At 39.6% G+C, this 238,938-nt stretch overlaps 2 protein-coding genes across 2 annotated transcripts; one reads left to right on the forward strand and one right to left on the reverse strand.

Moving 5' to 3' along the window:
* Positions 1–9,212: 9,212 nt before the first annotated feature.
* On the forward strand, positions 9,213–53,425 carry HHLA2 (HHLA2 member of B7 family). Its single transcript, XM_028110548.1, has 7 exons — positions 9,213–9,327; positions 40,137–40,226; positions 42,052–42,143; positions 43,317–43,580; positions 45,942–46,262; positions 51,603–51,658; positions 53,387–53,425. The coding sequence occupies exons 1-7, from the start codon at positions 9,302–9,304 to the stop codon at positions 53,423–53,425; spliced, it is 888 nt and encodes a 295-aa protein (XP_027966349.1). The 5' UTR covers positions 9,213–9,301.
* Positions 53,426–54,730: 1,305 nt separating this feature from the next.
* On the reverse strand, positions 54,731–202,850 carry MYH15 (myosin heavy chain 15). The gene is given in 51 exon segments (XM_028110549.2): positions 54,731–55,024; positions 56,870–57,004; positions 57,904–57,999; positions 73,211–73,303; positions 76,360–76,424; positions 76,427–76,535; positions 78,634–78,759; positions 82,577–82,778; positions 82,994–83,188; positions 99,412–99,527; positions 102,821–102,945; positions 105,195–105,345; positions 105,348–105,552; positions 109,392–109,591; positions 112,193–112,311; positions 117,001–117,127; positions 125,530–125,919; positions 127,947–128,008; positions 128,011–128,036; positions 130,984–131,073; positions 131,075–131,127; positions 133,128–133,224; positions 133,226–133,299; positions 134,315–134,557; positions 139,205–139,438; positions 143,017–143,104; positions 143,817–143,895; positions 143,898–143,949; positions 145,715–145,838; positions 146,723–146,840; positions 149,738–149,825; positions 150,658–150,725; positions 153,741–153,789; positions 153,791–153,874; positions 154,939–155,115; positions 162,153–162,323; positions 162,921–163,064; positions 168,001–168,119; positions 177,056–177,194; positions 178,415–178,518; positions 187,191–187,286; positions 187,377–187,440; positions 189,506–189,523; positions 189,525–189,596; positions 191,558–191,651; positions 192,968–192,995; positions 193,647–193,803; positions 195,243–195,386; positions 200,175–200,243; positions 200,245–200,279; positions 202,781–202,850. Coding segments are annotated over 51 exon segments (6,078 nt in total).
* Between the last annotated feature and the right edge of the window lie 36,088 nt (positions 202,851–238,938).

The raw sequence follows: 238,938 nt of genomic DNA on the forward strand, positions 1-238,938 counted from the left end.
TGTGGCAGTTTTGTAAAAGAAAGATACCTAGAAAACTTTTCAAATCCATTTGCAGAAAGTTGTTGATATTAGCTTTTCAAATCTCTGCTGTATTTATAGTTATGCCACCATTTTCATAATACTTTCTCACTGAATTTTGTCAGAAATTTATCTGTTGTCAATTTCATTAGTCTTACCGATCAGTTTTTTACTTTAACCTCTTTTATTGTATGTTTTCTATTTCATTTATCTCCACTCTTGCTTTCATACTGTTCATTTCTAATTTCTTAGATTTTACACTTCATAAAATTTAACATTTATTCATTTTTAATATAAATTTTTATGACTATAAATTTCCCTTAAAGGACTGCTTTTTCTGCATTGTACCTGTTTGTGTATGCTATATTTTTTCATTTGGTTGTAATTAAAAATTTTTTTGTTTTGGAATAATTTTAGTTATAGAAAAGTTGCAAGAATATTAGAAAGTTCCTGATTACTTTCACCTAGTTTTCCCTGTGTCAACATCTTATATAACTGTGGTTCATTTATATCCAAACTAAGAAATTAACAATGGTAAAGTACCATTAACTAAACTGCAAATTTTATGTGAATGTCATCTGTTTTCCACTAATTTTTATTTTCTATTCCATTATTTCATTCAAACCAGAATACAACATTGCATTTAATACTTATATCCCTGTAGTCTTTTCTAATCTGTGACAGTTTTTTTTTCTTGCTTCTTTGTGACCTGGACAGTTTTGAGGTGTAATCATCAGATATTTTGTTGACTATCTCTCTGCTTGGTTTTGTCTGTTGTTTCTCTCCTGATTAGACTGGAGTTGTGGATGTTGTGGCAGAACACTACACAAGTGAAGTTCCCTTGTCATATCAGGGGTACATAGTATAATGGTAACCATGATCACTTAGTTAAGCTAATGTTTTTTCCACTGTAAAGTTACTATTTTCTCCCTTTTCCTACCCTATTTGTCAGAAGTAAGTGACGAAGTCCAGTTCACACTCAAAGTAACGTAAGGGGGTGCTTTGCCTATGTATTCTTTGGAATTCTTTGCTAAGGAAAAAAGCTATTTATTCAACCATTTATGGATATATGGATTTTAAAAAATATTTTGGGTTTCAAAATAGAATTACTCTATAATCCAGGAATGACACTGCTGAGTATTTACCCAAAGACTACAAAAACACTAATTCAAAGGGATATATGTACCCCTATGTTTGTTGCAGCATTGTTTAAATAGCCAAATTATGGAAGCAGCCCAAGTGCCCACTGATAGATGAATGGATAAGAAGATGTGCTATATGTTTACAATGGAATATTATTCAGCCATAAAAAAGAATGAAGTCTTGCCTTTTGCAATGACATGGATGGAGGTAGAGAATATAATATTGAACGAAATAAGTCAGAGAAAAACAAATACCATAGACTCTCACACATATGTGGAATTTAAGAAACAAAACAAATAAGCAAAGCAAAAAAAAAAGACAAGCCAAGAAACCAACTCTTAACTACATAGAAAAATACTGATGGTTACCAGCAAGGGGGGAATTAGGGACAGGGATTAAAGAGTATACTTATCATGATAAAAAAAATGAAAACAATATTTTGGGTTTTAATCCAATATTTATTTTGTTGCTTAAAATTTCCAGTTTTGGCCTTTAGGGACTCTTTGAAGTTGATGCCTGTGTCCTTTTGATATACTCCCACTTTTGTTTAAAATTAGCACTTTCTCTCCCCTCTCCATCAGTCCCCAAATTTGTATTCCCATACCACCCATATTTACCTAGGCTAGAGCAAATATATTTAAGAGAGAAATTCTAGGCTAATTAATAAAAGATATTATTTTATTTCCAATTTTGATGTTTATGGGAACAAATAAGGTCTTATATGGATAAAAAGTAGTTACATATTTTTTAAATTGCTTTCACGGGAAAAATAAAGAATGCAAAAGTCAAAAATGTCAGTTAATAAACTTGTGTTATTATCATCAATCATATTCTGCTGGAGTTAATGGATTATTGTTCCCATTTTATTGGAAAAAATCAGCTAGCTTAATAATTTAAAAAAAATTTTTTTTGGCAAGTTAGAGTAATTCATTTGGATTATCAAGAGAAAGTTTATAGTATAATGGTCTGAATTTTGATTCCCAAAAGTTGTTAATTGCTGAAAATTAACTGCATCCCACATCCATACTGGCAGTGAGAATGAATTTACTTACGTATTATGATTATGGATTTGATTTCTCATCTCAGCAGATATAAAACTGGATGCCTCCCTAGTGCATCTCAAGACTGATTTGAAAGTTAAAAGACCATTTAAAATTTGGATTTGAGGAAGATGTATGTACTTGGTATATTCTAAATATTTGACTGTCATTTGCCCCTGGTATGTAACTTCTTTGAAGGCAGAAACTTTTATTTTAATACAACATTTAACAGATATACTTAGTGATTTTTTAAATAAATGAAATTTTGTCAACTTTGTGCTAATATGTGCATACATAAATCCAATTTCTTCCATAAGATTTTACCATTCACCAAAATGCACTGTGGTTGTGGTAGTTGGTTAGAGCTTACAGATCTTTCAGGTTGTTTTAAAGAAACAGTTGAGAACACTTACAGAATGCTATTTATTTTCTTCAGTTTACTAAATGGAAATGTATGTGTGTGTCTGCATGTGGTATATGTACTTGGAAAATTGTTCCACTCAGAGCCAATCTGTATGTTTGTTTGATTCCCGCCCCCCCCGCCCCCCCGCCCCCCCCAAGCTATTTGATTTGCAAGCGGTAGAGAACTACACCTGGGAGGCTGGTCTTGTTTCCTAATAAGCCTGTAATCATTTGGCTAAGCCCCTAGGGGCAGCCATTGTGTAAACTGTCTCTTGAGTAGTCCCAAGTACTGACACAAATTGACAAATAATTAAAAACACATGTAAATGTTCTCATTAAATTTGGACCTATGGTTAATGCTTAATTATGTTATTTAGCACATGTTGAAACATTTCAGGTGATAATTAAATTTTTGAAAATAATCAGGTAATATCATATTAAGTATTTACCCAGATATATGAATGAGAAAATGGAAATTCAAGCAAAGGGGAGTCCTGCCAAGTCAACCTGTGCCAAAATTATTAATAGAAGGGAGCTCAATTCTTAATGTTACTTTCAAAATCCTCCAATTTTTTTTTTTTATTCCTTTGCCTGGATTTAATCTGGGTCTGGGAACGGGCATCAGGAGGAGTGTATCTTTTGAGGTTGGTCTCTTCCACAGCTTGAAAACTAGGAACCGAGCTGAGACAACAACCCATGGTATACATTTGATTATATAAACTAAGACCAGGCATAAATATCATTACTTCTATTTTAATCTAAGGGAATGTCTGTGTCCCCTAAAGTAGTTTACGCTATATAATAGCAAACAAAATGGATGACACATGGCTGTTTTGGTAAGCATATATCTCGCTTGGTATGAACAGAAATGTGCACGTGCACTGTAGCAGGGTCTGTCACCTGTTCATTGGCTCATGTTCTCTTTTTGCGCTTCCCCTACTTTTCATCACAAGGAGCTACCTTTCCATGGCCCCCTTCCCTCTGACTTCCTTATAGGTTTGGCCAAAAGGAAGCACAGGCAGATAGCTGGAAGGCTGGAGGGGAGGGGAGGAGGCAGATTATACCCCCATCCTTACTTCCTGAGGTGTCCTCTCTGCATCCCTTCAGGGGTTCTAGCACCCCCAGACAGCCCAGACGGTATCACCTTTCATTGTCCTTCCAGCCTTAGGGGGTGGTAGCAGCTTCCTGTTACAGCTACTTACTGGATTGTGTTATTCACAGCTGTTGCTTCCCACCTCTCCCAACACCCATGTGGCCAATTTCCTGTAATTCATTACTTCTTTATGAAAGACCTATGGTTGTTACTGTTTCCTGGCTGGACCTTCCTAGGTATATCAATGTACAGATGTCAGTTTGAGCAGTAGCCCCAGTTGATGTCCTGCACAGAGCCTGTTTGTTGGGGAGATGCATCCAACCCTTAGCTGCTAGGAGTGTTGGCCATTAATAGCTCAGGATGCACTCTTTTCCAGAGAATTGCCCTTGCCCAGAGATGCCTGGGGGGGGGGTGGTGGTGGCAATGTCATCCTACCTGGCATGGCCCATAGCCAACAACTGGCTAATTTGAGATTACAGACCATCAACTCTTTGCCTCAAGGATAAACAAGTCCGTGGTGCCATTCATGCTCCAGCGCTTCGTGTGCCATCCATCAGGGACCAGAGCTGTCAGCCCCTCTTCGCTGGGCTTCTTTCCCTTCTTTATCCTATTCCTTCACTTCTTTACAGCTTTCTCCTGAAAGTGCACCCTCAGAAAAATCAATTTCATGAGAATCCCCATCTCTGGCTCTGCTTCCAGGGCACCCAACGAGGAGGTATATTTCAGACTGATTTTCTCCATTTCTTCTATCTTGTGAGGTAGTTAAGTGGAAGCTGTGAACAGAGCTTCGGTTACAGTTCCTAACAGAGTAGTGATGCTGAGGATGAAAAAAACAACAGCTGAACATCTTAGAGGATCTGCCGCTGTTGGAGAGCTCAAAGCTTTAATATATAGAAAAAGAGTGCCTTACAAAATTAAGGTTTAGAAAGCTAGGTATTATGGCAAAAAAGAGGATATTGTACTTTTGACTGGGTGAGTGTGGAGCCCAAGAGTTTAAGAGTTGAAAACACCTGGGGTGATTAGAAATGCAAGTCTGATTTAAGACTCGAAATAGAAACTGAGACCATTACATGAAGGCAATTTTTCTCAGACTTGAATAATCCATAACTCTCCTTTTGGGGGATAATTCTCTTGTATCCCCAGAATTAAATGATTTTTAGTACAGAATTATTTTTTTTTTAAACTACTGGTGACATTGTCCATGTGGTATGTCACTCGGTCTTCCTTTGATAAAAACATGTCTGCCCCTGTCCTTATTAACATGGGACAATATGGTACAACTTAATGCAAACAAAGGAACATTGATACTGAAATTGTGTAGAAACTTTTTAAACTGGTCATCCATGAGACTCAGAATATAGGTCACTTTATCACAAAAATGAAAATAAAGTTCCCCCGTGACTTTTAGATCACGAAGAACACATCCTTGAGCCATTTGAGGGGAGGGTGGAAGGATGAGACCTTGAGAGTGATGATCTTAGGCTCTGCGTTCAGGGAAAGCCGGGCTACAACAGAGACTGGGCCTGCAGCTCAAGGGCAGTCAAACTAGGAATGAAAGAAGAAAAGCCAACAGAGTGATGCATTATTGATTAGGTCACCACCTCCAGTGACTGTGTTCCACCCTTTGGGACGTCTCAGGAACATCAGGAAATGTGTCTCAGAACTGTTTATATTTAACCATCCCCTCCAGTCCCCTCATGGACATTACCTCCTTCATATTTCTGGATTGTGCATGCATGCATGCATGGGAGAATTCCTGTGGCTCTCTCACTTCCACTTCAGAACTTTCTAGGGACCGGTAGAGTCTCAGGGCAAGGTGCTTCAGGCTCCATCTGCACTCAACTGGTTGAAGCTTTTGCAGAGCTTGTTGCTGCAGCATGACTGGAGTAAGAGGTTTACTAAGAGCTCAACAGGTGTCCATACAGGCTACTGTGTGTAGGGTAAGGGACAGCCACACACTAGTCAAAAGACTTGACTGGGAGTAAGGTCTGGCTCTTTGCCACAAAGAAACCAATCTCTGTGACCTTAGACAAACCAATACTAATTCACTTGTGCAAAAATTGAAGCTGTGAGGGTGTTTGGGAAACGACTTTCATCATACCTCTTTTCAGGGTTAAAATGACGTCATGAAAGCCCTTTCCTTTTCTTCTCTGGCCCCCACTAAATCTTCCTTAATTTGCAAGGCTCAATTCAAATATTATCCTTGCGGGAGCATGGATGGTTTTATAGAGGGCGTATCATGTTCTCATGTGAGTGTCTGGCAGAAGTCTAGCATGAACTGCATGGGACACAGACTGATTTTGTCTTCGTGCCCATAATACTAGCAAGTTGGCACACTGTTATACTAACGAGTACGAAGCACATGCCCAGGGAAGGTGTCAGCGAAAATACTTGACACAGAGAAAGAGATTAAAGGAGAAAAAAAGTCAGGGTTGGGGGGGGGCAGCCAAGGAGCCACGTTCCATATTCTTGTGAGCACCTACTCTTTTGTTACCACAAGCAAAGTGAATCATAGCCCTGTTCTCTTTAAAAAAAGAAACTTTCTCCACTTCCACATCCTTAGGCTTGCCTTTAGCCATGTTGTGGATTCCTTCCCCTTTTGAATCCAAACTGAGTCCTTCTCAATTTGTAAATAGGAAAGGAATATTGCTGAGAGTGAGAGAGTTTGGCAGGAGAAGGGGAGGAATTTGTCCTGGCCCCAGACGCAATGGGTCCAGACCTGGAACTCCCACCACTCCTTTCTCCGTGTCTCCTGTTGGGAGAAAATCTGGAAAGACGAGAGAAGGTAAGGAGAGGATGGTAGAATGTGAAAAATGTGTGTACCAGCGAGCACAGAGCTAGGCATTTACTTCATCAAGGTGATGTGAGGATTAGGAGACCATTTGTTTTTTTTTGTTTTGTTTTGTTTTGTTTTGTTTTTTTAAAGATTTTATTTATTCATTTGAGACAAAGAGATACAGAGAGAGAGAGAGAGAGAGAGAGAGAGCACGAGCAGGGAGAGAGGCAGAGGGAGAGGGAGAAGCAGGCTCCCCACTGAGCCAGGAGCCTGATGTGGGGCTCGATCCCAGGACCCTGGGATCATGACCTGGGCCGAAGGCAGACGCTTAACCATCTGAGCCACCCAGGCGCCCCTAGGAGACCATTTGTATCCACCGCTATCCCCAACCTCCATTTTACCAGTGAGGAAACCATTCAAAAAGTGGCATATCATCAAAGCCCTATAATTAGTAAATTTTGGAGCTGGAAGTAAAAAACGAGGCCTGACTTCAGAGCCCATAATGTCACCTGCCTCCTGCTACAATACCTACTGGTATCACAAGACTCCGGTATCCTCACTATGAAAGGAGCCTGCCACTCTTAGTTGGGACTTTTTCCCTTACTCACCTGAATACGAAGTTTGCTGTGCCTGCCAAGAAAGATACCAGGTTCTGTGCCAAAACTTTTCAGCTCTTCAGAAGGACAAATGCCCTTATTTTCCCACACAGTTTGAAAATGGTGCTTCTGTACTCCCATTAAGCCTTCCCTCAGAGGCTCTCACCCTGTGAAATTAAATTCAAGGTAGCTCACCGAGCACATTCTCTTGCCTGCCTGTTCTCAGAAAAACCTGGTTCAGAACTGAGCCCTGGGTGTTCCATCAAGTGCTGTGCACACTGAGTATATTCTGAGGCTCCAGAGGCAAAAACCTGACGTTTGAAAAGTCCTCAGATATGACCGAGAGAATATGGCCTCCTATTACATAGAATGGGGGTGATAGTCTCTTGGAACTTAAGCACGTGCCCAGGGGAAGTGTCAGCGTGCTTCCATACAGCTGTTAACCTTTCCTTTGCCATTCGACTCTTCTTCCCAGGTCGTTACTTTTCCCTGAAGAGACCCTTCTTCACCCTCCCAGGTGGTTAGTTTTCCCTGAAGAGAGGACAGGTGCAGAGGAAGCACTTAGTCCTAACTGCTGCTCATCCTCTATGTGGCCTTAGGCAAGTCTGTTAACTTCTGCTGCCCTGTATCTCATATGAGAGCATGAGGCTGGCTAGCATTCTGAGGCTTTCTACTTCCAGGATGCTAATCTGTTTGTGTAGGCGAGCTATTAGATAAGATGGTTTATCTTATGGCAGGAACTTTCTCTTCTGGGAACTTGGGGTCTTTGAGATAATAAAGTGCTGCCAGAGACCACAGGTGATATGTTTTATATGAGTAAGTGAGCCAAGGGATTATTGGCCTATGTACATTTTGTGTTAAATCTATTTTATTAGAATATAATGCAGGATTACAAGTTTAATTGATATGTGGTCCAGTTTTAAGTAGTACTTACCAATCTAAAGATAGCTAGTTTGATCATTTTTGAATGTTAAGAGCAGACCTATATAAGCTGGTTTTCATGGGAGAAAAGAATCTTAATGCTTCTCAAAAATCTCTGGAGGGGCACCTGGGTGGCTCAGTCAGTTGAGTGTCTGCCTTTGGCTCAGGTCATGATCCCAGGGTCCTGGGATGGAGCCCAGCATTGGGTTCCCTGCTCAGCAGGAAGCCTGCTTCTCCCTCTTCCTGCTGCTCCCCCAGCTTGTGCTCTCTCTCTCTGTCAAATAAATAAAGTCTTTAAAAGAAATCTTTGGAAAGTATGGCAGCTGACTTTTCTTAATATTTTTAAAAAGCATCTAGTAAGCATAAGTAAAAGTATACATGGTAGTTTTCTTAAGGTTGCTTGTTTGTTTTTAAATGAGAATGCCTTGCATTTTCTTTTCTCTTGATTTTTCAAATATATACCTGTCTTTTAAAACCACCTCCATTCAAAAGCCTGATCTATTTGTGTGGTTTGCATGCAGTTGATGTTTATTTGGGTAATCCGAGGTAGCAGAAGAGGAATATATTTAATCATCTAACCTTTACAATAAGGAACATTTGAAATGTCAGCATTTTATTTCAGGAGCAGGTGAGCTATTGCACTCTAAGGCTTTTATTTATTCATTTACACCATGTGTCTTCCTGAAAAGGAATCTGAAACAGCTTAGAACAGCTTGTAATAAGGGTAAAATAATAAGAAAAAAATGCAAAAGAGGAGACGGAGTAAATATTCTAACCACAAGTGTCAACATAGTTGCTACTATGGAATATAAGCCTATGTCTAAGATTCTTGGAAGCAGGAAAAGGCAAAAAACAAATTATATAATGTTTCATATTAAAAAAAGGGATCAAGTTCTTCTGGTTCAAAACTCACATCTCTAATAGAGTACATTATGTAAGGGACACTGGCTTCATCCGTCCAATAAATATTTAAGCAGCTATTATGTAGTCAGACCTGTGTCAGGTGTTGGAGACAAAGCTGCGTAGGTGTGTGTGTTCTTCTCCTGAAGCTCAGTCTATAAGTGTGATAAATATTAAAACTATGGATATATAACCAATTATTCTTTTAAATCAATTAATGAAACAGTAGTGATTCCTAAATTCCTAAGTTTGCTTAAATTCTTCCCTGACTCCCCAGCTGAGACCTGAAAGATGAGTAGGCACCCGTTCAGCTGAGGGAACAGAAGGAGCAGTGGCTGGGTGGGCTGAAGAACCCACAGAAAGCCATGCGTGCCTGGAGGAGACGGCACAGACAGGAGAGCCGCTGGTGACCATGGAAGTAAGCTTTACTTTATCGAAGTAAGTATGTGGGTCTAAGCAGACAACCTTTATTTCTCGAGAAATACTGCCCTTTATTTTAAAATTACTATGCTCAGTAAATTATATGCTTTGTTTTATTTTTTTTCAAATAAAACTTGGCAACCCTTTGTCAGTCCCCAAGAAAAACTTTTTTTTTTTTTTTTTAACTTTAACTGGTCTATGAAACCCAAAAAGCTGGGGAACATGGGTCTACATAGGACCCTCAGCAAATATGGCTGGAGGGACTTGAAGAGCATAAAAGTTTGGAGTTGAAGCATAAGGTTGTGACAGGATTTCCTCATGGGACTAAAATAGGGTCTGCGAAGTATATAAACCATGGCTACTCTGGACAGTTACTTAGACTGCATAGCATACTGGGGCACCCGGCTCATGTGACGAATGAAGATTGAAATCTGGCCCTCATTCCTCTCACCAAATCATGTATCCTGGGATAGGCCAGGGCCTTCCTGGAAGAAGAGGAGGCTTTTTTTTTTTTTTTTTTAAATTAGGAAGACACTGTAGCCAGTGGTAACACACATCATCTTCCAGTGATCTAGCTTCATCCAGAGATAGAACTTAAGCCTGTAGGAGTGGATATATATGGCATGAAGTTAGAATCTGTGACATTCTTTCTGCCAGGTATATTTTTTAACGGGTACAACTGTTCTTCATTACCCTCTAGTAGGGGTCTAAAGTGCTAGCTTCTGATGATTAAAGATGGATCTATAGGTTTTAGAAATTAAGCTGGCAAGAGGAAGTATGAGTAGTAGGGAGGGAAGAAAATATCTTCATGTCTCAGTAGTTAAGGTAGATACTTTAGTAGTTTTACATGATAGTACATAAGTTTGCCAATAGAATCCTGTCGTCCTGTCCTTGAAAGGGCGAGGTAGCCTGTGCCCCAGGGAGATTGCTTCTTGAGAAAAGTGGTAGCTTTAACTACAGTCAGTTTTGAATTTAGACCTTATTAGAGCAATCTTTTTCTTAAGACCTCATAACAAAGCAAAGCAGAGAAGGGTCTAGTCAAAGGCTTTTCGGAGAGGGTATAGCCAGTTACCAACGGGCCTGGAAAAAAAAAAAAAAAACTTAACTAAAAGTTCTACTTTGACTAACATGGCCTACTAGATATGCCTTCCAGGAGGAATTAGCTGCAAAATGCATCCATGGGTTGTAGGGTAAATTGACCTGTTCTATGGAGGGGTTTTTTTGTTTTGTTTTGTTTTTTAATAATTGACCAATTATGTTGGAGACTGTGCTGAAAACATTGACTTAGCTAATGTTCAGTCATTCCTGGAAATAAGCAATTACTAAAATTATTTTTTCCAACATCTTTTGCTTTATATTATACCAATTCATGTTCATTGTAGAAAAATTAGAAAATACAGATTAAAACATCATAACTTTATCCTGTAAAGAGATAATAGTAACATTTTATTCATGCTCTCAAATATTTTCTACCCACGTATATTTTGTGTGTGTATATTTTTTACGAAGGTGTCATTTGTGGTGACCCTCAGACTACCTCAGATCAGCTTGTACTCCTCACCACTCCCCAAGTTATGTGGGAAATTTAGTGCATGTCCTAAGATTTCTGGAATTGCTCAGGGACCCTGATTGGGAAGGTGACAAGGTCCCTAAAGGGATTATAGTGATAGCTAGTAAAATACTAAAAAAAAAAAAAAAAAAAAAAAATCCTACCATAGAATGTATTTGCCTTTAAAACAAAGAATGGGGCCATGCTATATTCACACTGAACAACCCGCCACCCCATCCCCCACTCACTTAACTATATTGTTAAGAATAGATTTCAGCAAATTTGGCCATTTTACAACCATCAGATTTTCTTTCCTAGTTCTCTGTTTCTGATGATTAGATTATCAGTGAGGGTGCTCAAATTCTCTTCTAGGTGGCTTGCAGTCAGAATACAGCAACACATACTATGGCAGCCATGAAAATACTCAAGATTCCTACTGTGGGGAGCATAACTGTCTGGCAGTACCAGCTGCTGTGCCTCTGGACATACGGCCTCATTTACACTGACATCATGCTTCCCATGTCTGCTCCCAGCCAGTCACTGAGCACGGTTGGGGGTATTAATGCAGGTCCTTTGCTGCAACATGAGGGACTCCATTGATGGGTGGCTTTAGCATAAGAACTCCCTATCAGATAGGCTAAAATTTTCTTGGAACCCCATTGTAATCTGAAACCCTTCCCACCCAATCTTCCTTCCTTCCCTGGTTCCTTTGGAAATGTCAAACTTTCCTCATCACCTCATGGTTCTCCCTGCCTTGTTCAGCCCTCTTCTCCTTTTCCATCCTGGGTATGTCCCCCTAGTAAATCTGCAATAATCCTATCTTGGCATCTGCTTCTCAGAAGTACCCAAAATATTACACTTAGTGACCATTAAGAGTCATAAAACCTGTTCATGCAAGCTTGGGGAAGTACTACAGCACTTGTCTCATAGGTTCTCAAAGTTCCTTGCAATGACAAGTTGACTTAGAGGCAGACACTGATGTATTCTAGTGCTAACGGCTCTTATAGGTCTAGGCTTCTATTATACTCCTGTTCATGCAAGAGCAGATGTGTTGGTAGTTTTCACCAATGAAAACCTATTTTGAGCATCTCTGATCCTAGTTAGTAGATCTTCCAATGCTGCTTGAGCTAGTTATCATTAAAGTGTTTGCCATTGCTGCTTCTATAGCACTCACCTAGAGTGCATGCACTGAACAGGGTTCTTCAAATATTAACTAATTACCCCGGGGAAGTAAATTAAATCAGTGCATACACACAGCACATGGTCCATGCTTAAGTATTTTAAAGTAAATTACGGTGTAATGTGATCTTTACCCATGTCAGCAAATGCACCTTATCTAATGACTGCAAAATGGTCAATGGCATGAATATCCCAGTTATTTTAATCGATTCTGCAAGAGTGGGTGTTTTTGGTTCCTAATTTTTAACTGTTAGTTTCTGATTTAGCAAAGCCTTTCTGTGTACTTTGGGTATTGTCCAACTTTTCATAGACTGTCTTATAGAGGTAGAATTGGGTCAAAAAGCATGCCCAATTTTAAGATTTTTTGTTATTCATTGCCAGAAAGTCACCCAGGAAATCTGTTTCGATTTACAGTCCAAACTGTTACTCTATGAGTTGGCTTACTTCTTTTTCCTTTATTTCTGCATGTGAAGTTATGTGCACAGTGTAAATTTTTATTTAGAAAAATCCCAGCAATTTAAAAACCCTTTAAATCCCCCACCCTCCTTATGAAATAGCACTTAAAACCCACCTTTGTTTGCTGCTTCTTAACATTCCTTCCCCATGCCTCCCCTCCCACAGGGTGGCAAACACAGAGCTAGTTTTGTGAGCGATTCCAGGACAAGGTAAACTCAATAGTCTCTGGGTCTTAGGCTTCTGCTTCCTGGGAGTTTACAAAAGGACCTTCTGGAGTATTCAGTGGGGGAGGTCATGCATGAGTTCTAGGAAATCTGAGGTTTACTACAGTCTATGAATTTGGAAGAATTGTAGTGTAAACCAGGTGCTAAACATGATCAGTGGAAGCGAAGTGAACTGCCCTGGGTTTCTTGCTTCAGAGCTCACCATGGCCTTGTTCCAGCTCTCAGAACTAAATGGAAACAGAAAACTTGGGTGGGGTGAAATAAATGTTCATATCCATTTTAGGCTGCAAAACCTGGAGGAAAGAACAGGACATGTATCAGCACATTGTCAAGATCACCACATTCCGTCTGGGCCATGACTCTCCAGGGCATTCCTCTAGGTGTTTTTTGTTATTGTTGTTTTGTTCTTTTTTTTTTTTTTTTTTTTAAGACTAAACCAAAGCAGTAGGGGTCATGGTCATACTTCCTACAGCGTGCCTATCTAGACTCACTTTGCTCCATCTGGTCTAGTTTCCAGGTAGCATCTCAGGATGTCTGTTCACTGTCCTCCTAGGAATCCCTTCATCCCTCTCCCATTTGGAACTCCTATTGCCTGTACCCTGTCTTTGTTTTTCTTGGTTTATACTTTTATTTTGGTGTAGCACATTTCCAGCAGCTTCTTGAGAAAGAGGATGGGTAGTGATTTTTTTTTTTTTTTTTGGAGACCATGGGTGTCTGAAAATGTCATTCTACCCTCACAAGGCTTGTGAGTTGAATAAGTATAGGTTACAAGTCATTTTCCTTTAAGTTTCTGGATATTACTCCATTTTCCTTTTGCTTGCAGTGATGCTGCTGCAAAGTCTGAAGCCACTGTGATTCTTGATCCTTTCTGATCTGCTTTTTCTTTTCTTTTTTTTTTTTTAAGATTTTATTTATTTAACAGAGAGAGACACAGCAACAGAGGAAACACGAGCAGTGGGAGTGAAGAGGGAGAATCAGGCTTCCCACCAAGCAGGGAGCCCAATGCAGGACTCAATCCCAGGACCCTGGGATCATGACCTGAGCTGAAGGCAGATGTTTAACAGCTGAGCCACCTGGGTGCCCCTGTTTTTTCTTTCTGGAAGTTGGTAGAATCTTCTTTTCGCTGGTGATCTGAAATTTCAGATGTCTTTGTGTAGCTATTTTCATCTACTACTTTTATTCAGTAAACTTTTTTTTCCAGTAATCGCAGTTCCCATCCTATTTTTCTAGGGGAATTTTCTTGAACAATTTGGTTTTATGCTCTGTTTCTTCTTTTTTTCCTTAGATTTTCTGGAGTTGACATCCCACTTTCTTATCTCCTTTTCTCCTATTTTCTGCCTCTTTGTCTTTTCACTCCACTTTCTAGGAGACTTCCCTGACTTCATCTTCTAACCCTCTAAATGACTGCACTTGTTATGTTCCCAATTCCAAGCTCTTTTCTGTTTTTTAATTTTTTTATGGTATCCTGCTCTTCTTTCATGGATGCAGCATTTTCTTATTCCTCTGAGGATGATGATAATTTTATTTCATTTGGTCATGTTGATTTCCCTCTCCTCTAACCCCTGAATTTTTTTGCTACTCTAAGATGCCTTTTTTTGTGACGGAAATTAGTATTTTTTTAAAATTTTTAATTTCTATCTTCCATGGTAGGAGCTTTCCTCAGATATCTGATAATATCTAAGCATCTGCTTAATATTAAGTGTGAAAGACCTAAAAAGTTCTTTAGAAGTTCTGAGAGCTTAAAATATGGGCCATGCTTATCAACTGGGTTTACTGGAGAGTGATCGAGATTGGCAGTAGGGGAAGATCTTTTATTCAGCATTAGGTATACTTTTGATCCCTCAATCCTGTCTTTTACCCTAATTCTGATGTGTGCCCAAATCATCAGTCCAGACATCTTGCTTTTAGTTTCTCCAGAGAAGAAGCATCCAGATTTTTCTCAGAGTTGGGAGGGGGAATTGCTCAGCAAAATGGAGTAGAGGAGGGAATCTGCAAGGTTTAACTTCTTACATAGTATAAGAAGTCTGTCTCCATTTTTAAAAATCTTTGCTGAGCGCTTTCAAGCCCCAACTTACTCCTTCTCCACTTTGATCTATTTAGGCAACCTGATAAGAAAGCCAGGGCATTCCTTCCGTTGGCACTGGAGGGAAGTTCAAACAATTCTGGGAATGAATTCTTCTTGTGGTTCTACCCCTTCACCATGATAACAACCAGAGCCACTTGCTCTTGCTCTCACTCTCAAGACACTCAAGCCAATTCTAGACCATGTTGGGTTCTGTCCTGTTCTGCTCAGAAAGTCTCCTTATGTAATACAATTTTTTCTACCTCTTTTTTTTAATTTTTAGTTTTTTAAAGATTTTATTTATTTATTTGAGAGAGAGAATGAGAGAGAGAGAGAGCACATGAGAGGAGGGAGGGTCAGAGGGAGAAGCAGACTCCCTGCTGAGCAGGGAGCCTGATGCGGGACATGATCCAGGATCATGACCTGAGCCAAAGGCAGTCGCTTAACCAACTGAGCCACCCAGGCACTTGAATTTTTTCTACCTCTTAATATGTGCATGGTGTCATCGTCTAGATAACCCATTTGTTGGAAGGGTGTCTTAGTCTGCTTAGGCTACTATGACAAATTGCCATAGACTGGGTGATCTAAACAAAAAAACAGTTCTCATAGTCCTGGAGGCTGGGAAGTCCAAGATAAAGACCTGGCAGATCCCAGGGTCTGGTGAGGTCACTCTTCCTAGTTTGCAGATGGCCATTTTCTTGTTGTATCCCCATATGGGGGAGAGTAGAAAGGGAGAAGTATGCTTTTTTTTTTCCTTATAAAGGCACTAATGCCATCATGAGGGCCCCATTCCCCAATACCATTACACTGGTAGGGTAGGGTTTCAGCATATGAAATGGTGGGGGCACAAATATGTAGTCTATGACAGAGAAGGTCCAGACCATCCACATTGCATGGCTATAAGAAATAGCTTTCAGAAGCTTTTCTTTTCTTACTCTTCCTTTCACCACCAGTTCCAAAGCCAGTTCCTGTGCTTACCGGGCACTCTGTAGTATGAATTGGTTGGCTTTCACATTTCCCCAGTACTAGCTAGAGATTAGTTTTCTTGGATCTACCAAGTCAGTTCGTACTTGCCCATATTTCTCTAGCTTCCAAAATTTTACTGTCTCACCCTCTTTCTGATTTGTATCTTTCTCTTTTTAAGACAAACATTTTCTAAATTTTTATTGACTTGAGGTAAGAAACAAAATTAAAAGCACGTGTTGAAGTTGCTGTATTAACCCAAAAGTCCCAGATGGCTCATTTATTCACATCTTTTCAACAGTGGATGTTATCCTTTTATTTATTGCTGAATTCCCTAAATGTATTCTGCATTTAGTTCTAATCACTCTGGTAACTCAAATTATCCACGTTATTGGATAATGGTTCACTCTTCATATGACTAAGAGTTTACAGTACAGTTTTATGATTTATGGCAGATTCTTAAATTCAGCCGTTCAGTTTACCCTAAGTTTGCTTCCTATTTTTAGTAGCACTCCATTGTAATGCAGATGGAGACTTGTACCAATATTCTAGAAACAAGTTGAAATGAAAATGAATTATCCGTACCTATCTCTACTGCATTTGTGTGAGGGAAATGGAAAGGCAATCAATTCATGGGTGTCTGTTTAAAATAAAAGCCACTTTTCTTCCCTTCTAGGTTATGAAAATTTGATCCATCTTTTGAACAAATTTAGCAATGATTTAAAATTCTTAGTTATACATGCCAATTTTAAATTAAGATTTCAAAATGCAGTTGTTAATTTAAAAATAATGATTTCATCCAATAGTAACCCTGTTTTTTCAAAATTGACTTATAGGTTGGTGAAATTTCTTTTTATTAAAAAAATAATAATTCAAGAGTTATTTTCACAGCAAAAGCATTTGGATGAAAATTAGCCCCTTCTTTCCATAAACACCAGAGTCCTAGTCTCCCCTTTTAGAGGCAGGGGCCAGATTAAATTTATTATGTATGTCTTAAAAAATGATCTGTGTGAATACAAGCATGTATACAATTATATAACCTTTTTTATTACTAACAAGAGCATACTATTTCTGCTGTTCAGTGCTTTATTTAACCATATATTTCTGAGGATTATATGATCTCAGCACATTTAGATTTCCCTTATACTTTTATTATTTTGTGTGTGTGTGTGTGGAAATACCATAAATACAGAGAAGGGGACAAAATACATATAGTTAAATGAATCAGCACAAAAGCCCATCAGTTAGCCAAGCAATAGAACATTCCTAACCCTTCATGTCCCCTCCAAATCACCACCATCTCTCTTTCCCTCAAAGGAAATCTCTTCTGAACTTTTATGACCATCCTTTCCCTACTTTTCTTTAGTTGTACTACTTAAGTGTGTATCCTTAAGCCTTATAGTTTAGTTTTTGCTTGTTTAGAATTCTTCGCCTCTGTTAGAATTTCAGACAGTTGGAGTGGTGCAGTGTGAATTGTTCTGTGTCTGGCTTATCCAGTGCTTTCTATTTGTCCCATCTATTTGATTTTTTTTTTCTCCAAATGTCCTTCTTTCTGGCCTTTATTTCACATTTGTTTTATTTTTTTTTCCTATGCTATCTTGGAACTTACACATTCTTTTGCAGTCCTTTTACTGGTTAACCACAAGATTATGACATACTTTTTTTTTTTTTGGTTCTTAAAGCCTTATATTAATTGTTACTTTATTTTCTTCATGAATAATGCAAGGACCTTAGATTCCTTTTAGATACTTCAACTCCATTATTCCCCTCTAAACTTTCAAGGCATTATTATTATGTCCTTTAGTTTTATCTGTATTTTGAACATTATCATCATCAGTCCACTTGCTTAAGTTTGTCCCATATTCCCCTTTACATTGCTCATCATTCCTTCCTGAATCTTAGCTTCTACCTGGTATCATTTTCCTTCGGCCTGTGAAACATGCTTTTAGTATTTCTTATAGTGCAGATCTACTGGTTGCAAATTCTATTCGTGTCTTAAAATTATTTCACTTTATTTTTCTTGGAATATATTTTTGCTAAACTTGTAATTCTTGGCTGGGAGTTATTTTCTTTCAGCACTTTGAAGGTATTAATCCCTTCTGACTTCTCTTAACTCTTTAAAAGTTAGTTGTCTGCCTAATTGTTACTTTGGAGACACTATACTTTTGCTGTTGTTACTTCTGACTACTTTAAGATTTTCTTTGTTTTTTTAATCTTTCACCGTGAGGTACATGGTTGTTTTCTGTTTAGGGTTTGTTGGGCTTCTTGAATCTGTAAATTAATGGCTTTCAGTTTTGGAAAATTCTCATCCATTATGTTTTGAAATAATTCTTTTCACCACATTCTCTTTTTTACCTCCAAAGTTCTACTTAGATGGTGCCTTCTCACTGTATCCTCTGTTTCTTACCCTTCCAATGTTTCCATTCTTTTGTTTCTCTTTACTTCATTCTAGATAGTTCTTTGTGACCAATGAATAATCCAGGCTCCTAATTCTTTGACTACCTACACAGATGTTAAATCGATCTAGTAAACTGTTGCTTTTTTCAGTGGTTATTTCCCAGTTCTTGTAGTTTCTGTGTGGTCCTTTATGGTGGTTTTTAGTTTTCTGCCAAAGTTCTCTATCTTGTCTCCTTGAACAAAATAAGTATGGTTATTTAAAAGTGTATGTCTAAAAACTCCAACATCTGAAGTGCTTGTGAGTTTTATTTTCAGTTATTTCTGTCTGATTGTTATTTTGTCTCTGAGTGCCTGGTTATTTTTTTATTGTGTCCCAGACTTTGTATTTGCAAAAATGTTACAGAAATAATTTTCAGTTGGGATAATATCTTCTTGCAAAGAGGATTGATTATGTTTTATTCTTTTAGTCATATGAGGTATTAATGCTCTGGGATCCCTTTAATTTCATCTGTACAGCTGTAAAAGAGTACTAATGCTACACAAGATGAGGATGGTGATGCCTCTTTTGAATGGTGCTAAAGTACCTTCTATGCTAAGTGGGGAGATACACAATCAGATTTCAATGTGATCTGTGCTGGCTATTTACCCCTTACTGTGTACCAGGTAGTATGTTAAATGTTTTCCAAATATCGTTAAGGTCTTACAACAATGATTCTGAGATGGATATTACTATTATCCCTATGTTACAGATGTAAAACACAGACAAGTTGGGCAATTTGGCCAATGGTACATGGCTTTAAGGGCAGAAGACGGTTTTTGAATCCAAGGGGTCTGATTTCAGAGTCTCTGATACTGACAGATGTGGTAGAGTGAGAATATTCTTTAGGGGAGGCACAATGCAGATTATCATTTATGCCAATTCCCCTTAGTTCAGGCCCTGAATGCTCAGGCCTTTAATACCATCCTTTGGTATTAAACCAAAGGATGAACACCATTAATAGGATTATGTAACTTCAGTTTTTTCCAAGGGCAACTTTTGTGAATGGTCGCAATATTAACTTAAATTGATTTGGTAAGAAAGAATGATGTTGAGGGTGAATTTAGACTTTAAAATACTGTATTATTCTGGGAAATTATAAAATTTAGAATTATGTGGGGAAGGGCAGTTAGGAGAGGCACTTATGACTTTGTCTAATGATTATAAAGCTTAAAATGCATTATGTGTCATTTTAGCAGTAGTGTTGGGTGAACAGAATCACAATAGGATTATCATATGGGTTAGGAGACTCACTGAGAAAGATCCCAGTTTGTATAAACTCACTGCTGTCATTCAGAATTGGGAGGAAGCAGAATTGTGGGTTAAGTGTGGGGTCTCTACAGACTCTTTCGTGCTGAGAGCAGCAAATATGGAGAAATGGCATCTTAGAATTTATCCTTGATTTGTGTGTGAGATTTGTTTATTGTGTTTCTTTTCACAATGACTGATAGGGCTGCTTCAGCATGAATAGTTAGCTTAGTACCCAGAGAGTTTGATTAGCTAAGTTAGGAAGAAAATGCCATATACTACAGAGGAAATTTACCCTGGAATAAATGTAGATCATTTAGTCAAATTGCTATATTCTCAGCAGGCTAAGGCTTCCCTGGGGAAAAAAATGCCATAGGAACTTTCTTAGAAACACAAGTAAATAGAACTTATTTTCCAGGGAACCTAAAAAACATGACCTAGCATGTGACTCAGGACCAGCCAACACGACCTTGGAGGGAAAGATGTCATTTAAAAAGCAATGACTTGAGTAAGGCGTGAAACCAATCTTATGGAGGGCTTTTATGAGTCAGAACTCCTGGTTGCAAGTGACAGAAACCAGATTCAAATCAACTTAATCACAGCCATCAAGAGGGGAAAGAAAGACAAATTACTGAATTTGGCTGATTTGCATATACTGATTGCATATAATTATAAATTTACACTTGTTGGAGACGGAGAGAGGGTCAAAATGTTTTCAGCAGACCTAAATGTACTTTGGAAGACTGAATTCAAAGGGCAAAAAAAGGGGCAACTGAGTAGCATAGTTGGCTAAGCATCTGACTTTTGGTCCAGCTCAGGTCATGATCTCAGAGTCCTCGGATAGAGCCCCATGTTGGGCTCCATGTCCAGTGTGGAGTCTGCTTGGGATTCTCTCTCCCCTCTCCCTCTGCCCCTCCCCTCCCCTGCTCTTTCTCAAATAAATCTTAAAAAAAAGGGGGGGGCGCAAAAAAAAGGGGATGTATTGGCTCATGATACTGGAATAGCAGGAATGACACTAAATCACACTACACTCAACCCAGAGGCTAAAAAAAGATCCCTTCTGCCCTTGAACCGGCCAACCTACCTTGGGATCTCTATTCTTCTCTTTGTGGGCTCTTTAACTACTACCGCATATGTTTTTCCCATGTTAGTGAAGGGAGACACAGGCATCTTTGACTTTAGATTAGTCAGGCCTAGGACAGGCATTGTATTATTTATCTACTGATGCATAACAAATCATCCCCAAACTCAGCAGTTTTAAAATAACAATCATTTATCATCTCATGGAATGTCTAAGGGTCAGGAATCTGGAAGCTGCTTAGTTGGATGGTTCTGGCTCAGGGTCTCTCATGGAGCTGCAGTTAAGGTATTGGCCAGGGCTGCAGTCCTTTAAAGGCACTGGAGAAACTGCTTCCAAACTTATCGACATTGTTGTAGGTGGGAGGCTTCAGCTGCTTGTCATGTGGACCTCTCCACAAGGCTGCTCACACAGCATGGTGGCTAGCTTCCCCCAGAGTGAGTGATCAGAGTGCGAGAAACCAAATGGAAGCCACTATGATTTTTATAACCTAATCTCAGAAGTAACATATCATTTCTGCTTATCCTATTGGTTTACATAGGTCACCCCTGGTAGAATGTGTGAGAGACCACGCAAGTGTCTGAATACCAGGAGGGCCATCAGAAAGGCTGGTTCCCACAGATGATGTAATAGGCAGCACTGTAAGATGGCCCCAGATTCTTGCTCCTTGCTATACACACTTTGTGTAACTTCCTCCCCTGGAGTATGGGCCAGGCTTGTGAATATGATTGGGTAAGTCAAGGCCTTGATTCAGTTTTATTCTACGATGAAGGTGAAAGGATTTTGCCCTTAAGGTCCCACACCAGTTGATTTTGAGTTAACTATAAGGGAGATGATTCTGGGTGGCTGTTAGCCTTTAACAGAGGGTCAGAGACTTGAAATAGTGGAGACCCTCTCCTATTGGCTTTGAAGAAGCAAGCTGGCATGTTGTGGAAAGGGCCATGTGCCAGGGAATGGAGGGTGGCCTCTAGTTGCTAAAGTCCTCAGTGCTACAGCTGAAAAGAAGCAGATTCTGCCAGTAGTTAGTGAGCTTGGAAGAGGACTCTTGGCCTCAGATGAGCTAGTAGCTCTGGCTCACCTTGATGACAGCCTCTGGTGAAACCCTGAACACCAGGTGCATTTCAGCTGTGCCTGGACTCCTGACCTACAGAGATTGAGATAATGTGTGTTGTTTTAAGCTGTTACATTTGTGGTAATTTGTTATGCAGCATAGAAAACGAATACAAGTGCCCACCTTTGAAAGGTAAGGGACGTGCAGGTGTTCTCTCTGTCTGTCTCTCTCCATATTGTGAACTGGGAGGAAGATTCCTAAGGCAAGAATGGTGCCATTATGAAATGAGGGGAATGGCAAAGGCTGCTAGACAAACTGAACTTAGCTGTCAGAGTTTATCATAATATTTCAAACCTGGAGACCTCCGCCATATCAAGGATGTGAATCATCGAGCAACAGTGCTCCCCACTAACAGCTTAGACATTATTCTCAATGTGGTCTGTGTGCAACTTGTAATGGAACTTTCTGGAGCATTTGTTAAATTATAAACTCCTGGGCCTCACTCCAGATGGATTGACTCAATTTCTGTGGGGCATAGCTTAGGGCTATGTATTATTTTACTAATCATTTCATAGTTTTTTATTTTGAAGATTTTGAAAATCAGAAAAAAAGGTGAAGTACAGTGAATGCCTTTCACCAAAATTCGATTGTTATTTCATCCAATTTCCTTTATTTCTCATATACATATTTATGTATAATTTTGTTGCTGAACCATTTGAAAGTAAGATACAAACATGACATTTTACCCCAAGCACTTTAGTACATATCTCCTACAAATGAAATTATCTCATATAATCATTTACCCTTATCACATTGAAGCAATGAAACATTGATGTATATCTAATACAGCCAGTGTTTTCCAGTAATTCTCAAAATGCCCTATAGATGATTACTTCTTAAGATTTGATCCATAATAAACCAGAAGTTTAGGCATCACTGTATTTTGACAAGAATCCAGTGATTCATATGCACATCAGTTGGAGAAGCCCCATAGCGATTTTTTGATGGAAGACCTAATGAAGTATCACATAGCATTTTGGTTACCAATGTAGTCTTTCCTCTCCACCATCTTTTTTTTCCCCCTAATTCATGGAACTTTATTGGATTCAAATATTTTTTGTCTGTGTATCATAACAAAAGAAAAACAAAAGAAAGAAGGAAAAGAGTCATCACAGTTCCATTATTGTAGAAGCCAAAACAGAGTTTTAAATTAGATATTTTTGGCAATTAAATGCTTCAGAAGGGAGAGATGAACTTGAGGTTTCCTTGGGAACACATCCTGAACCCCCCAAATTCCATCATTGTCTTCAAATAATATTTCCTTATGTCCTACAGGGAAAAGTTAAAACTTCAAGAAAGGGTTCCATCAAATTTCCAGTCTGATGTAATTGATATTATGCAAGAAAAATAGAAATAGAAATGAAAGCAAATTATTTGTAGGAATAAAAGTATTAAATACATTATTTTACCATTTGAACATTAAAAGTCATTTATGTTTACCATAATTTACTCACATATATAGGGAACTTACTCAAACTTGTTTTAAGAATCATTTATTGTAACTATTTGGGACCTACAAAGTGGTTTTTTTTAGTTTTATTAATTTTAACTAACATATTTTATTATGTTAATTACCATACATTACATACCGGTGATGGGTATTGAAGAGGGCATGTACTGAAGGGAGCACTAAGTGTTACACGCAAACAATGAATCATGGAACACTACAACCTCTTCACCATCTTTAAAGTAGAATAATCCATGTTTTTTCTATCTTCAATTCTCTTTCTGCTCCCCTCCACATTCCTCCCTCCTTCCACCTACACTGAAATTTGAAAACTCTTCCATGATTTTGAAACTAGCCACAGAGGAAACATGTAAAGGTTTAATGAGTGATACAAACAAGATATAGAAAAGGGAGGTGAGGCGTGACATCACTAGGATTTGGCTGAGGTTTCAGGAAGGATGTGGTACTTCTCTGGATCTTGAAATCACAGATGCTGACTGCAAGGAAAATAACTTGTGGGGATGAGCATGGCACGTTTGGGAATCTAAGTGAATTGGTTTCAAGTCACTAGTTCAGGAAACAAAGAACATCTGTTTTAAAAGGTAAGTTGGAGCTGGATGCATAAGCAATCAGAAATCTTAATTTTAGAAAATAATTTCCAGACTCCTAGAAAAATGTAGGCTACTTAACTGTGAAACTGAAAATTATCTCTGGGTGGTGAGACCAGTGAGTTTTAATTTTAAAGTGAATTTCCTACCAGTCTTTGTAAAAAGGGATCACCATAAAAGCTTGACTAGCATTATAAATTTCATACAAGAACTTCCCATAACATTAAATATCAATTCCTGCCTTTAAAGTCACTTCAAATAATGTGCATTTACATATCATATTTTATTTTCCCATATTATTTTAATCTTCCCCCTATTCTTGGACATTTAAGCTGCTTCCAGTTCTTGATTGTAATAAAAACCCTTGTCCAAACATCTACTATATTTCTGGTTATTTTCTTGTAATAGTCCTGACAGAGTTTCTGGGGCAGAACTTAAAATAGACTCACACTGGAGTGTGTACCCAGCTCACATCAATTCCCTGAGAGGCTCTGGTTGTGCTATCATTCTCTGTCTCTGTCCCTAAATCATTCTGATCCAGGAACAGAGGACCTGGATTCAAGCTGGCCATCACCCCCTCCTTAAGAAAGGGAAGATTTGGAAACCTGACACAGAAGCAGAAAAGGTAGGGTCATCTCAGGCAGAGACCAGGTGCAATGACCTCAGGATCTTGCAGCTGGGTTTTGAGCACTACTCCTATTCCCTCTAGAAGCTGGTTTGTGTGGCCCTTGCTTGACACATGAGCAGTCTTAGACTTCTTTCCCCGAATCTATGTTTTGCTTGTTAATCTGGGTTCCTACGTATTGTCACTAAAAAAAAAAAAAAAAAAAAAAAAAAGGAGGGGCAACCCCTAATTGATACTGATGGTGGGCTTCATGTAACATACAATGATACCTAGAGAATGGTAGTATTTGGAATCAGTCATTCAATCTCCCTGGATTGAAAGGCAGTGAGACTGCCTTCTGTGTTCTGGGACAGAAATGTAAATGTTCATGGTAAGCGGTAGCCAAATATCTCATCCACCTCTTACCCTCAGGCAACCAGACCTCTCCTCAGAGTGAATTTCTGGGTGTCTGGATAGCTGTTTCCAAAAGGAAGAGAACGGAGGCTCATGAGGCACACTGGTGCCACAAATTATGCAGCTAATCCTGGCCCAAGGTCACAGTCGTTAGGTGGAAGCGATAGGACTCAAACCTAGGCACCCTCACTCCACAGCCTCAGTTCTTACCTGCTTCTTTATCCTTGCCTAAATGCAGCTAAGTCTCCTTTATACGTAAAAGAAACTAATGCCAAATGTCCCCCAACTATAGAGATGCCAGAGTTAGCAAATAAAAATACAAAATTCCCAGTTAAATTTGAATTCCAGATCAATGAATGATTTGCTTTAGCATAAGTATGTCCCATATAATGCATAGGACATGCTTATAATAAAAAAAGTATTAGTTTATCTGAATTCAGATTTAACTGGACATCCTGTATTTTATCTGGCAAACTGTACATGGCCCAATATCCTATCCCTCTTTTCATTATTACTCTCTCAGTAATAAAAATGAATTTAAATTCAGCACATACATGCCTCAAAGGGTACAGTGCAGGAAACATTTCAGAGGAAATTTCAGAAATTCAGATCTGCTGAAATCATTACTATAGTATTCACCAGGCAGTCTCTATTCAATGAGCTAGCCCAGGCAGCCAGCCTTCATTTCAAGTTTGATGACGTGGCTAGTGGAAACCTTTATTGAATGCTGTCCTACAGTAGGTGACATTGAATTTCCACCCCTCTATCATTCTGCAGCTTTTTTGCTTTCAAAGTCTGCAAGAACTGGAAACATTAGTTTGGATACATGTGTGTATCTGGCCCACCTACCTCCCCTTCTGTTCTGTTCCTGGGGCTCAGAAGACTGTTCTTTCCCAGGAGAAACAGATTACTGAGCCAGGTTGCAGAATTCTTTAAAAATGCACATTGCTGTCTGTTTTTGTAGGCCAGAGGAGACTGCAGAAGAGAGAGATGCAATGAAATTGGGATCCCTAAACTCAGCAGAGTTAGGAGTCACGCTGAAAGCAACTGATTGCAGACTCCAACCGGGTGTGGTCAGAAATCCAAAGGCAGTGCAATATTCAGGACTCAAGAAATAGACAAGCAGAAATCTTTGGCTCAAATTAAACATGGAATTAAACTGATGAGCCAGCCTTTTAGTTCTATTTTTTGTTTGTTGGGAGTTTTGTTGTTGTTGTTGTTGTTTTGGTTTTGAGTTTTTTTATTTTTTTAATTAATTTTATTTTTTATTTAAATTCAATTAGCGATATAGTACATCATTAGTTTTTTTACTTTGTTCAGTTAGCCAGCATATAGTACCTCATTAGTTTTTGATGTAGTGTTCAATGATTCATTAGTTGCATATAACATCAGTGCTCATCACATCACATGCCTTCCTTAATGCCCATCGCCCAGTTTTTTGACACAAAGAACAACTTTCATTCTTCAATTGTCATCAGTGTTGCAATGGCTAAGCCAAGGAACTAGATGAGAATAAGGTATGAATATTCATATATACCTCTCTCAAGCCCTTGAAAGTATCCTAGGATATGGTATTACTTCGATCAACTATTTTGAAGGCATGGAGTATGCAAAATTCTACCATCTGGCTCTCCTACTCTAGCCTTTACAAAAGAGGTCAGGGAGCTGGTTAATTTGGGGATTCCAAAATTTGCCAAGGATAGACATTCCCATTATATAGCCAGAGAAAAAAAGATGTGTTGATTGTAGTCCTGCAGAGACCAGTGTAAGTAAAGTTAGCTGCCCTACAGGTAGAGTCTAGGAAAATAGCATCCACTTCAATTATTTGCAACAGAGGGAATTTAATGCAGGCAGTCAGATAATAGAGGAGTTGGGAAATCAAGAAGATAGTGAGAAACTCATGGAACAGTAGGAAGTCACTTATGTGGTGGAAGGAATTGATACTATGGGATCCCAGGGATGAAGTCATCTCATGGAAGCTGGAATGCTGACAGGTCTGCCTGTCACGACCTTGAGCCATAGGAAAGATGAAACTGGTACTAGAAAACCTGCCTAACACATTATTACTTAATCAGGTGCTGATGCTCATTGTAACTTCTGTCCATGCGTTGCCTCCTCATTGGAAGAAATTTACACAGTCACTGAGGCAGGTCTGGATACTGAATGTTGTCCATGGCAGATCCTAATAGAATTGCAATAAAAGCTCCTAGATTTTGAGATAGGCTTTGCTTTCTTTAGTCAAGGACATTCCTTTCAGAAGTTGTGTCTAGGTAGGCCAGATAGCATAGAGTTTATGAAGAAGATACTTGAGTTCTAGAGTCTATGTTCAGGGATCCAATATCTACAAAAAAGTGTGCCTTCCAGTGTCTATGAGGCCAGTAAATTGCAGGAGCAGACTGCTTTTATACCATTCGGGACCCATTTGGCAAGCAATGAGCAATGGAGGCTGAGCTGAACTGACTCCATCAATGCCTAGTCAGGTGATTGAGATCCTCTTCAGTAGCGAAAGCTTTCTGGTGAGCATTCACAAGAAACATGAATAAAGTGGCCATAGGAGTCCAGATAGACTCTGTATAGGCTCCAACACACAGCCTTTCCCTCATCAAAGCAAACCAGGCTATGCCATAGCTGAGTGCTCTTTGTCAGCCTTAGAGACCAGCCTACATCTCTGATGTGACATCACACCTAACAAAGACAAGTCGGCTCTTTTGCTGGATTATATGTAATTGCTTCTGCTATAGAAGGGATCGTATTTCCCTTCTGCCTGGCTGTGCCTTTGCCAGAACTACCAACTGCAGTCTTACTGAATGCTTCATACTCCGTCATTATCCTATCCAAATTGGTTCTGAAGGCAGTTCCTTGATCAAAAGCAAAGAAAGCAAGCCATGGACTAATTCAAATGTAATTCACTTATTTTATATTTTCTATCAGTGAAGCCGCAAGACTTCTAACATGGTGGAATGGTCTCTAAAAACTTAGCCCTGCAATCTTTCAGGGCATCTTCTACCTGATGACATAGCTACTTCACAGAAGACCGGGTAGGCTCTGAACCAGTGTTCTCAATAAGGAATGGTGTCCCCATAGTTAGAAGATGTGGATCTAGGAACCGTGGACTGAGGAGGGACTGAGATGTCTAACAATCATAACTAAGCTACTCTGTTTTTTACTCACTGAGGCTTTTAGTGTCATTCAACCTCCTTTTTAGTACCTGAGGACTGGATGCAACATACAGTGTGTAACCTACAGTACTACACTGTAACAGTACTACAGGGTAGTATTGTATGTACACATACACTGTACGTTACACACTAAACATCTGTAACATACCGTGTAGTACTTCTGAATTAGAAACTAAGACAGGTCATTTGGGTTCTTCATGCCAGGGAGCAAATGGCAGAAAAGTGGGATACGGTATTAGCTGGGGTGACTGACCATGCCTAGTAAGAATACTATGATTACTGCTGTGCAATTAGGAGGACTATGATAGGAACATAATGGATCCCTTTCTTTTACGTTCTCAGTGGGAAAGGGTAGTGGGAGACCATTGGTAAGACCACAAAGAACTGAAACAGTTCAAGGATCAAGGTTCAGGCTACCCCATCAGGGACATAGCTAAGGGACTGGCAGAAGGTAAGCAGATCACAGAATAGTTAACAGAAAAGGCAAGGCACAAATACTAGCTCTGGTTTAGGAAGAAGTGGCAGACAGAAAAACCATGGTCTGTTTCTTTGCTTGCTGTGTCATGACTTAGAACAAAATGTCTTCTATCCATATTGTATGTAGAGTGTATTGGTGATGGTAAAGTATTCCTTTTGGACCATAGATTGAAGCAGAATTTGAGGGGGAATAAATATATTCTAAAGTAGAACCACTCAAAGTGGGGCTCTGCAGGCTGGTGCCAGTGTGTGAGCTGTTTATTACTGGTTTATGATGCAAGAAGTATAGAAATAGATAGTATTTAAAATTACTCTGTTAGATTGCTATCAACATTTCTATGCCTATTGTATATAATAATAAAAAATCAAGGCTTGCATTTTATGTTTAATTTCATTTATCTAGCAATTCATCTTTATTGCGTTTTCCCAGTGATTTTGTCCATGACAGATTAGGAACAAAAATTTACTGCTCCTTTACTGTAGATGGTTTGAGAAGTGCTGATCTTGTTGAGCAGTGCCCTTGTGAAATCTATTATTACTCCTGGATGCAGCAGCTTCTGTAATTTGGACTGCTTTCCACAGCGAAGGAGGTAAGTAAGCTTGCCATTGTCCGTAGAGTGGTGGTAAGTGAAGGCAGCTTGGCTATGTGTGTTGGGCAGCCAAAGGTTCATGTATAGAAATGTACCAATGAGCTGACTGTACAGCTTATATTCTGTTGCCCTCTCTCCCTACCATGGCTGGTTTCCCCAAGAGTAAAAGTATGTAACCAATATATGGTCTCTCCAGTTTGGAAAGTAGAACGATGATCTAGTCTGGAGGAAGTTGATTGAAACTGAGTCACTGTGTAAAAGAACCTGAGAGGTCTCCCGGCTTCCTGCTGTTGACTTTCCTGGCATTGTCTGCTCTTTTGAAGCTTGGAGGTTCATCTTCCAGTCCTGAGTTCCCCAGTCTCTTTGTAATACATTTCCTTCTTGCTTAAGTCTTAAATCTGTTGCTTGTCACTACTGAAGGTCTTGCAGTTTTAAAGGCATTTGATAAATATTGCCAAAGTTGTATATCAGTGTATATCATTGGCTGCCCCACTTTCCAGAAAGTTGTATATCAGTGTATACCATCACCAATGATACATCTCCAAGCGTCTTTTCCAGAACTGAATATTAAATGTATATATGCATATGTGCGTGTGTAGATATCTGTCTCTCTATCTAATCTTTGTCATTCTGCCAGGTTAGAAATGGGACCTTATTTAAAAATTTTTTCATATCTTTGAATATTATTGAAGGTAAATTTGGGGGGATTAGGTGTCAGGACACTTTTATATGCAAGTTATAGAAACAAAATTCAAATTAGCTTAGGCAAAAAAAAAAAAGAGGTTTGGTTAGCACACATAAAATGGAAAGATACTGGGGTAGTTTACAGAATTGAATTAAGAAGTGTGGCAACCAAGGCCATGATGATGTGCTTATCGGCGGGCACTTCAGTCTGCTCGGGTGCACTCGCCTATTTGCCATTATGCTCTCACCCTCAGCCTTTCTCTGCACTCCCTGCCATTGACTGATTTCTTTCTGTCAAACAGTTCTCTTCACGTGGCAGGAGTTTATTGCTGCCATTAGTTTCAAACAGGCTCCCAGCCTAGAAGTCTTAGTGGAAAAAAGATATTCTCATTTACTGTTCAGATGTGCTTTGGCCTTTCTTGGATCACTTGCCCACTCACTGGATGGGTTGCCATGATTTGCCACACCTGGATTACTAGCCTCTCGTTTGTTGGAATGATAGAGTACGACACTGTTGCCAACACAGATTAGCAGCAACCCCCTTCCCAGAATGAAATGAAAGGTGGAGGAAGGGTTCCCTTGAAGGCAAGGTAGTGGGGCAGGCAGAAATGTCCCCTACACATTTAGCAGGAGCTCTTGATTTGAGCAGATTGATTACATGTTGAAATCAATGCTTAAAGAAGACTAAGACAGTAATGGCACATATGTAGGGTGACCATTTAATTTATCATCCAACCTGGGGCACCGTGGAAGAAGCTACTATTAATAATTAACAGAATGCACAGTTAACCCTATCTGGAGAACTGAGCAAGTGGAAGCAGAGAAGGCACTTAGAATCACTATACTAACCTCTTTACTAAACCATACATAGTTTTACAATTGCCATCAACACTTTCTAAGAGAAAACAACTTCTTGGAATTGGGGCCAAAACTCCCAAAAAGGTCAAGATTCAAAAAGACTAAAGGGACCATTTGCTCCTTGATAGCTGGTTCTCTGGGGAATAACCTAGAGGTGGTGAATCACTGATGTCACTTGTAAAGTTTCATAGTAGCGTTGTTAATGGAGGGCCTCAAAGTCATGAACCTGATATACTTTAAAGTCCTGACTTTGTAATCTTGAGCAAGTTACTTAGCCTCTATAAACTTAAGTGTCTTCATCTCTAAAATGGAAATTATAATACCTCACATGATTGTGTTTAGATTTACCATGTGTATAACATTACTGTATGCTTAATAGCACTGAGATGTTACCTGCTCATATTACAAAAAAGTAATAAATGCAAGAGAAAACTGTATTTTATTTTATTTATTTAGTTTTTTAGCAGATAGGACCTCCTAGTAAGCTTTGTTCATATGGGTTCTTTCATTAATCTTTAGATATTTACATCATCTGCTCTTCTGACCTGCCAATTCCTCCCACCCAAGGTCCCCACAAATGTAGACAACACCCCATTTTATGGCAAGGAAGGAGTAGCCAAATGTTCCCCCATGTCGTTTAAAAATGTCTTTGGGTTTTTCACTTGTGTCACTGGGGCTTTTCAAAAATGATTTCAGGATTGGTAGGGGGAATCTTGTTCACAGGATTTTTAAACTCAGTACACAGTGAGAAGGAGTGGTAGTAGATATGATCCCAGATACAGCTCAGGAGGTGAAGTTTGTTGGGAATTAGGGTCACAAGGAGAGGGAACCACAGGGTCAAAGAATGTTAGTTCTAACTAATTAGTGTTAGTTAGTCAGTGTGTTTGTAGGCATGAGGAAAGAGAGAAGGGGAGCTGGGGTGGGTCGGGGTTAAGGTCTAGGGAAAGAGAAGAGGGGACAGAATGGGACGGGGAGGATTTACCAGAAGATGGGTTGATACAGAGGCGATCAGATGAGAGAATTCCTGTTTCACAAAGAAAGGTAGTAGCTGATCTTTGGAGAGTAAGGATGGGAAGCCAAGGCAACGAGAAGCAGTCATCATTCTACAGTGAATCATGCAGGTCCTGGATCTCACTGCCTGAATGAATGAGAGCATGAACAAAGATGCTTCACTTTAAAGAATCCTATCATCACAGGTTACTGTCTGTCTCTCTGTATCTCTTTCTCTCTCTCCTCTCTTTCTTTCCCTCCATCCATCCCTACCCCCTCTCTCTCCATCTCTCTTCCTTTCTCCCTCTCTGAATGTTCCAGTGTCTTTACTGAATCCAGAAGACCCCTGGGAGAACTTCTAGCTATAGAAACAAGTAGAACTGAGCAGAGGCTGACTTATTAGGTGTGTCTGGGAAGCTTGATCTGTGAGTGGAGCCATGTGTATGAAGGAGTCAAACTCATGTTCTCTGCTACTGAAAGGTCTATAGATCAACTTAAAACTTTTATATTGTCCCTTCTCTAGTCTTAACTTCATAAATTCAACACTAAGCTTATGATGTTGAAGTATACATCATTGCATTATGACTTGTCAAATTCACTCTTTCTACCAATATGCAAGTCTTAGTTATATACTATGAAGTTACTTTACTACCCCATAGCCTTATTTTTAAAGGCCCCTTGAAAACAAGGATTTACTCTCTCTCTTTCTTTTTTTTTTTAAGAGAAATAAGGACAAACAGGGGCCCTAGAGGGTGAAATAGCTAGCCAAACTTTTCTAGTTGTATAATAGAAACCTTCATATTTGCAACTACTACTTCAGCTGAGTATCAGTATTTTCCTTTTAATGTTGACACTAAAAAGAAAGGGGACTTTTAAGGTTAATGTGTTCTGCTGTTAGAAAGCTCTTCTTACAAAAAACATAAGGCACATTAAAGTTACTACAAAATTCCAATGGCTCATAACTGATGCTTGCTTTAGCTTCAAGATTAAAAGTGGTTTTGCCACTATTAGCAAGAAAATGCATGTCTCTAACTTAACTCTTAAAATATGACAAAACCTCTGTCCATATTTTATTGTGGTGGGAAGAGAGATTTTTTTTTCCCATTGATTTATTTATGTAGACAAAAATGGAACTTCCTGTGTTGCTCTTCATCAGGTAAAAAAGGTATTTTTATTTTGTGTCACACCTTGGAATATTTGGAGACATTTGTAGGCCCAAGTCATAGCAGTTTAAATGTATTACTTAATTAGCAGAAAGTCTAAAGGTAGAAGATCTAGAATAGGCTGGACTCAACAATATCATTACAAACCCCATTTTTTTCTATCATCTTTACGATCCTTGTTATGTTGGCTTTTTAATCCTCACACTTGTTTCTTCACATCTAGAAGGTGGCTCCTGCAGCTACAGCATGAAATCCGTGTTCAGAAAGCAGAGGGAAGGGGTTGCCATAAAGTTCTGCTCTTCTATCTATCCCTGTTATAAGGATACAAAAATTTCCACAGAAATCCTCCCAACAGACCTCTGCTTATGTCTCATTGTCCAAAACAGTGTCCAAAAATTTTTTTTCAATTTGATTTCAGTAGTTCATTTTGGAGACAAAGCAGTGCAAGAAGCTGGCCACACTTTCCTATTTCCCTTGGGTTCAGAGTTAGAAGGAGGGAAAGGCAGACATACAGACATTATAATGGCAGAAAAGATGGTTAAGCTTGGTGGATGACAGACTGGGGTACTGTATAAACAATGATCTAATCCTGTTTCCTAGGAGGTTGGGATAAATTTAAGGTATTTCATTTTCTCTTGTTTCTCAGAACTTTAACATTATCAGACTCTAAGAATGGATTGTAAGTAGAAGATAAGGCTAAAGCAATGGAGCTTTACAAACAAGGATTATTTGGCAGAATTGACTCTGAACGGTAGAAAAAACTCACTGATACAAAGACAACCTCACGACCACTATACTTTTTAAGTGACCCACTAAGCTGTATATGCAGACCTAGGCCAGCAGTCCTCTCTGTCTTGTGCACCAGCTAGTTGAGTTAGCTACAGCTTTAAATTCTAAGGACTGAAAGCCACGAATTCAGGTGTCCATGGGCATAAGTACTGGCCAGGAAGCAGACCTCTATAAAGCATCACTTAACAAAAGCTCTAAGCAATCTACACACCTAGGAATAAGTCTTGTAAAGATTGTTTTGCCTTTTTTTTTTACACCAAATCCTTGATTCTGCTATTCTGTTAAAGGTCACTCAACCCCAGCACCTCGATACATAGGTACAAGGAGGAGTTCTGTACTTCTGGAATTGAAAGGATGACACGGGGATCGAGTCAAAATGGTTAATCTCATATTGAAAATGGGGAATACTGAATATATCACTTACCATGCAATAGATGTATTTAAATATAGCAGTTGTGACCACTATAGGACGGGATTCTGATACTGGCATTGGTTGATAAACCTAACCCGACCTTAGGAAGCAAGACTCCTCTGACCCCCCCAGGTACTACTGCTTCTTCTCTGTGTTAGAAAAACTTGGTCTCACATTGTCTGTGGTGAGAGGTCACCATATCATTTCAGAGCTTTCATTACTTTCCTCAAAATCCTTACATCTGACACCGTCAGGCCCAGTTGTTGGTTTAGTTAAAAAATTAGGTATCTAAATTATATATTCTGAATGGTTTTTAAAATTAAAATAACAAGTATCCATCTACTGCTTTCTAGGTTTTTTGAGTGGAGGGGGTCAAGGCATTGTTCTGAGCGTGAAGCACTGTTTGATTTTCTGTGTTCTCTTTCTTGCACAAACTTAGTAGCACACCATTCGGTATTTCCAATTTTCATTTCTTGAAAGTGGCCAGAGAACTTGGTACTCAGATTGTTATAAAAGAGTTTGGCTCCTTTTAGTTCTTCGCAGTTTGCTCCCAGTCTTTTACTGCTGTATCTCTGACACCTAATCCAATAGCAGAATTTTCTTCTGTCCTTTTTTGGGACTTGCTTTTATTTAGCCTTTCCAGAGCATTCATCTTATTCAACTTACTTGTTGGGGGAAACACCAGGTTTGTCTTGTCCTCACATTTAATCAATTAACATTTAAATTATTTAGTGATGCTAATGCACCGAACTGGTGGGAGGAGAAGTATACAGAAACAGCAGACTGGCTTCTGGAGGCATTTGGGATGCCATGGGCATCTATCAGTGGGTTTTACAGAGGGAGAGCTGACTTTTTAAAGCAGTCCTTGGCCTTACATCTACACATGTTCAAAACTCACTTCACTTAATGGAGTCTTATTCAGTTGTTTACTACCCTTATATGCTCAACAAAACGCCTGCCGTCCGCCTTATTAACCCTGGCATTTTCTTTTGTCTGTTGTCTTGGCTTTGCGGCATTCTTGCTAAAAAAAAAACACCACTCTGTCCAGCTATATTCTTTCTTGTATACAGCACTATTGAGGAGGATATTATATAACCTACCTTTTTGGCAGGAAGGAACATTTTGTGATAGGAGTCTAAAGTGGAAAATGGCCCCTGGAGGCAAAGTAATGCTCCTCCTCCTCATAGTCTTTGTCTCAGGCTCTGTGGGCGCTGCTTCCAGGGGATCAACCCCATGGGAGATGGGGATTTGTGGACTGTCTTCAGGAGGAAAGTGTGAAGAATTGTGGGAACAGGGTGGGGCAGAAGAAGGAGCCAAGCAGGGATATGGCTTCAGGTAAAGTCTCAGCTTCCTTCCCTGGGAGGGGCTCTGGACCACAAAATGTTTCTTGGCTTGAAGCTACCACTGACTGGGGCCAGGAGTAGAGAAGGAGTCTAACTCCCAGAATTACAGCTTTCATCACCTAAGGGCAAGCCTCTGAGAAAGGTGGCAGTAGCTGAGCAATGTGTGCATGAAACCTGAACTAGTAAAACTGATCACAGGGGATCCGTGCAGGAGATCAATGGTCTGCTAATACACAAAATATCAGATATTAAATGTGTGGTGTTTCTAAAATAGCTGCTTTTATTGGGCCCAATTTATGAACCTTCTTAGATTTTCTTGGCTTTACCTGTTTCCTGGGCCCTCAGCTGGTTGGACAGAGAGAGCCCCTGCCCCAACACCACTGCCCCATTTCTAAATGTCAGGCACTGACCCCACCTTCCCTGGGGAGGCCAACTTCAGCATGTCCACCATTTTACCCACCACAGTGTGAGCTGCAACGACCACAGCCCAGACATGAGTCTCCAGGGGAAACTCAGAGGGGCGGTGGTTCCCCTGCCTGTATTTTGAGACTCAGGACACCATACTGTGAGGCATGACCTGTGGCTTCCTTCATGGCTGTCCTCTATGGCTGAGGGGTCAGGTGCACAACTAGAAGGAACATGGGAGCTAAGCCTCACAGGGAAAACCCATAAATGGATTCCTTTGGTTCTTTTTCTCTGATGGATTTGTGGTTCTGTAGAAGATGCCTGGAGATCTGAGCAAGTGGTTCTGTTTTCTGTTCTAAAGCTATGGCCAAGGCAACCACCACCTCATATCTACTTTCCCTTCTTCCTTTTTTCACTTCCCCTTTTCCTTCATTCTTACTGCTCTGCAGCTGCACCCCTACACCTCCCCCAAAATGTATTAGTGTGTACCTTAACCCAGTTACAAAGACCTACTCTTCCATCCACAACAACAGCGAAATGAAAAACCAAACAGAGCCTGAAACAAAGACAGTACCCCTAGAGATTCAGAGTTTCAACCCAATGTATGAATCCTCAACTGGTGGACTGCCATTGTAAAACATCAGGGGAAATTTTTTTGAGTAAAGAGAGGGTAATCCTAAAATTGTTCGTTTTTTTTCTATCTTAACAAAGTCAATCTTATTAAAATCTACGTGGATGCTTAGGAGAAATCCCTATGATGCAACAAAGACTTTCCTTTTGTTATGACTTTCACGAATTGGCTCAGAGCCAAGATCACTATGGTGAGGTACTGAACTTAAAAACAATGCAGAGGAGAATGTACACTCTGGAAGCTGCTTTTCCTGAAGGAACTCATAACGGGAACTAGCGTGATGCAAGTGATGTGAAACATCCTTGGTTTTCAAAAACAAACTGACTTGCGATGTAGCTCCGGTCATATTTAGGCCAGCAGTTATGAGGCTAGGTCTAGTCTTGAGTGTTACTGATGGGCAGGCTAGAGAGTCTGGCCTGAACACAAGTGAAGCTTGTCATTTTTGTCACAGTGTTGATGGCTGCAGTCAGTGTGGTCTGTAGCTGTCAAGATGGGTCCAGGGGTAGTTGTTCTGTTCTCCTTATTTTATGCTTGTAGAATGGCCTCAATTTTTCTCTTCTGTCTGATTAATCTTAGCATCTGGGTTTCTTTTTGCCATGTTCCATTACAGAGGCTGCTTCTCTGCCTTTCTCCCCCACATCTGGAGTCCAGCCAAAATGTACCAGAACAAGATGCTTCTAACATTTGAACCCTTTTGTAAGGGTGCTGATTGCAACTTGGGTAACTTCAGTTTAATTCAAGGTGGAAGATTTCTGCTGCTTTGGGGGAAGAAAATAAATGTCTAAAAATAAAACTTGGGCATAAAAATAGGGCCAAATACTCATTAACTGCCTCACTTAGCTGAATGCTGAAATTATTTCAACAGAGCTAAATCAAGCATTTGTGTAGAAGAGGTTGAGTATGTTTTTTTATTCATAGTACTTTATCTTAGATGATAAGTGGGTTACTGTAATTTGTCATTTTATTCAAAAGACATGAATTAAGTAGTTCTCAAGGGCCTAATTTTCAGCTCATGCTGACCCTTGAATTAGAGCACTTGTGTTCACAAGCTTTTTTAGAATGTATGTTGTGGGCTTTTATGGAAGAGGCTGGAGGGTCAGGCAGGACCAGGAGCCACAGTATGCAAAGCTTGGTAGGCTAGGGTTAAAAATTTGGGTCTGAGTATGGTGGGAAGCCACTGGAAGGATTTCAGTAGGACGATGTCATAGAATGATTTACATTTAAAAATACGACTCTTGGCTGCTGCATTGACAGTGGACTATAAGCAGTAACCAGTCAGATATCTATTTTAGATATTTCAGGTAAGAGATGATAGTGGCTTTGGAAGAGACAGTAATGGTAGAGTTGGTGAATGCACAAATAATGGAGCTTTATCTAAGCCATTAACAAAAATGACTGGGAGTAATTCTGGGTAATTTTGTTGTCTTGTTTGGGGTAAGGCAGGGAGAAATGGTAAAGGGAATGAGGTAAAAATCAAGGGTTCATATTGATTCTCTGATGCCTATAAGGCATCTAAGTGAACCGATCAGATGGACAATTGAATATACGACCTGGACTCAGTAGATAAGTTTCAGAATCCTTCACATACAGAATGACATTCAGAGCCACGGAATAGAAGAACTCCCCTAGGGAAAGAGGCCAGAGAAAGTATAAGACTTGAGAACTTCCCTTATTTCCGCATAAATAGGGCAAGCAGAAGGGGTACAGCAGTGAGGAAGAAAAAATCAGAACAAGTTGGGCTGGAAACAAGAATCTTCCATCAGAGAGGTAAGGGCCAATTATGTTGAATTCTGCTGTGAGATTGGATAAGGTGAGGCCAAATCATATCTATTGTTTTGGTAATGTGGTAGTTCTTGGAAACATTGACAGGGGCAGTTTATGACCTGTCACACAGATAGAGGCCAGAGTGGATTGAAGGGACATAATAAAAGGGAAATGGCGGTGTGGCTCTTTGGACAATTCTTTCAAGAAGTTAATAGAGCTAAGACATAGGTAGACAGCTAATCAAGAGCCAGAGGAGAATATGGTGTTCCATATTCCATGTTCCATGGAATGTTCCATGTTCTTAAGATAGGATTTATGGGGGCATTTATACTCAGGGGCTTGATCTAGTGGAGAGAGAGAAACTGATGATATGTTAGAGGAAGGGATATAGTTGCAGGGATAAATTTCTTGAATGTAAAAAATATGGGAAGCAGGGCAAAAGTGAAGGGTTGGCTTTCTGTAAGAGGAGAAGGGGAGACAGAAAGAGTAGACACAGCTATTAATGGGTTGGTTGAATTGGTGGTGGGGGTGAGGGAGTATCCATAATTGTCATTAATGAAGGCAAAGCATCAGCTGAATGAGACACGGGGAAAAGAAACATTGGAAGTTTCAAGAAAAGGTAGCAAATATTGGAATCATTATGAATAAATGAGAAAGTGAAACTATATAGTAAGACCGTGGATATGGAATGCCCCAAAGTTACATTAAGCAAGGTGGATCTGAATTAATTATTGCTGGAAAGAAAATGCTTAATTCTTGTTTGCTTTTTTTTTTTTTAAGTAGCCTATAGAGGTAAAAGTGTTATTACATACTTACATATGTTCATAGCAGAAAATGGGTTTAATGAATACTTGTAATCTTACTATTCAGAAATAATCATTGTGATACATCTTTTCATGCATTATACATGCAAATACATCAATAAGAAAAAATATAAAGGTCTTATTTTCATAACTAATACTATTTTACAAGTTTTTGCTTTGCCAAACATTTTATCTATTGCTCTGAACTATTAGAGTGATAACTTTGTCATACTGCAAATGTATTCCCTGATTATTTGTATTTTAATATGTTCTTATTGCTTTTCCAATTTTTATGTAGACGTATCTATTATAAAAAATGTACAGTCCTGTTAAAAAAGGCCCTCTTCCAAGGCCCTACATACAATTATTTTCTTCTAGTATTTAAAAGGTAAAGATGAAACTATAAATTATTCTATCAGGTTTAATTTTGCTGTGATGAAGGACACAGATGTATTTTTAGAAGTCTTAATTATTCTTAAATATCATATCCTACAATAAATTTATGACACAACTTTTTAATAGTGTGGATCCCAAATGATTTCTTTAAAATTTTCTTTTAGAGGTATTTAAAACTAATTATATGCTATCCCTTAAAAAGAGTAAAAATTATCTATAATCCCATCACCAGAGAAAATCAGTTATATTTTACTTACTTGGAATTATATTGTATGTATACAGTTTGCCATCTATATTTTCTTCTGTGTTTTAGTTTTTGAAACACTCATTGTGAATCATGATTTTAATGACTGATTTATGATTTGTACTATTATTATATGAGAATATATTTCCAGATTTTGTTTTGTTTTTGTGTGTGGTTATAAATAACACCATAGTTAACATAATTGGTGTTAATATTTAACTGAATTTGTTTTTAGTACATTTACCATAAAAGCAATACATGTCCACTGTGGAAAGCTTTAAAAATAAAGACAGAAACTGTTATCCAGAGAACCACTGTTGAACATATACCAAATCTTTATTCATGCAACAGCCATTTTTCAATATCTACTGTATAGTAGACACTGCTTTAGATGTGAACTCTGCTCTGCAGAGTTAACATCCTAGTGTATATTTAGTCATATGTCATGCCTGTCTCAGATGTGCAGAAATGTGTGTGCTTTTAAAAAGGGACTATGCTACTTACAAGTTACATTGTATTCTGGTTTTTCTCCTATAACATTAAGAACTTCTTTCCATGCCATTGAACCATCTATTACAGTATCATCTTTAGTGGCTGCAGAAGAATGATTTGTGTGGATGTACTATAGTTTATTTAACTGATCTCCTATAGTCCAACACTCTTTTCCAATTCCTGTTTGCATTTGAAATCCATAATATGCATATTTTGCTTGTCTTTGATAGTATAACTAGTATGACCTCCACAAGACATGAAGGCACAGGCGGTGCTGTCCATCATCCTCATTCTTGTACCATCTCTAAGTGGATTTCACGGTGAGTTCCTTTATAATACACCCAGGTGTTAGTTGTTTGTATCAGGAGCTAGGAATATGAGCACACAATGCAAGGTGGCGGTGTCCTCTGTAGCCATAGCATTTTGAACTTTTCTAAAAGATCACTTAATGAGAAACAGGAAAACAGACTGGAGGTCCTGCATGAAGATTAAAAATGACATTTTCCCCTGTCTACTCTAAGGCTTTTTCTAATCTGTTATCTGCTACCAGATATAAAATCACTAGAAAGACAAGTTTGATTGATTGGTGATTGATTTTTTTTTTCAACTGTAAGCTTGGTACTTAACACTTAACAGAAGGCATTATCTACTTTGCTTGGTCCTGTGATGAGCATTTTTAATTATCTAAGGGAATATTAGAGACGTTTAGTAGAGCAATTAGGGAGATTGACAAAAACCACTCATTCCCCACCCCCACACCTTTCTGTGTCTTTCTCTCAGCATAATACTGCATCCCTGTAGTTCTTTGCACAGAAATAAACTAAATCTCTCTGAGGGAGAGAAGTGGGACATAGCAGAATGGAAAGAGCCCCAGAAGAGGATGCAGAGGGAAAAGACTGTGATAAGGCCACATGAGCACTCAATTCTCCCATCTTGGGTAGTCTTGGCCAAGGTCCAAAGGAGTTTACTCCATCATCTGTAAGATAAGACCCTTTCCAGTTCTCATATTCTAAAATCCATAGATAGGGTACATAATCTACTTAAAATGTTTTGTGAATTGGTCAAAGAAGCTGGATGTTGCCTTTAAGGATTATGAAATGGTTAAATATATTTTCTTTGCAAAAATCTTGATTGTGCTACATCAAAAAATAGTGATGTATTGTATGGTGACTAACATAACATAATAGAATAAAATTAAAAAAAATCTTGACTGTGATGAATCCATCTGCTTTTCAAAATTAATTTCTGAAGTTAATAGTAAACTATATGTATAAATTATAAATATATATGTATGTATATATATGTGTGTATATATCTCAGGATGATTGATACTTCCACATTTATATCCAGAATAATATTCCTTTAGTATATTTCAGTTGACTCATAGGATATCCGTGGAGGTGTCCTCAAGCCAAAATAAATGAGTCACTTCACTTCCCCTTTTGGATTCCTCCTGCTCATGTGTTCCCTTGCTTGAGGCTAATGTCTGCATATTTCTAACAGATTCCTGAATCAAGCATTGTCTTCTACATACTCCAAATATTTCCTAATGAAACCAAGTTAAATTTGTTCTAATCTTTTAGAGCCTGCTGAATCTAGTTAACTGGATAAACTAATTTGTTATTGTTGTAGTAGATGTTAAAAGTGAATGTGTTCAGGAATAAAAATCAACAGGAGTCTTTTGTATGCATAATATACAATTTCAGAAACTCTACCACAAGCTTTGTGGCTTTTTTCTAGTAATCAGACTAGCCAGGGTTCTTGATGCTGTGGTCTGTTAGTGATCAGGCTGCTAACCCAGGATAGTTCTGCTAGATGGTGCTGATAGAGCCCTAGATAAGCCCCCATCATTAATTCTCTTCATACCTGCTCTTGATTTTTAGATACATTCCTTTTAGCTTCCCCCAATCTTGTTACTACTGAGGAAGAGCAAATAGTCATTGGAAGACTTGGAGAAGATATAATTCTCCCTTGTTCATTTGAAAGTGAGCCTGAAGTCGTAATTCACTGGAAGAATCAAGATAACTATGTTTACTCATACTACAAAGACCGTGACTATTTGGAAAATCAAGATCACAGATACACAAACAGGACATCCCTCTTCCATAGTGAAATTCACAATGGGAATGCCTCTTTATCTTTAAGAAGATTAAGCCTTCTGGATGAAGGAATTTATGTATGCTATGTGGGAACAACATCTAGAAAAATCATAAATAAAGTGGTACTAAAGGTGGGAGGTAAGCAAGCATGTAAGGTTTTATAAAACATAGCAATGATATCATTCCGTGTTTTTCTGAAATACCTTTTTCTTAATTGAATATGCTATGGGCTTCCTTCCAAGTCAATACATACAAATCTACCTCATTTTTAATTTTTTTAATTTTTTTAAAGCTTTTTTTTTAATTTATTTTATTTGAGAGAGAGAATGAGAGAGAGAAAGCACATGAGATGGGGGAGGGTCAGAGGGAGAAGCAGACTCCCCGCCGAGCAGGGAGCCCGATGCGGGACTCGATCCCGGGACTCCAGGATCATGACCTGAGCCGAAGGCAGTCACTTAACCAACTGAGCCACCCAGGCGCCCTACCTCATTTTTTAAATGCATGGTATCTCATAGAATAGACATGCTATAATTGATACACCTATTCTTCCACTGGTAGATATTCAGGTATTTCCAATGATTTATACAACAAATGTTGTGCTGAGCATTCTTGTATTTAATAGTGGGAAATGATCTGAAAGAAAAGTATCAGAAAATTTTAATATATTACTTTGACCAGCAGCAAAATAGTATCCATTTTCCCCTTAGTCTTAGCAGCACCTAATGTTATCAATCTTAATTTCTGCCCATATGATAGTCTTTAAAATTGTTGAATTATTGGCTTAATTTGTTTAATTTTAATATATGCTTTCTGTCTGTATTAACTTTAAAACTTATTTATTTGGGGGGGGGGCATTTTCTAGTGTGTTATTTTATACAGCACTTGTTTCTTCTTTCTCTGTCTCACTTAGCTGCTTCAGACTTTAACTCAGAAATCTAAAGATCATGTGTAAACAAAGAATCAAAAAGGTTCTGCATTATTACCTGGAGGGTACAGAGTGTTTCATGAGCTCTAGTTTATATTGGTTGCTCAGCGAGGTCATTAGATTTCTTTTTAGATCCCTTACTAGAGAACTAAGATTGCTAATTGCTAAGAATTCATGCATGCTTTTTGTTTCACTTGTGATAACTACAGTATGTATCCTAAGTTTCTATAGAGTTTTTGTTTTGTTTTTCCTTTAGTAACTGCCAATTTTTGCTCATAAAGCTTAGCTTTTCATTTCATAGGTATTAAAATAATAAGTGTTGTGCACAGATGGCTTAAAAAGAAGCTAATGACAGTCCCTCCTATGTCCTTCTTTCTCCCTCCTAGCTTTTGTCACACCTGTGATGAAGTATGAAAAGAGGAACACAGACAGCTTCTTAATATGTAGTGTGTTAAGTTATCCTCATCCACTTATCACATGGAAAACTGACAATGCATCCATCTCTGAAAGCAATATGGAAGAAATTGAATCTTTGGGTCCTTTTTATGTTGACAGTATGATAAATATTACAGGATCAAATTTATCTTATGAATGTGCTATTGAAAACTCATTACTGAAACAAACATGGACAGGGGGAGGGACAGTGAAAGGTAGGTTCCATTGGGCTTTCTGTGTGCATGCGCTATGTCAGAGGTTGGAAGGAAATGAGGATTGATTTATAGGGAAAGAATGGAACACAAAAGAAAGAAAATGCATCCTCACCGGTGAGAAGACCAAGGCTGTAGTCCCAAGTCTAATATTTACTGACTCTGGGCACTAGCTCCTCACTGGCAAAATGGAAGTAATTCCTACCTGCTAGGTGTTTGAGTTGAAGGAAAACATGTGAAATGGAAAGTAGCAAATCTATTCATGAATATTATTATATTTCTCTGATTCATCTTCCAAATAGAATTTTCTACCTGAATTGTACTTTAAAAGAGGTAAGAAGAAAGCTTGCCTGTTAGGTCACAATCTGCGATGCTTGCCAGTCTTTCATTTAAACAAAAATTCATTAGTATTATTGCTTCTGTTTATTCTCTTTACATAGTATTAGCCCATTAAGCTTTATCAACAATTCTATCATAGCACGAGCAGTTTTTCATACTCCTTCCTCTCATTTATTTGAACAAACTGAAATTTTGATCAATCTCTACATCACCTACTATTTAAGATTAAGAGGAAAAATTAGTTTGACATCTTATCCAAACTTCAAGGAAAAATGTTTTATATTTTAGAAGCAAAGCAAAATGTTTTAGTAAATCCCCATTATATGGAGAAAGTGGAGGTCAGCTATCCTTTCTGGCCTTCTTTTCCTGAGTTTCATATTCTCAAAGTGCTTGCCAAGAAGACCCTAAATTATCAGTGACTCTCCACCTTTACATAATCTCAGTGTCAAAGGCATGGTTGCTAATGTTCACTTTTCCAGGTGGCAATGGAAACATGAGAAAGCATTGAAAATATTCATATTAAATCGTAGATATTTTCTATGGAAAATCATATTCTCATGTTTATTCAGAATTGAGTATCCAGAAGCATCCACGGTTCCTTAGGCTCAGTGCTATGTTGTCTTATTGAGGATTTATTATACGCCAAGTTTGTTGCTCTCAGACTGTGAACTTAAGAATGTGTACACTTGGGCGCCTGGGTGGCTCAGTCATTTAAGTGTCTGCTTTTGGCTCAGGTCATGATCCTAGGGTTGTGGGACTGAGTCCCGCATCGGGCTCCCTGCTCAGCTGGAAGTTTGCTTCTCCCTCCCCCTCTGCCCCTCCCCTTTCTTGTGAGCTCTCTCTCCCTCTTCCTCTCTCTCTCTCTCTCTCTCTCGTTCTCTCATTCTCTCACTCCCTCTTGCTCTCACGCTCTCTCAAATAAAAATCTTAAAAAAAGAAAGAATGTGGATGCTTATTCATTTCTGGATCCACAACATCTAGTACAAACATGTAAAAATTAAACTAGGAAAGTAGCATACAAAGGGAGCAATTAATTCTGTTCACTGTGTGGTTGGGTATAAATGGGGTTGTTAGAGAATATATGCTTAAGGAGGTTGCACAAGGGCAGAAGTTTAAAAGAATAGTAGGGATTTCCAGGGAACATAGGCATTCCAGATTAAAAAACACAAAAGCACAGAGGAGTAAATATTGCCTGGATTTGTAGAAGTATAAGTGGTAGAGGGTGAAGCGAAAGTAGCAAGAGATAAGCCTAGAGAGGGAGGCAAAAACTAGGTGGAAGGCCTTGATCTTGCTAAGGAACTTGACCATGACTCCAGAGGTAGTATGGAGCCAAAGAAGGATTTTTGAAGTATCAGAGAGACCTGGAATTGCATTTTAGATAGGCTTGTTTGGCATCACTCTCTCTCAGGTCAAGTGTGAATTGCGTGAGCGTAGAGCTTAGGGAAAAAAATTCATGGTAGTCCACAGAGGTCAGCTACTGAACTGCAGAACAGGAAGGACAAGATGGAGCTGGATCTGGAGCGACAAGCTGAGAATATCCAGCAGAGTCCTTACTCTCATAGAGCTCAGTCCAGTGGAGGCTTACCTGTACACACTTGGAAATATACTTGTAATGGGCATGAAAAGAGACTTTGTGCAGAAAGTGATTAAGAAGCAGTTGAGACCATAGAGACTACTAGAGAGTAGACAGAGTGGCAAGAGGAGGGTCCTGGGGAATACCAGCATTTGAGGGGTCAACAGAAGAAGAACATTGAGTTTGAAAGCCTGGTAACTGGTAGCAACATTCTTGAGTGCTCACTGTCAGGCGTAGGAGTTAGAAACCAGTAATGTCACCTCACTAGCTAGCCCAGGCTTAGGCCTCCTTGAAGGTCTAAACTTAATCATAGGAAGTGTTAAAATGGTGGTGGCACAGCTTCTTTCAAGAAACGCATTTCCAAAGGTATTTCTCAAAGCATTGCTAAGTGTAACTTAGAAAATTCATTTGAAATTGTATTTTCATTGTTTCCTTTTCTATCCTCTTTTTAGATGACCTTCATAAAATGCAAAGTGAAAATTTTTCACTCTCATGTGAACTTACAAACAGTATTTTTTTACTGGATCAAGACTTCAAAGTCGCTTGGTCCAAAGTAGAAAAAGAAACCTCCTCCATCCTGGCTTATTTTCTGAGCTCCTCACGAAATACAACTATCTATGGACCCCGAGTATCCTGGAACAAAGAACGAATAAACCAGACTGACTTTTCCTTGACTTTGAAGGATCTTATTCTTTCAGACAGTGGGGAATACTTATGCAATATTTCTTCAAGCAAATATACTTTCCTCACCATCCAAGCACTGCATGTAGTAGGTGAGTTACAAGTGGGGTTGGATAATTGGTTTTGGCTATAGCAATAGAGATTATGAATATCAAACAGGGAAATTAGGTTGGCATTTAAAGAATAATTCTGATTAGTATTTCTGAAAATGTTATCTACAGGGATATTTTTGGTCAAGATGTAGTCAACCTCCTTCTTTCAAACACATAAGAGTCCTGCATTGAAGAAAAAATATTTCCATAAGATTTCCTTTTCATAGTTTCAAGGTTTCAGAAATGAAGGAGGAACCTACATGATTGGTGACTCTATAGCCTAAGCATCCTCAATTCCTGTTTACTGCTATGCCTAACACATGCTTTAGGGTCAGGGGAGTTGAGGCTTCAGGCACAGTAAGAAGCTGGAATTGGGACTCTGGTAGATGCTAGGGAAGCATGGTCTGTGAACTTAGTGGAAACAGTCACTAAGTGTACACTGATTCAGCTCATTTTTTACCTCTAGTGAGAGCTAATGGCCAAAACTCTTTAAAATATTTCTAGTCCACTCTCTATAGAGTCATGGCACATGTACCCATGAAGCTGATCTTCTAGGTGGGCTGGTTGATCCCCTTACCCTTAAACTATCAATTTGATATCATGGGACATAGTGGAAGCTCTCTATTAAAGATATTTGAGTCAGTAAAACATATATTTTAAAAGCATTTCTATTATTTTAGTTGTGAAAATTAGGAATAACAGATTTGGAGGTTCAGTGATTTTATGTAGTGAGATTTGGGGATAAGAACACAGAGTTGCCCTTAGGTCAAGTGGTCTTTGAATAGAAGCTTCTAGACACTGAGGGATGATATTCCCTTTGTGTAGAGCTGTCATTTTGAGAGTGCTGAAAACGGGTGCAATTGAAGCTCCAATTTTTCTCCCAAATAAGAATGTTGGTTTCATGTAAAATATAGATAAGCTTACATTCAAAATTTTTCAAATTTTGCCTCATGTTGGATTCATTTTGGAATGTAGGAAAAAAAAAAACAGGAAGATATGGTCTGAAGACCACATATGACCCAACTTTCTAACCAGAAATTTAATTTTTAGTTTACACAAAGCAAAGCATCAGGACTATTCTATCTCTCACAAAAGAAGCTTTTCAGAACCTCCCATTCCCAAGTAAACCCTGGCCTGTTGTGACTGGAGGAGGGTCTGCCCATACTCTCCCCCCAGAAAGAGGTGTATAGCAGGGGCAACAGAAAGAGGGCAGGGCATCAGAGAGGGTAAGCACTGCTAGTATCCTAGATAATCACTTATTTATTTATTTATTTATTTATTTATTTATTAATATGTTAATCACCATACATTACATCATTGGTTTTTGATGTAGTGTTCCATGATTCATTGTTTGTGTATAACACCCAGTGCTCCATGTAGTACGTGCCCTCTTTAATACCCATCACCAGGCTAACCCACCCCCTCCCCTCTAGAACCCTCAGTTTGTTTCTCAGAGCCCGTAGTCTCTCATGGTTTGTCTCCCCCTTCGATAATCTCTTTCAAAGAAATTTGGTTTTCTCTTCTGAATCATAATTTTCTACTTGTCTTACCCAGGAGATACCACAGCATTTGAAAAGCCCAGATTTGGGGGTAAGGGGAGTTATGATTCCTAGAGTCTAGATCTACTTAATAAAGGTTGCATGGAATTGAATGGAATTGAATAATTCTTGCTAAATTTTGCTGCTGAATCACTATGTGATGTTGAGCAAATCCATTTACAGTGGAGGAAGTGAGGGTGACAAAGTAAGAAAATGCTATACCTTGCAGGACTTTCTTCAGGAGGAAAAGTATGCATATGTTTTTTTTTTTCTTTTTAAGATTTTATTTATTTGTCAGAGAATGAGCACAAGCAGGGGGGACGGCAGGCAGAGGAGGAAGAGGGAGAAACAGACTCCCTGCTGAGCAAGGATCCTGATGCTGGGACTTGATCCCAGGACGCTGGGATCATGACCTAAGCCAAAAGCAGAAGCTTAACCAACTGAGCCACCCATGGGTCCTGGAAAACTATGCATATGAAAACACTTTCGAAAGTCAACATTTCTACTTAATTGCTCACACTTAATATGGGTATACAATTTCAGAATGACACAAATATGTGTAGAGATTAATGTTTTAGAGGTTGCAAAACATTATTTTATTCATAAAGAGTATGTTCATAAAAATGGACATCTGTTATATAAAAAAAAAATAGCTATAAACACTTTTTCCCCTTGAATTGGCCTGTGTGCTCTAATGCTTGCCCCTACTCTGTGGCAGAATGTAGATCACAAGATTAGCGGATTCTGACTTGAGTAATTCAAGGTCTCCAAGTTTCTGCCTTCTGGAGTCCTACTTCCTTTAATCCTAATTACAACAATTATAGTTCCAACAAAGATGCTGGAAAAAGCCCCGTTCCTCCAGTGATTCTGAGGAACATCAAGCAGCCTATTATCCTGGTGTTTGCCTGTCACCTCTCACTCAAGGCGCTGACTTCTCTACTCCACTGATGGCCTCTGCACTTACCCTGTTCCTCTTTGCCCCCTGTCTTCTCCATACGAGGGGTACGCTCCGCTCTCTCTTCATCCTCCAAGGAGAATGCTGGGCTGAGGTTATTCTGTAGTCATAACTATTCCTTTGTAACTGTGTGTTAACTCTTTACAATATAAAACAAGAGAAACTCACAATGCATAATAGACTCATTGCTTCTCAAGTTTGCAGCCTTTTTTCCCCCCAATACCCACTCCCTACCAAGCCCCAAACTGGTTAATATTCCAGCTTATGCAGGTTTCCCACAGTAGAGACATTGAGACTGGGAGGTATTTATGCTCATAAATGCAGAAGTAACTAGTTTTTAAAATCATAAATGTGTCCCTTGTTAATTTTTCTTCCAGCTTATAGACTTTTTGTTTTATTTAGAACAGAGTCAAAGCAGAACCACCTGGATAATTATTCTGTCTTTGGGTTTCCTGGCAATTTGCATATTCTGTATATTAAAAAGATACAACTGTTTCAGGAGAGGTAGGTATCTCATGGAGAATATGAGCTCTGTCCCCGGGTGTTCAGGTAGAGGTGTGTCAAGGATGACCTGCAGCTAACCCTACACGACTGTTGGGCATGTAAACAGGTCTGAATTTTCTGGACAGTCATTTGTAAAATTTATCAGAAATCCTTTAAAATGCTCCCACATTTCCAGCTAACTATACTTCTAACAAATTTATCCTGAATTAAATGTTCAAAGATGTAACAAGCCATATACAAGCACATGCATTGCAGCACACTGAAAAATTTAAATCTAGCACTAAAATAATACACAGAATTACCAAAATTATCTCGCATTGAAAAATAGCTCAAAAGAAATAAGCCCAAACTTTAAAAATGGGTGCTTTGGAAAGAGTTTGTCCCTATGGCTAGACTTGATTTAGTCCCTGCACTCTTTTTCTTTGAGCTTTGTCTTTGGTGCTACTGCTTTGTCTTTTATGGGCCAATTTATTTTAATCCTTGTTGCATTTTTAAAATACTTTTTCTAGATTTTCTGCAACAAACTTGGGTTACTTACAGGTAATTTAAAATGATACATTAAGATGCCATGGTCACAGGACTTCTTAGAAGACTTGACTTGTACTGACAGAATTAAATCTAAGAAAAACATAGATCTACTTATTTCCACATGTTATAGACCAGGAAACTGGAATCCAAGAAGTTAGGTGCATGAAACAGACTTATGTATACTACTTAAGGTGACCCAGGTGCTCTCTCTTATTCCATAATCTGAGAAACCTAAGAGTCCTGGGAAGTTGAGATAGATCCTATGTCCTTTCCTCTGACTGATAATCACCTTTTGCCCCTGACGAAGTTAGGGGATTTGGTCATAGCAGAAAACTTTACTGAAAGTAAGATATTAAGCGTGACAGTGAGCAAGAGTTTCACCAGTTTTACCCTGTGATTGTTTATACTAATAGGCAGGCTAGTCTTACTTATTACTGGTTCCTCCCGTCCCTTAGCTGGCCAGAAGTGGAAAAAGATGGGAAATCACAGGCAAGTCTAGTCTGTCCCCTCAAAGCAACCTCTGACCTCATATAATGATGCTTGTGACTAGATTCAGGTTCCCCAAAAATTATAGGACAGAGGGGGCCTACATACTGCTCCAGAATGACAGTTTAATTTCTATATTAGAAGTGTGCAAAAGTCAAGTCCCAACAGAAAATGCCTGGCACACTCACAACTGTACAAGGAGGAGCACAGAAGATAGTTCATTTCCTCAGAGCTGGGAGTAGCTGATTTGCTAGCAAATCTAAACTAGAAGGGACAAGGAGAGGGTGCAGTTCTCAAAACCCAGGAGGAGAGAGTCATGTAAAATCAAATGCCTTGTAGGGAGAGTGACTTTTACTTGAAGGACACAACCAGACCAAGGCAAAGAAGGAGCTGGAAGAATAAATGTGTGATTTTGCCCTTCCCTCTCCCTGCTCTCCACTCCAACTGCAAGCCAGAGGGAAGACCCAGCCTGTAGAAGGAATCTGTCCAAGTCAGCTTCCCGGGGCAGACAGCAGGCTGGGTTCTGATTCTGGAGGGTCAGTCAGGAGCTCTCAGCAAAAACAATGTCAGGGTACTGGCTACTTAAACAACCAATGTTCTAGAGCTCTGTAGTTAGATAGGCTGAAAATATATTTCAAGCTGTTACACTAAAGGCCCCCAAACCTTGCCTACCTCCAGGTCCTTGGTTGTAGTTCCATATGACCATGGTATGTGTTTTCTTTTTTAAATTCCTTTTTTAACTTTATTATGTTATGTTAGTCACCATACATTACATCATTAGTTTTTGATGTAGTGTTCCATGATTCATTGCTTGCATGTAACACCCAGTGCTCCATTCAATATGTGCCCTCTTTAATTCCCTTTTCTAGAACTGTTTTAAAATGCCCTTAGTCTAGGATAAGTATAAATTTTCTTAGATTTTAGCAAGGCACAAAAGGAAGGCCTTCCTTGGAAAACGGCATCATACCCCTTTTTTCCTTTGCCATTGATGGGCTTAATCACCACCTCCTTGGCTGTTATCTTCCATTGTTAACAGTTAGTATAACTCAGGCCAACTACCCTAAAGAGCCAGGAATTCCTGGCCTGGTTGGACAGCTTTTATCCCTGCTTTGGTACACCTGAATCAGCCATAAGAATTTATTGTTATTTGTAGCTAATGAGGTATTTCTACACTGAATGCATTTTTAAGGCTGTTTGTTGGAAGAAAGATATGAAAGGGGGAGTAACTGAGGTGAGTCTAATAACATAATTGTACTGAGGTACAAATAAAAGATTTTGAGTGTTTGCACTCAAGATTTTTTTCTAAGTTTCTCTTTTTTTTCCCTATAGAAAGGTCTTCTGTCCATACTGAGAGGGCCAACATGACTAATGCAGAAGAGAGCAAGGTAAAGCTTTTCCTTTATCAAACCATCTATAGCATAAGAATGCTACTATGAAAAAGTAATCAATTCAAATATCATCATGCAAGCCTTGGACATAGGGAAAAAAAGGGTGAGAGAGATCACAGGGTAACAGAACAGGAAAAAAAAATACAATTAGGGCTTTTTCCAATGTCTATAATTAAATAGGCTCTACTTAAATAAGCGGCTGCTCTTCTCATTTCCTATTGTTACTTGTGGAGAAGATTTCCAGAGGCACTATACATATGATGGTGCACCAATGTACTTGTTCTTCCAATGGAAGCATGGGACTGTATAGAAGTAGAAAGAAATACAAAGTGAGAAAACCAGATTACAGTTTCTGCCCAGATTCAGAAGGCTGGCCTTCCATACTTTTCCAACTACTTCTAGGCTTTTTGGGGACCGATGAATTCACTTACAAATTATAGTTTGATTGCAAATTCAGTTGTTTAAAATGGAGTTAAACTTTTTTGCTACATACCTTTTATTATGAGTTCCATTAATCAGAATATAAAAGCAAAGAATGGGGTAAACATGTTTTTTCTACTGGTTAAAAACTCAGGAACTAATCTAGAAGGGAAATTAAAATCAGAACTACTTATAACTGTCTCATGGATTTCTGATTACAGATGCAAACAATAGCTCTAAAGTTCCCCACTCCCAAAAACCAAAACAAAACACTATCATCATTAAATGCTTAAGATAAAAATGGTTATTCTGACATGAACCACAGCCATTTTAAGTCCATTTTTCTTGGTTCTAGGCTCTTTCGGAACACCCAGCTAGTACAGGAAATTAAGACAGGACTGTGTCAACACATGAAGAGCATTCTTAATATCCAGTGACTTCACTTCCCCTTTCTTCACTGCAAGTCCAGAGGTGGTTTGTCATGGCCTAATAATTCTACCGTTGGAAAGACTTGAAACCATTGTCTTTCCCACTATCACGTTTATTCTTCAAGTCCTAACCATCACTCTCTGACTCCCTACCTGCATCGAGATTATGAAGGCCTGGATGCCAATTCAAGCTTAGAAAAGAACTGTCTCATTCAGTGACATTCTTGCTGCAGTCCAGGGGGCCACACTGAGGTTCCCACCAAGATCTTGGAAGAAATGTATCACTAAGTGCTGATTCAAAATCTGATCAACTAATGATGAGTAAGAGAGCACCTAGAAGCAGAAATCACCTTAGTGAAAAGGTGAAAAACCAGGGCAATTGATATACTAAGGTATTGTACTCCAGTTTTATATGAATAGTTAATAATTAACTAGATTTAATATGGTGAGTCGTAGGGACTCCAAAGTGTAAAAATGTCAGTATCTCCAAGATTGCCTAGAGCAAAGGGCCCTATCAACTCATGAACTGACATCTCTGGGGGTTGGGTTATACCTTCCAACACCAGGTTTGCATAGCTGAGTGACATTAGCTATGAAGATAATTTGATTCACTCTTCTGACTCAGTTGTCATATTGTTAATCAGCCTTATAATAAATTTAGATTTCCACATAAATTTTTACACAGAGAGAGAATGGATAGCCCAGCTGACTTAATGATCTCTTCCCTTTATTTTAATCAGTTTATAAGAAAGTCTAACCAGGATTTTAGTGACTTAAGTTTTGACCCTGTAGTTTATAGGAGAAAACCAACCCTGAATTGTGTGTTAATGCTATCTGGTCTGATTTTCTCTAAGTATTTGCTACAATCTTGTGACAGGTATTCATCGTGAACTGTGAAGTATTGACATCATTATAAAGAAAAACTTTAATTGTGAGGATAAAATGCTCAGAACCTCTATACTCTTCTTACAAAATGGAAAGACCAAAGTCAACAAATTGAGGATGGTAGACAAGAATGAACCTGGGTCCTTCAATGCTATTGAGCCTCTGAATTAATCATAGAGCCACCTGTATGAGTCAAGGTTGGGGTCAGAGAGGCAGAGTGCTGGGAATGACAGAGAACAGGGACTTATTATATGGAATCAACATTATATATTTCTGGGCACTCATGAAGGAGTCTGTGTCAGGCTGTCCCCTCTGCATCTGGGGCTGGGCCTGAAGTAGCTGGAAGTCAGCTATGCCAGGAAGGAGAGCTGGATACGGAGTGAGGATGAAAATGAAAAATGAACAGTTGCTCCTTCACTTCTCCCTCGTCAAATCTGGTGAAAATTTCTCTTGTGACCAACTCTAATCCAGAACCACACAGAGAAATCCAGGAAATGTTCCTTCTGCTTCGCTACAGTGGCACAATACAAAGCCAGCATCCCACCTATCACTCAGCTCTCTTGTGTGAGAAGCTGCACCAACATGTAGCCTACCTAGGTATAGATTGGGAGGATTTAGTCTACAAATTATTTTTTTAAGATTTTATTTATTTGACACAGAGAGAAAGAGACAGAGAGGGAACACAACTGGGGGAGTGGGAGCAGGAGAGGGAGAAGCAGGCTCCCTGCTGTGCAGGCTCCATCCCAGGACCCTGGGATCATGACCTGAGCTGAAGGTAGACACTTAATGACTGAGCCACCCAGGTGCCCCCAATCTACAAAATCTAAGTGCCTTTGACCGTATGTACATCACAGTGCTAAGAGGAAAGTTTATCAACCCCTACCATTAGTGGCTAAAAACATAGAGTCATGAATTATGTTACTATGTTATAAGTAAAATTCATTAACTTTGCTTATAACAATTTACCAACATACCCCAGGCCTCATGGCCTATGTCTTCCATAAATATTACTTATTAAGAGGCAATATGGACAAAAGAACAGCTATTCATTTTCTTAACTTCAGAATTTAAACGGTTCTTATTTAATCTTTTATGTAAAATATTTACTTGTATTTGAGGATCTGAAAAATCCCCATTAACCTTGGAAGCAAAGATACTGTATTACATTTTCTAATCACCTTGTTTAAACTGCTTTCCATACCACATAAACATTTTTTAAACGCTTGTTTCAAAAGCAACATGTTTTTAAATGCAACATGGTTTTTTTAATGCTTGTTTCTAATGCAACTTAAGTTTTCAGCCATTAAATGGTACCATCCTTGTACTTGTCCAGCCCCTATCCTTCATAAGCAAAGAACTTCTTATTCTTCATGAGCCTGAAAAACAGAATATGAGTGTGCTCTGTGAGATTCCTGTGACTTTCATCAGTGGCACACACACCCAGAACGAAGCCCAGTCCTTTCCAGAGTAAGCAGGCCTTAGCCAACTCCTCATTAGCTTCAAAGGGATGCAGGGAATTGAGGCAATTATGTACATTACAGAAAGCAGATACAGGTAATTCATCTGAAGGACATGCTTGGGCACTCTCAATTTTCTGCCCGCCTAGGCTTTCCGGTGAAGGCAGTGCCCTCTACAAAAGACCCCACAAGGGAAAGACTGTGGCCACATCACCAATTGGTTCCACAGTCCAGACAGACATCCAATTCTATCAGAAAACCTTTTCTCTTGGTTTATGACAGTTGAGAGATTTTTCAGGCTTTCCTTCTGAGAATAGGAAACAATTAGTCATTGCACTGCCAAGGATGGTTTTCCTAGTCATCTTGGGCCTCTCAGAAGCAATTTCTGCTTCACTCATTTTATTCTTTGTTGGAAATAACTGTGACAAAGTCGAATACATTACATATGTTTTGCAGCCCTTTTGACCTCCTCCAGCTGAGTGCAAGAGTAACACATGTGAGGCATTTCCCTAAACAAAACCATTATATGGAGTTGATGGGCAGGCCCTGCCTCTAAGACCCCAAATCCAATGCCACGACCCTTTTCAAATTGAGGGCAGAGTTCAAACCACTTAACTGGACCTCTGCTTGTGGGCCTTATCCCTGAGACAATCTTCAGGCAGCAACAAGAAATCTCTGGAGTGTGCCAATGACTCATGCTTCTCATATTTAGATCTAAATATATTCGATATAACCAACTTTTAGATTCTCCTTCAAAAGAGATTATTTTGACCTCCTTCCAGGTAGTATGTATTATGGACAACCCTATCTACTTATCTTGCAGAGTTATTAGTAACTCATTTATGATAAGAGGACCAGGTATGTACCAAGTTTTTAAAAATGAAATGGTACCTATCTGTGCTAGGCACCGTGTTTATAGGCATTCCATAAAGGGCAGTGAATGGCGCATTATCCTATGCCCTTTAATTCATTTCTCCTAAAGCCAGACCTCATTAAAAAACCCGGTGTTTGTGGGAAATCTCAGTAAGAAAGCTGGGGCTTCTTATTTTGTATAACCCCCAGGTTCATATGTTGAAATCTCAATCTCCACAGTGATGGCGTAAGGATGTGGGGCCTTTAAGTCATGAGGATGGAGCTCTTGTGCATAGGATTAGTGCCTTCTATAAAAATCCCCAGAGAACTTCTTCCCTCTCCCCACCCCTTTTCCTATGTAAGGACACATAGAGAAAAGGGCTGTCTATGAGGAAATGACCCTCACCAGACACTGAATCTGCCAGCACCATGATCCTGGACTGTCCAGCCTCCAGAACTGTGAGAAACGTTTGTTATTTATAAGCCACCCAGTCTCTGGCATTCTGTTATAGCAGCCTGAATAGACACTGACTCTGACAAGCCTACAGTTCGCTGGCCTTGGTCATGCTGCCACTTTGCTAGAAAAGTTAGGGTGGCAGCCCCTACCCTGGGATCTGAATTGTAGTGTCAAAAACCACAGATAGGGGGAAATAACCCTTTCCCCTTGTTTTAGGACAGAATGAGGGATAAAGCAGAAAACTAGAGAAGACAAGTACATTTATTCTCCACTGCCTCAACTTTAAACCTCACCACCCAGGTCTCCATACTGATCCAGTATAAAGTCAGGCACTTATCTACATAGAAAGACTTAACTCAGTTTCAAGCAGATCCATCTGTGCTTTTAAAATTATCTTTGCTTTCTGGACTCCTGACTGTTCTACACAAATGAATCTAGGACCTGGAACTCGGAGCCGGCAAGTTCAGTTGGAATTAAACATTTGAGAAGTATAAATACAATGTACATTCCACTCAAATGCTTAGCACTGCATATTACATGGACAAAGAAAATTTAGTAAATATGGGAGGACCTTAGCAGAACCTACTTTTTGTTTTTTCTCTTCAAAGTCTTTTGAAAAATAATTTCTTGTTCTACTGGTCTCTGTGATGACAGGAGCTCTAAACACACACACTTTAAGAATTACAACAGAGTTGACTATCTGACATACCTTTTTTCTAAACTCTTTTGCTTTGATCCTGAGTTTATTGACTTGAGATTCTGCTATCTCTGCCCTTTCCTTAGCTTCATTCAACTCATGTTGCTGCTTCTTATACTTGGAAAGATATTGATTGGCTTGTACTTCCTATAAAAATAAAAAAAATGAAAAAAAATCCCTGTGCCTGCATAGTCATTTTTTTCTGCTTTGACATGAAAAAGTTGAAAAATGTATGAAAGGAATCTAAACTTCTGAGTATTGAATGGAATATATTTTGGTATAATATGTAAGAATTCAGACTTTCTAATAGGCATGAGGTCCATTTTTGTAACCATTGTTCTCTGGAAATTTAGAACCTGCTCAGCACGTTCCACTAATTGGAGGTGGTATGGCTTTCACGGTCATGTTACATGTAAGAAAAACCACAATTGTTTCATAATCAGTTAAACATCCTGGTTTACCTTTGAGTAGAGGGGGTTTATCTTTAAAAATTATACAAGTCAACAGGTAATTTTTAGTCCTAGCAGTGTTTTAGCCCAAATCATTGAAATATAGGAGATATTAGGTATAAACCAATATATATGGCACTTATGAATTACATTCTATGTAGCTATGGATATAAACTCAGGGTTGGCAAGTACATTTCAAATGATGGTAGTTTGGGCCACAGTTATGTCCAGGCTCATCTGGAAAAAGGACTGTGAGCCACCTTTATGCTCACCCAAGGTTTTGGGGTAAGGAAGGCCCCAGAGTGCCTACCTGGCCAAAAATTCACCATCCCTATACAACCCCATGTTCTTACTGGACTCATTTCTTACAATGTACATGTTTGAGTATAAAACAAGGTTGAGGGCAAGAGCTCTGGCTCCCTGGAAGGAAAAGTAACAATTTTTTGAGCATTGTGATAATTCTAGTTTGAGAAAAACTAGAGAATGAATGGACTTTAAGCTGAGCTGGTCCTCTGTAGACAAAGTGCTTACCTATCTCCATTAATCAAAAACAATGGCTGGGAAATCCATGAGACGGCAATAGCCCCAGGTACTTACTGCTGCCTCCATTTGCTGCTTGTAACTTTGTACTTGTAGCTGAAGTTTATCCATCAGAGTCTGCATCCTGCTCAGATTTTTCTTGTCTTCCTCTGCCTGAAATGCATAGGTATGTATATGAAGATGATTTGAATGATCCAGCAGTCTGCATTGGGAGTCACCTCATGAGCAAGTAAGAGTTAGGAAACTTTATTAAACAACATATTTGAATTGTGATTTGAAAAATGGGTCTAACTTTACTGATCCCAAGTTTTGGGAAATTAACACAACTCAGCACTGACAGACTTTTCTCTTGATCCATCACAGAACTCCATTAGCTTTTTGCTGAAATAGAAGTTAAAGCCCCTAGTTTCAATTGGGTCAGCAGCCCTCCCATCCTAACCAAGCTACACCTGCTTGTGGTTTCTCAGGAGGAATGAAATACCATTGTTACAAAAGCTGCATGTGCAAAACTAGAAACCTCTCCTCTCACTAATCAAACCAACTCTTCCCTTGAAATTTCTAATTGACTCTTGGCTTTGGATAATGAAACTATAGAAAAGGTAAGTTTTCTGGAATTCTGGTGTAGGCATCAGCAGAGATAGGAAAATTTTATGAGCTGTGGGGATATTGGTGTGTACATTCTCATTGCTTCCATTGCAATCAGGCATGGGCTAGAGAAAGGAAATCTAAGATAGTGTTTCTCAACTGTGCTCTACAGAGCCTTGAGTATTCTGAGGAAACAGGAGGGGAGAGGCAGGCAGGCAAGACTCTGCACATCCTCCACTTTCTTATGCCCTTTTAACTAGAGTATCTCCATTTTGGAGCTGCTGAACTTCCCAAAAGAAGAACACCTCAACTGGTTGATGGTTGAGATACTGATTTAATCAAGACCTACCACTGCTGCTCAAATTATTTTCCTGTTTTCATCTTACCTATTTCATCAAATGTCAACAACTTTGGTGACTTTCATGGTCTTTCCACCTACCTTCCACTGCCTTCCACAAACCTCCTCCACTCCAAGTAGGCTCATCTCCTATTACCTCACAGCTTTCCTGCTTATTCCCACCTCTGTAAATTTAATCAATATCTCCCCCCCCCCCCACACACACAGAGCACAGAAGCAACAGATAGAAACACCCAGTCTTTTCATGAAAGAAGCCTCTTTGCTTATCTTAGTAGCTGCAGGCTAGGGGCAGACTTCTAATTTAAAACACATCAAGGGGCTGACTGTGATACTCTCCAGACGCTGGAGAGGCAAGTAGGCATCATATTCACACTTGCCCTCTGCCTCACACCAGGTTTCTGATATCTCTCAGAAAGGATCTTGTACATATTTGGCACCCTAGTTTTGTGGTTGCTGCCCAGGGAATACCCCATGAAGGCATGGCTCTGGTGGCCAATGGGACTTATGCTCATGGGTCCCATAAGACTGCAACAAAGAAAAACTGCTTAACCACCTGCCCCTTCCCCTACCATGGCACAGTATAGAAGCAGCATACCGAAATGCCATCATTCTGTAAAAGAAACCAATTCATTTATCTTAGTAGCTGTGACTGAGGAGTTGACTTCTAATTTAACATACATCAAGGGACTGACTGCAATCTCCCCCAGATATTGGGAACTTGGTAGGGGACAGCTTTATGCTCTCCATCTGTCCCACCCTACCTTGCTGATGCTGCCAAGAAAGGAGCTTGTGCACAGATCTGGTGCCCTGGATTTTGTAGTTCTGCACAGAAGACACATCCCTTGATAGCCTGGCTCTGGTGACCAGCAGGGCTTGTGTTCACAGAATCAATGGGATGGTAGCAAACAAAGAAACAGTTCAGCTCAGCACAAAAACAGACAGAAATGTTCATCTCCCAGTCTTCCCCTAGAAGAGGTATATTTGCATATTTTAAAAGCTCCAACCTGAGGATCCAGCTTCCAGTCAGCCTGCATCTAGGTACTGAGATCTTCCTCTTTGGGACACTAATAGGCTAGGACATCCTCAACTATTGGGAGCCACTAAGAACAAAGAAGACTGCTTGAACAATCACAAAGATTTTAGAAACAACCAAGAGCTAGAGACGTGTTGAACAATAAAGATCATCTCCTACATACGGCCACTCAATCAAGACTGGAAGAGGTATCTGTTTTATGTAATGCATAGAAATCAGAAGGAAAAGAAAATGAAGAAACAGAGGAATGTGCTCCAAACAAAAAGCAAAATAAAATCTCAGAAAAAGAGGTAAGTGGTTTACCTGATAAAGAGTTCAAAATAATGGTCATAAAGAAGCTCACCAAGCTCAGGAGAACAATGCATGAACAAAATGAAAATTTCAACAAAGAGACAGAAAATATAAGAAAGTACCAAACAGAATCACAGTGATGAAGAATACAGTAAGTGGACTGAAAAGTACAATATGGGGATTCAACAGCAGACCAGGTGAAGCAGAAGAAAGGATCAGTGAACTTGAAGACAGAGCAATGGAATTCCTCTCATCAGAGCAACAAAAAGATAAAGAATGATAAAGAGTGAGGATAGCTTAATAGACTTATAGGAGAACATCAAGCAAACTAACATTTGCACATAAGGGTCGCAGAAGGAGAATGGAGAGAGAAAGGGGCAGAAAATTTTTGAAAAAAAAATAATGGCTGTAAACTTCCCTAACCTGGGGAAAGAAACAGACATCCAGATCCAGGAAGTTCAGAGACTTCCAAATAAAATGAACCCAAAGAGGCCCACACCAACACACACAATATTAAATTGTTAAAGACAGGGAAAGAATCTTAAAAGCAGCAAGAGAAAAACAACTTGTTACATATAAGGGAAACCCCATAAGACTGTGTAAGCAGATTTTTCAGCAAAACCTTTCCAGGCCAGTAGGAAGTGGCATAATATATTCAAAGAGCTGAAAGAAAAAAAACCTGCCAAACAAGAATACTCATCCTGGCAAAGTTGTCCCTCAGAACTGAAAGAGAGATAAACAGTTTTCCAGACAAGCAAAACCTAAAGGCATTCAATATCATTAGACTGGCCTTACAAGAAATGTTAAAGGGACTTCAATAAGCTGAAATGAAAGGGCTCTAAGAAGTAACACGAAAATGAATATATAAATCTCATTGGCAAAGATAGATATATAAAATTCAGGATAATATACTGTTATGGTGGTGAGTAAATCACTTATATACCTAGTATGAAGGTTAAAAGACAAAAGTAGTAAAAATAACTAACTTTTAAAATCTGTTAATGAATACATAAGATAAAAATATGTAAATGGTGACATCAGAAACATAAAATGTGGGCAGGGAGACTAAAAATATAGAGTTTTAGAATGCATCCCAACTGAAGCTTAAAATAAACTATTATAAATACAGGTTGTTTTATGTAAGCCTCATGGTAACCACAAAGCAAAAACCTACAGTAGATACAGTAGATACAAAAACCTATAACAGATACACAAGATAAAGAGAAAGGAATCTGACCATATTACAGAAAATCATCAAATCACAAGAGCAGAAGAAAGGAACACAGGAATTACAAAACAGCCCGAAAACTAACTGGCAATTATGTACATCCCATTCAATAATTAATTTAAATATAAGTGGACTAAATTCCCTAATCAAAAGACAAAGTGGTTGAATGGATTAAAAAAACAAGACTCATCGACCTGCTGCCTACAAGAGACTCACTTCAGATCTAAAGACACAAACAGACTCAAAGTGTAATAAGATATTCCCTGCAATTGTTAACCAAAATGAAGGTGGGGTAGCTACACTTCTATCAGACAAAATAGATGTTAAGACAAAGATCTTAATAAGAGACAAAGGTCATTATATAATGATAAAGGGGTCAATTGAACAGGAGGGTATAGCATTTGTAAATATCTATGCACCAATATAGGAACATCTACATATATAAAGCAAATATTAACAGATCTAAAGGGAGAAATAAACAGCAATACAAAAATAATAGGGGACTTTAATACCCAATTTTCATCAATAGATAGATCATACAGACAGAAAATCATTAAGGGATGGACTTCACAGACTGTATACATTCTAACCAAAAGCAACAGATTACACATTATTCTCAAGCATGCATATATGATTCCTCAGAATAGATCATATGTTAGTCCACAAAACAAGTCTTAATAAATTTAAAAGGACTGAAATCATATCAAGTATCTTTTCTGACCACAACAGTATGAAACTGAAATTATAAGAAAAAAAAACTGGAAAATTCACAAATATATGAAGATTAAACAACATCACTAAACAACCAATGGGTCAAAGAAGAAATCAAAAGGGAAACAAACAAACAAAAAAAACCCCAAAAATATCTTGAGGCTTATATGCAACTGTTGAATCACTAAACTCTACCCTCTGAAACTAAAACAAAACAAAACAAAGTTGTTCTTTAAAATACTTTGATGCTATATTGTTCTTCACATAAAAGTTTGTACCTCTAATTTCTTCATTGTGAATTTTACCTCTTAGCAATATAAATGTACTTTTTTTCCAGCAAAAAAATACCTTGAGACAAATGAAAATGGAAATACAACATACCAAAACTTATGGGATACAGCAAGAGCAGTTCTAAGAGGGAAGTTCATAGTAATAAATGTCCACATTAAGAAATGAAGAAAGATCTCAAATAAACAAGCTAACTTCATGCCTTAAGGAACTAGAAGAAAAAACAAAGACCTAAGTTACTAGAAGGAAGGAAATAACAATGATCATAATGAAAATAAATGAAGTAAAGACTAAAAAGACAATAGAAAAGACCAATGAAACTAAGAGCTTTTTTTTAAAGATAAACAAAACTGATAAATGTTTAACTAGACTCACCAAGAAAAAAAGATGATTCAAATAAATAAAATTAGAAATGAAAGAGGAGACATTACAACCAATGACACATAAATACAAAGGATCATAAGAAACTACTATAAACAATTAATATGCCAAAAACTGGATAACCTAGAAGAAATGAAGAAATGAATTCAGTAAAGTTGCCAGATACAAAATTAATATACATAAATCTGTTGCTTTTCTATACACTAATAATAAAGTAGCAGAAAGATAAGTTAAGAAAACAATTCTAGGGTCTCCTGGGTGGCTTAGTGGTTAAGCAATTTCCTTCAGCCCAGTCATGATCCCAGTGTCCTAGGATTGAGCCCTGCATCGGGCTCCCCGCTCAGTGGGGAATCTGCTTCTCCCTCTGCCCTTGGCCCTGCTTGTGCTCTCTCACTCTTGCTCTGCACTCTATCTCTCTCAAATAAATAAAATCTTATAAATAAAAATGAATAAAAAAAGAAAACAATTCTACAGATTCAGTGCACTCCTTATCAAAATACAAATAGTATTTTTCACAGATCTAGAACAAATAATACTAAAATTTATAGAACCATAAAAGATCCCAAATAGCAAAAGCGATCTTGAGAAAGAAGAACAAAACTGGAGCTATAAGACTCAGATTTCAAGATATACTATAAAGTTATAGTAAAACAGTGTGGTACTGGCATGAAAATAGACACATAGATCAATTGATCAGAATAGAGAGCCCCCAAATAACTGTATACCTATATAGTCAGTTAATCTATGACAAAGGCAGCAAGAATAGACAATAAGGAAAGACAGTCTCTTCAGTAAGTGGTGCTGGGAAATCTGGACAACTACATGCAAAAGAATGAAACTGGACCACTTTTTTACACTGTACACAATAATTAACTCCAAATGTATTGAAGACTTAAATGTGAGACCTGAAACCATAAAACTAGAAGAAAACATAAGCATTACTTTCTTGGACATCAACCTTGGCAACATATTTATGGATGGCTCCTTTTTAAAATTTTTTAATTTAATTTAATTTTTTTTTTATAAGTATGTCTCCTTAGGCAAGGGAAACAAAAGCACAAATAAACTATTGGGATTATACCAAACTAAAAAGCTTTTGCGCAGCAAAGGAAACCATCAACAAAACAAAAAGACCACCTACTGAATGGGAAAATATATTTGCAAATGATATACCTGTTAAGGGGTTAATCTCCAAAATTTATGAAGAACTTACATAACTCAACACTAAAACCCCAAATAATCTGATTTAAAAATGGGCAGAGGACCTGAATAGACATTTTTCAAAGAAGGCATATAGATGGCCAACAGACATAGGAAAAGATGCTCAACCTCACTAATCATCAGTGAAATGCAAATCACAAGCCCAATGAGATATTACCTTATACTTGTCAGAATGGCTAAAATCAAAAACACAAGAAACATATGTTGGCAAGGATATGGAGAAAAAGGAAACTTCGTGCACTATTGGTGAGAACGTAAATTGGTGCAGCCACGATGGAAAACAATATGCAGGTTTCTCAAAAAAATAAAAATAGAAATACCATACAATCCAGTAATCCCACTACTGGGTAGTTACCCAAAGAATACAAAAACACTAATTTGCAAATATATATGCACCCCTATGTTTATTGCAGCATTATTTACAATAGCCAAGATGTGGAAACAACTTAAGTGTCCACCCATAGATGAATGGAAAAGAAGAAGATGTACACACACACACACACACACACACACACACACACACACACAGAGAGAGAGAGAGAGAGAATATTACTCAGCCATAAAAAAGGAGGCAATCTTAGCATTTGCAGCAACATGGATGGACCTAGAGGGTATTATGTTAAGTGAGATAAGCCAGGGAGAGAAAGACAAATGCCCTATGATTTCACTTATATGTGTAATCTAAAAAACAAAATGAAGAAACTAACAAAAATAGCAAAAACAGAATCTTAAATACAAAGAACTGCTGGTTGCCAGTGGTGGGAGGGGATGGGCAAAAGAGGTAAGGGGAGTGGGAGATACAGGCTTCCAGTTTTGTAATGAATAAGTCATGGGATGAAAGGTACAGCATACGGAATATAGCCAATGGTATTGTAATAGCGCTGTATGGTGGCAAATGGTAGCTACTCTTGTGGAGAACATAGCATAACATCTAGAGGTGTCAAATCACTATGTTGTACACATGAGACTAATATAACATTTTATGTCACATATACTTCAACAACAGCAAAATTTTAAATAAACTGTTAAACTTTTAGCTAGACTCACCAAGAAAAGAGAGGATTCAAATAAAATTAGAAATGAAAGAGGAGACATTACAAGTGATATCACGGAAATTCAAAGGATCATAAGAAACATTATAAACAATTATATGCTAAAAATTTGGACAACCTAAAAGAAACGGATAAATTCTTAGAACACACAACCTACCAAGACTGAATCATGAATAAATAGAAAATCTGAACAAATCAAAAACACAAGAAACAACGAGTTTGGCAAGGATGTGGAGAAAAAGGAACTCCCTGGCACTGTTGGTGGGAATGAAAATTGGTGCAGCCATTTGTGAAAACAGTATGGAATTTCCTCAAAAAATTAAAAATAGAAATATCCTATGATCCAGAAATTGCACTACTGGGTATTGACCCAAAAAATATGAAGATCCTAATTCAAAGGAATTGACACACACCTATGTTTACTGCACCATTATTTACAATAGCCAAACTATGGAAGCAGCCCAAGAGTTCTTCAATAGATGAATGGATAAAGATGTTGGGTATTTGTATGTGTGTTCAGTGATATTATTGCTATATTATTCAGTCATAAAAAAGAATGAAATCTTGCCGTTTAAAACAACATGGACAGAACTAGAGAGCATAATGCTAAGTGAAATAAGTCAGTCAGAGAAAGACCAAAACCATATGATCTCACTCATATGTGGAATTTAAGAAACCAATGAGTAAAGAAAAAAAGGGAGAGAGACAACCAGGAAACAGATATTTAACTACAGAGAACAAACAAACGGTTACCAGAGGGGAGATGGGTGAAGGTATTGGGAACTAGAGGATGGGGATTAAAGAGTGCACTTATTATGATAAAAAAAATAAAAGGATAAAAATAAACAAAACTCAGGTGCCTGGGTGGCTCAGTCTGTTAAGGGTCTGTCTTTGGATCAGGTTATGATCCTGGGGTTCTGGGATCATGTCCCGTAATGGGCTCCCTGAGTATGCTTCCCCCTCTGCCCCTCCCCCCTTGCTTGTGAAATTGCTCTCTCTCTCTCTCTCTCTCGTGTGCAAAAATAAATAAAATCTTTTTAATAAATAATTAAATAAATAAATAAGTAAATCTCAATAAAGAAAAAATCTGAATAGAACAATTACTAGTAAGGAGATTGGATTAGTAATAAAAAACTTCTCAATGAACAAAAGTCCAGGACCAGATGTTATCATTGGTAAATTCTTTCAAATGTTTAAAGAAGAATTAATACTTCTTCCCAAATTCCTTCCCAAAGTTGAAGAGGAGGGAACACTTCTAACACCTTTTACAAGGCCAGCATTACCCTGATATCAAACCATAAGAAAGAAAGAGAGGAAAGAAATAAAGAAAATTAAAGGCCAGTATCCCTGATGAACATAGATACAAAAATCCTCAAGAAAGTATTAGCAAACTGAATTCAATGATACATTAAAAAGATCATATGCCATGATCAAATTGGATTTATTCCAAGGATGCAAAGATGGTCTGACATCTGCAAATCAATGTCATACACCACATTAACAAAATGAAGGATAGAAATCATATGATCATCTCAATACATGCAGAAAAAGCACCTGACAAAATTCAACGTCAGTTCATGATAAAACCTCTCAACAATGTGGGTATAGAGGGTTGTATCTCAAGATAATAAAGGCTGTCTATGAAAAACCCACAGCTAACATGCTCAATGGAGAAAAGCTAAGATTTTCCTCTGAGATCAGGAACAAGACAAAGATGCCTACTCTTACTACTTTTATTCAACGTATTACTGGATGTCTCAGCCAGAGCAATTAGGCAAGAAAAAGAAATAGAAGGCATCCAAATCAGAAAGGAAGAAGCAAAACTGTCTTGATTTGAAGATAATATAATAGCATATGTAACAAAACAAAAACCCTAAAGACTCCACCAAAAACTATTAGAAATAATAAACAGTAAAGTTTCAGGATATAAAATCAACATACAAAAATCAGTTGTGTTTCTGTACACTAGTAACAAACTATCAGAAAGAGAAATTAAGAAAACAATCCTGAAAAAAAAAAGAAAAAAGAAAATCCCGGGGGCACCTGGGTGGCTCAGTCAGTTAAACATCTGACTCTTGATTTTAGCTCAGGTCATGATCTCAGTAACCTGGGATGGAACCCCGAGTTGGGCTCCCTGCTCAGCGGGGCATCTGTTTGTCTCCCTCTCCCTCTGCCCCTCCTCCTGCTTGTGCTCTCTCTCTAAAATAAAGAAATAAATCTTAAAAAAGAGAAAACAATCCCATTTACAAATGCATCAAAAAGAATAAAATACTTAGGAATAAATTTAACCAAAGGGATGAAAGACCTGTGCCCTGAAAACTATAAGACATTGATGAAAGAAATTTAAGAAGACACAAATAAAATGGAAAGATATTCCATGTTCATGGACTGGAAGAATATTATTAAAATGTCCATATTACACATAGCAATTTACAGTTTCAGTGCAATGCCTATCATAATTTCAATTGCATTTTTCACAGACATAGAAGAAACAATTTTAAAATTTGTATGGAACCACAAAAGACCCCAAATAGACAAAGGAACTGAGAAAGAAGAAAACTCAGTGCATCATGCTTCCTGATTTCAAACTGTATTACAAAGCTATAGTACTCAAAACAGTATGGGTACTGACACAAACACAGACACATAGATCAATGAAACAAAATAGCCCAGAAATAAACCCGCATATATATGGTCAATTAATTTATGACAAAGGAGTGAAGAATATACAAGGACAGTCTCTTTAATAAATGGTGTTGGGAAAATTGGACAGCCACAGGCAAAAGAATGAAACTAGACCATTTTCTTATACCATACAAAAAATTAACTCAAAATGGCTTAAAGACTTAAATGTAAGATGTGAAACCATGAAAGCATAAAACTCCTATAAGAAAACATGGGGTAAGCTTCTCAAAATTGGTCTTGGCTATGAAATTTGGATTTGACAGCAAAAGCAAAGGCAACAGAAGCAAAAATAAATAAGTGGGACTACAGCAAACTAAAAAACTCCCATATAGCAAAAGAAACAGTCAAAAAAAATGAAAAGGCAACCCATGGAATAGGAGGAAATATTTTTGAATCCTATACCTGATACAGGATTAATATCTAAAATACACGAAGGACTCATACAACTGAATAGCAAAACAGAACAGAAAACAAAAAATATAATTTAAAAAATGGAATGAGGAACAGAAACATGCAAAGATGCTCAACATCATTATCAGGGAAATGCAAATCAAAACAACTATGAGATACCACCTCACACCTATCAGAATGGCTAAAATAAAACAAACAAACAACAACAAGAAACGAGTGTTGGCCAAGATGTGGAGAAAAACGAACCCTCATGCACTGTTGGTGGGAATGCAAACTGGTGCAGCCGCTGTGGAAAACAGTAGGGAGGTTCCTCAAAAAATAATTACCATATGATCCAGTAATTCTACTACTGGGTATTTACCCAAAGAATATGAAAACACTAATTCAAAAAGATATATGCACCCCTATGTTTACTGCAGCATTATTTTCAATAGCCAAAATATAGAAGCAACCCAAGTATCCATCAAAGGATGAATGGATAAAGACGTGGTATATATACACACGGAATATTATTCAGTTATAAAAAAGAATGAAATCTTGCTATTTGCAACAACATGGATAGATCTAAAGGGTAGAATGCTAGGTAAAGTAAGTCAGTCAGAGAGAGACAGATACCATATGGTTTCACTCATATGTAGAATTTAAGAAACAGAACAAACAAGCAAAACAAAAAAAGAGACAAATGAAAAGCTGGCTGTTGGGGTGCCTGGGTGGTTCATACATTAAGCGTCTGCTTTCGGCTCAGGTCATGATTCCAGGGTCCTGGGATCGAGCCCCACATCGGGCTCCCTGCTCTGCGGGAAGCCTGCTTCTCCCTCTTCAACTCCCCCTGCTTGTGTTCCCTCTCTCACTGTGTCTCTCTGTGTCAAATAAATAAATAAAATCTTTAAAAAAAAAAAGAAAGAAAGAAAAGCTGACTCTTAAATATAGAGAACTGGTAGTTACCAGACGGGAGGTGGGTGGGGGGATGGGTGAAACAAGCAAAAGGTATTAAGAGTATACTTATGTCGATGAGCACTGAGTAATGTATAGAATTGTTGAATCACTATATTGCATATCTGAAACTAATATCATACCGTACATTAATTATACTGGAATTTTAAAAAAATGAACAGAGGATGTGTATGGACATTTTTTCAAAGAAGATATATATATATGGCCAATAGGTGCATGAAAAGGTGCTCAACATCACTGACCATCAGGGAAATGCAAATCAAAATCACAATGAGATATCAAAAAGACAAGAAATGACAAGTGTTGATGAGAAAAGGGAGCCCTTGTGCACTACTGTTGGGGATGCAAACTGGTGCAGCCACTGTGGAAAATGGTACGGAGTTTTCCTCAAAAAACTGAAAATAGAACTACCATATGATTCCTCAATCCCACTTTTGGTTATTTATCTGAAGGAAACAAAATCACTATCTTAAAAAGATATCTGCACCCCCATGTTCACGAGAGTATTATTTACAGTAGCCAAGACATGGAAACAACCTAAGTGTCTATCAACAAATGAATGAAGAAAATGGGGTATGTACACACAGAATGGAATATTATTCAGCCATAAAAAGAAGGAAGTCCTTACCTTTTCAATCCTTAAGGGCATCATACTAAGTGAAATAAGTCAGAGAAAGACAAATAATATATGATCTTACCTATATGTAAAATCTAAAAAACCAACTTAGAAACAAAAAACAGATTGGTGGTGGCTAAAGGCAGTATGGGGGTGGGAAAAATGGGTCAAGGTGATCAAGAGGTACAGAACTCCAGTTATAAAACGTAAGTCCCGGGAATGTAATGTTGAGCATGGTGACTACAGTTAACGATACAGTGCTGTATGTTTGAAAGTTACTAAGAGAGTAAATCTTAAGAGTTCTCATCTCAAGAAAAAAAATTTTGTAGTTTTGTGTGGTGATGGATGTTAACTAAACTTGGGATAATCATTTCACAATGTAAACAAACATCAAATTATTATGTTGTACACCCAACACTAATGCAATGTTATGTGTCAGCTTTATCTGAATATAAATAAATACATAAGTAAAGAAATAAAACTTTAATCAAGCCATTTTTATCACCTAGCATGCTTCCCCACCCCACCTTAAGGTACAATCTGACAGTAGATAATTAATTACGAATTTTAAGCTTACCGAGGCAGAGATATAAGGAAATGAGACAACTCTATTTTTTCAACAAAATCTATTCTGTCTTCATCTGCCTGTCCCTTTCCCTCCCAGGTTTAAGAAATTTGAAGATTCATAGTATTATGTGTTTATAGGAAGTTCTAAAACCAACAGCGGTTTAATCGCTTAAAACCAATTTACTGAGGCCAGTAAACTTACTGAGTGGTGAAGGAAGCCACAAAGAAGAAAACTGAAGAAGGCTAGAAGTGGTTGCTGATGTTAATGATGTTCCTCCCACTTGAGAAGGCAAAGCCTTTGTTAGGCTTAGGTTCACATCTCAGCCCTGTGGTAGCCACGGCTGTACACAGCTCAGATTTCCCTTCAAGGAAAGAACTTGCCATTCAGCTGTGAAGTGGGCACTTACCTGAAAACCTCCAGCTGCAGCACTTTTGGGAGCTGCTGTAACATTTACCCTGAGATCACGGCTCCCCAGGCAGCCCCCAGCCACCACCTGGGCCCAGCAGTTATGAGGATCTGGCCATTTCTGCCCAACCTGGGGCTCCTTTCCAGGCAATCTTTGGGCTGGAGACTGCTCAGAGGTGCGCTGCAGGCTGAATCAGCTCCTAGCCCATCCTCCTTCCTTCACCCTTTCCTTTCATGGGTTTCAGACTCGCACTGTGGTCTAAAGGCTTTCTCTGCCTGATCCTGTTTGCTCTCCCCTTTCTCTTTCCAGGTGTTATGTCCAATAAATCTCTTGTACTTCTAGAACTCCAGCCTGGCATCTGGTTCCCAGAGAAGCTACCCCAAATCACATTTTGTTTCCTTATCTCTAAAAATGAAGATACTATATCTGTAATTAGATTTGTAAGGATTAAATAACATCTATACTTAGATCCTGGAATATAGAATGCAGTTGAAGATAAAATGGAGCAGGAGCATGGGGGAGGGTGCAGAAAAACTGTCTGTACCTTCTACAATGGTTCTAAGTTCTAGTCCCATGTCCTGCTTTATAGCACATTATTCTGGGTACTGGAGAGAGAAAACCCGATGAGCTTCCAAATACTAGAGGGACATACGGGGGAAGATAAATGCTCAATGGGGACTGGCCATAGAACTATTGTGGTTGGCGTCACACTCGATTCCCTTTCCAATGTCGTAGGATATTCCCAGAGGATTTTCCCTAGGAAATGAAAACCATATTTAGGCCCCTTTCAAAATGACATTTTCAATTGGCACCAATGATGCACTATCATGAAACACCCCGCCTCATAGTCCTGGTGGTTATTTTGATGCTAAAGGAGAACAGACTGGATTGAGTCAGCATCTATCTTGAATATTTCAAAATCAGGTACTGATATCAAGGAATGTGGAGGGCTCTCTTATGTCTCTTTAAAGTTACAGCACCTAGCTTGATATCTTGCGTGAAATAGGTGCTCAATAGGGGTTATCTGATTTAATGGCAGAAAATCATTACATAATTGAATAGATATATTCTAAGCACTGTGCAGACACATGGAAGAAATTAAGAACTATACCTCCATACTAGTACATGAGGTTATTGCTAAGAAGAAACAAAGATAAAACACAATAGAACAAGAATACATTCTTGGGGACAATGAAAACCAAAAAAGTATAGCCTTGGTGTTTTGTTCTATAATGAACTTGTCTTCACAAGACAAAACGTATGAATAATCCACAGGAAAATAAAGAGAAGAAAAACCTGGACATTATCAACAAGCCTCATTTTACTCCCCCAGCATAGGTGGCTTCCTGGCCCCCCGCAAAAGAAGAGTAGAACACCACATCTTTCATGCTCCCAAGCTGTTTACTTCCTTAGCTGCACATACCAGGGGCTCACTCCTGAGTGGTTTTGGTATAACAAGCATAGTCTAAAGAAGTGTCAGACTAACTCGTCTTAGAAAAGAACCACTTATTCGGTAAAGAAGAGCTGCGCAAGTAGCTCATTTCATCTTAATTAGCCCAAGATGATGTTTCTGAAGTGCTCTGCTTTCTTATCAACACTTTTTCCTGTTGCAAGAGAGGAAGACTTTGGCATCTCTAACAGCAACTCAGCCTCAGGGACCAGAATCAGGACGGGCAGATCCAAAGTTGCTGTGAAAGTGGGTGGTGTCCGGAATGAATGTGCCTTTTCACTGGCACGAGCCAGATCACACAGCGGGAGAGGGCTAGAAAGTGACCTCTGGCGTCCGTGTTCAACAACTGGCATGTGCGGCCCTACTCTGTGCCGGGAAGATGCCGGGCCCCCCGAGTGGCGCATGACACGGTGCCTCTGCCCTCAGGGACTCTTATCTATGGTCCCCTCCAGTTGAAGAAAGGGGAAGACAGGTTGGAAAATGAAAATGAAAGGGAAGGATTATCTTGTGGCTTCAGAAATGCCTTAATTCCTGGTAAGAAGTCTTCCCACTTCTTCGTTACTTGCTGGAGACCAACGTTATTCTACAGAAAAAGGAGCTGAGAGCTCGGGAGGCCCGTCATTAACAGTTGCTGCCTTCGCACCAGCTGGCACAGGCACCAGATGGAGCCTCGGGGGGGCCTGGAGGGTTTGTGCCACCAGAGACTGGGAGTGAGGATGTCCCCTGCTCCAGTGTCGCCAGGGTCCCATGTCACTTGCTGGCCGAGGAGTCATCCCAACTCTCTGTCAGCCCCTTCATTTACACATTGTTCTCACTCAGCCTCTCACAGGAAGGCATCTTTCCGGCAAGTGCTGTAGACGTTATGTGTGAAAAAAAAAATCAGCACCATATAAATAGCTTTTCACTTCTAATTGCGACGGGCCGCTCGCATTTTGCTTCCTGCGAGCTCTGGAAAGGGACTGACCCAAACCACTAATGGCACAGGAGCCCTGGGACTGTCAGTCAGTGTCTACCTCTGGGAGAGGGCAAAGATGGAGAGAGCACGGCAGGACACCTGGAAGGCCATTTCAGGCTTGAAGGAGCACGTTTCTCCAGCGCCCCGACAGCCAATAGTTTCCTGGAGTACCTGATAGCTCAGCCCTTGGACGCATCTCTCCAGCCTGCGGGCTCCCTTCCTGGTCTCCGCACTGCGATGGGTTTCGCCCTCCAGTTCGCGGACCTGAAACCAAACCCTGATCTCAGACCACAGGCTGGCAGCCAGCAAGCCAGAGTGACATCGCATTTGCCGACTGGCACAGTCCTTTGCAATAGAGCGAAGTCATCTGGAAAGATGCATCCACTCTTTCTTTTTTTCATTTTTAAAAATTTTATTACGTTATGTTAGTCACCATACATTACATCATTAGTTTTTTGATGCAGTGTTCCATGATTCACTGTTTGCATATAACACCCAGTGCTCCATGCAGAACATGCCCTCTTTAACACCCATCACCGGCTAATCCATCCCCCCACCCCCCTTTCCTCCCAGTGGGAGGGATGCATCCACTCTCTTTCTGGCGGTGAAACAGGGCAACCTCCCTGGGAACGCTGCCTCACCAAAAGCGAGTGGATTGAATTATGTGGGTTTGTAAAAGGCCTGTTTACACTCTGAAGGCTAGGAGGGGCTCATCCACGCTTGACACGTTGGGCTCATCCACGCAGAAGTGACAAGTTTCCTGTGAGGTCACAAAATTACACACATACACGTGTGTAGGAACGTAGGTGAGCATACAGAGAATACTAGACAGAGCCCACTTTAAGGATCCAGCCACTGTACTATGTGATCTTAAGCTTCTTTCTCCCCGTTCAGCTCTGACTCTCTGAAATCTGACCTTGAGGCTATGGGGCCCGAACGGCAGGCACTGGCCGACAGCCCTGTTTTGTGGGAGAGCTACAGTACAGACTAGCAATCTGCCTGCAGCCTGACGGAGTCCTATAAGCAAAGTCAACAGTCATTCAACGGATATTTTATGCTTGCCACCCACCACACCCCAAGGCTAGGGATACAGCAGTGAACAGAACAAACAAAAATCTCTCCCCTATATGAGCATACATTTTAATGAGGGGAACACACAAAGCAAAATACAGAATATGTTCAGTTGTGAGAAGTGATTTGGAGAAATAAAACAGAAAGGGGGGTAGAGAGTTGGGAGAGGAAGGGTGTGGGCTCCACCTTCTCTTCCCCTCAATGTCCATGGCTCTCCCTGCCTTCTTCTTGACACCAGTGCCACCTTCTCAACAGGACCTTCCTGACTTCCCTTTTAAAATTGCAAAGTCTAATGCCCTGAGGCATGAACGTGCCCGGCATGTCTGACCCCATCTTTCACTCCTCCCCTCCCTCCCACCACTTGAGACACACTGTCCTTGCTCGTCCTCAGGGAGGGCAAGTCAGCAGGTATGCAAGTTCCTTGTAGGTGAAGCTCCCTAAAATAATCTTCTAGCCCCCTGTCATAGAGGAAACTATGTTCTATTGGATGAGACATGAGACGAAGAGGCCGCCTTTATTGTGTAAGAACCAAGATCTTTTAGTGTGAGAAAAAACATATAGGTATAAGATTAAAGAACTTAGAATATGTCTCTTTTCCCTAATAAAAAAAATACAGGAATAATACCAGTATTTCCAATTCAAATTTAACATTGCAGGATTTAATTTTGTTTCCAGTTGCTGTTTCTCCACCATTAAGGCCTAGAACCAGTGCTAACTCAGTAACAATGAGCTCCCAATATTGGCTGATACTAAGGAATTATGATTAATTTTCTTAAAAACGTAATCATAAGACTATTATCTGTTAGGATTACAGAATGAAATATTTACAGGTGAAATTATATGATGTCTACAATTTGATGTAATAAAATTATTTTCCCAGAGGAGTGTTAATCAACTTAAAAATATACGCGAGAAAAACCTCATCTTAAAGATTAAATAATTATTCGTTAGAGAATTATGTCGGTTTTATTGATAGTAGTAATGATAAGATATTGTTATTTGAAACTGCAAGTACAGTTTGCTTTATTGCTGATTTTTTTTTCTTTTGTCCTTAGATGTATTCCATGAGGGATGTACAAAGCACTATGTTTAAAAGTCACTGGGAATAATTCTTCCATGTGTTTTATGTCCCCCAACTTGCTACACAGTTAGCTTCACTTGTTTCCCTTTGTGTTAACATTTTAGGGATTGATTTGTTTTATTCTGCTCTTTGATTTAAACTTGTTTTTTAATTATGAAGCATGTAAAAGCATGTAAATGTTTTATGTGATTTTGCAATCAAAACAATGGAATGAGGTTCATTCAGAAGGTCTCAGTTTCATCTCTATGTTCTCCTCCTATGGGTAGCTAATGTCTAATCCTGTCACCCCTTCTTTTTGAAAACACAAACAAATGTGTATGTGCACCCATCTTCTAGATTTCCCCTGCTCTTGCACAAAAGCTTGTAGATTCTACCTGTTGCTTGTGCCTTTTATCATCATTGTACCTCTAGATGGGACCTCCAGAACCTACCACAGAGCTCTTCCTCATTCCTTTTTAATCAGCATGATTATCTGGAGGTACCATGGATGTGCATTGGAATTCTACTGTATGGATATACCATAAATGTTCAAAAGCAATACTGTATTTTTCAGGGGCCCTTCTGAACCATCAAGTCCCAAATATTCTCCCTATCCTTCTAGCATTTGTCACTCAACTTGTACATAGTCATTGAAATCGATTCAATAGTTTTAAATATCCTATTTTTAAGAGAGATCTTCCTATTTGTTGTTAAGCTCCCTGAAGGCAGGTGCTACATCATTGCTGTCAGCCCTTCCTATATCTTCACTAAGCATTTCCTGATCCTTGATTTAGTTGTTTCCCTCCCACTTGCCCTGGCAGATAAAAAATGGGCCTTCTCTGCAGAGGAAATAACAGGAACAAAGGCACAGAAGCAGTACTGCGCAGGTGTACCTGGAAGTAGCAGGTAACCCTGGCTGTGGGGGGCCTGGAGTTGGTGTGGCTGAACGGGAGAAGATGCATTCTCACCAAGCAGAAAGAGGGAGGGCAGAGTTAATCCAGTCCAAGAAAAGTCTTGGTTGATGGCCCAAGGTCAAGCAAGAATGAATGAATATATTGAGATCTGACACTCTCAATGATCTAGAAGTGCTAAAAGCAGAAGTGATGAGAGAGATAGGGAACATTTGGAGTGATATTCCAGGACAATAAGGCCTTGAATTGGGAGTCATCATGACCCCATGCTGACCCACACAAACACCTACCCTAGATTCTATTTTCTGGATTTGCTTTCTATTCCCCATCATGGCAGTCTTCATCCAGCCTTTTTTTGTAAGTCTTTAATTGTCTGCTCCATATTCTTTCTCATCCTCTCCTAGTGGGCATTGGTGTCTTGCTCCTTCTTCAGTTCTTCTGATATGTTTGCTGCCTAAAACAGAAAGAAAAGAGCTGAGAAAAGCTGGTAGCCAACTGACCTTCACATTTCCACCCAAAATCTTCAGGTCATGATCTGACTAGAAGTCCTGCCTTCCTCGGTATATTAATCTCCTCCCACTGCTCTGTTCCTAACCTGGGTCACCCTTGAGTTTGTTAACAATATGGCAATCAAGATGACATCAGCTACCAGAGAGACTGGGGTGAGGAGTAGCATAAACAGACCAGAGATGAAGTACTGCATGAACATTGCACAATACCTGTATTGAAAGAAAGCTGACCAACTGAAGGAACAGCCTTGAACGGGCTAAAGCCCGGGATGTGTCCTATAATATCATGTACCAGGACAAGTATGGAAGGGTGCCTATGAAAATCTTTCACATCTTGCTTTTATAATTCTGTGATTCACAACAACAAACAAGTTTAAGGCTCTAGAAATTTGGCAGCTACAGATGCTCTCAGTGCCAATAATCTGGCACAAGGAAGGTTAATTCTTGTTTGTGAAGCCTGCTCTTGGCTTTGGCTATGTGTACAAGGGCTTGATGTCTCGACAAAATTATTAAGAACTGGTTCATGAATCTCTCAGTGCATTTAATGTAAGAACGCTGTCCTCCCAGCCAAAGCTTCTCTGTCTATCAGGTTACCAACCATCTGTATAATTTAAGTGTGAGACGTCTGTGCAGATGGTGAGGGCAAAGAATAAATTATGGAGGCAACTCTGGGTTCTGCTATGTGGGGCTAGGACTCAGAGATGAACTATTAGAGAACTGGAAGGTGGGGGAAGAGGTAGTGGGTTCATTTTTCAACTTCAAAAAAATCTTATAAAGGCATGCTAGAGTAGATAGTCTTCATAACGTGTGACTGCATACATTTCCCAAGCTGGAGTAGACACTCTTTTTATTCCCTTCTCTCCATGCGGATTTTCATAAATGTTAAGCATATTATTTTTCTCTTGGCCACCAAACATTTTCAAGCTTTTACATACCTCTTTTCCATCACAGAGCAGAAATGTCTGCCTTGATACAAAATGGCTGAGTGATAGGCACGCTTCTCTATTCTTAGAGAGGGCTGGATTCTACAGTGACCTGGTGTCTGGGACCTGGTGCAAAGGTTTTGTTTAGCTCCTCAACTGCCAAATAACTCAGGCAAATATAGACACAAGCTCTTCCCCTCTTCTGAATTTTAAAATGACTAATATGAAATCTAATATAAAATGTCTTCCCAGTTTCCACACTCCTTTCGTCAAGAGGATCAGCTTCCATTCGCATAGCAAAGTCAGGGCTGCTGCACATAGGTGGGCATTGATGGACTACACAGAGTCACTTGATGGGGATGGAGTGAGTGGAGGCTGCAGTTAAGTGCATACTCTGCTCAGCAAGCCTGGGACCTGCAAGGTCCTCCACCTCCCTCTGTTAATTTTCATGCTGAGTGTTACCTTCTGCTTGCTATGCCCTTTGAAAGAAGTGCTGCATCTGCCCACAGTGGGTACCCAGCGGTGGCCTTTCTTCAGTTCCCACAAAGCTTCAGACAAGGCTGGCCACCAATGCTGAGCTTAGTGCCATTTAGGAAAAGCACCCCCATCAACACTTTTAAACTTGCAAATAAAGAAGGTACACCAGCCCTGAAACCCTTCTTTACCAACCTGATTGTGCTACTCAAACAATAGTATAGGTTGTAAGAAATGAGTGAAATAAGCTTTCTTTCCAGATCATCATCATCAAAACATTACACACACTAGGAAAATAGCTATTTATAGGGACATACAGGAAGAACTGTTTCTAGACTCTAGATGTATTGATTCACAAGAGGAAAGTGGCTTAACTCAAAAAAAAAAAAAAACCTCCTGCTTTCATAAGATTTTGCTTATAGCAATTCAATTGCTCCTTTTTATTGTCTGAGTAGGTTGGAAGGGAGGTGCTAATTGACCTAATTTTTCAAAATGGGAGCAGAGAGGCAGAGGGGTCAGCTAATCTCCTCCTGGCTGTATGGAGAATCAATGGAATTCTTTTTGGCTGCAGATCTGCCTCTGCCCCTTGGCTATTGCTCTGGTCAACTCTGGAAGACAGGAGTGAGCAAGCAGTCAATGGACCCACCTCAGTGGCTGCCTTCTTGGCCTTCTCTTCTGCCTTTTGACACCTCTGCACTGCCTCTTCGGCTTCTTTCTGCATCCTGGCAACATCAACCTCCAGTTTCCTCTTCTGGCTGAGGTGAATAGTATTCTAAAGCAAAGTAGCACTCTCATTAGGCAAGTTGAGACCAGCCAGGCAAAAGCAAGCTGGTGGGTTGAGGACATGCAACAGGAATGGGCTCTGGCCAGGAGCAAGTTCTGTTCTAAGCAGCCACAATCAGCGAAGCAGTACTTCCAACCCCAGGAAGCCACCCTAGAAAACTCCCCTTTGCCAACAAAGGCATATTTGCATGGAAGGTATTTCACCCATTAGAGGTCCAATATTAAAGAGATAGTTTGTCTGAATAAGAAAGTAGAAATGGATCCAGATTATCTACAAACCACAACTATGTGTTTGGTTTTCAACTTGTTGAGGAATACGGTGTTCTGCCTTTTGTTCTTTGATGTGGTAGAAGCAAGTGTTCCAGAGCACAAGTCAGGGTCAGCTGCAGGCATTTGGGGAGCAGGAGGTTGGGGAATAAAAATCAGTTTCCCGCATGCTGCTCCAGGAGAAACCAAAACCAAAACCAAAAACCCCACTTCCTCTTTATCTAGCTCCCTTTCTACCTGACTTTGCAGTGAGGAGATGGGAAGTGCCGCTCAGATGAGCCTCATCCCCTAGCCCTTAGGAGCCCTCCGCCACATGGGAGGATGCTTGGTGTTTTGTGGCTGGTACTGTCCTAATTCTTTCTTCCCTGGTTGTGACACTAGAGACTGAGGCTCCTTTTGCTGCTATTTGGTCCATGTTTGAAGCACAGCTTTTCTGAGGGTGTGAAACCTTAGCACAGAGAATGTAATATAAAAAGCACAGGTTCCTATTTTTGATTTCTCTTCATTGTCCTTTCACTTTTCTCTAGCTAATTCCTCTCTCAGCAGTAGGATTGTACCTTGGAAATAGAAAGATATTCTAGCCTCACAGGTTCTGCCCCGCTTCCTCAATGGCATGAAGCATCTTCATCAAGGCTACCATGCTCTGTCCTCACAGAGAGCTAGGTTCTATGCCCCCCACCCCAGGATTTTCCCTGGTGGTGGTTATGGTGTTGAGGATAAGTGTATTTTACTGGATATTTTCTGGACACTCACTGCACATGACTCCACAGAAACTCTTTCTTTGTAAAGGAAGGTATAAATATAAATGCCAACTTGTTTATACATGGAATCATTTAAAATCTGCTAGGGAGATAATGGTCAAAACCTTTTCAAGCTGAATGACTCTGATTGGTTCTTTTGGGGAGGAAGGGGGTTAGGAGATATTGTGCAAGAGGGCAATCTAGATTGTCACAGCTCAGGTTTGAAAAAAGAACACATATAATCAGCCAAGGATAAGTTTGGCCTTGTATGTTTATTCTAGGCCTAAAGGTCTGAGAATGCAGAAAAGACTAAGAAGTTTCCATAAAAGGTTCATTATGTTATCAAAAGATTGACAGCATTCTATTAATTGCAAGGTGCCCCCACACGATTGTTGGGGAGACGTCCTTGTGAACAATGTATTATCACCTAGATATGCTGGTCAGACAATGTGGTATCACCTAGATATGCTGGTCAAAGGGACCAGCAGCGTCACCTGAGAATTCATTTGACTCCTGGGTCCCACTGCAGAGATTCTGATTCAGTAGGTCTGAAATGAAACCTGAGAATTTGCATTTTTGTGTTAGTTTCTGTTCTATACCTAAAGTGTCAGAAACTCTGCCCTAGAGATCAGGTTTCCACGGTCTAATTTTTTTTTTTTTTTTCAAATTCATCTCCCCCTCCCTGTGTCTGCTTTTGCTCTGGTTGATGTGCTCAGCTCTCTCTAGGCTAGTGGTCTTTCATCATATTGGGACCCACTGGTGCATTATCAGTTATAATAAGCACGGCAAATGATTTATTACCAATAGCTATTAAGTACTACAGATAGATGATTACTTTTTAAAAATTCAATATCCTACTTTATAAGAACCCTGCTCATTGTATTTAGATAAGCTTTCCTGAGAGAGAAAGAAAATGTTGGAAGTGAGTTAGCCTGCCGGGAATCATGCATAACACACAGCCTATTTCTTCCATATCACATGATATCTAAATAGGGTTGTGTCATGCACAATGTTTTGATGGACACGAAAGTCAAACTGTAGGCACAAACTAATTGCAGTGCCTTTCAGTTGGTATATCTTTGGCTGATCCTTCCTTTTCCCCAATATTTCTAGGTAGGGGCACAATTGGCATTCTCGGAGGGGCAATTCTTTGTGAAGTAGGATTATCCTGCACCTAGCACTAGTATCTCTGAACTCTGCCCACTAAATGTCAGTGGCTCTCTCCAGTCACTGTGGCAACCGAAATGATCCCACAGATGTTTCTAGATACTCCAGGTATGGCAGTTCTGCCTATAGTTGTTTTAATCCACCCCTCACAGCAATCACCAGAGTAAACTTCCTAAAATGAAAATCTGATCCTTTCACTCTTGGTTACTCAAAATTCTTCAGCGGATCCCCATTAGCTGCAAGACAGAATTCAAGCTGCATTAGTCTCAGACTCAAGGTTCCTGGGGACCTGGCTCTCCCTGCCTCTTAGCATTATTTCTCTGATTTCTTCTACCCCCCCGCTCCAGCATGTTCAAGTGAGTATAGCAATTTCCTTCAATAGCCCAAATCGCCTCCTCCCCCATGTTCCTGTCTTTGGTTTCACAGCCCTAGTTAAGCATATTGTGCATCTAGCTAGGTCTAGGACCGTCAGGGAAGGCTTTCTGTAGGGGTGTGCTTGCTCTGACACTATACTCCAGCAGTGCACTGTAGTTCCTCGCTTAGGTCTCCACTTTTTTAGGACAGTGGAGACACTCTGCATGTATCACATGCATACCTGGTCAGGTTATGGCGGGTGCCATAGAAATGTTGAATGATCTATTTACTGTACACATTTGTCCTAGCCACGATGGTTTCTCCTGATTCTGTGAGAATAGCAAACGATCTAAGAATTCTTGCTTCGTGTCACTTATATAACCTTCCATGAGATTCCAGAGTCCTGGCAGCTCATCAAATCTGTCAGCAGCCACTTAGAATTGTTAGAAATCTCCTGGCTCTGAGGCAGGAACATTTTTTTTTTTTTAATCCTGGGATGCTGGGAGAGCATGTGGCTTGGAGGGAACAGGAGATGCAGGCAAGTGGTTCTGGTACACTAGGGAATGCTCATGTCTCCCCAGAATTCTGGCTATCAGTGCTCTGAGAGTCCACTCTTTTGGACTTAGTATTATGGGTTATATTGTGTCCCCTCCAAAAGAGATGTGCTGAAGTCCTAACCCCAGATCTCTGAATGTGAACTTATTTGGAAATAGAGCCTTTAAGAGGTAATCAAGTTAAAAATGAGATCATTAGGAGGTGTCCAAATCCAATATGACTGATGTCCTTATAAAAAGGGAAATTTAAACAAATACTAACAGAGGAAAGATGGTGTTAAGACATGGAGAGACAATTCCATGTGAAGGCAGAGGACTGAAATGATGCAGCTCTAAATTAAAGAAAACCAAAAGATTGCCAACAAACCACCAGAAGCTAGAAAACGGCAAGGAAGGATTGACCTACAAGATTCAGAGGGAGCATGGCCCAGCCGATACCTTAGTTTCAGTCTTCTAGTCTTCAGTACTGTGAGAGAATCAATTTCTGCTGTTTTAAGCCACCCAGTTTGTGGTCCTGAGTTGTAACAGCTCTAGGAAACTAATACATCTGGGAATGATTAAAGAGTGTGCCAATTGCTCTGCTGCCAAAGACTCTCCCTGTGCCTTATATGCCATACCCAAGCCCTGAAATGGCAACTATGTATGGTCCAAGGCTGAAAAATAGGTGGAAACAATGGCCTTCACACAGCTGATGCAGCTAATGGGGAGAGTTTATGGGCCTCACCTGGGTATGGAAAAGATTGATTCTCTCTGTGACCTGCAGGAGCTCTTCCTCTGCCAGCCTGCACCCGCATTCTGTCTGCTTGTACAAGGACCTCAGTTCCTCCAGCTCGGACTGGAGAAGAGAGTTGTGCCTCTCAGCCATAGGCACCTGCTCCTTCAGCTTACTGCTCAGGTATGTGCTGTCATCTAGCTGCACCCGAAGGGTCCTGCGAGAGAAAACACAGGCCTGGGGCACAGATCACTCTGAGTTCAATGGGATATGCACCTGCATGCATGCTCTGAGCAAAGCTCCACCAATTTAAATTTAAGTATGTTCCTGCTCGCTTGAAGGATTAGATTTGTTGCCCTTACTTTTATTGCTCAACACAATCTGTCTCTTGGTTTGTTTATTCCCTGCCCCCATATTACAATCTGAAATACCTTGACCTGAGTCTGAGGCTGGCCCAGGGATTTGGTTGCCTCTGACACCTGGTGGTTGGCACAGCTAAGCTGGAGTTCCTTCTCACTGAGGTCCCCTTCCACATTCTTCTTCAGCTGTGTCACCTCAATTCTGCTTCTAGTTTCAGAATCCAGACTAGACTGCTGGGAGTCAATAGTACATTGCTGGTTCCTCCTAATTGTAGAATAACATTCAGGGGAAAAAAGTCATGAGCCCAAATTAAGAAAGGTTACCTGCTGTGTACATAATAGTTTAGGAAACAGAAAAAAAAGCAAAAATTCAAGAAAAAGTCTGGGTAATTAACAAAATGAATCTAAGGGGTTTTCATTTTAAAAACATAGAGGGTGGGGCACTTGGGTGGCTCAGTCAGTTAGGTGGCCAACTCTTGAATTCAGCTCAAGTTATGATCTCAGGGCTCTGGGATCAAGCCCTGTGTCCAGCTCTGCACTCAGTGGGGAGTCTGCTTGAGATTCTTTCTCTCCCTCTCCTTATGCCCCTTGCTCCACTTTCAGGCTCACATGTGCTCTCTCTCAAATAAATAAATCCTTAAAAAAATATAGAGGTTGAAGGGTTAGGTTAGTGAAGGTTAATGACATAACAGATTAAGATTCCCAGGACAACTTCCCGCAAGAATCGAGGAAAGTACCAGAATCTTCGTGAGGTTCCAGTGTGGCAGCCTTAGCCTTATCTAAGATGCCCTAGAGGACAGCATAGGGCAGACACCTGGATTTCCTAGAGTGGCTAAGGAAGAAGGAAGGATGCTCTTCCTGATAGCCATAATATTTAAACTACTTTCAATGGTGAAACATGTCTGAACAAGGCAAGAAAGAGCCACCCAGGCTAAAGTCTCAAGGACCAGCAATACTGCTCTAATGGCCTGTAGATGCTTAGCTCTTCTATAATAGCATGGTTATCTTTCTCTAGGAGTTGGAGTACAGTCAATGGTAGGCTGAGAAAACCAACTGCTGTGTAAGGATTGAGTTGCCTCAAATTCCTTCCTAACAACAAAGCCCTATGCTGAAACTATGTTTATAAAGTGACAGAAGCTTAGACAATGGATGTGTGTTCAGAAAAGCAATGAAAAAGTCTGGGGAATTCATGACGATCATTTCCCAGCCTTCTTGCTGTTAGTTTGGGACTCTGTGACTGAATCCTGGCCACTGGATTATGGACAAAAATGTTTCCAGGCCTTGCCCATACAACATTTTCACTTGTATGGTCTAGTACTCCCCTTTTCCTCATCTATGGCAAACTTGGTGGCCACATATGGAAGATTGTGGCATCACAAGATGGAAGGAACCTGGGTTCTTGAATGACTTTGAAGAATAGTGGCTCACTCTCTAGCCACCAGCCTACATTGGACTTGGACATAAAACAAAGACGAACTTTGATAGTTTTGTCACCAAGATTTGGTGTTTGTGAACCAGGACAGGTTAACTGCTATAACAAAAACATGCCCTGTTAAGTTTACCCTATGAAATGGGACTTAGTGCTGTACAGACAAGACAGAGGTGGGAAGAGTCTTCCTATTCTTCATCACAGAGCCCATTATCACAAATAGCAGGAATGTACTCATCTTGGTTCAGAATTGGGTCTGCATTGAAATGTCGTTGAACCTGTGTCCTGAGCTCAGAGGCCAATCAGGAAGGCATATAGCCCACATGGGGTAGGAGTGTGGTTAGAGTTTTCAACTGGATGACGGGGGAGGGGGGGCACTTGTCATGACCACTTTTCTCTCCATTGGTGGAACGAAGTCTCACAAGTAGTTATGGAAATGTATGGAAGAATGTAAAGCCCAGAGTCAGCACCTCTCCTCTGCTAACCCCATGTCCCTGCACCCCACAAGTTGAGGTCAGCCTCTTGTGTCTATTCTTATGTCCTGGGCTTCTGTTCAGCTTCCAGTTCAGAATCCTACAGGGATGCTAGTATATAAAGTTAACAGAGACTGTTATGGCTGAATATGTACCACCCCATTTATATGTTGAAGCCCTAAACCCCAGTACTTCAGAATATAACTATCTTGGAGATATGGCCTCTAAAAGAGGTGATTAAGGTAAAATGAGGCTGTTGGGTGGGGCCTAATTCAATCTGATTTGTGTCCCTATAGAAAGAGAAAATTTGGACACACACAAACACACCAGGGATGCGCACACAAAGAAGAAAGATCATGTGAGGTCACAACAAGAGGATGGCCATCTGTAAGCCAAGGAGAGGCCTCAGGGAAAACCAAACTTGCCAACACCTTGATTTTGGACTTGCAGCTTCCAGAATTGTGAGAAAATAAATTTATGCATTTAAGCCACTCAGTCTGCATTTCATTATGGCAGCCCAAGCAGACTTTGACAGGGACTCACATTCTCAACATCACTAAAAGCTTTAAGACACTTCTTTATTTTACGTTAAGAAAACTTATTTTTGCCACAGCTGACTCTCCTTCTGTAGGAACACTAAAGCATTCCTACTTTGGTGTCAAAATCCTCTGTAGAGAGATACATTCTACTTAAGCAATGTTTCAAACTATTTTTCTACAGTTGTTTATGAATCTTCATGAGAGCTTGCAGACAGTAGAAATTGCTGTGGTTTGAGAGGCTTGGATAGGATACAGGCCTAGAGAATGGCCTCTACACTATCAATACATTTCATGTATAGTTATGTTTTAAAATGAAAACTCCTCCAATTACCTTAAAAAAAAAAATGAAGCGCTCAGAACCAGAACAATAGAGTAAGAAATTCTTCCCCTCACCCCAGAAATGTGGAAAACAATTAGAAACAGGAAACCAAATGCAAAAAAAAAAAATCAGTATAAAAACTTAAGGAGGGAAACCATCAATAAAACAAAAAGGCAACCTACTGATTAGGAAAAGATATTTGCAAGTGATGTATCCAGTAAGTGGTTAAGATCCAAAATATATAAAGAACTTACACAACTCAACGCCAAAAATAATAATAATGATAATAATCTGATTTAAAATGGGCAAAAGACATGGACATTTCTCCAAAGAAAACATATAGATAGCCAACAGACACAAAAACAGATGCTCAACATCACTCATCATCAGAGAAATGCAAAACAAACCCACAATGAAATATTACCTCACACATGTGAAAATGGCTAAACTCAAAAACAAAAATAATAAGGGTTGATAAGGATGTGGAGAAAAAGAACCCTCATGCACTGTTGGTGGGAATGCAAATTTGTGCAGTCACTATGAGAAACAGTATGGACATTCCTCAAAAAAGTCAAAAATAGAATTACCATATGATCCAGTAATTCTACTACTGGATATTTACCCAAAGAAAACAAAAATATTAATTCAAAAAGATATATGTACCACTATGTTTATTGCAGCATTATTTACAATAGCCATGATATGGAAGCAACCCAAGTGTCCATCAATAGATGAATGGATAAAGAAGATGTGGTAGAGACTTCCAGGGGGAGATGGTGGAGTAGGGGGACCCTAAGCAAACCTCATCCCATGGATACAACTAGATAATAACTCATCAGTGTAAATAAACCAGAAAACAAAACACAGACTGGGAGAACTGACTCTCCACAGGTGAAAGTAGAGAAAAGACCACATGGAAGAGAGTAGTAAGGGCATAGACATGATTGGGATCTAAATGGACCCATGGGATTGTCCACAGTAGTGAGGAACATAGAGATGAGGGAAACAGACCCTCACCCCAAGCACCCCAGGCATGAGGAACTTGCATGGGAAAGACAAATCCCCATAACATTTGGCTTTGAAAACCAGAGGGGCCTGGCTTCACAAGTTCTTACAACTGGGCTTAGTACCTAGAACTTTAAAAATCAGTGGGATGGGTTCTGGGAGAGCAGTAGAAAACTGAAGCCCATCCTTAAAGAGACTGCATGACAAACAGCCCCTCAAAGATACAGCATAGAAGCAGCAGTTTGAAAAACACCTGGGCATCCAAATTGGCAAGGAAGAAGTCAAACTTCCACTATTTGCAGATGATATGATACTCTATGTAGAAAACCAAAAGACTCCACCAAAAAATTACTAGAACTACTACATGAATTCATCAAAGTTGCAGGATATAAAATCAATGTGCATAAATCTGTTGCATTTCTATATACCAATAATGAAGCAGCAGAAAACGAAATCAAGGAATCGATCCCATTAGCAACTGCACTCAAAACAATAGGATACCTAGGAATACCTAACTAAAGAGGTAAAAGATCTGTACTTTGAAAACTATAGAACACTTATAAAAGAAATTGAAGAGGACACAAAGAAATGGAAAGGCATTCCATGCTCATGGATTGGAAGAACAAATATTGTTAAAATGTTTATATTACCCCAAACAATCTACACATTTAATTCAATCCCCATCAAAATACCACCAGCATTTTTCACAGAACTAGAACAAATAATTCCAAAATTTGTATGGAACCACAGAAGACCCCAAATAGCCAAAGCAGTTCTGAAAAAGAAAAACAAAATTGGAGGGATCACGATTCCAGATTTCAAGCTCTATTACAAAGCTGTAGTCATCAAGACAGTATGGTACTGGCACAAAAACAGACACATAGATCAGTGGAATAGAATAGAGAACCCAGAAATGGACCCACAACACTATGATCAGTTAATCTTTGACAAAGCAGGAAAGAATATCCACTGAAAAGTTTCTTCAACAAATGGTGTTGGGAAAACTGGACAGCAACATGCAGAAGAATGAAACTGGACCACTTTCTTATAACATACACAAAAATAAATTCAAAATGGGTGAAAGACCTAAGTGTGAGACAGGAAACCATCAAAACCCTAGAGGAGAACACAGGCAGCAACCTCTCTGACATTGTCTCTAGCAACTTCTTACTAGACACATCGCTGGAGGCAAGGGAAACAAAAGCAAACATGAACTACTGGGACTTCATCAAGATAAAACAAGCAAAGGCAACAGTCAACAAAAATTAAAAGGCAGCCTACTGAATGGGAGAAGATATTTGCAAATGACATATCTGCTAAAGGGTTAGTATTCAGAATCTATAAAGAACTTATCAAACTCAACACCCAAAGAACAAATAACCCAGTTCAGAAATGGGCAGAAGACATGAATAGACACTTTTCCAAAGAAGACATCCAGATGGCTAGCAGACATATGAAAAGATGCTCAATGTCACTCATCATCAGGGAAATAAAAATCAAAACAACGAGATACCATCTCACACCTGTCAAATGGCTAAAATAAACAACATAAGAAACAACAGGTGTTGGTGAGGATGCAGAGAAAGGGGAACCCTCTTGTACTGTTGATAGGAATGCAAATTGGAGCAGCCACTCTGGAGAACAGTTTGGAGGTTCCTCAGAAAGTTAAAAATAGAACTCTATGATCCAGCAATTGCACTACTAGGTACTTACTCAAAGGATACAAAAATACAGATTCAAAGGGGTACATGCACCCTGATGTTTATAACAGCATTATCAACAATAGCCAAACTATGGAGAGAGCCCAAATGTCCATCGACTGATGAATGGATAAAGAAGATGTGGTATATATATATATATATATGCAATGGGATATTACTCAGCCATCAGAAAAATGAAATCTTGCCATTTGCAACAATGTGGATGGAGCTAGAGTGTATTATGCTAAGTGAAATAAGTCAGTCAAAGATAAATACCATATGATCTCACTCATATGTGGAATTTAAGAAAGAAAACAGATGAACATATGGGAAGGGGTAAAAAATGAGAGAGGGAAACAAGCTATAAGAGACTCTTAACAATAAAGAACAAACTAAGGGTTGATGAAGGGAGGTGGGTGGGGGAATGGGCTAGATGGGTGATGGGTATTAAAGAGGGCATTTGTTGTGATGAGCACTGTGTGTTGTACATAAGTGATGAATCACTGAATTCTACTCCAGAAGCCAATATTGCACTATATGTTAACTAACTAAAATTTAAATAAAAAAAAAAAGAAAGAAAGAAAATGCCTGGGGTATAAAGGAAGATTTATTTGCTCATCTTCATAAGGCCACTACTTTTAAGAGTAGGACACATAGCTGATTTTCCTAACACACAGGAACAGACACAGAGAGTTAGACAAAATGAGTAGAGGAATATGTCCCAAATGAAAGAACAGGGCAAAATCACAACAAAAGAGCTTAACAAAACCAAGATAAGTAATATGCCTGAAAGAGAATTTAAAGTAATGGTCGTGAAGATACCCACAAGAGAGTGGATAACCTTAGTGAGACCCCCAACAAATAGATAGGAAGCATAAAAAAGAAAGAGATGAAGAACTCAACAACTGAAATTAAAAATACACTAGAGAGAATAAATAGTAGACTAGAGGAAGCAGAAGAACAAATCAGCAACGTGGAGGATAGAATAATGTAAAGGAATCAACCTGAACAGGAGAGAGAAAAAAAAAACCTGAAAATAGACCCAGGGAACTCAGTGACACCATCAAACATAATAACGTTTTCATTATAGGGAGTCCAAAAGGAAAAGAGAGAGAAAAGGGGGCATAAAATCCATCTGAAGAAATAATAGCTGAAAATGTCCTGAATCTTGGGAAAGAAAGAGAAATCCAGATCTAGGAGGCAATGAGAGTCCCCAAGAAAATCAATCCAAGGAGGTCTACATCAAAACACATAGTAACTAAAATGGCAAAAAGTAGTGATAACAAGAGAACTTTAAAAACATAAAGAAAAAAGAAAACAGTTACATACAAGGGAAACCTCATAAGGTTATCAGCTGCTTTTTTAGCAGAAACTTTACAGGCCAAAAAGAGTGGCATGATAGATTCAAAGTGCTGGAAGAAAAAAACCTATAGCCAAGAATACTCAATCCAGCAAGGCTACCATTCAGAATAGAAGGAGGGATAAAGAGTTTTCCAAACAGGGAGTGTCAGCTCATACTCCCTGTTCTTTCTCTCCTCCCAGGGCACCAGACGCATGAGTTATAGGAACTCATGACAATTAAAGCAGCCCTACAAGACATGTCAGAGACTTTTTGAGTGGAAAGACTATAAGGAGGAATGAGAAAAGTAGGAAGCACAAAAGCAGTAAAATTAAGTATATCTATAAAAATCAGTTAAGGGACTCACAATATAAAAGGATGTAAAGCACTACACTATATACCTAAAATATGGAGGGGAGAGGAGTAAAGAATGGGTTCAAACTTAAGGGGCCATGAACTAATTTGGATTGCTATATGCATGTTATATATAAATCTGATGGTAACCACAAATCAAAAACCAGTAATAGATATGCAAAAAATAAAGAAAAAGGAATCCATGTATATCACTAAAAAGGCCAAAAAACCATGAGAGGAAAGAGCAAGAGAAGAAAGGAACAGAACTACAAAAACACCATAAAACAAGTAACAAAATGGTGATCAGTACATACCTATCAGTAATTACTCTGAATGTAAATGGACTAAACGCTCCAATCAAAAGACATAAGGTGACAGAATGGATAAAAAAGTGAGACCCATCTATATGCTGCCTACAAGAAACTCATTTCTGACCTAAAGGCACAGATTGAAAGTGAAGGGATAGATGTGGCCATGTGGCTCATCTTCTCTGTCATCTCCTTCCCACCACTCCTGTGGCTCTACTGCCAGCCTGACAGTGCCACCTACCCATAATGCAGCCTCAGCAAGGAGAAGGGTACATCCAGCCCTGCTGCAACAGCTCCTTCTTCCACCCTGGCTTACTGTGGGACTGGTCTAGGACCAAACTGCACATGCATATGCTCAGCAAGAAGCGGTACCCTAGGGCCACAAAGGAGTCTGCAGACTACAGAAAGAGGGCTGGGTGCAGCAGCAGGGGCTATGCAAATGCAGGAAGAGCCAGAGGACAGCAGCCCGATGTGGGCAGGGATGGCAGCCACTCATACACCACGCCAGGGTCTAGCCAGGGTCAACTTGGGAGCACTGGCTGCTGGAGGTCCACGCCCCAGTAGGGGCCTGTCAGGTGCCAGGTCACACTCCCTGTTCTCTCTGTCCTGTCGGGGTGCCAGGCACACAGCAGAGCGTGCCGAGGCAAGGTGGCCTAGGTGCGCAAGAGCGTTTCACCTTCATGTCGGCAGTGATGGATGTGTTGCTGCTCTGCTGGTTCCCCTTCTTCTTCAGCTACAGCCTGCAGGGCATCTGCTCCAAGGCATGCCAGGTGAGGACCTGCTCTTCAAGTTCCTTTTCTGGATTGGCTACTGCAACAGCTCGTTCAACCTGGTCATCATCATCATCTTTAACCAGGACTCCAGTGTGCCTTCAAGCACATCCTCTTCTGTTGGTGGAGAAGGGGCTTCAGGCAATGAGCTACCTGCAGAGAAGTGGGAAGGCTGACCCCCAGGAGAAAGCGGGTGCAGCTTCCCCAGAGACCCACGGATGGGTTGGCCTCTAGGCCACAGTGTATGGTAGGGCAGGGCAGGAGGTGGTCTGAGAGACTGCAGGGTACCTGCAGAGGGGATACAAGAGAGGGGCAATCCCTCTGCCTTCCCATCTCAACAGAGGGCTACTTCTGGGACTCTGGGCCTGGATCCGGCTTTGGGAGCCATGAGGCAGTGTAGCTGTGAAGTCAGGGTCTTAGAGAGCAGAGGCAAATGCAGCCTCCCACACAGGTGAGAAAGGAGCCCCCATCAACACACACCACTACCCCGATCCACCTCTGAGCAAGAGCTGACTTCCTCAAGACCTAGTATGGGCAGCTGTCTTGGGGGAGGAAAGAGGGCACTGACAATCTTTGGTTACTGAAATTATTTAAATGTTTGCCAAAATTGATAGCCAAAACAGCCAAACTGTTTTCTAAATAAACCTTTGTAATACCAAAAAAAAAAAAAAAAAAAAAAAAGTGAAGGGATGGAATAGCATTTACCATGCAAATGGAAGTCAGGGTAGCAATACTTATATTGGACAAAATAAACTTTAAAGCAAAGACTGTAACATGAGACAAAGTAGGACACTGTATAATCATAATGGGAACAGTCCAACAAGAAGATATAACAGTTGTAAATATTTAGGTGTCCAAAAAGGGAGTCCCCAAATACCTAAAGAAGCTAATAACAAACATGAAGGAAGTAATTGATAATAATACAGTAATAGTAGGGAACTTTAACACCCCACTTACATCAATGGATATATCATCCAAACAGAAAATCAACAAGGAAACAGTAGCTTTGAATGATATACTGGACCAGAGGGATTTAACAGATAATCAGAATATTCCATCCTCAAACAGCAGAATACCCATTCTTTTCAAGTATACATGGAATAGTCTCCAGAACAGATCACATATTAGGCCACAAAACAAATCTCAATGAATTCAAAAGATGGAAGTCCTATCATGCATCTTGTCTGACCACAAAACTAGAAAACAATCAGAAGAAAAATTCTGGAGAGAAAACAAATGCATGGAGGTTAAATAACATACTACTAAATAATGAATGAGTCAACCAAGAAATCAAAGAAGAAATTTAAAAAATACACGGAGACAAATGAAAATGAAAACACAAACATCCCAAAATCTTTGGGATACAGCAAAAGCTGTTCTGAGAAGGAAGTTTATAGCAATACAGGACTACCTCACAAAGCAAGAAAAATCTCAAACAACCTACGCCTACACCTAAAGGATCTAGAAAAAGAAGAACAAACAAAACCTCAAACCAGTAGAAGGAAGGAAATAATAAAGATTAGAGCAGAAATAAAACAGAAATTAAAATAGATCAATGAAACCAGGAGCTAGTTCCTTGAAAAGAGCAACAAAATTGATAAACCTTTAGCCAGACTCATCAAAAAGAATAAGAGAGAGGACTCAAATAAACAAAATCAGAAATGAAAGAGAAATAACAACTGACACCACAGAAATACCAAGGATTGTAAGAGAATATTATGAAAAATTATATGCCAACAAACTAGACAATCTAGAAGAAATGGATAAATTCCTAGAAACATATAACCTCCCAAAACCGAATCAAGAAGAAACAGATTTTTTTTTTTAGAAATAGAAAATTTGAACAGACCAATTATCAGCAATGAAATTGAATCAGTAATCAAAAAACTCTCAACAAACAAAAGTCCAAGACCAGATGGCTTCACAGGTGAATTCCACCAAAAATTTAAAGAAGAGTTAGTATCTAATCTTCTCAAACTATTCCAAAAAAATAGAAGAGGCAGGAAAACTTCCAAATTCACTCTATGAGGCCAGCAGTACCTTGACATCAAAACCAGATAAAGACATTACAAAAACAGAGAACTATAGGCCAGTGTTTCTGATGAACATAAATGCAAATATCCTCAACAAAATATTAGCAAACTGAATCCAACTATACTATATATTGAAAAAAATCATTCATCATGAACAAGTGGGATTTTTTCCTGGGATGCAGGGGTGGTTCAATATTTGCAAATCAATCAGTGTGATATAGCACATCAACATCAAAAGAAAGGATAAAAACCATAGATCTTTTCAACTGATGGAGAAAAAACATTTGACCAAGTACAACATCCATTCATGAAAAAAACTCTCAACAAAATAGGTTTACTGGGAACACACCTGAGCATAAAAAAGACCACATATGAAAAACCCACAACTAACATTATACTCAATGGTGAAAACCTGAGAACTTTTCCCCTAAGATCAGGAAAAAGACAAAGAAGTCCACTCTCATCACTTTTATTCAACACAGTACTGGAGGAGGGAGTCCTAACCGCAGCAATCAGACAACAAAAAGAAATAAAAGGCATCCATATTGGTAAGGAAGAAGTAAAACTCACTATCTGCAGATAATACTACATATAGAAAACCCTAAAGACTCCACCAAAAAACTACTACAACTGATAAATTAATTAAGTCATAGGATACAAAATCAATATACAGAAATCCATTACATTTCCATACACTAATAATGAATAGAAAGAGTAATTTTGAAAATCCCATTTACGATTACACCAAAATAATAAAATACCTAGGAATAAACTTATCCAAGGAGGTGAAACGTCTGTACTCTGAAAACTATAAAACATTGATGAAATAAACCGAAGATGACACAAACAAATAGAAAGATATTCCACACTCGTGGATCAGAAGAATAAATGTTGTTAAAATGTCCATACTAGCCAAAGTAATCTACAGATGTAATGCAATCCCTATCAAAGTACCAGCAGCATTTTTCACAGAACTAGAGTAATCCTAAAATTTATATGAAACCACAAAAGAGCCTGAATAGCCAAAGCAATCTTGAAAAGGAACAAAACTGGACATATCACAATTCCAGATTTCAAGATCTACTACAAAGCTGTAGTAATCAAAACACTATGATAATGGGGCACAAAAACCAACAAATAGAGAGCCCAGAAATAAACCCATGATTATACGGTCAGTTGATCTGTGACAAGAAGGCAAGAATACACAATGGGAGAAAGACCATTTCTTCAACCAATGGTGTTGGGAAAACTGGATGGCAACACGCAAAACGATGAAACTGGCCCACTTTCTTACATCATTTACAAAAATAAACTCCAAATGGATTAAAGCCCTAAATGTGAGACCTGAAACCATAAAATTCCTAGAAAAGGGCACAGTAGTCATTTCTCTTACATTGGCTTTAGCAACATTTTTCTACAGATGTCTCTTTAGTTAAGGGAAACAAAAGCAAAAATCAACTATTGGGACTACCTGAAAATAAAAAGCTTTTACACAGCAAAGGAAACCATCAACAAAACTAAATGACCACCTACTGAAGGGACATTTGTGAATGACATACCAATAAAGGGTTAGTATCCAAAATATCTAAAGAACTTACACAACTCAACACCAAAAAACCCCAAATAATCCAGTTAAATAATGGGCAGAAGACATGAACAGACATTTTTCCAAAGAAGACATACAGATGGCCAATAGACACATAAACAGATGTTCAACATCACTCATCATCAGGGAAATGCAGATAAAAACCACAATGAGATATCACCTCACACCTGTCAGAATGTCTAAAATCAAAAACACAAGAAATAATAAATGTTGGTGAGAATGTGGAGAAAAAGGAACCCTTGTACACTGTTGGTGGGAATGCAAACTGGTACAGCCACTGTGGATAAGAGTATGGAGTTTCCTCAAAAAATTAAAAATACAATTACCCTATGATCCAGTAATTCCACTACTGATTATATACCCAAAGAAAACAAAACCGCTAATTTGAAAAGATGTATGCACGCCTATGTTTACTGAAGCATTATTTACAATAGCCAAATTATGGAAGCAGCCCAAGTGTCCATCAATAGATAAATGGATAAAGAAAATGTGGTGTGTGTGTGTGTGTGTGTGTGTGTGTACTATTACTCAACCATAAAAAAGAAGGGACCCTTGTATCAATCTAGAGGGTATAACGGATGGATCCAGATGGTATAATGCCAAGTGAACTAAGTCAGTCAGAGAAAGACAAATACCATATGATTTCACTTTATGTGGAATTTAAGAAACAAAACAAATGAACAAAGAAAAAAAGAGACGAACCAAAAAACAGACTCATAACTAGAGAGAACAAACTGATGGTTACCAGACAGGAGGTGGGTGGGGGATGGGTGAAATAGGTGATGAGATTAAGGAGGGCACTTATCAAGATGAACACTGAGTAATGTACAGAATTGTTGAATCGCTATATTGTACACCTGAAACTAAGACAACACTGTATGTTACATTTTTTTAAATTTAGAATTTAAAAAAACCTCAGAGCTTGAAAAAAAACCTTAGAATTAAAGAAAAAAAAAAACTTTAAAACCTTAATGGTTTTAAATGGACAATCAATTCAATAGGTCAATTTTTTTCTCTTGCAATATTGTTTATCTATATCAGAGAAATTGAAGATTTTCCTTAATTCTAATAAATAGGACTTAGCTTTAAAATGATTAACAAAGAATCTTCCTAACTAAATACCATGTCTGTGTTTGAGATCCTATTTCTTAAAGACATGCTAAAATATTTTACTTAGAAATGAGAAAAGACCCAAACATATTCTTCTGGCAGAAACTCAGACAGTAAATGAAATTAAGTTTGATGGTGCTTATAAATTAAGACTATGTGTGAAGTTTGATATCACTGACTTCTGAGGAACAGACCAAAGGGAAGGAAAACATGATGGAACATTACCAGACCCCCCCAAGGCTAGAGGCCAGGGGTGGGCAAACTAGGAGCTATGGGCCAAATCCAGCCATTCCCATTTGATTTCCTATTGTCTATGGCTGCTTTCAAGCTATAGTGGCAAAGCTGAGTAGAGATAGAGAACCTATGGCCTGAGAAGCCAAAAATATTTACTATTGATGCTGCTTGGGGTTTGCTAGCCCAAACTACGGCACCTTGGCATATTAGATTTCTTAAGCTCAAGGAGTCTGAGAAAACAACAAAGGCAGGAAGATCACTCTAAACCCCTCTGGCCTTCTACCCTGAATGCAGGAGATAAATCTCGCACATGAAAGATACCCTCCTCCTGTACAGAAGGAAGGGACCCGTCCTTACCACCGAAGAGGGAATTCGGGGCCAAGAAGTCTATATAAACAAACCTTGCTAATTCTTCAGCATTTACTACCCCTAGCCCAAATCCCCGAGCCTTGTCAATTCTTCACAAGTTCATTGTTTCTTTGTCTAAAAGCTGTAAAAGCTTCCTGCTCTGGTCGTGTCTCTGGGTCTTCATCCTCTTGTCAAGGCCCCCATGTGCATGTAAAAATTTGATAACGTGTATACTATTCTCCTGCTACTCTGTCGTAAGTCAGTTTAATTTCTTAGGAGCCAAGCAAGCTAATGCATTTTGACAGACTAAGGAATTTCAGTGTCTTATTCCCAAAAGCTTCCCCAGCACCTCTCTGGGTGTGTCTGGGGAGAGCTGAATACAGGGCAGGTGCACCCTGACTGGGGGCCAGTGAGAAGACACATGTTTCAGCATTTCCCTGATGATCCTGAGCTAGAGGAGGGATCCAGTCAGTGGTGTCTGAAAATTCAAGACACACCTGTCACTTGTTTTCAACCCAGTTCTGAGTCTTCCGTTGGAACTTGACTTAGGCGACAGTTACGGCCACTAGCTGGTCTTCCTGCTAGCTGCCATTGTTCCTGTAACTAGGACGGAGAGGACCAAAGCCACCCACCAAAACTCCTCTCCTCCTATCGGTGACTGCATCATCACCTCCCTACCTCCAGCTATGTTAATTAGAACCCTTGTAGAAGTTTTTTGTTTGTGTGTGTGTGTGTGTGTGTGTGTGTGTGTGTGTGTGTGTGTGTGTGTTTAAAGAAAGCCCTATCAAATCCATAAAATTTAAGGAAGTCCCGACAAGAATAGCAGGCACAGTGTCTGGCCAACTTGAAGTGCTCAAATATGTGTTTAACAAGTGAAACATAGGACACACACCAGCTGCTCAGACTTTTCACCACCAACAGGCCTCCAGCTCACTGAAGATTCATCCTCACCGAAAGGCAGCGCAAGCTCGGCAGCAGAAGAGTTGAATGAATCACGCAGCTTGCAGCACTGTTGGGGGCCCTGTCCTTGCCTCGGGAGTCTCTGCTGCTTTCTCTGGTGCCTTCGATTTCCTGGGTCCTGCCTCCCGGGCCTCCTTCAGTTTCTGCGGCCTTTCCCAAGGTTGATCTGGACAGAGGACGTAGAGCCTCATCTGGCCTTCAGGCAATATTCTCCTCGAGTTCTAGAACGTTACCTGGCTTATGCTTGATTGTTCAAAAGGCTCTGCTTTGCTAGGACTTCCCCCTGCCATTCTGTTCAGTTTCCTTGGGACCCCTTCATCTCCCAGCCCTGAAGTCTGATGAAAGCATCGGATTAAAACCAAGGCATCCTGATACAACCCGTACTTGCACGGAGCCCTTACACAGGAACGTCTGCAAGGACATTTGTGATATTTTGTAAGATAGGCTCGTCTCTCCTTTCCAGATGTACCTATTATAGTTATTATGAATCATTAACTAAAACTCCTGACGAGCTTGCCCCACCCTCCAGCCCGCCCCTTCCTTTTTTCAGGCCCTTCACAGCTCCAGGCTAGTGTTCAGTTCTTCTTCTTCCAGCCGTGGCTGTTTGCATCTCCGGCTTCCTTTGCACTAAGATTATTATAATTGGTGAACGGCTCTAAGACATTCAGATGTACCTGATGAGACGCAGACTCTCTGAGGATTCGTTTTTCCTCAGCTAGGTTTATTAATAGGGGCAGGCTTGACGTTACCTGAAATGAGTTTTTTTAACTGCACAAAGAAAGGTTCGTTTTTTTCCCTCATGGAAGTAAGTAGGGCAAATATCAAGGCCTGATATTTTGCCCTTCATCAAAAAAAATTCTTTTGGATACTGACTCAGAGCCTCTTAAGTTGACCAGAATTCATCCCCACAGTCAGTCCTTGAGAGGAAAAGTGCTAGTGAGTGAGAGCAAGACTAACTCAAAGCACACAGAGGGCCAAATGTGGTTTGATGTCCTCATTAAAAAAAATGACCCCCATGGGAGTTTTGCCTGAATTTAGGCTATAGGAAAGAAGCCAGTTCTGGTGAATATATTAACTTTTTTTTTTTAAATTGTTTAGCAAACATGTTGAAAGCAGCTTGCCAGTCAAAACTCCGACTCAAATGATTTTCCTCGCTGACATATGGCATAGACTTAATGGAACAGATCAGATAAATAATATAATCATGGTGAATTCCATGTGTTTATAATTGTGCCTTTGATCTATACAGTGTGAAGGGATTTGCCAACATCAGCTCACTGATCTTCCTCACCACCTTCTGTGACATGTATGGAGCTGCTTTTATCCCCTCACTTCCCTGAGACGCTAAGAAGTAGAATGTCTAAAGTCATCAGCTTGTTATGATGAAGCTAAGAAAAGCTCCTGCCACCCGTTGAGTCCTGTCTAATTCAGTTTCCTGACTATTAAGACTCAGCCTCTTCACCAGGGATTCAATAAGCGGCTTAGCTCCTGGCTTCTGCCCCTCTCCAAACAAATGGCTATACTTACACATAGGGGGTATGTGAAAACTTCACTCTGATATGACCTTAATTTTAATGCACCACATCACATTTTTTGGTTCCTTTCCTCCACCCTTCAGCATTATCAGTCAGCTTCTCGAATGCCCAAGCAAGAGACTGGGCAATGCCCCCAGTCCTTGTGCATATAATTATGCTTCTTTGGTGTGTTATCTGGATTCTCTATGAGGATAGAAGCTGCTCAACTATAAGAAAATCATAAAAACAGACAGTAATTGCATAGAGGTGTGCCTTTATATTAATAGTGGTGCACTCACTAGAAAGATGCTGGCGTAGGGTTAGACTGGCTGAGTTTCTTTGGTAACGTTCCAACAGAGGCCATAAAGACAGCCAAACACAGCATGTTCTGTTCAGTCAAGGATTCTGGAATATGCAAATGTTGCTCATCAGAATAATCTCAGATACCTAAAATTTTCTATTTCTTCATCTTTCTCTGAGAGCTTTCTTTCAGGTTCTGCTTTAGCTTGCAAGAGTTCAAGCTGGAAGTGAAGAAGCTTGCTTTCATTACGTTCCAGAGCTCCCTGAAATATATAAATTAAAAGTACTAAGTTAAGTCTACTTTTTGGACACACAATTTTTTTTCCCTCAAAATGTATGTCACTATCATAGCTCTCTTTGGCGTTGCTGGGAGAACTCTTAAGTTCAAATCAGTTCCCCTGAAGATCGGAACAGGATGAGAGACAAGTGACTGCTTTTGTTTGTCATGTCACTTACAGCTTTGACATTCCCGGGGCTCTCTGCTGTAGTTCAGGAACTAGAATTCTAAAGCATTTTTTAAAATAGAAAATTTCAAGCTTGTCTGTGACTATATTTAAACTTTTTAATTTATTACTCTTGAGTTTGCTTAATATAGTTCATCTTCAGGATGAATCAGTAAAAGGATCAAAGCTGAACAAGGAAAGTGATAACTCCTACTTGGAACCTTTCGTTTAATTCTGGATATCATGGAGGAATAGAGAAAAAGTCAAAAGCTTTCAGAGGGCAGGAAACAGGCTAGTATCCAAATATTGTCAAAGGAAGAACAATAAAGGAATTTAGGATGTACTTGAGCCATCATCACCATAATTACTACTACTACTTCAAATGGATTGCTTTGACAGCTAGTGAAATCTCCTGCCCCTTTGAGTATTTAAATATAGGCAAGGCAGTTACTGCCAGGGATGTTATAAAGGTGATTCAAGTTTAAAAGTATAGCTTTGATTAAATCTTTATAGCCTGTTCCAAAAACACAATTTATATAAAAGTAGAAACAAAATATTTGGGCGGTACTGAGGAAGATGTTTATAAAGGGCACGAGGTACGACAACAATCTACTGGTCAGTTAACAATTGGCAGATAGTCCTGAGGGCAGGAGTAATTTTTATAGCCTTTTCTGGGTCGTGCTTACCACATACAAACAAAAGTAAAAGCGAGTAGCAATTTCAAAATAAAAATAAGAAAGATGTTAGGAATTTTAATATGTCTTAAGGCCTTGCTGTTGTTCCCTTAACACTACCTTCAATATAAAAGAAAATAAATCAAAAACCAATGCTTGGAGAGCAATCTCCTGCAAGGAAATGGTGCCCTTCCTTCAGGGGGAAACTGTCACCTCTCACCCTCTAAAGTCCACAGAGAAAAAATAAAATAAAATAAATAAAATAAAATAAAATCCACAGAGAAAGTGAGTCTTTGGAGAAGGTGACCTGGGATAATTTGAGTTTTGTGGCCTCAAAAATAATGTGATAAAGTTTCTCATAAAGGCTTACCCAGGAAAACAACCCAATTTTACAAATACATGTGCAAGTGGATGAAGTGTTTATGGATGCTGCAAAAGACGAACCTTGGGGGGAAAAATGCAAATAGAATATAGTGCCATCTAGTGGTGGTAAGTGGTATGACTGCTATGGCCTTACTCTCAGTAGAGACCTGCTAGTCATTACAAGACGTGAAATGTATATGTTATATGGGACTCAAATTGCCCCCCTCCTCCCCCACCCAATCATCTCTCTCACTGGCTCATCATAGTGCTTGAAATTTCTATAGTAAATATTACTTGTTTAGGTTAGGGTGGTGGCTTCAGAAAGTCCCTAGCCAGGATGACCAGAGGACCAAAGGGAACAAGTAAATGAAACAAAGCTCACCAGCTTTACAGGGACCAGCCTTGTTAGGTGACACAACAGCACACTACCAATGGAAAGGATTATATATAAGGAAAACAATTATGCATAAAAAGACAAGAACTGTGTCAAAAGCCATCCACTTGACAACTCTATATGCAAGACACTATGGACATGCCTTCTGTGTGGCAGGTATCTTACACAAATGTAGTGATAAGATGAACTTAACAGACATTGCTTGGCATGGAGAAGTCCTTCGAGGTCTAATTTTCCATGATTGCACCTTCCAAAAGGCTCTGTTTAAAATGGACTGTTTTGCCTTTTAAAAATCATTTCCGGGGCACCTGGGTGGCTCAGTTGTTAAGCATCTGCCTTCCGCTCAGGTCATGATCCCAGGGTCCTGGGATCAAGTCCCTCGTTGGGCTCCTTGCTCGGCGGGAAGCCTGCTTCTCCATCTCCCACTCCCCCTGCTTGTGTTCCTGCTCTCACTATCTAGTAAGTAAGTAAGTAAGTAAGTAAGTAAGTAAGTAAGTAAGTAAGTAAATAAAATCTTTAAAAAAAATCATTTCCTTGGGGCGCCTGGGAGGCTCAGTGGGTTAAGCATCTGCCTTCAACTCCTCAGGTCATGATCCCGGGGTCCTGGGATCAGGATCAAGCCCCACATCAGGCTCCCTGATCAGTGGGGAGTCTGCTTCTCCATCTCCCGCCCTGCTTATGCTCTCTCTCTCTTTCAAATAAATAAATAAATAAAATCTTTTAAAAAAATCATTTTCTCAGCTGGAGGGTGAGTGGTGGGGGCTGCCTTTTAAATATTGGATGCTTAGTCTAAGGGAGGGTCAAGAAGATGAAATTCAGCCATGAGAAAAGAGGCTTTGCAGGATGTGTTAACTGCTTAGTGACCGTGACGGATGACTCCTTTTAGTTCACCTTCTTTGGCAAAAAGTCTTTTCAGTGCCTCATTCAATCCCTAGCACATACCCAGGAATAAGGTCGGAGATTGTTCCTGAACTTTTAATCCCTAACACTCAAAATGCTCCTGTCAAACAATCTGTATAAAGATAAGCTTTCAGGACAAATGTTTAAGAACATCACTTTGAATCTCACTTTTAAAACTAAAGTTTTATCTTGGGAGGGGGGGAATTGTTTTGACTGACTCTTTTAAAGAGAGGAGGAGGTAAAAGGATATTTATTCATTTAACACTCAACAAATATTTGTTGAACCTCTATTACACACCAGCCAGTGTTCTAGGCCAGTGCTTCTCAACTGTTGGCGTGAATATGAGCCACTAAAGGATCGTGTTAAAATGCAGATTCTGATTCAACAGAGCTGGGGAGAAGGCTGAGAGTCTGAATTTCTCACAAGCTCCAAGCTGCTGATCCGTGGGCCACATTTTGAATAATGAGGGTCTAGGCACAGAGGATAAATTGATAAACAAGATAGACATGGTTCCCTTTTCTCATTGCACTTGGTAGATTTGTATCCATTATTGCTTATCCTGCCCTCTAAGCCTCAATGTCTTCCTTTGTGAAATGGGACACTAGTTAGTTAGGGTGATTACATAAGATAATGCACATCAAGCACTGGGCCTAGTGCCTAGCACAGAGTTAACACTTGAAGAAGTGTCATTTTGTTGTTGTTGCTGCTGCTATTATTACTGGAATGCAGAACCTTCTGCTTGGTCACAATGACAAAAACCCTTGCTCCCTGGAGGTCATACCTCTGCTCCTTCCAGTGCCGCCTGGACTTCAGTCTTCTCTTGTTCAATCCGTTTCTTGGCCTTTTCCATTTTACTTAAGTTCCTCTTTCCTTCTCTGACCTGATTTGTCAGATTAGAAATCTCTTCTGGAGAAGGAAAAAAGCAAAGTTAGTGAAAGGAACCAGTCTCCAACCCATGATATCAGATGTAGTGGACTGTTCCCCTGGGACTGTGGTCATGCCATCCTTGGAAACTTGATGGCAAGGCCACCAACGGTACCTATGGGACCCTTGTTGGAATTTCAAAAAACCAGTTTTTCTTCAATATATTCTTTTGCCACCCACCAGAAAGTTGCCTACTACAACTGGGGAGGATGGTGTTTCTCAGAGTACTGTGCATTTAACAACCTGTACAACTTTACATGGTGGGCCTGCTTGTCAGAGCCGTGTCATATTCCACCTGCCTTAAGGTCTTGCTGCCGTTCCCTCAACACTACCTTCAATATAAAAGAAAATAAATCAAAAACCAATGCTTGGAGAGCAATTTCCTGCAAGGAATCCCTACACTTCCGGTGTAAGGGCTTAGCTGTTGACACCCGTGGCTACCGTTCTGTCCGCTGCCTCTCAACACCAGGATAGCAGCTGAAAGCATAACCTGGGTCATTGCCTGCCAGAAGCCAATGTGTGAGCACAGATCAACCAAAGAATCCAAAGGAGGTCAAGGGCTTGAGGGTTTGTGGCTAGCCTTTCATGAACACAAGTCTTTGACAGAATAAGGCATCCAGAAGTGACAAAACCTCCCACCATTCAATATTCTTACTGTCAGTTCTGCCTCTTCCTGAAGGAAGACTATAGTAACTAAGAGGTGTGGAGTAGGGCCAAGTAGCTCTGGGAGTTACCCACCATCCAGAGGTGGTGGAAGGAGCTCAAGAGCTTGCCTGCTCCCCTAGTTCCAAGATCCCTGGCTATGATGTGATGTGACAAGGGTTTTGCAAAGTTACAACACCAAACCCTTTAGATGACAATTCTTCTGTAATGAATCCTTCTCTTATAAGCCCTCTCCAGAAGAGAGTTTCTCCAAAGAAACCTTGGGGCAGTGGTTCTCCACTCTGACCACACCTCAGAATCACTTGGAGAGCTTTCGAAAAAGACTTCTGCCCAAGCCCCAACCCAAACCAAGTGTGGTCTCCAGACCAGCAGCACTGGCCTCACGGGCAACTTGTTAGAAATATAAATGCTCAGGCCCCACCCTAGATCCAGTGAATCAGAATCTCCAGCCAACCATTTGAACCAGCCCTCAAGCAGTTTGGATGCAGCTGAAGTTCTCTGACCACTGTTCCAGCCCCTCTCACATGCCCAGTCTCACTGAGCACGGACTATGTAGGCTAACAGAGAAGCAAGATTCATTTATGCCTCCAATAGTATTGAACTTACTTGCTCCCAGGGCACCTCAAGGTTTTAATGCACATCACTGGTGGAGCTGGTGTAAGTCGGCAGCATCTCAAAATTTTGTAACTCATTCCTTTAGCCCAGCAGTTTCATTTCTAGAAATCTACCCCCTACTGAAACATTACCTGTCCACAAGTATATGTACAGAGTGTATAGTAGAGGATTATCTATAATTGTGAAAAATCGTATCTAAACTGAATGAGGTCTAGTTAAGTAAGTATTGATCATCCTTATTATAAAACACTCTGCAACTATCAACAATCATGTGGCAGGCCTCCATGTACAGACAGACATGCAGAGAGAATCATGAGGCACGTGGGAGGTGGCACAGCCAGTAGGTAAGTGTGCATAGGCTGGAGTCAAGCTGCCTGGGCTCAGATCTCACATTTACTTTTGATCGACTGTGAATTTGGACAAATTCTTAATCTTACAGGACTTAATATAATCTGCTTTTTACAGACAAAGAAACTAACCCATAAGACTGCTCTGAGAATTAAATGAGGGGTGGTTATATATACAACAGAATCTGGCACACAGTGTAGGCTACAGAAATATTTGTCAAATTAGAAAATACATTGATAAATGAAAAAAATAAAAGGTGTAGAATACTGCAAAATTTAATAATACATGCATGCATATATGCATGGGAAATCTTGGTAAGGCTATGGATGATAAAGAAATTCTTAATAGTGGCTGTCTTGACAGAGTGAAGTGAACCTGGGGCTAAGGTAGGAAAGTAGTCTCATTTTTAGAATTTAATAAAAATAATAACTGTAGTAAAAAAAAAAAAAAAGAGTATTAAAAATGGAAAAGTTAAAACCTGAGCGGGACCAAAACCATGACAATGCTGAGGTACCTGCCCCTGGAAGACAGCCTTTGCCCTTGAAGCCAGGGCTCCCCCCACACCTCCTTGATTCTGCTCTGGCTCCAAGCCTGGCTCAGAGTACCTTGGAGATTCTTGTTCACTCTCTGGAGGGTTTCCTGGCTCACAGGGCTCTCTTCATAGGCATGCCTGAGCTTGAGGAGCTCGATGCTGAGGGCCCGGGCCTCCTTCGGAGAGGCCCCCAGCACGGCCCGTGACTCCTCCTGCTTCTGCTTTCAGGCGTCCAGGCGTCCAGGCACTTGTCCAAGGGCTGCTGCTTCTGGTCCAGCACAGCTGCTGGGGAGCAGGCCTTCCGGAGGTCGGACCGGATGTTCCCCAGCTCGAGCTGCATTTGGTGCCTGGCCCTCTCCAGGGAGGCATTTCTGGCATTCACTACCCCCACGGCTTCAGCAGCCTCCGGCAACCCCATGGCCAGCTTCTTCCTGAGAAGGGGAGACCCAAGCAAATGGCAAGTGAAGCTGCAACCCTCAGAGAGCTCACCCAGTTTGTCCTGGATTAAAACAGTGCTTGGGTACAAAGCAAGCGGGGGGGGGCCTCTTCATGCCTAGAGAACCCAGATGTCCATGTGCGCTTTATTTTCACCTACCCTTTGCCAACCTGCTCTTGGAACTCAGGATCTCTAATCCTATAAATATTTGCTTAACTTTAAACCTTCTATCAGCAATACAGACTTTAAGGGTGACTTCATTAAGAAATGGGAGAGGGGTGCCTGGGTGACTCAGTCATTAAGCGACTGCCTTCGGCTCCGGTCATAATCCCGGGGTCCTGGGATCGAGCCCCGCATCAGGCTCTCTGCCCTGCGGGGAGCCTGCTTCTCCCTCTCCCTCTGCCCCTGCTTGTGTTCCCTCTCTCTCTGTCTCTCTCTGTCAAATAAATAAATAAAATCTTTAGGGAAAAAAAAATGGGAGAAAGAGGAGACTGTACCAAACACCCCACCAGCAGTAAGCAGTTGTTAAAAGTTCTTAGGCACATCTAGTCTTTAAAGATCTCCTTACTACATTGCTTCCAAGGAACATTCTTTGGTTCTCTCCTGCTCATTCTCTCTCCCTCTTATCATGTAGCTCCTAAACATGCCAAAATTCTGTCTTTTCTCTGAATTTCTTCTCCACCTCAGCTGCTCTTCTCAAATTTATATACTCAAATCCCTCTCCCCATCGTTATGCTCACTTCCCAGGTCCCACTGCTCTCAGGGGAGACTCTAGCCCCTGCTGTTATCCCTCTAGCATCCTCTGAGATAGAGTGGTTTATTAAAGTGCTTCCTCCACCACCCCCACAATGCAGTGCCCTGGGGCTTTCTAATGGATGAAATGTGTTCTCTTGCTTCCATCTCCTGCAGGGACGCTGGCAGCCCCATTCTTACCCATTCATTACACTTCTTAGATGAAAGGTACTGTGTGTATCAAAGCTCTTTCTGATCTACTATTATTAAACAGAAACAGATCCTCTGGAATTAACATGTGCCACACAAGTAGCCCATCAGACCAATGTGGTCATAAAAGCCCCTTTTTTGGTGGAATCCTGCAAAAACCAATCTGTGCTCAGCATCCAGGAAGAATCTGAGCTCTAACAACTACTCCTTGCTCACTGGCTTTCTAACCATAGCAACTTCACATCTTTGCTTCATTTTTCTTAAATGTTAAGAGGAGATTCTTTTTTTTAAAGATTTACTTATTTATTTGAGAGAAAGAGCATTCGGGAGAGGGGCAGAGGGACAGAGGGAGAGGGGGAGGGGGAGGGGGGAGGGGGGAGAGAGAGAATCTCCTGCAGACTCCCCGCTGAGCACGGAGCCTGATCCCACATCCCTGAGATCATGACCTGAGCCGAAACCAAGACTCTGATGCTTAATTGACTGAACCATCCAGGCGTCCCAACAAGAGATACCACATGGTGACTATAGTTAACAATCCTGTCTTGTATATTTGAAAGTTGCTGTGACACCAGAGCTTTAATGGTCTCATCATAGTGACAACAAATTGTAATTACGTAGGATAGAAGATGTGTTAACTAACTACATTGTGGTAAAGACTTCGCAATATGTACGTATATCAAATCATCACATTGTATAACCTCAACGTATTTAATGATATATAGGAGTTTGGGGCCCAGAGGAATCTAGACTTGGTCTCAGCAAGTCAATGTCAGTATATATACAAATGTCAATTACATCTCAATAAAGCTGGAGCAGAAAGGAGATTCTGATGCTTTACCCCACCTAAAACAGGGGTCTTATAAAATAATTACATGTATTTTAATTACTTTAGAAATACTCAAATACTTCAAAAATACTCAAAAACTAGGGATTTTACTTTGGGTGACCAAATGTGTGGGGGGACCAAGGGGTTTCACCAGGACATGGGGCCATCAGTGCTAAAATCAGCAAGCCCATAACTCCATCAGGCAAAATGGGCAAGTTGGTCACCCTCATTTCACTGATAATACTGTCTACCTTTCATACCAACTACCATTTGTTCCTCAATTTGCCAACCATAAGTTCTTACTCCGTACTAGAATCTGCAAGATGTGGAAGATGAAGAAACCAAATCCCTATTCTTGGGGAATGTGAAATTCAGAAACAGTCAACTGGGTCTCAGGTGAGCTTGAGTCAGCTAAACTAACTCATCCTGTGAAGCCAATTAAAAAAAATAGAATCCTAGATTCTTTTTTTTTTTTTTTTTTTTTGGAGTTCTGTCTCCTTGGAGTATAATATAGACAACGTTTTATTTATTTGATATTCCATTAAGTTTTGGGGCTCTGAGTGGCTCAGTCAGTTACACAGCTGACTCTTGATTTTGACTCAGGTCATGATCTCAATGTCGGGAGATCGAGTCCCACATAGGGCTCTATGCTGGGCATGGAGCCTGCTCAGGATTCTCTCTCTCTCCCTCTGCCCATCCCCTCTTACCCTCCCTCCCCAACTCTTACACATGAGCTCTCTCTTTCTCTCTCTCTCTCAAAAAAAATAATAAGTTTAAAGCAGAAGAGGTATCTGGATATTACCATGTTGTCCATTATTTCTCTTTAGTTGTCATGTACTGCAGGGAAACAATCTGTTAGCTCAACAGATCCATGTGGTCGTACGCAGTCTATATGCTTTCCCTCTTTTCTACCCCTCCCAAAGAAACCTGCAACACTGTCACGGTAGGCACTTTCACCCACATTCTTCCATCATAGCATAAAAAAAATATCTTACTTTAGAAGCAAATGCCCTATTTCTAATATGAGGAGCCATTTCAGTTCAAAGCCCTACTTTTCTGTGGCCCAGCATTTTTCAAACATCTACCGCAGGTATTCTTAGTATCTGTCATCCCAAGGCCTTTTTAAGTTACTGCGGCTTCAGAGACAGATCACTTGGTACCCCTCCAGGGACAGGACATAGCGACTGTTGAGCAAGTCCACAGCCACGTCTCTCAAAGATTTAGGTGAAGAACTGAAAAACAATATTTTTGGTTGAAACTAAAGAGAACTGCATTGATCTTTCCTGAAGTTTTGCTAAGCTGCCAAGCCAGGGACACATTCTTTTGAGTAAACCTTTAATGACTATAAAGCTGGGGTTGGTTTGACACTTTCTCTCAAATTTACACAGTCCTTTGACCTCTGAACAAAATGCTTCAGTTCTACACCCTGGTACCAGGTCTTGATTCATCTAGGCCCCAAGCTCCTGTAGCTCCTGAGAAGGACTTCTAAAGCCTTTATGTAGTGTTGGCTATAAAACCGATATTCTAATCTTAGAGGTGGTCTGAGGGTGACTTCTTTTCAAAGAAATTCTTAGCCCTTAAGGCATGACGACAGCTCCTGATATGTTTCCAGCCATCTCTGTGCATCTTCACAGAGCACTTTGTAGTCTCCAAGTCGTAGACCAGAGACATAATTGACTTTAATGTATGGAGACATGTACACACATGGACTCCATTATTTTGATGTTCCAAATGAAGTACATGATTCTAAGGGCTAGCCCATTTTCAAACCCTAGCTCCAAGTCACATCTTCTCTGAAGACTTGTCTTGTGCCATAGAAAGAGCCTTCTTTCTTTCACCAGGACCTCTTTCTAGTCTTTATTACTCTATTATAATTGTTATTTTTTAGCCCCACCAGAGCATGTGCTCTTTGCCGGCAGTGGCTGTTTCAGCTTTGGTCTTGGGCTTATTCACGCACTTGGTAGTGATTTGTTCAATGTCTACGTGAGGCCTTTAAGACACAGTCACTCTCCTGATCTCCTGTTGCATAACTACCTCTGGGTTCAGGTCTGCCTTGCCCCACTCACTTGGCATCCTCCAAGTCCTCAGTCCTCTGGGCGACGTCATCTGCGTACTTCATTCTCCACTGCACCACCATTTCACTGTTGCTTTTGGAGAGAGCCCGGAGCAGCTCAGCCTTGGCCTCTTGTTCTTCCTCATACTGCTCTTGGAGAAGGTCACGGTCATGCTTGGCTGACTGCAGGGCCTGGGCCAGGGCACTCTGTGACTTAACAGACACAACACACATTAAAAAAGGGCATCGCTACCATTAACAACGAAGGGCTTGGAGGTGACATCTTTTTTTTTTTTTAGATGAGGTTAATAACAACCTGCCACAAATTCAAGCTGAACCTGAACCTAGTAAGATAATACCAGGGAAAGAATTTGGGATGAGAAAGGATCCAGTATCTAATTGCTGCTGTTACAACAGGGAACAGTGTTCTATTTAGGGAAAGGCCTGACTGACTATGTGGGCTTCAGCAACTGCAGGTTCTGGAAATAGTGGGGAAATGCAAAGGTAGCAAGAACATTCCCTATCATTTAGGCAGGAAGATTTATAGTTAGCACTATCTACGATTGAGATCTTATTGGACTAAGGGATCACTGGGATGTGGTCCAGCTTTTCATTCATTGATGAAGAAACAAAATCTTTTATTTCACGTGTAAATCTCTGAACACTATTTCTGATCACTTTAAAACAGCACTATCCAGTAGAACTTTCTATAGATGAAAATACTTCAGGGGCACCTGGGTGCCACGGTCGGTTAACTGTCCAGCTCGGTTTTGGCTCAGGTCATGATCTCAGGGTTGTGAGATGGAGCCTTGCATCAGGCTCCCTGCTCAGCATGGAGTCTGCTGGAGATTCTCTCTCCCTCTCCCTTCGCCCCTCCTGCTCATGTTTGCTCTCTCTCTCTAATAAATAAATCAATCCTTATTTTAAAAAAAAGAAAATATTTTATATATGCACCATCCAATATGGTAACCATAGCCACGTGTAGCTATCGAACACTCAATATGTGCTTAGTACAATGTGTGGTCACAACTGAATTTTAGTTTTAATTTAAATAAATTTAAATTCACACAGCCACCTGTGGTGCAGTAGCAGCTACCGTGGTTTTTAGACAGCAGAGCTGAGTTTAGTGAACATTCCTGTCACTTCCATGGTGGTCTGGTTAACCTAGAGGCATCATTCCCAAGAGATAACCTAATCTAGTGGGAAAAACCTAGTCCAGTGGAGTCTGTGCCGGTCCTCATGGGTCCTTTCTGCAAATTAGAAAAAAAGCATTTTCTCAGTCCATGGATGCAGTTCTGAGAACACAAGGCTTAGTTAATGGCAGCTTCAGCCAGACACCCCTGGGCAGCTTTGAAAGAGGAGCAACAATACACAGTGGCCCTGGGAAGGACACAGGCTTTGAAATCCAATAAAATTGGCTTTAAATTATGACCCTACCCCTCTTATATATTTATTGAGCAGCTGTTCAAGGCATTAGTGTTTACAGAAGTAAATGAGATGAAGATAAAGCCTTTGCCCTAAGGAGCCATAAAGGGGTGAGAGGATACACAAAATGAACATATAAACAAATAATTTTTTTAAATGCTGACAGCAGTAAGGAACTAAAACAAGAATGACGACGCAGGCTGGTTGGCTCCTTTGCATCATTGCCCAAAGGTCTTGGGGGAAGGGCCTGTACACAGTGGAAAGAGCAGCTATGAAAGTCCTGTGGGAGGAGTAATGGTGACTTGTATAAGGTAGAGAGGAGGCCTGGGCGGCTGGAGGGGAGGAAATGAGGGAAGAAGACGTATGACGTAAGGTCGCAGGAGGAGGCCTGAGCCCAAGCAGAGGGCTCTCCGAGGCCAGCTGGAAGTCACTGGGAAATCAGCCAGAGATATCTTCTAAAATCTAAATTAAGTCATCTCACTACCAGCACCAATTCCTTCACACTCTACTACTAGCTCTATGACCTTGGGCATGTTATTTTTCTTCTCAGAGCCTTGGTTTCCTTATGTAAAAAGATGGAATTCTACCCGTTTCCTAGGACTTATGTGAAGATTGAGATAACATGAGAGAAGTATCTAGCAGAATGTCTGGTGCACAAACCGTGGTAGTCATTTAAAAATACATATATAACACAGAAAATAAGGAGAGTGGAGGGAGTGAAATAAATTATTTAAGAACAAAAGTCTACAGGCTCGTGACCTGCACCTCAGAGTAGGGAGATTACGTACCAGTGAGGCACTGTGAGCTGTCAGTAACAAGGTGCCTTGAAGATGAACTAAGAATTAACTTGAAATATCAGAGCTCAAAGAATTCCTCCCTCATGTTAGTCACTCTGCTTTCTCTTAAAGGGCCACTTTCACTGGCGTCACCTGCTAGCAACATTATATATCCTCTTGGGAAGAAATGACCAATATGTATAGGTTATTGACAATTTAAAAGTAATATTGAACTCAGCCAGCCCCATTTATTTCATTCTGATCTTTTATTTAATTCCACTTCTTGATGCAATTGAGAATCAAAGATCCATAAAGAGCCTCGCTGACTTCCTGTTCACGTGATAATGCAAAATGGAAATACACAGGTTGCTTGCTCTATCTAAATCTGACAAACTAGACAAGCAACTGGAGTCACTGAGGAAGATCTTTCGGTGATGAAGTTCCTTCCCAGCACATACAAGGTCCACCATGTTCTTTTTCCCATAACTTCTGGGGCACTTTCCTCTCTTTCACAGAAGGAGATATTGAGGTTGACCCATCAAGCACTGTTTTGTTTTGTTTTCTTTTCCACACACACAGTCAAGCTACTGGTGAGAAATAATAGATGCCTTACTTTGGATTCATCTTCCAGTTGCCCTCTCAGTTCTTCTATCTACCGAGTGAAGCTGCTCCTTTCCCTGGAAAGTCGGCTTACCAGAGCTTCCTTTTCTTCCAGCCTCCTCAGGAACTCTCCTACAGAGAGATTTCTCAAAGTGAGTTAATCATGCCCTTCCTCCTCATCGACTGCCTCCTCCCGTAACTTGTTCACTTGAAGGGCAACCGCAATGACTCCTAACACATATTTTTAATATTTAGCAAGGGTCTGAGAGTCCAGTTATCAGCAAAACCATGGCATGATCTGTTCCAGGACGTACAAAAGAGCCCTGATAAAGAACTTATTTTTAGCAGTAAGTTTGGGTCAGTAACAGGTAATATTAGCTACCATATATTGAGACTTTTCTATGCAGCAGGTACTACGATCCAGCTTAATTCCCATAACTCCCTGATCATGTTGGTATTATATTACCCACTTTAAAGAAGGGGAAACAGGGCAACTAACTTATATACGATTGAGACACAAACATGCACAGCCAGTAACTGGTGGAGGTAGATTCAAATTAAGTTTTTAACCCTGAAGAACACATTCTTTTGTGTTATGTTCCCTTGTTTATTTTATGTGGCTCTACCGATTTCTGACTATATAATCTTCAAGTAATTACAACACTTTTGCCTCATCTGTAAAATGAGGATAACAATAAAAAATTGTTGGGGCGCCCAGGTGGCTCAGTCCGTTAAGCGTGCGACTCTTGGTTTTGGCTCAGGTCATGATCTCAGGATCATGAGATCGAGCCCTGTATCAGGCTCTGTGTTCATTGAAGAGTCTGCTTTAGATTCTCTCCTCTCTCTCTCCCTCTCCCTCTGACCCCCACCCCCTGCTCGCACACTCTCTAAAATAAATAAAAATCTTATAAAAATTGTTAATGGAAATTAAATGAATGTGTTTTGTGACTAATGTGTTTTCACTAATGTGAATGTGTTTTGTAGACTGCTAAACAAATATTAAAAATAGTCATTAAATAGTGGAGGATAGGACCATGACAGGGGAAATTTCATTTTACAGTAGTCTACCCTCTCTGTCTCTTCTGCTGATAATAGGACAGCAATGCTTTGATTATTAGCAATGGTAACAAATACTGAGCCAATCCTGGGCAGAGGCAGTTGTTTCTGTAGTGTAATTAGTGCAACACCAAAAGCTCACAATTCTGTGACCCATATACCTCTTGCTATAAACAAGTTCTAAAACTCCAGCATTATAAGAAAGCATCTGTTTTGGCTAAAGCAGCAGTTCTCAAACTTTTTGGTCTCAGGAACATTTTATATGATTAAAATTTATTGGGGACCCCAAAGAGATTTTGTTTACATGAGTTTTATATTTAATAGCATATTTGAAATGAAAAGAGAAATTTAAAATTCGTATTAATTCATTTTCAAATAACAATAAAAATCTTAATGATGTGTTAACGTGTTTACCTAAACAATAATTTTTTAAGAGTAAAAACTATATTTTCCAAAAACACAAAAAAGTTAGTGAGAAAAATGACATTATTTTACATTTTTAAAAAATCTCTGGCTTAATAAAAGCTAGATTTTCATATTTGCCTCTGAATGCAATCTATTGTAATACTGTTTTTATTAAAGTATGTGAAGAAAATCTAGCCTGTCACAGATACATTGGAAAAGGGAGATGTATTTTCATAGCCTTTTCAGATAATTGTGACCGTTATTTGATACTACACCAAAATTCAACAAATAGAAATTTCTCAAGGATTAATTGCAGTATATTCCTCTGTTATGTTAAAATTCATGAGTCTATCTTAAACTTTGAATGGATCTTTCACCTACACGTGATTGTATAACATCATGAAGTGGTGATTTGAAAAATATGTGTTCACTGAATTACGCAGACCTTCCAAAATGTTGACACGTTCCAAACAATATTTAAAACGCATGTTTGTTAACAACACTACTGATCTCATCAGAAAGGTCTTAAGAATTGAGAGCATCAGGCTCATGATGACATATATACATTTTCCAAAATCTGATTTTTGCCGAAAAGTTCCAATTTTATTATTGGCAACAAATAATGTCAGTTGTTTTCCTTGAAGCAACAGGCTCACTTTGTTCACTTTGAGAAAATATCTGCCAAATATCTGAGTCAGAAAAAACATGATTTGTCAATCGTCCTTTTAAGTAAATAGGATGCTCCCTGAAAAGACCTGCTAGCTCAGCTCAGAACTTAATCACACATCATACTTCAGAGGGGAGGTGGGTGGGGGATGGATGAAATAGGTGAAGGGGATTAAGAACACACTTATTTCAATGAGCACTGAGCAATGTATGGAATCGTTCAATCACTGTATTGTACACTTGAAACTAATATAACACTATGTTAACTATGCTGGAATTAAAATTAAAAAACTTCATAAAATATAGAAGTGTTTTATGCGTACTTCTTTTGTCAGAGAGAATATTAAAAAGGTATATACTTGGGGTCAAGATATAATAAAATTAATGTTTACTGCTTCATTAAGGACATTCTTACTTAAAACTGACTTTTTTTTTCAAACTGTGACTATGTATCAGTGAATACAATGATTAATAGCACAGTGTGATGCCACTGTTTTGATGCACGATGAGACTTCAGTAGTTTTAATTGTCACTGCTTTTTCAGCATCAATATAAGTCGCAAAAGAACTTAAAAAGCAATCACTTTAACCTCATAGGCCCCCTTCAAGGGTCTTGATGATCGCCTGTGTTCTGTGGACCAAACTGAAAATCTCTGGGTGACAACATCATATTGAAAAGGAGTCTGAAGAAATGCCAATCCACCAGGGGGTTGAGACTGACATATCACGTATCCTACAGAACAAGTACCCACTTAACGTAACTTAATTGACCACATTTACCACTGGTTTGCTTTGAAAGCAGAGTGTGATATGTTGACGGGGCAGGGCATGAGACTAGTGGTAATAGCAAAAAAGCAGCAAAAAATCTGGAGCATAGACCCAGTGAAGGGAGGGGAGGTTTGGATAGGTAGATACTTAAATTTTAATTTACACAAAGCCAAAAGGTGAAAATAAGAATTAAAGGAAGGAAGAAAAGGTCCTCTATTCTGAGCAGAATTATCACCTCACACACACTTTCCCTTCACTCACTTACTAATTTCCTCATCAAAAAAGTGAGTGGAAAATTAATACCAATAACTAGGGGGAGGTAGGCAGTGCCTATCACAACAATTTTGTACAGCACATCATGCAGGACCGGACATATGGGTATTCTCCAGTCTTGTCACTGGACTGTGGAGTCCACAGACTACATCCTAAACGGCAGAGATCAAATTGGGGGTTTTGTAACAAGGCCAAGTGTCATATACCCTGCCCCCACTATTAGAGTCCTCTTCAGTGTCCCTGCTAGAACCAAAAACACTTTCTTCTGGGTTTCTAGGTTTATAGTTAGTTTTGCCAGCCCATTTTAATTTAGCTATAATTCTAGATTTAACATCTAGAAACAGGTGCCCACTAGCAGGATGTGATATAGTCCAAATGGTCTTTATTCTCATTGTAAATTGTGTGCCTCTGGACATCAAGAGTATTGTTTATTTTCATTGACCTAGGAATTTGATCTCTGGAAACATATTCCTAAAAATAATTCTAATTACAGAGAAACATCTAGCCACATGCTGTTCATAGCAGAGAAACAAGTCAGGCTACAAGGCAAGGTTAAGTAAACCATGGTCCCTCTACTTGATGGATTAGAAGCAGCCATTATAAATGACTAAATATGCAAGATACAAAAAAAACCAACTTATGACAAATTGAAAAAGAAAAAACCCAAGTAAATTGCCACAATGTAAAAGATTGGAAAAAAACCCCCACAAAACGCATAAAAAAACTATCATTAGTAGCTGATAGTAGAGAGTAAAATGTGGTACATTTTTCTACCTTTTATTTGTCAAATGTTTGTGCAGCACCAATAAGTGGCAGGCATTGTTCTAGATGATTGACATACATCAGTGAATAAAACAAAGCTTACATGAAGCTTACATTCTCGCAGATGGAGATAGACAAATAAGCACATTTATCATGTCGAGTATGTAGTTTGTTTGAGGGTATTAAATACTATAAAAAAAGAAGCACAGAGAGAAAACAGGGTGAGAACAGTCAAATGTCACCTTCTCAACAAGGCCTATACTGACATCCCCCAGATATGTGTTTGATTAACCCTCATCTTCAAGTCTCTGGAGAATTATTAGAGTATTTCAGGCAGAGGAAAAAGCTAGGGCAAGACCCTAGGATGTGAGTGTGCCTGGTGTGTTAAAAACATAGTCAGGGCAGAATGAGAGAAGGGGAAAGTAGTAGAAGAGGTCAGGGAGATAATGAGGGGCCCAATTACGTGGCCTCTGTAGGCCATTGTACAGACTATGGCTTTTACTAAGTGTAAAAAAAAAAGTATGGGTTTATTATTGAAAATTAGAAAAAAAAAATGCCTGTTTCAATGAGGTCAACATTATAAAAAGTCACGTCTTACAGGCTGTGTGGACAGCCCCTGCCATCCTTTGATCTTGACAGTTGCTTCATCCAACTGCATATTGCTTTTCTCCTTCGTGAAGGAAGCTGGGCAGAGCCTCCCAAACCAGCACAGAGGTAACCCTCACCAGACAAGAGCGTATCTGTGGACAAGGTTAAATCAGAGGCTTCATTCCTCCCCTAGAATCTTTAAATGCTCACTCCGTTTCAGTGACTGAGTGATCATTTCAGTTGTCCCTCCACCAGGCTGCTGGGACTGAGGCTCACTCACACCCAAAGCAGCACATTTCCTTACCATTCTCACTCCATAGCTTTGTCTTCTGTGCTTTCAGGTCATTTACCAACTGAGTCACTTCATCTAGTTTTGCATTTGCTTCATTCAGGCGCTCTTCATACAGACTACAGAGTTTCTCAGAGTTAGCCTATGAGTTGAGAATGAAGGGTTGGATATGGTTTACGGCGTCCATGCTGAAATAGCTGCATAAGAAAGGGGGGTGTGGTTTCTGGGACCCTTGTACTCTCTTCTGCTCTGAAGACCACAGCTAACATTTGAGAAACTGTATCTTCTAATTTCAGCAAACACAATAAACTCAAGGTCTGGGCCTTTAAGGGTCCAAATTTCTTAGGCTATAGGTGTCATATAGAAACCCAACTCTCTAGGTATTGGGACACTCTCTAGAATTCTTTGCTCTTCTGAAGAAGGAAACATGCCAAATACTAATGAAGTACATAATCACTTCCTGACATTATATTATATATTTAACCATCTTTCTCTCCCACTAGAATAGGTTTCATGAAAGTAGAGTTTCTGTTTGATCACAGAGAATCCCTCAGTGCCTAGAATAGTGTCAAGCACATATGAGAAGCTCAATAAACAATTGGGGACAGGCAGAGGAGAGGGAAGGAACAGGGGAAGAAGAAAGGAAATCCAAAGCAGTATAGAAGAAAGTAGATAGATCTGAGCTGCAGCGGCTTAATAATGGAAATTTGAACTGGGAAAGCAACAGCATCCTCTGGATCACTAAGGCTGCAGACTCAAGGTAACCCTGTTGAGTTAACACTTAAATTCTAAACTCCAATTTCTCAGAATGGGTTTTTCGTGCTTGCAGGAAAGGATATGCCATCTGGCCTTTGTACTTCTACCCGATTTAAGTAACCAAACTAACCATTAGATTTCTGCCACACCCTGGAACTAATGCTAGTAAGTTTAAGACTCAAGATTCTTAAACAGGACCAAGAGCTGCCAGATGTAAAATGGTTATCCTCTTTACCTAGCTGTAGCTTGCATACTTGTTATTAATATGATCAGAAATTACACTGGTGGTTCTATAGATCTATAGTTCCACAGATAGCTGTTTGTTTTGCTCTTTATGTATATTAAATCTCAATCCATACAACAGTCCCATGAGATCTTTGTTTCTACAATGAGTGCTACAGAAAAGGAAGAATTAGGGATCACACCAATGGCATTCCAAGAAAATGGTGATGTGTGTGAAATCTGGTGGTAAACCTAACAGTCTGAATGTTTACTTAATTTGTGGTGATGTGGCAATGGCCAAGGACCAGCAACATTTAAAAGATGCCAGGGTTAGTCCTCTGGAAAACCCCTAAATCAGCAAAAGCCTTGGAGACCTCCAGCTAAAGCCAACCCTATGTTGAAGACTATTCTCTTCAAGCTTACACTAGTGACTATTCTAAACTCCCAATGAAAAACTACCAGATTGCCTCTTCTTATATCCCCAAGGCAGTCTGCTGTGCTTGACACAAAATAGGTACTTAATAAATGTTTAAGACAATCAAATTATTGCCTCAGTGAGAGATTGGCCAACATTCTCACTAAAGTTTACTTAGAGGTCATGTTCAAGGTTTCCTTATAATCCCCAACCCCCAAACTTACTATTAACTTGGTCAAGATATCATCCACTGATTAGCAAACAAATAAAGAGCCAAATCAGGTACATGCTCATTTGGAGGCTGAAGAGGAATGTCATATAGTTCAAACTCAAAGATGTCCTATAGCACACCCAGGATTTTTGGTGATTGTGCAACTAAACTTGGCAGAGATTTGATGGCCAGCTTCTTATACAATGTCATCAGAATCAAGTAGGTTAGAGCCCTGAGGTTAAATGTCAGGCACACTTAAATATCTACTCTCTACTGGCTACTAGAAAAAAGCTATAGTAGTGAAATATGTAACGGTCTTTAGATGGTCTGAAGTTTTTAATTATATTTTGAATGTTGAATAGTTTGCTCTCACTCCTAAAAGTAATTTGACAAAGTTGGCACACTCATTTTTTAATCAAAATACCCCTCAAGAGTTCAGACTGACTCTGTTTTATAAATGAGAAAACAGAGTCAGAGAGGATAATCACCTTGTCCAAATTCACACAGCTAGGGAGTGTTGGAATTAGGATTTGCACTAATAACGGCCTGTGCAGAGGCAAGGGGAAAAAAAGTCTAATACTAGATTCCTAAGTATCTGTTATATGAAGTAGTAATGACAAAGGGAACGTTACATTGACAGCCTAGTTGACTCATATTGTCATGAATCCTGAATGCCGGAGGAAACCGGATAAAAGTATGATAACTATGTGAACCATCTTTATTTTATGTTGCCTCCAATAAAAAATGACCCATTAACTGGAACAGGAAGAATACATCCAGGTGTGAGGAATGGCACTTCTGTGTATGGCCCTCAATATTCTATGCTATGCACCTGTTTGCTGAGGGTGAAAGAACACAGAGCTCTACAAGACAACTCAGTCAATGGTGTGTGGAAATGGCAAGCAAAGGAGCCAGAGAATCCCCAGTTTTTAAGAGACTCCTATGTAGTAAGGCCCAGCTGGGCTGTGTATATCTGCAGAGTAGGTCACCTGGGCAGACAGAAAAGACACTTGCTCTTAGGCATAGCTTCGTATGGTAGATATTTCATGGGCAATATTAACCACTGGCAGAGCCTTTTCAATTTACAATGTATTTTTTATAAGCAGGATCTGCAAAAGACATTGAAATTGTTTATCTAAATGTAGCCTATACAGGGACATATCATTCAAATGGGTTGTAAATGAAGGTATAAATTCAAATTTAAGCATAAAGGATAGGCACTAAATTTTCATACCAGGAAAGAAGAGGTTAATGGAATAATGTATATTCATCTTAAAGCTGATTCTTAAAATGCTGCCTAAAAATGCTGTCTCCCAAAAATGCAGGAACCAATGGGAATTCAAAATAATCAAGATAATTGTGAGATTGCCTATAACTTCTAAATTTCCCTGGGCTTCTCTGTCAGCATAATATACTTTTTGAAAATGCTTCAGTTTCCACTGAGTATTGGCATTCCTGGCATTATAATTCAGGAAAAGATGAAATAAACAATTCAAGAAAAATTCAGCATAATGTATATGCCTATGAGAGTGAACAGAATCAATTTATCTCACCAAGAAATATTTACAGCAGCAGTGGAATGTGGCCACCCACCAACATAAACAGGACTGGGAGTCGAGGCCCATCTCTACCATAATTGTATGACCTTGGATAGTGACTGAACCTATGAGCCATAGAATTCCCAAGAGGCATATGTAAAAGTTAATGCTAGTACTTGAGTATACAAGGTTATGCATATCATGTACTGAGTATGAGTAAAATAAGACTTAGTTTCTGCCTTAGAGATGCTTTCTATTTAAGCAAAGTTAAAAGACTATATAATGCAGTAGTACAAGAGGGATCCCAAAAGTGCTACAGTAATTCTGAAACAGATAAAGTCTTAATATGGAAAGTTGAACTTGAGCATTCCAGGGAGAGGGCTTAGTTTGGAAAAGGCATATTTGTGGAAAAAGGATATTTGGTGGAAGGTAAACATTCTAGCTCGGCTGAAATAGAAGGCCCAGGAAGCAAAGTAATGGAATCTAAAATTGGCAGGGCAAATTGAGTCAGATCACAGGCCAAAGAGTACTTTGAAAAGCAGCAGTTTGGCGTTCAGTTAAGCAGGGACATGATTCTATAAAGCCATGTCTAGAGATATTCATATAGATAGTATATAGGATAGATTGAAACAAAGAAAAACTAGAAGCAAAAAAGATAATTTAGGAAACCACTTTAATAGTCCAGTTAAAAGGTAATGAAAGTCCTACCTGCATGTGAGAATAGAATGGAAAACTGTAAGACAGTGAAGAATTGACCTGCTGTAAGAATTGATTGGAAAGCAAAGAACAAAAGAGGAAACAAATAATCAATTACAGGCCTAGAGCCTGGGTGATGGGAAGAAACAGGGTTCCAGTGACAGAAATGTCCAGAAGAAACACCAGATTCAGAAGAAGTTGATGAGTTTGGTTTTAGACACACTAATTTGAGGAAAGGAAGACATTACTGATCTTTGAAAGAACAACTTAAGAGAATACTTTTAAGAAAAGCAGGGGTAATAAAAGACTTCAGGGGTTACAGGATTGAGGAGGTAGTGAGGCATATATATCTTCTGATGGGAGCTAGCTTCCTAAGATGGCCCCCCAGTGACCAACACCCTTGTTATTCACACTTTTGTATAGATTGCTACCCTTTGACCTCTAACTGAATCACTCCACTGCACTGTAAGTCTGCCTCATTAGAACTGTTGTAGCTTCTGTCTTGGTCTCTTGTAATACTTGCTCTTGTGCCCTAAATTGCCTTGTAAGAAGTCCAGGTCCCCCGTGTTTGCCATGCTATGAGGAAACCCACACTAGCCACATGGCAAGAAAGATTTCCAACTAGGCCCCAAGCCATTCTAGTTAGTTGTACAGCCCAGGAGCCAGACATGAGAATGAATAAACCTTCAGATGACTCAGTCTCAACTGCCACCTGAGCTAAGCCTGTCAACCCCAGAACCAAGAGAGATGATAATAAATTGCTGTTTCAAGCTACAAGGTTTGGGGATGATTTGTTATACAGCAACAGATAAATGGAACAATACTCTTTGGTCAAGGAGACAGAGGCAGATATGGATAGATTTTGCTTTCCTCTTCCTAGTATCCGAGGAAAAGTCTTTCTTATTTTGGTTTGTTTTTGCAATGGGTGAATAATGGTTATGTGGAAAAATATTTTATTCTTTGGGACAAGAAAGAAAGAAATGGATGAGTATAAGAAAAATATAAGGTGAAGAGAGAAGTTATACTGAATGGTCCTGATCTATCAGTTAGGTCTTACCATTCATTGAAAAGGATTTAGAAAGTCAGGGTTAGAATCTAAGGGAGGATTTTGTTTACAAAAACGAATTAGAAGAACAAAGAACTTCTGAGCAGCAATGAAAGTCTAGAGGAAATTGGAAAGTATGAAATTCATATCTAATTAGTATGGATTTACAGTGAACCTATCAAGAGTTTTATGACTCTGACTTCCTACTAAGATGTGCAGAAACAGAAGAATTCCTGAGGATAAACAAGAGGCACAGTAGACTATAAAGAATAAGGACTTCTAGAGCCTCATTTGGACTGAGGAAAGCAAATGAAGCCTACAGGGCATGGACAAAGAATGCTTTCATTGCTGAGAGAAAGATGAGTCCACATAAAAGGAAGAATACAGAAGAGAGAGAGGAGAGAGGACTTAAATCTTTACTAGATTTACATTCTAAGATAATTGGGGGTGGGGTGGCAGGGATAGTGGAGAGAAAGAAAGGGAAGGAAAAGCAGGGTGGTTGTGTTTCTTTCTACTTAATGAGGTTTTTTTTAAAGGGAATTAATGCTAAATATTTTAGGAGTCGCTCAGTCTTTCTGAAGAAATGCTACATTTTTCTGGCTATGGTCCATGAAGGTTAAGCTTTATTGTTGGTTTGTCTCTTTCCCAGATAACTTCACAAATTCTGCTCACAAGGAGAATGTGACTCTGGCTACAGGCATACCTTGGAGATATTGCAGGTTCAGTGCCAGACCATGCAATAAAGGTAATATCACAATAAAGTGAGTCAGTGAATTCTTTGGTTTCCCAGTGCTCATAAAAGTTATATTTATACTATATTGTAGTCTATTAACTGTGTAATAGCATTATGTCTAAAAAAATGTGTATGCCATAATTTAAAATGCTTTATGGCTAAAAAATGCTAACCATCATCTGAGCTTTCAGCGAGTCATAATCTTTTTGCCGGTGGAGGATCTTGCTCAACGTTGATGGCTGCTGATTGATCAAGATGGTGGTTGCTGAAGGTTGGGGTGGCTGTGGCAATTTCTTAAAATAAGACAACAATGAGTTTTGACACATCAATTGACTCTTCCTTTCATAAATGATTTCTGTGTAGCATGTGATGCTGTTAGATTGCATTCTACCCATGGTAGAACTTCCTTCGAAATTGGAGTCAATCCTTTCAAACCCTGCTGCTGCTTTCTTTATCAACTAAGTTTATGTAATATTCTAACTCCTTTGTTACCACTTCAACAGTCTTCACAGCATCTTCACCAGGAGTAGATTCTGTCTCAAGAAACCACTTTCTTTGCTCATCCGTAAATAGCAACTCCTTAGGTTAAAGTTGTATCATGAGATTGCAGCCCTTCAATCCCATCTTCAGGCTCCACTTCTAATTCTAGTTCTCTTGCAATTTCCACCACATCTTCAGTTACTTCCTCCAGTGGAGTCTTGAACCTCTCAAAGTTATCCAGAAGGGTTTGGAACCAACTTCTTCAAAACTCCTGTTAATGTTGATATTTTGACGTCTTCCTATGAATCATGAATGTTCTTAATGTAGAATGTTCTTAATCTAGAATGGTGAATGTTTTCCAGAAGATTTTCAATTTACTTTGCCCAGATCCATCAGTGATGGATCTGTGGCAGCTATAGACCTAAAAAATGTATTTCTTAAATCATGAGATTTGAAAGTCAAAATGACTCCTTGATCCATGGGCTACAGAATGGCTGTTGTGTTAGCAGGCATGAAGACAGCAGGAATCTTGTCTATCTTCATTAGAGCTCTTCAGTGACCAGCTGCATTGTCAACGAGTAGTACCATTTTGAAAGGAATTTTCTTTTCCAAGCAGTAGGTCTCAACAGTGGGCTTCAAATATGTGCTATCATTCAGGCTTTGTTTTTCCATTTCTACAGCACAGGCAAAGTAGATTTAGCACAATTCTTAAGGGTCCTCGGGTTTTCAGAGTGGCAAATGAGGATTAGCTTCAACTTTGGCCCCTAAGAAGAAAGTTTGCCTGTTCTTTGAAGCCAGGCATTACCTTCTCCTCTCTAGCGATGGAAGTTCTGGATGGCATCTTCTTCCAATAGAAGACTGTCTACATTGAGTTTCTTTGTTTAGGGTAGCCACCTCCATGAATTATTTAAGCCAGATCTTCTGAAAAACTTGCTGCAATTTCTACATCAGCACTTGCTGCTTCACCTGGCACTTTTGTCTTATAGAGACAGCTTCTTTCCTTAAACCTCATGAATGAAGCTCAGTTAGCTTCAAACTTGTCCTGCAGCTTCCTCACCTCTCTCGGCCTTCACAGAATTGGAGAGTTAGGCCCTTGCTCTGGATTAGGTTTTAGCTTAAGGGAATGATGTAGCTGGTTTGTTCTATCCAGACCATTAAAACTTTCTCCATTATTAGCAATAAGGCTGTTTCACTTGCTTATAATTCATGTGCTCACTGGAGTAGCACTTTCAATTTCCTTCAAGAATTTTTCCTTTGCATTCATAAGTTGGCTAACCATTTGGCACAAGAGGCCTAGCCAACTTTCAGCCTGTCTTGGCTTCCAAAATGCCTTCCTCACTAAGATTAATCATTTCTAGCTTTTGATTTAAAGTGAGAGATGTACAACTCTTCCTTTCACTTGAACACTCAGAAGGCATTTTAAAGTTATTAATTGGCCTAATTTCAATATTGTTGTGTCTCAGGGAAGACAGAGGCCTAAGGAGAGGGAGAGAGGAGAATGGCCATTTGGCAGAGCAGTCAGAACACACATTTATCGATTAAGTCTGCCTTCTTATATTGGGCATGGTTCTTGGTGCCCCCAAAACAATTACAACAGTAACAGCAAAGATCACTGATCATAGATCACCATAATAAATATAATCATAATGAAAAAGTTTGAAATGTTGTGAGAATTACCAAACTGTGACACAGAGACATGGAGTGAGAAAATGCTTTTAGATAAATGGCACCAATAGACTTGCTCAACTTAGGGCTGCCACAAGCCTTCAATGGTAAAAAACACAATATCTGTGAAGCACAATGAAGCAAAGCTCAATAAAATGTTGTATGCCTGTATTTGTTCTGTTTAACTTAACATAAGCCTTCTCTCAAATACCAGAAGGTAGGATGGCCATTACCTGTGATCTGATACTCGTCATTTGATGTAAGAGCTTGTACTGTATGGATTAATGGGTTCAGTGAAGAAAGAACATGTGGTGAAACTTCCTTCTAAGTGCTGGCTGGTTAAAGAGATGCCAGAAAAGATGAGGGGGAAAAGGTCTCTCCTGTTAGCAAAGCTCTTTTTGTCCACCATTCATTGAGACAAACACTAGCGTGTCTGAGCACCCCCAAGGAGTGTTCCCAATCAATGCCATTTTTCAAGAGAGACATGCCACTCACATAACTAGTGGCTTCACTTTTCACCCTACTTATTTATGTCATCACCAGAAAGATCCACAAGAAACATGGGCGGGAATTCCAATAAAACCAGAAGCTACTATCAGGCTACATTCAGGTAATAGCCACGTGACCTTCACAATGTCCACTGAGATTAAGCTGGATCTAGTCAATCTAAAGAACTATAGCCTCCATTAGCAAAAACCTCAAGTCACCAATCTCATTTATTTTTCTTTCCCTTCCCCTACTTTCATGTTCTGAAGTCTGTAAAGTAGACTTAGGAATGTTTACCTTAGCTCTGGTCATCTGCTCATCATTGGTCAGGAGGTCATCCACTTCTAGCTGCAAGTTACTCTTGTCCTTTTCTAACTTCTGCTTGACATGTTGTAAATTTTCAAGCCGACCTTGGAGCTCGGCCAGGCTGTCTGCATGTCTCTTCTTCAAAGTGGCAGAAGTTGCCTCGAAGTACAGTGTAGCCTCTTCCATGTCTCAGTGAAGCTTCTGGAATTTTGTTTCCTGTTTCTTAGTTATGTCCAGCTGAACCAAACTGGTGCCTTCTGCCTCCTCCAGCCTCTCATTCAAGGCTTCCAATTCTTGGGTGAGGTCAGCTCTCTCCCTTTCCACCTTGGTTCGGGTGGTCCTTTCAACTTCCAGTTCCCTTTTTAAAGCCTGTATCTGTATCTGCAGCAATAAATAATTTTGACTTTTACAAAGCACTTGTAGCATATTTTATACTGAAGAGCTTTACTGTACTTTTTATACATTTCTCAACACTAAGAAAAGTCACATAACACTCTTGGTTCCCATTTTATAAAGAAGATAGAATACACAGAGATTAAATTATTTTCCCCAAATCAGTACAAAAACCAGAATTCAAATGTGCAGTTCCTCCAGATCTCCCAGTCCTTGGTGATGAGCAACTTCATTAAATTCTATACATGGATGGGAAACTACAGTAAAGAGCACTTTCCAAAGCAATAAGGAAACATTTTTCCTACAAGAAAAAAATTTAAAGAGATTTAATAAAAACTAACACGGTGAATTTTATATACAATACCTCACTCCTCTAGAATTAGTTTACCAATCTCAATTACTGGGAACTTGGGCAAATATCTGAAGAATAGAATGATTATCTCTGAGTCCAAGCAACTCACTCATAAGAAAGAGCATCAGTGTGATTTTACACACAATTCTGACAAACTTGGTTACTTGGCTTCTTAGTCTGCAGGTGATTTCAAGTACCAGGAAATCTGAAGTAACAAATTAGAATTGGTGGAGGAATGAGGACTGCTACCATGAATAGTAATCTGATACCATTAGAGGAAGAATTACCAGATAAAGGAAATTAGTGATAAGAACCCTCAGAGCCCCAAACCCTTTCAGTGTAAGGGCAAACAGCTCTACAAATCTTGATAGCATCGTTGTAGTACAGGGAAGCCACTGATGTTCATTAACATTGCCTTTAATAATTAGGCATAGGTTAGGGGTGAAAAAGGGTAAGATCTACTTTAGAATATGTCTTCCTTTCCTTTAAATAAGAGTACCATGGCTAGAGAATGCTGATTTCTAGATCTATGCCAATACGTAGGCTACCAGATCTATAGATGAGTTATGACAGAAAAGGAGCTAAAAAATTTATGACTTCCACACCCAAGTAAACACGATCACCTTCCAACGAGTTATTTTGGGATCCAATAACTTTATCCCAAACAATACTATCATTAAACCAAACATTTCTGAAACATCTCCTCAGAAATAATCTTTAGAGCATTTTTTTTCAGTCATCAAGGGAAGAGAATTTGTCTTTTGGATAAATTGAAACTTCTGAGTCTTTTTATTTTGGATAAAGCCAAGTATCATTTGAAGACAAGCTCAGTGAATATGATAGATAATCGCTTGGAGATTAATATTGTGTTTGAAATCATGCCTATAAATCAGTGAGACTGACTTTCTTATTTGGTTCAAAATGTCTCAGAAAATAATTATCAGAAAGAGGCTCAAAATAATTTTGGGTAATGGCTATATTACTGAGATAAATATTTAGCTCCAAAGGAAAAACATCTATCATACAGATGCATATGCATACAGCATATGTAAGGAGTTATATATATGTGTGTGTATGTATATGTATATATTCATACATACTTATATTACTCTAAAACATGGTCAAATAGTATAAAACAGCTACCTGGTCTAAAACTTATAAATAGCTTCCCATTATTAAATAATGTTTTGAGACTACAAGTGATACAAAACAGATTTTCAGCACAGAAATGGAATTGCCTTCTAATCACAAAGACTAATCATTATAAAAAATTAAATTACTAACACTGAACGCTTACCGTGGATCAGGCTCTATGCTTACCACTTAAATGTACTGTTGCATTTAATAATATTAGCTCAAGGTTGTCAGGAAGATTAATAACTGAAAAAATAAATGCCTAGGATTTTAGCACAATGTTTGGTTCACTGCAAATATTCAACAAATTATCTGTGTTTTTATAGATAAGAAAATCTAAGCTTAAAAAGTAATTATCCCAAGTCACCTATCTGGGGAGTGCCACAGTCTACCTTCTTAACCACTTTTCTGCTTCTGTCCATAGTTGGCTGAGGGTATGGATACCCTGACAAAGCATTTGTTACTGAAGTACCTATTATCACCCATGAATCTACATATAGCTACACACAGGTATTGGATAAATGATTACCTGAAGCTCTTTAACCATGTTTTAAAGCTAAGCCACCAGGCCTTTCTCCTTCTCCACTTTTAATTCATCTGATTCATTTCTAGTTCTTTCCTGTTAGGGAAAAATGTATCAAATGGAATTGTTTAGAGTGATAACATTCGGCTTGAATATTTTTAAAATTATAGTAATGACACATGAATTCATTCTCATTGCAAAAACTCAACTATTATATCTATATCTGAAATCTCCTTGGCTATCACACCCAATCTTTGTTCCTTCCCTAGAGGTAAACACCATTATCAATTTGGTATGAATCCTTCCAGACATTTTTCTAAGTATTGACATACATTTGTGTTTATATATCGGTAGAAATAGTTTCCTAGGTATAATATGGTATGTATTTGTATTTATATGGTATGTATTTGTATTTATAGTTCCATAACTTATTTTTAACCCAATAACACATTGGAGGTTTTTCCATGTCTTATTTTTAACCCAATAACACATTGGAGGTTTTTCCATGTTGGCCCACACATAAATGACTTCATTTAAAAATTAACTGTGACATACTATTCCATGATTTAGACATGCTGTAATTTATCCATTTCCCTATTAATAAGCCCTTAAGTTTTCCCCAATATTTTCCTTTTGTAAATAACACTGTTCATGTCCATGCCCTCTTGTGTACACGTGAGTGTTTCCTTAGAGTGGCTACAAAGCAGGGAATCCCTGGGTCAAGTATAAGTGTGTGCTGAAAAATATATAACCCTGCCCTTTGCCCTCCAATAGCAGTGTGAGATTATTCTTCTACATTTACACTTAATATTAGCATACTTCTAAATTTTTCCTAGTCGGAGAGAGATTAGAATGTCTTTCTTTTTAATGTCTTTAACAGTGAGGCAGCATCTTGTCAACTATGAGGATTCAAAAATGGCCAATAAACCAAATAAACCACCTGGTGGTATCCTTTAATCATTTGTCTGCTAGGCTGTTCATATAATTATTGAACTATAGATTTCCTTTTAGTATTCTTATTTTCTGATTTCTGCTGCAAATATTTCTCCCATCTTATATAACTTGTTCTGATTTTGTGTTGTTTTGCCACATAAATGTTTAAATATTTGATATCATTAGATGTATCAAAATATTCTTTTTCTGTCTTTGGCTTTTGTCACTTATTCTAGAAACCTTAACCTGCCATTTTCCCCAAGATCTTTCACCTATATTGTCTTTCACTGATTTTTGTTGTCTTTATTGTGGTAAGAACATTTAACATGAGATCTACCCTCTTAAATATTTAAGAGCACAATACAATAATGCTAACTATAGGTACATTGTTGTACAGCAGATTTCTAGAACTCAGTCATCTTGCATAACTGAAACTTCATACCTGTTAAATAATATCCCTATTTTCCACTCCCTCCAGCCCCTAACACTCCCCGTTCTACTGTTTCTACAAGTTTGACTATTTTAGATGTCTCATATAAGTACAATCATGAAGTATTTGTTCTTTTATGATTCCCTATTTCACTTAGCATAGTATCCTCCAGGTTCATCTATGGTGCCACATATGGCAGGGTTTCCTTCTTTTTAAAGGCTGAATAATATTCCATTATATGTATGCACCACATTTTCTTTATCCATTTATCCATCAGTGGACAGTTAGGTTGCTTCTGTGTCTTAGCTATTGTAAATGATGCTGCATCTTGTAGTGGTTTTATAGCCTTGTTTTCACATTTAATTCTCTAATGCAACTGGATTTTGTGTGTGGGAATAGTGCGAGGTAGAAATTCAACTTTCATCTCAGACAATGAATAGCTAATGATCTCAGCACCATTTATTAAGTACTCTATCCAGTCACCACTAATTTGAAATGCCACCTTTATCATGTATTTTTTATATATACATAGGTCCATTTAGAGAAAAACTTTTATAGTTAAGGTTGTACCTTTGTAAAAACACAGATTTCTAAAATGCCAGAGCTCTTTGACTTAGGGCCTACAAGGACATGGGGCATCATTTTCACTTTGCTGATCTGAAATATCATCTTAAAATTGAATGCTCAGGGACCTCTATCACAGTTTCAAAGTTCCACACATTTATAGGATTACTTATTTCTTCTTTTCCAAACATCTATCAAGTCCAGTAACTTCTTAGAATACGAATCAAGCCTGAACACGAGCATGTATCATGGCAACTCATGCCCACAGAAAAACCAGAAGCTCAATAGCTACTCACTTGACTCTCTTCTCTTCTTCCCTGTAACGCTAATGAACGACATGCTCCCAGCTTTATCCTGGCCTTACCTCACTCTTGGGCCTCACTGCTTCCCCCTTTTATTTGATCTATTCCCAATAACTTGAAAATCCCTAATGGTTAGAATTAAAGTCTAATTAAGCAGGGGATGACAGAGATGAGAAAGTCCATTTCACTGAGTAGTGAAACTAAACCGAGGGGCTATTTTGCCCTGAGTTCATGTGAGCCAAAAATTCCACTAATTTTCATTGTTATGTTTTGCTTTAAATTTTAAGATTTGATATTTCTATGGTAAATTACTTGATAGAAAAGCTATATAAATAACAATGAAGTTATATCTGGCAAACTTTTTTAAAGTGACCAGAGGCCTGTATTGAACTTCACATTGGGGTGTTTTTTTTTGTTTTTATTGGTTTTGTTTTATTATTATTATTATTATTATGTACTTTTATTCCAGTGGTTTCATCATGAGTAAAAGAAGTGAGCCATTCTTATCTTTGGACTTGTAGACTCAAATTTCAATAATTCACATCTCATATGCTTTACACCTTTCTTTCCCACCTGCTAGTCAGATACCTTCTCAGTCATATTCTTCTCGATTATGCATTTACTCTCTTTTTACAACCATATAATGAAGTCCAGCAAAAAAAAAAAAAAAAAAAATCATTTCCTAGGCTTGTTATCGTCCCCTTCAGGTCTTAAGACATCTGGCCCTGGAGTCATGAGGATCAATGACAGGAGAGAGCTGTTCCTCCTACCATAAGGTCTTCCGGAATGTTGCGTCAACAGCAGGGTGGCTTACTTGCTCAGCTTCTCTGCCAGTTGCACCTGGCCGCTCTCCAGGTGCTCCATACTCACGCGCTGCAGCTTAAAATCACCCTCCAGTTTGCTCTTTTCTCTCACAGTTCATTCTTGCTTTCCTCTCCTGCTCAAGGGCACCCTCAAGCTGACAAAAGGTTTTATTTAGCCGAATAAATTGGTAAAGTTTATACTTCACTAGATGTGTTCATGAACACTTACCTTCTGGGAAAAAGAAAAATACAAGCACAGATTATGTAAATGATGCCCAGTTGTGTAGATATCTTAATAAATCTTGCATGCATGGGTAAGACAACGAAAAATCTAGAAATTACAGTGAGGAAAGACAACTTTGGAGATTAAGGAGTATGAGCTCTGTCCTAAGAAAGGAGCCAATAATAAAATCCAGGGAGCCCTTATTTGATTGTTTCTCACTGATGGGAAGCCCACTTCTTCATACGGCAGCTCATTTCATGGGTGGATAAGTCCATTTACTCAGGAGTGCTTCTTCGTAAGAAGTCAAAACATTCTCTGTAAATTCTTCCCATGAGTCTAAACTCAGCTCCCTGGAGCAACACCAAACAAATCTATCTCCACACAATCATCTACAAATATGAGGCAGCTGTCCTGAATCTCCCAACTCAGTATCACAGACCCTTTCATACACATCTACATGGCATGACTTCCACACCTCCTATTTTCTAGTCCATAACATTATGTCAGATTCTGGTTCCCCGCCAGGGTGGTCAGAACTGTCAGCCGTTCAACAGGTCAATTTAGCACTGTCAACAATATCAAGGTTGGTTTAGCAGGAGGCTAGATAACAGTTACCAAATGGCTATTTGTTCACAGATATATTGAAATGTTTACTTTTCAGCAATAGAAGCTATTTCCTGTAACCAGCAAAATATATGAAATTCAAACAGGAGGAGGAGGGAGAATTTCTGGAAGGAGTATGTAAAAACCTGAAAGTAGATGAACTCCAGGAGAGAACAAGTGAGTGAGCATGTGTGCGTGCATGCGTGAGAGAGCACACGCTAAAGAGCAAGTGAGCAAGGCGAGTGAGAGCGCATGCGCGTGCATACACACACACACACACACACACACACACACACACACACACACACACACACACAGAATAAATCCTCATATTGAGGCTTTGTGAGACACACAATCAGTGGAAATAGGAAGAGAATTGAGACAACTAACAGGTAATAGAGGAAACTGATAGAAAGGCATGAGGAAAAAAGTAATTCAAATAAAAAATCAGACCACCCTTGTCAGCAATTTTATAAAGGCTAAGCTTTTGGAACTAATAAGAGAGTGAACGCATCAGCTCTGGCAGCTGGGGGAGGGAAGGAAGAACGGTGAAGCTACCATGAAGAGTGGTTTGAAACATCTTTATTTCACGGGGTGTTTGGAGGCAGAACAGGGACACCAGCTTTAGAATCTTACAAGTATTTTCCCAAAGCATAGGTCGAACACAGCTTGTGATTTACATACCTTTCAATTATAAATAAACCTCAACACACCACTGGAGACACAACAGGGCTTTTGAACTAATCTTTCAACACTAGTGTCAAATAGAGAACCAGCATATCTGTCGGGCAAAACACCAGGTTCTGTGGGAGCTATGGGGAAAAACAATCAGTCACTTACAGGGATAACCCTTTATAATTCCTCTCAATGTTCTTCTCCCACTGCCCAGGGTTGTGTGAAGGTTGCATTTAAAAACTGACAGATTACATGCTGGGGCTTCTCTTATGCAGATATGGTTCAGTGTACATCAAGAAACAAATAAGCCAGGGCTACCTGGGTGGCTCAGTTGGTTAAGCGTCTGCCTTCGGCTCAGGTCATGATTGCAGGGTCCTGGAATCGAGCCCCACGTCGGGCTCCCCGCTCCGCGGGAAGCCTGCTTCTCCCTCTCCCACTCCCCCTGCTTGTGTTCCCTCTCTCACTGTGTCTCTCTCTGTCAAATAAATAAATAAAATCTTTAGGGAAAAAAAAGAAACAAATAAACCTGTTTTTAAATATTAAAGATACAAGCCATCCTACTAAGTTTTCCCCAAGCTGTCGAGATAAATTAAGTAAAAATCAGAGGTCTGTATACATGCAGACAGCTAACTAGTGAGACACAACACTACCTACCTCATCTACTTGCCATTCCAATTTCAACTTGGCTCTGCTCAGGCTGCTTAGTTTGTCCTCCTCTGTGAGCAGGTCATCCAGTGTCTGCTAATGGGGCCTGCATGAACTTGGCCACTTTAGGTTTGCTCATATCCTCGTTTAGAGACTCCACTTCCTCAGTCAGCTTCTTGACCTGTGGGAAGAGGACAGTGAGAGCAGCATTAGAGTTTCCACTGAGAAGGTGGGCATAACGCTAAGGGCTGTTTCAAGTACAGTCTCAAGAGGAATCCAATATCATAAAGAACCAAAGTTAGCGAAATTCCCAATATATTTTAAAAACTCTAAATTCACTTTTTCTTACACACACACACAGACTTAGGGAATGGTGTATTCTGGCAAAGCAGATATCAGGATAGCTTGTTTGACAGCCAGGTTTCAGAGCATCATATTATTATATAACAAGAACACCATGAAAGGTAGTTTTCTGAGTACTCAGGGGGCACGTAGCTATCTTGTTGTGTCTCAAATCCTGAGCGTGGCAATGAAAGAAGAGTTCCAGCTGTTCAAATATGCAAAAATGGAAGCTGGCTGTATCAGGCCCACATGCTTTTTATGAATGGGAACCAACCGCCCAAGAGTTGCTATTTAATCGTCTGCCAAAATTACAGTGTCATTCCAGAGACCAGTTGTTTATCAGAGGTTGGATACAGACTCCTCAGCTAGTTTCAATCTGTACACAGAGGCACAAGTTAAAACCCTCAACTGAAATGAACAGAATATCAAAATCTGTAACTGGAATTAACATGACATCTTCAAGGTCGAACTTCAAATTAATGACAGAGCTGGGGGTTTAGACGCATCCCAAATCACCTTTCAGTAAACTGCATCATGCTCACTCTCCTTCAAAAAGGATACTCAGAGGCCCGATGAAACTATTCTGTTCTATTAGATTTCAGGTATAATAAGATTGAAACAAGTGAAGATGTTTCCTTTGGAAAATTAATCAGGGTTCCGTAAATTTGAATTGGAAATTTGAATCAGGACAGTACAGTTCATCGGACCCTTCATTTTATGCTGGTTTCGACTCAGACTGCTGCAAAGTTGCAGGCTACCGAGTTCATTCATTTGAGCCGAGCAAGTCTGGTACCGGCACCCGATGGGGGGTGGGATTCCGGTACCCACGCTCCCTAACATTATCAAAAAAGTACCTTGTGCTCTGTAGCACGCTTCTCCTTCTGTGACTTCACCAATATTGTCTCCAGGTCATCGATTTCTTTCTTCAACTCGGAACATTCATCTTCGAGCTTCTGCCCCCTGGCAGTCAGCTCGGAATTTATCTCCTCTTCTTCCTCCACCTGCACAGACAGCACCTTGACTCTGGCCTCCAGCTGGATCTTGGATTTAATCAGCGACTCGCATTGCTCTTCAACATTTGCCAGGGTCTCTTGCTTCTTGCCATGATGAGGAGAAAATTGTTGCCAACAGCTGGAAATAAGTTATCAGCTAGGCGAAAATGCTGCTTAACGCATAGCAAAGAGATAATTGCCTGCCCTGTGACCAGCACTTTCACCTGCCTTTCCTCAGCAGGTGAAATAAAATTCCCAGTTCCCTGATCCTATTGTTGAGAAGTAGAGGAGTTGCTTTGTGCTTGGAGGTGCTTTTGATCTTTCGGGCCATCCAGTAGATTAGATTACCTCTTCTAAAGCACTTAATAGAATCCTGGTGGCCTAAATGAGCTAACATGCCTCCAAAAATCAGTGGCGTACTGCTTAATTCACAGCTTCTGGAAGCATCCACATGGGCACAGAGTTTGAGGTTTGATACCTGCTCAGAATAGAGTCTTTTAGGAAAGCAGTGTTCCCACAGACACTAGAATATTTATAATATTATTATAAGTGCCCTAATGCACTTGTTTTATATAAACATACATATATATTCAACAAGTAGAATTGTATATTTTTTATTTATAGGCTAAATTTAGAATTCATAAATTTTACTTGCAAGTTACTAACTAGATTTCACTATTATTTGCAATGAAAATCTTTTCCTCAATGATTCTGTCAGTGGTAACTTCCACAAGTTATACAAGTGTAAAACAGTCTTTCCTTTTATCCTTCCAAATATCCTACCTCCAAATCTCCATTGATTGACCCACTGTTCCTGTGTTATGGGTCAAATAAAAAAATGAAGAGGTCAATTGCCTTTTTGTTATAAAAAATGTTTTATAACTTTGAACCTCTCTAATTTGTCTGTTAGAGGCTAAATAAAACCCCTTCTTTGTGAGCAAGTTCTTAATAAATACAGGTCTCATTGCAACATACATCTCCATCTTCCATCTCCAGACCTCATCATCCATCCTTTGCAATATGCCACTCTGGGCAATTTATTATTTTTTAAAGATTTATGTATTTATTTGAGAGTAAAGGGGGTACGCAAGTGGGGGGAGGGGCAGAGAAAGACTCTTCAAGCAGACTCCCCACTGAGCGCGGAGCCAGATGCAGGGCTCTATCCTAGGACTCTGAGATCATGACCTGAACTGAAATCAAGAGCTGGCCGCTCAACCAACTGAGCCAGTCAGGCATCCCCAGCAATTTTTTATTATGTTAGTCACCATATAGTACTTCATTAGTTTCTGATGTAGTGTTCCATGATTCATTATTTGCATATAACACCCTGTGCTCATTGCAATACGTGCCCTCCTTAATACCCATCACTGGGCTACCCCATCCCTCCATCCCCCTCCCCTCTGAAACCCTCAGTTTGTTTGCTGGAGTCCATAGTCTCTCATGGTTCCTCTCCCACTCTGATTTTCCTCCCTTCACCCCCAGCAATTTATTAACTATCTATTTGCCTGGCTTAAGTTGTTTGGGAGTGCAAACTGGTGCGACCACTCTGAAAAACAGCATGGAGTTTCCCCAAAGAGTTAAAAATAGAACGACCCTATGATCCAGCAATTGCATTACTAGGTATTTACCCAAAGGATACAAAAATATAGATTCAAAGGAGCACATGTACCCTGGTGTTTATAGCAGCATTATCAACAATAGCCAAATTATGGAAAGGGCTCAAATGTCCATCGACTGATGAATGGAAAAAGAAGATGTGGTGTGTGTGTGTGTGTATGTGTGTGTGTGTGTGTGTGTATAAAATGGAATACTACTCAGCAATCAAAAGGAATCTTGCCATTTGCAATGACATGGATGGAGCTAGAGAGTATAATGCTAAGTGAAATAATCAGAAAAAGACAAATACCATATGATTTCACTCCTATGTGGAATTTAAGAAACAAAACAGATGAACATAGAGGAAGGAAAAAAAGAGAGAGGAAAGCAAACCATAAAAGACTCTTAACTATGAGAACAAACAGGGTTGCTGGAAGGAGGTGGGTGGGGATGGACAAGATGTGTGATGTGTATTAAGGAGGGCACTAGTTGTGTTGAGCACTGGGTGTAATATGTAAGCGATGAATCACCACTATAATCTACTCTTGAAACCAATATTACACTATATCTTAACTAGAATTTAAATAAAAATTTGAGGAAAAAAGAGAAGAAAATGGCAAAATTCTAGGCCATTGATTTCTGGCTAACTCTTAAGAGTGGACATCTGCCCAACAAATGGGGCTCAAAAAGGCACAGATGGGGAAGGCAGAGAATAGTAAATCTCCAAAATCACTGAGGACCAAAAGAAAAGGGATAAATTAAAAACAAACAAAAACGTCAAAGCAGGAAGGGTCCACGCAGATCAGAGAAGCTTTCAATGTTTAGGAAATAATGGGAACATTTGATCTTAGTTCACACCAGGTTGAGAAGCAGAATGCTTATTTGCTCTATTCCATTCAGTATGTGTACTGGACCGGTCACCGTCACTGAATGAAGAAGACAGTCCAATCGACCATCATTGATCCCTTCATTAAACACTACAGCAGGATTTGGGGGCCATCTGAGCAATGGTGTGGCAGGTTAACAGTAGGAACATCCCTTCCCTGATAGCAGTTAATAACGTTAATCGGAATGGGTTCACTCAGTTCTGCTGGTATTTTGAGTAAGTGAATGATTTGAAAAGAATCTTTGTTTCCTTGATCCCTACTGTGTTCAGTTGTGTCCCTTAAAAATAAATAATAATAAAATAATGTAGCTCTGTCAACTTTTAAAATCTCAGTTACAATTTAAACTCATCTCAGCCTTCCTGGGCTTGCCCCCATGGGCTTCCATGGGTTTCCCATGTTCCTCATGCTGATCCTTTATCAGGTATCCCAGGCTTTTACCTACCATCCCCTGCACGAGTTGGGTCCATTTCTATCACCCATATCAGCCTAGGTAGCACTGGCCACTCTCTCTGTTGACAGGAAGAATGATGAAAACTGGGAGGTCAGGTCTCATCCAAAGCTACCTCTCCCCCAAGCCACACAAAACATGATATTACAAAAAAACAAAAGGTGATTTTCACAGTATGAATTTAAAGTAGGTTTGGAGTGGGGCCCAGGAATTTGTATTTCTAACAAGTATCCCAGGTGAGGCTGAAATACACTAAAAATACACTGAAATACACTGGGGGCACCTGGATGGCTCAGTCAGTTAAGCATCTGACTTCGGTTCAGGTCATGACCCCAGGGTCCTGGAATCGAGCCCCACATCGTGGTGGGGGGGGCTCAGTGGGAAGCCTGCTTCTCCCTCTCCCACTCCCCCTGCTTGTGTTCCTTCTCTCGCTGTGTCTCTCTCTGTCAAATAAATAAATAAAATCTTTTAAAAAGAAAAGAAAAAAATATGGGCCTGGGTGAAATTCATCTGCAAAATGTGGCAATTTGGAACACTGATGAATAGCATAACCCCCAGATAAAAGAATAACGTGGATCAGTCTAAAATTACTAAATTTTCTCTGTTTTCTGTAAGTTCAAAAATCAGGAAAAAGTGTTCTATAATTGTATTGTATAAATTGTATTATAAATTGTATATAGTTGTATTGGAACCCAGTATTTTTTAACTTAGCACTGTGGTAAGTGGGCTGGAGAATATAATAACAGTGGAGAAAATCTTATCCCTGCCTTTTGGATGTTTGGGGATAAGAGCAGTCCCAGTGGTGAGAGAGGAGGAATGTGAAAGGCAGTGAGTAATGGCACACTGGTATCAGATTGGAGATGGAGGCTCGATTGCCAAGGCCAAGGGTCCGGAATCTATAATGCACATATTGCAGGATCTGAAATTTATTCATCAGGGAAGCAACATGATGTTTGTTTAAGACGGTGGCTCTCAATCCTAACTGGATAGCAGAATCATCCATATAGATTATTTGAACCCATGTAGGGCCTGCTTAATCAAAATATCTAACAGTGGGGTCTAGGCATCTTTGTTTTTATTTATTTATTTATTTATTTATTTATTTATTTATTTTATTTATTTAATTTACTTTTGAGAGAGAAAGAGAATGACAGAGAGAGAGAATGAGAGGGGGGAGGGTCAGAGGGAGAAGCAGACTCCCCACCGAGCAGGGAGCCCGATGAGGGACTCAATCCCGGGACTGCAGGATCATGACCTGAGCCGAAGGCAGTCGCTTAACCAACTGAGCCACACAGGCGCCCCTCTTTTTATTTTTTTAATGCTTCACCAATAAGTTTGAGGCAAAACCAGTGTTGAGAGCTGCTCTTTTAAGAATTGGACTGATTAGTGAAGTTGATTTGGACTGGGGTAGGGGAAGTAGAGAGACCAAAATCAGGAAAACAACTAGAAGCATACTGCAATAATCCTGAAGATTTTAGTAAAGTTTTCTCAGGATCTACTAAATCCTGTCTTTTGATTTGCTAATGGATCACACAAAATTTAAAATTAAGACCCAGAGCTTCTTGGCTCCCATGATAGATTGTGGTGCTTTCATGTAGTTAAAACCCATCTAAGAGTTTGTTCCCTTTTCAAAAACATCCTGCCAATGAAATCACTTCACTATGAAACAGGGTGTCTCCTTAAGTGTTTCCACTGTGTTTGGTGAAATGCTATAGTATTTGAAAAGCACATGCCTCATTTTTCTCAAGTGAACACTGCCTGCCGAAACAAGGGACTCTAATGAAAAACTTGATGTGAAGAACAAATGGTGGGGCCACTCACAGCCTGCAGCGGAAGAAGCAGGTCATTCTTTTCCCTGATGAAGGAGAACTGCTTTGCTTTCAGTTCTTCCCTCTGAGACTCCGATTTCTCCAAGGTTTTTTGCAGTTGCACACACTCCTCCTTCAGAGCAGCTATCTCCTTTCCAATTCCAGCAGATTTAACAAGAGGCTTGATCTTGAAGAAGAGCCTCAACCAGGGCCAGGTCTTCACAGCCATGAAAACTCTTAGGTTCCACTAAAAGAAGTGCATCCCTAAATCAAGAGAGAATAAAGACAAACAAATTAACCCAGACAATAGGAGAGCCATTTTCCCAATTAAGATCCTTAAGAAGCATATCTTTTGAGGAGTCACTAAAATTTCTTATTAGTCTTCAAAGCGCTTCTACAGCTGGGCTCTCACTTGATTCTGGCAAAAGCCCTATGAGGGATTTCTGGGGCTAGCAATATTGTGGGCCAGATACCCCCAAAATATTCCCACTGCACACATCCTTTCAATGAGAGCTGAGCCTGAAAGAGGGTAAGAAAGAAAGAGGGAGCAGAAAACCTTAACGAAAAATCAATGTGTGTAGAGCTTGGCCATCTTCATGGAAGGAGGGATCTAGTCTTGGTATTGTAGGGATTTGTATGTTTATATCCACATGGATAAAGAGACAGGCTGAGACTTTCAAAGAACATCACCCTTCATGAAGATAAAAATTGAAAAAATTCACCACTGGCACAAAGTGATGTCAAAGAGAAGTACATCTGATTTGTTCTGGGCTCAGGGAAAAGAAAAAAATTCTACTCCAGGAGTTTTGTTTCGTTTCGTTTTGTTTTGTTTTGTTTTGTTTAATCATGGACCAGCACCACTGGAACATCTGAGGTTTAAATTATACTATCTGATCAGTGCAAATGTATATAAAAATTCAGCATCATCATTTTTTACGCTGGTAATAAATACCCTTTGGGCTTTTGGGAAAGGAAAATGCAAATGTGCACTGAAGAAAATACCCTAAAATCAAGCATCAGAGATTCTCTTAAAGTCCCTTTGAAGATGAGCTTATGCTTCAAAATTACAAAACATACAGAAAAAAAAATCAACCATCAGTGAGGGTGAGTAACTATAATAAAAAGTTTGATTAACCCCCCAAGAATTTCAAACAATTGAACAATCTGGTGGAGACCATAAAATAATTGTTAAAAATTCTTAAAGGCATAGAGGAAAGACTTGAAAAAACAAGAAAGAAATAAGCCATTATGATAAAAGGGCAGAAAGATTTGAAAGAGGACCAAATAAAATATCTAATACTGGAAAACATAGTCATTTAAATCAAACACTTAATAGAAGAATTAAGCAGCTGATTAGACAGATTGAAAAAAATTGTGAATTAATAGTAAGTCCAAAGCAAGTGGAAGGAAGGAAAGAATAAAGAAGGGATCAGAAACTAATAAACTAGAATAAAATACAAAATGAAAAAAGGTGATTTATTAGATAGTCTAAATAAACGTCTGACATAAATGATCAAGAAAAAGGAGAAGGCAGCAATAAACAATACTAGAAATAATATTTTAAGAATATAATAATCCAGGATTATGCTTTAGAAATATAATTATAGCTATGATAGAGATTAAAAATCATAATCTAGCAAATTGGAAAATTTAAAAGAAATGTATAATTTTTTTAAAGAAACTCATCTAAACTGATTCCAGAAGAAAGGAAAATCTCAGTAGGCCCACAACTGTTAAATAAATGGAATCAAAATTGTAAAATCTATCAAAAAACCCCATCACCAGATTTACGTGGTTTTATAGGCAAATTTTACCAACCATTCAAGGAACAGATAATCAAAATAAATTGTTTCATGTTTTGAAAAGAGGAAATATTCCCCACTTGTTTTATAATGTTAAGGTCATCTTGATCCAGGGTCAGATAATGTAGTAGGAGAAAAAAAATTACCAAACTTATTCATGAACAAGGTTGCAAAAATCCTCATGATAATACTATAACCAAACCCATCATTGTATGAAAAAGCTATTTCAAAAACAAAGTGGATTTAACATTTTAAGAAATCTATTAAGATAATTCAAGACACTTATAGGTCAATGGGAAAAAACTATGCAATTATTTCACCAGATGCAGAAAAATAATTTAACCATTTTCCTGATAAAATAGAATAAATGTCCTCCACACAATATATCATACCTACAAAAAGAAAAATTTACAGTCAACATCTTCTTAAAAGGGAAATGCTAGCTTTCCCCAAAGTCAGAAATATGACAAAGTTTGGCAAAAGTTTTTGAAGTCAAAAATACCACAAGTTGGCAACAATATAGAGCAATGGGACTTTTATACACTTCTAGTGAAGAGTAAATTGGAAAGCATTTTGGCAATATCTCATGAAGATGAAGTGGTGTGTAGGCCAAAATCTACTAATTCATACCCTAGAGAAAAGCTACTGAAAGTGCGGCCTCACCAGCTGTTACCCACAAACTCTCAGAGCATGAACCAGCATTGCCCTCAAGAAACTCCTGCATATGTGCAGGGGCAGACATTTACAAAAATGACACTACAGAGCTGTTCCAAATAGCAAAAAATTATAAATGAGTTAAATTTACTTGAGTTAGAAAACGGATAAATAAATCATGGTATATTTGTACAATGGAATACTATATAGCAGTTAAAATCCATAATCTAGCACTAGATTTATCAACGTTAATAAATTTCAAAAATAGTACTGAATATAAAGAACAAATTTCAGGATAATATATACAGAATATTATTTATGTGAAGACTGAAAACAGGCAAAGTCATGTAACCTTTTAAGATATCTGCCTATCTCCACAGGATTCAGATCAAGGCAGAAATAGATAAGGGGCTTCAACTGTATCTGTTAATTTATTTTTTTTAACGTTGTGAGCAACTACAGAAAAATATGTTAAAGGTATGAAAACATACCTTTATATGTTTTGTATATGAAACATGAATGAAACATGAAATGATGACACAAATTCAGGGTCTGGATCAAGGGAGAAATACACAAGGGGCTTCAATTTTGTAGATGTTTTTAAATTGTGAGCGATTATAGAGAAAATGTTAGGAACTGCTAAACTTTGATGATAAGCTCCCTGAGTGTGCATTAGAATATTTTCTGTAGTTTTTGTGTTTGAAATATTTTATAATAATTGTTTCAAGCCGGGGTGCCTGGGTGGCTCAGTCAGTTAAGCATCTGCCTTTAGCTCAGGTCATGATCCCAGGGTCCTGGTATCAAGCCCTGCATCGGGCTCCCTGCTCAGCCAGGAGCCTGCTTCTCCCTCTGCCCCATCCCCCCACGCCCCCTCCCCCTGCTCGGGCGCATACTCGTGCTCTCTCTCTCTCTCTCTCTCTGTCTGAAATAAATAAATAAAAATCTTTAAAAAATTAAAAAATTTAAAAACATTGTTTGAAGCCATTCTATGATTTAGAAGGAATGGATAGTAAAGACCTTATTTTACATGGGGCACCTGGGTGGCACAGCTGGTTAAGAGTTTGCCTTCGGCTCAAGTCATGATCTCCAGGTACTGGGATCAAGCCCTGTGTCAGGCTCCCTGCTTCTCCCTCTCCCTCTGCCTCTCCCCCTGCTTGTGCTCTTTGTCCCTCTCTCAAATGAATAAATAAAATTTTTTTAAAAGTCCTCATTTTACAGATGAAGGAAGCGAACTATATGGAAATTAAGAGTTTTACCCACATTTACCCACATGTAAATGTGGGTAAAAGTCTGTGGACCTCTTTCCAGAAGGTAAACTACACCGTAAAGACATGTCTTCTGATCCCCAAACTCCCATCAATTCCTATACCTTACTGAGCATGATATGAGTCACAGAAGATTCTTTAGGAAAGGTCTCTCTAATCCCTTTGATATCACCATGTAATGATCTTTTTCTTCTTCGGAAAAACAGAAGGAATTAACAGATCGTCAATTAAACAAGTTATTCCAAGATCTGTGGACCTCTCTCCAGAAGGTAAACTACACCGTAAAAAAAGTAAAAACAAAAACTGCAGAATCTCTTGCTCACGATCCCTTTGTTTAGAGATTTTGCTAGCTTGCTTTCCACAGTTCTCTTAAAGAATAGACAAAACCTACACCTTAGTGTGCAAATGTGGTGATAAATGTCCCTAGTGAACCTGCCTGAAATGAAATAAGAGAGTTAGGATTACATATCACCAAGAGTCACAGTTTCTGACCCAGGGGAGGTTATAAAGTGGTCGGAACACCTCCTCACTCTGCAGCAAATTTCCCTAGAGTTGGCTGTGGGATGCATGCAAACCTTTCCAGGTCTGCTCCTGTTATGAATTGTTGAGTCGCGCCACCCTCGGAGATCCAGACGTCCTTGACTATAAAGAATTCCTCCAAAGGGAAGCCCGGAAACAATACAAGAAATATCTAAATTATGCTTATACTCGGTTAGATAAAGCAATAAGAGCCCTTGGTGCTCTGTTTGGTGTTCCCAGGATTTAAAAATTTTAAGTAAAGTCCCAGCCTAAGCAGAGGTGGCAGCCCTTTACGCTGACCTATTACAAGATAGTGAGCTAAGGTCACATTGATTCAGGTATACCGCTCCTTTGGCAGTGGGGGTGTAGGGTAGGCATATCATACCCCTCTTCCAGAATCCTCTGGAACTTGATTCGCATCAGTTTGCCCCATACTCTGGCTTGGAACAATGTGAAGACTTTAGTCTCTCATCTCTCATTGCTTCCAGTTGTTCCAGAAGGCCAGCTTTTAAAAACACCTAAAAGAAATAAGTCAGATGCTAGTTCCACTCATAATGGGTATTCATTACATGTTTCCTGAATGACTGTATGAACAGCTGGTGTATTCATTGGTTGGTTGTCTTTCTTGTTAAGTTTTACTCAATGTGCAAAATGTACACTCTAGAAAGTTTGGTTTTAGAAATCTAAAGTTTGCAAAAATATTTTATTTAATCCTGTGGTTATTTTGGTTCCTTAAGAGCATAGACTGTTCTCCTTATCCGTTAATAATGTATAGGTTGTCGAGGGAACCTGGTTTAAATTTTTAGACCCAGCCAGGCAGTGCTCTGAAGTGCCAGATAGGGGTCTACAAACTTTTCTTTTCTTTTTAAGATTTTATTTATTTATTTGACAGAGAGAGACACAGCGAGAGAGGGAACACAAGCACGGGGAATGGGAGACGGAGAAGCAGGCTTCCCGCCAAGGCATCATGACCCAAGCCAAAGGCAGACGCTCAACTGACTGAGCCACCCAGGTGCCCCTACAAATTTTCTGTAAAAGACCAGACAGAAAATATTTGTGGGCTTTACAGATCACATACAATTTTCACAGATGTACAGAATCTTCATCTCCTCCTCTTCTTCTTCCTCCACCTTTTCCTTCTTTTTAAAAAACAACCATTTTAAAATGTCAAACCATTTTTAACTAATGGGCCATATTAAAAATAGGCTATGGAACTAGCCCTTAGGCCAAAGTTTGCTGCTCTCTTCTCTAGAGAAAGTGACTTTGTCTTAGGCAATAAAGAATTCACACAAATACTTTTTCAAGAACTATTAGTAATGGCCAAGATGAGGTGAGTGAGGGGTCAGGCACAAATTTGAAGGAAGCACTCACTTTTAGGGCTGTGTAAGTCAGTACTTACATAACCCTGATAATGAGTACCTTCTTAAACTTTGTGCCTTGGGAGGCTCTCTTGCCTTATGCTAGTCCTAGTCTAGATTAGTAGTATACAGCAAAAATAACTAAGCCCACAGGGAAACAAGGGACCAGTAGAGGAAATCAGCAGAAACAACAAACACCAGAAACAGATTCTCAGGTACTCAAAATGTGGCAGTCAAATAACATTTTATAATCATGCCCTATGGGTTCCTTTTTCTGTGAGCTTTTCACCCTAGGCCCTCCAATTCTCTTTCTAATAATTTGGTCCTTCTATGGATGTCAGTTAGGAACAACCTGATGTTGACTATCAAATCAAACCAAATCTACTAGAAGTTTCCCATAATATGTGGATCATATCAAAATCATCTAAGACAAAGCAGAATTTAGCAAACCACATTTAAGGAACTTAACTGTGGATTAAATTTTTGGATAGTGGGGTTGACCTTAACACTTTTAATTACTCATACAGTCTTTTAGAATTAATTCCCTAAAAGAGTACTTGTGGATGAATCTGTTTACACACAGAGAAGCAGTTCATTCCAGTAAGTTGATTTACCTTTCTCTAGCTCTGATGTCTATGCACATTTTTTAGCACACTAAGGTTGATTCAATATTTTATATCTTGGCACAAACTTACTTAGATGAATAATTATAAAAATGTAAATGTAGTCAAGACTGAGGTTTAAGAAGCACTGAGTTTTCTCTCAAATAGCGTTGAAGTCTCCACTTTCAACTGAGCTCTATTTGTGTTATTTGTGGTCACAAGAACTATAGAATGCCTTATCATTGCACTTTCATGGGTATTTTAAGATACACACTCTTCTTCCCACTCTTCTCCAAATGCATTCTTCCTAGTTTTCTGGTTACCTTAGTGATTCCAAAGTGGTACTGGATATGGTCTATCTCCAATGAGCCAAGTAATTCCTCAGCCGCTTTTCTGCTGCTTACAAACTTACTCTTTGGAAATGCCCTTGGGTTCAGAATGCAGTACCTAATTTAAAATAGATAAAGAATAAATCCTGGGGTCAGAGAGGTCATATGATTCAAATAAAGAATAATTTGAACAAGCGAGGTAAAGGAGGTACAGACTTGTACCTCTCCTATCAATATGTTCGATTTTCACAAAACTCTTGGCAAAAATAATGAGGATACAAGCAGTAATCCCTTACTTTGGCATATAGTTTGTACTCCTCATAGTACTTCAGAGACAACATCATTTGATTCTCTGCTCAATTAGGGAGGGGAGGAGAGATTGGGAAGCAAGGGGAGGGAAAGAGGCAGGCTTAAGTATCTCTATCGTACAGATAAGATAACTGAACGTCCAAGATTTCTTCACCCTGGTGGTGAGCTGGCAGAGAACTAGAAATAGGCTTCTTAATCCTGAGGCAGGTACTCTTTCTTCACTACCATACTTTGCTCAAATTTGCTTGATGACCTATAATTTATACTTTTGGGATTCAGCCAATAGGAAGCAGAAATATCTGACTCCTGCCACACACCCTGTTGGCTTCCGTTCTATCACAGGCTTGCTAGTACAGCAACAGCCTCCTTGGAAGGCAACTACGATTAAGTACATACAACATTTCAGAAATTCAATTCAGCCTCCATGTCTTTCTTCTGTATATATTTCTTCTATATGTGGGTCTATTATCCGTTAATAGAGATTTAAGGATATTACAGCTACAGGGATGTTGGATTTAAGAGGAAGTAATAATGGAACTCTGTCATCATATATCTCACCACCACCGAAACACATCGATCCGTAGTCTGGAGCTCATCAACCAAACAAACAACACATGCCTAAATACTCAGAAAGAGAGGAAAATAGAATGGGCTGCCTTGGGCTCCTCAGATCCTGTGATGTATTTTTTTTACCTTTGTTTAAAATCAGCATACAGCATTTGGTTCCGAAAACCTTCACAGCATATCCTGGTTCCTTCTAAGATACCATTACAATGCAGCTGCTGCAGAAGCAAGTAAGGGTCCAATACACCTGAAGAAAAAGGGTCGCTCTCAGTCTGTGTCCAAAAGAACTACTACTACCCAAGATCTTGTCCTAATTGGTGCATCTTGTGATTTAAAAAAAGTTTATTTTGGTGTTCTTTAATGTAATAGGTAATAGGAGTTCACTCACTCCCAGCCTGATGGCATTCACAGTACCCATCCTATCATGCAAGTCTCCAAAAAGGATTTGCCTGAAATTCCTTTAACACAGAATGAACCCTTTAATCCATGGTTTGTCAAATTTTATAAGCAAATACACCTAGAAGATGAAAAAGAATACATTTTTGTTAGGATTATAAATAGCTGGTATTACATCTTTTCTCTGGCTGAAAACCAGCTAGTGAGTGGTATAAGAACACAAAAGGGAACTGCCACCTCCAAGTAGAAAGGGGAAGGGATTACAAGAATGGGAGAATACAAAGAAAGAAGATGAGCACAGCCACAAAATTCTGTTTACTCTTTTGCCTTACAAAGGACTTGGTCACATCCCAGCCTACATTCTCTCCTTATTATCTTGACAGCACCTAAGTTTTGTTCTATAGCATAAGCATCATCTTATCACCTCCTCGTTTATCAGATGGAGCCCTACTAGAGCTGCAGCTGCAATCTGAGACAAGCCTTTGAAAAACCTTCCAAGGAGCCACTGTGTCTGGCTTTCCGCAAATCTTCTGGAAGAAGCCAAGTAGCGTTCTTCCTAACACAAAAGCCCTACAAGAGTATTATAAGAAAAACGGAAATGAGATGAATCTCTGCCTATGTACAGGGTCACAGAAATAAACTGTAAGCCATATACCCATATTCCTTTACTCCAATCCCTTTCATAGACAGAAACAGATGATCTATAAGAAGGAGAACAAGTGGAACTCTATGACCCCAAAAGATCAAAGATGCTCATTCCCTTTAAGTACATATGAAAAACTGTCTTGATTAGATCATGCAGCTTTTCTTAGGACTTTGTCTTATGACTTAAAAAAAAAAAATCAACTGCTGAAATCAGAGCTGACTTAATGGGAGACAACTCTAATAGGTAACAGAATTGCTCCAAAATAGAGGCAGCTAATTAGATTTCTTGCCAAATGGAAGCAGTGTCCCTAGATGCATCTAGAAACCCAGCTGATAAGAAACAATGAGGCAAAAACATACAGCGTCAATGAACATGAAGTGTTTGTGTTGCAAAAACCCAAACTGCAGCATCATTGTTTAGTATCACACTTTCCCAAAATAGGTCACAGGCTGTCAAGATTAGGGTCCTAATTACAGGAGGTTAATAAAAATGCACGATATTACAGAACCTCAGAAATTAGAATCAGCAGCATCTGGCTAGCTATATATTCCAAGGGTGATTAGTGCTCTGAAGACATAAGTGTGTATCATCTACACAACTTTGAAGCTGACAGCCTCTGACCAAGTTTTATGGAAGCCTGTAATGAAAGAAAGAGAGAGCATGAGAGGGGGGAGGGTCAGAGGCTTCCAAAAAGAAGTCTGAGAATCTTCAAACCCATGATGTATGGAAAACAGTCCATGTAGTTAATATCTGTAAAAACTTTGGTTTGGCAATTAAAAACAAAAAATAATTCACTACCACCCACCTACCACCATCTATTCATCAAAAAAGTGTCCAGTACAATAGCCAAGACATGCAAACAACCTAAGTGTTTAGAGACAGAAGAGTGGATAAAGAAGATGTATGTGTGTGTGTGTGCACACAGCCCCCCCCCCCACATACATATATACACAATGGAATATTATTCAGTCATAAAAAAGGAGAAAGTCCCACCATATGCAACAGCATGGATGGACCTTGAGGTCATTATGCTAAGAGAAATAGGCAGAGAAATACAAATACTGTATGATCTTGTTTATATGTGGAACCTAAAAACAAACATAGAAAAAGAGATTAGATTTGTGGATTTGAGGTTATCAGAAATAGGAGGTAGGGGAGGGAGGGGAAATTGGACCAAGGTGGTCACAAGGCACAGACTTCCAGTCATAAGATAAGTAAGTAGTAGGGATGCAATATACAACATGATGAGTATAATTAACACTGTTGTATGGTATACTTGAAAAGTTAAGCATCAAGATAATAAAGTTAAGAGAGTCAATCCTAAATTCTTATCACAAGGAAGAAAATTATCAGTGTGAGATAATGGATGTTTACTAAACTTGGTAATCATTTCACGATATATATATATAAGTCAAGTCATTATGCTGTATACCTTAAATTTATACTGTAGTGCTGTATGCCAATTATATCTCAATAAAACTGCTGTGGGGGGTGGGGGAAGAAACCTTAAAAAAAAAAAAAAAACTATCCACTGCTCAGAAGTATATAACTGGAGAGATGGGTGCTGCTAGGGAGGGGAAGATATTAGTATTGGCAAGGAAGGCTAGAGGGAGTTCTTAAAAATTAGAAATGGATTTAGGAACTGTTTTTATGGTCAATTTAGATAATTCAGACAAAATAATTTCCTTTATGCTGAAACATCTACCTTAATTCCTCCATCGATTATCTAATCCCTTTTATTGTACTTTGCCCTTGTAGACAATGGCATAGAAGCTCATCCAGGTTTTAGCATGAAATTCAAGGAGGAATTTAAATGGTAATATCAAGCATTCTAATGTTACCCAGTTGACTTGGCTTTGTGAATTCCTTCTGTGTGTCCACTCGAATCTCAATTCAAAAGCAATCTTGAGGTTCTGAAGACCTCACTTTTAAGTTACTTTCATTTTTCTATCTGAAATCTACCCTTATATAAAAGGAACTGGTAAATTTTCTTAAAAAGACATTCAACATATCTTGAATCAAATGTATTTCCTCCTATCACCTCCTCGTTTATCAGATGGAGCCCTACTAGAGCTGAAGCTGCAAAGAAGTCCAGTTCTTACCTAGCATTTTGTTCACATTGGGATTTAGGCATCTCACAAAATGAGGTACTGTTGATTTCAGCTTAGTCATCAATTTATTTAGGTTTTCCTTACATAGAGACCATAACAAACACAAAATCACTTTGCAAATCATTAAAAACACCAATCTACCTCACAATTGTCTCCAAGCCTATCAACTTAATCATAAAGTCAAGATGCATATCAACAATAAAATAATGAATTAAACATTCTTCTCTTACCAAACCATACATTATTTCTTTCCCATGGCAAGTCAATATTTATTTGACAGATGCAGTTCTGTTGTGAATCATATCTACCTGTTTTGAATTTGATAGCAATAATTTATGGCTGGGCAATCAAACGAATTGAACACATAAATTGTTTCTCAAGTTTTCTGTATGGAAAGTTTTTCTAAGGTCAGATTCTCTGGAAGCAGAATCTGAGTTGGGGATTCTGACTTGAGGGATTTACTTGAGAAGGAGGATAGGGTGGGGGAAGAAAAAAAGCAATGATATGGATTCAAAGCTGAATGTGATCCCTGCAGGAGCTCTGAGCACAAATGTACCAATTGCACCATAGTTGGTCCCTACCTTGAGGCAAGAAAAGAGTCAGAGTCTGGAGGGGTGAGTAAGGAGATAGTTTAGCTTCCCATTTGGCCAATGGCAATTCTGGGACCTGTGAGTTGTTATCAGCCACCATTCTCATCAGCTAGAAGATGGGTGTTGGGCTGATAGCGGGGATCTAGGTGGGGCACCAACAGCGTCCACTAAAGCCCATTAATATCAAGATAAACTTCAACTTTTCCAACTTGGTAACTTCAGATACATTTCCCTTATTTGAAGATGTGAAATTTCAAATAAGTAATAACATATGCATATTGTGAGGCAGTTAATATATGAATAGATGCAATTAAAAATTACTTCACGCAGAGATGCAACCGTTTGGAATGAAACTCCTCTCTTGTGTTTCTTCTCCCCAAACTGTAGAGCTAAAAAAAGAAGAAAAAAGCATTTAAAAAGCTCTTTTTTGTCACATTACCATACCCTGTTGATGAAAGTATAAATTCGTCAAGCTCTGGAAGCAATATGGCAATATCTACAAAAAGCTTTAAAAATATTTGTCTCAACACAAATGTCTATTTCTAGTGCTCTTCCTTAAGGAAATAGTCGGGCAACTGTGCAAAGATACTTGCTGTAGCATTGTTTAGTCACTGCAAAAAAAAAAAAAAAACTAAACTAAACAAAAATTAGTTATCAAAGCAAATGTCTATCAATAGGAGATTGACTAGTTAAATTATGAAAAAGTATGTATACAATGGAATACTGTGGCCTTTTAAAATGATGAGGAGGATCCATATAATTGACATGGAAAGATTCCTAGGAGTTATTTTAAGAGAAAAAGTAATGTTAAAAAAGTTCGTGTGTTATGATCCTGAGTACATATACGTGTTTCTCAGTGTAGTTGTATTATTAGTGACTATATACATAAAAAATATTGGGAGGAGCATATGCCAAAGTGTTAACAATTGCTATCACTCTGCATAGAATGATAGGGAGCTTTTATGTTTCTCTTTTTATTTTTCCATATTGTCTGTGCTTTTGACAACACTCGCACATCACTTTCATAATTTATAAAAAAAATCTATTTCCATTTTCTTGAAGCAAAAGGGTCTATGCTAAGCCAAATTGTTTTACAAACATTTGTGTGGTGCTAACTCACAAAGATGTACAACAACAATGGCGAAATTCCTAGGAAAAAATGGACCAGCTGTCAACCTGTAACACAAAATATTCTCTGCACCTGAGTAACACCTCTGCTGGGGCAGATGTCCTAAAGCTTAATCACTAACGTCCTACTGACATGCCTCAGGCCCTCCAAGTCAATCACTGGACCTCTTAGTACTTCAGTTTCTCCACCTATGAAAAGGGAATACTACTACCTTCCATTATTAATTTTTTTAAGAAATTATAATTCCGGTTTAAAGTACTTGGATTGCCCAGAAGAAAGTATGGTTATTATGGGTAATTTAATGTTTGGATGAGTGAGAAGCGTGGAGGCAAGTATTTTCAGGCGGTGCTTGAAAAATTACCAAAAAAGGGACATTCTGGACAATTATTCTTTTCTATTTCCTAAGGACACAGTAGACACCCTGAAGAGTTTGAAGATGATTCCCTGTCTGACTCTCTGCTTGAACTGCTGCCTGATCTCTTATGATCAGAGAATGACCCATCTGGGAGCCAAGGAGTCACTATCTAACCGACTGCTAAGGGGCACTTTAGAAGCCATTAGAATCAGGCAAATGCACTGCCTGAAGATTATCAGGGTCCAAATACAATAGCCTTCATTTCTCAACCTCCTCTTGAGGGAGACCAGCAGGATTTCAGGCCTGCTCCTGAATTATGTCATCGGTGCTGATGAAGCCAGAAAGCGCCAAATTCTCTCTCCTTTTCCTGACCATGTCAATCAGGAGTCCCAAATCAGCTTGCCTGGGCCAGGAGTTAACTTGAAGCTGGGCGTGAGATCACAGGACGGTGAAGAGGTTAGGAAATGAGAGTATACACCCCTTAAAGAAGAGCTGGTATACCTCGCCCCATTGTCACAAAGTTATCTGAACCCAGGCTGGCCAGATATTCTATTTTCCCACATTTTCCACTTTTTGAAAGAAAAAGGAAATCCAAAAATGTATGTGGAAACTTCTGATTTTTTTTAAACCCGTGTGGACCAAATGAAACATGTCTGAAGGCCAGGTTCTGCTCCGAGACTGCCAATCTGTGACTTTTGCTATGAATCATGAAAAGTTTCCCTCTGTAGCTAGCATTAGTCCCGTTGTGAGGCTGATGTTAGCCACATGGGCTCAGCATCTTCGAATCCTTTGTATCATGGTGCAGAAATCTGAATTATGCCCTAAATACATGTAGCCTGCACATCTCTCTGTTTTGTTTCTGGAAGACAGTGAGAGTGGTATAGGCACCAGGACAGGAAGCAGAAGTCCTGCTTCTTACCTTCCTTTGCATTTACTACTGTTAAATTAATTAAACAAGGAGGCCATTAGACTGATGTGGCTCTAATTCCATAGTGGCCTATAAGAGCAAGCCAAAATTTAAGCATGTAAATATCCCAGGGTTATAAAAATCAAAACACTAAGGACAACCAATCACAGTCAAGCAGGCTTTAAACTACAACCAATCAATAACTTCCTTACTTGCTTCCACCTTTTCTCTATAAAGTATCTCCCTGAGCTTCCGTCAGTGGAGCAGTCTTAAACCCTGAGGGCTTGACACTGCCCCCATTTGAATCAATTTTTGCTCATATAAATGCTTAAAATTTTTAACATGCTTCAGTTTATCCTTTAACAGATTTGTGAAATTGGGGATGCTCCTTAACTCTTCCCTAATTGCACCTGTAAGATAAGAAGACATTTCCCTCTATCTGCATCTGAAAGGGTCATGGCAGGGACTGAGTAAGATAATATATTTAAAAGTGCTTCGTAAATTACAAACTACTAAACAAGATTAGTTATTCGTTGGTCAATAAATATGTATGGAGGGCCTGCAAAACAGGTATTTGCTACATGCTTGAGGCTACAATTTAAAAAATCAGGCATAATCGCTGCCTTCATGAAGCTTATCATAACCCCAAATTACTATAACACAAAAGCACTGTGAAGGAGAAACCCAAGATACTTGGGGAATATAGATTAAAGAGAATTGTTATTTCCCCAAAATCATTTATCAAAATACGGTTTGCTGCTCCCACTTTGCAGTGGGGTTGAGTAGAAGCTAAAAGCAGACCGGAGCAGGCTCCTTGAAATACATCTGTCTTAGAGCACCGTTTCCCTGAAGAACTGCCAGCCCTGGGACAGAAGGCTAATAAGAGGGGATGACTCGGAGCACAGGGAGCAGACACAGATATCGCAGGAAAGAGGCAAGGGTTTTTGTAAGTGGTAAGGCAGCCATGGGTTCCATTCTGAGGCTAAAAAATTAGGGAAGACTGTTCAACTCACCACTGTCAATACGGATGTGATTTTCAAAAAGGTTTGCCAGGAGTCTGTTCAGATGACTTCTGCAATACAGCCACAACTGTTTCATTAAGAAGGTCTTTGTTCTTTTCAAGTCAGCCACTAATGTTATAAGGCACCTTTAGAAAGGCATGCAGTTCAGGTAACAAAAGAAGAGAGTGCATAAATTAACATAGCAAATTGTGAATTACTTTAAAAAAATCATAAATTGTATGGGTCCTTTAACTTTAAATTGGTTTGAGGTAACAGTACTGAATAATACTCCAGGAGTCCATTGTGTAACCCGAAGAGATTTTCAGGCTTTACCACTTTACGCTGTGGAAAGGAAGAGAAGGGGCGAGAAGGGAGAGGGATAGCTAGGGAAGGAGAGGGACAAAGAATTAAATGGTATTTCCAGCAGAAACAATTCACATCAGCTCTCCCTCGCTGGCAAGAATGGATGAAATAACCTAATTGTCTCTGACACACACTGAACGTTCAAAAAAATTAGCAATTATAATGATATTTTACTGTAAATATCATTATAATTAATATTCAAGGATATGAAAGAAGACAATTACAAGCATATCTGTGTACAGTTGGCAGGTCATTTTTAGGATGAAATATTATTTTATCCTTTATCAATTCTCTTTCTGTTTCATCCAGAATCACTGACTAGAAGCAGAAAAGCAGAAAAAAAGGGGCAACACACACACCCGTGGGGAAATGAGGAGAGGCATGGAGAGTCATTAGAAACCTTTGTCAGCCATAGTTTGGAGGCCATTACTTCACAGAGACTATTTCTTTATGAGAGAATTAAAAAAAAAAAAAAAAAACTTCAATAAAAAGATCAGTTGAAATCACTCATTCACACAATGTTAAGTTAAAAGGAAGGACAAATATGGAAAAACCCATGACTTTGATGATCTCCATGACTTTCTGAAGCTGACTTACTTTGAGTTGAGATGACAGAGTCTATTTTAAGATTTCTAACCTTTGTGCACATGGAATACTATTATAGGATGGGTATTTCATTTCCTAAGTGCTAAAAGGCTATGCCAACTTTTTTTCTGGAACTGAGATTTCTTTTGTTCATCTCTTCATTTAAGCTAAACTTTACTTATATATCATCTAGGGACTTTGACTGAATGCATTTGAAACAGAGTCAGGAGAATTCAGGGCTGAGGGTCTAGAGATAACTTACTGCTCCTGCATAATGGACAAGCTCAAAGTGAGCTTCATATCTCTTATTATCAGGCTTGGGCTTCTGGAAATAAACCGACTTCCCAAAATGGTTGTCAAAAAGTTTGGTCTTGAAAGTTACATCTGTAGCCTGAGGAAACACACATTCCTCTTTGAGGATGGAAAAGATACCCATTGGCTGTTGGAGATACATATGAACAGCAGATGAAAGAAAACACCAGGACACAATAGTTTCTATAAAGGCATGAGTGTAAACTCTTATTCCAGGAACCTAATCAGTTGACAAGGGGAAAGAAGATTCACTACATATAACTAGTCAATTGTCCATTCAACAAATATTTATTAAATACCTAGTAGGTGCTGGACACCTGTAGGAGCGGCCAGTGTAGCCATGAGCAGCATATACAAAGTGCCTGTCCTCAGAGTGATTACATTCTAATGGAGTAGAAAGACAAGAGTCAAGTAACCAAAAAATAAACAGTTTAGTTCCACATAAGTGTCCTGAAGAAATCATACAAAGTAAAGAAATAGAGATTGACTGGGGGACCAACTGGGAGCTATTTTAGTGGGAAAGTCAAGTAAAACCCTCTGACCTGAACCAGAAGAGCAAATCCGGAGATCTGTATACAAGTACTCTTGGCAGACAAATGATGAGTGCAAAGGCCCTGAGGCAGGAGCACACTTGGAAAGTCTGAGGTCCTGCCAGAGGCAAAAGTGGACAGAGCTAACGTAGTCAGATTGAGCGCGTGGTACAAGATGGAGTTAGAGAGGTAAGCAGTATTGGATCCCAAGGGCTGTCCAGGCCATGCTAAGACATTTGAATTTTAAGTGTGATGGGAGGTCTTTGTAGATTTTAACGGGAAGTGTTGTGATTTGATGTTCGCTTTGAAAGGATCATTTGTTTAGAGCAAAGTTGGCTAAGTAGAGCCTGTGGGCCAACTCCTGCCTGTGGCCTATATAAAAGAGCCAGTGAGCTAATAACAGTTTTTACATTTCTAAAGGGTTGCATAAACAAAACAACAAAAGAATATGTGGTAGAAACCCTGATGACCTCTGTCAGCAAATTTTTCTTTAAAGGGCATGTAGGAAATAGACTTTGCAGGCCACATGGTTCCCACCACAGTTCTGCCATCCACTCCGCCAGTTCAGGCCCCAAAGCAGCAAGTGGTGACATGTAAAAACAAGGAGTGTGACAATGTTATATTAAAACGGTATTTATAAAAACAGGCTGCAGGCTAGATTTGGCCCACAGAGCCATAGTTTGCTGACCCTTGGTCTGGATTAGTGATAGTGTTAGAGATGGTCAGAAGTCATCAAAATGTGATTTAGCTTGAAAGTAAAATGGGGTCACAACCTGCTGGTGGATAGAATGTGGGGTGCAAAAGAAAAAGAAAGACGACCAGGTTTTTGGCTTGAGCAAATGGGTAATGGATGCTGCCATTAACCAGTTTAAGGTACATACACATAGAGAAAGGTTTGGGGGAGGGGGAATCAAGGAAATCCAGGATTCTTATATTCGCATATCAATTTATATATTTGTATATTTATTAATCTACTCCACAGAATATTTTGCAGTGCCTTCTATGAGTAAGTCACTGTGCCAGACACTTTGGGTTATATATGAGTTGTGGCTCCAGAGCATCTAACCAAGAAGGCAAAACATGTACCTATGTGTACAACAAAGTAGATAAAACAAAGGTATAGAGAAAATGTCAGAGAATTCTGAGATACAACATTAACCCTTAGCCCAACAGCACAGATCTCATGATTTTCTACCAACATTTTGTACCTAAGAATCATAGACTCCCAGTCTTGGGAGGGACATTAAAGGTCTGGTGCAACCCACCTAAAAGTTCCTTGAATTCTCTTCATAATTTCCTTCTGAAAAGCTGGCTAGCGAATGCTTAAGTGTTTCCACGGAGAGAGAACACACCAACTCCCAGTCAAGGCTCTGGATGGGTGATATATTAAAAGAAAATTTGTTTGTAGTTTAGAATTTGTTCTAAATTACTCCACTGGAGCCATACAAATGGTTCTAATTCGTCAAAGTAGTGGATCATCAAATATTTAAAGGTTATAATTTTTTAAAGATTTTATTTATTTGAGAAAGAGAGAGCATGCATGAACTGGGGGAGAGGTGGAGGGAGAGGGAGAAGAAGACTCCCTGCTAAGCAGGGAGCCCAACTCCATTTGGGGCTCCATCCCAGGACCGCAGGATCATGACCTGAGTGGGAGGCACATGCTTAACTGACTGTGCCACCCAGCAGTCCCTAAAGATCATATTTTTGATCCACCTAAGTCTACCATTGTAATATATGGACTATGGTTTTCTACCTCTTTTGTATGTTCTCACAGACTTAAAACCTGTGCTTTATAGAAAACATAATTAACAACTTTTCATTACTAGTTCTTGTACTATAGAGTTCTGGGACATCTTCTTTCCTCCCAAGCATCTCAGTGGGGAATGATGCAGTGAGTGAATATGCGAAGTGCTCTAAATGAGAACAAAATATTCTAAGTGAAACCAAAAACTGTCTTGCTCCTGGTGGCACTGACCTTGTGGGTTCTTGGCAAAGTAACACGGAGGAGTATGAGGAGGAGGAGGGAGAATCTGATAAACTAAATAGTTGATTCACTAGCATAAGGTTTGGGAGGCATGGATTCCATCCTGCACCACAGATTTTCCTACATACATACAGTCAACCCTCAGTGAAAACTGGACTAAATCATTTAAAAATGTAAGCATCTCCTGGGATGGTGTCTGTTAACAACAGGGTTGTGGCAATCCCTCACATGGAGGGAGCCCCCATCTCAAATGGTCACCTTCCATACATGAGGGCTGCCATCATGTCAGGAATCTAATAAAGCCAACTTCCATTTTGGGAAGCTTTATGTCAAGCAAGTATATGTCATAGCTCGAAATGGAACAACCTAACCACTGAGGAGGGGGGAAAAACACTATTTTTTCAGGGTCTTCTCCATTTTTTCCATTCCTCAGGAGATATAAAGCTTCTAATAAATATGAGGACCTCCAGCAAATTAATTTCCAAATAGGTCAGGAAAAAAAGGAATTATGTCCTGCCCTGTAGCATCAAATGTCCTCTATGGCACAGTAAATGGTTTGAGTCCATTGCCCTGACTCAGAACCTTAGGGCTCTAACCTCTCCCTCCTCAAGTATTATTGATCCTGCCTTCCCTCCTTTTATGTCTGTCACATTCTTACTATTTCCATTTCTGTTGTCCGGATTCAGGACCCCCTCCCTTCTCACCTGGACTGCTATACAGCTCCCTGACTGCCTTAATATTATTAGCCTTTCCTCCTGTTCCAGACCCTAGACATAAACCCACAGAATAAACGCGAGCTGCTCTAACTGCTACGTTACCCAGCACAGAAGCCCTCTTTGCCTCCCCGCTGCCGAAACGTAAGGTATAAACTACTTAGCATCTCTTCCCAACCTGGCCCTCCTTTCTTTTCGTCCAGCTACTTCTTTCTGTGTATCCTATGCGCTACTAGACTACCTAACATTTTGGAACGCGGCCTTTGCCCCTACTTACCCCTATGCCTTTGCTCTTGCCAGTCCTTCCACCTGCTCACTATCTTCCTCTCTTCACCTGCTAAAATCATAATCATGGCTTAAGAACCAGCTGAAATTTTACACCCTTTCCTACCGGTTCTTCCTAGATTCCCACAGGCAGAGGTGACTTCAGCTCTTCTGAGTTCTGTGGGCCTTTGTGCCTTTCCTGCATTTATACAGAGACATATTTTTACACTGATTAGACTTACAAATCTCCTACTTGACTGCATACTTCCTAAGGGCAAGTGCTACTTATAACAACTGCTTAAGTTTTCTGCAGCACTTAATTCAAAGTCTTAGAACACAGTAGTGTGGCATTAGACCTAAAATTAAGGCCCAGCATCACATGTGCCTTGACATCTGGGGAAAACTGGGGAAGGCCTCAGGGTGACCTAATCACAAGTTCCCTTCCACATTGTGCTCCGTGGTTGAGGTCCCCTCGCCAAACAACCGTCCTCATGATGGGACTAGGCCCAGTGCCTTTATCCTTGAGAGATGGGTTTCGGATCCCTATCAGCCTTCGGAATTATTCAAACGAGCCAATCACATCCTCCCTTGAGAAACAATGGTCACCTCACCCTATTCTCACTATAAAACCCGCCTCCCATAGCCCCTCTTATTCCCTGTGCTCAGGAGTGCAACCGCCACATGGCCCTGCAAGGTATCTAGGGTCCTCCTCCCCCAGGCTGTGAGTGTATGTGACCAGTAAACTGTTGTCAACCTCATTTGTCCAGGGTCAGGTGTCCTATGTTCAGCCATCTCAACACCCCACGGCAGGAAACCCTCCCTCACCAATGAGGTAACAAGGAAGGGATAAAAACAAGTAGTTGCTAAATAAATTTACTCATTTGTTTAATTAAAAAAAAAAGTAAAAGTTTTGGTCCTAGGAAGATGCCTTTCCGATGATATGCTATGTTCCTCCGTGATGGAATGACGCCTCTGGTTCGCATTTCTCATAGGCCTTAGCATAGTAGGTTCCGAGGGGACTGAATGTAGGTCCCCAGCAAAGTTCTGTTCCATAATTGATTGACAGGTAAGCACTAAGACATCCAGGTTTGAGCTTTGGGATCTGGGCTGCTTTGCTGTGGGCAGTAGTCAGGCAGAAAGAGTTGTAACCGAAAGCTTGGAGAGACGTGTTTCAAGGAAATACTCATGGGTGTACCAGAGAGAACTCGATATTAATGGGATTCATTCTATAATAAGAAAACCAGACTTAGCATACCCAAAGAATCCCACTTGGGAGGCAACAACTCGTATTAACTGCCAAGAAGCTACCAGGATTTAAGTTGTTTTAGAAACAGTATCACTGTAGAGGAACAATAAAAATTTATTTGGGACAAGTCAGGGAAATAAGGTAAAAAAATATGACCACGCTAGATAATACAGTTTAAAGTTAAAAACTGGTAAGATGATCAGTATTGCAGCTACTTTTCTCTCACAGCTGGTTATGTTCTAAAACCTTATCCAAATCCCTGTCATATGAGGAACTTTTAGCAAAAGGGCTGAATTATTGGAAAATGGAGGCAGCCTCTCAAGGTGACTGCAATGATAGGAACAACAAGGTTTTAATGTATAATTTTGGATGTATTTGTCTAATGCAATACCTATGCAAAACCATAAATATATGTACCTAGGCAAAACCTATACCTATGCAAAACCATAAATATGCAGTCATACATTAATACTTTAACATGTAAATTATCGACGCTCGAGTTCTAAACAAATGAGAGTATTTCAAGTAATGAAATAAGTGTGAGCTAATCCTATAATAGATTTGTTCACTGCATATATAGAGAGAAGGTCACTGTATGCTTGACGACCAAATTAACAGTTAAAGGTGGTGTTAAAATACATTTTTTTTTTAGTTTGACAAACATTTTTGTAAACATAAAAATTTGAAACTTTTATGCATGAAAATCCCTCTTCCTTATATACACACACAGATGCATGCTCTAAGGCATTTTGTACATATTGATGTATTTCAGTTCTTTTGAATTTGGAAAACTTCTCATGATTCATTCTATTTCAAGGAGTAAGTTTGGTCATTAATATTTACAACAAATTTTCTTCACGTAGCTTGAACTAGCTCAACGGGTCTTTTCAAAATATAGAATCACGTCAAGAAAGGTTTTATTATTCCTCATTTGCCTGACCTGAATACTTTGAAATCATTCATAGGAAACCAAAGACTTATCTTTTCTTTCTATCATCTGGTCAGGGTTTTTTTGTTTTTGTTTTTTCTCATTTTACCGTATCAGTAGAAAATGCAACAGGAAATTACATCCATGTTGCTAGTGTGTTATTTGGCATCACCGAGACTGGCACAAATGAGGCAATGGGCTTCAGATCAACTAAAAATCAGTAACGTTCACAGACCTATCTGATTCTGAATAATGTCTATGCCCCATCTTCCTGCCCGAAAATGGTATCTCACCATAATCCCAGTAAGCAGATACTACAGGGGACAGTTGCCAAAAGCTAAATCTGTCCCTCTAGTTCTTTAGTTTCATTTCTCAGCTTGAATAATGCCAACAAACATTTACAAAAAAATCATGGTTGGGCCATTATTATTATTATTTTTAATCAGCTCAGAGTTTGGTTCATTAGCATTATTATTATTTTTTTAATCAGCCTGTCCTCCCTCTATGAAGTTCACTGGCTATAGAATAAATAAAATCAATGTGACATCCATTCCTGTTAAGAGTAATAGCTATTTTCGAGGAAGATGTTGTTTCATCTACAGCCTAATAAATAAAGTTGATGGGACACTGATCAATGAAAACTGAGGCCCGCAAAGACAGTGAGAGGTTGGGCACCCTAGCTCCTTCCTGACCAGGCTGTTGAGAATCAGATGTAACCACTTAGCCAAAGAGAGCATTCAGAACATTAAAGGCACTAGGCATTGGCCTTCCAGACCTGGCTCCAGAATTCACGGCAATCCACGGTTATAGCAAGACATGCTGCCACGCATGCTCCCATGGACAAAGCCACAGAAAACACTATCCTCGATCCCCCTGGCAAACCCCATTAATCTTTCCCAGAGCGCACAGAAAGATTTCAAAGTACAGGAACATCACTGAATTCAGAAACCATACACTGCAGCTAATTTACTAATAAGCCATGAAGTATTGTCATAGATTACTTAAGCTAACTGGTACTTGTCCAATTAAATGAACAAACTACACCCTGCAAGGTAGTGCCTTGAGGATTTATGACAGTTGTTTGTTTGCATGCTAATTTGCCAAATTTCGTTAAGCTGCTCTGGGTCTACTCATTCACCTTATGTTAAATCAGCCGGGCCCTACAGTGCTCATATTTTCAGCTCTGTGTTTTTCCAGTCAAGAGCATGACCATTTTTAATCTCGACAAGTTTCCTCACGAATTAACAGTGGAGGCCATGCATAAGCAGCAAAGGAGCAGCGAGAGTCTGGGGGGAGATGATGGAGTAGGGTAACTGACACGAGGCTTTAGTTCCGTTGCCACGGGTGCTGCACACAAAGCTCATTAAGAGAGAACGCGCAGAGCTCTCCTGCCCCGTTTCCCATCCCCTGACAGAGCCCGAGTCCTAATACAGATCAATATGGCAAGCAGGTACGATTCTCCTTAAATCAGAATGAACAAGGAGAAAAACATGCATTACCTTCTCAACGAGATCTATGCAGGTTTGTAAATCCAGACCAAAGTCAATGGGCACCCAGTCAAAGTCTTCTTTCATATACTCCTCTTGCTCCAGAAAAAACATGTGCTGATTAAAGAACTGTTGCAATTTTTCATTGGTAAAATTAATGCAGAGTTGCTCAAGGTTGTTATACTTCAAAGACATGATTAGGTAGGAAGAAGAGATAAAAGTAAAATTGAGCGAATGGTAACCACTTGAGGTGATAGGTATGTTAATTAACTTGACTGTGATTATTTCACAATGCAAATATGTGCCAAGCCAGCAAGTTGTATACCTTAAACATATACATTTTTTAATTGTCAAATACATCTCAATGAAAAATAAAATAAAACTGAAGTCCATTTGGAAAAATGTAGAGAGAATATCATAACCACAGTCAGTCTGATGGCAAATAGACCCAACAAGTAACGAATCCTCAATTGAATTCTTACCTCCTTCAAATATACCTGCAAACTAAAAATTATGACAATAACATGTAATTATATCAAAATTCAAAATCATAAAGTTTCTTTTATTTCTATTTAACTTTAAGGCTGAATTAATTTTTAATTCCATTATTATAATTATTGTTATTTTTAATATTAATAATAGCTCTTTTCCAACCAGAGTGGCTTAAGTTTTCACAGAATGAAGCTCATCATACTTTGACTACATTTTCTGACGTTCAATCCACATTTTCTGATCTCCTTATAAATACGCGTTGACTTCATTCTAACCCGATATACTTACATCAAGGATTTCGAGACCAGTGATGTCAAGAATGCCAGTGAAGAATTGCCTTGACAGCTTGGCATCCAGCACCCTGTTGATTACCAGCCACTTAAACATCCTTTCATATATTGACTTGGACAGGGCACCAACAGCATAGGTCACCTGGAAATCACATTGCAAGCACTCCACATCTGTCAGCAGTGTGCATTTTAATCCTGGGTATTTTCTATCAGCAGCTACCTTCTAGTAAAATTGGGATCTATCTATTGACTTTCTGTAGCTCTAGTGTGCTGCTGAGATGCTACAGGAGAGGAAATTTACTACAATGAGAAGAAAGGGAGAAGGAAGCAAGGAAAGGAGGAAAGGGAGGAGGAGAGGAGAAGAAACGTGGAGGCAAACCAGCCTGGTGCCTCCTTACCAGACAGTCCTGTGAGAGAAATCATGTTCCTATTATCAAAGGACCAACTTTCCGGGGCGGGAGTTGGGGGGTGGAGAGTGGTAATGCATTCTAAAGACTTGCTATTCGAAGAGTGGTCCTAAGACCTGTAGCATCAGCACCGCCCGGGAGCATGTTAAAGATGCCAACCCTCAGCATCTCGGCCTCCAGTCCCAGACCTATGAATCTGAACCAGTACCCTAACACGATCCCCTGCAGATTCCTGTGCACCATGAAGTTTGCAAAATACTGGTAGAGCAGGTTAGGGATCTGGAATGCCCAGCCCTTGTTCCACTGCTGTCGTTGCTGCTAATAAATTGTATAACCTTTGGCAAGTGGCCTAAGCTCTCTGGATGGCAGATCTCCTCACCTGAATGTGTTTGAAGGTTCTTTCTAGCCTCAGCTTCCACATTCTTTATTCTATCAGTTCCCAGGGTTGCTCTCAACTCCCTATGTGGAGAATGGCAATTTAGCGCATCAATCTCAGATTCTCCTACTGTAAAACTCAGGCTGCATTTCCCGCCCCTGGAGGTATGTGGCAAAGGCTCTAATGTAACCTAATGGGGAGAGCTCCAGCCTCTGGGCTGGCTAATGCCGTATAAATGCAGATGCCACTTCCGTGATGTAAAGGTGCCACTGGAGTAGCGGGTTTCTGACCGACTCCAAGTAGGAGTGGATTTCAGCTAGACATTCTCCAAGCCTGGAAGCAGAATGTGCTCCAACCACTTAACATTTAAAAATCAGCCTATCCCATCCATCCTTCAGCTGCCCAGGAGAAAGCACACAGAGGAGCCAGTTGGTGTCTGGTGGTGATTTAGGTATGAGTCACCCACTCTCTGATCAGTTATCTTGAGTCATTGCCACAGTAATCCATAAGCCGGATGGCGTTACAGTTTTTTACTATGGACGTCAAGAGCACACCCACACAAATAAAGCACATAGAATGATTTTTATCCTCTGGAGCCCTGAGGAAATCACTCTCTGTCTACAGCAGTCACTTTGAAACTTGAAAAAGAACAGGACGAACTTGCTTACCCCCTTTTAATTCCATAAATATTCGGAAGTGGGGGTGGGAGGGAAACTGGTCAGGGGTGGAGAGTAGTGAAGAAACAGGAAGAAGCCTGAAGATGTAGTCAGAGGAAGATATAGATGGTACGGCGTCTGCTGACTGAAACCAATAAACCAACATACGGCTTACTAATGAATCATTTTCATCATTTTCTATCCAATGAAGGAAGACTTAGGCAGCTAGACCTACACTTCCACTTTTCAGGGACTACACGGACTCATTCCTTAGCTCTTTTTCAAATAACCTCACAGAAACCTGATCACTGGAGAGCAATAGCACACAATAGAACAAAAACAACCACCAAACAGAAATGGAGTTATATTTGTAACCACTTGGACCCCTGCCTTTCTCATCTGTAAAATAACATTAAAATATGCATCTGCCAAGGTCATAGGGAGGGAGTCAATGAGACAGAGGATGTAAATATATGTAACACAACGTTTGGCACTTGGTACTCAACGCATGTTAGTTCCTGCTCTCCTATCCCCTTTCTGCTTTTCTTACTTCCCCAACTTCCCTCCAATATTTCCTATGCTACCTTGAGCAGTTAATCTTTGTAAAGTTTACCGTCTTTAACTATAAAATGGAAATATAAATAAGATCAATTTTGTAGGGGTGCCTGGGTGGCGCAGTCAATTAAGTGCCCAACTCTTGATTTCAGCTCAGGTCATGATCTCAAAGTCGTGAGATCAAGCCCTGCCTCAGGCTCCGTACTGGGCTTGGAATCTGCTTGAGAGTCTCTCTCCCTCTCCCTCTGCCCCTCCCCCTCCTCCCACACTCTCTCTGTCCCCCCCCAAAAAAGATAAATTTTGTAGGCTTGTTGTCCAATTGAATGAGACATCTACACAAAGCACTTAGCATATGCTCAGTGGTTACTATTATGATTTTTTTAATCATTTTTAATCTTTTAAAATTAAAACAACTTATTTCTAACAGGCATAGTTAGGACTCTCATGGAATCCTAAAATACTGGACGTGAAGGACATTAGTTCTTGATAATGACATGTAGTGCCTCTCAACTGCGGAGGGGACCTGCCCCTAAAGGAGGAGTGCATTTGAAAATAGGGAAGGCGTTCTTCCAACTGTCATCTTGACTGAGTGCTATGGGCAGTGAGCACATGGGAGCAAGAACGCAAAACCCCTACAATGTGCAGGACACACTCACATCTGAAGGATCGTCCTATTTAGATTCCAGTCACCCCTCCACTGAGACACAGAGGAATTCCACCTCTTTGCTGGGTGCTCAGAGAGGTGAAGATATTTGACCAAGGTCCCAGAGTTAGTCAGCATTCGAGCTGGGACCAAATTCTGTAAGTGTTAACACTGCAAGAATTTTTGCCATCTTTTGCAATTGTCATCAACAGAGCATATACATCTCTATTCTTAGCAGTGGCAATTGTCTCTATAAAGTCAGTAAAATTCCTAAGAAAAGAAAAGCCTTACAGTGTGCTTTCTTACTCTGTCTCCAGGAGCTGGAGACAGAGAGGATGGAAGATGAGGATTTTTTTTTTCTTTTAATGTTGGATAATAATACATTAGTTTGCTTCACTGGTTCTATTATAGTAAAGGCTGGTGGTAACTCAGTTCCTGAGAACACACTATTAAAGAGGCGAAGGTTTGATTTTAGTCCTCCTCTGGGCTCATTAGTTTTACACAGAGCAAGTCCCTGTTCTATAATCATAGCATGTCATGCATGCATGTCATGGCTAATGTGTTAAAAAGCAAGAAACTGCCAACACCCCTAACCTCACTATAAGCAATAGCTCAACTACTTGTCCTGCTGATCACGGTTCAAATTCAGCTCAATATTTAGTTTATCTTAACGTCTATGGAGCACCTACTACTTGCAGGGCACTTGCTAGAGGCCAAGGGTACCAAAATGAACTGATCACAGTCCATAGCCTCAAGGAGGTCCACTGAGGAGGGAGAGCAAAAATAGAAACTGATGGGTTCAGTCTAGTATTATGATAGAGGTAGAGTTATTGATTGATGGAGTAAGTTAAACTAGGAAATCGCTGAAATGTTTTAAATAACATAGTCACACCAGATGCTTTAATATACCAAAAAGAAGTAGAGTTTATTGTCATCAAAATAACTGTCTTCTATCACAGATTTGTACATTTGTCTATCGCATTTTCAGATTTAAGACGTATGTAGAGTAAGACAATCTCAATGTCACCTGAATGTCAGCTGATATTCAGGTGCCCTTTGCAGTGTTACTTATGTTCCCTAACCCTTAGATTCCCCAACTGGGAAAACGTCAGTATGCCTGCTATCTTTACCTCCGAGTATTGTTGTAAGAACAGAAGGAGACAATGCCTGTGAATGCTTTATGCGTACTCTATGTGATCGTACCATTCCCTCTTTCCAGAAAGGGATTTCTGGAAAAGCACCCAGCAAAGAGGTGGAATTTCCATTTCTCAGCCCCCCTGTAGCTAAGGGGGTAATTAGACTAATTTTCACCAATAGAATATTAGTGAAAATGACATCACTTCTAGCCCCAAGCTGTTAAGGTGGGTGTACTTTTTCTACAAATGATCTGTTCACCATGTACAGCATCTTTGGAGGCCACGTGTTATAGGCGGCCAAACTACAGTATGAAAGAAGGTGGTCCAATCTGTATTGGACTTGATGTAAGAAAGAAATATTTAGTTTCCTGTCAGCTGAGATTTCAGTGTGTATGTGTTACTGCAGCATGGCTATCACATACTGACTCGTATGCATTAAAGGTGTAAATTATTATTTTGAAATGCACTAGCATACTTAGATGGTCTCATTACCCGGCAGCCCTGGGAACATTTACTGCATTCTGACCAAGCCTCAGGATCAGCGGTCCTCGGAGCACTTGTTATTTTATCATTAAAACAATTCTCCTGGATGCTGCACAAAACCCACATGACCTTCCATCTCTCATTTCTGCTCTCAACATCCCTCCTTCAAATACTAACTTGAGCCTATATTTTAAAACCCTATCTCAACTACTGTGCCTCTTACTCTAGAAAGTCAATATTCCAAACAGGCGGGGGATGCCAATTTTATTCACGTCAGAACTAATAGCTTTGAAAGCTTCTTAGTTGGACAACAAAGATGTTGGTCACAAGTAAAAGGCTTGCCTCCATCTGCAAAGAGACTTGTTACCTACGGGAAAAGTATCAAACAGTATATTAAGAATCATGAGAGACGATAGACTCTGAAAAACAAACTGAGGTTTCTAGAGGGGAGGGGGTGCGGGGATGGGTTAGCCTGGTGATGGGTATTAAAGAGGGCACGTTCTGCGTGGAGAACCGGGTGTTATGCACAAACAATGAATCATGGAACACTACATCAAAAACTAATGATGTAATGTATGGTGATTAACATAACAATAAAAAATTTTTAAAAAAGAATCTGGAAAGATTCTTAACACAAGAGCATTTACCGCGGTATGCATCACAAGGGAAAACATTCCAAACACTCATCACAAGAGCTCTTACTTGCTTTTTTATAGAAGCTCTTGTTGCAGACATCATCAGAAGCTGAAAAATAACAAGTACAATATGTATACATTTATTACAAGATCATAGAGTCATAATGCTCTGGAAATATCACCCTACCTATTCTACATTTTGACCTCTAGTAATATATTCATTGCCAACTTTGATTCTGGGGTGGATCAAGCCCTTCACCAACTCAGAGGAATTAATGCCCATGAGGAAAGCGGCTTTGTCAGCACCTGGTCAGAAGAAAGGAAGGAAGGCAAGGAGGGAAAGGAGGGGAGGGAAGGTGGGAGAAGGAAAAGGAAACACTGTTAAGATTCATTCCATTATAGCCAAACAGATTCCCCAGGGAACGAGAGGAGGGTGTGTTTAGACAGATGTAGCAGGGAAGACTGTAGTTTTGAAATAAAATGTCTGAATCTTAAATGTTTATAAGACTTTAGTTCTTGGAAATGCAAATCAAACCACAATGAAATGCCACTTCACACTCACTAGACTTGCTATAATCAAAAAGACAGACAATAACAAGTATTGGTGAAGGTGTGGAGAAATTGAAATCGCCACACATTGTTGGTTGGAACGTAGCATGGTATAGCCACTGTGGACAACAGTTTGGCAGCTACTGAAAAGTTAGAGTTACTCTGGGAATCAGAAATTCTACTGCCGGGTATAGAACCTAATAGAAGTGAAAACATATGTTCACAGAAAAAGTTGCACACAAATATTTCTAGTAACATTATTCATAACAGTCAAAAGTGGAAAATACCAAAACATCCATCAACTGATGAATGGATAAACAAAATGCAGTATATAGATACAACGGAAACTTTTTCAGCCATAAAGAAGGAATGAAGTATTGATGCATGCTACAACATGGATCTAACTTGAAAATGTTATGCTAAGTGAAAGAAGCCAGAAACAAAAGGCCACACATTGTGTGATTCCAATTATATGAACTGTCCAGAATAGACAATTCCAAAGAATATTAAGTAGCCCCTGTGGTTGCTAGGGAGAGAAGGGAATGGCGAGTAACTACTAGTGGGTACAGGATTCTTTTTGTGTTTTTTTTTCCCCCTCAAGTTTTTATTTAAATTCCAGTTAGTTAAGATACAGCATAATACTGGTTTCAAGTGTAAAATAGGATTCTTTTTGAAGTAATGGGATGTTCTGGAATTAGATAGTGGTAATGGTTACACAATATTGTGAATATGTTAAAACTCACTGAGCTGTATACTTTAAAACGGTCAGTTTCATGGCATGTGAATTATACCTCAGTTACAAAAAGAATCTACTTCTTGATACTGGCCCTCTTCTGAGAAGAAATATTTATCTTACAGACATGGAAAATCTCATCCTTATTTCTTGCCTATTTTTCCCTTCCACATATGTACTGTAGATTCTTTCAATGAAATGGAGACTTGGGCCATGTAATTTGATAATTCAAGACAACCACCAATAATCAACATAAGCCAGGACACTTGTATTTATCAAAAACCTTTCTTTTCCTGTGAGGTCTCTGTTTGCTCCATAGTGCCCTCTGCTGCCCAACAGGAATACTTACAACCCACACGATGGCATTATTCTAAAACAGTGCCTCCATTTGCTAAGGAAAGTGGGGGAAGAATGAGTGTTATCAGAAAGAGTAAATAAGCATGTATCACATCATGTGTTTTTAAAAATGACAATAGTACAAGAGAAAAACCACAGGAAAAAGTTATAAGCACATTTCCAATTGTAGATTTCTTCAGCTATCAAATAAAAGGAATATTTCATTCATCTGAAACGCATCCTACATTTTTTGATGAATGCTGATATATGCTAGCATATCTGATATAGTCACTTTGTAAAATAATGTCTTACAATAGAAGGAAATGCAGTCATTCCTTACTTCACTAAAAAGTACAAGATTTCCTGAGCAATAACAGACAGGGAATAAGATAAAAACAAAAAACAATTAGACAGCTAATATGTCATTTCTATTATCTATATCCATTTCCTTTTGTGGGCCTTTGAAATTTTCACAAAGGCTTAAAAAGCTTGAAATGTTTATTTGCTTGTTAACTAAAATCAATACATATTATACACACATTTCTACAAGCTACACACCTACTCTATGTCAGTGATAATGGCCCAGGTACTCAGTTGCTATGAAACCTTTCAAAACGCAAAGCCTATTTGGGAAAACAAATGGAAAAACCAAAAGTAGAGCAGACGTGTTCATCCTATGCTGAGATATCCGTGCTAAGAGTGCCATATTTGGAGACAAAAGCATGATTATTTCAAGTGGAGAATCCAGTGGATCAGAATCATGGCCTTTTTGCACTGGAAGGGACTTTAAAGAGCACATAAGCTAGAATGAAAATATCTAAAAGAAAGAGAGAAATGTAATGTGCCTGATCAATCTGAGTGGAAATGAATACTAACCAACAATGTGAAAAATGAACAATTCCACAGTATCTGTTCAGGAAAAAAAAGACAGGAGTTCAGTTTTCTGAGCTTTGGAAGCATTCAGATGGACAATACAGGTAATAATAGCCACAAACTCATGCCTCCTTTTTCCAGTGTTAAGGACAGTCCTTTAAGTCTATTTTTATCCATGAACAAAGGAAACCCAAATTCTCTGTACAATATCCCACCTTAGGCTCTAACAGAAATAGCATCCAACATTACAGAATTATTTCCCACCCACTCCAGAGACAGCCAAGTATCTACAGAGAAGTATTATACTTTGCATTTATCCTACAGATCATTACACATTCTCCGGTTTCTTGTTGTGTTTTGTTTTGTTTAGACAGAAAACAATAGTCATCTTGTTCTAAAAAATAAATTACTTCATTTGCACCAAGTTTCACAACCAAGGTGAAAATAGTTTACGTCTATGAATAAATATCCATCTGACATTCAGGAAATGTTTATTATGAACACAGCAAGGTCTGTAAACACATTTTCATCGTATGACCTGATGTGTTCTCAAAAGAGGCTTTATGAAATTCCCACCATCACGCCCTAGGACCTTGTGAATAAACCCGTGGATTTTCATTAGGCTGTCTGATAGTTTAGCAAGACCAGGTGTTCTCAAACACTGGCGTGGATCAGAATAGCCTGGAGAGCTCATAAAGGCCCAAAGGACTCGGCTTGCTGAAGGTGGTTAGGATCTGGGCCTATTTTATCATATTCCCCAGGTGATTCTGACATACATGAAGATTTGAGAACAGAGTCCATATTATAGTGGTCCTCAGACTTAGGTGCACATTGGGGTCACCTGGCAAGATGTCAAAACAGACAATGATGCCTGTACCTACACAGATTGGTCTGGGTGAGGCCTGAGCTCCAGAAATTTCAAGCTCCTTGGGTGGGTCCAATGTTAAACAGAGTTTGAGAGCTACTCTCTAGAGAATGGTAGCCAGGTCTAATAAATACATTTTTTTTTAAAGATTTTGTTAGTTTATTTATTTAAGAGAGAGAGAGAGAGAGAGAACACACATAAGCAGGGGCAGGAGAGGAGGGGGAGGGAGAGGAAGGGGGAGGGGGAAAGAATCTCAAGCAGACACTGCGCTGAGCATGGAGCCTAATACAAGGCTCGATCCCAGGACCCTGAGATCATGACCTGAGCCAAAACCAAGAGCTGGACGCTTAACTGACTGAGCCACCCAGGCTCCCCTAGTAAGTGCTTTTTAAGTCAAGAAGATAGAATGAAGTCTGACTTTACCTGAAAACAAGTAAGGCGGTAGAGGAAAACAAAAGGCAATTTTCTCCAACCTTATAATTTCATCCTAGTTCAATCCCATATGTAAACAATCAGATATAAAGAAAGGAACAGAATCCAGTTTTGTCAATCCACAACCTGGCTAATGTGGAAGAGGGGTTAAAAGAATGACATTCAACTGTTACCTTTTATGTAGAGTTCTAATATTGTTTCTGAGCTGTTCACACTTCCCTAATTTATTAAACAAAGTTTACTGATCACTTGCTGTGTGCAAGTGAAAGGCCTAAGTGCTAGATCCTGTAGCAAGAGAGATAAACAAGACAAGAAATTTGACATCAAGGAGTTTATAATCCATGAGACTAAATAAAACAGAAAAAAAATAACAAGTCAGTAAAACAACTGCTTATCAGAGACAAAGAAATCAATTATTATGAAAGTATGAAAGAAGGAGAGATCCCTTCTGGACTGCCTGACCAGGGAATATTTCAATAAAGATATAGTATTTGATCTGAGCCTTGAAAGATGAGAAGGGTTTTGATAGGCAAATACAAGAAGAACAAGAATTTCTGAGACAGAACAGCATGACTTACAGGCATTGCAGTAGGAGAGAGCTGGTATGGTCAAAGACTGGACCATGAAGTCAGGGGGTGAGCAATAAACTGAGAAAAGCGAGCGATTTCTGGTCACAGAAGACTTCTGACGCCAATCACTACAAGGTGATCTTTGAATAATGGGGAAACATTAAGGGACTTTTAGTAAAGAAATGGTATAGAATCAGGCTTCACAATGATTAATTTTGTGCACGTGTGCAAGGCAGATCAGAGCGGGAAGAGTAGAGAGAAAGTGAACCCACTGCAAGATGCCAACATGCAAGGCGCTGATGGTCTAAACTGGTAATAAGAAATGGGAAAAGACAGAAAAATGACCAAGAGGGTTCTGCCCTGAGAAGTAGAGGAAGGAGCAGCATCGTGAATACAAACAGAGAAGTCAACAGGAAGACATCACATGGGAGGAGAAGAGGGTATTCATTTTAGCCATGCAGTTTAGGATACCAGGAGATTATGCAGTAGAAAGAAATGTGGGGTTGGCACTCAAGAAAGAAGCAAAGGCAAGAATGCCCCCTTCGGTTTGGGTGCCTTCTCCCTTTCCACCCTCTTCTCCATCTGTCCAGCTCCTTCAATCCTCCTTCCATGGCTAACTGGGGAGAAAAATCACCAAAGCTTAATATGTTAACAGCCCTTAGAAATCAGTAAGAAAATGTCAGTTGTTCCAAACAAAAATGTTTTCAATTTTAAAAGTAGGCCAAGGATGGAAACAAAAATCCGAAAACAAAACAACGCAAATAGGTAACATAAAAATTAACTTTATTAATATTTAAGTATAAAACAAAAGCTGGCTACTTGACAATAGAAAAATAACTTAATATTAGTGAACGTAGTGAAAAAGTTACTCTCAGATGCTGGTGATGGGAATATAACATATTCCCATATATTATAACATATAACATAGGGCAGCTTGAGAAAATATAATAAAACAAAAGCTGGCTACTTGACAATAGAAAAATAACTTAATATTAGTGAACGTAGTGAAAAAGTTACTCTCAGATGCTGGTGATGGGAATATAACATATTCCCATATATTATAACACATAACATAGGGCAGCTTGAGAAAAAAATTTACTCTTAGAAGTTTATTCTAAGAAAATTTTATATATATCTTTGAATCTGTAAGGATGTTCACCAAAAATTTGTTCATGATGAAATAAATTCAATATTCAATAAGAGATATTTAAACTAATTATCCATACAATGGGACATTTTGTAGCCATCTAAAAAGATATTGCAGAAAAGAAGGAAGATGTTCACATATAATTTAGTGAAAAACTCTAGTATGGAACCTGAAGAGTATGAACATATATATTTTAAAAAGTTCCCTGTGCATATTCAACTATAAAAACACATGAAAGATAGGTCCTGTGGCATTAACAGTGATTGTCCCTAAGTAAGTAGGATTCTTTTAAGAAATGATTATCTACTACCAGGCGCCAGGCACTGTTTTAAAACCTAGAAACACAGCACTGAACACACCAAATTAAGTTCTTGCTCTTAAGGAGTTTACATCTGATAGGGATTGAGGTGTAGGATGGTCAGTTAAGAAAAAAAAAAAAGCTGTATGAACAACACAAAGAAAAAGTATTCAGGATAAGCGGATAGAGAGCGATAGGAAGGTAGTGGGAGTGGTCAGGGAAGGCTTTTCTGATAAGGTAAAATTTAAGAGGACACCTTAATAAAGGGAGGAAGTAAGCCATGGAGATGCCTAGGAAAAAAGAGCTCCAGAAAGACAGAGCAGTCAGTGAGAAAGTCCTGAAACAGGAGTGCTCACATGCTCTAAAAAGAGCGGAGAGATTAGTGGGGCTGAGAGAAGGGGATGAGAGAAGGAGAAAGGGTAGGTGAAGCTTCTGTACCCTATTCTGAGGATAGGGGTCGGTGGGGGTGGGTGGGTGATTCCACACCAAGCAATTCTGCAACACCAGTTAGGTATCCTATAATTCAACTCAATTCTGTCCAAAGACAGCATCAGGTTCCATGGGTTAAGTGTTCAGTTCTACAAGATTGTTACTCCCCCACTTCAGATGTTAGTTGCAAGTCCAGGTTGTCTCCTGGGCTATTGACTCACAGGCTATAGATTCATGGCTCCAGTGCCCCTCTCCTTGGGTTCAATTAATTTGCTAGGGACTCACAGAACTCAGAGGAACATTTTACTTACCATAGGAACAATTTATTATAAAAAGATATAACATAGGAACAACCAGATGGAATAGAAGGCAGAGGGCAAAGTACAGGAAAAGAGTGCAGAGTACAGTTTCCTCCCCAAATCTTCATGAGTTCACCAACCTGGAAGCTCTCCAAACCTGTCCTTTTGGGTTTTTATAGAGACTTCATTTCAAGGACATGACTGGTTAAATCATTGGCCATTGGTGATAGAAATCGATCCTGAGCCCTCTCTTCTCCCCCGTTGGAGGTGGGACTGAAAGTTCCATCTGTCTAACCACACAGTTAGTTCCTATACTGACTGACCAGCTGCCATCCTTAGCTACAGTCCAAAAGTCACCTCATTAACATAACCAAATCACCTGTATTGCTCTCACCACTTAGAAAAATTCCAAGTGTTTTAAGAACTCTGTATCAAAAACTGGACCAAAGATCAAATATAATTTCTTTTATTATAAATCACAATATCACAGAAGATGGGATTAGAGAGATTTAGAAATATCACAGAGGACAAGGAGGCTATGATGAGAACTTGCAGTTTAGGAGGTGCCTGGGTGACTCAGTCGGTTGAGTGTCCGACTCTTGGTTCCAGCTCAAGTTATGATCTCAGGGTCCTGGGATTGAGCCCCTCTTTGGGCTCTGCGCTCAGCATGGAGTCTGCTTGGGGATTCTCTCTCTCCCTCCCCCTCTGTGTGCACACACACACACACTCTCTCTCTCTCAAATAAATAAATAAATCTTTTTTTTAAAAAAAGGACTTAGGGTTTAAGTAAGATGGGAGCTATTGATGAGTCTAGAATGAAGAGAAGACGTGAACTGACTTACAGCATGAAAGGATCACCACTGGCTGTTCTGTGCAGAACTATCAGTAATGAGACAAGGGTGAAGACAGGGAGACCAATAAAGAAGCTATTGTAATAATCTGGTAAGAAACAATGGCTCAGGCTATGGTAGCACTGGACATGATCATGGTAAGTAGTGATGAGTTTTTGTTTGTTTGTTTTTTAAAGATTTTATTTATTTATTTGACAGAGACAGAGACAACGAGAGCAGGAACACAAGCAGGGGGAGTGGGAGAGGGAGAAGGCTTCCCGCTGAGCAGGGAGCTCGATGTGGGACTCGATCCCAGGACTCTGGGATCATGGCCTGAGCCGAAGGTAGCTGCTTAACGACTGAGCCACCCAGGCGCCCGTGATGAGTTTCATATATATTTAAAGGTAGCCACAACAAGGCAGAGACAAAGGAGTTTAGGATGATGCTAAGAGTCAGGGCAACTGAGAATCCAGCTGACATTTACTAAAGACTGAGAAATGAAGAGTTGGTAGCAGGGGCTACCTTATACCCATTAGGATGGCTACTATTAAAAAAAAATTTTAATAAGAAATGATAAATGTTGACAAATACGTGGAGAAATTGATAACATTATGGCATCACTGGTGGGAATGTAAAATGATGCAGCCACTATGGAAAAGAGTATGGTATGGTTCCTCAAAAAACTTTAACATAGAATTACCATTTAATCCAGCAAGTCCCTCTCTGGGCTAAACACCAATGTTCACAACAGTATTAATCACAGTAGTGAAAGGTAGAAGCAACTCAAATGTCCATACATGAATAAATGGAACAAAATGTGAAATATACATACAATGAAATATTATTCAGCTTTAGAAAGGAATGAAATTCTGACACACACTATAACATGGATGAATCTTGAAGACATTAGGCTAAGTGAAATAAGCCAGACATAGAAAGACAAATACTGTAGGATCCCGCTTACATGAGATACCTAGAGTAGGCAAATTCGTAGAGACAGAAAGCAGAATAATGGTTGAGAGGGGTTAAGAAAAGGGGGGTAATAGGGAGTTATTAATAGGTACAGAGTTTCTGTTTAGGATGATGAAAAAGTTCTGGAGATGGATACTGGTGATGGTTGCAGGACACTGTGAATGTACTTAATATCACTGAACTATACACTTAAAAGCAGTTAAAATGGTAAACTTTATATTATGTATGTTTTACCACAACTGAAAATATAAAATTTAAAAAAATATATTTATTGAAAGACTTGAATGAATGGGTTTTCTCCTTTGTGTTTTAGTAGCCAGGAAGTTTAATATTAAATGAAATAATTACAATAACTATGCTTTCTTCTTTTCCTAATTGTGATTTTCTATTTTAATGTTCATTCTAGACAGATCATTCAATGTAAGACGCCTCAGATCTTTTTGGTAAACAGGCAAGACTACAGATTTTTTTCATGTGAATGAAAAACAAAGGGAGATGAAGCCATTGCGGTCTCAACCCAATGGAAACTCTACCTCGGGAATTCTAACGATCTTTGTCCACACCTCCATTATGTCACTTAATACATCTTCTGGTAATTTGCTCCTGTCTCTGTTTTTCTCAGCGGGCTATGTGCTGACAGCAGGGCTCTCTCCTTGTCAAGCCTCTATTACCCACGTTTAGCAAATTTTCTGGCAATAATTAAGGACTGCTTCTCATTCTGAGATACAAGAATTATACATCAGAAGGGTAGTTAAGAGAATAATTTTGAGGAGCAGCAATCAAGGGAGATTGCTGATCAGTTTCAACATTTTCAAAAACCGAGAGGCGAGGTAACTGCCAGGAAAAGGGAGCAGGCCTGGGGTCGGGGAACTGAAGAGAGTATGTGCCATGGCCTCAAAGTAATTCTTACTTTCTGTGCCATCTGCCTCCACTTGTTCTTCTCTGGGTTTCTGTTTAAATTTCATGTTTCCAAAGTGCATGATGGCTCCAATGAGTTTATAGGATCCACGCTTCTCCTCAGGAAGAAAGCCCAAGATGTCCATGGCCTGCTGTAAAAAGAGAAACAGATGGCCATATCTTCATTTGCCTAATGGCTGCAGTAAGCCCCTCACCCCCGCTGCGTGTCACACCTCCCTACACTCCACGGGCTGTCAAAGGGAATGAAACAGATCGCCACAGCCCGAGGTGTGACAGCTCTGTTCAAAGCAGTGCGGATCAGCCCTGTTGGCACTTGGTCACCCACAGTCTGCCTATCCCTTAAAAGAGAATTAGGAAGGCTTGTTTAACTTCCAGAAGTTTTAGGACTTTCCTTCGATGCCCTGCTCCCCTCCTCTCCCTTCCAGCCATTGATCATTAGCTGGCTCTATGAGGTAAATTATTTTGCCTTCCATCGTTATGGCAGAAAGTAGCACCAATATCTGATGGGTTGCTTATTTTGGGGGCTCCCCTATATCCCCCCAACTTTATTCAAAGGGAAGTGTTTCAGAAAAGAGAAAACCACAGCACCGGAGAACCGCACCCTAAGAAGCGGCTGCACGTGATGAGATGTGTGTTCTCACACACTCCCAGAGGGTAGAAATCTGTACGATCTTTCTAGTGGTTAATTTAGCATATGTATCAAGAGACTATAAAAAATTCATAATCCTTGCCTAGTAATTTCACTTTGGGGAATGTAGCATAAGGTGAATCTAATATACAGAAAAAGCATTTACCTACAAAGATATTTACCGCAGTAGAAAACAAAACAGAAAATCTTTGAGTCTAACAATAGGAGAATGGCTAACTACACTACAGGACAAATGTCTGGTGAAATATTAAGTATTCATTTAAATGTTTATGAAGAGTTTGTAAGAACACTGAAAATGCTTATATTACAGGAGCAATCAAAAAAGCAAACTGTACACTGAACAGTATATGCAGTGTGATTATGCTCTTTTATTAAAAAAAAAAAACACCAAACCAACTATAAAAACCCCAAATAGAAAAAAAAAAAAGAAGAAAGACTTATAAAGACCGATACCAAACAAAACAGTGGTTGCCATCGAGTTGAAAAGTCTTCCTATCTTTCCACACATTCCAAACTTACCATGTGCACTTTTGCAGTAGGTAAGTCAACTTTGAACAGACCAGACTTAGAGGGACTCCTTGCACCCTCCACCCCTAAAGGTAGGAAAGTGACTTCTCTAGGACCCTTTAGAAGAAGGATCTGAAATGCTTTCATTTCTCATTGTCATTACCAAACTTGGTGTTAATAATTAACGAGCCTTACATCAGGGGTCAGCAATTCTTCAGCATCATCCCGGCTGTCCAGAGCAACTACTCCATGAGAGCAAAAGGGAAAGTCAGAGGGATTTTCAGACACCAGGAGCATGTCTGCAGTGGGAAAACCATCAGTTAAATGGTTAAAGAAATCCACAAGGCTTTAGAAAATAATTGACCGATATTCACAGTTTACTCTTACAGCTGATAGCACACTTGTAAACAAGCCAAAATAAAATCCATATTCTACAGCTAACCCACTGCAATCAAATTTTGCCCTCTATTAACTTGTCAGTCATGTGTTAATGTCTCCCAAGAGAAGACCAGGCAGACCAAATCCAAACGCAGATTCAATTGCAGCAGCTTGAATTGGTGTGAAAAAAACAGACAATGCGTGTTGGCAAAACTTTGAAAACAGGAATTTGGCCTAGATACACGGTTGAGGGCAGAGGACAAAAAATATTTTGTAAAATTATAACAGGACTGAGTTTCAAAGGCTAGGAAGTGGGCAGACCCTGGGGTTCAGTGCCCTGGGAACATTAGCAATGTATCCTGTCATATCACATCCTCCCTATTAGGAGGCTGAGGCTGTCTTTCAAGGAATCCATAAATCAACGTCCGTGTTCAGCACTGCACCTCTGATGTGTCTAAGACTCCTGACATGATTCACTTAGTCAGGAAACATAATGCAGGCGGAAGCTAAGCAGGCTGTCAGCAGCACATCAGCAACGGGCTTGGCCAAATCACATTAACCGCTTAATGCCTCACACTTGCTCCCGACGAAGTTTCTTGGAGCTGATCTGATTTTTGTATTTATCACTTAGTGAAATGAAGCTGCTATCCTCAACCCCAAATCTCAGAAACAAATTGCACTTTTCGAATGTTCACGGCAGCTTCGTTTAGAAACAACCCAAGTGTCCATCAAGAGTTAACAAAGTCCTGTGTGTCCGTACGACAGATTATTCGTCAACAAACGAATGACAGAATTATGAATATATGCTACAGCATGGAAGAATCTCAAAATAATGATGCTGAGTGAAATACGCCAGACCAAAAAAAAAACAAAACAAAAAAAACACCAAACAGTATATACTGTGTGATTCCAACTTATAAAATTCAAGAAAATGCAATCTAATCTATAGTGACAGGAAGAATATTAGTGGTTGCCAAGGGTCTTGCCAAGGTGGGGAGGGGAAGACTCAGAGGAGTAAGAAAGGACAGAGGGGGCAGTTACAAAAGATCATGAGAAAACTTTTGAGCAGATACGTGTATTATCTTGATGACGGTGACAGTCTCAGGCATATATACATGTCAGCGTTTACATTTATGTCGACAACACTTCAATGAGGCTATTTTATAAAAGTTAAAAAGTAAAAAGAAATTGGGCCAGCCCAAAGGTGATCAAGCTGTAGGCAAGTACTAGATATACAGTATATATATTTAATATATATTTAATAGAAATATGATCCTTAAATCCTTACTTGAATGATTGATTCAAATGTCCCTGAAATGTTCATACTTCCCAAGACTCTCTTTATGTTCTTTCTCATGCCTCACTTTCTATCAAGAAAAATTTGTTGAATTCAAATGATGTGCCAGGCATTATTGTAAGTTTTAGAGATATATCACTGGGGGGAAAAAGCATATCCTGCCCCCATGAAGCTTCTATTCTAATGGGAGAGACAGAAATTTTAAAAATAAGTAAAATGTATAAAAATACATGAAATGTACAATGGTAATAAGTGCCATGGAGAAAAATAGCAGGGAAAGGGGGTAAAATGTATCGGCAACACAGGGGTGCCTGGCTGGCTCAGTCAGTGGTGCATTCAGCTCTTGATCTCCGGGTTGTGAGTTCGAGCCCCACGTTGGGTGTAGAGTTTACCTAAAAATAAAATCTTAAAAATACAAAGCTACAGTTTTCAAGAGTGGTCTGGGAAGGCCTCCACAAGGTGACATTTCAATAAAGACCAGCAAGAGTTGAGGGAGAAAGTAAGCGGGGGAAGAATGTTCCAGACAGAGAAGAGCAAATGCAAAGGCCTTGAGGTAGAAATTTGCCTGGCATTTTGAGTGGCTAAAGGTGGGTCAGGAAGGGGCAAATTAAAGAAGTGGGAAGTAGTCAGTTATGAGGTCAGAGAGGCAATCATGAGGACAGATCATAACTCCTCACAGGCCAGGGTGAGGATTTGGGCATTTATGCTCTATGTGAGGTAGAAAGCCACTGGAGGTTTTTGAGCAGAGGAATGACATCATCTGATTTTTTTTTTTTTTAATTTATTGTGGCTGCTGGGTTAAAGACAGAGGGAGCAAGGATGGAAGCAGGACTATCAAGCAGAAGACTGCTAAATAATCCAGGAGAGGGGAGCCTGGGGGGCTCAGTCAGTTAAGCATCTGCCTTCAGCTCAGGTAATGATGCCGGGGGCCTGGGATTGAGCCCCACATTGGGCTCCCTGCTCAGCAGAGAGTCTGCTTGTCCCTCTGCCTGCTGTTCCCCCTGCTTGTGCTCTCTCTCTGACAAATAAATAAATAAAATCTTTTAAAAAAAATCCAGGAGAGAGATGATGGTATTTGACCAGGGTAGTAAGAGCAGCAATGGTAAAGGAGTGCTCAGCGCGTGGATTTTGAAAGAAGATGAAAGACGTGAGAATAAGGTGGGAGAAACAGAGGAGTTCAAGGGCAGGTCTTAGGCCCATTACACTTGAGATGCTATAATGAATACATGCTATAACATGGAAGAATCTCAAAATAATGATGCTGAGTGAAATAAGCCAGACAAGAAAAGAGTATATACTGTATAATTCCATCTTACAAATATCTAGAATTTTTTTTCTTTTAAAGTATATTTTTGAGTAAACTAAAAGGAAATTGACACACTAAAATCGCAAAAGACTTTGGGCATACACATTAACCTTGTTAAGGGTTCTTCTACATGTCTTTCTTTTCCATAGGAATTTCCCTTAAACATTTAAAACCCATAGTTTTTACTGTATATACAGCCTAAACCATAGCAATCTATGATTCTGTCATTTTACACTGTGCAAAATCCTCAAAATATAGTGGTACCATAGAAAAACAAAATCAGTCACAAGTAAATTCCACTGTAAGTCATTCATATAATTTGGTTCTTCTCCAAACCAAGTTGAGATATAAAAGAGTCAGTTAGCTAGGAGTCTGGAATCCTGGAGAGAATCTGGACTCGTGATCGAACTGTGAAAGTCATCAGATGGAAACAATCTTTAAAGCTGTCAGTCTAGATGAGGTCACCACGGGTTAAAAATGCAAGGACTGAGCCCCAGGGCGCTCTAAAGTTATAGGCCAGATGAAAGAGAAAGAGCCACAGAGAAATAGGGGAGAAACAAGGGACATTTAGGGGAGAAACAAGGGAAGATTTAGGGGAGAAACAAGAGAGATTTGGGGGAGAAACAAGGGAAGGTTCTGTGCTAGAAGCGAAGAGGGAAGATTCTCAAGGAGGAGGGAGTAATCAGTGGTGTCAAATACTGTCACGACTTTCAAGGTCAGGAAACGTCTATATATTCCTCTGCAAGGCTCATTCCTGGCTTTACTGATGACTCTCAAATCTTTATTTTCTGAGCTCCAGCCCTAGAACTCCAACTTCCCACTAGACATGTCAGTGCAGATGGCTGTAAGTAGCTCAAATCCAACACTACCAAAACTGAATCTATGATATTTTCCATGTCTGCCCCGAAGCTATGCTTCTTCTGTGGTTCCTTATGCCGGTGAATGTCACCGCCTTCCTCAGGCTAGACATGGGGGTGCCATGAAAAGTCCTTTCACGGCTCAAATACAGACATCATTTCCATGTCTTTCAAATCAAAGTATTTACCTAATCTTTTTTCTCTAGAATAGGTGTATGCTATGAGGAGGAGGTAAGGACACAAAAAAAAACATGGTCCTTTCCCTCAAGGAGGCTACAGGAATCACACACCTAACCAGTGCAGGAAATGCTGTGTTTTTAGGGTGAAAGGGTGTTTCAGCTGGATGTTTCAGTTCATACCGAAACAAAAAACAAACAAAAAAAAGCCAGACACACACAAAAACAAAACAAACTACCTTCTAAAATCGTTTTGCCAAGAATATCCGTTTAGATCACTCTAAATTATGACCGTTCATATACTTTTCATTTTATGTCATTTTTGTCAATAGGTCAATTAGGTCATTTTTAATCATTTCCATTCTGGTTATGAAGACCAAAGGTGCTATATTTGACATTATTTTCTGTATGTGGAATACAGAAAAATAGAAACGTAGAAAGCCTCACTACTCGGTCAGGCCCAAATTAGTGATAAATTGAACTTAGAACCTAGTTTCTAGTATTTCTGTTAGACTAAGCCACCTACCTACTCAAACCCATGTTTGTAACTGTGATGGAAATTTTCTTCCTCCTTTGCCACAGACACAAGGAGGGTCTTGCTTCCATCCAAGCAGGCCCAACAATCGGACAAACACCGTGGGAAATAGAATGGAAAGAGCCCCACATGTCCCAGGTCTATAAGACCAGGAGGAGGAAGGAGTCAACATTCAGGAGGGGGCCGGGAGTAAGGTGCCATGGTGGGCCCCCATGTTACACATGCACTCCTCTCCCCACCCCCCCGCCCTGCTTCCAGACACATCATTTCTAGAAGTCATGAAGGACACCTAATGGGCTTCTCCTTCATCTCACTAACCAGCAATATGGCTGATGCACTAGCCTACCCATTCACTGCAGCAGCTATAATCAATTTGAAGTGGTAGCTCTTAGAAACGTACAGACCACATGTATGAGTGTTTGAGGGACTCTGAAAGGCCTTTAGCTCAAAACATCTTCCCCACTGGGCCTTATCAAAATTTATTTTCAAGGAGCAATGAATTTTAATTGCACTGAGGCTTGAGGTCACCTCAGAGTATCATGTAAACAGAGATTCCTTTATTTAATTAATTTCCTTTCTATCAAGAGGAATGGTCCTGAGAGAATGTAAAAAAAAAAAAAAAGGCAAACAACAGTGAATGCATTTTTGGGAGCCACTATGAGGGCCAGGGAGACTGTCTAGGCCAGATAAGGCCCACACAGAAGATTGTTGACCAGGCTGTGGGCATGTGGAAAATGGGGGGGTTAGTTTGTCAGGAGGGCTGGGGACAAGATGAGGAGGAGGCGCGAGAGTCTGCTAAAAGTAAAAGTCAATTGCTTCACAACTTCAAAAAATGCAGGTCTCAACCTTCATACTGGTTCATTTCTAGATCCCACTCTAGGAGTGTCATAGAGCCCTTTAAGAGTGAGTATTTTATCATTCAAGGCTTTGTTTTATATGGCTTCCTGACATTAAATTTTACTTTCTGCATGGCTGCATGTTCTCCAAGACTCAGCTGAGTTCACTATAAAAAGGAGCAAAGCTGACATTGGGCCAAAAAATCCCTTAAAATCACAAAATCCTGGGATGCCTGGGTGGCTCAGCCAGTTAAACGTCTGCCTTCAGCTCAGGTCATGATCCTGGGGTCCTGGGATCGAGCCCCGCATCGGGGTCCCTGCTCGGCAGGAAGCCTGCTTCTTCTTCCTCTCCTACTCCCTCTGCTTGTGTTCCCTCTCTCGCTCTCTCTCGCTCTCTCTCTGTCAAATAAATTAATAAAATCTTAAAAAAAAATAAAATCACGAAGTCCTGTAGCTAGTACCTCTATGCCCTCATCACCCATCATTACCTGTTTCCCACACTGCCATGTACAGCTGAAGAGGTTGTACACTGCCCAACTCCAGAGAGAATTATTCACATAGTCTACAGTTTGAATAGCATTCTCTAGAGTCGGGCAGGGCACAATCTGCACACACGCATCTTGTTCCTCCTAACAACCAGTGGGGAGGGAGGGAGTAAAAATAGGAGACCAGTTCAAGAGAGACCTAATGGGTCAAGGGAGTACAACTCAATATGCTCCAGAATAGGAGGTCCAGATGCCGACAATTTCTTTCCCCAGAGGTCTTCAGGCCTCTAGTAGACAGGTCGGGTGCACCTCTTGGCAACCACCACTATTTGTTACTGTCATGTACTAAAGTGAGTACCCAGGGCAGTAGGCAAAATGTCAAAGATTTCAAGAGACAAGGACGCATTTCGTGACCCCTCACACTAGAGTTCATAAACCTGTTGAATAGCAAGAATGGGTACAATAAATAAACAGAAAAAAAAAATAGACAAAGAAGAGAAGAAAAATAGGAAGGTATATGCAGGACCGAGCTATCCAGTTGGCATTAAGAACAAGAATTTCGAGGACTCACGTCTGAGGGGACTGAGGAAGGGGGTTTTAGCCATGCCTTGAAGAAGGGTCAGCCTAAACTGAAAGGGGAGGAGGGATGTTCCAGACCCTGTAGAGACTAGTTGGGGGCTGGCTCTGGGATAACACATCACCCCATTCCTTGGCTCCTTCTGTGGGTGGCCAGCCTCCCGGCTGATTTTCCATACCTGGTTCTTTTGTAGTACTGACAAGCGCTTCTGTTTTAGGAAACTTGGACATAATCCTTACGTTGCTAAGGCGTGCTCTCTCTCGTAACAATCCTCAGGACACTCTGAAGCTCTCTTTCGGCAAACGTGGATAAAAAAGAGTTCAAATTCTAAAATGTCCCAAAGAATGTGACCCGTGGTGTTGAGAGCAGGTGGACTGACAATACCCAATTTGGACCACCAGATGTCAGTCTTCGTACAGTAATCAATCTCTGCAGCCCCCAAAGACAAGAAGATCAATGAACTCAAGATAAGCCTGCATTTTCCACAGCAGCCCAGAGCCTTAAGACAGTTCTATTAGTAAACAGAGATGCTCCCCCAAATTTTACAGTCCCTGCTGATACCCACATTGGACCTGATGTGTCAGATGGCTTGCACAGCAGAGAAATGTGTGCTAAGAACTTTAGATGTGGCAGAGCTAGTCAAAGGAAGATCCAAAAAAAAAAAAAAATCTGTTCCAGGTTAGGAGGGAAAGTGGGAACAAGAATGGCTGCTGAGTTCATATCACCAATTGCACCTGACAAAAATCATTGTCCAGTTCGCAGAGCTTGCCTCATTCGGTGAAAGCACTTTGAAGAAGGCGTGTAACACCGCTAAGTGTATGATTGACATATTTAATCTAGCATGAGAGGCTGGGGGGAATCATTCCCCATTAATTTGCTCACCTGGATCTTTGCTCTCATCCCACCACTCCTGTGGGAGCATCTTTGTCCTCAGTGGTTTACTTCATACGCAAGACGTTTGCAATCTAATCAGCTTGTCATTCCCCCCTTTGAAAGACTTCCCATACTCTGCCTTAGGCTGCAAGGTGCTGCTTGATCTGACCCTGCCCACCTCCCCCCTACATTACCTTCTTCTCTCCACCAATTTCAGTGGCCATTTTGCTATTTCAAGAATAAACCAAATGCCTTCCTGCCTCAGGGCCTTTGCACTCACTGTTCCCTCTTCCTGGAGCTTTATTCCTGGAAATCTCGCCTGCTCACTTGCTTACTCATTCAGGTGTCTGCAAAAATATTGCCTTCTCAGAGAGGTCTTGCCCAACCATTCTATCTAAAATATAACCACCTACTATCCTACCAAGCCCAAATTCACTGTCTTCTCACCCTGCTTTTCTTTTTTTGTAGACCTACTATTCTCTAAAATTATATATGTCTTTGTTTACTTGTTATTTCTTGTCTCTCATACTAGAATGTAAGCTCATGAGGGCAGGGAGCTGTCTGTCTTATTTATTTTCCAACCCCCACGCTTAAAAAAGCAGTGACTGGTCCACACACAGCAGTCACACAATAAATATTGAGTGACTCCATGAAGTTCATTCTCTTACCCCACAAGTCACTTTTCTATTTCTCTTCATGGCATTCCATTTATCCTGGTCAAATCATAAAACTTGGGAATATTTTTGACTCATCACTCTCCTTCATCCCTACATTCGGTCCTTGCTAAGACTTATCTATTCTTCTATGAATCCATCCCCTTTCTCCCATTCCCACAGACACAACCTTACACAACGCCTTGTCATCTCATACCAGGACTACTATAGTCCCTTCCCTCTAGGATCTCTGCCTTCCTTCCATCCTGCCCACCACAGTAGCTTAACTGTTGCTGCCCTCAGCAAATCATGACCTCCTATTACCCTACCCCTATAACACATGCACACACACCTGCCGCCCAATTCCTTGAGTTCAGAAACCATCAGGATAAAATCTCTACTATTCCTCGATGCAAATCCTTTCCTCCAGTCAACCTGATCTCTCTGCTCCCTGATCTTGTCCTGCCTTTTCCTGCCACTGTAACCCACTGTTCCTCCCAGAGGAAATACGCTCCGCTCATTACTCTGGTTAAATCCCCTTCCCATCCTTCATTCCCCCTCCCAAAACCTCCCTTCTTTATACAACTCCCATTGACCACTAAACACCATGGCGGTGACTCCCACTTCTGGCCTCTTGTCTATGCCACCCATGTGGTTCTAATCTTCTAATCACTGAAGGCCTTAAATTATCTAATGTTTTTACACACATTCACACTCACACACACACACACACACACACACACTCATTCATTTATACCTTCTGGGCATCCTACCCACTTCCAAACACCAAGCACTACCAAATTGGAAAAACATTTACTCTCTAGCAATATAAAATTAATAGAACATTGGTTTTATAATTGGTTTAATAATTGTTTACCTTTTAGGATGAATAAACTGAGTTCTCAAGAGACTTATTAAACTACACTTTTCCAGGTCCGAGAATCTGACTTCTGTCTCTTGTTTTAGAACGTCCCTCAGCTCCAGAATAATACACTTACCATGAAGTTCTTGTTTTCCAGACAGATTTTGATAGAATATGTGGTTGTTCCTCTCTCCGGGCTGCTGGAAAATCACTCAGGATTTTTCAAGCAAATCTGCAGGATGAGAAAAGGATAAAGCTTCATACTTAGGTGTTCCTGCAAAACTTAAAAGAAAAGTTATCAAATAGTGCAGTGGCTACTTACAAATATCGATGTCTACAGATGACAGCTTTCCTCTGGCACAAAAGTGCATCCTGACGAATTTGCCCTGGGTGGACATAAAACACAGTCTCCTACTGAAACATTCCAAACAGTTGCAATGGCTTTATTATACACATTACTCCCAAAGTGATTAAAGTTAAAAGAAAAATGCAACGTGGGCCTGAGATGGCACCAGTTCATGCTAGGAGGAAGCCAGAATGATCACCAGGACTAGCAGTGGTCCTGGATTCTGGTCTCAGACCTGCCGACTTCTAGCTGTGTGTTCTTGTGTGTACAATTGAATCTCTCTGGGCCTCAATGATCTTACTTTAAAAATGAGAAAAAAATAATACCTGCTCATATTCTTTCATTTATTCAGCAAACATTCGTTGAGCACCTACTACCATCCAGGAAACCTACTAGGCCCTGGACGTATCACATGAGAAAAATCGGTGTGGTCCCTACTCTTCTAGATTCTAGGTGTAAGCGGCTAATGCAATGGCATTAACACAGGAACATTTGGCGATTCTTGAATCCTAAAGAAAAACCAGTTGTGCAGGAGTTCAGTGGGCAAAAGGGGCAGAAAACAGAGTCTGAGAGGTAGACAGGCACCAGGCACCCTATCAAGTAAGCCCTACTAGCCACAGGAAGGGGTAGGATTGAATTTTATGTGCGCTCAGGAGACAGTGGGAGGTTTTAAGCAGAGGAATGATGTGATCAGATTTATGCTTTAAAACACTACTTCGGCATAAATAACAGATGGGGCTCCCTTCCTTTCTTCTCATGAAAAGCCATAAGACAGGATCTAGTGGGGCAGAAAGGCGGCCCAAGGAGACAGAGCCCACGTCAGAAGCCAGGTGTGGCTAAGGAGGCCGTCAGCGGCACCTGGGGCTTGCAGGATGAGGAAGATGGTGCCAGGCAGATGACAGGCTGGTGGCGGTCACCCGTGCAAGGAAGGAGGCAGAGCGGGACTACAGCGAGGCAAGGGAAGGAGAGTGGTGACAGTCAGGGGGATTGAGCCTTTAAGTTAACAAATGTAGGGTGATGGGAACCATACACACAGACACACATGTGTAAGTACACATATACGTGCGTTTATACACATGCATATATGCACAGTATTAAGTGAAATAATTTAACCTGGATTCCTGGATTTTTTGGACCCCCTTTATTTTTCTTTCCACTTGCCGTTCTTTCCTTTCTTCCTTGTCTTCTACTTTTTCCTTTCTTTTATCTTCTTTTCCCCCCTTCCCTCCATTCCTTCCCTTTTCCCTCTTTTTTCAGCTTTCTTTTTTTCATATGTCAGCAGAAAATCCCTTCACATTCTAACCAATCCCAAATCTAGCCACTTTATGGACGAATATTAGCACCTACTATGCAGCCAGACCTCGCAAGCAGATATAAGAGAAGGCAAGGCAGCGCTAATGCCCTGGATGGAAACCAGCCACATCAGCATGAGGCTGTTATTTAATTGTGCCCAAAGATTCAAACAGGAAGCCTTCTGCAAATTTCCTTGTAAAATTGTAAATAGAGTGGCTCCCTGCCACTCATTTTTGTCATAAAATGGGTTTGTGAAACTAAGTTTTGAAATTCAAATTCTTCTTCTGTCCTGGGACTGCAAGTTAGCAAAAGCTATTTTTTAAAAATGATTTCTCCCAGTAAAAAAAAAAAAATCCCCAGTGGAAAATATGCAGAGGTAGGGGAGCCAGAAGCAAGAGTAGAAATAATAATTGTACTAAGTGAACTAGGAAGTGCTTACTAAATTGACTGATTATAAGGAGTATAGGAAATTATGAAGGAGAAAGTACTTTCAAATCTATAAAATGTAATACAATATAAAGCATTCTTAGAATTTGCTGGGTGAGCTTCCCTACTGGGAGTGGAAAGGAATTTGGAACTATTAAATATTGTCTTCCTGAAATTGACCAAACAATAGAAGCTTTTCTGGTGCATATTTATATGTAGTTTTAATTTCTCAATAATGAAACTGATCTCTTTCTTTTTCGAGGTATCTAACAATATTAGACCTCTTTGATGCTCAAGAAATTTTTTTACACCTATGTGCTCAGACGTGAATTTTGCCATTTGCTTAAAAATGAAAGACTGATGTACTGCTCAATCATGTTACTTACAAAATGAGAGTTGTCATTTCCTCAGAGTTCTGGCATTTCCAAATGCTTCCAAAATAGGATGCACTTGCTTGATTTGATCTTCTAAAGTTCCCTGGGGTATAGGTAAGAGAAATACAGCAGATAAAGTTTTCGGGAAAATTCTATAAGGTGGTAAGCCCTCCAACCCTAGGCTGGACTCCATTCTTGCTTTGATAAATAGGATCCAAAAGCTGTTTCCAAATTTGTTTATACAATGTTACTTTGGAATGAGAACTTAGAAAAATAGATGAGTGAGAAACTGTCTTACAATGCCCCCATGAATATATGTGGGAGCTCATTTATTTCAGTGCTTCTCTTTTGGTTGGAATTGGCCTAAGTGGGGAAAGGAACTAGATATCTACAATCAATCAATCAGTACCATAGCCTACCTATTTCCAGAAAAATTTTATTCCTTATATTTTCCCCATTGTTAATCTCCCTCTCTTCCCCTCTAATTCTTACACCTGGAAATTTATCCTAAGATAACACAGCAGATTCTTGGCATTATTAAATTATATTTTTCTTTGTTACAATTCCTAAGTAAGCTAGTGGTCCATGCCAAGCAGTGAGTCAGTGATGGTTTCATTTTGAATTTGAATCATGTGTGCTCAGCAGGTCACCTCCACAGAGTAAGTCTGATTGAGCACTCAGCATCCCCATTGCAACATGGCTATGTCGTTTTCCACTCAGCATCAAAGATCCATTTTATGGAAGGGATTATAGTATATAGCATTCAAGAATTTATAAATTTAGGGGTACCTGGGTGGCTCAGTTGGTTAAGTATCCCACTCTTGATTTTGGTTCAGGTTGTGAGATTGAGCCCTGCTTCGGGCTGTGCATTGAATGTGGAGCCTGCTTAAGATTGTCTCTCTCCCTCTCCCTCTGTCCCCCACCACTCTCGTGCACTCGTACGTACACACACACACACACACACACACACACTCTTTCGTTCTCAAAAAAAATTATAAATGTACAAATACTATAACCCTTCTACATAGTATGGGTCTACTATCCTTTAAATAAGTAAAAGGGCTATATGAGCAAAGTTTTTCATAGAAGTGTTATGTATTATGTATTATCATGAGGCCCAGTGGCTAGACCAAACAAACACACACCGAACAACCTAAAATGTACACAAAAATGAAATAATACCCAGTGAACAATAGAGTTCAGTGATACCTAAAGAAATCAATCAAATTCAGGAATGTGGTGGTTGGGAAAGAAATTTCATGGTTTGAAAATGGACCAGTTTGCTATTTTGATATACTTCTTACTTTGCAAAAGCAACAGGAAGCATCCAGGATTGAATTGAAACAGCAAAATAACAATGCCAGACATACAAAGATGAGAGGCTCTAACAGCTCAATAACTTATTGATTTTGCGTCCCACTCAGCATTACCTAATTTTATTTTGCATACCAATTCTCAGGGTCTAGTTACTCTCAAATTATTATGAAACCCATCAACCTGTTAAGGGAGCTAAACAAAGTAAGCTAAATTAAAAATCGCCAAAGATAAAAGTCATTAAATAGAGAGGGAGGATAAGTAGAACCTGGAATGTGATTAAAGTTGAGGTTATGCCCATCAGGCATCTGGGATTTGATCCAGGAGTTTGTGGTGAAGGAAGAAGACTTCTACTGGTGTGTATCTGTGGGAGTCTGACATCTCACAGTAGCTAAAGGGTTTCAGAAATATCAAAAGTGGCCATTCAAGACACTGATGACTCTAGCCTTTAGGGAAGATGGCTTGGATCTTAAGTGTAATTCTCAGAGGGTCCAATCAACAAAGATCAGGCTAAATAGCCCTGGAAGCAAATCGGAAACAAAGTACATAATTTCATGTTTGGGGTTTATTGGTTTGAAGCATTTGTTGATCCTCTCAAGAGGCAAAAGATGGGAAAAACTTTTCTATAATTTTCTAATTGTTCTACGGCTCTTGTCTCCTCTTTTCTCCCCAAAAGTTGTCAAGGCAGAGCCTCCATGATCAGTGGATAGGACCACCTCACCTTTTCTGCCAAGATATCGAGACATGTACCGGCTTTTCCCTAGATTCACCCATGGTTGCTACGGTGGCAAAATACTGGATAATATGTTTGGTGTTCACAGTCTTTCCAGCACCAGATTCTCCTCTGTGATTAGAAATTCAGTGATATAGTTAACTGGTTTGGATTGTAAATGCAGTGAAAAGTTAAATAATTTTAACCATATAGGCTAAGACAATAAGGAAAAGTTTTATGGAAAAACGGAAAACTTGAGAGGAAACTTGATTAAAGAAATGTAGATATTTAATCGGTTGGGAGAAGGGGAAGGACTACCTCAAAAACTATTTGATTTTTAAACAAAAATCAAAACTCAGTACAGAAAGATTAAAGATTTTATAAAAACTGGAAGCCTGTTCTTCATGTGTCCTGTTAACAAAAAGCTGAAGAGCTCCTCTATTAATTAAAGACAGGTCTCCTCATTACCAAATGTTCGAGGGATTTTCACATATTAAGGCTACCACATGGTTGGGTCCAACCCTCTCCCTGAGAGGAGGGCCTACCAATCAATCCACCAGGAAGTTGGGTTTTAGACTTCCCTTTTACCTTTGATAACCAGTTAACTTTGTGTTGTGAGAAGAACACAGTGGTGCTAACCTTATCATCCAAAGCATCATAGGATCAAGGCCTGCCTTTGTCTGTATGAAACTCCAGGAAACAGTCGATCTTCTCTGTAAGGGCTGAACACTAAGTATCCTTCTAGCGCTAAGATTCTGAGACCGTTAATATTCTTGAGATGACTAAAGCCAATGGAGAGCCCAACACACAAGGTGACACCACCATTGCACAGGAAGACCAAGAACTTTAGCATTTCACTGGCCTTTTGAATCTTAGCCTCCCCCCTCCCCCCGCCACAATGCTGACAGTTCATCTGGTCAGCCAGTGTTCTTCCCATCAAAATTAGATACAATACGAGATCACTGAAGTCTTTTCCTTCCTTTTCTCTCCAAGTCTCACCATCTTTTAGTTCCTACTACTTAATGTACCTTGGTCTGCAGCAATGTGGCTGCCCAGATAACAGCAGGTTATCTGTTCCGTGGTCATACCCATTGAACTTTCTGTCTCTCTGCCCAATTAGCCAGTCCACAGACCTTTGAAAACGATTATTTCAACAGGGAGTTCTCCATCAAGAAGATGACTAAGATCAGCTTGTGCACTATGAGTTCTAAAAGATCTACTAAGATGGTAGAAGCAGCCTACCTAGAACCATATTTGGAGTAATCACTGACTAAAGTGTTATGACAATTTCCTGAGTATCTTATTCTTGCCTAGAAGGTATTCTGTATCTAAAGAGCAAACAATTCAAAGATAGTGAATTTATGTTTTATTCCCAGTGAAATGTAGGTGTCTGTTTCCACTGAAACTCTCACCGCTAGCCAGAAAGAAGAGGCAAGGCAAACACTTACGTCAAAAGTACAGACTGATTCTCCCCATCTACAAAAGAAAAGAAAATGTCAGAACATTCTTCTGCCAGAGCATCTACGTATTGGCAAACTTATTCAAAATTTCCTTGGTTGCAGTTTGAAGTCAGACACAAGGAAAAGGATTTGCTCTCAGTTGGATAAAAAAAAGAATACCATTTAAATAGTACAGAGTAGAAAGAGTTTTTTTTTTTTCCCTTGCCCCTATGAATGTCAGTCCTAAGAACATATAAATCTCAGGCCTATTTTCTTGCTCCAAATACAAATGATAACTGACTAATGGTTGACATTTTTGCCATTTTAAGCCTTTTAAGAAGCACGGTGTTACAATAGCTACAGAGAAACTTCTTTGTGCCTGAAACTCTAGCAGGCGCTTTGTGTAATAAAAGCTGCCATCTACAGGGGGCTTACTCTGGGCCAGCCACTGGGCCGAGCACTTTCAATGCATTATCTCACTTAATTTGACGTGTGAGCTAATCATCTCCAAAACCCTAGGAGACAGGCTCTATTTTGCCCAGATTTCATCCCAAAGAAACGGAGGCTTCAAGTGATTAGGGAACTGTAAAGGCCATGCTCTGCTCACAATGCCTACCTACCTCTTAGTGACACGGAGAAAAAGTAGATCAGATATTTTTACCTTTCATTTTGTAGGGCAGCCACTTACTGTGAAGCATATCCTGAAAGGCATTATCGGCCACAGCAAAGATGTGAGGGGGAGCTTCTGATCGCCTCTTCCCTTTGTAGGCAGCCATGACTTCTTTCTGATACACGAGGAGCCACTTGTAAGGGTTTATGCTCACACAGAAGAGACCTGAATATGTCTCAGGAAAAATCAGAGGAGATTTCAGAAAGCAGGTTAGAAGCACTTCCAGGTCTGTCAGCTCTCTCACTGCCAGATAACATTTGCTGAAATATTTACTCATAAGGGAACTAAAAAGAGGAGAGCTTTCGGATTCTCACAGAGAAGGGACTATAACAGGAAGAGACAGAACCAGGTTAGAGGAACTGCGGGACCTGAGGTTACCCCTCCCCAGGGAGACCTGCTAACTACTAACATGTCTGACACATACACCTTTTGAAGACAGGGAGGATGCCAATAGCCGGCTGAGCAGCTATTGGGCATTTGAGGCCAGAAGGTGGCTTGTGTTTCAGCAAGATTGGGAACCCAATTTTTAAGGCACTGAGAGGGAATAATAGCTCATTTGGGTCACTCAGTCACTATAATGGTTGAATTGTGGCCCCCAAAAAAGATACACTCAGGTCCAATCCTTGGAACCTGTGAATGCAATCTTATTTGGAAAAAGGATCTTTGCAGGTGTAATTAAGTCAAGGGTCTCAAGAATGATATGTGGGTGGGCCTTAAATCCAGCTGGTATCTTTGTAAGACATACAGAGAGGAGAGGATATGGACCCACAGAAGGAAAGGGATGTGAAGGCAGAGGCAGAGATTGGGGTGGTACAACCACAAGGAATGCCAACAGCCACTAGAAGCTGGAAGGGGTAAGAAAGGATTCTGCCCTAGAGACTCCAGCAGGAGTAGGACCCTGTTGATTTGATTTGATTTTGGACTTCTGGCTTCTAGAACTGTGATAGAATAAACTTCTGTTGTTAAGCCAACTGGTTTGGGGTAATTTTGTTAGCGCATCCAAGGGAAACTAATATAGTCATGTAAATCAGAGTGCCAAGGAGCAATTTGGCTGCATGCCATAGCTTCCATAGCAATGGAGCTCAAATGCTACCATTTTGGCCCAATCTATTCAGGGCTGCTGTTGAATAGGTTCTGAGTAAATCAAAGAATCTAAGCAACCATCACCAGTGTAATGATAATGAAAACAATCATTCCTTCTACTGAGTACAAACAGGGTGACAGGCACTGCACTATGTGCTTTACATTCTCTGATTTCATCCTCCAGGCTACCTTGGAGAGCCAAGCATTCTTATCCCACTCTACAGATAAGGTGACTTCAAGAAGTTAAGAAACTTAACAACTAGTCAGTGACAAAACTAGCATTTGGACACCGATCTATCAGCCTCCAAGCCTCATCCCTTTACTTTAGCTTGACAACCTAGGGAAAGGGTTATGGATGTTGACAAAATAAAATTGGGGAAATGCGAGGTCCCTTCCCAGTGGGCATTCCTCAAGGATTATCCCCATGTGAGTCTGCTTAAATTCAAAGTAAGCTATTATCCAAGAGAGGGCTGAGACTTTGCCAATATGAGTGCCAGCATGACATTTCAGCAGTAAAGCATATATACATACATAGGTCATCCAATGGGCACAGCGCCTCTTCAGGGTATGCAGCACGGATGCTTCATTGAGATGAGTCAGCATTGCTAGGTCTTCAATCATTTCAAACTTTGTGGGATTCATCTGCTGGACTTCAACCTCTTTGACACTCAGACTCTGCAGAGAGGAGAAAAAAATATAATATGTATTTCCCTATTATGTTCCTTCATTTTGCCATGCAATGGAAAGAACCTTCAAAGATCCAAGAAAAAGATGCCTCATGAGAGGATGGGACCAGAAGTTTAACCAATCCTAATGAAAGAGACAGGTGTTTCTCCTGCACATTCTCGCACCTTGCCTGAAGATGAAGTTTTTAAAAAGTTTTTGTTGAATCAAAATATTCTATCTTGCAGAACTCTAGTCCTATGGTTCCTCATTGACTCTGGTTGCCTCTGAGAGCACACACATCATACCTCATATGATTTGGCACCTCTCTTGATGCTTAGGAGGTTTAGAAGAAGGAATCTGGAGTGAAGGATCAAGGAGGCAGATGAATCCTTCCAGACTTTGTTCAAGACCTCTCCTCTTCCTCAATCCTTCCTCAACTACCTTAGCTCATTTTTAAAAAATCTTTTACCATATAAACAATCTGTACCATCTTGACACAAGCTTTTGTGTATGTTTCAATAATTAACAATGTCAGACTATTTCTCAGCTCGATTATAAACACCTGAAGGAGTTTTGATGGTGTTTTCTTTTATAGTTACTAAAGCATCTATTATAATGTGATGGGCATGGTAGGTACTCAATAAATATTGATCTCTTGATTAATATGGCTGCATTGCTACCAAACAGTTGTTTAGAGTTGTTCTCAAAATTTCCTAACACCATTTCCTATAGCCCTTTTCCATGTTTAATAAACATTGATATCAACTGATGGCTCCATTTAATTCCAATTGGTGATGGCTTCTTCTTCCAAAGCTCTCACATTCTCCATATTCTTTTTTGAGAGAGAGAGAGAGCGAGAGGGAGTGGGAGCAGAGGGAGAGGGAGAATCCTAAGCAGACTCCATATCCAGCACAGAGCCCATGGCGGGGCTTGATTTCACAACCCTGAGATCATGACCTGAGCCGAAATCAAGAGTCAAACACTTAACCAACTGAGCCAGCCAGGTGCCCTCACATTCTCCATATTCTTGATCAAATTCTTACCCACAATCTGCTTTGTCATTGTTCAAACAGTAATCACTTTTCTTTTGAGTCCCTTTAATTTCCGTATGTCCAGGATTCCTTTTCTGTTAGAACTTAATCAGGTGTCTTATGTCTTTAAATACCTCCCCTTAGCTCTGATTCTGTTTTTCTCTCTTCTTTCCTTGCCTACTTTCTTCCATAAGTATTACTCTACACCTACCGGCTTCATTGTCTCTGTTAACGTTACAAAGACTATTCATGTGGTGATTGAAAGTGTAGTTACTTCTAAATTTTTTTTAAAAAAATTTATTTATTTATTTGTTAGAGAAAGAGCACAAGCAGGGGGAGTGGAAGAGGGAGAAGCAGACTCCGTGCTGAGCAAGGAGCCCGATGTGACACTCGATCCCAAGACCCTGGGATCATGACCTAAGCTGAGGGCAGATGCTTAACCAACCAAGCCACCCAGGCATCCTGAAAGTGTAGTTACTTTCTAACATCAGAGGAGGAAGCCTGGAGCTAGGGAGATAGAGGGTGGGCGTGGGGGGATGGGACCATCAATATATGGTGGAAGGACAAACAGAACAAAGCAAACTCCATTAGACTCTTCTTTCTACATCATTAACTTATTGCCTTCATGCTCTTCTTCTTACGATTTCTTTTGAAAATCATGATTATAATCATAATATATTTACAAATCACCTTGAATACTGTTGAAAAGACAGAAGTTTTGGAACATGTGCTCAAACAAGAAAGCCTCTCATTTGGAGACCTGATAAAATACGGTTGGACTCCATTAAGAAAGTGAAAAGATGGGACACCTGGGTGACTCAGTCAATTGAGCAACTGCCTTCAGCTCAAGTCATGATCTCAGGGTCCTGGGATCGAGCCCTGCATTGGGCTCCCTGCTCAGTGGGGAGTCTGCTTCTCCCTCTCACTCTCCCTCTGCTCCCCTCCCTGGCTCGTGCTCACTCTCTCTCAAATAAATAAAATCGTAAAAAAAAAAAAAAAAGGAGGGGGAGACAACACTGGGAGAAAATCTCTGCAAATCAGATAGCTGATAAGGGACTTGTATCCAGAATATATAAAGAACTTTCCAAATACAACAAAAAAAGCAATAAGCCAATTAAAAATGGGCAAAGGGTTTGATTAGACATTTCTCCAAAGATAACACAAATGGTCAATAAGCATGTAAAAAGATGCTCAATATCATTAGTCATTAGGGAAATACAAATAAAAATCACATTAAAATACCACTTCACACCCACTAGAATGGCTATAATCTAAAAGATAATAATAAGCATTGGTAAGGATATAGAGAAATTATAACCCTTACATATTGCTGGCAGGAATATAAAATGATGCAGCCATTTTAGAAGACATTTTGGCAGTTCCTCAAAATGCTAGACATAGAAGTTAACATGTGACCCAGCAATTCTACTATTAACTAGAAGTTAATACGTCCACGCGAAAACTTACGCATGCATGTTCATGCGAGCATTATTCCTAATAGCCAAAACATGTGAACCCAAATGTCTCTCAACTGGTGAGTGAATGAACAAATGCAGTGCATCCAATACTATGGAATATTATTCAGCTGTACAAAGGAATGAAGTACTGATACATGCTACAACATGAATGAACGCCAAAACATTGTACTAAGTGAAAGAAGCCAGACACAAAAGATCATATGTTGTATGATCCCATTTATCCAGAATGCCAGATAGGCAAATCTATAGGGAAATAACCTAGATCAGAGGGAAGGGCGGGTGAGTGACTGCTAATGGGTACAAGATTTCTTCTTGGGATAATGAAAATATTCTAAAAATTAAATTGCAGTGATGGTTGCATAATTCTTTAAATATACTAAAAACTGTAGAGGCCACTTTTAGGCAAACAGCCTTGAGCGATGGACTGTGGAGAGGGCCCACAGTGACTACCTAGCTGAATACAGACCGGCCCATTGGGGGATCAACCTCAAGACATCCAGAGGCCCTGACTAACCAATGGGCTACTTACAATGAGGCACAGTTACCAAAACAGGGAGAATTCCGTACGTCCCCATACCTCCTCACCTTCCCTCTAACAACAGCCCTCACCCCTGCTTCTGCAGACAGCCTCTCTTCTGTCCCACCCACTGCTCCCTTGCATTATAGTCAATAAACTTCTCTCTCTTCATTCTGCTTCAGGTGAATTCTTGTCACTACCCACACCCGATCGTCGCCCCACATTTGGGGGCCCCAACCCAATCAGATAGACACCACATTTAAACACCACGAAAACTATTGAACTGCACACTTTAAAGAGGTGAACTATATGGTATGTAAATTATAGCTCAATAAAGTTGTTCTTTAAAAGTTGGCATAACCAATGATGGGAAAGAGGCATTCAGATCTGCTTTCTCTTTTAATAAGAGATTGTCCCAAGGCTAACTTTAGGGCCCATCTGTTTCCTTATTTAGGGCATTCTGAATTTTTTCTTGCCTACCTAGGCAAGTTCCTGCTAATAAGGACCAAGTTCTTCTCTTAATTCCATTAGTTACATAAAGTCTACCTAACTGGGAATTTTTTTTTTTATGTCCAGATACTGTCAAAGAGGCATATTAAGACACCATAAGTGATAATTTATAAGTGGCCTCCAGAGCTTTACAACTCAAATAGCAATGCTTTAGATTATAAATTGTCTGAATATGACAATAAGGGCATGAAGAAGACAAACCTTCTTGGTAATGATTCTGTTTGCTATGTCGTTGAGGCAAAACCAGAGGGCGATTAGACATGAATATGGGCTGCAATCATCTATAAAACCTACGAGGAACTGTTCAGCCGAGTCAGGCCAGAAATAGGGCCCAGCTCAGCACCACAGGGCTGGCAGGCAACCTGAGGTCAGTGATTCAGGGGAGGGTCCTGTGGGTGGACTCCTTGCCCAGTGTTACCCTGCTGCCTTAGAGGCCTGGGTGACAGGGAAAAGGAGTTGCAGGCCATTCCAGCCTTACTGCACATGACCTCCACGACCCCTTACAGACTAGCTTATGCTCAACACCTGCCCTAAACCTCTTCCCAAGGTCATAAGTGACCTCCTAATTCTGAAATGCTGAGGCTTTCTCCAAGACCTTAATCTCTTTCTCTAGCATTTGGCATTACTGACCATCCCCCATCTCTTGGCTTCTCTGGCACTGTGCTATTCTCAAACTATCCCTCTCTCTTTTTTTAAGATTTATCTATTTATTTGAGAGAGAGAGCATGAGCAGGGAGAGGGCCAGAGAGAGGGAGAGAGAATCTCAAGCAGACTCCCCACCGAGTACGGAGTCCGGGGCTTGATCCCGCAACCCTGAGATCATGACCTGAGCCAAAATCAAGAGTCAGATGCTTAACTGACTGAGCCATTTGGGTGATTCCAGGCACCCCCAAATTATCCCTCTTTCTTAATCCAAACACAACCTACTTCAGAGTTCTTTAGGTCACTATTCACTGCAAGGGACACCTTTAAAAAAAACAACAAAACTTGAAACGTTGACGAAAGAAGCGGAAACTGTGAGTTCTAGAGTCAATGATCTTTATCCCTGGCAACTGTGTTACTCTGATTTACTCAGTGTCGTTTAATCTTTGATAAGAAGTGGAAGAGCTTCTCAAAGATGCATGACATTTCCAAAAATATATCTATCAGTGACATCACATATCCCAGGTTTTTAATTAAACTTTCAGAGAAAGGACATATTTAATTATTTGATTAAATAGAGAACGTAGTTATCCCAGAGAGGAAATAAAGATTCCTTTACCTTTCCATCTGTTGTCTCAACAATTACTTTGCCATCATTTGCACTCCCTTTAACCTCAGCTGCAACATAACGTGTGTTGGCCATCATGAATCCAGCATTTCTTCTCTGTGGAGCAAAAGAGGATTATAACCATGGTACACGCACAAAAGATACATTGGACACTTTCATATGGATGCATATGACCTCCTTTCTGCTAATTCTGCCTGGTGACTTGGAGTCACCAATATAGGAAACTGTTGAAGTAGGTAAAATTGTGAAAGCTCATCCCAAAGATGACACACTGACTCTAGGAACAAGAGACATTTGAGCCAGCAGAGGCTGGGAACATCACAGACCATTTTGCTGCAAGAAAGTTACCGGTCAACACCTTACAAGCCACTCTTCTCATGCCCAACACTTACCTCCCACTCACAGTCCCAGGTCCTGGGTGGCTGTCCTGGTACCTCACACCCCCGGCTCTCCTCCAGAATACTTCACTCAGAAAGGTCTGGTTACAACTAAGTGAAAATTAGGTTAGTGGTCATGTCTGTCTTTCAGGGTTTTTTAGACCTTAGTTTTAGTTTTGGGATAAAAGCCTGCTGTGAGAATTCCATGGAAGAATTGGGGGGAGGAGAGAGGAGAGAAATATGGATTATTTTTGCCAAACAGCATAACTGCTCCATATTATTTCCCCCCACAGAGCATTTTTCTGTTCTCAGTCTCCTCACTTCCTTTGCCCCTAAGCAAAACAGCCCTTCACAACGTGATCAGCCAATGAGAAGCTTTGGGCAAAATGAAATCTTATAACACCCGAGACAGCTTCTCTTGGCCTCACTTAGATGCTTCTCCGGTTCTCTCCCAACTGAGACAGATAGCCAGGGAAGATGAGTAAGAAACATACTTTTAGGGGCACCTGGGTGGCTCAGTTGGTTAAGCATTAGGTGCTTGATTTCTACTCAGGTCATGATCTCAGGGTCCTGAGATGAGAGATTGAGCCCCCTGTCAGACTCCTGCTGGGTGTGGAGCCTGCTCAAGAGTCTCTCTCTCCCTCTACCTCTGCCCCTTCCCGCCCCTTCTCTCCCTCACTTAAAAAAAAAAAAAAAAAAAAAAAAAAAACAAGAAAAGAAAAGAAACCTACTTTTAAGGGAAAGTGAGTCTTACCAGAAGTTCATGGAAGTTCCAAGTCACAGCTCATCAAGTAGATGGAGGAGAGGAGAGGAGAGGAGAGGGGAAGGGAGGGGAGGGGAGGAGAAGAGAGGAGGGGAGGGGAGGAGAGGGGAGGGGAGGAGAGGGGAGAGAAGGAGAGGAGAGGAGAGGAGAGGAGAGGGGAGGGGAGAGAAGGAGAGGGGAGTAGAGGGGAGGGGAGGGGAGGAGAGGGGAGAGAAGGAGAGGAGAGGGGAGGGGAGGGGAGGAGAGGAGAGGAGGGGAGGGGAGGAGAGGGGAGGGGAGAGAAGGAGAGGGGAGGGGAGAGGAGGAGAGGGAAGAGGATTTGGCTGGGAGAGGGACAATCTGAATCAATGGCTTGGGATGAGCCAGCGAAACCCCTATGCAACAATAGCACAGGTGGGTAATGCCAACTCCATCACCACCACCACCCCAACACAGGAATCAGAAATTTAGGAGGCCTCATTGGAGCCCCCACCAGACACTCTTCCCAGAGGTGGGCAATAGGACTTGGGAACCATGCCTAGTGAAGCTGGGCAACATTTGCCCTTCCTTCCACCATGTTTGTCTCTGCAAAGAATTTTGTGGCACACTACCTTCTTGCTTTCCTAGTCTTTGCTGGGCTCCCTTCCTTGTTCCCCTAATTACAACCAATCCACCACTAAAACTGCCCGGGAAGATTTTTGTATTCCCGTCAAACTGATTTTGCATTTGCTTCTACTTGTTGTTTGCATTTAAAATACTGAGTTTTCCTTCATATTTATTATTTTGATCTCTTTTTACAAAAACGGATTTTGCTTTGTGTTATGTCTGTGAAAAGAGACTTATTTGTGAAAAGTACCTATTTTGCATACATTTTTTTGTGTTTAAGGTAAATAAATGCACTGTATTTTATTTTTATTTTTTTTATTTATTTTTTCTAAAGATTTTATTTATTTATTTGAGAGAGAGAGAATGAGAGACAGAGAGCACGAGAGGGAAGAGGGCCAGAGGGAGAAGCAGACTCCCCGCCAAGCAGGGAGCCCGATGCGGGACTCGATCCCGGGACTCCAGGATCATGACCTGAGCCGAAGGCAGCCGCTCAACCAACTGAGCCACCCAGGCGCCCAAATGCACTGTATTTTAAATCAAATGTTATCACTTGAAAGAAAATGGGTATTAGCTGACACAGATTTCCACTTTTATTTTTTTTTAGAAAAAAAACTGAGAAAAGAGATTAAGAGTGTTGTCTATAGTCACATAGCTAATTAGTGGCAGTCATTAGAATAATGATTCTAGAAATTAGATCACCCATCTCCTAAATCAGAGCTCTTCCATTACAGCATGCTTCCTCTATCTTATATGCTTGGCTTTTTTCCTCCAATTTTTCTCTGAAGGATTAGGTTCATCCCCTGCCTCATGATTAACCCCTTCTTTTATGGCCCCTGAAAATTTGGGGAGAAGTTTTAGAAACCCTTACCTACCTGAGGCCCAGTCCCTAATAGGGATGTGTTTGAAGCTCAAGTAGAAGAACTCATTTTCTAATTTGAACATGTTTTGCACTCATGAGTAATTGCAGAGAGGGAAATGTAAACAGCAATGGGTTTGAGTTGGGCTACCTGGATTTTAGTCCTGGCTCTGCTAGTAAAAAGGTGGAAAGCAAGGGCTTCATCTCTTTGGGCCTTGGTTTTCCCATCTGTAACCTCAGGAGGTTTGCCTACATGATTTCATATTTTTGGAAGAATAAATGTCTTTTCTAATATAAAGGCAACAACAACAACCAAAAGGGCAACATGTGTGTATTGGAGGAAATATGAAAACGTAGAGAAATGTATAGAGAAAATTAAAAAAAAGAAATCACCCATGGGGCGCCTGGCTGGCTCATTCGGAAGAGCATGTGACTCTTGATCTCAGGGTTATAAGTTCAAGCCCCATGTTGTATGTAGAGAGTACTAAAAAAAGTAAATAAACAAAATTAAAAAAAAAAAATCACCCATAATGGAACAACACAGAGATAGCCACTACCCGAAGCATTTCTTTCCAGTCTTTTTTCTATACTATTGATCAAGATTGGAGTAACACTATATTCAGTGTGGTAGTTACAGGAAATAGATTGTTTATGTGTCCTAACATAAAAGTCATTTACATTTAGCTTGGGAATGCTGCTTTGTGTTTATCTCTACAAGCACACTTTTCTCCCTGACACCCAGCAATTCTAGTTTTCCTTCCTAGACCACATAATAATGTTCGGTATTTATTTTTCACATTTACTATTGCAGTGGGGCCTCCATGGAGGAAGGCAGGCAGAGCAAGGGTCATCATCCTGTTTGACAGATGAGGACATCACGGCTCAGGAAAGTGCAGGGATTTGCTCAGATTATACCCCTGGAGAGGATCCTGGTCAGAGGATTTGAACCCAAGACTCCTTGCCAAATATTCTAATCACACTGCTTCCACTTGGCCTGAGTTCAAAAAAGCAAACTCCATTGTCTACTAGCCCAGGGGGATGAGAATCTTCCTTACTCTTGTCGTTTTGGCTGCCATTGCATTTCTATGGGGAAAACCGTTTGGCCAAAAAAAAAAAAAAAATTAATTAAAAATAATTGCTGTATTTTAAGTAACTATTTACAGTGCTGATCCTACTAAATGCATCATCCAATTATCTCTAATGCTTAGGCCTAATTTTTATTTCCTCGTTGTGGCACCACTATGATCTTGTCCTTCATTATCTGACTACCTGTGATGAGCTTTTGCATGACCAGTTCTGACCTCAGGGATAGTTCTGTTATTGTATTTGATTTGATGGATTATAATCAGCTACTCTAAAATCCAATCATAGTAATGAAATCCAGTGACTGGAAACTGGGAACGGATCCAGGACTGGACTATGATGGAAATATAATGTCCTACATAACAGGGTTGAATTGTAATCGGTCATATTAAGGTCTAATGTTGACTAATTCTGAGTACTAGAACAATACTCAGTCAGTATTTATGTTACATTATTGAATAATTTGGGGATTAAGATATGTAGGTGTCTTGATGCTAGATCACACTGTGAATCTGACTTTACATCTCCAAGTAGCTGAAATTCAGATGCCCATGCAGCCCAGTCACGCAGAGAAGGAAGGGGAAATGTAGCATTTACTTAGAGATTTTAATGTAGAACTCAGCCTTCATCTCGAGGGTAAATCCTCATTAACCTCCGTCCTTGCCTGTAACTACCAGAAGACTATTCATCAGGGTAAGCAAGTCTCCTAATTATCTCTCATTGAGTGTTGGCTGAGCGACCCTGCTGACCTGGAAAACAGCCGAGGGAAGTTCCAACATTAGAAAAGTCTGAAGAGGGCCAGGGACAACTTCTCTTTCTCCTGCCTTCCCCAAGGCTTTTCCTTTCTTCTTCCTTAGAGTGGACCAACCCCACCCACAGTCAAAGCCCCCAGGCCCCTGAGGGGAAGAAGCCCACAAAGACAAGAGTGCCTAGGGCCCCCGAAAGTCATAATGCAACCCTGAACCACAGTCCTGACCTTGGCAGGTGGTAAAATGGGCCAGACTGAGAAACGTCCAGTTGTGAATACCAGGCACCTTGACAGGAGCAGAGGAAGGGCTTGCAGGGATCCAGGTGCATCCAGGGAGGGGGACCACTGTGGCCGGAGTATGGTGACAACGGGGGGAAGTCATTTGGGCTAATGTTCAGCATGAGAGAGTACGGGAGTAAAAGGGTGAGTATCCCGCAGAGATGAGTGTCTGGGAGCAGATGGGATGTACAACTACTGGCTGGGGGATGTCTGGGAAGCAGCAGGAAGCACAGGTTGGAGGTGGGAAGCCGGCTGCGTGCTGAAGGCACCGAGCAGGTACAGGTGGAGGCATTCATCAGCTCAGGCGAGGCAAGGGCGGGTCTTGGAGGGGCTGGTGGCCAGGCAAATCATCAGGTCTAAATTCATGGCGTCTTCACGCTGTACCAAACACTTGACTAATTTTATCTTTGATCTTCACACTTGACATTTGACAACAAGGAGAAGAAATAGAATCTGGGCCTTCATGATCCAAAATAAGGGGTCATTCTCTGTAATTGGACAAAAAAGTCTCGGGCTTTTTCCTCTCCACTCAAGGTGGCACGGCAGGTATTATGTGCCCCATTTTTCAGATGAGAAGGTGGAGAAGGACTTGCCAAGTTTGCTCAGCTCTGGTGATGCTGTTGAGGACTGATCAACACCATGGTCTACCCCCACTCCGGAAGAAATTAATCACTTTGTGTTTCTCGCACAGGCTGACAATGAACAAACCCTATAAGGTAATGTATTTCGCTGCCCTTAATCTACTCTTTTCTTTGTGGCGCTTTGGGTGTGTCCAGCGGTAACACCTCTGGGATCTAAGAAGTGTGCTTGACAGCAAAGACTAGTGGTCCAGGCTACTGAGTCAGTTCTATATCTGCCAGAAAATAAGAATGTGACTTTTAAGAAATCGCTTAACTCCCCCTAGGTTCAGTTTCCTCCCCAACACAACACAAGGACTAATCTTAATCTATAGGGACATTTCCTGAGGTAGAGAGAAGATAAGTATGCATGGGAAGCAATGAGCAAAAACCCAGAAATGGGACTGAGGGTGGTGACATGTCTCAGGAGAAAAAAACAAAACCGACCTCTCTGCACGTGAGGATTCAGATTTACGATATGGAATGATAATAATCAACATCGGAATAGATAGAAGGGAGCAAGATAAAGGAAAGCTTAGAAAGCTAGGCAGAGAAATTTAGGAATACGCTACAGGAAACATCACAGACAGGGCGAGAACGTGAGGGAAGCAGTATTTTAGGAAAATGGCTCTGGCAGCATACTCAGGGTGGGTTGGAACAGGGAGAAGCCGTAGTCAGGGAGACAAGCTGCAAGTCTGTATTTGTGAGGAAATTGGACTGAATCCTCCCCCCTCACTCTGTGTGGCTTCCTGGTGGCTTGTACTCAGTAGACAGAAGAGCTCAGGAAGTGTATTTTGGATATAGAAGATCTCCATAAACGTGTGTACATGCGTGTGCGTGTGTGTGTGTGTGTGTGTACACACTTCCTGAAAAGATACCTAAGGAACAGGTATCTATCTGGGGAATGGGAACAGGATATGGGTGGGGGAGGAGACAGTTACCTTTCACTTCTTAGCTTTCTGGTCTATTTTAATTTGTGGCATGTGCATGCGTTTTCATAAAAACAGATTTTTTTAAAAGTAGTTCTTATTATTAACACCCAAGGATAAAAAGATCACATCAAGACAGAGCACACAGATGTGTAAATCTCTTTCCTAGTCTGGATGGCTTCGCATATTTAAAGGTCTACAAGGAAAAGAATGTGTCGGAAGCAGCACCAGAGAGGAGGACACTTCATGGACCAAGAGTACAGAGGACTGGCAACTGTCTGGAGGCAGGAAAGTGAGCCCAGGAGATGACCCACCCAAGCAAAGGAAGGATAGAAGCTTCCTTCCCCCTCAGCCTCCTGCATCCGTTAACCCAATGCCCCAGCTGTCCTCTGGGCCCCTTCAGTTTCAAGTTGCACACATGGCTTCAGAACTTTATAGAATAGTATCTTATCACAGTCCAGTCATATCAACATCTTAAAATAGAAAATGAAAGAGCCCAAACTCCCAAAAGAAGTAAACAAATTAACCTTGCCAGCAAAATAAACAGGTGTATTTTAATCATGATAGAGAAACATAGAATTAAAGGTAGCTCTTTCCAAACGAAAAGTTAATTTACATATGGAGAGGAAATTAAATCTGAGACTGGCATTTTGGTGCATTTTTGTCAAAAGATGCTGAGACCTATTGTGACTTTTATCTGTTAGCAAATATCTATAGGAAGCAGGAGAGGAAAGAGAACAGGGGCTGGGATGTTGGAGAGAAGGGGAGGAGGTCAGGCACAAGGGTCGTCTGCACATCGCTGTGAGTTCTTCACATTTGGGCTCCCAGAGTTTGGTGTGTCAATTTGTACCGGAAAGACTGGGCTCTGGGAGTCACAGCTACGCTCGTTAGTATGATGGCCATATTATCTATCACCCAAACCTATGTGTATATTTTTTATACCAGGACATAGTAATAATTAATAATAATAAATTATTAGGAAGTAATAATAAAATATTAATTTTAATAATTAAACTTGGTCAACAGATATAATCCAAGACTGCCCCAAGCAAATAGGGACACAAGGACACCCGCTTGTAAGAAAACCGAGGACTTGGAATGACATTTACAAATCGGCAGTAATGGTATGCCTTTTCAATAACTACAAAGTCCTGATTACTTGTATCCATTATTCCCAAAGTTCTCAGAGAACATTGCTATCAGAAAGTTGGACCCAGAGAGAGGCCTTAGATACTCGTGTGTGTTGTCATTCAGTTTGCCGTACAGCCAAAGAATTCCTCCTATTCTATTCTGGTATTTATTCTTTTGGGATCTGAATGCCATGTAAACCACCATTCTCACATTTGCATTACACGGTACAATTTCCAGCATTAAATGTATCTCAGTTACCTAGTAAACAAGGTAAAGACAAGGAGTGGGGAAGGCCTTAAGTAGAAGGAAGAGTTGAGATACGAGCTTTTTACCTTGGCCCAGGAAGAGTCATGTTGGTCAAAACGTAGCTTCTACTTGATAGGAAATAAGTTAATGCCTGCCATGTGAGAAGTGACACCTGCCTGGGTGACCAACTGGCTGGCTAGGGACTGAAGCATTTCCCAGGACGTGGGACTTTCAGTGCTCAAACTGGAAGAGTCCCAGACTAGCTGGGATAAGTTGGCCACCCTACTTTTAAGTCTAGAGCATTTAATTATTTTAAGAATAAAATCTTTTGTTTGGAAAGTAGCTATTTTATGCTGGTTGTATTCTCTGCAGTCGTCTTTCTCCCCAGGTATGTTATAAATAGCTTGTTGAGAATGTTTAGTTATTCTCATTCAGTATACATTTATTACCCATCTGTAATTGCCCATGCTAGGCTTGGGGGTACAATAATGAGCAGAATAAACACACTTTTTGCCCTCTTAGAGAAACTGATGGGGACTGGGTCGGGTAGGGGAGGAGGAGGTTTCTTCTATCTTAATTATGGCTACACTCCAAGCAATTTGCAGAGAAAAATCTTCGCATCCCAGGCTGGGTGGTGCTAGTCATGCAGCAGAGGTAGAATGCGGGAGCCCAGGGGAACTGTGGAAGCGAGGAGAAGGGAGTTTATACAGCCATGTGTCCCAGCTCACCACTCAGCTAAAACCTTTGATGGGTTATGTTATTCTGAACGTGAGAGGTCTTTTCCTCATCCTGTTCGTCTACAGGCCCCTTCACTCCCTCATTGTCCTCTGCTTCGGGGTTTCCCGATGGAAGGGTTACCATCTTGGACCCTTGTTGTCCACCACTGTAGAACCCTAGGAGTCATCTCCAATTTCTCCTTTTCTCTCATGCACACATTCAACTGATCACCAAGTTCTATTGATTCTGTAATTATCAATTCTTATCCCCGTTTAGCAGACAGTTTGGAGTGCCTGCTGAGCCCACACTCTTCTCTGAGAAGTGCCTGCCTTCATCCAATAGGCATGGACCACAAGCTGCCATGTCTGTAAGGTGACACTGGCATCCTGGCCCACTGATTAGACCAAGTGTGAGCACCTGATCCAATCAGGGATAATTAGGGTATCTTTCCTATCTGGAATACAGATTTGGGACCAAGGTGACACTCTCAGTCTGTGCTTTTTGCTTGAATGGAGTGATGCGAACCTGGGGCTTGAGGCTGGCACTGTGGTGTGGTCACATGGTGCCATATGCATGCTAATCAGCAGAAACATCAGTAGAGAGGGAACCACAAGAATGAAGAGAAACAGAAATAAGGGAACAAGGGAAGAGAGATTGCTTGCTTGTGTTCCAAATCGCTTTCCGGTTAATGGTACCTCTGGAGACCTAGATTCAACTCCTGCCTTTGGTTTTCATAGGCTCTTTCAATAACCTGCAAATAAATGCCCATTTCTCCCCTCCCCCAACTTTAAATTATCTTGAATTTCTGTTTTTCCCATCAAAATATCTTTAAGACATTATGTCTGATGCTTTGTCCTAATACGGGTTCTTACTTCCTCTCCTGAGGTGACATGAATATTGTAGCGTCGTGCATACTAAACTTCTATACATGTTAACCACTTTTATGACTATTCAACAGCATTTGTGCAGTCTTTAAATGCTGTGCTCAAGATGCAGGAGGGTAGCTTTGCTTTCAAAATTGCTTAGAGGATTTGAGATGTGCAAAACCATGATAGAGGATGGGTACAACAGGGAATTCGAGAGGGCAAATAAAAAAGTGGCATCTTTGGCTGAGTAGATGCCGAAGATCACGCTGACCCCAGTCCTCCCCCTGCTGGCCACAGTGAGTCTATCATTGGCAAGCTCTTTCAATCAGGGCTAGACAATACATTTCCGAGGGGAGGGAACACAGAGCCTCTCCTTTGAAATCCATACCACCTTGGCATTTTAGTGCCTTAGGTATAACCAGAAACTCAATTAATGCTTATTAATTACATTGTGAAAAGAGTTAAATTATTCTCACGTTAGCAACCCCAACAGTTTCTCAAGTTGGTGTCATCGTAATTGATTAGATTCACTTGAGTTCTTCATCAAGCGAGGTTATTATGCATGTTTACTTTTGAAGGCTTCCACTGCTGGGAAACCATAATGCAAGTAATAAGAAGAAATATGAATATGCCTCTAAGTAAACAAACACGAAGTCTCTCTTGACAAAGCCTCTTCCGTTATTAAAATTGGAGACGAAGTGCCTGAAAATGAGAATGGATTTATCCACATGTCAACAGAGGAAGGAAGAATTATCAAGCCCTTAAATGATTCCCAACAAGCTGGAACACGTGTCTCAAGGCAGTAAGTGAAATACATTGAGCTACAAGGCCCAGTGAACACCACAAATCTGGGGAAATGCTGCAAGATGCTCTTAATTGGGGCACTACTGGGTAGACAAATGATGCCGATGTCTCCCTAATATTCATGCTGCTGGGATAGTGTGTTATGTGCCTCAACTCGGCAAGGGTTACTCAGTAGAAAATTGCTAATTGCTTAGTCTTTATGCATAAATCCACGGCCCCTTAACCAGCGATAGTACTTACATTTTATTTATTTATATGCGATGTAGCTTTCTATAAAAGCAGGGGCTTTAAGCAGGTTTATCTCCTTGGAAGAGAAATGTTAAAATGTTGAATTAAATTACAAATCAAGAGTGTCGCACAAATTATTGATTATCTGAAGCACTCATTTCAAAGGGTGATGATGATCATGACTCCAGGTATCTGGGCAATCCAGCTCACACTCCCGGATTCTGTTCCCCTCCTCCGGGTCTACCCACAGCCCACTGCCATTTGGTTCTTCTGCCCGTCATTCCACAGAAACTGTTCTTTTTGCTGATTTCTTATAGACAAACCCAAAGGGTACTTTTCAGTCCCTAATGCTAATCCCTGGTTCTGGGATACTCTCCTCTCTTTGTTCTCTTCCCTCTGTGGTCATTAATTGATCAAAGGCCCAACCCTAATCAACAGAGTGGGTGCCGGTGACATGTCTCTTCAGCTCCTTCCTTCCATGGGTTCTCCTCTCCCAGCTTTCCTTATATCCTGTCCAGGACCATCTCAGCCCACTCCTTCTCTTCTCCCAACCTTGGATCAAAACTCTAGTTCTCCACACTCAACTATTTGCTATTCATCCAGAGACAAAAATTCTGATTAAATTCTGTCATGCATTCATTTCCAAGTATACCCTCCTAAGCTCTGTGGGTTAAAGGAGCAATAAGACCTCAAGAAGTTCCCACTTTAGGGAGGGCTGAGCCACCTAGATGTGTGTTAGCTCTTACAGTTCAAAATGAGAAATGCTGGGATGGAGCTATGCACAGGACAGGTCATGAAGGTGTGACGCTCTCATCTATAATTATATTTTAAAAATAACAGTTTGTAACTCAAGGGAGGGAATCCTATATGTCCCTGAAATTCTACCTGTAGACTCAGTACCAACACTATCTTATAAGAGCAAATAATCATTATTATTTCTGAGGGCTTGCTGTACATCAGGCACTGGGTTAATGCTTTACATGTAATAACTCGTTTAACCTCACAGCAGCTCTATGAGGGACATATATAATAACCCACATTATATAAAGACATTGAGACTTGGAGAGGTAGCTAGTGATGTCTCTTGTATGGAATCCTGATACATGAAAGTCATCCTTCATGTTCACATTCTATCGTTTGCCAAGTTCTGCTGACTCTTTGTCTAAATATCACTCAGAACGATCCGCATCTTTCTAGTCCCCTACCAGCACCCTGATCAAGGCCACCACCATTTCTCTTCTGGCTTATTGCTTTACTCTTTTCATTGGTCTCTTGACTACAGCCAGTCCAGAGTGAGGCTGTGTATACAGGAGCACAATCATATCACTTATTTTTTTTTACTTTTTTTTTTACTTTTTTATTGTTATGTTAATCACCATATATTACATAATTTGTTTTGGTGTACTGAGGAGGGCACATTCTGCATGGAGCACTGGGTGTTATGAACAAACAATGAATCATGGAACAGTACATCATATCACTTATTTAAAACCCATGTTTTTATGTAAGATAAAGCCCAACGCAGTAACAGGGCCTGCAGAGCTCTTCGCCCCTTGGTCTGCCCTATGTCCCTACCCCATCTCCCCCACTCTCTCATCCCCAGGCATGGCCTGGCTGGTGCATTACCAGTAAATGCCAAGAGCACTCTCTGACCTCCAGATGTTCACACATGATGTGACTTCCTCTGCCTGGACCATTCAGCCCTGTCCCCTTCCCTCTGGCTAGTTCCTAATCATCCTTTGGGTCTCCATTAAGCAACAATTTACAGGAAGCTTTCTAGTCTTAGATGCATTCACTTGTATCATGGAACACTTAGGGAATGAACTAACAAACAAATTAAACCCATCAGTCTGATTCCTGAGTTCATGCTTCTAAATTTGATGCTGTACTGACTCCTGGCTAAGCTCCAGCTTAGAAAGGATCACGTCCTTGGTTAGAAAGGCATCTAACCAAGATGCAACGTGTCCTTACACATAACACATCCTTGGTTAAGAAAGCATCATCACCTCATTCTCTACATTGGATGTGAAATGAAAGTACAATTGACTCTTGAACAACGTGGGTTTGAACTGTGCAGGTCCACTTGTACTTGCATTTTTTTTCCAATAAATACAGAACAGTACTATAAATGTATTTTTTCTTCCTTATGATTTTCTTAATGTTTTCTTTTCTCTAGATTACTTTATTATAAGAATACAGTATATAATGCATCTAACATACAAAATATGTGTTAATTGACTGTTTATGTTTTCTGTAATGCTTCCAGTCAAAGTAAGCTCTTAAGTTTTGGGGCAGTCGAAAGTTACATGTGGATTTTTTTGTTGGGGAGCAGTCAATACCCCTAGCCCCCATGTTGTTCAAGTGTTAACTGTACTGGTTAAGAAATTTGAATTGTATTTTCCCAAGATTTTTTAATCCTTGAAATTTTAGAACTAAAAGTTCTCTAATATCAGCTATCTCAGTGCTCCATGATTTATAGGTGAGCATAAAAAGGACCAGTGAAATAAGTGACTGGCCCAAGTTTACCAGTAGATCCAGGCTGAAAGTATGAACAGTTTTGTGAAGAGTTTAGGAAAAAAATATTCATAATAGATCTATGAAGAGAAACCAAAGAAAATTCAGATTTGGGGTTGTGTCTTTGTGCTTCAGGGTTGAAGGCAAAGATACTCTCCCATAAAATACTGATACACAGCATAGGCAGAGAGTAAACATTAGATAAAATCGAACATTGTCATGATCTAGTAAAATATTCCCAAGGATCAATGACCCATGATCTGCACGATAGCTTAACATCTAGTTTAGAATTGCTAATGCAATTATTCAGCCCAAATGATATGCATTAAATATATTTAGTGATTCTGAAAGGTAATGTATAATATAAATCTAAGGTATTATTTGTATTATTCTCATTGTTTTTGTATTTTTCTGGTTGATATGACCTTAACTTAGGATAATTATGAGTTTTAAGTAAGTACAATTATAATCAACATCTTCACATGATAGATATTCAAAGACATACTTACCTAAATTAAATTGGAATATTATATATTCCAGTTCAATTAAATTCAACAAATACTTTTGAATACCCAATAAGAGCCAAAAATTAGCAAAATACTTAAGATACCAGAATACTTGAAATACCAAAATACTTGAGATACCAGCTTCTGCTCTCAAGATTTAACTCTAGTAGGAGACACGATTCATCAACAAATCATTTTTAGTATGATAAGTGCAGTAATGGACATACATTCTCCAAGAGACTAGGATGAAAATAAAATAAATTGTGGTTAAAATTCTTACCTCAGAACGATTCCATTCTATAAATGCATTTTTTTCTTAAACTATTTCATTTCATATAATGGCTAACCCTAGAGGGAAAAATATCAGTAAAAATAGCCAGTTGTCCTTTGTACCTGTCATTCAATGTATTGGTGGAAAAGGGAGAGAGAAAAAAACCTACCTTGGAAAGAGACAAAGAAATGAGCAGATCAGTGCTGAACAAGAATTTATACACTTTTGTCAAGGTCAACAGTGACAACCTTAGTTAATTTCGCCATTGTTTCTAATTTTGTCTGCTGGTTTTTGAAAAGTTGAACCCACGGATCTGGGTTTGGCACCCAGTTGTCTCTGAGGCAGGGGTGTAAGATGCCAGAAAACTAAGCCCTTTCTATAACCAAACTCCACAGACAAATTTGACTCATTCTCTAAATGCTTGCTGCATAATATGATTAGACAAGATTAATTAAGAGAAGCAGCAACACTCGCTCTGGCGGCATCTTGGGCTCCAAGTCTTGGACTTTTTGAAGAATTAAGTTAAGTGTCTCAACATTTCCCACAGTGCCAAGGAAACAGTTAATAATAGTTGTCTACTGTTTATTTAGGCCATTCTAAGACTACTAAAAAGAACACATATTAATGATTTACTATGTCCCAAGCACTATTCTAAGCACTTTGCATGTATGAATTCATTTAAGCCTCATAATAACCCTATATGGTAGGACTTTTATTATTCCCATTTTACAAATGAGGAAATAAATAGAGACAGAGATGATAAGCTAGTAATTTTTGGAGACAAGATTTGAGCCTAAAATTTTGGGCTTCAGAACCTGTTCTTGTAATCATTATGGTATATGATTATTAGCTCATAATTTGGATAATGTTCTTTAACATCATCCCTCAAAAAGTGTAATTTAAAAAAATTTCCTTTCTATATAAGGAAATACATTGCTATCTGCTTCTTCCAACAGCCAGGAAATTTTCTTTTGCTGCAGTCTCCAGGTGAAGCAAACAGCTAACCGACTGCAATAAAAGGGAAGACTACCAGACAATGCCTTTGGCTTTGAATCACTTTTCTAGGACTTGAAAGCCTTTTGCAAAATCTGAAAATGTCTCCCTGGAGCAAGGGACTTCCTGAACTACATTTAAAATGACTTGGGAAGTGATATAAAAAAGTGGAACTCTTTTGGGTTATAGGAAACAGCTCATGCAATCAGTTCTCAGTACTGATGTGCCGGCTCTGCATAACTCTTTCCCCAAACCAATTAATTCATAATTTCCCACTGGGGAAAAAGAGAAGAAAGTAGAAAGACACCTATACTGAAGCTTATTATAGCAGTGATGTGGGCAGAAGTGGGCTAGTAATAAATAACTGAAGTAGGTACTGCATGATTATAACTAATCAGTTATGCTAAAATGAGCCAATATGGCAGCCTAATTGAGATGATCCTTGTTGCTTCTTACAGGAATGCGATTTAATTAGAATGGGTAAACTGACAGTCAGCAGTAACCTCACAGAATCCCAGGCAATATGAGATGAAGCAAGAGAACTATCACCCTGGCTGGCTTTCAGTTTGTAGGAAATGGACATTAAAGCTGTCCATTTGGCGTTTGGGAGACTGAATGTCATTTTTCATGTGGGCTTACGGCTTGAGGAAAAGCGTGTGTTGTTGTGTTTGGACTTTTAAAAAAGAATCAGTCTAGATAAGGCAGACAAAACAGCTTAACTTGCATTTCAAGGAGCTCTGAGGATTCAAAATGTCCAAACGCAGAGGAAACTAACCAGATTGGGTTTTCAGAGGGGTCCAATTTGGAATAAATAAGAGACAGCTGTTAAAAGTAATAAACCTGTTTCTGGGCACCTGGGTGGCTCAGTTGGTTAAAAGTAATAAACCTGTTTCCATTTTGAATGCTCAGGAGAGAAGCATGTTCCAGTAGATTCTTAGGGCACGTGGTTGAAAGCAAGATGTGTATGGGGGAACAGGGGCATGTTTTGGCTCTAATAAAAAAAAAAAAATCCCAAGAAAGGACAAGATCAGGGGGTTGCTTATGTGGCTTGGTTGGCATTTGATAGTTCTCAAACCTATAAGGTAGATAGGCATGGCAGCCCTGGAGATTCAAATTTGGCCTCTTAGATCTTTATTATAATCTCAGGAGTGTAAGACAGAGTTATTTATTCTCCGGAATGAATAGAGAATGGGATCAAAACAAGGGCATTAATGTAAAGTAAGTCATGTCTTAAAAAAATAAAGCACGGGAGAGCTAAATTCTGTCAACAACTTTTATGTCCAAATGATCAAATCGTGTAGACAATTGCCCGGATAATAAAATTAAAGTAACTTTTCCTGAAAAGGAAACCCCTTTGAAGATTTGTTGTATATTGATGACCATAAGTTCTACTGAAAGTGTAGTTGACTGAGTACTCTAATATGCAGAACCAAAAGTCAAAGCTCAAATCTTTTTCTTAAAAGATTTTATTTATTTATTTGTCAGAGAGAGAGAAAAAAAGAGAGAGAGCACAAGCAGGGGGAGTGGCAGGCAGAAAGAGAGGCAAGCTCCCAGTGGAGAGGGAACCTGGTGTGAGGCTCCATCCCAGGACCCTGGGACCATGACCTGAGCTGAAGGCAGATGCTTAACCGACTGAGCCATCCAGGCATCCCCTAAATCTCAACTCTTTCTATAATAATTGCTAAAGACAATATGTTTTGCAGCATTGATTACACAGATGCTACTGAACTGTTTGAGGGCTAGAAAAGTCACATGATGTTGCTCTAAACCACAATTTACAAGTTTTTCTATTCCATTCTTAACCTAGATAGAAGATTCAATATCATGAAAGATGTTAGAATATGTTGACTTGTGGAGGGAGGGAAAGAGGAGGTTTTCCATGTGGGTTTACTACAGAAATTAAAAGAAGGAAAAAACAAAACCCTCAAATCCTCTCTTCCAGACTGCTCGGCTTCTTCCCTTCCCAAGTCCATGCATGGTTTGAAGATATGCACATTTGTGAAAGGACTTGATGTGTAGACGTAAAGTGATGGTTTCATGTTTGTTAGAAGACGAGATCATAAAGTTATGAGGAGAATTAATTATTAAAGAAGTTTGTGGTATTTAAATGAGAATGAATTATAAAACAGTATCACAGTATATTTAAAAATTACATGCATTTAAAAATAGTCCTAAAGTGGTTACCTCTGGGTAGAGGGATTATGGGTTCTTCAAAAAATTATTTTGCATCTCTATATTTTCTAATCTTCCTATAATAAACATGTATTTTTTTGTAATAAAAATTATCTTAAAATAAGGTGTTGGTCAGTATTTCTGGGTGAAAATTAGGGTCATAATTCAGTGTATGTCTCTCTCTCTCCCTCTCTCTCTCTCTCTATATATATATACACACACACACACACACACATATATATATAATACACACACACATATATATATACACACACATATACATATAAATAAGTCAAACATACTAGCCACATTTTTTTTGGCTTGCCTTTGTCTTCTTGCCATAACTCATATTGGATCCTATATTTTCTTACCCTTCCACTCAAATCATCTCTTGCTTTCACTCACCTCACACATGACCCAGGTTAACAATTTAGAATTCATCCTTTGATATTTTCCTCCATGCTTGTATGTTCATGTAGATATGCAAACACATCACACATTCCTGTTGGTTGTTTCACAAAATGAGATGAATTATATATAGGTCTCTATCTCTTGCTTTTGTCACTCAATAATATTCATTGAAAACCTGCCAAACCAGTTGCCAGAACCCTAATTCGTCACTTTAATGCCTGTATGATATTCCATGGTATAGATATACTACAATTTATTCAGCAATTCCCCTATCGAAGTTTCGGGGTTTTTTTACCATTATGAAAAATGTTGTAATCAGCATTGTCATGCGTTTGTCATTATTTATAATTTTATTTCTTTGGGAAAGTGTCCCAGGGGTGGAAATGTCAAATCAGAGAAAATGCATTCAAAATTTAATAGATATTGCCAGATTGCTTTCCAAAATGGCAGTAACACTTAATTACACTAGCCATGTATGAAAGTATTCTTTAGTGATAGTAATTGGCAGTCATTCTTTTTAATTTTTGACAATCCAATAAGCATAAAATAGTATCTCATTTTAACTTCAATTTCGTTTCTTTATTACGGAATTTGAGCATCTTTTCAAATGCTTATCAGTCATTTGGATTGATTCTTGTCTGAGTTGTTTATTCTGCTTATTTATGTTGCTTATTTTCCTGTGGAGGTATTTGCTTTTCTTTTTCAATTTGCAATTGTTCTCTGCACATTTTGTATCCTAATTCTTTGTCATCTGTCTTAATTAATTCGATTTACCATACCATTTTTTTCCTGAATTTGTTTATGGTAACGTTTATCTTATATTTTGATATACTTAGATATAACTAACTTTTCTTTTTATAACTAAGGTTTTTTTTTTTTTTTTTTTTGGTCTAGCTTTGGAGGATTACAAATGGCTATATTTAGTATTTCTTGGCAGTCCTGGTATTAGTTGCCAAGGGGAACAACAACACTAACAAAATTGCCCTTTGCAAATAGACAAGTTAGGAACAGAAAACTCCTAAATAACGATGACTTAAATAAGATAGAAATTTATTTCTGTCATGGAGCCTGGAAGGAGTTAATCCAGGATGTATGTTTACCTCAGTCAAAGGATCAGATTTCTTCTTTCTTGACGATCTATTTATTGTGCAAGGTTTCCATTCCCCAGGTCAATTCATGATTCAAAATTCTGTTAGAGTTCTGGACATTTTGTCCATTTCCAAGCCAGAAGAAAGAAGGAAAATAGATGGACCATGCCCTTTAAAGAATTTCCCAGAAACTTAACTTAAAACACCTACTTGCAAAAGGTGCTCACATTTCCCAGGCCACTAGCGAAGACTATGAAACAGTCTTAATTGCAGGTGGCTTTGTGCTCAGCTAAAATATCAGGGGTTCCAATACTTTGGAAGATGGCAGAAAGCTTACCACAGAGCGCTTCAGAACAATAATCAGCAACAATAATAAGAGATACCTTGAAACTAATGATTTGGGGGAAAATATACCTTTCATAAAGGCTTTCTACTACTCTAAATAAATAAATGATGAATGAATAAATGAATTAATGAACTTACTTCTAATGTTTCCAATAAATCATCATTTTGGGGGTGCCTGGGTGGCTCAGTTGGTTAAGCATCTGCCTTCCACTCCAGTCATGATCCCAGGTCCTGGGATCAAGTCCCGCATTGGGCTCCCTTCTCAGCGGGGAGCCTGCTTCTCTCTCTGCCTCTTCCCCCTCTCCCCCCGCTTGTGCTCTCTCTCACTCACTCTCTCCCAAATAAATGAATAAAATCTTTTTAAAAATCATCATTTTCTTCTCTAACCAGGTGGGCACAGATGTTTTAGCAGATGATGCCTACTTATTTGGAAAATTGCTATCAACTGGAAGTGACCCAGCATCACTGCATAAGGAAGAGACCCCTTCCCCCTCCCATCTATTGCTCAGGTTCATCAATTGCCCAATCCTCTCATCAATTTTGAAACATCCTTTGTGAACCTGGTAAAAAGATCAAAGAAAGAATCCATTGGGGAAAAAAACCTCCCCAAAACATGTTTTTCAGCTAGAAGGGTTAATGCTGCTGGGTATTTTTTAATGAGTGGCTAGATTCAAAGGAGTAATTTCTGTTTAGATGTTCTCATGTCTAGCCTATTTTTAATAAGATTGCACATTGCAAAAGAATGTAATAAATTTTATCTTTAAGATGTAAAGTTGGAAGCAAAGCAGATGCCATGGTTTATAATGTGGGTCTGTTATTGTGTTGCCTTTTGAATCTAAGAGATAAATTTCAAAATATATTTCACCAATGCTTGCTGTATATTGGAAATAATGCAGACTTTCTGAGCAAACCAGGTAACTAATTTTGAAGTAAAATACTTGTATTATTTTTTAAAATGGTCAGGAATTAGAATTAAGGGCACATGATGGGCACCCATGTGTCTTTTGATTTTATTCTTTGATCGTGTCTAACATTAATTTTTAAAAAAAGAAGAAGAGGTGCTGGGCTGTCATTTGCAATTCCAATATCTCTAAAAACTTCTAGGTCTGTCATTCAGCAGCATGACTTTTTCCCTCATCACTGAAACTGAATGCAAATGCATAAACTGGGCCAATAAAGGTAGACTCTTCAGTAGTTCTGATGCTTCGCTAAACAAACTTTCTATGCAGCCCTTTATTAATCAATTCATGCCACCAATAAGCATGTTAAAATTATGAATCGCACAAATCAGAGCTACCTGATTTTGCAGTTGTGAGGCATATACATCTATGTAGAGCTTCTACTAGTCCTCACTATACAGAAGATGGCAGAGTTGTCAAATCTCAAATTTATTTCCCCTGTTCTACTTCCTTTTCCTATCTCTGTTCTCTTACATATGAGGTGAAAGCTCTCTGATCTTTTTACTCATTTCCAGTTAGTGCAGCTCATGATCTGTTTGTTGGGCAGCTGGGCACCGGGCTCTCTGCCAGTCTTTAGGTGAACACTGATGAATAAGGCAGTGAGAGATGGTGAAGCGTGTTCCCACGCTGCCCTCCCTCCCTGCCCTCCGGGAGCTCATGCTCTTCAGGAGAACTTCTCAGCCCTGTGTTGAGACTTATTACAAATGATTTGAAACCAAACAATAACAGCAGTCATGCTTATTTTTTCCAGTGATTTTTATTTAAAAAATATAAATTAGAACAGGTTTTAAAATACCCATCCATTAATACATATTACTTGCACTCACATGTTTTCCCAACTGAAAGCGTTTGGCTGGGTCACCCAGTCATTAACTGCAGCGCATTTGATCTATGCCACAGCCTAAGCCTTGATTTTATGAACCTTAGTCATGTAGGGGGAAAAGAAGTGAGGACTGGACTTATCTGGTACACTTATCTCAGTCAAAAAGACTTGGAAAACAGATCAGATGCAGGGTGTCAACATTCATTTACGTGTATCTGTATCTAATTCATCTTGAAAAGCTCTCAATAATCTTCTCACATTTTAATACTCTTATTTCCAATTGTGAAGTTCAACAAGTATCCTGCCATCAGAGGTTCCTAAAATGTAGTGTCTATTGGGAATGTCCTAGAGGGTTTGTGAAGACACAGAGTGATGTGTGCCACCCCTAGAGTTTCTCATTCAGTATGTTTGGGATGGGGCCTGAGAACTTGCATTTCTAACAAACTCCCAGTTGACATTGCTGCTGCTGGTCTGGGGATCTCACTTTGAAAGCTAGCGTACTAAACGACAGTAAGCAAGGGGGCAGATTCTATTAAGCCATCAGGGTCTACTCTATTCTTTTTAGACCTCCTAGCCAGCCCTAAAGACCAGCCTCAATTGCCCTTTCTCTGGTGCCCTATACACTGGCACATTCTAGTACTTCTCCGTACTCCACGAGAGGCCAAGGTTTCTCCCCAAGTTCACCTTGCTCCAGGTGCCCTGGGAACACGCTTCACCGTCTCTCACTGCAAAGGACTCTCAGCTGTAGAGCCTATATTTTGTGAGAAACTGTAAGTTATTCTAGATAGCTTTTAATGTTTTTCAAAAAAATCATTACCCATCTCACTCCCCCTGGAATGCATTTCCATGACTCCTATTTCATGTTAACGATGTCTTAGAACTTCTAAAACTCTACACCAGTTAGGCCAATTTGGGATTTGACAACTATGCCACCATAGATAAAATAAAATCTTGGCTTATCAGAAGAATAGAGATGGTCAGTGGTAGGCTTTGCAGTCAGGCTGCCTGAGTGTAAATTCTGACTCTGCTCTTATCTACCCAAGTGACACAGCACGGTCTTTATTCTCTCTGTGCCTTAGCCTTCTCATCCATATTATGCCTATATCATAAGGTTTTCATCTTAAATAATATCTATAAAGTCCTCAGAACCATGCCTGGTAAAGAGGTGTTTAATAAATGGCAATAATTATTATCACAATAAAAGAACTATAATTATATTGGGGCATATAAGAGTAGAATTTATTCAGTTTCTCACTAATCGAGAATGGCTATATCCTTGCAAGACTAATAGGCAGGAATAGAGTGTAATTAATTTCCTTGGATCTTAAACTTCTTGCAATAGTCTTCTTAGTGAAGCAGACTGAGCTCATAGACACAATAAAATCAGAGATAATGGCTGTGTCTTTCTGTGCTTGGTCATTGCCATGGGTTTCAAACAACTTGGTAAGGAATTTTGTCCTTAAAAAGCAATGACCCAATTTAGGAGTATGAACATATATCTCAATTCAATTCAAAAGCACTGAACTCCCACAGAGTGTGGTAGGGAAATCTAAGGTCCTACAGGATTCTGCATGGCAGGTACTATTATCATCTCCTGTTGATAGGCGAGAAATTGAGGCCTGGGAGAAGAAATGACGGCACAAGGTCACAGTGCTAATATCCAGAAAAACTAGTGCTCAACATCAGGCAGTCTGACACCAGAGGTCATGCTCTTAACCATTATGGCTTCTTGCCTCTGGGTTGGTCCCAGAGACAACTACGCTCAGTAAATAATTAGGATTCATGTAGCTTTGGTGTCAGTGAAAATAGAGAAGGTGACATTACATACTCTGTCCTACCGGGTACAAAGAAAAGACCTGGTACAGTGGAAAATTTTAGCACAGGACCCTTGGTGTCTGAGAAAATGGAAGTGAGACATTGTGAGCCATTGAATTGGGACACAGAGCACACAGAATAAAAATCACATGGAATGTTTTACCATCTGTCTGAATTTTTTAAAAGTAAGCTGACTACATTTATAATGTCAAATCATGATTACTCAGAAATTACCTCATAGCCTATTTTTATTCTGTCATATAGTAATTTGTGTGCTGCTGATTAAGACTAGCAAGAATAAAATTCCAGGCTCCTACTGTCAGGCTATTGGGCATTCTGATAGACAAATTACAAACATATGTTGAGTGTTCACTTACTGCTCAATCTTTGTGTTGAGCGTTTGGGAAAAATATAAAAATTTCAGACATGGCTCCCATCTTAAAAGATCATATTATATTATTGGTAAGATGAAATAAACATAATTAAAGTAATCTTATAAGGTAGAAAGGACCAGAACAGAGGACTAGATAAGAGAACACCAGCCAGGGAGACAATATCACATTGACAGTATGGGAAACTTGTGAATAAAGAGGTGGAAACATACAAGCTATATTTAGTCATGCTGCCTGAAATAAGACAATAAATTGGAAATTTAGACTGAGGGCAGATCAAGGAAGGCAGATCTCCCAAAATCTGGCTAGATTTTATTCTAGATTTTTAAAATATTCATTTAGGCCCAAATATATTTTTAAAACAAACTGCAATTTAAGTCTCTCGACTGAAACTTCTGCTTCCACTAAGGTTGAGAAATAGGGAGTAGATTTACCTTCTCACATACAACTAAATAAATAAAACTAAATAAACACAGAATACATGATACAGTGGTTTTCTAGTCATCCAGTCAATAAACAACAAAGGGCAATGATCCGTTAGCAACTAGAAACAAACAGGGTGAGCCCCATGACTGCCCCAGATTACTGCTTAGAGAATTTCCAGGCCATGGCACAGGTTTTCAGATCATGCCCAGCAACATCCTTGAATTTACAAGATGGGAACTGGGAGTCTGAGGTGCGCCAATGTGGCTAGAGTTCATGGAGCAGAATACTGCAAAGGAGAGAGCTGCTGAAAGACAGGGCTCTGGAGATCTACAGCGGATCTCCACAAATCCAGCTGAGTAGTAATCACTGCATGTGTATGGGGAAAGGACCACCCAAAGGATTAGACAAAAACTTCTCAGAGCTCACCAGAAATACGTCCTATTTCCCCAAGCCAGAGTGGAAAACTTCATACCTCGGAAATTAGAAATCAGAAAGAGTATTCACAGGAGTTTTACCTCAATGGTGGGGAAAAGTCACCTTAGACTAAAGCACAGTGCTGGTTCTTCCTCAGAAAGCTTAAAAATCTGAATTGAAACAATCAGTTTCCAAGTAACTTAATTGCATCCCAGAACAAAGCTCAAAAATATTTATAGGAATACAAATATGTCCAGCACCCAACAAGTTAAATTCTCAATGTCTGGCATCCAATTAAAAACTACCAGGCATTCAAAAAATAAATAAATAAATAACAGGAATACAGCTTAAAATGAGAAAAATCAATCAATCAAAACTAACCTAGAAATGACATGACTGATAGAATTAGTGGATAAGAACATTAAAACAGTTGGTATAACTGTATTCCATATGTTCATGAAACCAGAACACTGAACATGATGAACAGTCATAGGATAGCTGTTCTGGTTGAAGAAATGTTAACCTCAAGATGAGCAAAATCATGTGGTTCAGTGAAGCACAGTTTGAGAATTGTTGCTCTAGGCTATTGGATGTCACTGAAGATTTTTCAGCAAAATCTGACATGAAAATTGTGGTATTTTAGGAAGATTGAATGGCTAGTGGGATTCAGGATGTAATTGATTAATCTTTTACCAGGAGTAAAGATTTCAGGCGGGAGGCAACTAGAATAATACAACAGGGAAGTGAGAGTTTGGCCTGAAAGAATGGCAGTGGAAATAGAGGTAAGAATTTTTTTTCTTTTTAATTTACATTTGGTTACTAAGAACACCTAGTGTAACTGGCAGTCTCTGTATTTGAAGGGAAGGATTAGTTGGGCTGTCACTTAGGATAACGTTATATATCTTCAGGATGTCAGTCAAGCCCATTTCAACAGACTCTTAGAGCTACACTAGGTGTCCTAGAACAATGTAAAAAAAAAAAAAGGCATTGTCTGAAATTTCATGAAGACTGGGTTTTCTTTTAGAAACAGAATAATTCATAATAATTGTGGGTGTAAGTACTGTAATGGTGTTTGACTTTAAGCATAAGCTGGTTAATTGATTGGGGTTCAAACTTTGTGACAAACCAAGTTATGAAGGAAGAGACATAGATTTAAGGAGGAGAAATTGTATGAGAAGATACCAAGGAGGAAACAAGCAATTTAGGAATTGCAAGGTAATGAATCAATGCCTGAGGGCAGTGCTGCCCAACAGAAACAGATTGTAAGCCACATATGTAATTTTAAATTTTCAGTAGTCACTTTAAAAAAGGTAAAGAGAAACAGGTAAAATGAACTTACTAATAAACAACCTTACTATCGCTAAGATCCAAAATATATCCAAAATATGCAATCTAAAAGTTATCAATGAGAAATCTTCCTTGTTTTAATAGTAAGATACACATATAGTAATCTGGTGTGTATTTTATCCTAACAACACAACAGAATTCAGACTGGCTACATTTCAAGTGCTCGGTAGCCCCAGAGGCTAGTAGCTCTCATATTTAGCAGTGGGACCAATAAGCATCAGGCAGCCTGTCTTTTTTCTCCAATTTTTTTCCACCTCTAATTCTTTCAAGCATCTGTCAAGTGCAAGATAGTTGCCCTACCCAGGTAGATTTTGGTATCTTAAAGTACCATGCACAATTAGACACACTGGGTAGGAGCATACAGCCCCCTAACAAGTATTTCTGAAGTGGTCTCTAGCTCTTGCCTGTAAAAACAAAAGAGGGAATGAAGGAGCAACCCAGGGTCAAGGCACTAGGAAACACATGTGTAGTGGAAAGAGGGAAAGATAAGAGTACAGGGGGTTTGGTTCCAGTCTCTAATTATACACCCTTGGGATAGTTACTAAACCTCTCTGAACATCAAGTTTCTCAGTGTAAAAACGCTTGGAAAATGTAAAATATGTAAAAACAAAGTAATAATATTAGTAACATATTAATCTCCTCAAGTGTAGGGCATTTTATTTACAAAAGCAGTTAAGTGAGTCTCAGTCGGAAAGAATGTAAGGAGAGCATTATCTCCAGGGTATTGAAAAGAAGGTGGGATGGGGCTTGTCCCAGAGCCTGAACTGCTTCAGGGTAAGAGCCAGTCTGCTCTCCTGGAGCAGATGCCAGTACCCCTGGCCATCCCCACCCTGCCAACGTTAGGCAACTTACCTAAATGAACAAGCTGGTGCCAGTTTTTGTATTTAGATATTCAGGAGAGTAGCCAACAAGAAGGGAACCTTGCTTATGAGATAAATTGACGTTTTGGGTGACTTATTCTTCCTATGGACAAATTGCGTATCTTTTGTGACTATACTTCAATTCAGATATAGCAAACTTTTGGAGAAATGTATTTACTTATTCATTTATCCTTCTTATGAGTTTTGAGGATAGACAAAATGGGCAAGACTAAGTCTGGAGATCAGACTGCTCTAGAGAAGGTCCCAATAGCAAGCAGTAGAAAGAAGTTCAGGCAGAGTGCCAGAATTTCAGGGAAATCTGGCACATAGGGAGGGTTAGGAAAAATAGTACCAGATTTATGTTCGGAGGATCTGTTCTCGCATCACTGCTGACTATTTACTAGCTCAGGGACCCTGGGCAGTTTATTGAACCCTTCTGAGCCTTAGATTATCTATAAATTAAAATTAAATTGAGGTACTATCACCATGCTCACCTGATCATTTTGGTGCTCAAAGAAGAGAATATATGAAAAGATAAGAGGGTGGTTTGTCAACGGTAAAGTCCTACACAGGTATTGATTATGACCTGACCATCGTCCAGGTGACAGATGCACTTGAATCGTCACAGCACAGGGCAGGGAGTCAGGCATTAGGAGAGAGTCAGGTTATATTTCTTGAAAACCTGGGGACTAGACAAAACCCAAGTCATGGAGGAATGAGGGTTCTGTCCAGGAAACTAGAACACACACGTGGCAGTCAGGAGTCCGTTTATTAGGACTTGTGGTTTTAAGGTAGGACTTAGTTAAAAGACAAAAGCCTAACTAGTGGCATCTGGACACCTAGTTAGAGCTGGATCATCTAGTTCCACCAGGTGAAACCACCACCCTGCCCTCCCCCAGCCCCCGCCACAGGGATTTTTAAATGACTCCTGATCAAAGGCAGTACTGACCTCAGATTGTTGTGTGGGGATGAGCCTAAAGATGGAGAAAGGCCATACTGGATTTGGTGGTAAAAAGAGATAGCATAGGTCGAGAGCCAAGTAGATCTTTACCATGAAGATTTTTTTTTTAAAACTTACTTTAAAAAGATAGACTTGTATAATAACATAAAAAAAACTGGATGTGCTTTCTGCTCTCTGTTCATGGGTCACTACCAGAACATTTCTTATTATTAATCCAGAGTTCTGTGAAATATATGGTCCCTCTCCAGCTGCTGCACACATGATCGCACTGCTCAGTAACAGAGTACTAATGAGATGTCTAGGTTCTTTAAGAAGACTGAATGATAGCAATCACCAAAGCACACATCAGAAATCTACAGTTGCATATGATGATAAAACACCATGTCAACCATATTAATTTATTTAACTTGCAAATAGAAAATTATACCAGTCTATTTGATAATACATTATCTTCCAATAGGTTCATCCTTAGAGATGCCTGATAAACACTCTACCAAACTAATGACACCCAAAACTAAATTAAAACCATTTGGTTCTTCCATCAGCTAAAAAAGGGTGAGCTATTCAATTATTATTAAATTGGAAACTGGTTTAATTTTCCCTTATTTTTTATTAAAAAATCCTGTAGTAAGAAATACTGATTATTATCCTCTTACAAATCGTTCCTAAAATTTATAGACATTGCCACAAGAAATCATTAACCAACATGAGAAGAAAATTTTGCTATTTTTAAAAAAGATTTCATTTTTTTTAAGAGAGGTGGGGAGGGGCAGAGGGAGAGGAAGAGAAAGAATCCTAAGCAGGCTCCATGCTGGAGCCCAATGTGGGGCTAGATCTCACAACCATGAGATCATGACCTGAACTGACACCAAGAGTCAGATGCTTAACTGACTGAGCCACCCAGGCATCCCTTAAAAGATTTTATTTTTAAGTAATCTCTGCACTCAACGTAAGATTCAAACTCACAACCCCAAGATCAACAGTCCCGTGCTCCACCGACTGAGCCAGTCATGTCATTATCTTTTTTTTATTAAGGCAACTTTTGAGGATGTGCTCCTGACACTTGAGTCACTCCATAATTCCTGCTTTATCAAAATTTAACATAGTCTGGCTCCTCACAGCATCTAACATCAACTGGGGTCTATTAACTCAAAATAGGTATGGAAAAGGACAAGCCAGCATTGATACTGTAAAACAGTAAATTTCAAAGTGTGGTTCCCAGATCTGTACCATTAGCATCACCTGAGAACATGTCAGAAATGCAAATTATTAGACCTATCTCACACCTGCTGGAATCAGAAACTTGGCATGAGTCTTTGGGTCCTAGCAATCTGTATTTTAACATCTCTCCAGGTGATTTTGATGGATACTCAAATTTGAGAACTACTGTCTAAGGTACTAACAATGTGAGAACCTAGTAAAAAGATATTAGATTTTTTTTGTAAATAAGGTGTGTTGAGAAAAATATTAACACACTTATTAGACAGCCTTATGATTAATAAGACAGGAAAAATACATCCAAATCCAACGTAAGTATCTACTAACCAAGACCCTTCCCCTCCCAATTTAGAATAGTTGGTAAGGATTATTTATATCCATAATTACACTTCCTTTGCTATTTTCATTGCTTCAGCAAATAGTACTAAAAGACACATGTGCAAGACAGGAAGAAGGAAGAAAAGGGCTGATGACACCTGTGTCTGTCTCCTTTTATAAACAGAAGCTTTTCAAGTACAACACTCCACTTAGCAGATTTCTATGGCTCACTGGCCAGAACCACTGCTCACCCCCTACCATCAGGAAATAATGGGAAAGCAAGTATAGAATTTTGTTTTCCCACTCTGTAGAGTTTATTGTTCTTCAAGAAAGAACTCATATAGGCAAGGAGGTGTTGACATGGGTCATGGGCCAGTCTGTAAGATTATAAATAGGAGATGTCAGTCCAGGTAACCATAATAAAGTATTTACAAGAATGATCTTTAAGCTGTAGTGACACTAGGGCAAGGAAAGTATATAAAGGTAGAACCCTGAGTCCCATGTCCTCAAGTTTCCAATGTGGGGTCTTCCCCTACATCCAAAGAAGAGACCATATTAGAATGTACACTTGTGGGGTCCCTCAGTGAGGGAGGAGTGACTTTCAACTGCCTGTTGACATTTGGAAGAGCCTGACATTCATGACACCATTTCGGAGACAGGTTACTGTTTAGAAACATAGACAGTGCAGGTCTATCCCTCTTTCTCTTGGAACTGTGGGTCCTTAAGTGAAGTATATTCTCCTCCTCAGTTACTTCTTCCTGTGGCAAACACACTGGACAGCCCTCCACAGAGTGGAGATTTAATGCTTTCTCTCTGATGACTGAATGAGAAGATTTTAATTGGGATAAGAGGGAGGCTGGCTTGCCAATTTCTGAAATTCAACTTTTCCATTATTAAACTAAATCTGTATTTTGACTCCTGCTTAGTGTTTTTGTTTGTTTTTAATTAAATATATCCCAGAGAGAAGAAAGGGTGCATGACAACTCCTCCAAGCCTCTAACAAAGAGAATACAGTTATAAGATCTTCCTCTGCAACCTACAGCCTGTGAGGAATACATGAATAATATCTAATAAAATAAAGTGAAAATGTTAGAGGGATCAGAAATAATTTCTGGAGGTAGAAAGGAATATGAGTGTTAATAGTCAGGATTCCATCCGGAAGGCAGAACCGAGTATCATGTAATAAGGGATCCCTTGTAGGAATAAATGGAACAGTTGTGGAAAAAGGGGAAAGTGGAGGATCAGAGACTAGCTACTAGCTAACCTCCTGAAGCACCAAAGCAAGTTGGGAGCTTGAGAGAAAATATGGGTAGCTGCCAGGGGCAGACTATGAAGAAGAGGCAGTGATGTGTAAGGAAAGCTGCAGTCTCCTTATCTGATGGTGAGCCTGGGCTGCTGTGGGTCAGTAGGACTACCAGGTGGGAAGAATAGCTGCACCCAGAGCAGGAGAGAGTGAAGAGAATCTGGAATCACCTTGTTTCTCTGCATCTCTCTTTCACTATACCTAACCAATGAAACCTTCAAAAAGTCATGACAGCTGTCTTGTCTCTGCTTTCCAAATCTTATGCAGTTTCTCTTTGGACTAACTCACTTAATCGTAAGCCTTAAGAAACTGTTCTGGGAAATACAGTTCCAGCCATACTTAACTTCCAAATAAAGACAATAGCAAAACCATGCCTCTACTCTATCCTTGTACAAACAAAACATACTCACTTCTCCCCAGAGGACACACAGTTCCACATGTCACCTTGGTCACGAGTGATGCCCATTCTTCTTTGGGCTGAATCACACTTGCCCTTTGATGTCTCGTAACCTAAATCCTAGGCTCTGAGGTTAACCACCATTAACACATCTTACGTTAGAAAACAGGTGAATAGAAGATGGGAGAAAAGCAAAGAAAAAGAACTGAGATTGAAAAGAAAAGAATACACAAATTTATTTCACAGTTGGGATGAAATACTCATAACTACTGCGGTTCCTGTTTTTGAAACTGGACACGTAGTCATTGCTGGTATTTCAAATTTCCTTCTAACACTAAGCTTTTCATATTCCTTTGCCCTTAGTAAACACTTTAGCTGGTCAGTTTGTTGCTTGCTGAGGTGGTGCAAACTGTCATTCCTGAGTCATGAGCAGTTATTGTAGTTTTTCATTAATTTTCATCACAGATATAGGAGTACTAAGAGAAACCGAAGTCCTCCTGTGTTCCAGACATTCTTCTCCCTGCCTTCATTGGGAATTGTACAGAATCATCATCTCAGCCAGTACAGTTAGCCTCTTCTTTTCCCCTTGGTTCACTGGCATTAGAAGCTCAGAGTGGTCAGGTGCCAGTCTCAACTTCCAGTTTAACAGAACATTTGTTGTATCCCTTGGTGAAAGAATTGTACTCTGGGAACCAGAAACTTAAATCCAATAGAGCTTAAGATTGCAGAGATAGGAAGCTCAGATTCTGCTGGATCAATGGGAATAGAGAAGCCCATCCTACTTATATCCCTTGCAAAGAAAACATTTAATAAAAATTTTAAATTTTTTTGAACTAAAAATAGAAACTTCTTAAGCCTTATAAAGCATTTCTAAAACAAACAAAAAAACCCCAGTTACATCAATTATACTTACTTGTGAAATGTTAACATCATATCCTTCAAGATTGGAAAAGAGATAAAAATGTCCATTCGAAGCAACATTTTATTAGAGGTCTTAAAAATAAATTGACAAAGTACAATAAAATGATAAAGAGAAATGAAAAGTATAAGAATTGGAAAGAAAGAAAACTCATCCCCTCCCCGACAATTGGAAATGTATATAAAAATTCAAAAGAGTGGATGAATAAATTGTAAGTAAGTTTAGCAAGTTGGCTGGATACAAGGTTAATATACAAAAATCAACTGTGTTTTAATATAATAGGAACAAATTTAGACATGAAAAAAAATTTTAAATCTCACAATGTTGAGTAAAAGAAGAAAGATACAAATGGATACATACTGGGTGACTTTTTTTTTAAGATTTTATTTATTTATCTGACAGAGAGATACACAGCGAGAGAGGGAACACAAGCAGAGGGAGTGGGAGAGGGAGAAGCAGGCTTCCCGCGGAGCAGGGAGCCCGATACGGGGCTCAATCCCAGGACCCTGTGATCATGACCTGAGCTGAAGGCAGACGCTTAACGACTGAGCCACCCAGGCCCCTCTGGGTGACTCTTTTTATATAAAGTTTAAAACCAGGTAAAACAACTGTGGCGTTAGCACTACAGTAGTTACCTTTGAGGAGGAGGAGCATGAGGTAGACTTTCAACTTGGGTAGTTGTTCACTGGTGTTATATTTTGTGCATTCTTCTACATGTGTATATTTTTCAGAATTAAAAATTTTTTAATAAGATGAGAAATTATATATTAATAAAAAGAAATATGATAGAAGTAATAAACACATCCAAGACCCAGGTTCTTTGAAATAGATTAACAAACTTCTGGTTGATCAAAAGCAGAATAAAGAGTAAAAGATTAAATACATAAAACAGGAAAAGATAATTGGGTGATAATTATAGATGCAGAGGAAATCAAAAGCATATCAGAATATTTCTTTGTTCAAACACGTGCAAAACAATTGTAGACCTGGAATTAAAATAAATGATATTTTTAACAGAAATAAATTATTAGAATAACACAGAATAGAGAGAAAAACAATTCTGAACAAACCAATTAACATAGAAGAAATATAGAAAGCCATCATGGCACTAACTCCCCTCCAAAAAAAAACACCACACCATGCCTAGATGGTTTCACAGGTCAATTTTATTAAACCTTTAAGGAACAAAAAACTCCTGTTCTGCTTAAATTATAGAGGAACATAAGAAAATAAGTAAAATACTCTTATTTTTTTTTTTTAAGAAATCTCTACACCCAATGTGGGGTTTGAACTCATGACCCTATCGAGAGTCACATCCTTTACTGAACCAGCCAGGTGCCCCCATATTCTTAATTTTTTTAAAGCTAGAATAATGATACCAAACCCTGACAAAGTTAGCACACATGAGCACAAAACTGAAAACCATCTCACTTATGATTGTCATTGCAAAAATTCTAAATAAAATGTTACCTAACAGAATCCATTAACCCATTTAAAATTTTCTATGATGAAGTTCTGTTTATTTCGGGAATTTAAGGAATATCAAAATTAAGGAATATATTAATATACTTCGTCATATATTGATCCTACTTCTTTTCCAAGACACTTGGTAGGATGTCTCTCCCCTCTCTTCTTGCAGTTCCATGTGGTCATGTAATTTGTGTTCATTAATAAAGTGAGAACCAAGGCAATGTGTGGAAATTTGAAAAGTCAGTGGCTCCATGTTCCTCTACTATAGAGACTCTCAATGCTCCAGATGATGGCTGCTCTATGAGCCTGAGTCTGGGGGTAAGAAAGACATGCAGCTCCTCTGATGCGTAGTATCAGCAAGAAATAAACCATGTTGTTTTAAGCTACTGAGAATTTGAGGTTATTGATTACTGCAGTATAAACTAGCTTGTATTGATTGATACATCTTAATACATAAAAAGAGGGAATAAGCCACATTATCTTTTATAGATGGCAAAATATATGATAAATTTTGTATCCATTTTATTATAATCCACTTCCAGTTTTGATAAATTCTGAATAAAATAGAAATGCCTGACACATTAAAACGTATATATCTTAAATCAAAAGTTAGCATCCTGCTTAACAGGAATACACTAGAAGCATTTCCATTAAAGCCAGGAATAAACAAAGTTCTTTATCACCATATAGTTTTTTTAAATTGACCTGGATAAGAGAAAGAAATATATGATTTAAAACTTGGAAATGAGGATATAACATTTTTCTTATTTATAGATGATATAAATGGCTTGTTATTATTTATAGTAGCTTTTAAGTGATTCTCTTAAGTAAATTCAGTGATGGTTTGGGTACAAAATAAAACCCATGGAGAGGCATATTTGTTTTATTTTTTTTTTTAAAGATTTTATTTATTTATTGGACAGAGAGAGACAGCGAGAGCAGGAACACAAGCAGGGGGAGTGGGAGAGGGAGAAGCAGGCTTCCTGCTGAGCAGGGAGCCTGATGTGGGACTCGATCCCAGGACCCTGGGATCATGACCTGAGCCGAAGGCAGACGCTTAACGACTGAGCCACCCAGGCGCCCGGCATATTTGTTTTAAAAAAGATGATTCAACAATGTAAAGATGTCAATTCTCTCTAATCTGTAAATCTAACATTAATCAAATGAAAGTATCATTTTTTTAACTAGATAAAATGATTCTAAAATAATGTGGGAAAAATTAATGAACAAGTACATTCAGGAAAATTCTCAAATAAAAACAAGGAAACACTAGTTCTATGAAATATTAAAATATTATCAAAGTACAATAACACAAATTATGGGTGATAATATATTTAAAATGAAAAAAAATTTTTCATACAAAAAAATACAGATGGTCTGCAATTTACAAAGGTTCAATTTAGGGGCGCCTGGGTGGCTCAGTCGGTTAAGCGTCTGCCTTCGGCTCAGGTCATGATCCCAGGGTCCTGGGATCGAGTCCCACATCGGGCTGGGCTCCCTGCTCAGTGGAGAGCCTGCTTCTCCCTCTGCCTCTGCCTCTGCTCCCCCTGCTTGTGCTCTCTCTCTGTCAAAAAATAAATAAAATCTTTTAAAAAATTTTTAAAAATTTAAAAAAGGTTCAACTTAACTATTTTTTGACTTTATGATGGTGCAAAAGAGATATACACTCAGTAAAAATCATTCTTCAAATTTTGAATTTTGATCTTTACCCAGGAGAGTGACATGAGGTACGATACTCTCGTGATGCTGGGCAGCTCCCAGTCAGCCATGGGATCACAAGGGTAAACAACTGATACATACACGTACAACCATTCTGTTTTTCACTTTCAGTATAGTATATAATAAATTAGATGAGGTGTTCAACACTCTATTATAAAATAAGGTTTGTGTTAGATGATTTTGCCCAACCATAGGCTAACATAAGTGTTCTGAGCATGTTTAAGGCAGGCTCAGCTAAGCTATCAAGTTTAGTAGGTTAGGTATATCAAATGCATTTTCAACTTAGATATTTTCAGTTTACAATAGTTTTATTGGGACATAACGTTATCATAAGTTGAGGAAGATCTGTACACCATAAATAAAGTCAAAAATTAGTCAAATAACTGGGAAAGATCCTTGCAACTTTTATCATAATTGGAAATTTTACTTAAGACTACTTGCAATCCAATCAGGAAAAGATGGATAACCCCAGAGAAAAAAATGGAAAGGGATTAAATAGTTAACAAAAAAGGAAACAGAAATAAGTACTTTCTACATGTGTGGCAGTCGTGAAAAATTTAACACCATAATGAGAACCCTAGAACATTTTCCTAGGCATCATGTGGTGAGAAAGGGAAGGTACAGAACAGTATGTATGAAATGCTTTCATTTCTGTAACCCACCAAAAAATATATATATGCATACAATACGTGTTTTTATGTATTGCACATCTCTTTAAGGCTACATAAAGAAACTGATAACAAGTCAATGATTCTGTGGAAGGGAACTAGATGGCTAAGAGAGAGGGATAAAAGAGAATAATATCACCGTGTATTTTTTTTCTTTTTAACATTTAAAAAAACACTTTTTTTTTTTTTTTAGTGTAGTTTCAGATTTAGAGACTAATTAAGCAGATAGAGTTCCATATACTCACCCCACTCCCTGGCAATTAATGCACCAATATATGACATATTAACCATAGTGCCTGGTTTACATTACATTACAATATAATCACTGTTTATATTGCAGAGTTCCATGGATGTTGACAAATGAATGCCATGTACCCACCATTACAGTATCATACAAAATAGTTTCGCTGCCCTAAAAACGTCCTGTGCCCCACCTGTTTATCCATCCTCCCTGCTATCCATGCTCCCCACTTCTCCCTGGCTATCACTATTTTTGGTGTTGTGATAGTTTTTACTTTTCTAGAATGTCATATAATTGGAATCATACAGAGTGTAAACTTTTCAGACTGGCTTTTTTCACTTAGGAATATGCATTTAAGTGTCCTGTCTTTTCATGGCTTGACAGCTCATTTCTTTTTATTGCTGAATATTCCACTGTAGGGATGTAACAGTTTATGAAATCACACATGGCTAAATGTTTATCATTCTTTTTAGATGTTGTTGGATTCAACTTGCAAGTTTTTGCTGACAACTTTTCAGTTTCTTTCCTTTCATGTAATGCCTGGTTTTGGTATTAGAGTAACGATGGCCTCATAGAATGAGAATTGATTGGTAGAATTCATCAGCAAAACCATCTTGGCCCGATGCTTTGTTTCAGAAGGTTAGTAATTATTGATTTAATTTAATATAATTCTATTCAGATTATCCCTCTCTCCTGGTGTGAATATTAGTAGCTCGTATCTTTCAAGAAATTGGTCCGTTTCATCTGAGTTATCAAATTTGTGGACATAGAGATGTTCATAATATTCCCTTATTATCCTTTTCATATTCATAGGCTCAGTAGTGATGAACACTTTCATCTACTGGGCCTGTGCCTCAGGGCAGTAACCTTTACAAATACTTCTCAAAAATTTTTCTCCCTTAGTTGAGAAATGAAGGTTCGAATGGACTGGAGTTGGGTAGTTTTCTTTCCTCTGAGTCTGGTAAGGTTCCAGAGCTTTTCCTTGTTGGGTAAGCCTTTGTTAGGTTATGGAGAATGCTCCAGGCTAGTTTCAAAAAGATTTTTCTTTCTCCCCCAGCCAAACAAGAGCAGAGTTTTCTCTGATCTTCACTAGAACCTGGTGAGGCTCCCAGAGTTAAAACTCAGGACACTGTGAAAGTATGGGTGCTCCTAACTCTCAAGCTAGTTCACATAAACCTCTAGCAATTTCATCAAAGTTACCATATAAGTGCTCCTACCATGCTCGTGCTTCAGATAAGTTGATCTATATTCCCTGTATTCATGTCTCTCCAGTTCTTGAGGTAGTGGTTAGTCCTATGACCTCAATTCTCTGATGAATCTAAATTATTTTCAGTTTGCTCAGCTTTTTCTTATTGTGAGGGTGGGAGAAACAATTTCCATGCACTCTGCTTGTCAGAGTAGAAACTCAAAGTCCGTGTATCTTTTCTTAAATTTTGAATTTCATAACCATGGCCTTATATAATCTATTCTTTACCCCCTATCCCATTCCCAAGTAGAGAATTCCACCTACAGTTGTTAAGATTAAGGGGATACTATTGCCCACAGAATGGGACAGATGAAAAAGGGACATAAATATATTTGGTAAATATTGTAATCATCACTGAATGAGACATTTTACTACTTGGATCAATCCACATCAACAAGTCAAGTCTCCTATTTAGATTAGTAGTTCAAAGATAACAGCAATTTAAGACATAGCTCCAATTAGTCTAATCTCAAGGGTTTTGCATGAAATGTAACTCTGACTAAATGGTTCAGGGTGACCTTGCTTATTTTCTGAAAGTGTTTTTACACAGCCAGTCTCAAGCATCTGTAACTATGTTCTCTCTCCTCTTAATTTTATACATATTTACAATATTCTTATTCCTTGACCTTACAGCTGACAGCTTCAATTTTATTTCTGTAAACACATTCATAAATCTTTACTTTGGGATATTCCCTTATTATCCTTTTCATATTCATAGGCTCAGTAGTGATGACCACTTTCATCTACTGGGCCTGTGCCTCAGGGCAGTAACCTTTACAAATACTTCTCAAAAATTTTTCTCCCTTAGTTGAGAAATGAAGATTCTTTTTAAGGGGCTTTAATATTTTCGGACTTTAATATTTTTGGACTTTTTAAGGGGCTAATATAAAAATGATGTTTCTAAACAGAAATAGTAACATGTAATAAGAAAACTCTAATTTATATTAAGTGGAAAATGAATGAAGCTATTATAGATATGTGGTGGCTTAAGTAGCCAAGTATCTTTTTAAAGACTGTTTGCTCTTAAAGTGTCCATAAATCTGTCAGAAGAGCTAGGAATATAACAGCATCCAGGTCTTAGACATACTGTTTTGTTATTAAATTTGGCAAACTTTTCTCAACTGTGCCCTTTCCTCAATCTCTTCCAGGAAATTAAAAAAAAATAACGTACAATTTCATAATGAATTTTGTAGGTATATTCATCAGTTGGAAAAGCTATGACACCCAAGAGAAAGCAGAGTTAAAGTATGAAAAATGTCTCTTTTCAAAGAGAAAAATGTTTACTTAACACCGCTTAGAATAGCTATTTTATAGAAATAAATTAGTTAAGAGGGCAACCTAGACTAGCTTTGGTCAATAAGTCACCCTAGAATACTTTGAAGATTTATTTAACGCCTAGTACTAAACTTGCCACCCTGTACCACTCTTGAAAATGCAGAATCTTTAATGTTATTTTCTACAATTGGTCACAGGTGTGATGAGAAATCAAGAAACCAAGGATAAAGGAAATAAAGGTTTCTACCCTATTTCCCTCCCAAAAGGGAGATAAACACTAAGAAATTACTAAAAGCCATCAGCTTTATTTTGTATTTAAGGTTTTATTTAACTTCTTTATTTAGAGCGCATGAGTGGGGGGGAGGACAGGGAAAGGGAGAGAATCCCAAGCGGACTCCGTGCTAAGCGTAGAGCCCCACGCAGGGCTCAGATCACACGATTCTGAGATCATGACCTGAGCTAAAACCAAGTTGGATGCTTAACCGACTGAGCCACCCAGGCGCCCCCTTATTTTGTATTTCTAAGAAAAATAAAAAATAATAAGTCTATCAATTATGCATTATCTTCATTTTACAGATGAAACTTCCCTTAGGTAAAGCTAAAAGTTAAATTTCAATGTAGTTATAAAACTCATGATTTAAAACATGGCTTTAAAAATTTTAAAGTAACATTTAGTTACAAATTTTAGAATGTAAATAAACAACAAAATCAACTTCATTACTCAATGGCAACCATTGTTTACCATTTATATTTATGTATTGCATATTTATACACACCTATATATCTTAAAGAGACTTAGGTATGTGAATCAGTGCTTACAAATAGTTTGGTTTCATGCTTTTTCCACATAACACACCAAGAATCTCTTTCCATGTGCCCATATATTTCAGTATATTTTTTAAAAAGGCTGTTATTTTAATGAATGCATTTTACACCATATACATGGGTTGTTTCCAATTTTGTGCAAAAATAACGTTGTAATGCACATCCTAAATCTTAGTGCACATCCTTAAGATAAATTCCTAGAAGCGAAACTGCCCATAATCCATGTTTATTTTTTAATCATGTAGTTTGATCAGTATGTTTGAATCACCAGACTTTTCTGAAAATGTAATATAAAGTTTAAATCTTTTTGAAACACAAGGGGCCTGGGCTTACTGTTCTTTAGGAATCCTTTCAGCTCTAACATGCTCTGATTAACTGTGGGTTTTATAAAAATTAGTGTGTAGTAGTTAATACCAGTCTTTATTTGTGGGTAAATGAAAACCCCTGCCTAATTGAACATGAACAGTGTTGTCTTTTCCTAGGGCTAATCATAAGCCTTTTTATTTGAAGTTTGGGAAAAGCATAAGGCTACTCTAATACATTGTATCTTTTGGCTCTTTGAGATTAGTGAGATGAAATATAATTCTTGGAATAGTGTAGATAACGTAATGGAGAGGGAGAATCATATTC

This window comes from Eumetopias jubatus, unplaced genomic scaffold, assembly GCF_037043125.1.
Source record: "Eumetopias jubatus isolate StellerSeaLion01/CBP00866 unplaced genomic scaffold, mEumJub1_p1.0 scaffold_1, whole genome shotgun sequence".
Lineage (NCBI taxonomy): Eukaryota > Metazoa > Chordata > Mammalia > Carnivora > Otariidae > Eumetopias > Eumetopias jubatus.

Coding starts and splice junctions, on each gene's coding strand:
- HHLA2 (XM_028110548.1), top strand. CDS start 9,302: ATGGAAGTAAGCTTTACTTTATCGAA. Junction 9,328..40,136: donor GTAAGCTTTACTTTATCGAA/GTAAGTATGTGG, acceptor TGTCTTTGATAG/TATAACTAGTATGACCTCCA. Junction 40,227..42,051: donor ATCTCTAAGTGGATTTCACG/GTGAGTTCCTTT, acceptor TTTATCTTTAAG/AAGATTAAGCCTTCTGGATG.